At 37.3% G+C, this 225061-nt stretch overlaps 8 protein-coding genes across 13 annotated transcripts; 4 read left to right on the top strand and 4 right to left on the bottom strand.

Annotated features, from left to right (window-relative positions):
* Positions 1-15208: 15208 nt before the first annotated feature.
* On the top strand, positions 15209-28141 carry LOC117985183 (fatty acyl-CoA reductase 1-like). Of its 2 annotated transcripts, none has more exons than XR_011237139.1 (14): positions 15209-15373; positions 16668-16766; positions 18980-19110; positions 20053-20140; positions 20521-20593; positions 20896-20986; positions 21223-21368; positions 21642-21751; positions 23555-23638; positions 24539-24647; positions 25832-25971; positions 26555-26625; positions 27022-27279; positions 27955-28094. XR_011237139.1 is itself a non-coding variant. In XM_034971877.2 (14 exons), the coding sequence occupies exons 2-14, from the start codon at positions 16676-16678 to the stop codon at positions 28061-28063; spliced, it is 1539 nt and encodes a 512-aa protein (XP_034827768.2). In that variant the 5' UTR covers positions 15210-15373; positions 16668-16675; the 3' UTR covers positions 28064-28141. The 2 variants fall into 2 exon arrangements, 1 of the variants encoding a protein (XP_034827768.2); XM_034971877.2 differs by having other exon boundaries at positions 15210-15373; positions 25832-26009; positions 27955-28141.
* A 2509-nt stretch (positions 28142-30650) lies between these two features.
* Positions 30651-44167, top strand: LOC138402801 (fatty acyl-CoA reductase 1-like). The gene is made up of 13 exons (XM_069501012.1): positions 30651-30741; positions 31496-31626; positions 31828-31915; positions 32797-32869; positions 33514-33604; positions 34023-34168; positions 36471-36580; positions 37985-38068; positions 39333-39441; positions 41064-41244; positions 42540-42610; positions 42914-43171; positions 44038-44167. Exons 1-13 carry the CDS (start codon positions 30651-30653, stop codon positions 44132-44134), a joined length of 1530 nt encoding a protein of 509 aa, XP_069357113.1. The 3' UTR covers positions 44135-44167.
* Positions 44168-47506: 3339 nt separating this feature from the next.
* Positions 47507-60677, top strand: LOC117985112 (fatty acyl-CoA reductase 1-like). Of its 2 annotated transcripts, XM_069501009.1 has the most exons (14): positions 47507-47679; positions 47849-48027; positions 50236-50366; positions 50756-50843; positions 51196-51268; positions 52016-52106; positions 52575-52720; positions 53563-53672; positions 54462-54545; positions 55077-55185; positions 55589-55769; positions 56395-56465; positions 57659-57916; positions 58177-60677. In XM_069501009.1, exons 2-14 carry the CDS (start codon positions 47934-47936, stop codon positions 58283-58285), a joined length of 1545 nt encoding a protein of 514 aa, XP_069357110.1. In that variant the 5' UTR covers positions 47507-47679; positions 47849-47933; the 3' UTR covers positions 58286-60677. The 2 variants fall into 2 exon arrangements, with proteins under 2 accessions (XP_069357110.1, XP_069357111.1); XM_069501010.1 differs by lacking the exons at positions 47507-47679; positions 47849-48027 and adding an exon at positions 48239-48358.
* Positions 60678-60733: 56 nt separating this feature from the next.
* LOC117985108 (lysosome membrane protein 2-like) lies at positions 60734-124335 on the bottom strand. Of its 3 annotated transcripts, none has more exons than XM_069501001.1 (10): positions 124205-124335; positions 75386-75477; positions 74610-74773; positions 72942-73086; positions 66427-66627; positions 65564-65791; positions 64707-64821; positions 63684-63834; positions 62748-62889; positions 60734-62278 (listed from the first exon to the last, which is right to left on the bottom strand). In XM_069501001.1, the coding sequence occupies exons 1-10, from the start codon at positions 124206-124208 to the stop codon at positions 61625-61627; spliced, it is 1896 nt and encodes a 631-aa protein (XP_069357102.1). In that variant the 5' UTR covers positions 124209-124335; the 3' UTR covers positions 60734-61624. The 3 variants fall into 3 exon arrangements, with proteins under 3 accessions (XP_069357102.1, XP_034827681.1, XP_034827680.1); XM_034971790.2 differs by lacking the exon at positions 124205-124335 and adding an exon at positions 118069-118183; XM_034971789.2 differs by lacking the exon at positions 124205-124335 and adding an exon at positions 102048-102723.
* Positions 124336-132414: 8079 nt separating this feature from the next.
* LOC117985182 (trypsin-like) lies at positions 132415-144468 on the bottom strand. Its single transcript, XM_034971876.2, has 6 exons — positions 143863-144468; positions 137964-138071; positions 137519-137639; positions 136081-136227; positions 135101-135229; positions 132415-134167 (listed from the first exon to the last, which is right to left on the bottom strand). The coding sequence occupies exons 1-6, from the start codon at positions 144130-144132 to the stop codon at positions 133959-133961; spliced, it is 984 nt and encodes a 327-aa protein (XP_034827767.1). The 5' UTR covers positions 144133-144468; the 3' UTR covers positions 132415-133958.
* Positions 144469-152477: 8009 nt separating this feature from the next.
* LOC117985111 (uncharacterized) lies at positions 152478-173246 on the bottom strand. Its single transcript, XM_069501013.1, has 12 exons — positions 172986-173246; positions 172454-172657; positions 166096-166188; positions 160327-160484; positions 159828-159952; positions 158452-158618; positions 157604-157705; positions 157124-157219; positions 155529-155606; positions 155300-155393; positions 154517-154624; positions 152478-153428 (listed from the first exon to the last, which is right to left on the bottom strand). The coding sequence occupies exons 1-12, from the start codon at positions 173035-173037 to the stop codon at positions 153314-153316; spliced, it is 1392 nt and encodes a 463-aa protein (XP_069357114.1). The 5' UTR covers positions 173038-173246; the 3' UTR covers positions 152478-153313.
* Positions 173247-179223: 5977 nt separating this feature from the next.
* Lac (septate junction protein lachesin) lies at positions 179224-193326 on the top strand. Of its 2 annotated transcripts, XR_011237061.1 has the most exons (11): positions 179224-179353; positions 180465-180583; positions 181156-181278; positions 181718-181874; positions 182084-182183; positions 183007-183163; positions 185363-185469; positions 185989-186128; positions 188440-188557; positions 189356-189647; positions 190193-190207. XR_011237061.1 is itself a non-coding variant. In XM_034971533.2 (10 exons), exons 1-10 carry the CDS (start codon positions 179299-179301, stop codon positions 189375-189377), a joined length of 1098 nt encoding a protein of 365 aa, XP_034827424.1. In that variant the 5' UTR covers positions 179224-179298; the 3' UTR covers positions 189378-193326. The 2 variants fall into 2 exon arrangements, 1 of the variants encoding a protein (XP_034827424.1); XM_034971533.2 differs by having other exon boundaries at positions 189356-193326.
* Positions 193327-195034: 1708 nt separating this feature from the next.
* LOC117984870 (fatty acyl-CoA reductase wat-like) lies at positions 195035-224494 on the bottom strand. Its single transcript, XM_069501030.1, has 14 exons — positions 224367-224494; positions 221588-221885; positions 221172-221302; positions 212591-212713; positions 210754-210879; positions 209491-209636; positions 208594-208703; positions 206760-206837; positions 202541-202664; positions 201488-201613; positions 200190-200309; positions 197792-197921; positions 196403-196530; positions 195035-196110 (listed from the first exon to the last, which is right to left on the bottom strand). The coding sequence occupies exons 2-14, from the start codon at positions 221847-221849 to the stop codon at positions 196008-196010; spliced, it is 1707 nt and encodes a 568-aa protein (XP_069357131.1). The 5' UTR covers positions 221850-221885; positions 224367-224494; the 3' UTR covers positions 195035-196007.
* Positions 224495-225061: the final 567 nt, after the last annotated feature.

Below are 225061 nucleotides of genomic sequence, written 5' to 3'. Positions count from 1 at the left end.
GGACCCCAACGTCTATCGGTTGTACGAACTATGTGCCCTGCCCATTGCCACTTCAGCTTCGCAACCCGTTGAGCTATGTCGGTTACTCTAGTTCTCCTGCGGATCTTCTCCTGATTTGATCACGTATAGAAACTCCAAGCATAGTTCTCTCCATCGCCCGCTGAGTGGCTCTGAGCTTTCTTTATGAGGCCCATAGTTAGCGACCATGTCTCGGATCTATATGTCATCACTGGCACATAATCAATACTAATATTATAAATGCGAAAGTGAGACACATGCTACTTTTTATCCCGGAAAATCAAAAAGTTCCCACAGGATTTTAAAAAAACCTACGTAGACGAAGTCGCGGTCATCACTTAGTATAGTAAAAGGCTCCTAGTATGTTACGTTATCCCGTTGATATGACAAAGACAAAAACCTCAGTGGGTGTTAACCATTTTGAGTGGCCGACCAATCACAAAGCACCTAAGCCAAAAGAAGATTCTACTGAGAAGAGCCGGCAAGAAACTCAGCTGTTGCTCATTTTAGGGTTCCGTACCTCAAAGGAACCCTTATAGGATCTCTTTGTTGTCTGTCTGTCTGTCAAGAAACCTATAGGGTACTTCCCGTTGACCTAGTGTAAGGGTGGTAAATTGGGCGGAATGGAAATATACCCGGATACGGAATAATCTACCACCTTACAAAGATTAGAGAGAAAAAAAAAATAATTTTACTTACTTGACTTGATCTATCTACCTAATAAAGAATAGAAGCTAGCCGTCGACTCCCTTGTAATGTATATGAGGTGTTATAAATGAAATTTGCTAGATGTTAGGCAAAATTGTTTTAATGTAACTTTTACCGGGGTCGCTTAATACATAGTGATGGCTAATAATGCTTAGTTATTCTAGCTTAATGCCAAGACTTAATTTAGATACATTAGAATACCTTAGGTAGATAGTACATAAGATCTATGTTTTAAATTTAAGATGCCATTGGCATGGAATAGACAATGACACAGTAAAATTCATAAAATTGTTTCAAAATAAAAGCTCAGTAGTAAAGACAGGGTTCTTACTGTACACATACCTAAGAAGGTTCACTAAACTGTTCCAGGATACAAACATTTGCTTACTTGTAGGTGCGAAGACTGCAAGGTAGCTGGACGGCATCGGCCAAGATCCAAAACTCAATTTATTTGATTCTTCACAACCGAAATGTTTCCTTACAAAGATTTTCACCAAGTCTTATCCATAGAAATTAAGTTGCCAACGTGAATGTGCAAAAGAAATAAATACGGAAAACGAAAGCAAAAAAAAACGGAAAACCGAAAACTAAAAACGGAAACGCAAACGGAAACGCAAACGGAAACGCAAACGGAAAACCCTGTAACAAAGAAAAACAAGATTATAATTTGTGCTGTGTGAAAATTTCGACACGTGGAATTTTCCCGATCAAACACAACTCACCTATTGAACTCCTGGCCACCAATGGTTTTCAGGAGTCCACCCACAACCCATTATCCTCATTTATTTGGGAAGGTAAAATAACTGGAACTGAAAGGGAAAATCATGAAATTAGGATTTTCTCTAACCAAACCGCCATTTTGTCGAATCCACATTACTTGATTTTTCACTCACCATAATTGATGAAACATTGAAATACGTTAGGATGACTAAATTTATAACAATTGTATTTTCCCAGGCGAAGCCATGGGCGAAAAAGAGTGAGATTTTCCTGGAACGAAAAAATTCGTCTTCACATGTTGACTCCAGAAAAATTCTAAATCTCACCAATCGGTGTTGCCAGACGCAACCCGAGTGTGGCCGCTCTCATTTAGTTTGATCATGAAGCCAATTCATTTTTGAATATTTGCGGAACCTAAGGATATATTATAAGAACCGTTTTGTTAATGACTTAACAATAAACAAATGATATTATGGTTTTATTTAATTATTTTGTTTTATTTTTACGACAATTGACAACGAAGCAAACGCCATCTATTGTGGCTCGAATGAACTCTGAACATCGACCCACGCGTAGTTCTGCACCTTGATGCTAGGTGGCACCAACATACTTTGAACAAAATTGATTTTTATTAAAAGCGAAACGCTAGTTAGTAGTTCAAAATTTACAACGTCACAATACTTCCCCTCCTACGAAAAGGTTCAACAGGTTGAACCACGCTGCCCTCAGCGTCATCCAACAACTACTAACAATTTGCCTGAAACAAACAAAAAAAACACAGAAGTTACGCGTGAACGCACATCTACTACTAACAAGGAAAATTGTCTAACAAAATAAATATACTGAAAACAGTGTAAGGTTTTATACATTATACTTAACTACACAACCCTAACTTCTAAAAAGAATATATATAAAAAAACTTCATGGTGTCTAAGACACTTGAGTGGAAAAATCTTGGCATCATTCTTCAGCTGACTGATAGAATGCGTCTAGGCCTACGGTGGTTCACTCTTTTAAACTACCATCTTAATATTTGTTACTCAACAAATACGGAAAATCTGGTTGTGAACGGGTCCATCTGATATGGCAACCGTTCTCTATCCCATTCGGAAAAATAAAACCGAATCAAAATCGGAATATGAGAAAAAAAAAACGAAATAACTCTCCTAGAAAATAGATCTCGGAACAGAATCGGAAAAATAACAGAAATGATCCATTATCTAGAAGGAAAACGAAAACAAAACACAAAACCCCCCCTTTTCGTTATCCCCAAAGTACGATATTTGCATTTTTACTTTCTCAACCGGTTGGTCTACCACAAGCATTCCAATCATCACATATTCATCCCTACATACATCCACTACATTCCTCCTCAACTGAACCATGGTAATGTAACTGTTAACTCAGAACATCACTACACTCATTCAAATTCCTAATTGAATATTGATAACTTAAATATTCAAACAGTTTAGACCAAACTAAGTAATGGCAAATATCTACTTCTTAATATCCTTAATATGCCAAGTGCCTATTGGGTGGTTGTCAGCTACTCTAACTAGTTCGTAAACCAAAGGTGACAAAACCTTGACAACCCTGCACTTTTCATACTTAGGTGCCAGCTTAGCTGCGAAAAAATTTGTAGCGTCGCTTTGTGGATAGGTCTTTTTCCACACTATATCCCCAACAGAATAGCTTGCAGACCTACGCCTTAAGTTGTAATGCGTTGCATACTCTGCATGAGCCTGAAACAAATTTCTCCTAACCTGACCAAATATGTCCTCCAAAGATCCAAACTTTCCTGCGTATTCCTCCCTTGGAATTCCGGCCTCGTACTCCTTATCCGTGTCCTTATAGAAGGAACCATTTAAGACCGGTTCTCTAGCGTGGACAAGGAAGAACGGGGAGAATCCAGTGGATTCATTAACCGCACTGTTTATGGCGAACTGGACCTTGTACAGGTTTTCGTCCCAGGACCTGTGGTTATCTTTCACAAAAGCGGCTACAGCAGTCATAACAACCTTATTGTACCTCTCAACAAGGTTAACTTGCGGAGTGTACAGTGGTGTGTAGTGTAATTTCGGAATATTATAACGCTTAATGAGATTACGGAATTCAGATCCTGTAAATTGGGACCCATTGTCCACAATCACAGTCTCTGGAACACTATGGTTCAAAAATACAAAATTCTCTAGCGCTTTAACAACAGCGGCACCTGTGGCACGCCGTAACGGAAACAACATTGTATATTTCGAAAAACAACACGTCACCACAAAAAGAAATGTAAATCCTGATTTAGACCTAGGCAAAGGTCCGACTAAATCAGCCGAAATGACCTGAAAAGGTCTCTCGCAGACTTTAGGCTTCCCAAGCAGACCTGGAGTGGCTGATGTCGTGTGTTTATACGCAGAGCAAGTATCACAATTCTTAACGTACTCAACCACGTCCTTATACATACCACGCCAAAAATATCTGAGGGATAATCTGCGATGAGTTTTGAACACACCAAAATGACCTGCAGTTGCATCTGCATGGTTTTGTTGCATAATTCTAAGGATGTCGTTCTTGTGGACTACCTCTTTCCAGTCGAACTCACTGAGAAGCTGGTATTTACATTTACTGTAACGATATAGTTTATCGTTCAAAATACAAAAATTCGGAAAATTTGCTGGATTGATTTTACAGCCATTAAATGTTTTGTCATACCAGTCATCTACCAAAACTTGTTGACTAGAGTTATCATCACGATCACCAACTACATCTACGTGTATGAGTCTCGACAAGGTATCCGGAACTACATTATCACAACCCTTCCTATGTTCGATAACAAAATTATACTGTGATAATCTACAACCCCATCTGGCGAGTCGTCCTGAAGGATTTTCTAAATTTAAGAACCACTTTAGGGATGCATGGTCTGTGATAATTGTGACTGGCTTGGAACCAAAATAAGCCTGAAATTTCTCCACTGCAAAAATCACAGCTAGAGCCTCGCGTTCCGTCGCGCTGTAATTCCTTTCGTTTTTATTTAGGCTCCTACTGACATACGCAATGGGATGATCGCAACCATCGGTTTCTTGCGTTAGCATACCGCCAACACCATATGCAGAAGCATCACAATGTATTTTGAATGGTTTTTCAAAATTCGGTACCGCAAGAACAGGTGCGGTTACCAACGCATTCTTCAATGTATTAAATGCTACCTCTGCCTGTTCGCTCCACTCAAATTTAGGTGCGTTCTTTCCTTTACTCGTTAGTCTATTGAGTGGTGCAGCGATGGTTGAAAAATTCCTAATAAAGCGCCAGTACCAAGAACAAGTGCCTAGGAAAATCTTTACCTCCTGTGCAGTTTTTGGGGTCGGAAAGTTCAAAACTGCGGCAACTTTTCCAGGATCTGTGCGTAAACCAAATTCATCCACTATATACCCTAAATATTTCAAAGAGTTTCTAAAAAAATTACATTTATCAAAATTTATGGATAGTTGAGCCATTTTTAGTTTATCCAGAACTCTGTTTAATAAAATTAAATGGGTTTCAAAATCAGCAGAACAAATAACAATATCATCTATATAACAAAATACTATTCCATTTTCAATATCACTACAAAAATTTTGATTAAATAACTGGTCCATTAACCTCTGCTGTCGTGCTGGTGCACCGCATAGGCCAAACGGCATGACTTTAAATTTGAATAACCCTCTACCAGGAACTGTAAAACTGGTTTTTTCCTGAGAGTCGTTAGCTAACGGAATTTGCCAGAAACTTGAACTTAAATCAATCGATGATAAAAACCTTGCCTCTTTCAAGCTATCTAGAATTTGTGGAATGTACGGTATTGAGTATGAATCCCCCTTTGTCACTGAATTTAATTTCCTGCAATCTAGGCAAAATCTCCAGTCTCCATTTGCCTTTTTCACTAAAATTGCTGGGTTATTCCAAGGGCTTTCACTCGGAGTAACTACGTCCATTTCCAGCATCCTATCTAACTCTTTACTTAAAGCTTCCTTCTTTTCGGGAGAAAGTGGATATTGTTTTATTTTTATTGGCAAGGCATCACCGGTGTCAATAACATGTTCAATTAATTTTGTTCTACCCAATCCAATTTTCTCTGAAGAAATATCTAAAAATTTATTTACTACAGACTGGGCTAATTCTTTCTGTTGAGATGATAAGTTTTCAAAAGAAGTGATGGTATGAATTTGTTTATTATCAATCGCACAAATATTGTAAAATTGAGAAGGTGCCTTAATTAATTCTAAATTATCAAAAATGCCAGGGGCTAACTGAAATGTTTTCCAAAAGTCACAGCCAAAAATAACATCCGCTATTATAGAGGGTACTACAAAAAATTTTATTATGTGAGTTACGGAATTATAAGTAATCGGAATAAACATATAACCCATACAATCAAGTTTGTCTCCATTTGCCACTGAAAATGTGGTATCAATACTGCTATGCAGTTTATAACCGAATCTCAAAAAAACCTTGTGCGCCTGGTTACCCAAAATTGACGCGCAAGCACCGGAATCTAGTAAACCTGTAATCTCAAAACCGTCAACAAAAACCTTTAAATGTGGCCTAAAGTCTCGTTTATCCACTGAATACAGAACTGTGTCAGGTAAAAGGGATGTTTTGTTGTTAATGACCAAGTTCTTTACTTGTGTCTCTGCACAGTTCTTACTAATTAGTTTTTTGAATTTTTGTCCGGAGCGGGTTTACTAATCGCCTTTTTACTACAACTTGGACATGTCTTTACTGTAAAGTTCTGACGTCCACACGAAAAACATCTAATAAATTTCGGAACTGTCCTGCAAAATTTAAAGGAATGGTTACCCTTGCCGCACTTGTAACATAGTTGTTTATTTGTTTTCGAAAAATCAGTGCCTTTACTTGTATCAACCTTAGGTGCAGGTGTGACTGAAAGTGTGTTTATCTGTTTTGTCACTTGTTTGTAAGCAAACTCTGAACTTAAAGTTGCCTTACTGTTAGTAGGCTCAGAAAATAAGGCGGAACGCTGCCTCGCAGCCTCTAGTTTGCGACACTTTTCCTTCAACATTGCGACAGACTTAATGTCAACAAGAGCTAATTGTTCTGAGTAAAAAGGGCGAATATTATGTAATAAAATTTGTAACTTTTGTTCTTCGGAAAGTGGTGTTGACAACCTTGAAAACATGCAAAACATTATAGCGAAATAGATAGACACAGGTTCTTCAGAGCCTTGTGTTCTTGCTCGAATTTCACCTAGCAACCTGTAGTCATAATCTACTGCATCAAATTCCTCTAAAAATAAAGTTTTCAATTCTGACCAAGACGAAACTTGACATTTGTTGCCTCTGTACCATAACAATGCTCGGCCTGTAAAAAGATGAAATGCAGAAACAAATAATTTTCCATCTGAAACGCCATAAGATCTTTTATATTCCTCAACGCGTTCGATGAAACTGCGCGGATCACCCTGTCCGTTGAAATTTAACTTCCACTTGGCCACATTTTTATCACCAGTGCAGTCAACGGCGGTACTCTCGGAATCCAGTGATTCGTCGTGAGACGACTCATTGTCAGCATCCAATCTGGAAATCAAACTCTGCAACTTTGTATGTAATTCACTCTTCCTACTTATTAAGCTGAGTTCGGAACACTGTATTCTCAAAATTCTAAAGTACAAATGTGAAGCTAAAGCTTTAGACCTACAGAGGGCATGTCTATCTTTAGTGTCAGAACACTTTTTTAATAAATCTTCTAAGTCTTGAAGTTTTTTAGTAATAACCCCTAACTCACTTTCAGAAGTGAAATCCGTCTCTAAAATTGATTCAGAAGGAATTTCCTGAATTAATTGTTTTAACTGTTTCTTTAAACCTAGCACTGTAGGTGCTGGAGTTTCGGAACGAATGGATACCTCATAACACAATTCGTCCTTCAAAAGTGAATGGAACTGGGCAAAAGTCTGTTCCATTTTGTTAAGTCAAAACACATTTAACAAAATATCGAGCTTGTGTGACTGTCTATGTTTAGCCTTATACAAATTGGTTAAACACAAACACAAAAGAAGTTATTTAAACTATTAAATATACACAAGCAAAATACACAACAAAAACAATATTCTTAAGTCTATCCTAACCTATTTTATCAATTATGTTCCTATTCCAAAATATTGTTAATAATACAAGCACATATTATTACTATAGTAAACAAAATATAACAAAATAAAACTTCCCAAAATTGAATAAATGATTGTAAGGTGCAGTATCACCTTTATGAGTACACAGTGTGTTACAACCTTTACAATTACAAAAGTAAACAGGCAACAAAGTTGCAATGAACTCTGACTAGCATATTATCTTTCAAAAAAAACAAAGAGATTGTGCAATGGTTTGATGGCTGTTACTTTACACTTTTAACACATAACCTAAAATACAACAAAATCTGTTTCTAAATGTCACTTTAAACTACCAGCATTCAATTAAACTTAACATGTTTTGTGTGTGAAGTAGCTTTTATCATAACCTTAACACAGCTGTAAACAAAATTTCAACAAAATAATGAAGTATCAAGTCACTGAAAAAAAAAATTGTTCATAACTTCATACTTGAACTTAGTGTAATCTCTGAATATAGTTTATATATTTAGTTTCACAAGTTGTAACTCTTAGTATTTATAAATGTATGTGTGTAACTAGTTAACAGCACATAGCGTTTCAAAACTTTAATTATACTAAGTTACCGGAATTTTCAAACATAAGATGTACTTACTATTGAAAGCAATACCCAACAACAACTCAGTTAAGCAATGTTTATTACTAAACTGAAGGCAAACATTCACTTATACACCTCCAAGGTAAGTCAAATAACATAATTGAACGGCATAAGCACCATTTATAATGTGTTAATTAAATAAGAAAAAAAAACCAATGTTGGACTATACTCAGAAAATTACTTAAACTATCAAACAAAATTTCTAACTATTAGTTATTATTTAGTTAGTTAACCATAAAAAAACAGCTTAGTGCTCTTTGCAATGTGTCACTACTTAGAAAATTGTACAATCAGCGGAGTACATTTCATAAAATTCACAAAATTTCTCAAAATATACTGAAATAACTATATAAAAAAAACGTTCGGGCGCCATTTGTAAGGGTGGTAAATTGGGCGGAATGGAAATATACCCGGATACGGAATAATCTACCACCTTACAAAGATTAGAGAGAAAAAAAAAATAATTTTACTTACTTGACTTGATCTATCTACCTAATAAAGAATAGAAGCTAGCCGTCGACTCCCTTGTAATGTATATGAGGTGTTATAAATGAAATTTGCTAGATGTTAGGCAAAATTGTTTTAATGTAACTTTTACCGGGGTCGCTTAATACATAGTGATGGCTAATAATGCTTAGTTATTCTAGCTTAATGCCAAGACTTAATTTAGATACATTAGAATACCTTAGGTAGATAGTACATAAGATCTATGTTTTAAATTTAAGATGCCATTGGCATGGAATAGACAATGACACAGTAAAATTCATAAAATTGTTTCAAAATAAAAGCTCAGTAGTAAAGACAGGGTTCTTACTGTACACATACCTAAGAAGGTTCACTAAACTGTTCCAGGATACAAACATTTGCTTACTTGTAGGTGCGAAGACTGCAAGGTAGCTGGACGGCATCGGCCAAGATCCAAAACTCAATTTATTTGATTCTTCACAACCGAAATGTTTCCTTACAAAGATTTTCACCAAGTCTTATCCATAGAAATTAAGTTGCCAACGTGAATGTGCAAAAGAAATAAATACGGAAAACGAAAGCAAAAAAAAACGGAAAACCGAAAACTAAAAACGGAAACGCAAACGGAAACGCAAACGGAAACGCAAACGGAAAACCCTGTAACAAAGAAAAACAAGATTATAATTTGTGCTGTGTGAAAATTTCGACACGTGGAATTTTCCCGATCAAACACAACTCACCTATTGAACTCCTGGCCACCAATGGTTTTCAGGAGTCCACCCACAACCCATTATCCTCATTTATTTGGGAAGGTAAAATAACTGGAACTGAAAGGGAAAATCATGAAATTAGGATTTTCTCTAACCAAACCGCCATTTTGTCGAATCCACATTACTTGATTTTTCACTCACCATAATTGATGAAACATTGAAATACGTTAGGATGACTAAATTTATAACAATTGTATTTTCCCAGGCGAAGCCATGGGCGAAAAAGAGTGAGATTTTCCTGGAACGAAAAAATTCGTCTTCACATGTTGACTCCAGAAAAATTCTAAATCTCACCAATCGGTGTTGCCAGACGCAACCCGAGTGTGGCCGCTCTCATTTAGTTTGATCATGAAGCCAATTCATTTTTGAATATTTGCGGAACCTAAGGATATATTATAAGAACCGTTTTGTTAATGACTTAACAATAAACAAATGATATTATGGTTTTATTTAATTATTTTGTTTTATTTTTACGACAATTGACAACGAAGCAAACGCCATCTATTGTGGCTCGAATGAACTCTGAACATCGACCCACGCGTAGTTCTGCACCTTGATGCTAGGTGGCACCAACATACTTTGAACAAAATTGATTTTTATTAAAAGCGAAACGCTAGTTAGTAGTTCAAAATTTACAACGTCACACTAGAATCATGAAATTTGGTAGGTCGTATAGCAGACATGGGGGGAAAAATCTAAAAAACCGTGAATTGATATAGTGGTGATAATTTCAATTCTTCTTGAATCAATTCTTCTTCTAAGAAATAATGCATAAACTATATACAATTATACCTAAATTTTTAAGTACTTATCTAATTCTAGCGTTTAAACTTGTATTTTGATATTTTGTAGCTACTAATTAATTATTGCTGTTTCCTAAAACGTTTTAAATATAATCAATGCCCATAATAGGTATAATATTGCTACGGTCCATATGTCGAGCATATCTGTTCGAGCCCAAACGAAGTCCTGGTTATTAGTATTACTTAAAATTAAACTAAAAATTGAAATGATAAAAATAAGTGAAAATTCTGTTTTATTTTATTTTATTATTTTTTATTTAAAAGAATATTAGCCATGTTAAATGACTAATATTCCCCTTTCCTCTCCAATTAAGCGTCAGGCTTGTGCTAGGAGTAGGTACGACAATAGTGCAACGGGCGGGGTTTGAACCGTCGCCGACCTTTCGGTTTTCAGTCCACTCCTATACCGGTTGAGCTATTGAGGCTCTAAATTATTTGTTACCTACTGATAGATTAAGCAAATGAAACATAGTTTTTTAGGTGAGTGGTTTTTTTTTCCCAGCATTAAAAAAAAAAAAAAAAGGTGAGTGGTTTTTTAGGGGTGGTTGTGTTGTTTGGACTGCCACAAACTAGCTTAGCGACTTTTTAATATTTAGTAAGTGAGCACGGTATAATTTTTTGAACGCAAAAAATTTTAAAAACATGTTTCTAAAAAAGTGTTCAGTACGTATGAGTATAAGTTACTAAAACTGAGTATGTTTTTGCTAGCACTCTGATTACACCAAGGTTTTTAGTTAGTTAGGGTTCCGTACCTCAAAAGAAAAAACTGAACCGTTATAGGATCACTTTGTTGTCTGTCTGTCTGTCTGTCTTTGTTGTCTGTCTAATTTAGGGTTAGATCACACAAAAAATAATTAAATTGTGGTCATGAACTAATAATTAGTATTTTCAACTTTCGAAGTGAGTGACTATATCAAGTGGGGTATCATATGAAAGGTCTTCACCTGTACATTCTAAAACAGATTTTTATTTATTTTTATGCATCATAGTTTTTGAATTATCGTGCAAAATGTCGAAAAAATACGACTGTGGTACGGAACCCTCATTGCGCGAGCCTGACTCGCACTTGGCCGGTTTTTGAAAACATTAGTTTTTTAAAACACCCACCTTTTTGCTATATAAATTGAAAATTACTTTTCAGAGTTGGGTTTGAAAAAGAACGACAGAAATAGGTACCTATTTGTTCTAAGTCATTAAACGCCGGTCTATATTAAAACTAGCGCTCTGGAAAGTTAATTCCAGGCAGTGGAATGCATAGAATTTGAAGCTAGGGTATGCATGCATACAGATAAAATTTTAATGTTTGTCTATCTGTAGGCCTACTGCCTACCTTTATTACCTGCGCTTTTGCGAAACGTTCATTCGATTTTCTACAGTACATTACAAGTGGGGTGCTCCATTACCCCATGTAGGGTTGAATACTCAAATGCATTGTTGCAGCGAGGATACCTACCTTCAGCCATTAACTTAGATTGCATATGATTGATGTCTGCCAATCCGCATTGAGCCAGCGTTGCGTGTATGAATAGGTAAAATTATTACGCTTACTGATGGTCAAAATTTTAATTTGTAAGATATGATGTGGTGATAATTAATACGTTTTTTTTTATATTTTAGTAATACGTTTTCGGGGAGGAGGAAAATCCTCATGGATGCCTCCGGCATGCCCGACTCCACAATGGCCTGCGGACTAAAAACCTCCTCCCCCCCCTCCGCTCTATCTTTCAGGTAAAACCTTTGCATTGCATCTGAAAGATGGCTGTCTTTAGAGTTTAGGCGCTATCTTTTTTCTGCCTATCCTGTTCATCCGTGATTCTTCTTTTAAAATTATTAAAAGAAGATAATTAATTACGTACTTAAAACTAAAGCTACGAGGGTTCCAAACATATTAGGCTGGTGATGAGTCGATCGTGAGGATTTTTTGGATTGATACAGCTTTTCAATCAACTGGAGTAATGTAAGCCGACCTTATAAAAACTATAGCTAAGTAACCGAGTACAATGAACGATAATTATACCTATAATTGTATATTATTATAATTATACCTACTATTATTGTTTAATATTTTAAACTTATATTTTCAAAATGCATGAGAATTTAGTTGTTGAAATGTTTTACACTTTATAATCACGTCCCCATAACATGATGAACGTGTTAATAATTTTGTGTTCATAATTATTAATTCTAATTATTATATAGCAAGTGTATTCTATAGTGTCAGCAATAGTACCAATACTTGAAGGTAAAAGTGCATATTACGATATTGTCTGAGGAAGGACTCGCCTACATGCTCTACTGTCAAATAAATAAATAAAAATATTTTTTATTCAATTAAACTTTTACAAGTATGTAGGTACTTTTGTATCGTCAAATGCTAGCTAGATGCATTTGATGGTTCGGAATGCCTTTACTACCGAGAAGAACCAGCAAGAAACTCGGCGGTTGCTCTTTCATGTTGCTTGTCATGTAAAAAGTACAGTTTAATTGCGAGTCATTTTCCAGATTGTACGCTTAATACAAATAATATATTCCGTAAATACGGTATTTATCTCTAAACATATAAAAGGTAAAGTTTACTGACTGACTGATTGATCTATGAACGCACAAATCAAACTACTGGACGGATCAAGCTGAAATTTGGCATGAAGATAGCTATTATGACGTAGGCATCCGCTAAGAAAATATTTTTGAAAATTCATTCCTTAATGGGGTAAAACAAGGGTTTGTTTGTGTATTCCACGCGGACGAAGTCGTGGGTAATAGATAGGCTAGTCGTTTATGTATATCAAGAACATGAAAGGACCTAGAATAGAGCCTTGAGGAACACCCATTAGTGAGGCTGATCCGGATGACTTCACATCGTTAACACATACATGTTTATATCTGAAGTAATTACGTTCAGTTATTCAGAATTTATAAGGCTCTGGCAGACGGACGGATGGATAAGTGCAGGCGCTGATTCTGTTGTTTTTCGCTAAACTAAATTTAGAATATCTGCATCCTTTTCTTTTTAATACTGCTAAAAAAGGGCGGAACATGAATTTTACATTTTAAGACAAAATTTCAGTGCACGCTACTTTAAACGATACGCTCGCGACTGTGGCAGCTAAAGTCACGAGGTTTGACGGCTCTAAATTAAACTTAAAATTACTGTCAAACTATTATGTCTGGCCTTTTCACATAATATTAGTAAGAAGAGGATGCGAATGCTCTAAGTTGTGCTCACAATCAGTACATAGGCCCCGATTCTCTAGTCTCTCTCTAAACTAAATTTAGAGTATCTGCATCCTTTTCTTTTTACTAATGCTAAAAAAGGAACGGAACATGACTTTCACATTTAAAGACTCTAAATTTTAGTGCACAATCCAAATTTAAACAGTAGGTTCGCGAGTGCGTGCTAAAAACACTGGTTTTACCATCTAAAAATTAAATTTAGAAATGTCAAACTGCTTCTGTCCTTTTCATATTACAATAGTAAGAAGAGGGTGCGAATACTCTAAAATTAGGTTGTGCTTAGAATCGGTGCCAATACAAATTTAAACAGTAGGTTCGCGAGTGCGTGCTAAAATCACGGGTTTTACCATCTAAAAATTAAATTTAGAAATGTCAAACTGCTTCTGTCCTTTTTATATTACAATAGTAAGAAGAGGGTGCGAATACTCTAAAATTAGGTTGTGCTTAGAATCGGTGGGGCCGATTCTCTTGTACACAATCTCTAAACTAAACTAAATTAACAGGTCTAAATCTAGTGCTAACCTTTTCCGCAATCAACATTATGAAAGGGACAGCAATAGATTTAGACGTGTCATTTTAGTTCAAGTTTGTGTATAACGGAATTAGCCACAGACTGGTTATTATTAATACTTACCACATTAATTTGTAATCAACTAATCACATTTACCTACCGTTACAAATAAATGAACAAAAAGTTTTATTTTATTGATGGAAAACATTTAATATTACACAAAACCTCGTGTAAAGGTGCTGAGAACACTGTTTGTGTTTCTGCGCTGAACAGCCAGGCTGATCCTTTCCGCAATAAATGAAGTCATCCATAAAAAAGTTTTTTATGTAGTTCGTTAACCGAACACTGAAAAATATCCACCAGCTCATAGTCATTATGAAAATTTATGAAAAGCATCAATCCACGTGTACACACAATGTATTATTCGATGAGATGCTAAGTGAAATCAGTACCCTTATTATAAATGTGAAAGTGCGTTTGTTTGTTGGTTTCTTGGTTTGTCCTTCAATCACGGATTGACGACATTTTTGCATGGTTATAGATAAAGACCTGGAGAGTGACATATGCTACTTTTTGTCCCGGAAAATCAAAGAGTTCCCACGGGATTTTTTAAAAACACCTAATTCCACGCGGACGAAGTCGCGGGCATCAGCTAGTTAAGTATAAACTCAATACAATTTCTTCGATTTTATGTTTAAACTGATGTCCCTGATTATGACGTAGATTTAGGGTTTTAAAAGATGCAGTTTTTAGGGTTCCGCATGTTTTAACAAGGTTAGACGTTGGGGTCCCAAGGTGCTGGAATGGCGACCTTGCACCTGTCTGTCCATTCGTCTGTCGGTCCGTGTGTCATGTATGGCAAGAAAACGTATAAGGTACTTCCCATTGACCTACAATCATGAAATTTGGCAGGTAGGTAGGTAAGTCATATAGCACACTGCACAAGTAAAGGAAAAAATCCGAAAACCGTGAATTTGTAGTTATATCATTAAAAAAATTAAAATATATTTTCAATTTTCAAAGCACGATATGATACTTATATTATTATGAAAGGGCTTTTTCTGTACATTCTAAAACAGATTTTTATTTATTTTTATGCATAGTTTTTGATTTATCGTGCAAAATGTCGAAAAAAAATACCCGAGTACGGAACCCTCGGTGCGCGAGTCTGACTCGCACATGGCTGGTTTTTTTTTTGTATTACAATGTTGCACACCCTCAGTTTCGTCTAGTTGCGAGTTGAGTGTGCTACTGGCTTAATTATAATTATTCGAATTAAAGTGGATTCATAATAATTATTCCCTCTACTAAATAGGCAGTTCCGAACATTACCTTGAGTCGAACTCCCGTGTTTCTACCAAAAGTGATTTCTATTCATTCTGTGTCATTGAGAATGTAAGTTTCTTTTTTAATTTTTCGAATCCTCATCAGCCTGTGGACGTCCACCGTTGGACATAGGCAGTGGCGTGCACTACTTTTAAGCCAGAATAGGCATTAGTTAGGTAGGCCTGTTTACTGGCAGGTCATAATGAAAAATATGCATTGAGCTGTTACAACTGGGGTGCGCAGTGCATTTATGCCTCTATGACCTGCACGCTACTGGACATAGGCCTTCCCTAAAGAGCGCCACCACAGTCCACACCCGGTCCTCAGCCTTCTAATTTCTAATGACTTTGATGGCTTTCATTTAGCCACTTTAAACTAAAAATACACAGTTAGCGAATCATCCCGCAGAAAGATATCTATAATCTATCTTAAGAATATAAGATCTCTCTAAGATAATATCTATCTTACGTGACTTCACTCTATTAGCACGACTCTGCTCTGCTGATGTACGTTGCACCTAAGCTTATAAGTTCAGGCGATAGCTATCGAGAAAATCTGTCATCAGTACCCTTATTATAAATGCGAAAGTGTGTTTGTTTGTTGGTTTGTTGGTTTGTCCTTCAATCACGTCGCAACGGTGCAACGGATTGACGTGATTTTTTGCATGGGTATAGATAAAGACCTGGAGAGTGACATAGGCTACTTTTTATCCCGGAAAATCAAAGTGTTCCCACTGGATTAAAAAAAAACTAATTCCACGCGGACGAAGTCGCGGGCATCAGCTAGTTGACAGATAAATGTTCTCTCCCACAGGACACTGAAGCTTAAGAATAAGTTAAGCTCACCCGCATAGCCCCCGCGCTAACCTGGTGCGGGACAGCGCGGGCGATGTGTGGGTGTGCGGGGCGTCCCCCCGCCTCATACCCCAATTGCCATGTCGACCTGTCGCGTACTACTGTCACGTTTTTACTTACATTACTTACACAAGGTTTTTGATCTTGTAACAAAAATACGATCCCATGGATCCCATTAATAATTCATTCTAAGTTAATTTTTTTTTAAAAAGAATATTAGCCATGTTAAATGACTAATATTCCCCTTTCCTCTCCAACTAAGCGTCAGGCTTGTGCTAGGAGTAGGTACGACAATAGTGCAACGGGCGGGGTTTGAACCGTGCGTCGACCTTTCGGTTTTCAGTCCACTCCTTTACCGGTTGAGCTATTGAGGCTCTAAAATGACCTAAAGAATCACTAATTTTATTTACTTACGCAAAATTAACGCACTTCCTTACGCATGTAGGTAGTTGTACTTTGTATGTTTTAATTTTACATAATTCTATAGTTTTCCCACTTTAATTTTATAGCATACAAAATGACGTTTTTGGAAGACAGAGATTTGGAGGATGTTCCTACAATACCAGAATATTATAGTGGGAAGACTATTTTTATGACCGGTGGCACAGGTAAGTCTGATTAAGGGAATTATCTTTATGATTAATGCCACAGGTAAGTTTGTAAAAAGATGCTCTTTATGACAAAGGTAAGTTTCAATCAATCAATCAATCAGCCTGCTTGCATCCACTGCTGGACATAGACCTTCCCAAGAGCACGCCACCACACACGATCCTCCGCCTTCCTCATCCACGCACTTCCCACTACCTTCTTAAGGTCGTCAGTCCAGCGGGTTGGAAGTCGTCCCACACTGCGCTTGTTGATAAGGTAAGTTTGTTTAATTAAAATTATCATGTAATGAAAAATATCTAGCCCACAATTCACAAAACAAATTGCCTAGAAGTCAGACATTGGAAGATGTTCAGATTTTACCAGAATATTATAGAAGGAATACTATTTTTATGACCGGTGGCACAGGTCTGATTAAGGGAATATTATCTTTATGATTGATGCCACAGGTAAGTTTGCGAAAAGATGCTCTTTATGGCAAAGGTAAGTTTGTTTAATTCAAATTATGATCTTATAAAAATATCATAGCCCCCAAAATAAATTTCCTAGAAGTCAGATATTGGAAGATTTTCAGACTTTACCAGAATACTATAGAGGTAAGACTATTTTTATGCCCGGTGGCACAGGTAACAACATTTTTTTTAAAGAGTTCCTTCCCTTACAATACAATATATTATCTAAAATTGCCGAACCGGCAGGATTCTAGTATGCGTCTTCTGGGAGTCGCACCCGACGCCTTGACCGCTAGGCCACGGTTCGCTTTGCTGTCAGTGCCAAGTTCAGTGCCAGGGTCAAGGCGCCGGGCACGATTCCCAGAAGACGCAGGTTTAAATCTTGCCGGTCCCTCAATTTTTGTTATGTAAGTTTTAAAAAATATTTAAAAAGTTCCTTGAAGTGTACGTAGGTAAAAACCCCATCATATAAATTAGAAATAGAAACTCTTTATGACTGGTAACCTACATTGCGACAAGGCTATCTTGGCGCGTGGCGAAACTCGGAACTAACGCTGCCGTCAAGTGTCCCCTTTGTTCTTGTTTGAATATTCTAAGCCTTTGTTCTCCAACAGCGCCCCCCTGTCAATGTCACTCAAGTGCCAAGAGAGCCTTGTCGCACTGTTGATCAACACCAGTTGGGCGATTTCGTAAAACCTGCATCAATCATTACTAAAATATCAATTATTGTTGTGATTGGCTGAATTTATGCTATTCTTGTTGCAACAATGCATTATAGCCAATAGTAAGCGACGGTCAACCAATCAGAGGTGATTGCGATCGTGACATTGTAGCTGTCATTCTACCGCAATCACGCAGCTGGTTCTGGTTCTAAACACATAGAGGTACCTAATTATCCTTTGCGTACCTACAGTTGCCGTTTCTAATCATACACTTCTGCATTAATTACCTATTGTACTTTCGGGCTGCAACTCATTACGCAGGATGATAACCTAGCCAATGAATATTCAATGAATACAATTTACGAATATTAAAAAGGCTTTAATAGTCTGGCTGAGGTTAAAGGTTCAGTATTGCATATTTTGTTGACAACAGTCCATTGAATTTGAAACAATTAAATATTTTTGGTTTTACCCGACCACAAAACTTTATTATGCATATTTTATTAACCTGTGTAGTGAGTGACCATGGGATGTAGGAAGTCAGTACCCTCATTATAAATGCAAAAGTGTGTTTGTTTGTTGGTTTGTCCTTCAATCACGTTGCAACGGTGAAACGGATTGACGTGATTTTTTGCATGGATAATGGATATAGATAAATACCTGGAGAGTGACATAGGCTACTTTTTATCTCGGAAAATCAAAGAGTTCCCACGGGATGTTTAAAAAACCTAATTCGACGCGGACGAAGTCGCGGGCATCAGCTAGTAGCTAATAGTTCTTATGGGTGAATCATCGATCTATTTGGCTTTACAAGATTCAATTTCAAGATTTGGCTTTACAAGAGAGAGAAGGCTTCAGAAGATACACCACCAGTGTGACGCACAGCAGACACCTCAACACCTTGCCGCACGAACCACAATCGCAGCAACAACACATTTTTACTTTCTTTTTCGCTTATAAGGCCTGTTTATAAATAATGATGAGGTCTAGTTTGCCTAGAAGAGTTTATATTCAGTATTCACTCTTGCATTGAGAATACTGAAATTATTGTCCCCGTATGGTACGCAACCCCTCGTGATTTGACGGTTTTTTCTGTTGCAGGTTTCATGGGAAAAGTGTTGTTGGAAAAGCTACTTTACTCGTGCACAGATCTAGATAGAATATATTTATTGATGAGGGCCAAGAAGGGAGTGAAGCCTGAAAACAGACTGACAGCTCTTTATGCTTCTCCTGTAAGTTGAATAAAATTGGGTCATATTCAGTGGCGTGCAGGTCATAGAGGCATAAATGCACTGCTTACCCCAGTTGAATAGCTCAATGCATATTTTTCATAATGACCTGCCAGTAAACAGGCTCTTACTTAACTAGTGCCTACCCTGGCTTCAAACCCTGTGCACGCCACTGGTCATATTATTAACTGGAAGTAACCAGAACGCTAGAAAAAACTGGTGATAGTTCCTACTGATGATTGCTGATGTGATACCACAAAAAAAAGGCGATAAATAAATTTAAAATCCTATATTTTTAAAAGTTGACGATATGTTGCAAATAAAACATCTAATGATTTTAAGCTTATTTCGTGGTGTAACGACATATTTTAATGTAGATAACGGGTTATATACATTAAAATAAAACATCTGACTGACGCTAGAGGTCAACGAAAGTTGCGTAAGTAGGCCACTCGGAGTCAATGCCGCGTCGTAGGTGGTGCATCGCTATACATTGATGATTTAAAAAATACTAAATCACTAAAACTACAAAATGAGGCAAATGGTTATTGGTATTGGATTGTGTTTAGATAGTATAACAATAACGCTTAGTTTTTGCTAGCGTTCTGGGTACACCCTAAGTATAAGTATACGTTTTTAATATAAGTAGGTACCTATATGTGAATTCGGTAAACTGTGTGGCGTCACTGTAAGCATACTGAGGATATTTCCTAATAAATCAATAAAAAAGTTATCATTTTCGCATATATTTAGTTTAAATAGTAGTTAATTCATTAAAAGCATCTGTTTGAATTAAGGATGTTCAGGAGGCAGTCCTCATTTTTTTTTTCTTTTCTATATTTACATCTAAGTGCAAAATGAAGCTGCATGTCTCTCTTATAAGCAACTCTTGATTGTTGTTGATAGTAAATCACTTTATTATTAAGTACTTAATGAATTTTTCAGTGTTACGACCGTCTCCGCAAAGAACGCCCGGGGGCTTTCGAGTCCAAAGTGTTCTACTTAGCAGGCGACTGCAGTGAATTAGGATTAGGTAAGTGGATACATCTCTATAATTCTATGATATATTATACATAGCTTAATTGTTCCTACTTAGCTTCTTTTAAATACTTTCTTAGATCATTAAAAACATAAAACTTTTAAATACTTATTCTGCTATTCGGGGAATATAGAAAAGTGTTGTTTTTAGACTTTTTCAGGCAATTTTTTTAAATTTTCTCTCCATAAGAACCATCCTCGTACTTCAAGAAATATTATAAAAAAAGGATTAGTGAAATAGGTTCAGCTGTTCTCGAGATTTGCGCTTAGCAACAGATTCAGCGATTCATTTTTATATATAGAGATATTTGCGAGATATCCTTAATTATATCGATTTCTTTATCATTGATTCTATTTATATCTTCTTTATTTCAGGTTTGTCGGAGGAAGACCGAGCTCTGATTGTGAATCGCACAAACATTATCTTCCACGTTGCTGCTAGCGTAAGGTAAGGCGTTTACCTGTTACTATTTGACTAATCGGTGAAAAATTAACCGAACTTACCTGTGAGTAAAGTAATGACAAGCCAATGCTAGAGCATAAAATATTATTATCATTAAAGATAATTCAAACAGCTTCCTGAAGCACATTAATTATTTAAAAATAGTACTAAGACAAACAACAGAAAAAAGAATACTGGTATAGAAAATAAAGAGAAAATCTAGATGCATAATCTCCAGTTTCTAGACCTAGAGGTTTGAGCCTGATATTTCAGTCAGTCAAAACTTATTTGTTTCGTACTAATTTCAGATTTGATGATCCACTAAAAACTTCTGCTAAACTGAATCTCCAAAGTACCAGAGAAATGGTTGAATTAGCTAAAGACGTGCGTAATCTAGAAGTAAGTATTTATATTAATCTAAAAGGGTCTTGGTAGTAATAAAATGTAGTGATAATTTGTATAGAGATTTAATTTAATTTATTTTAGTTTCAATTTAATGTTGTTTTTTTAACTTTTAATTCAGATTTAATCATTAATTTTTTTTTGTTACAATTTTTTTTTTTTAGTTATATTAGGTACCTACTACTGTTTGACGTTACAGACCTCTCTCAGATCTTGTATGTATTATTTTTCAGTGTATGGTCCACGTATCGACATCGTACTCAAATACGAACCGTGATCCCATAGAAGAGATATTGTACCCCCCTTTGGCAGACTGGAGAGAGACTCTAGATATATGTGAGAACTTTGACGACCGAACTGTGAATATTTTGACACCCAAGTGAGTAGCAAGAACAAGAGGGACTTTGTCTAAACCTGCATCAATCATTATTACAATCACAATTGTTCTGATTGGCTGAATTTGTGTGATTCTTGTTGCAACAATGCATTGTGGCCAATAGTGAGCGAGCATTAACCAATCAGAGATGATTGCGATCGTGACATTGTAGCTGTCAAACAACCGCGGTAGGGGCACAGGTATAATACAGGTAGGTATAACATGTTAGGTGAAAATTTTAAAAATAAATGTTTTTCTTTCCTTTTGTTCCTTTAGATATCTCGGGGAGATGCCCAACACGTACGTATTCACCAAGCAGTTGGCGGAGCATGTGGTTTATGAACAGAAAGGAAAACTGCCTATAGTCATAATTAGGCCATCGGTTGGTAGGTTATTCATCCAGTATACCATTTATATATATTTTTCCTGTCATTTATCTGTAATCAGTCGGGGTCTAAATTTGGTATTGAAAAAAACCAGCCAAGGGCGAGTCAGGCTCGCGCAACGAGGGTTCCGTACAGTGCGCGCACGGGGTTTGAAACCAGGGTAGGCATTAGTTAGGTGAGAACCTGTTGACTGGCTGGTCATAATGAAAAATATGCATTGAGCATTACAACTGGGGTAAGCAGTGCATTTATGCCTTTATGACCTGCACGCCACTGTCCGTAGTACAGTCGTATTTTTTTGACATTTTGCACGATAATTCAAATACCATGATGCATAAAAATAAATAAAAATCTGTTTTAGAATACACAGATGAAGCCATTTCATATTATGATACCCCACTTGATATTATAGTTATATCTCACTTCGAAAATTGAAAATAATAATTTTTATTTCATGACCACAATTTAGTTTTTTTTGTGTGATGTAACCACAAATTCACGGTTTTCAGATTGTTCCCCTCATGTCTGCTATAAGACCTACCTACCTGCCTGCCAAATTTCATGATTCTAGGTCAACGGGAAGTACCCTGTAGGTTTCTTGACAGACCGACAGACAGACAGACAACAAAGTGATCCTATAAGGGTTCCGTTTTTCCTTTTGAGGTACGGAACCCTAAAAACAAGGGAGCCATTGACCATTGCTCCAACGTCCATCAGATATCGAGCACGTCAGCTCGTTTTAATCTTCTTACTCTTGGGACAGCTAGAAGTAAGTTGGCAAGGGGATTTGGATGCTTGGCTTTGCTTTTATTTTTATGATAGTCTCTTTAATTACGTTTCAAGAAAAGCAAGTGAATGAACCGTGGCCTAGCAGTTTGAGGCGCTCCTTGCGCGATACCGGGAGACGCACGCAGGTTCGAATCCTGCCAGTTCCGCAATTTTTTATATTAATTTAAAAACGAGCTGATGCCCGCGATTTCATCCGCGTGGACTTAGATTTTAAAAATCCCGTGGGAACTCTTTGATTTTCCGGGATAAAAAGTAGCCTATGTCGCTCTCCAGGTCTTTAACTATACCTATGCAAAAAATCACGTCGATCCGTTGCTCCGTTGCGACGTGATTGAAGGACAAACCAACAAACCAACAAACAATTAATACACTTTTGGATGTATAATAAGGGTAGTGATTATTGGGTTTCCTTGAATTGTAGGTAAAATAATATCATAAAAATTATAAATAAGTAATGGCACCGATTCCGTTGTCTTTCTCTAAACTAAATTTAGAGTATCTGCATCCTTTTCTTTTTAACAATGCTAACGGGGACAGAACATGAACTTTACATTTAAAGACTCTAAATTTTAGTGCACGCTACAAATTTAAACAGTAGGCTCGCTACTGTGCGCTAAAATCACAGGTTTTACAATCTAAAAATTAAATTTAAAACTGTCAAACTGCGTCTGTTCTTTTCATATTACATTAGTAAGAAGAGGATGCGAATACAACCCGCTTCAATCTTAAACTGCATGATCAGTGGCTGATTCCGTTGTACACAATCTCTAAACTAAACTAAAATGGCACGTTTAAATCTATTGCTATCACTTTCATAATTTAGCTCGCGGAAAAGGATAGCACTAGATTTAGACCTGTTAATTTAGTTTAGTTTAGAGATTGTGTACAAGAGAATCGGCCCCAAACCAACGGCTAAAATTGCAGTCGAGTGCTAACTTATTCCCCACCCCCACAGTCGCCTCTTGAAACTTTTTTCACCCTGTAAAGCCTAAATTTTTTTTTTTATTTTTTTAGTAATATCAAGCTACAGCGAACCAATGCCTGGTTGGATTGAAAACTTTAATGGACCAGTCGGCCTTATTGTCGCTAGTGGAAAAGGTAAGTTGCCATGTACCTACTTTCACGGAGATCTCATTCACGGAGACCTGAAATAAATTACCTAAGAGATTTAGAGAATTTTAACTCCAAATTCTATAGCAACATTCATAGACTTACAATGATCAACCCATCACCGGCTCACTACAGAGCACGGGTCTCCTTTCAGAGTGAGAAGGGTTTTGGCCATAGTCTACCACGCTGGCCATGTGCGGATTGGTAGACTTCACACACCTTTGAGAAAATTATGGAGAACTCTCAGGTGCAGGTTTCCTCACGATGTTTTCCTTCACCGTTAAAGCAAGTGATATTTAATTAATTAAAACGCACATAACTCCGAAAAGTTAGAGGTGCGTGCCCGGGATCGAACCCCCGACCTCCGTTTAGAAGGCGGACGTCCTAACCACTAGGCTATCACAGCTTTTTACAGTATAATAATTTAATAATATGACATATTAGCAACTATAGTCCGCGACATGTTGAGATGGCAATTGGGGTATGAGGCGGGGGGAAGCCCCGCACACCCACACGTCACTCGCGCTCGGCCGCACCGGGTTAGCGCGGGTGTGCGGGGGCTGTGTGGGTGTGCGGGGGCTGTGTGGGTGTGCGGGGGCTGTGTGGGTGTGCGGGGGCTGTGTGGGTGTGCGGGGCGTTCTCTCCCCGATTGCTACCTCGACATTACGCGGCCGAAAGTAATGTACATCGACCTTTAGAAGGTGATAGCAGATTTGTAGAGCACTATGTCTGTCGTTGAGACCGACAAAACGTCACACAGGTATGAGTGACAGAGACAACGCTCTACAAAGCCGAAATGTCATTCTAAAGGCCGACGTACATTAAGTACTTTCGGCCGCGTAATGTACAACGTTAGAGTAAGTCAAGTTATTCATGTTGTATTTTTAGGTATTCTTCGTTCTCTATATGCTGATCCTGATGTAACTGCTGATTATATACCAGTTGACGTGGCTATAAGAGGTTTCATAGCAGCATCATGGATTCGAGGGACCAAGAAGTAAGTAATTTGAAACTTTTCTTTACGGCGGTTACGCACTCATCCGATTTGAGTCCGTCCGCTTATGATGTAATATGTCGTAGACATCTATATATATAAAAGGAAAAGGTGACTGACTGACTGACTGACTGACTGAATGACTGACTGACTGACTGACTGATCTATCAACGCACAGCTCAAACTACTGGACGGATCGGGCTGAAATTTGGCATGCAGATAGCTATTATGACGTAGGCATCCGCTAAGAAACGATTTTTGAAAATTCAACTCCTAAGGGGGTTAAATAGGGGTTTGAAATTTTGTAGTCCACGCGGACGAAGTCGCGAGCATAAGCTAGTTTTTTATATCCGTATTTTCACGGGTTCGGATCGGTACCTATTTATTGACTGACGTCACTAAACGAACTTCAGGAAGCTGAGACAAACAACTAAGAACCATGGAGTGGGAAAACCCCATTAAGAGAGAATGCTGATATTGTGGGCTCTTCTCAGACCTGGGCGCGTTTGGAACTCTCGTAATTTTTAAGTTTATGTAATTGACTATCACCCACTACATCAGTATCTTTGATCCAACAATTGACAATAAAAAAATTAACATTAGTATAGTACCTTACCTACCTATTTTGAATAAATAATTCAACTTTGACTTTGATTTTGACTCAAGAGACCCTAAGTCCAGCTGTGGACATCTCTCAGTTGGGACTACATTCTACAACGACGGAGACGACTTATCTATTTCACCACAATACTGGTTTATAAAAATAAAAAATATTTTTTAATCTGAATGCAAAATTGTTAAGAAGTTTTCTGGTTTTTTTTTTAAAATTTTCCAATTAAAAATTTATAATACACTAGCTGCCCCGGTGAACTTCCTACCGCCTAACAGTCGAATCTTTTTCAGGCAATTTTTTAAATTTTTCTCTCCGTAAGAACCATCCTCGTACTTCAAGGAATATTATGAAAAAAGAATCAGCGAAATCGGTTCAGCTCTTCTCGAGATTTGCGATCAGCAACACATTCAGCGATTCATTTTTATATATAGAGATTATTTACCTGCAATTTTTTTTTGTGCACAAACTTAGAACGTGAAATTTATTTACAACATCTGTGGATTAGGTCTAGGGTCTAACACTCGTAAAATGTTTTTTATAAAAATCATGTTGAAATACTTCTTCATTTTTTCAGGCTTGAACCATTAGACGACATCCCTATCTACCACTGCTGTGCCAGCTCACTGAATCAAGTATCCTCGCATGAAATATTAAGCATTGGCAAACAAATAGTCACCTCGTATCCGTTAGATAACATGATGTGGACTATCGGTGGTACAATCACATCTTCTAAATTGATATATAATTTTAAGGTAATAGTAATGTCGAGAATAATAGTACCAAATAATAGGAATAACAATAAAATCTACTCCGGAAATGTGCTCATTTATTTTATCAAATTAAAAAAAAAAAAAAAAAAAAAAAAAAAAAAAAATCCAATTCAAATCATCCTAATCCTAACAATATTATTAATGTGAAAGTGTGGATGTTTGGATATTTGTTACTTAATCACGCAAAAACTACGGGACGGATTTACCTGAAATTTGGAATGGAGATAGATTATACCCTAGATTCCTTCTTTTTGAGGTACGGAACCCTAAAAATTAGTTGCTTATAATGGCTTTCAATTATGGTTTACCAACTTGAAGTGATTCAGATAATCAAAATCCCGCGGGAACTCAATAATTTTCCGGGATAAAAAGTAGCCTATGTGTTTCCAGGGTATAATCTATCTCCATTCTAAATTTCATTCAAATCCGTTCAGCCGTTTTAACGTGATTGAGTAACAAACATCCAAACTTCCACACTTTCACATTTATAATATTAGTAAGATTATTATTATAAACATTATTTTCAGGTACTATTGCTACATGTTCTACCGGCCATATTAATCGACACTTTATTGTGGATATTTGGAAAGAAAACAATGTGAGCACAATAATTATAGCATAATTTCTACATAGTATAAAATAAAGTCGCTTCCCGCTGTCTGTATGTATGTATGTATGTATGAACGCGTAGATCTTTTAAACTACGCAACGGATTTTAACGCGGTGTACACCAATAGAGTGAATCAAGAGAAAGGTTTATAGCTATAGTATAATATACTTATTTTATAGTTTAATTCTCAAAAAGTTAGAGATCCCTAGAGAAATTGAAGTAATGTGAATTAGGTCGGAAAAAAATCCTCTCATTTGAGAGTTTCCGAGGCAAATACACCTCAATGACACCACATTAGTATCTACATTGCACCCATGCGAAGCCGGGGCGGATCGCTAGTAAGTACCTAATTATAAATCTGACAAATCTTTTTTATATTTTTAGGGTGGTCAAAGTCCATCGACGAATATATTCAGCGAACTGCGCTTTGGAATACTATCTCACGCAGCAATGGACATTCGCCAACAAAAATTTCATTTATCTCCGTTCCAAGATAAAGGAAGAGGACGCGAAAGAGTTCTACTATGAAATCGAGGGTATCGACAGATATGATTTCTATAGACATTCTTGTTTAGGGGCTCGAAGATATTTATTGAAAGAAAAGGACGAAGACTTGCCAAAAGCTAGGGTTCATTACAAGAGGTAATACATATATATATTTTAATAGAGATAGCGAGCAAACGAGCAGGCAAAAATAAATAAAAATCTGTTTTAGAATGCACAGATGAAGTCCTTTCATTTATTATGACACCCCACTTGATATAGTTATCTCACTTCGAAAATTGAAAATACGACGTTCACAGTTCATGACCACAATCTAATTTTTTTTTGTGTGATCTAACCCTAAATTCACGGTTTCCAGATTTTCCCCCAAAGATCTACCTACCTGCCAAATTTCATGATTCTAGATCAACGGGAAGTACCCTGTAGGTTTCTTGACAGACAGACAGACAGACAACAAAGTGATCCTATAAGGGGTCCGTTTTCCTTTTAAGGTAATGAAATAATAATTAGTATTTTCCATTTTCTAAGTAAGATAACTATATTAAGTGGGGTATCATATGAAACCTGTGCATTCTAAAACAGGTTTTTATTTATTTTTATGTATCATAGTTTTTGAATTATCCTGCAAAATGTCGAAAAAATAAGACTGTAGTACGGAACCCTCATTGCGCGAGCCTGACTCGCACTTGGCCGGTTTTTTTTTTAATATACCGATGCACACCAACTTTTTCGAGGTTTCTAGACTGATTTGTAAATATATTTTTTTTACCTGACAGTAAGTATCTGTACTGCCTGTGTTTTATTTAATTTCAGAATCATGTTCTTGGACAAGGTGGTCAAATGTTTGTTCTACGGTTGCTTGCTTTGGTGGCTCATGCATAGTGATTTTGTTTGTAATATTATTGATAAAATATTGTATTAAAAATTTAAACATTTATTTTACTGATTGTACGTGTTGTAGCCCTTTGTTATCAACAAATTATTGAATTATATTATGCTAAAAGTATGATATTTGTTTTATTTTGTCTACATTAATGTAAAGGTATGATTCCGACCAATACATACAGCCAATATTAGCGATGTTAAATGACTAATATTCCCCTTTCCTCTCCAACTAAGCGTCAAGCTTGTGCTAGGAGAAGGTACGACCATAGTGCAACGGGCGGGGTTTGAACCGTCGGCCTTTCGGTTTTCAGTCCACTCCTTTACCGGTTGAGCTATTTAGGCTCTAAATCACTTGCTTTAGCGGTGAAGGAAAACATCGTGAGGAAACCGAAATATAAACCGATAAATGTGAAAGTGTGTTTATTTGTTGTTTTCACGGTCCATCCGTTTAACCGATTTGACTAAAAGGTACCTTATATCTATATCTAGGTATACCTTGCACCCCGGAAATGGACAAAGGCGCTGTTTTACTCCGGAAGATTAAAGAGTTCTTGCAGGATTTACAAAAAAAACCAAAACCAAACAAATTATGCAAATAAAGAATTATTCTATTCTATTCTTGAGTTTTTTACAATAGGTCAGTGATGGCACAATTATTTATTGATTAGTATGTATATATACATTCTTGTTTAAATTATTTTGACGCTCGCAATTCGACGGTTAACAAGTATTAAGCTAAGTTACATGGATTTCTTTTAAAATAAGATTCTACGCACCTATTTTTTTAGCTGACTTAAAAGAGAAACTGCTGAGTTTCTTATTAGCTGCTTTCATATTATGACGTATCATAAGAGACATTAGTTGTTCAGTAGGGCGATTTTGTAAAATCTGCATCAATCATAATTACAATCTCAATTGTTGTGATTGGCTGAATCTGTGCTATTCTTGTTGCAACAATGCATTGTAGCCAATAGTGAGCGAGCATCAACCAATCAGAGGTGATTGCGATCGTGACATTGTAGCTGTTATTCTCCCGCAATCGCGCAGCAGCATAATAAAATAAACAGGGGCTCGATTGTGGTAGAATGACAGCTACAATGTCACGATCCCAATCACCTCTAATGGGTTCACGCTCGCTTACTATTGGATGCAATGCATTGTTGCAACAAGAATAGCATAAATTGAGCCAATCATAAAAAATGCGATTGTTTTTCCGGAATCGACCAGCATATTTTTTTTGCAAAATCTCTCTCTTTCAACGACGCGGACGACGAAAATAACCATTAGGAGCTTTAGAGAGAATAGACCTATTCATGGAAGAAAAGTCCGCAAATCTCCCATTGATGTGGATTGTCAGTGGGCATTAGTGGAATAACCCGAAGATTCCACATCCCTCATTCAAAATGGTAGAAGCTTTCTTGGGATAATAAAATATTTGCAAATTAGTCCAGAAACCTCGAAAAAAACTGGGTAAGTGGTACTTATGTAACACATAAATATACGTGTGGGTATGTTTGTAACATAAAAGCCAGCCAAGTGCGAGTCAGGCTCGCGCATCTAGGGTTCCGTACTACAGTCGTATTTTTTAGACATTTTGCACAGACAGACAGACAGTCAGACAGACAGACAAACAGACAGACAGACAGATAGACAGACAGACAGACAGACAGACAACAAAGTAAGGGTTCCCCTCCCCTTATAGGATCTATAACGTTTTTTCTTGTACTATAATATTATGTAAACGTAAAATACACATTTTCTATAGAGTCTTTAGACATCCGTAGAAAAGTTTTTAAGAACCTGTCAAATACCCTATTCCAGAAGTCGTATTTGGATACGCCTTTATAAATCAAACAAAAAAAATCCTGAAGGAAAGGAGTAGAATATTGTTTATTCATGTGAATTCGCAATAAACAGTAGGTACCTCAGTAGGTTTACAAAAACAGTGCTTTTAGACTTTATAGTAGACAATACATTGTTCAATTTAAATCAAACTAATTCAATTATTACTAAACCTTCTTTAAAGCTTTCAGCTATTGCTTTCAGAAAAAAAACTCTTCGATCATTTATCGGTTGGTTCATCTTATAAGTACCTATCTATGTTTGTCTAATTTTAAACTTTCTTCATATTATTTGGCTGACTTGAAAAAAGTTTAAAATAAACTAATTACGTATTAGTTTATACTAATAAATATATAGTTTTATTTATTGCTATTGCTAAGTATCCATCATAATAATATTAAGTTTTCTTGGCGCAATAATTGCAAATATTGTGTACAAATATTATCGATATACATAATTAGTGTTTAAGCCATGTAGTAAATGTAGAATATGTGTATTGTAAGTGTTTCTAATTAATTAAATAATAAATAAATAATAAAAAACATATTTTGTGGTAAATAGAAATTTATTTAATTAATTAATTAATTATATATTTAAATGATAAGTTCACAACAAAACAAAATCCCACAAGACTTAAAGTTAAAAAAAATTTAATAATGACCCTTATTTCCTTGTATTAAACAACCATCTATGAAGAATGTTTTTTTAAATTGTAATTTTTGAGTGTAATTTTTTAGGATTGTAACAGAAAATTAAATAACAAAATATACAAGAATAAGAGAATGACTTTTCTGGAGGATCGAGATTTAGAAGATGTACCCAGTATACCAGAGTACTACAGAGGAAAGACTATCTTCATCACGGGGGGTTCAGGTAATCATAAATTACTAGAATTGATCCCCACGACTTCATTCGTGTGAACGCGGATCGGCAGGCTTCAGACACCTCTGAGAATAATTATTATTCTCAGACATTCTCAGACAAACCTCCTCACGATGTTTTCCTTTAGCGTCAAAGCAAGTGATATTAATCCATACTTCCATACTAATATTATAAATGCGAAAGTGTGTCTGTCTGTCTGTCCGTCTGTCTGTCTGTCTGCTAGCTTTGAACGGCTCATCCGTTTACCCGATTTGGATGAAATTTGGTACAGAGATAGCTTGCATCCCGGGGATGGACTTTAGGAAACTTTTGATCCCGGAAAATCAAAGAGTTCCCACAGGATTTTTAAAAAGCTACATCCGCGCGTACGAAGTCGCGGGCATCAGCTAGTTATTATTAATTGCTTAAAACGCACATACAGCATCGAAAAGTGCCCGTTTTTCCGACGTACCTAAGTATATTTTTGCGGTCTACGAGTGCCTTTAAAAAAAACAGAGAGCAAACGAGCAGACGGGTCACCTGATATTAAGTGATTACCGCCGCCCATGAACATTTGTAGTACCAGAGGAACCTCCAATGCGTTACCTAATAATATATACATTTACTATTATGAAGAATCACAAAACATTATAGTAATGGCTTGGACCTTACATCCTTCATAATGCGAGGTCCAAATTTCGAACTCATGCTCGTAGTTTGGACCCACTATGGATGAAAATTAATTTCGAAATTTTCTGCTCCATAGGTTTCATGGGGAAAGTTTTAGTGGAAAAGCTTCTCTACTCTTGCACAGATCTAGATAGAATATATTTGTTGCTGAGACCTAAGAAGGGGGTGAAGCCTGAAGACAGACTGATTGCGATTTTTGCTTCCAAAGTAAGTATTTATCTACCTTGTATAATTACTTGATGATTTGATATATATATAAAAATGCTGTACTAACGCACATAACTCCCAAAGCAAAAAATCACGTCGATTTGTTGCTCCGTAGCAGCGTGATTGAAGGAAAAACCTACAAACACACCTTCGCATTTGTAATATGGGTAGATTTTTTTTTTTCTTTTTTCTTTTTCTCAGTGTTTCGACCGTCTCCGTGAAGAAAGGCCAGGAGTGTTTGAGTCTAAAGTGTTTTTTATAGCGGGAGACTGTAGTGAAGTGGGCCTTGGTGAGTATATTATGTTTTCTTCATGACGATCACTCTCTCTGGCATAAAAAAGTATTTCCATGTGTCCAAAATATAGTCCCCTATGGGCCTCATGAAAAAGCTCAAATTCACTCAGCGAGCAGAAAGCTCTATGCTCGGAGTTTCTCTAGAAAAAAAGAAAAAAAAAAGCGTTTATTTCTTAAATTGTGCCACACATCACATGTTATACCTAAAGAGCTTTCGACACGGTCAAGCGGTTTAACGTCAAGCACGTAGATGTTTTCAAGCGTTGCGTAAGCGCTTGATCAAGCGCTTATACTTACATCGAACACTGTCCGAACGTCGCGTCGAGCAAAAATGTAAAATCGCATCTATCACGCGTCAAGCACGTAAACGTCTACGTCTGCGCGGTCAAATCAGAAGTTAGGAGATCCGTAAAAGAACCAGAGTGACTGACAGCGCAACAGGGCACATAGTTCGAAAATCCATAGATATTAGGTTCCCATGCAGTGGCGTGCACAGGAGTTCAAGCCAGGGTATGCATTTAGGTATGAACTTATTTTACGGCAGGTTATAATGAAAATTAAGCATTGATTTATTACAATGATTGTAAGCAGTGTGTTTATGCTTCTATGAGCTGCACGCCACTGGTCCCATGGTGTTAGTTTGGCGACCATGCACCAGAAAGTGCGGCGTTGGAAGGAAGAAAACCTATCATGGATACCACCGGCAACGGGGGAGCATACTCTTACCGACTAAAAACCTCACGAAGTGTACCATCCCACCGCTGCTGACGACGAAGCACAAGGGAGCGACAACTCCTCGTTACTCCGCCAGCGGGCGTCCGCTGAAGCAATCTATTCCAACCTAGGTCTACCAGACTTTATAATTTTTTTTTACAGGATTGTCGGAGGAAGACAGAGCACTACTGTTAAACCGAACGAACATCATATATCACGTTGCTGCTAGCGTGAGGTATGTATCCAAAAAAATAGATTCTCAATAGAGGAAGTTTCAGGGCGAACGTTCCATAAAATTTTCATAGATGGCGCTGTTTACTGGACCCACTAAATACGAAAAATAATACCTATATCTATATGATTATCCAGAATGTCAGCATTTTCGTTGCCAACTATTCCAGCATGCTCTGGTACCTAGCGTAGAACCACCCGGTATTGGGCCAGGGTGTCTCTGCAGTTTTCAACCAATCTTGAGTTAACAACCTCAGAGGACAGAGCTGAAAGAGCTGCCTGGCTGTCCGTATGTTTTATTGACGTTGTTGTTTTGCAGGGTGTTTTACGCACAAATTATTATAGCGTATACCTTCGCTCGGAAATTATTTTTCGTTTTTAGTGGGTGCAGTAAACAGCGCCATCTATGAAAATTTTATGGAACGTTCGCCCTGAAACTTCCTCATTCAGTGCGTGTATTTTGGAGCGAGAAATGGATTAAGGAGGTTACTATGAAGTTACCAACCCGTGCTACGAAAAATTCTCGTGTCACAGTTTCGTGTTTCATCCCGGAAAGTATTTGTGTGCCTTAGCACATAGCCTTATCTAATTACTGAAAAACTAAAAAGATACTTTGTACTTGCATTAGAAATCGTATTTTTATTTCAGATTTGATGATCCTTTAAAAAAAGCTGTGCAGCTCAACCTCCGTGGAACCGTAGAAATGATGGAATTAGCTAAAGAAGTGCAAAATTTGGAGGTAAGTGATTCTATTAATCTGCAAAAAAAACTGGCCAAGTGCGGATTCGACACACTCACCGATGGTTTCGTATTTTGGAAAGAAACATAAATTATCACTAATAATTATTTGGTTCTATATCTATAATCTCAAAGAGATATCCCTTTTATTTTGGATAAAATTGGAAGACGCACTGTCAAACGATATAATTAGGTAAACTTATTTCATCTTAAGCTCATAGCTTAAAGTCCGTGTTTCATTAACTGGATTGTAGGCAAGGCGATACGGGTCTGGTGGGAAAGCATTAAATGGACGACGAGACGACCCCCTCCCTCCTCTTTTTGCGCCGAGAGTTAAAAATAAACCCATATATTTTACCTACTTGAATTTAAAATCATGAACCCTTTGTTTTATTATTATTATAAAAATTGTTTTTTAGAGTTTCATCCACGTTTCGACTACATATTCCAATACTAATCGTAATCCCATAGAAGAGGTTCTGTACCCTCCTCACGCTGACTGGAGGGAGACTCTGGAGATTTGCGACAATATTGAAGATCAAACTTTGAATGTTTTGACACCCAAGTGAGTTCTTTATAATCGACGACAGGACAGAAGGTTCTTAGCACACGAGTAGATATTATAGAGCAGAGGGGAAGCTTCACACTAGCTCACGCACACCACGACGTGCCACGGAAGTTCCATTTGCGCCCAGTACCCGTAGTACAAGATTTTACGTCTCACCAAACCAAACCAAATTCGAGAGTCGAAATACTTCCGCGTTACAGTAAACTGGATCTTAAATGCCTTGTTTTAAAGCTCAAGTTTGTCTACACTTCTACAGCCAGCGCTCCAAGCGGAAACATTGCGAAATTAAAATCAGTGGCATGGAATATTTGACTTCAATTCAAGGCTGTTTAGGTCCATTTTACTGTAACGCGGAAGTATTTCAACTCTCGAATTTGGTTTCGTTTGGTGAGACGTAAAATCTTGTACTACGGGTACAGTTCGATGGCAAACGGCGCGGCGGCAAACGGAGCGTCCGTGACACGTCGTGGTGTGCGTGAGCTGCGCTATGAGTGAGTCATGAGTGTACCTACAGCCAGTGGCTAGTATGAAGCTTCCCCTCTGGTCAATATATCTACTCTATATATCTACTTGTGAGGTTCTTAGGCTGAACACACAGCCACGGCACGTCGTCGTGCCTTTTTAGGGATGATTTATGCTAGACCGTGCCAAGCTCGAGCCGTGCCGCGACCAAGGTACCAGATTGGAAATTTGTATGAGGTCACGTCAGATACTGTGCCGTGTCCGAGTCATCCGAGCCACGACTGTGTCACGTTTCTTCATACTGTGGCGGTTACCACAATAGAAACTAGATGGCGCTGTTCAATCGATGACGTAGTCCCGAACAAATGTACCGCCGATAGCAATCGCACTAACGGAGTTTTCTGCAATCTGGACTATATATAGAAGTTTCAAGACATAACCGTCGGCCCAGCTGGCGCTACCGAGCACAACCAACCGCTCGGTGGGAGATCTCCCCTTTGGTACGGTCGAGCCTGCACACCGCTCCCGTACATTGGTGACCCCGACGTGATCAAGAATGGTCGCACACCTCAACAACCGACGAAATCAAGAATGGTCGCACACTACAACAGCCGACGTCATCGAAGATAAACCGCACACCGCCGCACTCCGCACTGGCGCATACGTGATCAAGGGTGATCGCATACATCGCAACACCTTTGGATCACACACCGCAAGCCCGACGTCTCCTCCAAACTCCAAGTCTACAAGCAGCAACAGCAAGCACATCGAGGCCTGTAAGACGGATGTAGCCACAGCTTCGGGGCACAATGGCCCTGCACTCCATCACCAGCTACAAGCGTCCTGGTCTACCGCTTCTCTGGTTGGTTAGCAGCCATTGCCCTTCCTTCACACGCCTTCACGCTACAACGCCACCTCTCTTCACTGCTTCACACTACGCGTTCGTCTCGGAGGGGAGTGATGTGGCGGTTACCACAATAGAAACTAGATGGCGCTGTTCAATCGATGACGTAGTCCCGAACAAATGTACCGCCGATAGCAATCGCACTAACGGAGTTTTCTGCAATCTGGACTATATATAGAAGTTTCAAGACATAACCGTCGGCCCAGCTGGCGCTACCGAGCACAACCAACCGCTCGGTGGGAGATCTCCCCTTTGGTACGGTCGAGCCTGCACACCGCTCCCGTACAATACAAAATTGCAATTCGTGTATAGTCCGCGCCTCGAGCGTGCCTCGGACGTGGCATGGTTCGGGCCCAGCAGGTCTAGCATAAATCAATTCAAATCAAATTAATTTGGAACGCGTGGCCAAATCAAATCATGGTGTATAAATCAAAAGCTATTATGCATAAAAATAAATAAAAATCTTTTTTTAAATATACAGATAAAGTCCTTTCATATGATACTCCACTTGGTATAGTTCTTTGTAATTTGAAAATTCTAATTATTTGTTCATGAACTAATTTTAATTATTGTTGAGATATAACCACAAATTCACGGTTTTCAGATTTTTCCTGCCAAATTTCATGATTCTAGGTCAACGGGAAGTACCTACTCTATAGGTTTTCCTGACAGGCATGACAGACGGGCAGACTGACGCTAGAGGTCAACGAACGTTACGTAAGTAGGCCACTCGGAGTCAATGTCGCACTGTAGCTGGGACGTTGACCCGAGTTTTGCACGCATTGCAGGTTTGAAAAATGCTAAATCACTAAAACTACAAAATGAGACATATGGTTATTGGTATCCGATTGTGTTTAGGTAGTGTAACAATAACACTAAGTTTTTGCTAGCGTTCTGGTTATATCCTGTATACAGATTATAATCTACTTCCAGATTCCTCGGTGAGATGGCCAATACATACGTATTCTGTAAACAGTTAGCGGAACACGTGGTATATGAGCAGAGAGGAAAACTACCTGTTGTTATTATTAGACCATCTATTGGTAAGTTCATCATATCTTATTCAGAAAACTTCCTGAATAAATCACAAAATTCCGACTCCTAACTATTTAAATTTTACAATTCCGGTTATCCGGTGTCCAAAACGGTTTCTTACCTCAAAAGGAAAAACGGAACCCTTATAGGATCACTTTGTTGTCTGTCTGTCTGTCTGTCTGTCGGTCTGTCAAGAAACCTACAGGGCACCCGTTGACCCAGAATCATGAAATTTGGCAGGTAGTTAGGTCTTATAGGAGACTTTAGGGGAAAAATCTGAAAACCGTGAATTTGTGGTTATATCACACAAAAAAAACATGTGGTCATGAACTAATAATTAGTATTTTCAATTTTCGAAGTAAGATAACTATTTTTTTTTTAATTTATTATTAACATACAAGAGAAAATTACACATAATAGGTAGCACGCATTGTAAAAACCACAGAGGTTTGACCCTCAATGCGTACGTCTGCGCATTACATCATGCCTACTTATATCATTAAAAAAAGATTATAAATAAATAATATTACTATATTATAATGTACTAACTAAATATTTTAAAAAAAACAAAGAAGATATCAAGTGGGGTGTCATATGAAAGGGCTTCACCTGTGCATTCTAAAACAGATTTTCATTTATTTTTATGCATCATAGCTTTTGATTTATCGTGCAAAATGTCGAAAAATACGACTATAATACGGAACGCTCGCTGCGCGAGTCTGACTCGCACTTGGCCGGTTTTTTTTTCGTAGTTCTCATGACCCAAAACAACGCGACCTATGTCACTGTAGATCAGTACCCGTAGTATAAGATTTTACGTCTCACCAAACGTTACTAGAATTCGAGAGTCGAAACACAATAACATCAAAGTAAAATGGACCTATAGAATCTTGAATTGAAGTCAAATATTCAATGCCACCGATTTTAATTTCGCAATGTTTCCGCTTGGAGCGCTGGCTGTAGAAGTGTAGACAATCTTGAGCTTTAAAACAAGGCATTTAAGATCCAGTTTACTGTAACGCGGAAGTATTTCGACTCTCGAATTTGGTTTGGTTTGGTGAGACGTAAAATCTTGTACTACGGGTACAGAGCCGTATTTGGACACATACTGTTAATTTCGCTTGTGTCTGGCCGCCGCGGGTATATGGTTTCCATACTAAAGTGTCCGTTTACCTTTGCAAAAATATCAAGAGTCGCTATTTATTTAACAGTCTTTGTGAACTAATCCTTCTGTACTTGGTAGTAAAACTATTCTGTGACAAGGACCCACCTGTATGAATGAATGAATGAATTATTTATTCAATAAAATGCAGGTACAATAGGTTGAAACAATGTTTGATGAGCCTTATACATTACATTGTAGGTACAATGTAATGTATAAGTGTAGTACATTGTAGGTACAATGTTTTCAGTGTTGGGAAGCGTCAAGGAACCTGCACCGGGATGGATTGAAAACTTTAACGGACCAGTCGGCCTTATTGTTGCTAGCGGAAAAGGTACGGATTTTTCGAATCCATATTACTAATATTATTATTAACTACTAGCTTATACCCGCGACTTCGTCCGCGTGGACTACTCAAACTTTGAACCCCTGTTTTACCCCTTTAGGGGTTAAATTTTCAAAAATCCTTTCTTAGCGGATGTCTACGTCATGATAGCTATCTACATGCCAAATTTCAGCCCGATCCGTCCAGTAGTTTGAGCTGTGCGTTGATAGATCAGTCAGTCAGTCAGTCACCTTTTCCTTTTATATATTTTGACTAGCTTATGCTCGCGACTTCGTCCGCGTGGACTACACAAATTTCAAACCCCAATTTCACCCCCTTAGGGGTTGAATTTTCAAACATCCTTTCTTAGCGGATGCCTACGTCATAATAGCTATCTGCATGCCAAATTTCAGCCCGATCCGTCCAGTAGTTTGAGCTGTGCGTTGATAGATCAGTCAGTCAGTCAGTCATTCAGTCAGTCAGTCAGTCAGTCAGTCAGTCACCTTTTCCTTTTATATATTTAGATTAGATTAGATTAGATTATGAAAAAATCCTCAGTACTTGAAGACTCGAGACTATTGTCATTGATGACATAAGGATACGAGATTTAGTCGCTACGAGATAGGAAGCATTGTCGGTCATGATATTTTGATCGTCGAGATCGTTAAGGACGGGGGGGGGGGGTCCTATAATGTATAGAATAGCGATCTCGCACCGGAGAGCGCAGTGTTAAAAGAGCCGCTGGATTCAGGCGGCGCAAGGACGTGGCGTGTGGAAGTCCCTACAAAAGACTGTAGATGTCTATCGGTTGATAATGTACGCTTATAATGATTTTGATTAATAGGTAGATAATACTTTCTTTCTCTCTCTGTTACCCTTTTCCACTTATACCATAATAGTGCTGGAATATTATCATCAGATGTTAGTGACAATAACCAGGATGAATGGCTTAACGTGCTCCACGTCATGCTAATTCAATCAATCAACCAATCAGCCTGTTTGCGTCCACTGCTGGGCATAGACCTTCCCAAGAGCACGCCACCACACACGATCCTCCGCCTTCCGCATCCACCCACTTCCCACTATCTTCTTAAGGTCGTCAGTCCAGGGTTGGAGGTCGTCCCACACTGCACTTGCTGATACGCGGTCTCCACTCCAGAACACGTCTGCCCCATCGGCCATCGGTTCTGCGGCAGACGTGGCCTGCCCACTGCCACTTCAGCTGGCTAATTCGTTGCCATTAACTAATTAATTGCCATTAAATTTTTTGTAGGCATACTTCGCACTCTATATGCTGATCCTCTCGTGTCTGGGGACTACATTCCAGTGGACGTGGCTATCAAAGGCTTCATAGTAGCATCGTGGACTAGAGGCACCAAAAAGTAAATATAAAAGACCGAGGGTCTGTCAGCCGTCAGAGGTCATTGTTATTATGGACAACTATAATGTTAGTAATTAACATTAAAGTTGTTTCCAGGCAGAGCCCTAGTGTCACGACCCGACCACAGTATTTTAGAAATTAGAGTTCCCGGAGCCTCTTCATATGTGCCGAGGATAGCCATCGAAGGAGAAATCCCAATAACCCGATCTCTCCCTAGGGAATCAACTCCCTTCGGGAGTGTTCCCATTAGATTACAACATGGGGTTATTCAAGGGGCGTGCAGGCGGACCAACAAAGTGGCCGCTCGTTTACTCGCTATTTTTTCTCCGTCCGAAAAAAAACACCGAAATCTTAGTCACTTAGCTTAGTGACTAAGATTTCGGTATTTTTTTGCTTATTATTTAACTAGCTGATGCCCTCGTCCGCGTGGAATTAGGTTTTTAAAAACCCGTGGGAACTATTTTATTTTCCGGGATGAAAAGTAGCCTATGTCACTCTCCAGGTCTTTACCTATACCCACGCAAAAAAATCACCACAGTCCGTTGCACCGTTGCGACGTGATTGAAGGACAAACCAACAAACCAACAAACAAACACACTTTCGCATTTATAATAAGGGTACTGATTGACAACAACATGCTCGACCCAACGCCGCGCCGGCTCACTCACGGGTCTCCTCTCAGAGTGAAAAGGGTTTTGGCCATAGTCTACCACGCTGGCCATGTGCGGATTGGTAGACTTCACACACCTTTAAGAACATTATGGAGAACTCTCTAAGTCCTCCTATCTAGGTATGGATCAGGGCTGCACTAGTCAGGGCTAATAGCTCTGTCTGCTGTGCGACTCTCCTCCGCCTCCGGTCGCTCTCCCCGGGCCCTCACGGTGATGGCACGGTAGCGACACACGAGTAGATATTATAGACCAGAGGGGAAGCTACACACTAGCTCACACACACCACGACGTGTCACGGACGCTCCGTTTGCGCCCAGTTCGATGGCAAAAGCGGCAAACGGAGCGTCAGTGACACGTCGTGGTGTGCGTGAGCTGCGCTATGAGTAAGTGAACCTACAGCCAGCCGCTAGTATGAAGCTTCCCCTCTATTATACATATATCTACTCGTGTGGTAGCGATATATCTCGTTGAGCACCTCAGCCTGGAGTTCCCAGGGTGGGTCATCAGGTACGGAACTTTAAAAATTACCTTGGGATCATCAGTGCCGGATTAAGCCAGCGCGGGGCCTCTAACAAATTCTATCAATTGCTCTGGGATTGTTTTAGGTTATCAAATTTATCGTATTACCAGTGGTATTACATAAAACAAAACTGTTACAATCAAACTTTTCTGAATTGAATTTGGGCTACTGTTCATATCGGCTTCTCTAAGTAAATCGCGATCAATATTCATCAAAGTGACGTGATTATTTGGCTCATCGTGTTGATTTGAAAAATATTTTCGTGCTTCGATCTAAATAGATACCTACTTTTTTACGGTCAGATAGCGTTGGTGCGCGGGGCCCCCAAATGTGCGGGGCCCGTAGCATTTGCTACTCTTGCTACGTGGCTAATCCGCCACTGGTTATCATCCCGACTAATTCCTGGTGGTTCATTTATTCGTTTACTTTCAGACTGGAGGCAACAGATGACGTTCCAATATACAACGCTTGTAACGGCCCGATGGGTTATCATGTAACTGCTTCAGAAATATTGTCGATTGGCCATAAAATTACCGATGAAGTCCCCTTGGACAACGTGGTTTGGAGTGCTGGTGGTGCGATCACCAACAACAAATACATATACTTCATGAATGTAAGAACAGTACGATATAGATAGTAATAGAATAGAATAGAATAGAATGTTTTTTATTCATGTAAACTTTTTAAAAGTGCTTATGAATAGTCAGGTAGTTTTAATTTACCACTGGTTCGGAATGCCGTTCCTACCGACAAGAACCAGCAAGAAACTCGGCGGTTGCTCTTTTTAATTTTTCAATTTACAATGTTATTATACCGTACTATACAAGCCATTGCAGCCCCGTGCATTGCTGGAGCGAGTCAAATCCAAGCTTTTTTATCGTTTACATAGTCTGCGACTGTATAATATGCTTTTTTTAGGAGCATACTTTTAACACATTTTTTAAACTTGTGTAAAGGCAAGTCTAAAATTGGTTGTAAAATTTTATTATAAAATATTACACTCATTCCCACAAATGACTTTCGCACCTTCCAGAGGCGGAGCGCAGGAGTAGCCAGCTTATGTAATGTACATCAACCTCTAGAATTGGAGATAGCAGATTTGTAGATCCTCTGTCGTGGAGACCGACAAATCGTCATATAGGTATAAGTGACAGAGACAACGCTCTACAAAGCCGAAATATCATTCTAATGGCCGATGTACATTACCACAGATTAGAGAATTAATGAAAGTAATGTACACTCATCTGTGCACATTACTTTCTACGGCGTAATGTAGCACTTTTTACCCAACTACAGGTATAATTAGACAGCGGCGTATAGGTTATAGACACATAAAGACACTGCTTATCCAAGAATAAAGTAGAAACCATTCTAGCATTCTTCATTACGACTTGTTACTAAAAAGTTTATGACCTGCGCAAACCACCATTTCACAACTTCAGATTGGACTATATGTTTTGCGCGCACTGTAACGAACTAATGAACAAACACACAAACATTAATTTTATAACATTTTTATGTAAATACTGGGTGTAACCAGAACGCTAGCAGAAACGAAGACAGTTGATAATGCTGATGATCAGTGATATGATACCACAAAAAAAAAACGCGAAAAAAACTTTTTTTAAATTTCATGATAATATTATATTGCAAATAAAACATCTGACTGACGCTAGAGGTCAACGAAAGTTCTGGAAGTAGGCCACTCGGAGTCAATTTCGCGTCGTAGGCGGGGCATTGACACGAGTTTTGCACGCTATACATTGCGGGTTTGAAAAATACTACAAATCACTAAAACTACAAAATAAGGCAAATAGTTATTGGTATTGGATTGTGTTTAGGTAGTATAACAAAAACGCTAAGTTTTTGCTAGCGTTCTGGGTACACCCTGTATGAATGTTATTCCAGGTGATAATGCTGCAAGTGCTACCGGCCATTTTAATCGATACTATGCTGTGGTTGTTTGGAAAAAAGACAATGTAAGCATATAAAAAATAAAAAAATAAAAATAATATTTTGATAAATGCGAAAGTGTGTCTGTCTGTCTCTCTGTTTGTCTGTGTGCCTGTCTGCTAGCCTTTCACGGCCCATCCGCTCAACCGATTTTGAAGAATTTTGGTACAGCGATAGCTTGCATCCCGGGTAAGGGCATAGGCTACTTTTTATCCCGGAAAACCAAAGAATTCCCACGGCATTATTAAAAATTATAAAAATATAAATAAATGGAATTAGATTTTTAATAATTTAATAATATAATAATTTATTAATAATTTATTTTTTAGGCTAATTAAACTCCAGCGCCGTGTGTATATAGCGAACATGGCTATAGCTTATTTCTTGACCCACACATGGACCTTCTCAAACAAAAACTTCATGTCTCTTCGCACCAAGATAATGGACAAAGACAAGTTGCACTTTTACTATATTATGGAGAATATTGACATGTACGAATATTTAAAAACTGGTATCATGGGAGGCAGAAGATATTTGCTGAACGAGAGAGATGAGAATTTGCCGAAAGCCAGGGCACATTATAGAAGGTACCAATTTTATCTTCTGTGCCTATACTTCTAAATATTGTTTAAATACATATCAAAAATTGTGGAACCGGCAGGATTTGAACCTGCGTCTCCGGGGATCGCGGCCGACGCTCTGACCGCTGAGCCACGGTTCGCTTGCTGCCTTGTATAATTAAAAAACCGGCCAAGTGCGAATCAGGCTCGCGCAATGAGGGTTCCGTACTACAGTCGTATTTTTTCGATATTTTGCACGATAATTCAAAACTGTGATACATAAAAATAAATAAAATTCTGTTTTAGAATGCACAGGTGAAGGCCTTTCATATGATACCCCACTTGATATAGTTATTTTACTTCGAAATGGAAAATACTAACTTTAGTTCATGACCACAATTTAATTTTTTTTGTGTGATGTAACCACGAATTCACGGTTTCCAGATTTTTCCCCTAATGTCTGCTATAAGACCTACCTACCTGCCAAATTTCATGATTCCAAGTCAACGGAAAGTATCCTGTAGGTTTCTTTACAGACAGACAGACAGACAACAAAGTAATCCTATAAGGGTTCCGTTTTTCCTATTGAGGTACGAAACCCTAAAAATTATTCAGAAATTTCCTTGAAGTGTATGTAAAAACACTGATAAAATTTTATAAATATAGTAGACATTGTGCCCAAAACACTGGCGCTATTTTACTTTATTTTATTTTATTTTATTTTATTTTATTTTATTTTATTTTATTTTATTTTATTTTATTTTATTTTATTTTATTTTATTTTATTTTATTTTATTTTATTTTATTTTATTTTATTTTATTTTATTTTATTTTATTTTATTTTATTTTATTTTATTTTATTTTATTACTGATGTATTTGTATTTTTTTGCAGAATGGCGTTCTTGGACAGTTTGGTTAAATGCTTGTTTTATGGCTACATAGTCTGGAGGATAATCAACAGTAGTATAGTACGGAACCTTTTCGTTTGATTATAACTAAGTACAGTTCATGCAATTCACGAAGGCGAGTGAACTTTACCAGTGGTTACGTCGTATACACGGGCATTGCGTAAGTGTGCGTGCACGTCGGACCAATCAGTCGCGAGCGAGCGCTCGCAAACGCACACATTTAGTATACCTTACCTATACCGATACGACTTAAACACAAGCATGACCCACTCGCCTTCGTGAAATGCAAGAACTATAACAATTATTTTACTAAATGATGGATATTATAAACTTTTTTTTATTTTCTTATCATCCATTTATCATCCATCTATAGTTACTAAAATATATACCAATATTTTAAAGAGGTAAAGTTTATTAGTTTGTTTGTAGGAAGTAATTCTGGAACTACTGAACCGATTTTGAAAATTCTTTCACCAGTAGGTACAAAGCTACATTATTCCTGAGTAACGCTTTATTTTATTTTCAATAAATTAGAGATCCTTATGAAAATTGTAATAAGCTTAAAGCTACCCATGCGAAGCAGGGGCCGGTCGCTAGTACCTACCTACTTAATAAATTACCTACTCGAGCCCCCGGGGCCGTGGGGCCCGGAGGTTCGAGCTCTTTTTGAGGAAATTACGAAAAGGATTATCGAGTGAACCGAGGACCCGAGAGCTGGCAGCTACCTTGGTCTTGGACGATTTAACCTATGGACTTGTAACGCGCCTAATATTACGAATAAAAATTTCTGTCACTTTTGGTGCGGGACGAGGAAACACTACATAGACAACTTGACACACTCACTCAACAAAGTTTTGTGTCATTATTAACACACACATATCTAAATCTTCAACACTACTACATTTTACGCACACTAATAAGTTATATACATCAACATACAAAGACATTACGAGTGTAAGACAGTCAAATTGATTTGCGATGCTACCGTATCGATATTTTAAAATATATCGATAGTTTTTCAGAAACAAAAGTAGAAGTAAGAATTTATTACTCGTATTTAATTACTTAAAACCAGTGTTTGGTCAGCGTAGCGTATTCTTGCATACATTCACCTCACTTAATAGGTAACTATCCCAAAAACTAATAATGCAACGTAAAAATAAGAAAAATATTTATTTAAAAAATATGCACATACTTTTTTACTTATTTTATATCATTTTTAATCTTTTGTATTTTTTTATATAACGAAATTTTCATTTAAAATTTCGATAGTGAAAATGTGCTTATTAATGACTTATATTATTATATAATACAAAATAAACCTGACCGCGCAACAGCCTACCAAACATAATTAGTAGGTATATCAATCAATAAAATGTTTTTTTCTTTCCAATCAATCATTTATTTATTGCACATTGGGTTTACATGGTAATTCCAATATGGTGTACTCTTTGTCCAAAAAAATTAAATGTAAGTTATTAAATATAACACGTATTGCCCTTAAATATAACACGTAGTGCCCACTTCATTTTAAAGTGGGCGTCTTTAGGAAATCTGTAAAAATAAAACGATTATGATAAATTATTACCTGATCCTCATCCTTGAGAAAGGTACACCTTTTAGCTACATATTACCCAGTTCAGAGACACCCTACCCCGTTATGCGCCTATCACTAAAATTGCGTTGCTTTAATTTTTTTTTTAAATGTATTAAGTACGTGAAATCACAGAAATCGACCAGTTTTATTACAAGTATAGGTAGCGAAAAATTGTGGTAATTAATAATAACTATTCTTTACTTGACTTGAAGACGGTAATTTAGTCGTTAATAATAAAGAAAATGTTTTCATCGATATCGATAATCGAACCGCAATCACTATCGCACTACTACGTAATTTCATGCTGTTCACGCGTATTCAAATTTTAACCTAATTTGTATATATCGAGGGTTGCAATTGTTTAGAAAAAACAAAATTTAGTCTCGTGAGGAGTGGGACTCGTTTCTACCGAATTATTACGTACTCAATTACTGAATCGGTAAAGTTCTCGATTGTTATTTTATTATAATAATTTATGTAATTTAATTTATAGAAAGCGTTTATTACACCAAAAATACTTACTTATGAAATGAAATTCCATCTTTTTGTAAATTTGATGTGTTTGATTTGTTCTTGCACTCACTAACGGCACAAACAGGCATTTTTCACCCAGCGTGTAAGACGTCGTCACACATCGAAAACGATTCTGGCAATGACAAAATCGATTCCGCAAACAGTGTTTATAAACGCAGTGGATTAAAAATCCATTACTATTGACAGAGGGGAATAATCATGCGAGGCGCGTCCTTAGGTTAAATCGTCCAAGACCTTGGTCAAAGAATTAGTTTGGTCATCCAAAGGGGTAATGCTGCCAGCATCTTGGGTAGCCTTATCAATGCCTCGCTGCGGTGGTCTCTATGAGGTTTTAGATTTCATTTAATTTATTTTAGTTTTAATTTATTGTTTTTTTTACTTTTAATTTAAGTTTATTTATATTTAGAGTTGTCTACCCCTTTTTAAATCCAAATAAAGTGTAAATTGATTTATTACACGATCGTAAACATGCTTTCAAAAACCATTCGAAATTCACTTAATAATTGCGAAAGTGTGTGTCTGCTAGCTTTTCACGGCCCATCCGTTTAACCAATTTTAATGAAATTGATCAGTACAGAGGCATAGCTTGCATCCTGTATACAAATATAAGCTACTTTTCATCCCGGAAAATCAAAGAGTTTTATTGGGATTTTTAAAAATCTAGTTCCACGCAGACGAAGTCGCGGGCATCATCTAGTTTCTAGTTTACGTATAACAAAATTGTTCATCTTAAATATATAAAAGGAAAAGGTGACTGACTGACTGATCTATCAACGCACAGCTCAAACTAATGGACCGATTGGGCTGAAATTTGGCATGCAGATAGCTATTATGACGTAGGCATCCGCTAAGAAAGGATTTTTGAAAATTCAACCCCTTAGGGGGTGAAATAGGGGTTTAAAGTTTGTGTAGTCCACGCGGACGAAGTCGCGAGCATAAGCTAGTCTAAATGTATAAAAAGAAAAGGTGACTGACTGAGGAAGTATGAATAGTCAATAGTCATACTTAGTCAACTCAACGCACAGCTCAAAGTACTGGACGGATCGGGCAGGGCATGTAGCTATGCTATAATATGACATAGACATCCGCTAAGAAACAATTTTTATAAAATCAAGCCCTATGGGGGTAAAAATGTGGTTTTGTGTGTCCATGCGCACAAAGTCGCGGCCATAAGCTAGTAATTTATATTTACGACAATCTTCAATGAATATTAAAATAGGAAATACATTATCTTTAAATTTAAGTGCTTGGTGCTAATTATTAAGTAGTTCAGGTAGGTATTATTTGAAACGAATGCAATTTAGGTATAATTAATTAGAACACTATGGATTCGCGTGCGCAATTTTACTGGGTTCACTTGTGTCGAATTACTGTGTCCTGATAAAAGTACCTAGCTTATTAAGTTAAATTTATAACTTTTTTTTTTAATTTATTCCCAACTTATTTTTAATACTGTAACTCCCAAGGAAACTGATATAAATTAAAAAAACAGTAAGTAAGTACATTATTCTGTCTTTTAATAAGTTTCATTTAATGTTATTTTAAGAGATTGCATTTTTATTTTAGCTATTTTTTTATCTAATATATTTTTGTCTGTTTTACAATACAAAATTGCTGTACAGCAAGTACTATTAAAAAAGTTGGATAAAGTGTTTATCTTACAGTATTCGCAATATAGGTTGGTCTTGGTTGGTATTGAATAAAAATCTTGAAAACTAAGCGTCATAAGAAATTTTCACTTACTCAAAAATGACCAAATACTTGGAAGATAGAGATTTAGAAGATGTTCCAAGTATACCGGAGTATTATCGAGGAAAGACCATCTTTTTGACGGGTGGTACAGGTAAGTGGCCATCGTAGAATAAATACTTATATAAATAAATCAGTCAAGTGCAAGTCAGATTCGCACTTTCAGGGTTCCGTAGGTACCCGAAAGGTGTCAATGGGACCCTATTCTAAGCCTCCGCTGTCCGTTCGTCCGTCCGTCCGTCTGTCTGCATGTCAGAGGGCTGTATCTTGTTAACCATAATAGGTATAGAGCTACAGAATCTTAATTTCTATTGCCGGTATAACAACCAACTTGGGGTGGAATTCTTGGCTGTGGGGCCGGTCTCCAGCGCTTTTTGAGAAACTTTCAAGAAGGGTTATCGAGTCTTCCGGTGATCCATGAGCTGGTAACTAACTAACTGCTTTGATCAAAGAGTGTGGCCATCCAAGGAGGTTGCCAGCATTTTGTATAAGCAGTGGCGTGCAGATCATAGAGGCATAAAAGCACTGCTTACCCTAGTTGAAATGGCTCAGTGCTCATTTTTCATGATGACCTGTCATTAAATAGGTAGTTAGCTACCTAATGCTTACCCTAGGTTCAAACCCTGTGCACGCCACTGTGTATAAGTACCTATAGTGCGCGACAGGTCGAGATGACAATCGGGGTATGAGGCGGGGGATGCCCAGCACACCCGCACGTCATCCGCGTTATCCCGCACCGGGTTAGCGCGGAGGCTGAACGGGTGTGCGGTGCGGGGCGTCTCCACCACGGGGGCTATCTCGACCTGTCGCGTACCATACTACATATTATGCCTCGCAGCGGTGGATGCAACGAGGATTTAGATTTAATTTAAGTAGGTATGTATTTAAATTTTTGGGATGAAATCAGTATCACCTAGCCATTATAAAAATTATGCGAAATTGTTCTTGTTGGTTTAGTTAGCCTTTCCATCACGTCGCAACAGAGCAACAACGGATCGACGTAATTTTGTGTTGGTATAGTTAAAAGCCTGGAAAATAACATAAGCTATTTTTCATCCCGGAAATCAAAAAGTTTCCACAGGACAAGTCACGTGCATCAGCAGTTGAATTCTTGTCAGCTCTTCTCAGTACAATCTGCTTTCCGAACCGATGGTAGAGTGTTGACATACATAGTATTAAGTATCACACGTGGTACAAGTTTTTCTATATGAAATAAGTAATATTTCATTTAGTTTCATTAAATGTGTTTATCACTGACGCCATTATTTTTGAAGGCTAATTAAAAAAATAATGGAATTTAAATTGATCAATAAATAATAAGTAAATACGTACCTGCCAGTTACATACAATCATAAATCTAAATAATCGTTGTCACGATAATGCAGGTCAGTAGTTCATTTCCGGCGGTATATAATATAGCCAGTCGTTGAAAGCATAAATTATTTCAGAAAAAAACTATTTAAATAAATAAATAAAAGTTTATTCAGCTCACAAAACAAGAAAAAACAACATACTTAAACCAAATGTTAAAAATTAAAATATTAGAACTTGGTAAACTTAATACTACGAGCTCCACAGACTACGACGACTAAAAACAAAAATTGTCTTGTTCGAGCTGAAAGGGCTACTGCTTCAGCATGATGCTGCAGTATTTGACAACTGCAAGCGCTGATTTTCGGGCAGAGCCCTAGTGTCAGTTCCCGAAGCCTCTTCATATGTGCCGAGGATAGCCATCGAAGGATAAATGCCAATAACCCGATCTCTCCCTAGGGAATCAACTCCCTTCGGGAGTGTTTACCAATAGATTACAACATGGGGTTATTCAAGGGGCGTGCAGGCGGACCAACAAATTCTTGAAAGGCCAACAACGCATTGGCGGTGCCTCTGGTGCTGCAAATATTCATGGGCGGCGGTAATTACTTAACACCAGTAACCCGCCTGCTCGTTTGCTCGCTTCTTTTTTTTCCCCCCGTCAAAAAGAGCGTACGGGTGCCAGGCCGGCACCACGGAGGAGCAGCAGCGGAAATTTCAGCTGTACTAGTGACGTCTAGCCCCCAAGGTGGGAGAGTGAGCATAAGGGACAAAATAATTTGTAAGGAGTCAAGAAGGCGCCCCGAAAAAATGCCAAGAGCAAGTACCGAACGGGCGACCATATAACCGAGAGGTTGGAGTGGCCATGGGAGGTGGAGGGTTGCTCCCCTCCCCGTCAAAAAAAAATACTGACATCTTAGTCACTAGGCTATCAATGCTTATTAGTAATTATTTAATTTGGATATTATCCTGTTATTTGTTTTTGTTCCAGGCTTCATAGGAAAAGTTTTAGTAGAAAAACTTGTCTATTCATGTCCAGATCTAGATAAAATATATTTACTGGTGAGACCAAAAAAGGGGGTGAAGCCTGAAGATAGAATGTCTGCTATTTATGCTTCCAGGGTAAGCTTCCTGCATTCACTAAATATAACTTTCTGTGGATTTATGCCCCCTTATTATCCCCTTAGGGGTTGAATTTTTAAAATATATTCATTTGATTTTCATAATAGCTATCTGCATGCCAAATTTCAGCTCGATCCATCCAGTAGTTTGAGCTGTGCGTTGATAGATCAGTCAGTCAGTCACCTTTTCCTTTTACAATTATTTTGATTTTAGACTAGCTGATTCCCGCGACCTTGCGTGGATTTAGGTTTTTTAATGATCGGTTTCGTAGAGCGTTGTCTCTGTCGTTAAAACCGACAAAACACCACATAGGCATGAGTGACAAAGATAACGCTCTAAAAAGCCGAAATCTCACTCTAAAGGTAATATTTTATTGGTTTTTCTTTTAGTGTTTTGATCGTCTCCGTAAAGAAAGGCCTGGAGCTTTTGAGTCCAAAGTATTCTTCATTGAAGGAGATTGCAGTGCATTAGGACTAGGTAGGTGTAAAACATATACCTACAGGAAGAGAAGTTAAGACTTCGACTATTCGGGAGGTCCGAAGGTTTGAATCCCGGGCACTCTGACTTTTCGGAGCTATGTGCGTTTTAACTCTTATATAAGTAATTTAATATCACTTGCTAGCTTTTGTTCTGTGGTGCAATACAAATGCGTAAATTCATGTTTTGTACCAGCAAACAAAGCCATTTAAAAAAAAACTGTTTTCAGGTATCTTAGCTGTTTTTGAATTTACTGTACACGACCTAGCCGATGGCCCATACATTTTTGAATCCTTAATAAAAATAAGTAATTAATTTCGTTACGGAGGCTACAAATACTTTTCTTTTATAGGTTTGTCTAAAGAAGACAGAGCAATTATTATAAATCGAACGCACATTATTTACCACGCAGCTGCAAGCGTGAGGTAAGTTTTATTTTCTAACGTACCCTATTTGTTAAAAAATATTTGGGTTCCAGACAGGGTTTGTAGAAAGACATATTTTTAAGAACAATTAATATTTTTTATTTTATTTAAATAACAATAATTTCATTTTTATTTACCCAAATAAAATAAAATAATAAAAACCAGTTAAAAAGAGAATGAACGCTGTAAGTTTGTTTACACTTACAAGGCATATTTACTTTTATATGAGATGAAAGCTGCCTTCCACTGGTGCGGTGCTAGGTTGCGGAGCGAAGAGAGAAAGTGGATGCGGAGCGGAGTTGCGGACTGTATCTGTCCATAGACGCGGAACTATGTAGCGGAACGTAGCGAGAACATAAAGCGGAGCGGAGTTGTATTTTCCCATACTCGGAACTAGGTTGTGAGCACGTGACGAGCCATTTGAGCTACTGGCCGCGGTCAATAATTGGTTCCTCTCCGCTTCGCTTCGATTTCCCGCTTTGCCTCACTGGTATGTTTCTCACCTGCACGGCCCCGCTCCGCGTTATGTGTGATTTTTTAAAACTAAATCGCAAACCCTTGTCCACTGAAGCGGAGCGGGAGTTTTATGCAATTCTATTAATTAATATTTGCACAACTTCACTCCGCTCTTCTCATCTTCGCACCAGTGGACAGGCAGCCTTAAATATAGCAGAATTTAAAGATAGGCTAAATTATAAAAAAAAACGTCTTAATAATAACAAAATTCAATATTAGCTTACGTTTCAGATTTGACGATCCAATGAAAGCGTCTGTGAAACTAAATCTCCGCGGTACTAGAGAAATTATAGAGTTGGCTAAAGAAGCGAAACATTTGGAAGTAATTTTTTTCTTTTTTTTTACAATTAATAGGTAAAAGTTTAGGTCACGCAGTGCTATGAAGAACTATTTTGTTTTCACAAATAGTTCTTCATAGCACTGCGTGACCTAAACTCGCACTTAAGAAACGCTTATTGTAACTTAGAGCCTGTTTCACAACTTCCATATAAACTTTATGTAGCTTATGGGAATCGGTCTAAATGACAAATTTATCCGTTAGATAAAAGTTTATCTGGTGGATGTGAAACAAGCCCTTACTAGTCCATTTGTACACCGTGCATTAATGAATTTCCTTATTTATGTCACGGGGTTGTTATTAAGCGTTAGCGGTTTGTGTCTGAGGGGCCCGACGTCTCAACACAAGTTGAGTGGCCTACCTGTTCGAGGTGTTGCACTGCTGTACGGGATGTTATTGCCTACACCATGTGTATGATACCTCGAATAAACATTTTTCTATTCTAATTTCTAGTGTTTTGTCCACGTGTCAACATCGTACGCCAATACTAATCGTGATCCCATAGACGAGATCATGTATCCTCCTCACGCTGATTGGAGGCAGACGCTGGAGATATGCGAGGACGTTGATGACTGTACTTTGAATGCTCTGACACCCAAGTGAGTTTCATATTCTAAGCTTGGCATATTCTAAGACATAAAATAAAATTATTTTAGAAATTTATAAATTTTACTTCACAAAATGTGTACTTATTTATTTTGCCGCTATAATAACAAATACCTACTAAAAATTACAAAATGGCTGACATGAAAATTAAAAAAAAATTAAAAAGTGTTATTTCTTGCACGGTGGTACGGAGCCCTTCGTGTGTGAGCCCGACTCACACTTGACTGATTTTATTTTACTTTTTGACCCCATTGAATAATAATCTTCAACCATTTTACATTAAAGTCGTTTTTACATTGATTCTGATTTAATTCTTTGACGATAGCATTTGTTAGAATTTTCTGCCTGGTCTCTTTCTTGTGGCATTTTTTCTTGATTTTATAATTTTTCCTATATTTTTTATGTACCAATGGGTAGCTAACGAGACGTAGATATTTTTTAAATAAACAGGATAAGTGCCGTAGCAATTTTTACAGAAAATTTGCAAGATATACAAAGAGTTAAATTAAAAATCGAAAACTTGTACAGTTTTTGGGCTGTAGTTTTAAAACGCTTGAAGATTTTTCTTGTTTTATAACTGTTAATTATTATTAAGGCTATTTACTACCAAGAATTAAAAAATCTGATGAAATACATTGTTTCTTTTTTTACTAGTTTTTAAAGTAGATACACTTTACACACACTTTTGCATACACGATACACTTTTGCATAAGCAATTTAGGGGTCGTTTGATAGCTAATGTCCTGTACTATAATCCCTTCACGGGATCGTGTCCTATTTTCCTGTAACCCTGTATATTTAGAATAATAATATTATATCAGTCGTATATTTTCAGATATCTCGGTGAGATGCCCAATACTTACGTATTTAACAAGCAGTTAGCGGAACACGTGGTTTATGAGCAGAAAGGGATCCTACCTATTGTAATCGTTCGGCCATCTATAGGTAAGTTTTTTGCCTTTGGTTTACAGGTAAGTATCTTCTTAATTAAACTAACTTTTCGGAGTTATGTGCGTTTTAATTAATTAAATATCACTTGCTTTAATAACGGTGAAGGAAAACATCGTGAGGAAACCTGCATGCCTGAGAGTTCTCCATAAAGTTTGTGAAGTCTACCAATTCGCACATGGCCAGCGTGGTAGACTATGGCCAAAACCCTTCGCAATCTGAGAGGAGACCAGTGCTCTGTAGTGAGCCGGCGATGGGTTGATCCTGATGATGATGATGATGATCTTCTTAAAGAGCGGATAATTATGGTCGTCACTGCTTTAAGTTTTATTGTAACACTAGCTTATTCCCGCGACTTCGTCCGCGTGGACTACCCATATTTTATCTCCTTGGGGGTTGAATTTTCAAAAATTCTTTCTTAGCGGTCTTCATCATAATTATAGCTGTCTGCATGCCAAATTTCAGCCCGATCGGTCCTGTAGTTTGAGCTGTGCGTTGATAGATCAGTCAGCCAGTCACCTTTTCATCCATGTCCATACTAATATTATAAATGCGAAAGTGTGTCTGTCTGTCTGCTAGCCTTTCACGGCCTAACCGTTCAATCGATTTTGAGGAAATTTGGTACAGAGATAGATTGCGTCCCAGGGAAGGACGTATGCTACTTTTATCCCGGAAAATCAAAGAGTTCCCACGGGATTTTTAAAACATAAATCCACGTGTACGAAGTCGCGGGCATCAGCTAGTTTTATATATTTAGAAGATTAAAAAATGCAATAATATTTTCAGTTATATCAAGCATTAAGGAGCCTATGCCTGGATGGGTTGAAAACTTCAATGGACCAGTAGGCCTTTTAGTTGCTAGTGGAAAAGGTATGAATTCTCCCCCACACTGCGCTCATGGTAATAGCCCGGTGGGAAAAACGGGACACTTACAGGATCACTCGTGTGCCTGTCTGTTTGTCCATCTGCAAACTTTTTTTTATCTGAACTAAAAAAAATATTACGCTGCTACCCATTGATGTTGGAATCCTTATTATTCTAGGCTGCTACCCCTAAGGTATTTTTTTCTTATAACCATTATTATTAATGGATCATTTAATCATATAAGTTTTTATGTTTAATTTTCAAATAAAGTTAATTTAAGTTATTTATTTAATTTAATTTAATTTATTTAAAAGGAAGCCAACAAATTTTTAATTTTTCTATCGCCCCGACATAATATTTTATTTTATTTCAATATTAATTTTTATATAGTTTTCTTCAAATATATTGCACTGAATAGTAAGACTGATTCTTCATACAAGTTCAATTTCCGCATATCAGCTTGTAGGGTATAAGGGTTCCGTTTTTCCTTTTGGGGTACGGAACCCTAAAAATAGATTATAGTTTTGTAATTTTTAGGGCTACTCCGTACTGCGTATGCCAAACCTGACGTTATGGCGGACTTCATACCAGTGGACGTGGTTGTGAAGAGTTTCATAGCAGCATCCTGGATAAGAGGAACAGAAAAGTAAATCAATATTTAAAATATTAGGTCCTTACTAGTGATGTTCCGGATATCCGTATCCGTATCCGCGGGAGAAAAAGGATCCGTATCCGTTTCTTTTTTGGCGGATGTTTTACGGATCTTTTACCCTATTAATTTTTAATTGGTACATAGATTAAATTCTATATTTAGGTGATTAGGTAGCAATAAAATATACTATTAAATAATTCCACAACAAACAACAAACAAATACAAATGCATGAGTAAATACATGTATAAATTTGAAATTGGAATCCCTAACCAAAAAGGAGATATTTGAGATCAAAGTGGCCAGTACCTAAAAACGCCAATTTCATAATATGTAAGGAAATATAATTATATTATATGAGTATTGAGTAATAATAATTGCGTGTTACCTTTCTTCCAGACTCAAACCAACAGACGACATTTCAATCTACAACACCTGCAACGGCTCTATGGGATATACTACCACTTATGAAGAAATATTCACTATGGGCCAGAAAATTCTCCCCTCATTTCCATTCGATAATATGATTTGGAGTGTTGGTAGCTCATTCACTACTATTAATTATGTATATTTTATTAAGGTAAGTAAATTACTGAATACGGTAAGCGACGCAAGTAAGTATGCCTCTCTTATCAAGAGTTATTTTTAGCGTTCCGTACCTCAAAAGGAAAAACGGAACCCTTATAGGATCACTTTGTTGTCTGTCTGTCTGTCTGTCTGTCAAGAAACCTACAGGGTACTTCCCGTTGACCTAGAATCATGAAATTTGGCAGGTAGGTAGATCTTATAGCTGGCATTTGGGGAAAAATCTGAAAACCGTGAATTTAGGGTTAGATCACACAAAAAAATTAAATTGTGGTCATGAACTAATAATTAGTATTTTATCCTTTCGAAGTGAGTGACTATATCAAGTGGGTAATCATATGAAAGGTCTTCACCTGTACATTCTAAAACAGATTTTTTTTTTATGCATCATAGTTTTTGAATTATCGTGCAAAATGTCGAAAAAATACGACTGTCGTACGGAACCCTCATTGCGCGAGCCTGACTCGCACTTGGCCGGTTTTTTTGTTCTGTTTGCCGTGGATACCCTGGGGCCGTGGAGTCTTAATATTTAAAAAAAATTACGAGGCATTTCACCGCGGTTAACTGGTAACACGCTTATACGCGTATAGCGTATATTATGTTGAGTTTTCATATTTCAGGTATTATTGCTGCATGTATTGCCTGCTATTTTACTTGATGCTTTACTATGGATGTTTGGAAAAAAGAAAATGTAAGCAAAACTATTTTTAGGGTTCCGTACCTCAAAAGGAAAAACGGAACCCTTATAGGATCACTTTGTTGTCTGTCTGTCTGTCTGTCTGTCTGTCTGTCTGTCAAGAAACCTACAGGGTACTTCACGTTGACCTAGAATCATGAAATTTGGCAGGTAGGTAGGTCTTATAGCTGACATTCGGGGAAAAATCTGAAAACCGTGAATTTAGGGTTAGATCACACAAAAAAAATTAAATTGTGGTCATGAACTAATAATTAGTATTTTCAACTTTCGAAGTGAGTGACTATATCAAGTGACTATATCAAGTATATGAAAGGTCTTCACCTGTACATTCTAAAACAGATTTTTATTTATTTTTAAGCATCACAGTTTTTGAATTATCGTGCAAAATGTCTAAAAAATATGACTGTATTACGGAACCCTCGTCGCGCGAGCCTGACTCACACTTGGCCGGTTTTTTATAATGATACCGATAAAATTGAAATTTCTAAAACCCTTTTAACAGGGGATCTTTGTACTATTTAACCGACTTCTTTAACTATTATGTATGGTATAAGTCCCGCAAATTGCTATTGCGTTGGAACCATGTCTCTTTAACATCGAAATGATGTCATTTTCACGTCAGCCGAAATAAAAATATACCATCAGCTCAAAACTTCAGTCTAGTGCTGACGTCACTAAAATGGCGGCCACGGGCATTAGCAATTTGCGGGACTTAGCTTACGCACTAGCTCCGACTTCCGTCATGCGAGTTCTCTCCGACATTCGTCAGAATATCTCGGATGTTTCTTAGTTGACAGTCAGTCAGTTCATCCTTGAATTTGTGTAGTTAAATTGGGTATTAGACTTCATTTTTTTTATTACTTTATTATGAACTAGAATAAAAATAATGACGTAAACTGAAAAAACTAAATAAATCGATCAAATAATAAAAAAGTTATAAGCGTTTAAATATTTCTGATTAGACAGAGATATAGCATTTTGACGTCATACCTTACTAATGCCATAGTAGCTTCGTGCGGAAGACCCTCCCACTCCAAAATTAAAATGCCTGTAACTTTGTAAATCTTTGTTGGATTTTTTTTTAGCGTACGTCATTATTTTTATCCTAGTTTATAATAAAGTAATAATAATAATATAATTTATCAAATTCAAAAATAGCAAAATACCCAATTGTTTTAAACTTCTAGGGTACTTAAGGTCCAGCGTCGGATATATTCATCAAATCTTGCTCTACAGTTCTATACGACACAACAGTGGACTTTCTCTAACAAAAATTTCCTCTCTCTCCGATCAAAGATAAAGGAAGAAGACAAGAGACATTTCTACTATGTCATGGAGAATATTGATAGAGAGGAATTTTTGATAAATGGCATTATAGGAGCAAGGAGATATTTGTTTAACGAACAGGATAAGAACTTGCCTAAAGCCAGAGCATATTTTAAGAGGTACGCCATCTTTCCTATACCTAATTACTTAGCTCTTACCATAAACCATAAAAATGTGTGCATTTGTTTCAGCAAAAACCTTTGATCTCAACTTTTGAGTTAAATAACTTTTCTCCCTTTTACTCGGATGTTTAAGTATAATATTTAATGATTCTCTCAAATTGTTATAGTTGTAGGTTATGCTATAGGTGAATAGTTAGTTACCAGTGCCTAAAAAACAAACAAACAAACCTAAATTAAACACTTTCGTTTCATTTCAGGATTACGTTATTAGCCAAGATTGTCAAGTATTTGTTCTTCAGTTACATATTTTGGAGGATCATACGTACTAATTTTGTACAAAATCTTTGCGATGACTTATTGTATTAAGTGGAGTGTATTCGTACAGCGTTCCATACAACGTAGTTTGTGGACTAAAAGCCCAGGAGGGCCAGGCCTTCGTTATTTTATAAATGCTGAAAGTTTCTCTGCGTATAATTTTTTTAAGGATGACCTGGCAGGGGGTTGCCACGATACTAGTGTCTGCCAATGCATGACAAGATTTCTATTATTATTCCGAAGATAATAAAAAAACACTTCGTACTTTGACGTAAGATTTTTACACTTTCATTATCTCAAAGCTACCATGATCATACTTCATCGTCCCTCCCTGTGTTGGGGACAATACGGAGAGAACCTATCAGCTTTTATAAAATAGCGAAGGTCTGGCACGCGCTGGCTCTTAGTCCAATTGGTTGGTTTCGGTAAATTACTTTGCTCGTGTAAACTCAAAACTGCAGGTTCTTACGTAAATCAATATCGTGTCTACATTGACTTTGTTTGGTCAGTATTCAAACAAGAACTACTTTTGTATGGGGCGCGCTCGAGGTGAATTCCATTATTTTTTGTTTCATGTTGTTGTGTTTGTGTTATAAGTTTTGTTATAAGCTAAGTACTGTATTATATTTTAGAGATCAATATTGTTATAATTGTGTTCCATGTTTGTTAATGTTTTTGTTATTAAGTAACTAGCTGCCCTGGCGAACTTCGTTCCGCCTAACAGTCGATTAATTTTTTTTAAATTTATCTCTCCGTAAGCATAATCCTCGTACTTCAAGGAAAATTATAAAAAGAGAGTTAGCGAAATCGGTTCAGCTGTTCTCGAGATTTGCGATCAGCAGCACATTTAGTGATTCATTTTTATATTATAGAGATAGTAGATACCTGCACCTAACTTGTTTCTTACTTTTTACTTTATTTTATTTATACCTAGTCAAGTTAAAAAAAACCACTTTCCGTTTAAAGAGTTACAGTTGTTGTTAACTTTTTCTTTTATTTATTATTAAATAGTAAAAGAAAACGAAGTTTTAATTTTCTATAATATTTTTATTATACTTTCAATTTTATAACCAGTAAGTAGAACTGAGTACAAATAAAGTGATCAACACTTAAATTATTGAAAATACATACATTCACGTAACAGTACATTACGATACGTGTGACTTAAGTAATCCATTATTGCACAGCGCAAGTACCCGAGCGTAGTGAGGGCACTACCCGTGCAATAATGAACTTGCTCAAGTTATGAGTAGGTATTGTAATATTATTATTTTATAGCTTGTATGACCGAAACCTGCGTAATGATTAGATAATATTATTATCTGTGACTTACTCGTAAATAGTCAATATTTGTACGGTGTAAAAATGATTTAAGTCACTGATAAGCGTTACCTAGATTGAATGTAGGTCACCCAGTGTTATAATAATGCTGATACGCACTCGAACAAACGTAACACAATTACTATTTTCATATCACAAGTCGAGTTGAGCTTCTTTGACATTTTATAATTTATGGTAAAAAGATTTTACTTTATTTCCATTGACTTATTACTTCGTATGGACAGGGCTATTGAACAAACAAAATGGCACCGACTTAGTGGTGCTTTAGCACAAATGCAACCTCAGTGACTTCTGGATTTCAAACGGGTCGTTCATTAGTATCTAAGAGGTGGCGCCGATTTATTTGGTTCCAAAACCGTGAAAAATTTTGTTCACTTGACCATATCTTGTCATTTAAGTATATCGATGTTTATTTCCAATTTTAATAAATAACGCTTTTTTTGGTATTAAAAAATAATTAAAAAGGCCCTGAACGAATTAAGCTGATGAAGATCTGACTTTAAAAATATGAAATATTTTTTATTTATTTATAGTGGTAGGTACTTAATTGTTGTACAAAATCCAAAAAAAAAGAATTTAAATAATTTCATAATTTTTCATAATATATTTGCCATAATTTATTATAGATACCAAAGCGTCATTTAATCAAAAGTTTTATTTAATTAAGATTAAGACAATATTTTAAGACCTGTTTTATTCAGAAATAAGCCCTCCTTATATTAAACATAAAACCTAACTTCAACACAAAAAAGCGTTATTTGAGCATTTTAATATTAAATACGTAGGTATATTTACAATTTATTCTAACTAATTCTGTAGTTATAAATTACTTTATTTATTTTGTAATGTAACAACAACACCAAATAAATAATGAAATTTATTATCTTAATTAATATTTAAACTATTCAATATGAAACTATTGTATTGGTATACAGATTCAGATTGTCATTAATATTAAAATCGCTGGTTTTCTTTAATTATTATACTTATAAAAACATCAAATTTCTATTTCATAAGTTTCCACAAGTTTATAAGAATTCCGTTATCTCAATAAATATTTTCATGAATTCAATTAAATATTATCATTTTAATTAAGCGTAATACGCAAAATTTATTGACTCAGAAATCCCTGTAAGGTAAGTTTTAATAAATAAACAATTTCGCATTCGTATATTACAAGTAAGTAGAAATGCAATAATATTTTATTTATTCTTACCTTATCTATGATTTGGAGTCTTAAGTTATCAAATAAAATAAATAACTAATTTAAATAATAAGTCTTATTTATTGGTGCTTAACAATATTAATAATTTCGATTGCAAGGTTTTGAGTGACCAAAGCGATAGGTATAAATAAGAAAAAATTGCTAAGTATGTTTCTTACTGCACCATTTCTTACCAAAAACAAATAGTAAGGTAAGTAGGCACTTACTAAATACTTACTAAACATGAAAAATGTCTAAAAGTCTAAATCTTAAAATATTTTTTTTTTAAAGATATTTTGAAATAAATAGATACCGTAAAATAATATTGGTAAAATTGTTTCTTTATTATTTTTTGTTTTATTTAATCGAAATTATTGATACTATAAGAAAAACTACCTAATACTTATAACTTAGCTCTATGAAATTAAAGGAAGACGCTGGAAGTCACTACACTAAGAGATATTTTTTCTGATTTTCTCTTTCCAAAAGAGTTTCCTTTGAATAGGGAAAACTTTTCCTTTCCGGTTCACCTCCCGAATTGAAAAACTGCGGAATGTCTAACAAAATAATCTAAATATCTAAATGTCTAAAGAAAAGTTCTGACTTTTGATAGAAAACTCTTTTGGGAAAAAATTAGAAGGAACTTCAGAAAATTTCTCTCAGTCTAAAAAGTAAAAATCTAATAGTTACTGATGATAATCCATTTCACAAAAAGAAGTAAAACCACAAAAAGTTTTTTTAATTTAACTGTACTTGGCACTGCAACCAGTCTATTAAATAGTTCATCACTAACAAATTATGTGAAGGCAAGTTCAACATGGCAAGACTCACAATTATCGATAAAATTATTCGATATGTACGAACATCTCGTTCTTTCTGTCTCTTCGGTAATTCTTATCATCAAACTCTGCACCATCGTCTAAAACTTCCAAATATTTGCAATCGTCCTCACTATCACTCTGTTTCACTTCTCGATATCTGTTAGTGTAAGAATCGCTTTCACTCGAATCACTTTTGAACGCCTCGTTGGTCTCATCTTGTGACTCTTCAGGAGTTATTAGTGAGTTCTTTCTATCACTTTGTTTTTTGTTGTGTTTTGAGTGAGTTAGTTCAAACTTGTGAACTTTATCACCCAATCTGTGTCCTAATTCTTTGATTTTGTCACTTTGGGTTTTTAGGAACGTCGATTTAGTATCATAAGTTTGGTCTGAATCGGTATCTGAGAGGGGTACTTCACAGGGAGTGTATATATCGCCTTTGCTATTCCCGTTGTTCTTTCTCTCTCTTTCCACCCAAAGTCTTGGTCTGAAGTTAATATTTTGGTTCTTTTTGGCGTATGACTTGAACATGATCTTGAATGTTAAGATGTAAGTAGTGATGAGTATCAAGATGGTACCAGCAATGAAACTGATATACATCCAGCATTGTTCGACGACGGGTAGTATGTTTAAGTATAATTTGAATTTGAGTTCTAGGTTCGGTGGCAGTGTGTACATTCTCTGTAAAGAAGAAATAATGTTGAAAACAATGACAGATTTTAAGATATTGGTTATACGTATAATCAATAAATTTTGCGTATCTTATCTAATCGGAAGGTAGGGAAGTTATTGATTAATAGTAACCATATCCGGTTGATAGTCAAATGGTTAAGACTGCGGCCCCCTATTCAGGGAGTCAGGGGTTAGATCCCGGGCTTCTCCCGAACTTTTCTGAATTATGGGCATTTTCAGCAACTAAAATCACTTGCTTTATTAACGTTGAAAGGAAATATCATGAGGATACCTACATGTCTGTGAGTTGTTCATAATGTTTCAAGTATAAACCTTTCTAATTCTTAGAGGAGGCCTGTGCTTAGTAATGGGCCGGCAATAAATTGAGATGCTGATGATGATATCCGGTTTTTAAAGCCAAATCTACTCAATGAAGTAATAATAATGAATAATTTCAATATACTAAAATATGACTTACAATATCAAACCACAGGAGTGGAAGGTACAAGTTGGAGAATTTCTCCACGTGCCGAATATTGCTGATGTCGCCGAGCGCCATGTTGATCTGGAACTTAGAACTGACGTCGAGAGGCAAACCTGCGTCAGGCTGGACCCAGAATCTGTAATATAATAATTAAAATTAACAATAATTAAGAACGATGATGCTATTAAGTAAACACCCATTTCAAGTCATAGTTTCAGAGTCCTCAGATTTGTAAGTGAATCTATCAAATAATACAGTTAAACTTGTCCCATAAGTGAGGACTAAAATAAGGGATCCGCTGAAAGTCAGGGATAATATTAACACCAATTTCTAAATAAAACATGCAAAGTGAAACATTTTCCAAATACAAAAATTGTTTCGCGGTCTACGAGATTTTTAATATAGCTTATAACGAAATTAAATAAGTTTAGCTGTGTTTGGACTACAATCAGAGAAATATAAAATCCGATAAAAGTTGCATGGAAGCAACTGAGCTTTTAGTTGCAACATTTATAATATTGTATAATACACTGACTGACTGATTGACTGATCTATCAACGCACAGCTCAAACCACTGGATGGATCGGGCTGAGATTTGGCATGTAGTTCATGCTATTATGACGTAAGAAGGGATTTTTAAAAATTCAATACCTAAGGGGGCGCAATAGAGATTTGAAATGTGTTGTCCACGTGGATGAAGTCGCGAGCGTAAGCTAGTAGTGTATAACATTGTAATATTGATTTGAAAAGAGCAACATCTAAGTTTCTTGCCAACTTTTTTCAGTAAAACTTGACCTGCTTTCTAACTGGTGGTATAGTTACCAGCATAGTTATAAGAGCTTGCTCTACATGAAATGATTATTGTAATTTGATTTGATTTTGATTTAAAAAAATATGCAAGGAAAGTAAGAAAGTATACAAACGTCTTACCTAGTCTCATGCTGTTCTTTATTCGGAGTCAAGCCTTCGACTTTGCTGAACAGGACGTCGTCTCCTTTATAAAAATGAGGGTAGGACAGCGCGATGGGGAATCCGTAGTAGCAGTCCGTGACGTCGATCAGGCCTTCAGGCAGACATTTACCTAAAAAGGACATTTGTGTTAAGGTAACATAAATTTAGCAAGCTGAAGTGGCAGTGGGCAGGTCATGCCTGTCGTAGAGGCGATGGCCGTTGGAGCCGGAAAGTCCTTGAGTGGAGACCGCGTTTAAGCAAGCGTAGTGTGGGACACCCTCCAGCACGATGGACCGACGATATAAAGAGGCTGGCGGGAAGTGGCTGGATGAGGAAGGCTGAGGACCGGGTGTGGTGGCGCTCTTTAGGGAAGGCCTATGTCCATCAGTGGACGTCCACAGGCTGATGATGATGATGATGAAAAGGTAAATATCCATGCTAATTTTATAAATGCAAAAATGTGTCTATCTTTAGTAGAGATAACGGGGGACAGGCATACCTACTACTTTTATCCCGGAAAATCAAAAAGTTCCCACGTGTTTTTAAAACTCCCATCCATTTAACCGATTTTGATGGAAGGTACAGAGATACTCGCAGCAAAGAAGAAGAAGGAAAATCTACAGGATTTTTAAAAATCCAAAGATCACGCGTATGAAAGCACGTCATCATCACATCGTGTAGCGTGATATAAAAAGGCTGTATGACTAAAGGCTGTTTTACGCCGAAGTAACAACATATTATGACGATCGACATCTAACACTACTACTTACTAACTACGTACACGTCCGTTACTAATAACTGCTTTTGTACACACTTTTTTTTTTTTTGGAGAGTGACTAGTTTTATTCATGGCTTGTATTACTCAGTTATCAATTATTGTCATAATCTGTTTTGTGTGTCCAATAATATATATATATATAAATATTGTTTTATGGGTAAAGTAAAACTGTTTAACTCAGAAGTTTCGTATTAAGCCCACATTTTAGTTTCTTGATAACTTACCATGTCTGCAGAAGCACTTGTTTTTCTCATTGTATTTCCCGTTGTCCAGCATATGCTCAGGGAACACGTACTTGTAAGCTTTCATACCATTCTTGATACTCTCTTCTACCGGGATCTGGAATCAAGTTAACTCATACTATATTATGTGAAATACTTTTAGAAACAAGTCTAATTTTCTCTTATTGGCAAATCTAATTTCTCATTTTGGAAACTTATGTCTGATTTTAGCTACTTAATTTAATTTCTCGTATTGACAATCTGATTTTTCATAATGGCAAATCGGCAAATCTAAATTCTCATATTGGAAACCTAATTTGTCTTATTCATCATCATCATCATCATCATCGTGTGCCTTGTGTGTACTTTGGGTATAGTAAGCCCTGTCCACCCTCTTATATCGTCCAACCATTTGCGTCTTTGGTGACCTGGAGCCCTTTCTCTTATTGGTAAATGTAATTTCTCATGTTGGCAATCTTATGGACATAGTTAATTTCTGATTTTAACAAATTTAATTTTTCATGTTGACGATCAAATTTTTCATGTTGGCAAATCTAATTTCTCATGTTGGCAAACCTAATTTCTCTTATTGGCAGATGTAACTTTTCATGTTGGCAAATCTAATTTATCTTATTGGCAAATGTAATTTTTCATGTTGGCAAATCTAATTTATCTTATTGGCAAATGTAATTTTTCATGTTGGCAAATCAAATTTCTCATGTTGGCAAACCTAATTTCTCTTATTGGCAAATGTAATTTTTTATGTTGGCAAATCTAATTTCTTAAGAAAGCTTTTAAAGTAAGTATATGAGTACTTTTTTTTTGTCGTTCAAATAGAAAATACTAAAGTCACTACTTACCAAAGGTGCAGCCCGGCATAAGCTCTTTCTATAGAACAGTACAGTCTCGTTCCGGCTAACAGCTCCCTGGAACTTGGTGCCGTCAGAAGCGTTCTGAACGTTAGAGCAATACTTTCCGTCCCACTGTGGGAGGTCGGTGGACCCTCTGTACGTGTCTATGAGGCCGGATCGAGATATATCGTTCTCGCCAGTGAAAATGGTCTCAAAATCTCCATTGAAGTCATACATCTGAACAAAAGAATTGGTTTTTGTTAGAATTTATTACCATAAAGATTTATGTTTATATCAGGCATTAAACGAGTTTGTATCTCATGCGTTGTGATCACTTTTACTTAATTTGTATTATATTTTAATTAAATATAATATGCACTTATAATAATGCTAGTATTATTGTTATTCACAGTTTATCCTCATGTTTATTGACCTCAGATTTTCAGCATTTTTCCATTAAACAAAAGAGTTATAATATATATCTTTGTAGAGTAGTATATATTTTCTTCTTCTTGAACACTATATGTCTATATCATTAGTTACTTCTTCGTCAAATGTTGAAAGGAGACGATGACTAACTAGTATGCAAATTAAAATTTTACTTACAGATGAATTAATTGTTCTGATAACATTTAAAAAGTTGTGAGTAAAGTTAACAGAAGATCCATCTTAAGAATCATCCAAATATGGCCTCATCGCTTTAGCGATAAGGCCGCCTTTGCATGCTACATCTATTAGAATAAGATCCTGTATTGTGTTTTTTCAATGTTTACTTTGTGTTGTGTGCAATAAAGTGTCAATAAATAAAAAAAATAAAAATAAATATCATATTACGACAGGGTAATAAAATAAGTGACGTTGAAATAACTTACCCTATCAATAAGCCCAAGTTTATCGAAGTAGATCCAGCTGGGCATAAAGGTGTTGCCCAAAGTCATCAGCTCGGACTTGAAGCCCATCATGAACTCCCTGGCCGTCATCTTCATAAGAGGCTGGCTGTTGGTTAAGCCGATGAGGTTGTTCAGACCGAAGCGAGTCATGAAGCTTTGCTGGGAGACCACGTTGGCAATTGACTGAAACAAACAATAGAAAATTTTAAAACGATTATAAGTCAAAACGTCATCATCATCATCATGATCAACCCATCGCCGGCTCACTACAGAGCATGGGTGAGAGACGAAATTTGGTACAGAGGTAGCTTGCAACCCGGGGAAGGACATAGGCTACTTTTTATCCCGGAAAATTTAAGAGTTCCCACAGGATTTTTAAAAACCTATATCCACGCGTACGAAGTCGCGGGCATCAGGTAGTTTATAATAAGGGCACTGATTTCTCTGCTTTAGCCACAACAAATTTTATGTGGTCGCGATATTGATAGTAAATATAAATAAGGAAGGATTCATTTGACGGCCTCCCTGGCGCAGTGGTGAGCGCTGTGGTCTTAATAGTGGGAGGTCCCGGGTTCGATTCCTGGCAGGGGTTTGGAATTTTATAATTTCTAAATTTCTGGTCTGGTCTGGTGGGAGGCTTCGGCCGTGGCTAGTTACCACCTTACCGGCAAAGCCGTGCCGCCAAGCGATTTAGCGTTCCGGTACGATGCCGTGTAGAAACCAAAGAGGTATGGGTTTAATAAAAAAAACTGCCATACCCCTTCCAGGTTAGCCCGCTATCATCTTAGACTGCATCATCACTTACCACCAGGTGAGATTGCAGTCAAAGGCTAACTTGTATCTGAATAAAAAAAAATAAAAAAATAAAAAAAAGGAAAATAATGAAAAGCTACATAATATTTTAAATGGCCATAAATATCAGTTACAACTTATTATGGTCAGTAGATAAGTACCTTTATAAATGACAAATTGTAAAGATATTCGCATTGAAAGAGGGACGAGGTCAAATTTAGGTTAAGGTCGACAATCCGTACTAATATGGGAAAGTGAATTTGTTTGTTGGTTTATCCTTTAATCACATTGCAACACAGCAATAGCTCAACCGGTAAAGGAGTGGACTGAAAACCGAAAGGTCGACGACGCGACGGTTCAAACCCCGCCCGTTGCACTATTGTCGTACCCACTCCTAGCACAAGCTTTGACGCTTAGTTGGAGAGGAAAGGGGAATATTAGTCATTTAACATGGCTAATATTCTTTAAAAAAAAAAAGTTTTGATTTATATACCTATCATTATCTAGATTAGTTCAGTATCTATAAGAGGAATGTGCAGCATCCAATCAAGAGAGTTTCAGGATGTGAAGCGGAAAATGTAGGAACAATTATTATTTGGTTGAAATAAAGTAAAAAAATTTAACGTGTTTTTTTATTCAGATGCAAGTTAGGCCTTGACTGCAATCTCACCTGGTGGTAAGTGACGATGCAGTCTAAGATCGAAGCAGGCAGTTTTTTTAAATAAACCCATGCCCCTTTGGTTTCTACACGGCATCGTACCGGAACGCTTAATCGCTTGGCGGCACGGCCTTGCCGGTAGGGTGGTAACTAGCCACGGCCGAAGCCTCCCACCAGACCAGACCGGAAATTTAGAAATTATAAAATTTCTAATCCCTGCCAGGAATCGAACCCGGGACCTCCCACTAGTAAGACCACAGCGCTTACCACTGCGTCAGGGAGGTCGTCAAATAACCTTTTTTGCATGTTTTGAGTTACAAACCTTGAAAGTGACTTAAACTACTTTGTATCCCGGGAAAACAAAACGTTCCTGCGGGATACGATGCAATTTTTCATACCTTTGTCCTTCAATAATGTAACAAATATCAACGGATCCACGTGATCTTTCGTATTAATAAAATTAAAGATAATATGGAGAGTGACATAAGATTTTTTCCCGAAAAATCTTACGACAATTTTAAAAACCAAAATCCACGCCGACAACATTGCAAGTATCAATAATTAGTGTAATTATAATTATCTAATGTAATTATTTCCGTGTATGTTACAAGCGTGATATGACGTAGGTAGACCGTACCTAGGTAATTGAGATAGCGTGTAGTGTAGTTAAATAAAAAAAATTGCTCTTGCGTGTATGGTACTACTTTAATAAAAGTGTGTTCCCATATAGAAAATTCTGCTACTTTTGAAAGCCCATAATAATTTGATAACTATTAATCCTTACTTAATGATATAAGCGGTGTCCTTGAGGGACAAGATCCGAAATGAGGAGATCCGCAGGAGAACCAAGGTCACTGACATAGCCCAAACTATTAGCAAGCTGAAGTGGCAGTGGGCAGGTCATGCCTGTCGTAGAGGCGATGGCCGTTGGAGCCGGAAAGTCCTTGAGTGGAGACCGCGTTTAAGCAAGCGTAGTGTGGGACGCCCTCCAGCACGATGGACCGACGATATAAAGAGGCTGGCGGGAAGTGGCTGGATGAGGAAGGCTGAGGACCGGGTGTGGTGGCGCTCTTTAAGGAAGGCCTATATCCAACAGTGGACGTCCACAGGCTGATGATGATGATGATGATGATGATGATGATAATGATATAAGATAAGCGTGTCTGTCTGTCTGTTATCTCATTCACTCAATCGATTTTGAGGTTGCTACAGAGACAGCTCACATGCCGGGGATGGACATAAGCTATTTTCATCCCGGAAAATCAAAGAGTTCTCACGGGATTTATCAAAACTGTTTGTTTTCCAAGCTGACAAAGTCACGGACTTCATCTACTACATAATAACTTTGACATTTAACTATGTGCTTTTCTGATCTATAAATAAATTCGTAATGAAATAGAAAAACGATTGCATTGGTAGGTAAAATCCGAAACTGCTCCAAATATCTTGATTGATTTGATTTACTTTTAATCGGAAATTGTATACTTAATTATTTATTAGGTTTTAGATTTAATTTAATTTATTTTAGTTTTAATTTAATGTTGTTTTTATAGATTTAAGTTTATTAATAGTTTATTTGTAATTAAAAATTGGTCATGAACTCTTAATTATTTAAAAAAACCGAACTTGAGAGCTAAGGCATTAGCTAACTAATATCTTACACCAAGTCGAGGTTGGGTACCTACTTAATTTAAAGTTTTAGGTATTTGAACGGGTGCCTATTTTGCCTCAAACATTTACGTATGTAAATAATGCTAAAGTAATGTTGCAAAAGTTTAACTAAATGTTAATGCAAAGGTTTAGTTTGAGAAATACTTAGTACCTAGTCAAATATTTTAAGTAGGTACTAAGTTGAAGCATTCCGCAGTATTTGACTTTAAGTATTTGCTAATTAAATATTCATACCTAAAGACCTAAACACGACAGGTTTTAAGTTAATATGTAAATAATTAATGATAGGCAATATATTATTATTTGACTTTTTCATTAGTTTGTATTGCATTCATCCATCATCTTTTTTAGCGTTTCATCATCATCATCATGATCAACCCATCACCGGCTCACTACAGAGCACGGGTCTCCTCTCAGAGTGAGAAGGGTTTTGGCCATAGTCTACCACGCTGGCCATGTGCGGATTGGTAGACTTCACACACCTTTGAGAACATTATGGAGAACTCTCAGGAGTCTCAGGCATGCAGGTTTCCTCACGATGTTTTCCTTCACCGTTAAAGCAAGTGATATTTAATTAATTAAAACGCACATAACTCTGAAAAGTTAGAGGTGCGTGCCCGGGTTCGAACCCCCGACCTCCGATTAGAAGGCGGACGTCCTAACCACTAGGCTATCACAGCTTTCAGCGTTTAATTTATATGTACTTAATTAAATATCACGATGATTTAATGGTGAATGAAAATACGGCGAGGATGCCGGTACGACAGAGTTCTCAAAGATGTGTGAAATCTGCCAATCCATATTTTGCCAGTGTGGTGAAGTGTGGCCTAAACTTTGCAGAATGAGCTTCTATATCTGTATTTATCTATTTATTGACTTATTTTTATTTGTAAGGTACTATTAGCACAGAATCCATACTGATATTATAAATGCGGAAGTGAGTCTATCTGTCTGTCTGATAGCTTTTCACGGCCCATCCGTTCAACCGATTTTGACGAAATTTGGTACAGAGATAGCTTGCATCCCGGGGAAGGACATAGGCCTGGGGCTTTTTATCCCTGAAAATTAAAGAGTTCCCACGGGATTTTTAGAAACTTAAATCCACGCGGACGAAGTCGCGGGCATCATCATCCCATCCCGTCAATCCGTTGCACCGTTGCGACGTGATTGAAGGACAAACCAACAAAGACACTTTCGCTTTTATAATAAGGGTACTGAATATTTATTTTAACGTCTTTGCGGATTGACTCTTCTGGAATAAGCCTTCATTGGAGCCTCTATGACCTTACGGTAAAAGGAACCAAGTAGATATGCAGGCAAATGCTAAGTGTATGTGGAAATCTCAAGTGCATATCCGATTCCTATAGAAGCGGGTTTCCATACAAATGCATCGGCATGTCGTCTTGCCCTGCCTTGAATAGTAGTTACGAAATGTTGCAAAATACCTGCTATATTCTAGAAGTTATTGGCGATATATAAACTTATATAACTAGACAACACGGAAATAAAAGAATTGTTTATTAATTGGATGTAGAAACACATTTTTGATGCAGTTTGCTTCGTCTCAAATCTAAGTTATATTAAAAACTAGCTGACCCGGCGAACTTTGTTCCGCCTAACAGTTGATTCTTATTTTTTTTAATACTTACAATTTTTCTAATTTTTCTCTCCGTAAGAACCATCCTCGAACTTCAAGGAATATTATATAAAAAAGAATTAGCGAAATCGGTTTAGCTGTTCTCGAGATTTGCGATCAAGTATATATTTTTATATTTTATTTGAAAATCTTTTAGCTTCCTTATAATCGTTCAATAAATAGTGAATAATTAATCGTCTTGCAGTCTACTACCGGTTCATATTATAAATACTTGTTATTCAACTAGATAATACCTGCGACATCGTTTACGTGGATTCAGGTGTTTTTGAAACCATGTACTCTTACTCCAATACTCTTTGATTTTCCAAGGTAAAACCGCAATACCAAATTTCGTTAAAATCGGTTAAACGCATAACCAGTGACAAGGTATATAGAAGAATGGATATTAATTAGTATTGAATATAGGTAGATATAGTAGACAATAGATATAAATAAATTGCATTGCTGTCAAAATGCATAATGGACGAAAGAGTAACATCAAAAGATGATGATATAGGCGTAAAGTTTTCTGGGACGTGGTCACTGACCTCTGATTGCATACTGCAGTCATCGAGCGATTGATAAACTACACACAAAGTACAAGTACATGCATTGTATGCAATTTTAGTCCTTTGAGTGTAGGCACTAAGAAAGTTTTCCTATGAACAAGTTGGTCAATTGCCCTATTGCTTGCGAATTCTCTAGAAAGATGCATTCCTTACAAAATAATATTTGCCTTGATAGAACTCTTATACATTTGGAATGGTGAGAATTTACCTATGGGTAGGTACAGTTAGGGTTGCCAGGCGTCCGGATAAAGCCGGACATAGGTAGGCTTTTTCATTGCGTGTCCGGCCAAAATAAACGGTGTCCGGCTTGTTAGGCTTTTTACATTTCGCAAACGAGCGTGGCCGAGCGCAGGCGAGTCGACTGTCGGTCACTCCCGCAGGCGGCAGTGCCGCCTGACAACAACATTTATAACAATAATAAAAAAAGCTTGATTTTACATACCTACCATTTTTTTATCGTCGTTAATACTACGACACAAAATCCTTAATAATGTACCCTACATCCGGCCTTTCTACCCAAATGCCAAACTGGCTGGTCTGTCCGGCTATTAGGTTTGGCGACCTGGCAACCCTAGGTACAGTGCTATTTTGGCAAGAACCAGAGTAACCAATATAGAGTAAGGTTGCAAACTGTAGTGGCAATGGGCACATGCACAATGCAGATTTGTACATTTGCACTTCACAAAAACAATAAAGAAATACTTCTTACCAGCGGTATTCAACTAAAGTTTCTATCATATTTAAAAAACAAATCGCTTCTAAGCTTGTATAAGCGCGAGCGTTTCTTAGGCAGAATCCACGTTGATATTGACAACATCACCGGTTCGAGCGAACCACGGAACAGAAAATCTTTCTGTTCCGTGAAGCGAACACGCCGAAATATGCCCGTATGCGAGAGTCCGGTTTTTTGAAGCGCGTAATGTAGAGCGCGTGTAAGCGCGTATGCTGAAACGAACGTATACGCGCAAAAAAAATTACGCTAGTCTGAAACCGCCCTAAAGGCCACTCGGAATAAGTGACAGATTGCCTTTGTACCTATATATAATATGGAATTTTAATTTTGCCTATTTTCCAAGGGGTGTCAAATAGGTTGCCTTCGTACATATAAAATATGCTTGTGTTTTCCTAGGGTTCAAACTTATTGTATTAAAATAAATAGTTCAGGACTAACCAGTAAAGCAATGTGGGGTAGATATAAAATATCGTCCTCCTTGTTTCCCTCTGACAGTTCCTCCTCCCAAATAAGAGGGTGTAGAGGTATCGTAGAGAGGGTTCCGTTCTCGTTGAACGTGACATTGCTGTGCTCTAGGGCCTCACTGAAAAAAAAAGAGAATAAGATGAGAAGTGAAATAACATAAAAACTTACAAGGTAAGTATTACAGCCATCAGTACCCTTATTATAAATGCGAAAGTGTGTTTGTTTGTTGGTTTATTGGTTTGTCCTTCAATCACGTCGCAACGGTGCAACGACGGATTGACGTGATTTTTTGCATGGGTAGGTATAGATAAAGACCTGGAGAGTGACATAGGCTACTTTTTATCCCGGAAAATCAAAGAGTTCCCACGGGATTTTAAAAATACCTAACTCCACGCGGACGAAGTCGCGGGCATTGGCTAGTAATATATAAAAGAAAAGGTACTGACTGACTGACTGATCTATCAACGTACAGCTCAAACTACTTAACGGATCGGGCTGAAATTTGGCACACAGATAGCTATTATGACGTTGGTATCCATAGGCATCCGTTAAGAAAGGATTTTTCAAATTTCAACCTCTAAGGGGGTAAAATAGGGGGCTGAAATTTGTGTAGTCCACGCGAATGAAGTCGCGGGAATAAGCTAGTTATCCTGTAAAATCAAAGTAGCTATCAACACTCTTTCAAAAACCTAGGTACACGCGGCTGCAGCCTGTTCGCCTGTTCTGTAAAAACAGGTTGACTAACTTAAGTTTAAACTGATTTTAACAATAACAGGTAATTATCTAACCCGGTCGTTAACATTTTTTGAAACTTGTTTAACTAAAATAGGCTTTATAATTAATGTGTAGGTACTAGCTTAAAATAATAATATAACATATATGTATATTTATAGGTTACTGGAAAACTTGACTACGGAAGAGACGACGTTTAAGCAAACTGGCATTTAGTTTGGCTATTTTAAAAATTTCTGTTACAAAATTATAATCATTCAATGCACGATGTTTTCAATATAATATGTATATTACATAACTTTTTATATATAACATTTTTAAACTGTTAGTGGTTTATTGAATACAAAATTAACACTAGTTAAGATAAATGTAATCTATACTATTATATTATACTATTATATAAAGAGGTAATGTCGTTAAGTCTGTTTGTAGGGGGTAATCTTTGGTAACTAGTAAACCGATTTTAAAAATTCTTTCACCAGTAAAAAGCTACATTATTCTTGAGTGACATAGGCTATACGCAGTAGCGTGCACAGAGTTCGAAGCCAGGGTAAGCATTAGTAAAATAGGCCTGATACACCTTATATAGACCTACTGAATGGCAGGTCATAAAGAAAAATGGGCTCTGGTCCTTTCAACTAGGGTAAGCAGTACTTTTATGCCTCTATGAATTGCACGGCACTGGCTATACGGGATTTTTAAAAACCTAAATCTACGCGGGCGAAGCCACGGGGATCAGCTAGTAACATATAAATTACGAATTATAAATATGAATGAACCGGACCGGTCCAGAAGGTGACGTTTTTTCTCTTTTACTCCTCAGACGGCAGGTGCCCAACAAACGCCCGTGTTATGGACCATAACTGCTCTGCCAAGAGTATTGCGACGAGGAAGAAGAAAATTACTTACCGATAGACAAACGGTCCAATTTCCTTGACTTTGATCTTGGTGTCCTGTCCAGACATGTATTCCTCAGCATTGGTGACGTTGAACAGATAGACCCTGCAGTACAACTTTACTTCCGGCTTCCTCCATGATTCGAAGATTTCTCCACCATCAGAGAGCACCACTTTCTGTAAAGGAAAATTTCATTATCAACCCATTGCCGGACCATTACTGAGCACGGGTCTCGTCTCAGAATGAGAAGGGTTTAGGCCATAGTCTACCACGCTGGTTCAGTGCGGATTGGCAGACTTCACACACCTTTGAAAACATTACGAGGACTCTCACTTCTCAGGCATGCAGGTTTCCTCACAATGTTTTCCTTCACCGTTAAAGCAAGTGATATTTAATGCTTTAAACGCACATAACTCCGAAAAGTAAGACGTGCGTGCCTGAGATCGAACCCCCGACCTCCGATTAGAAGGCGGACGTCCTAACCACTAGGCTATCACAGCTAATATCACAATAAATGGGTACATAATATTATCAAAAATTGCGAAACCGGCAGGAGTCGAACCTGCGTCTCCCAGGGTATAGCGCCTGCGCGGGTGCAGATAGCTGGATCGACTTACTTTTAAAGTCGGTCACCCATCCAGTTACCGACTTAAGTTAACGTTGCTTAACAAACACAATTGATTGATTATGCGTTGTCACAACAGCTAGGCCACATGCTTCCTGCCTTTCACGTTCTTTACATAAAGTGAAATCATCAAGTTGTCATCAAATTTATAAAAAAATCTTACCCATCGGAATAACACGTCGTAAGGATGTAGGAACAATATAACAAAAGCCACTCCCAATGAGATGAAGCCCAGAAGGAACAGTATAAATAAACCTGAAACAAAACAAAAACTGTTTATTAATCAATACATTAATTTTATTAACAAATAAAACGAGCAGCCGTCGATTTTCTTTCTGGGTATTAACCAAAAGGGCATTCTGAAATTCGACGATGCGAAAGTAGGTAAGTATTTGTAAAAGTTTATTTGAATTAAAAATATTTGTGTTTTTCAAGCGGTATTTTCCTTTTACTTAAATCTACTATCTTTTTCCTGCGTGCGGCGTTATTGTGTAGAGTTTTTAAAGAAGAAAATTCTCAAAGAGAAAACCTACAAGCAAAATCTTTTTCTAGCCCAGTGGTGTGAGCTGTACCTAAGTATTTTTATGTGTCAGAGATTTTGCATTTCACTCTATAACGTACACACCAAATAATTAAAGGATAAAAACCTAAATCTTCGCGAATACAATATTTAAATATATAAAAGGAAAAGCTCACTGACTGACTGATCTATCATAGCACAGCTCAAACTAGGTACATACTCGACGGATCGTGTTGAAATTTGGCATGCAGATAGCTATTATGATGTAGACATACGCTGAGAAAGGATTTTTGAAAATTCACCCCCTTATGGTGGTAAAATAGCGGTTTGAAGTTTGTGTTTGTTGTTTGTCCACGCGGACGAAGTCGAGGGCATAATTATAGCTAGCACCAAAATATATTATGTGAGTAGACAGTAAAAACTTCCATCTATTTAGAAGAAACTAGAACTTAGACAAAAAACTGTGAACACCAATTAATTATATTATTATGACTCGAAGGTCGAACTATGGCATTTATTAATTTATATTCGCCATTATATAATATTTGCCTGACCGCTGGCCGTTGGTAAAACTGTCAATTGCTGAATAATTTGATTTGTGAATTTATTATGCGAAATAAAAATAATGCAAAATAAAGGTGTGCTAAAAATAACGATGATTTGGTGATCTGAATGATATTTTAATACAAACAGAAGTTTTGGCAAAGAGATTAATTATATCATCTATTCGAATCTAAATATATAAAATGAAAAGGTGACTAACTGACTGATTGGTCTATCAACACACAGCTCAAACTTCAGGACGGATCGGGCTGAAATTCGGCAAGGAGATAGCTATTATGACGTAGACATCAGCTAAGAAAGGATATTTGAAAATTCAACCCCTAAGGGGGTAAAATAGGGGTTTGAAATTTGTGTGGTCCTCGCGGACGAAGTCGCGAGCATAAGCTAGTAGTAAATAAAGGTATTACTATGACCTACTACAATGAGCCAATATTATAGCATACTAGCTTATGCTCGCGACTTCGTCCGCGTGGACTACACAAATTTCAAACCCCTATTTCACCCCCTAAGGGGTTGAATTTTCCAAAATCCTTTCTTAGCGGACGCCTACGTCATAATAGCTATCTGCATGCCAAATTTCAGCCCGATCCGTCCAGTAGTTTGAGCTGTGCGTTGATAGATCAGTCAGTCAGTCAGTCAGTCAGTCAGTCAGTCAGTCAGTCAGTCACCTTTTCCTTTTATATATATAGAAGATAAAAAATATACACAAATGATGAATCGATTTAATGATTTAATGAATTATTCACGCATGCATGGTTTTGATACCACAAGTTTTATGACCATCACAATGATTATTATAGTGTCTTTCAATATACAGTTTTTGTAAGTGCTAATAATAAGAGTCATAAAACATGCTTCCCTTTATCGAGATTTATCCATAATACTAAGTTTATTTTACGATATCGCAAGATATCATATAATTTTCCAATATAGTCATAATATCATAATAGTTTTTTTGTTCAGTAAAAGAAATTGCAGCGTATAAACTACCTACTTATAGGTTAAGGCTTCAATAAAATGCGTACCCAGAGGGTAAACTCTGGTAACTTCTACAGTTCATGATCATGATCAGATTGTAATTGGACGTAGTTTAGCAAAACGGACTCAAACCGCAAAAAGTCGTTTTTAAGAAACCACAAAGTCAAATATCAAACATGTACCTACCTATTCTTTAAGGCCATGAAATTCTAACTAAGCGGAGCTAGTGCGAAAAATCAGTACCCTTACTATAAATGCGAAAGTGTGTCTGTTTGTTGATTTGTTGGTTTATCGTTTAATCGGACTGACGTGCAACGGATTGACGTGATTTAAATATAAATGAAATAATAAAATAATTAACAATGCATATAATTTTAAATACATATGAGTTCTATTTGCTAAACTTCGTCCAATTATGTAAGTTATTTATTTTAATTAGTTTGATCTGGTACAAAATAAGGAAACAAAGTTCATCGATATTTAAACTACGTATTCGAGTGGAAGTTTTTTTTGTCAACGTTCAGTACTATTTATAGTTATCGAACCAGATAATTATCATCAGCGACCTTAGAATATCAAAATCTACTAATAATAAATAATGTTACTCATAGGTTAATATTATTTTGTTAGTTAAAAATATCAAAGTAGACGGAGCAAGGGCCTTTTAATTGACTATAGCGATGTAGCTTCACTTATTGTATTCTAAAAAAACATGAATATATACCTACTGCAATAAAGTAGGTATAAATAGTTATTGCCGTACCCTAGGTCAGAAAAACTAAATTAAAATAATGGTACCTACTCAAACCGGATCGAAAATTAAAAATGAAAATTATTGTTCTAGCCTATATTAAAAGTCTATATCTATATTCTACATTTTATTATATAAAAAGGAAAGCTGACTGACTGACTGACTGATAGACTGAACTGATCTATCAACGCACAGCTCAAACTAATGGACGGATCGGGCTGAAATTTGGCATGAAGACAGCTATTATGACGTAAGCATCCGCTAAGAAAGGATTTTTAAAAATTCAACCCCTAAGGAGGAGAAATAGGGGTTTGAAATTTGTGTAGTCCACGCGGACGAAGTCGCGGGGATAAGCTGGTATAATATAAACATTTACATAAATAGAGCAATTAATTCAATGTAATATCTATTGTGACGTAGGACTCCTTATGTAGGCACTAGGCAGGTAGGTACTTGTTGAAAACGGGTCATGATTATTCAGTGAACAATTGAACCCGCCGATAAATCAATGATAAAATAATAATAGATCCTTATAGGTACTTAATATAATTTTATTTAGTAATTTGTTATGGTTCCGCCATATTGGAACCGGTCTGTCAAGATCTTTGTGCGAGTGGTCATTTAAGGATTACTTAGATAGGTTAATCTAAATATATAAAACGAAAAGGTGACTGACTGACTGATCTATCAACGCACAGCTCAAACTACTGGACGGATCAGGCTGAAATTTGGCATGCAGATAACTATTATGATGTAGGCATCTGCTAAGAAAGGATTTTTTGAAAATTCAACCTCTAAGGGGTTGAAATTGGGGTTTGAAATTTGTGTAGTCCACGCGGACGAAGTCGCAAGCATAAGCATAGTTATTTATATAAACACTAGATGATAAGCGCAACTTCGTTTGCGTGAGTTTAAGATTTTAAAAAACCCCTTGGGAACTCTTTTATTTTCCAGGATTTTATTTGTCAATGCCTGTCGCTGGGAAAGCTATCTCTGTATTAAATTTCATCAAAATCGGTTTAGTGGATGAGCTGTGGCATTCCCACCCCGATTGCCATCTCTACCTGTCGCGTACTATACTATTGTACACTTTTTGATAGTCAGTTCTTGGATTTGTAAAATGATATTATAGTGGTGATAATTGATTAATTACGTAAACTTAATCTAAAGCTACGAGGGTTCCAAACGCGCCCATATCTGAGATATTACGGGGAAAACTTTAGCCCAAAGTATAAAAACAAATCCATCATGTTGATGTTTAATTTAACTAATGCAATTTTAATATTTATACTAATCCTAGATATGACAGGTACTTATTCGCACTTCCTACAATTTTTTGGGCACCGACCTTTTTTAATATCTTCGAGGTCGACTTCCGATTTTGCTAGAACAACCAAAGCGAGCTGTAGAACGAGAACTACTTACTATACTACGAAATTAAACGGCAGTTCCGTTTAGTGTCTTGTTATTGTTAGAGCTAACGCGCACGACGGTAAATTTCCGTACGTTTTTTTCCGCAAAATCTAACTACTTAGCAAACTATAGAACTATATGGAAGCGCGCCCACTGCAGAATTGATTCCGTACCGGATTTTGATACATTTAAATTAAAATTTACTGATTTTAGCACGCACTGCAAATCATCGCACTGTAGTGCGCTCTAGCTCTTAGGGTGAGATCTATAGAGCACACTCGGACTTTGCTTAGACTATAAATTCTAAAGTGTGTCTGTGTCTGTCTGCTAGCTTTTCACCGCTCAATAGTTTAACCGATTTTGATGAATTTTGGTACAGGGTTAGCTTACATCCTAGGAAAGGACATAGGCTACTTTTTATCCCGGAAAATCAAAGAGTTCCCACGGATTTTTTTAAACCACCTAAATCCACGTAGACGAAATTGCGGGCATCATCTGGTTTAACAATAATTATTGTCAGTCAAAAAGTGTATGGTATGGTACCCATTTGGAATAAATGCTTTGAGTTTGAGTTGGCGTAGCACTTAGAAGCAAACAATTGGTACCTCATCATCATCATGATCAACCCATCTCCGCCGGCTCACTGCATAGCACGGGTCTCCTCTCAGAGTGAGACAGATTTGGCCATAGTCTACCACGCTGGCCATGTGCGGATTGGTAGACTTCACACACCTTTGAGAATTAATTAAAATTAAGAATTAAAAAAATTTACATGTGCTTAAATATTAATGGTCAGATCTATATTAACGGTAACCTAACTTTAGCCGTCTGATGTGCAACTGGCCTTAAATATAAATCTGGAATATTCCATTAATCCTGAACGGTAAAAAAAATTCGACGTCCAACTTGATTTAAAAAAAAAGTAACTGTATGAGACGGTGCCGCGCCTTGCGGTGTAGGGAGATATTCCCATTTTTTGCGCTGAGCTCGGATGTTGCGTTGATAAAATCGTGACGTTCACTGGATGTTTTATCAGTAGGTACATAATTACAGTTTTTCTTTTTTTAAGGTATTTTTTTACACTTAGGTCGACCTTACGTGGGTAGGTACCTATGTGGACACAGTTGGCCTCGTCCACAAACTAAAAGTCGCTCAGCGCACTATGGAGCGAGCTATGTTGGGTATCACTCAGGGATAAAATCCGGAACGAGGAAATTCGCAGAAGAACAAAAGCGACCGACATAGCTCAAAGGATTAGCGGGCTGAAGTGGCAATGGGCAGGTCATGTCTATCGCAGAACCGACGGCCGATGGGGCAGACGTGTTCTGGAGTGGAGACCGCGTACCGGTAAGCGCAGTGTGGGACGACCTCCAGCCCGCTGGACCGATGACCTGAAGAAGGTGGTGGGGAGCGGGTGGATGAGGAAGGCTGAGGACCGTGTTTGGTGGCGCGCTCTTGGAAAGGGCTATATCCAGCAGTGGACGCAAACAAGCTGATGGATTGGATTGGATTGGATTGGAGGTACCTATAGCTGTGATAGCCTAATGGTTAGGACGTCCGCCTTCTTTTCGGGCGATCGAGGGTTCGATCCCAGGCACGCACCTCTATCTTTTCGGAGTTATGTGCGTTTTTAAGCAATTAAATATCACTTGCTTTAACGGTGAAGGCAAACATCGTGAGGAAAGCTGCATACCTGAGAGCTCTTCATGTTCTCAAAGGTGCGTGAAGTCTGCCAATCCGCATTGGGCCAGCGTGACAGACTATGGTCTAAACCCTTCTCACTCTGAGAGGAGACCCGTTCTCAGTAGGTAATGGGCCGGTAATGGGTTGATCATGATGATGAATACGGATGGATTTAGTCCATTATTGTACTATGGTAGAATCAAAATGGGACGCGGCACTAAATACCTACTATTGTTAATATTAAAAACAGGTATTAAAATTTATTACTGGTCCAAAATTATTAAGTCCAAAATTATTAGTTACAATAAATGAGAACGGTATTAGCATATGAATAGGATGATATTTTATGCGTGGCAAATTTTTAATTTTTGCCGACACTTTCCTTGTAGTAAAACTTTTACTTATAGACTTAGGTACCTATATAAATAAAAGTTATAACTAATTATCTATAAATGTACCTATTCGTACATCTACTATATCAATTAAAATAAACGTGGCCGTGTCAGGGAAATTATCTTCTATTCATTTTATTTTATTTTTATTTAAAAGAATAGCAATAAGATACAAAAGTTAAAATCAATGTTGATTTATGAAAAAAATACAGTTGCCTACTTATAAAGTACCTATAATAGGTACTTACTTCGATATTTCCAGAGTATGGCAAAAACCAAATTTTCCAGCTGGATACTAGCGACGTTCGTCGGTTTATGGTGCATTGTTTTGAAACAAAAGCTGGATGTTGAATTTTGGAACCTAAAGAACGACGGAACCTTATGATAGGCAGGGCTAATTTCAGAACGGAAACTCCCGAAAGAAACTGCATTCAAATCGGTCAAGCCGGAAACGAGCAAATTGGGTATTTGACTCCAATTTTTTTATTACTTAATTATAAACTAGGATAAAAATAATGACGTAAACTGAAAAAACTAATTGAATCGATCAAATAACAAAAAAGTTATAAGCATTTAAGTATTTCTGATTAGACAGAGATAGCGATATAGCATTTTGACGTCACACCTTACTAATGCCATAGTAGCTTCGTGCGGTTTCAATACAAATTTTCGTTTTGCGAGAAAGGGATAGAAGACCCTCCCTCTCCAAAATTAAAATGCCTGTAACTTTGTAAATCTTTGTTGGATTTTAATATTATTTTCAGCGTACGTCATTATTTTTATCCTAGTTTATAATAAAGTAATAATATTTATCAAATTCAAAAGTAGGAAAATACCCAATTACAGACATAGCTATACTTAACTAAATATATGTTTATATACATTTTGATCTATAAGAGGACGGAACCCAACGGTTAAATCAAGTAACTGATTACACTGAAGAAAGTATGGTTTTCTCATCTACTAAAGGTACCCCATATCTGACAATGTGTTTTGCACAACAGTTATATGAGTACAGTTTAGTGCGATGTACAGTACATTGACCTGCACAGTCTCTTCAAATGGTTTGATTATTTATTTGAACCTATACTTAGGTACCTATTGAATGTTTGTTACTTTCATCAGTAATTTCCATGTTAAATGACTAATATTCCCGTTTCCTCTCCAACTAAGCGTCAAGCTTGTGCTAGGAGTAGGTACGACAATAGTGCAACGGGCGGGGTTTGAACCGTCGACCTTTCGGTTTTCAGTCCACTCCTTTACCAGTTTAGCTATTGAGGCTCCAAATTCTCTAATTGTACCTATTGTAAGTCTTCTTCTGAAATTAGTGCTTCGAAACTAATTATCTTGTAAGATCCATTGGATTTTCTGGGAAGTCGCGGGCATTATCTGCTGCGCGATTGCGGTAGAATGACAGCTACAATGTCACGATCGCAATCACCTCTGATTGGTTGACGCTCGCTCACTATTGGCTACAATGCACTGTTGCAACAAGATTAGCACAAATTCAGCCAATCACAACAATTAGGATTGTAATATTGATTGATGCAGGTTTTACGAAATCACCCTACTGATTCTAATTAATATTTTGGTACGACCGAAGGTCACCTCTCTTATAATTTACGCGGATGAAATGACGGGTATAGCGGGTAGTTAAAAAATAAGTCAGTCGAAAAATTCGGCAAATTTTTTTAGCTATATATTTTTTAACATTGGTAAAGTTTAAATTTATGGACGCATATTTTATTAGAAACTGAGTTATTAATTAACAGGTATTCAATAGCTTTTTTTTGGAAAGATCATAAAATTAATGTGGATTCCTTGCTCATCTCATAAGTCAAAATATTAAATTCATAAGGCCATAATTACTGGACAGCAATAAAAAAACATATTTTGCGGCTTTACATAGATAATATCAATAATGTACTCTGACAGTTGAATTATTTAAATGTTTTATAAGGCAAAAAATGCCTTTTTCAACGAATAAATATCGAAACACTATCTTCTTACTGGTAACGCCCTTAAATACATAAAGGTCATAATTGATTTTCCTCGGTAATATTTTAACGTCAACACTAAATTAACATCACATGCATCAACTGGATTGAATAAATTAATGATACATTAAATTAAATAAAATGTCTTTAATCCCTCAATTTTTGATATTATTTTGAATAAGTTTTAAGTACCTACCTGAAGAAAATAAATTGACTAACCATTTTAGATCTTCCATTCTTATATCGGTACTTTTCCAAAGACAAATAATTAAGTTTATTATACACTAGCGTATGCTCGTGACTTCGTCCACGTGGACTACACAAACTTCAAACCCCTATTTCACCCCCTTAGGGGATGAATTTTGAAAAATCCTTTCTTAGCGGATGCCTACGTCATAAAAGCTATCTGCATGCCAAATTTCAGCCCGATCCGTCCCAGCCCCCTTATCCTTTTATATATTTAGGAAGATGTACATACTTTTCCTCTATTCTTCAAACACAATAACCGTTGGTCACTTTTATCTGATGATAACTGTAAACTTTAGAATTTTTTCGATCAAATTATGAGTTCAGAAGTATTACAAGCAGATTTAATTCATTTAATTGTAAGTTTAAAGTTGCTTTTTCATTTCATATCTAAATTGACAGATCTAAAGTACTGCTATCCTTTTTATCATCGAATATTAGAAAAGGATACCTAACACTACTACTTGCTAATAAGTTAGAGGTTACGATCCGAGGTTACATAGGTGTTTTAGCGTTTAGACTAGCGTGAGTGAATACCCATAAATATACATCCTCCATACTAATATTATAAATGCGAAAGTGTATCCGTCTGTCTGTCTGCTAGCATTTCACGGCTCAACCGTTCAACCGATTTTGATAAAATTTGGTATAGAGATGGCTTACTTCCCGGGGAAGGACATAGGCTACATTTTATCACGGAAAACAGAAGAGTTCCCATAGGATTTTTACATACCTACATCCACGCGGTAGAAGTCGTGGGCATTGTCTAGTCAGCTATATTATGGTGCGCTTGCATGGGCATTGATCAGCAAAACATATGGATTAATCTGGAGCAATAAGTGGAGCAATTATTTTCCATAATGTTATGGAAAATAATTGCTGAAATTTTCAAGTATTGTTGGTTATTGCAGTGAATTGCTTCATGTGATATCGGCCTATACCCGTGTAAGCGTACATTTTTAATTGTGCTATTAAAATTTTAATAGTTCACAGTTTTGCAATCAAAGATTGACCTTCGATTGATAGATGTTTTTTAGATCATTTTCATTGTTCAACAGTCTGAAAGTCAGAACAATGAACTTTATTTTTAAAATTGCACATGATTGAGTATATTCATTGATTTTTGCATGAAATCGTTAAATACTTATACTAACAATAGACACTAATTATATTATATTAGACTATAGGTACTAAAATATTAGCTTAAATTTGCGCGTCTATTGATATTTTTTAGTAAGTAACCCGTCAATATTTTTTGCCCTTGCAAAATCTCAGATCAGAAATTCATAATCATTGTGTTATTGTTTAGAATCCTTAAGGTAGATCCACATTTGCGCTTCCGCATGAATCGTGTACACAACGCGCATCGCATTTAAGAACATAATGTGAACTTGTCCACAAGGACTTTGCGAGCGGTTCGCGTGCACGTTTACAGTCACGGCGTGCACAATATGTTCATAAGTTTTTGGGAGTGAATATAAACAGCTATATATATAAAAGGAAAAGCTGACTGACTGACTGATCTATCAACGCACAGCTCAAAGTACTGGACGGATCAGGCTCAAATTTGGCATGCTTATACGACATAGCTATTATGACGTAGGCATCCACTAAGAAAGGATTTGAAAACTCAACCCCTAAGGAGGTAAAGTAACCACCAAGTCAAGATCAAAGTCAAGCACGTGTGCACAGAGTTAGTGACGCGTCCATAGGCGTTCAATGCGCATTCTGTTTACGGTTCGGGCGCAGGTGTGGATCCAGCTTTAGATTTATCAAGTCATCACGCAAACAGAGATGACGTTGAGTTCTAGATAGTGATTAATTGTGTTATCTCGTACAATGACCGCTCGCTATTTTTATGGGATTTTTTGTTTGGTTGCATTGAATATAAGGTACTTATTAAAAGAAGCTTAGCTGTGATGACGTATGGAATCGAATTGATTGACACGTTAGCCTCTTTGGCCTCTTCCACAAGTTCAAAGTCCCTCAGTGTTCTATGGAGCGGTTTTTTTAGATATCTCTGATGCACAAAACCCATAGTAGAAACCAAGGTGACCGAAGAACCCCACCAGCTGCGCGATTGCGGTAGAATGACAGCTACAATGCTACGATCGCAATCACCTCTGATTGGTTGAAGCTCGCTCACTATTGGCTAAAATGCATTGTCGCAACAAGAATAGAAAGAAACCTTACTTGAGCTTACTTACTTCGAGTATAATTTTACAGAAAAGATGTGCCCTTTATTCTAAAGCTTTCTTACTTTTTGAGGTTAAGTCTGAAAAATATCTATTAAGAACAACTATAGAAAAACCGGCCAAGTGCGAGTCCGGCTCGCGCACTGAGGGTTCCGTATTACAGTCGTATTTTTTCGACATTTTGCACGATAATTCAAAAACTATGATGCTTAAAAATAAATAAAAATCTGTTTTAGAATGTACAGGTGAAGACCTTTCATATACTTGATATAGTCACTTGATATAGTCACTCACTTCGAAAGTTGAAAATAATAATTATTAGTTCATGACCACAATTTAATTTTTTTTGTGTGATCTAACCCTGAATTCACGGTTTTCAGATTTTTCCCCGAATGTCTGCTATAAGACCTAGGTAGGTCTGCCAAATTTCATGATTCTAGGTCAACGGGAAGTACCTACCTTGTAGGTTTCTTGACAGACCGACAGACAACAAAGTGATCCTATAAGGGTTCCGTTTTTCCTCTTGCGGTACGGAACCCTAAAAATGCAATAGCTTTAATAACGTTCCCTAATGATTAATTAAGGTTAAACCAAAGTAAAGTATAGTAAGATATTTCGAAGTATTGATAACACCTGGTCCCGAATTTGACCTTTCTACGTATTTGTTTATTTTAAATAGATGACATTTTTATACATATTTTTGCGAGTCGGATTTACCCATCAATACGTATTGTACCTACTTACCTACTTAGTTTGTTGGATATAATTATTATATCTCATCATCATTCATCGTCAGTTCACGTCCAAATTATTGTCTATTCAAATAGTTTTAATGTCACTGAATCAATAAACTTATTAGTTTAATCATTAAAATTCTTGCTAAGCGAGTAAAAAGTTGAAGTTATGTTCATTATTCTAAGGGCCAGTTGCATATAAGACCACTAAGGTTACCTTCAGTTAAGGTTAAACATTCTAAATCATTTTAAATAATATCAAAAATTGCGGAACCGGCAGGATTCCAACCTACGTCTTCTATGGTGTGTAAGTATTTAAAATTATTTAGAAATAAAAACACTTATCATAAAATTAATAAAATATAAAAATTTACAACTAAAATAAAGCCACCATTGAATTAATAGCAGCTGGAGCAGCATTACTAGCAACAACAGCTGATGCAGACCACAAAATGTAAAATTCTAGTACAGAGTTAGCAAAGTGTTGTTTTAAAACCTATTTTATTTTATAAATATAGCTCCAGGTTGCACTCACGTGGTTAATCGATGGAAACCTGATTAGTTTCAAACTCATCCGGGGTCCTTCTTCAAAGGAACTCAGCTCGCAACGCATCGAGGTTGAGACTGCGTGCCATTCGCGCAAAAAAGGACCCCGGATGGTTTTTGTCTGTACTACGTCGTGGCTTCGTCGACAAACTACGTGAGTACAGCCAGGAGCATTTATGTTAATAAAGGAAATCTCTTACGATAGTTTAAACGCTATTTTATTTTTATTCACGTTCAAGTTTAACGGTAATAGTAATGTTACTTTAACCACAATGTGCAACTGGCCCTAGACAAAGCAAATATTAAAAACTAATCGAGAAGATTATTAATTCCATTTTAATTTTTAGGTGATACCTACATAAAATCTATTTGTTCTCCAATCTAAATATATATAAGAAAAAGGTGACTGACTGACTGACTGATCTATCAACCCACAGCTCAAACTACTGGATGGATGGGTCTGAAATTTGGCATGCAGATAGCAATCATGACGCAGGCATCTGCTAAGTAAGGATTTTAGAAAGCTCATCCCCTAAGGGGGTGAAATAGGGGTTTGAAATTTGTGTAGTCCACGCGAACGAAGTCTTGGACATAAGCTATGTAGTTTATAATATAAAATATGATTATCTGCAATAGGAAACCAGTGCGATTTAAGAGCTAGGCATTACCTTGATCACTATAATTTAAGTAATTACTTTTTAATTCCCATATTGGCTAGTCTGTGAACGGATCTAAGTGCTAGATTTTTATGCATCTTACGAAATTATTTATCAATCGTTTCGGAAACACCAAAATGCTAATTATTTTTTGCAATGCCCTTCACGGTGCTGTATTTTTATTATTATTTTATCTAAGTATATAAAAGGAAAAGATGACTGACTGACTGACTGACTGACTGATCTATCAACGCACAGCTCAAACTACTGGACAGATCGGGCTGAAATTTGGTAGGCATGCAGATAGCTAGGGTCAGCTAGTGGGTTTGAAACATGTTACTAAAGGAAATCTCTCACGATAGTTTGAACGCTATTTTACGTTTATTCACGTTCAAGTTTAATGGTATTGTGCTATAAAAGGATTGACGTCACGGAACGTGGTCGATCCGCATTCCTAAGAAAAATAATAACAAATAATTATTGGTAATTAAACATAGATACTGGGCTAATGACGAAACTATACAAACATCGTTAGATTAAACTCATTAATGTCATTAGGATTAGGTAACTAACCGACCAATTTTATATAGCCTTATCTCTACATAGTATAAAATAAAATCGCTTCCCGCGTCTTTATGTAGGTAAGTATGTATGAACACGTAGATCTTTTAAACTACGCAACGGATTTTTATGCGGTTTTCACCAATAGATAGAGTGATTCAAGAGGAAGGTTTATAGCTATAGTTTAATTCTCAAAAAATTAGAGATCCCTAGAGAAATTGAAGTACTTAATGTGAATTAGGTCGGAAAAAATCTTCTCATTTGAGAGTTTCCGAGGAAATGACACCACATTAGTATCAACGTTGCACCCATGCGAAGCCGGGGCGGGTCGCTAGTCTAAATATATAAATGGATTGACTGACTGACTGATCTATCAACGCACAGTTTAAACTACTGGACGGATTAGCTTGAATTTGGCATGCAGCTAGCTAGCTATTACAACGTAGGCATATGCTAAGAAAGGATTTTTGAAAATTCAACCCCTAAGGGGGTGAAATAGGGGTTTGAAAGTGTAGTCCATGCGGACGAAGTCGCGAGCATAAGCTAGTTGAATGAATAAATGAATGAATATACCTACTTTTATTGTACACCACAAAATTCACCCTTTATTGTACTACAAAATTATTGTATTTATTACAAAAGTATTGTATTAAAAAGTTATTGTATTTACAAAAGTATTGTATTACAAAATTATTGTATTTACAAAAGTATTGTATTACAAAATTATTGTATTTACAACCGTGCCCGACTAGCCGAACATAATAATGTAGAAGTTTCATCGAATCGACTTTGTTATTCAATAAAAATTGCCGAATCGAATAATTTTGCCGTTTCAATTTTGGCGTGCAACCCTGACCGACAGGAGCGTCTGAGAGTTCACGATCGCTATTACTTCACAGTTTATACTAAGCTCACTATGCTATAAAAATAAAGCGATCCTATTGATAGGTTGTTCATTGAAAATTGCAGAATCGAATAATGTGTGAACTATGTGTATAGCAACCCTGACCGACGACAGAGTTCACGATCGTGATTACTTCATAGTGTTCAATGCTTGCTAGGCTATATTGAAAGGTTGCTCAGTGAAAATTGCAGAATCGATCGGTTGATCATGATGATGATGATGATGATTGGTTTTACACACATTATCCGCTACGCATCACTAGCACAGCTCACGACAGTTACAGCCGTACTCAGAGTAGCTTAATCGTTACTTAAATTTAGTTTAAACGAGACAGAGCTATATCTCTCACATAAATCTGTCTCGTTTTAACTCAATCTGAAGTAACGATTAGCGACTCTGAGTACGGCTGTTAGGCAACTAAACGTCGATGCTTCACAGTCACTGGCAGGCGTCAAATGTTAGTACATTTGACGGAGGTAGCCCTAAGGTATAGCCCTATTTTTCTATTATTTCACGTCACCATAGCCACGTCGATTCAGGATCAAACCGAGAGTTTACTAACTTTAGTTCACTCTGTCTCTAGTGAAAAGGTGACCTAAAATGTGTTTTAAAATTTTAAATCAACTACCTAGGTAGCTATCTGCAATATGGCTATAAGTTTCTTATAAACAAAAACGCACCAATGCAGATAAAATACAAAATTCGGTTATACGAATCTCGAAACGAAACTTAAATGACAGGTTTTAAAATATGGCCACCAACAATACTAATAATTATAATTACTAATATAATAATTGATACAATAATAATTGTTATCTTGATTAAATAAAAATAAAAATCTGTCATGTACCATCTACTTCAAAACCTACGTATGAACTATACCACAAAAAACCGGCCAAGTGCGAGTCAGGCTTGCGCAACGAGGGTTCCGCACTACAGTCGTATTTTTTCGTTATTTTGCACGATAATTCATAAACAATGATGCACAAAAATAAACAAAAAATCTATTTTAGAATGCACAGGTGAAGACCTTTCATAAATTATGATACTCCACTTGATATAGTTATGTTACTTTGATAATTGAAAATACTAATTATTAGTTCATGACAACAATTTAATTTTTTTTGTGTGATGTAACTACAAATTCACGGTTTTCAGATTTTTCCCATAATGTCTAGGTACTATAAGACCTACCTACCCGCCAAATTTCATGATTCTAGGTCAACGGGAAGTACCCTGTAGGTTTCCTGACAGACCGACAGACAGACAGACGACAACAAAGTGATCCTTTAAGGGTTCCGTTTTTCCTTTTGATTTACGGAACCCTAAAAAGTACGCACCAATTACTAACATCCTTATTCAGGAAGAAAAAAATAGCTACCAAAACTTCCATCGTACCACCTAGCTTATTAATTTACATTTTTTATGAATCTAAAAACATAACATAATATATTATGTTGTTAGGATCAAACTAGTTGTTATGGTACGGATACGATTTATTATTTATTTGCTTAAAAAGCTTGACCGCAATCTAACTTAGATTTTCTAAGAATTAAATACCAAGATAAAACACCTATTATTAAAACCCCGAACATGCGCGAATAGCAAATTTTTCGGACTTAGATTGTATATTTTTGGAATCTTCCTAATGTAACAATTTCAAAGTTTTCATAAAACGTAAACTTATTGAAAAATCCTATTACAATGTATAGGATTATTTAAGTGATAAGAAAGCTTGAGAATGAGTTGCTTAACAGCTTTATGATAGTTCTAATAGATAGTTTAAGTGATTTTGTAAAGTGGTGATAATAAAAAAAATACCCGGCTGAGTTTGTTGTGGGCTCTTCTCAGACCTGGGCGCGTTTGCAACCGTCGATGGTTAGTTTTAAGTTCGCGTAAAAATTATCACCACTATATCTTACAAACTGCCAATCAAATAGTGTAATTTATTGAATAAATTATTTGATTTGATTTGTAACCGTTCATTCGATATCAAACGATATTTGGCATTTATTTATTTATATCGAGGTATTTCGTCGTGACATTTTTGTGATTAAAATCCCAATGATACTTACTATGAATTATTTTTAGGACAAAAATGGCATTAAGTCACAGAACTAGTTATTTATTGTTGTATTTGTTGTAATATCTGGTTAAACATTTAATGTATTATTAGACCGGTTATATACTGTTATATATTTATAACGACAGTTTTTGAGTCACGTGCGTAGAAATGCTTTTTGTAACCTGTTAAATACCCACAATTATAATTTACATTTGTTTCCATAATCATCTACATATACACTAATCTAAATAGTGAATAATAAGACTGTAGTGAGGTAGGCTTAAGAAAAAACTATATAAAAACCCAATAAAAACTTCAATAAGAACAAGGTCTTGGTTTAATTTAAGCAAATCATATTATTTTATAGAGATGTGAAAAGCTTAGATTAAATTAATACCATGTTAATGCAAGTTTTATGACTGTTGGTGTCATTTTTGTGGTTCCGTAATAGATAAATTAATTTTAACTTTATGTTATATCGCACATTATCTTCTCCAGTAAAAATTATGTTCTTCTGCTTAGGTGTCTTATTATTCTTTCTATATTCTTATAGGGGTTGGCCATTATTAGGATAATTTCAACTTTCAAGACCGCTGCTCTGAGGCCTGAGCCGTACCATAAGCCATTGGTGCGGCTCAGGCCTAGTCCAATCAAGACCACTAGTCCAATTTATTATATTATACGGAATTTCATCGATATAAATAAGGTTCTATGAAAACCAGTTATTTTTCAATGCCAGGCAACTCAGATGTCATAGTTTGCAACATTTCGCAGATCAATTATAATAATCTATTACCATATTCGAATCGTACCTACGATTATTTTTTTACGGTCGGTTAACTTTTTGCGGGGATTATAAATGATAATTCGTTTGGAAAAACACATTTTTTTCAATTTACTTTAATGGGATCTGTCAATTAGATTAGTTTAAATAATGTTAAAAGTTCACACGGTACTCGGAAAAACTTGCCAATGCGCGTTGTTGAAAGACTGTTTATTTCACCTATCATCATGTGAGTTATACCTTCATAGCTCGCATTCCTCGCTTCAACTTGTAGGTAAAAACGAGACAAGTGCGAGTCGTGTTCACAGCGAGTCTATAGAAATATAACAAACACTTTTTATTTTTTATATATCATTCTCCAACAATTATTGTTATTGTTTTGAAAGTAAATTCTTGAAACAGTTTGTTTTATTTTGCTCTTACTTAATAACAGAATAACTAAGGATAACTATAAGATAAGTATATAAGCCTCATAAGAAAGCTCAGAGTCACTCAGCGGGCGATGGAGAGAGCTATGCTTGGAGTTTCTCCGTAATCAAATCAGAAATGAGGAGTTCCGTAGGAGAACTAGAGTAACCGACATAGCTCAACGGGTTGCGAAGCTGAAGTGGCAATGGGCAGGGCACATAGTTCATACAACTGATAGACGTTGGGGTCCCAAGGTGCTGGAATGGCGACCTCGCACCGGAAGACGCAGCGTTGGAAGACCCTCCACTAGGTGGACGGACGACATCAGACGAGTCGCAGGGAGCCGCTGGATCCAGGTGGCGCAAGACCGTGGCGTGTGGAAGTCCCTACAAGAGACCTATGTCCAGCAGTGGACCTCTATTGGTTGATGATGATGATGATGAAGTATTATACGTTTTAAATATTTTAGTGTTTAAACTATCATGAGTGATTTCCATTATATGTATATAGTATATATTTTCTACGGCTATACTCACGTCACAGAATATAATATAATAGCTCACGTATCCAATCGACGTTAGCCCGACTAGTAACAGTAGCGACAGTAGTTAGTAGTAGTAGTAGTAGTAGCCATGATAAAGGACCCCGGATGGGTTCGAAACTAGTCGGGCTAACCGCTAACGTCGACTGGATACGTGAGTTTAGCCGTAGAAATATAATATATGTATATATATTTTTAATTTTTTTAATATTATATTATTTTGTAGAGACAAACAGTTACAGTTAGTTAAATAGATAGTATATATATAAAACACTTAAACCAAGGCAGTCTCCAATGAGAAATTAACACCTATAATAAAAATTATGTCCACAACACACGGGCATAGTACGCGTATGAAAACTAGGCACAGAGTATTTAAAACTAACTAGGTAGATAAACTTATGGAACACAGAACTAAAATCGACTAAAGTATAAACTATAACTAGGCAGAATTTGATATTACATCCTTAATTGCTAATTTATACCTATGGAGAGAGAGATGAAAAATATCATATTATATAAGTTTTAAATAAGTTTAGGGTAGCCATAAAGAATAATTTATTTAATAAACTAAGTGTAACAACGTGATATTATTACAAATACAGTTAATCTTCTTGACACGATGCCTTGCTAAGAAATTGCGGACGCATTGAAAAAATTCTCACGTGCCGTTCATTTAAGGGAATTGCTGATTAATAGGTTTTTTTATTGAAGCGATTCAATCTATTATGCATGCTCTAAACAACTGTTTATCATTTTCTAACTTAAAACCGTGCGTCTGAAATATTACCTACTTTAGATCGTGTTTATAGGTCATGATTAGGTACACTATGTAGGACCTAATCATGACCTATAACTATAACTATAACTATAGTTTGCTCTGCCCTAGGTATAATATCAAAATGAAAGTTGACATTATCTTTCATTTTTTGTGCTATGTTGTTTGAGACACTTCCAAAGTGGTAAAATGTGTCCCCCCAATGTAAATTCAAAAAAAGAGAATGATTAAACTAAAAAAAATACATGATGTACATTACCATGTAAACTTCCACCGAAAATTGGTTTGAACGAGATCTAGTAAGTAGTTTTTGATTTATCGTGCAAAATGTCGATAAAATACGATTGTAGTACGGAACGCTCAGTGCGCGAGTCTGATACGCACTTGGCCGGTTTTTTTTAATTCAGATTTACAAGTAATGAATATACGTCGCTATCAAAGAAACTCGTAACATTCATGATTCAGGCTTTTACACATTACAATGCATAGTATAGGCATATCAGTTGCATAGCATACCTACCCGTAGATGAGATGAGAACTGGAATTCCGATTAACATAAAGAACAGATTAAAATTGTAATATGGTACTACAAACTATATATCTATGATAATTAGTTATATAGGTATTTTGTCGTTGTAAACATGTACTTTGGCTTTATGGATTATAAACAAAGGTTTGAACCATCAGTTAAGCTTAACTACTTCGCAAGTTATAACTATGGCATCTGTATTTTGCTTATGATTCTAGGAATAAATTTAAATTACAATAATACTGAATGACTGACAGAAAAAGCGTGGTAGGTCTAAAAGCATGAAATGCATCGAAATTTCAAGTTGACTACTTTTCGAGTTTTAAGGCACAAACATACAGAAGCTGACTTTCTATCTTTAAAGATTGCTTATTTGAATATATAAAAGGAAAAGGTGACTGACTGACTGACTGATATACATCAACGCACAGCTCAAACAACTTAATGGATCGGGCTGAAATTTGGCATGCCGATAGCTATTACAACGTAGGCATCCGCTAAGAAAGGTATTTTTGAAGATTCAACCCCTAAGGGGGGAAAACAGGGGTTTGTTTGTGTAGACCATTCGGACGAAGTCGCGGGAATAAGCTAGTTAGTTATTAATAAAACACTCTAAATATAGAAATCGACTACTTTTCGAGTTTTACGGACATAATATAAACATAAAAAAAGCTAAATTTTGCTTAGATTAGATTATCTATAATATTATAAAATGTAAAGCTTAGTTTTTTTAATTTTTAATAAGAAACGGATTAATTATTTTCGTCGTAAACTTTTGCGAAATGAATTCGATTTTTACACGTTTATTACTGTACAAAAAAACTAGTATATTATACACAGTATAATATGCCTTAATTAATACAGTCATCTAATCTGTTATTAGCTAGGCTCGAAAGTTAATGCCAATACCTGTATTTGCTATGACGACCACCGGCCACCTTGATAGTGATAGTGCAAAATGATCACTAGTATTTGAATGTCACAAGAATACTTCCTACAACTCTAATTGTATTGGTTTACTCTCAATTATAATTTAATAGGAAGAGCGGGGACCCTGAGATACAGGTTTTGCAAACTTACTTCAGGGTCCCCGGCACAATTTGTAAAAAGACCTATTGTAAGAACAAATAAATCATTTAAAAAATCATTTTAATGAATCATTTAATAATAATAATATCATCATCATCATCAACCTTGATGGCTTTGGAGAAAGCATAGGTCATATAGTCCACCACGCTGACCAAATAATATAATAATTATTATATATATACTACATATTACTTATTAAAGTGTACACGAAGATTTAATTTATTTACTGTAGGTACACGTCCGCATAAATTTAGTTTTTTTTAAATCCCGCGGGAACTCATTGATTTTCCGCGATAAACAGTATCAATAGTATCAGTAGTAAGTAGTAGTAGCCTTTGTCAATCTCGAAGTCATTAGCTATAGGAAAGGTGTTCATGCAAAAAACTGCGATCCTCTGTTGCGGCGTTATTGAAGGACAAACTAACAAATCAAGAAACAAACACACACACATTTATAAAAGGTATGGATAGCAATGAATTATGAACTAAATTGGCAGCTTTAAAAATCTCTATATAATAAAAACGAATCGCTGAATGTCTTGCTGATCGCAAATCTCGAGAACAGTTGAGACGATTTCGCTAATTCTTTTTTCATAATATTCCTTGAAAGTACGGGGATGGTTCTTACGGAGAGAAAATTAATAAAAAAATCCTGAATTAGAATCGACTGTTACGGCGGTACGAAGTTCGCCGATGCAGCTAGTAAATAATATTTTTTTTTTATATAAAAAACCGGCCAAGTGCGAGTCAGGCTCGCGCAACGAGGGTTCCGTACTACAGTCGTATTTTTACGACATTTTGCACGATGATTCAAAAACTATGATGCATAAAAATAAATAAAAATCTGTTTTAGAATGTACAGGTGAAGACCTTTCATATGATACCCCACTTGATATAGTCACTCACTTCGAAAGTTGAAAATACTAATTATTAGTTCATGACCACAATTTAATTTTTTTTGTGTGATCCAACCCTAAAGTCACGGTTTTCAGATTTTTCCCCAAATGTCAGCTATAAGATCTACCTACCTGCCAAATTTCATGATTCCAGGTCAACGGGAAGTACCCTGTAGGTTTCTTGACAGACAGACAGACAGACAACAAAGTGATCCTATAAGGGTTCCGTTTTTCCTTTTGAGGTACGGAACCCTAAAAATGTAGGAAGTGTGATTTATAGTAAAAATTTATATTTAATTTAAAAATTCGTAATTAAATATTGATAATAATATACAACATTATTATATTGACCTGCCTTAATAGCTTATTAATATTTTGCTATCTTCAAAACTTGATAAAAATGTTTGTGTTTTATAGATTCTAATTCAAAAAGAAATTGCGCAATCGAATATTTAAGAATGCTAAAATTAATCAAATGGCATTGCCTTTAATTTTTCTCCCCTTGAACCAAATACTTAGTTTGTGTGTTTATCGAACTTTCGCAATCAATAAATTAAAACGGAGATCATATTTTTTCTATTCGCAATTTTGCATAATTATTGATCCGCCTCATAAAATCGTAGTATCTTGGACGCGTAATAGTACCTATGCCCCAAAAAAAACCAGTGCAAAACATAATAGTAAACAAACAGAATTTTAAAAATAGGAGAAAAAAATATACATTAAATAGAAAATATAAGGCAAAATATTTTAGAATAACCCTATTTTTTACGTTGATTATTTCTTTTCCAACTTTGCGCTGATTATAGTGTATTAAGAAGAGTCTGATAAAGGATGTAAATAAATTAAATTATCCTTCCATATTTTTCGGCTATAAATAATTGGATAAATAAATATTTATACATATATATACATATAAAAATGAATCGCTAAATGTGTTGCTCATCGCAAATCTCGAGAACAGCTGAACCGATTTCGCTAATTCTTTTTTTATAATATTCCATGAAGTACGAGGATGGTTCGTACGGAGAGAAAAGTTTTAAAAAGTTGAATCGACTGTTAAGCGGTACGAAGTTCGCCGGGGCAGCTAGTTACTTATATTATTTTTTCCTAAAAACTAAAAATAAGCATGATAAGTTTGTTAAATATGTTTATATATTTCAGTAGGAAGGCACTTATGAGTGGAACCATTCCACGTGGGCTGATTGGTAGTAGGTATAGTAAATAAATTAGTTTAGGTTTAGGGTTTATTGTAACATTTGCAAGAAAACAATTGCGGCGTGCAAAAAACTGTAAATACGTGCAAGAATTCGTTTTAGAAAAAGTGAAATGATTTTGTGTCATATCATAATCCATACTATCCATTCTAATATTATAAATGCGAAAGTGTGTCTGTCTATCTGTCTGTCCGTCTGTGTGTCGGTCTGTCTGTCTGTCTGCTAGCTTTTCACGGCTCACCCGTTTAACCGATTTTGATGAGGCACAGAGATAGCCTGCATCCCGGGGAAGGACACAGGCTAATTTTGATCCCGGAAAATTAAAGAGTTCCCACGGGATTTTTAAAAACCTACATCATCGCGTACGAAGTCGCGGGCATCAGCTAATATTATTATATAGTAATTAAGTAAATAAAAATATAAGGAGGCAGCCTAAAACAGTGGTATTACTTATTTCCCATTTTCCTAAAGAAGTTTTACGGCAAAACAAAATTACCATTATTAGATGTATCTTTAGATTTAATTACATAAAATTACACTTGTTTTGTTTTTTAGGTAAAACCCAGGGGCTAGAATTTTAGAGTAAAAAAGCACAGTACCTACTTAAGACACCTTTGCGTGATAAAAATTGGTATATTTTAACTGACTTAAAAGAATGGTATCTAATCGACTGTTTGCATACTTTTATATCTATATCTATTAGGTACAGAAACAGCTTTTGTTTCCTGGAGACGGCCAAATAAGAGTTCACGCGGGATATACAAAATAAACAGGCCAAGTGCGAGTCAGACTCGCGCACCGAGGGTTCCGTACTACAATCGTATTTTTCGACATTATGCACGATAATTCTAAAACTAGTTTTAGAATGCACAGGTAATGCTCTTTCATATGATACCCCACTTGGTATAGTTATCTTACTTTGCAAATTGAAAATAAGTACTAATTATTTGTTCATGAACACATTTTTTTTATAACCAGAAATTCACGGTTTTCGGATTTATTGCTTCACTTGTGCTATAAGACCTACCTACCAAATTTCATGATTCTAGGCCAACGGAAAGTACCCTATAGGTTTTCTTTACAGACACGACGGACAGACAGACAGACAGACAACAAAGTGATCATATGAAGGTTCCTATTTTCCTTTTGAGGTACGGAACCTTAAAAAAACTAAAAGTCGCGGGCATGTAGGGTATATAAAGGTAAATCAAATGCGGATTCAAGCCGGGCGGATCGGATAGAAGAAAATATAAACTTGTAGTCTAGACTAGACGAATTCTTGTTCTAGTGACTGATTAAACTTGACATAATTATTTAGAAAACATTGGCAATCTTATTACACAATGATTATAATATTTTATTATTTACTTCAGTTATATAATACTTAATAGATTATGACTTTGTGCGCGTGGATTTTGGTTTTTTAAAAACCCCGAGGGATGTCGCGTAGAAACCAATCAGGGGATGGGTTTACTTTAATCAAATTGCCTACCCCTTCAAAGGCTGGCCGTACATGGTCAAGTTGACGACCTCCCTGGCGCAGTGGTCTTATTAGTAGGACATCACAGGTTCGACTCCTGGCAGGGGTTTGAAATTTTATAATCTCTACATTTCTGGTCTGGTCTGGTGAGAGGCTTCGGCCGTGGCTATAGTTACCACCCTACCGGCAAAGCCGTGTCATCAAGCGATTTAGCGTTCCGGTACAATGCCGTGTAGAAACTAAATGAGCATGGGTTTCATAAAAACTGCCATACCCCTTCCAGGTTAGCCCGCTTCCATCTTAGACTGCATCATCACTTACCACCAGGTAAAATTGCAGCCAAGGGCTAACTTGTATCTGAATAAAAAATAAGAAAAGGTTTGCCGTCAAGTTTGCTGCGGACTTGAAGTGGCGTCCAGTCAACTGATGGAAATAAATTGGAATGAAATGTATGGATCAATTTATATGATAAAAAAGCTTGTCGCGAGATTCAAGAACTCTTATTTACTTAAGTTGAAATTTTTAAAATTAAATTCAATCAGTTAATAATTACTTGTATATCTACACAAGTAAATCTCGCTTTTATTCATATTATTGTGATATTTTCATTAGAAAAAAGGAAGAGATTAAAGTCCAGATTTAAAGACGCAAGCGTTGACGTAGCGTAATACCCCGTTCTGATTACAATATCCGTTTTAGAACCAGATTGCAAAGGAGTTTTAAAAAATTTCCACTGGCCGACGCGACGTCCGAGTTAGAATAATTAATTCCTTGCGGTTTAACAATAACATGGTTATTTTGATTAGTCTGCTACAGGTTTTTTTTTAATGTGTTCCTCCCTTTTTTTCTCCGACATGGCGGTCGGAGACTGTTCTAGGTCGGTATTCAGATTGGCTTTTTTTTCCATTTGCCTTTCTTAGTGCTTTGTTGAAATTGGTGCAACTACACACTAAGTGCAGTGCGTCGGGGATACAACGTTAGAAGCTTATACTTAGACTATGCTACAGTTTTTTTTTAATAATATTTTTTTTCTGCTACAGGTTTTGAATGTCGGTGACTCAAGTTATGATGCTGTAAACTTTCAGACAATCTTCCTTTTTTTGTTAGAAAGCGGCTATCCTTAGGTTACGTTATGCTAGGGGAGCCCAAGAGGAGATTTTGGGATTTTCTCGAGCCCGTCAGATTGAGACAAGGCAAGTTAATTAGATGCAGAAAAGTGTGCATTTCATTGATCTGACAATTCGAGCGTGAAAAATGGGAGAGTCACAAAGTTTCAAAAATCAGCCATTGCTTTTGGTTGCGTCCAAATTTTCCATTTTTTTTTACCATGTAGCAATTATTTTACCATGCGGCCCTGTGGATTGCTTCAATTTCGCATTGTGTCGCTTTGGCGTAAAATGAAGCTTTAGAAACATTGCGATATTAACCCAAGTTGGTAAATGTATGAGCAACTGAAGTTTGGAGGTCCTGAATTGACCTTTTGACATTAGTCACGCGTTGAAGTCTTTTCTTCGTGATATCATTATTACTTTGAACTTTACCTCATTTTGACAGATTAATATTTTCACAAGCAATTATTGTCCTTTATCTGCAGAAACATTTATTTCTTTAACCTTTATATATAACTAGCTTATGCACGCGACTTCGTCCGCGTGGACTACAAAAATTCAAACCCCTATATCACCCCCTTAGGGGTTGAATTTTAAAAAATCCTTTTTTAGCGGATGCCTACGTCATAATAGCTATCTGCATGCCAAATTTCAGCCCGATCCGTTCAGTAGTTTGAGCTGTGCGTTGATAGATCAGTCAGTCAGTCACCTGTTCCTTTTATATAGGTATTTGATTTGAAAAATCAATTGGCGATATCTATGGAAAATTCGATCAAATTCGAGAAATCAATTAAATTTCGATGTTTATATATTCACACGCAAAGCAGCCGACGATTAGAAGATAATTTAATAAATCGATTGTTATGTTGTTATGTTGTTATATTGTTATTGTTGCACCTCTACAATTGATTTAATTTAGCCTAGTTACAACTAATTGCAATTAAATTGACAAAATCGTTAAATTACAATCATTGTACGCTTTGTTTCCATTATTTTGGCATGTTATCTATTCTCATTATAGTTTCTTACGCATTTTATTTGGATATTAGATTTTTGGTACTGTAGGTATATCTTAAATTCCGCTATAAATACATTTGCCCCACAGGTATATTTCAATAAATAAAATTCTAAAAAAAAAGACCCGTGTTCAGTAGTGGGCCGGTGATAGGTTGATGATAACGATAATATTTTAATTTGGAGTTATATATAGGTATCTGTATGTGTACCTGTTTATAATTTAAAAAGGAAGATTTTAATTAATTTAAAATTTAGTTTTATTCTGACATAAGTAATGCCTAATTAGTTTAAGTTTTATTATAATCTCAATTTATTGTTAGATAAGTAGGTAGGTATTGTGTATAAACTTAATGATTTACTTATGAAAAAAAAACTTAAACTGATTTTAATTATTTTACGTTATAGTTATTTATGACAGTAATAGGACGATGTTAATAATCGCGGACATACATTATACTTAGATGCAGATCGAATACATAACTTTTTTTTAAGTCGGTTAAAATACCCACGGCGACGAAAAATAATGAAAAATAATCGATAAAAAACCGTAGGTAACCGATCGATCATTGCTCAGTTAATTTAATTATAAAGAAATAATAATCGATATTTCCCGAAAGCAGTGCACTATATTTTAAAATAAGCAAATTGGCATTAACAGTAAAATTACGATAATCTAATAATATGATATATTATTTGATTGGTCAAGGCGTTTAAAATTTAAGTAACTTCCGATAAAATATTTGTACGACAATATTATACAAAAAAAAACTTACATTTTGGTTTCCGCGTTTTCTGTCCATTCCGCCTATTTGTAAACAATCTGTTAATTATCTCCTCTTTTCCCTCACTGAAGTCCAAATCATCGCTGAATTTACTATTAAGTCCTTCACACTCCGATAGATTCGCTTCGAAAGTCGATGTATCGATGTCTCTTCTCAATCGGTTATTCGATAAATCTCTCAGTTCCTTATCATTTGAATTCACCGAAGAATACTGCTTTCCCGTCACTCGGTTCCAAATTTGAACTAATTCTTTCATTTTGTTTTATTAAAACTTCAAATAAAGAACATAACACTATAACTCCAGTTTTGGAAGCACAAAACGTAAGCTTCTGTTATTGTACACTAAAATTCGTTCAACAGTCAATTATCACAGTGTTAAGTTTTTAACACAAATAAAAATTGTGCCAGGTGCCTAATCAAAAGAAAAATAGTTTTCTAAAATTGCCCATAAAAACTGAGCGTAAGTCCCACGATATTTTTTTATTTACCCACAACTACACGAAATATAAACTAAAAGTTATTTGTTGTCTGTGTATCGAATTTCCCGCGCTCGCAACGTCATTACATGCCACAGATGAAAAATATTTCACCGTATGTCTGCATCGAACAACCGTCGTAACATCAAGTAAGATAAAACCTCCTTTCGCTTATATTAAACCGACCACCCGCATACATGTGTGCGTGTTAAACGTCAAACAAGTTCGTGCGAAAATCGATTTTATAGAACGGTCACTGTCAAGTTCTTGGGTTATAGTTAGTGCGTCATAAGGTTATTAGAGTTTTTTAACCAGAGCTAAAAATTCTGTAATGACCTTAAGTTTTTACTAAGATATTTTCAGCAAGCATGTTTATTTTTAGGATATATCCTTAAACTATGAAGGTTTGAATAGGTAGATGTGTTCGATACAATAGAATCAATTTTATTTATTTTTTCTGTGTGCCTTAATATTATAGCAATTAGCAATAATTTATTATCAAAGAGGAACTACTTACTTGAAGAAGGTAAGAACCTGGGTAAAAAACTGGCAGTCTATTCTAATATTTTCGAATATTTAAATCCTTAGATATTCGAGACCTTTGGGATGATTTCCATAACACCATTAGTTAGGTACCTAAGACCTACTAATGTAACCTCCCAAGTAGTCCTCGTATCTACTTTTAAAATTAGGTTTACTTAGGTGATGGTGATGCCGACTGTTGAGACAATTACAAAAGATTTTTTTAATTTTTTGCTGAGGGTCATGACTCCTTTCCGCAAACCACGTAATGGTAGCGGCGGGATAATAATATGGTAAGTTCCAAGATCATTCCACAGAATCCTTCTTCACTATATAAGTCGCGTGTTTTCTTTATGTTTAATCAGTTATAGAATCTTAAGATAGTTAGTTGTGTATTAACGACCTTTACACATAAATAACTCATACTATCTCCTATTAATAGTGTAAAAAATATAAACTCCTAAATCCATCCATACTTAATATTATAAATGCGAAAGTGTGTCTGTCTGTCTGCTAGCTTTTCACGACCCAACAGTTTAACCGATTTTGATGAAATTTGGTACAGAGTTAACTTACATCCCGGGCAAGGACATATGCTACTTTTTATCCCAGAAAATTAAAGAGTTCCCATAGGATTTTAAAAAAACTAAATCCAAGCGGACGAAGTCGCGGGCATCATCTAGTTTATTATATTTCAGTGCAATTTCACCATACTTTAAGAACCATTCACGAGGAAGGTATATACCTATATTATTAGTAAACCGTCACCTAGTACTCAATCTAAAGAAAGCTAGACCTCCCAGGCGAAATCAGGGCGAGATTGCTAGTCGAAGTAAAGACAAAATAAAATTATTAACTTTTTGCTTTAATAAAACTAGGAAATACGTCACAGTATCTATTACGATCGACACAGGTTTGTCATAGCACCACGTCACTAACTACCAGTATGATACATTCATGAATAAAAGATGCTGCGTAAAGACTAGCGCGCATTACATCAGGGATTTCTAATGAGTAAAAATATAGAGTTTATGCAATTCGTACAAGAAATTCTTACAAAATAAGAAAATATTTAAAAATACATCCCTTATATTATAATTTACTAATCAACGAAAATATTAAAAAATATAATTGTAATAAAAACTAAAGAAAGTATAGTATAATCCATACTAATATTAAAAATGCGAAAGTCTGTCTATCTGTCTGTCTGTCTCTCTGTCTGTCTGTGTCTCTGTCTGTTTGTTTCTCTGTCTGTTTAACCGATTTTGATGGCATTTGGTATAGAGTTAGCTAACCGTCCGGGGAAGGACATACTTTTTCTTCCAGAAATTAAAGAGTTCCCACGTGGTTTTTCAAAACTCTTAATCCACGCGAACGAAGTCGTGGGCATCGTCTAGTAATTTGTACAATTTATTTATTTATTTTTAGTCGTATATAAACGTATAATAATGTCCATAGAAATATTTTATGCGTATCATTTCGATTCAACGATGGATACCGCATCCACGTACTCGGTTCGAAATTTGAACTAATTCTTCAATTTTGTTTTATTTTAAAAATTCAAATGAAGAACATAGCAACATGTATAATAATGTAAATTCAATTGTAAAATGTAGTAAATAATGTAAATTAAATTTTTTGAAACACAAACGTAAGCTTTAGTCATTTTACACTAAATTTCGTTCAACATTTATCATAACCAAAACAATGCGCGCAAAACTTTATCGTAATATTTTCCCATATTTGCCATGAGTCGTAGTAAAAACATCACACAATAAGAAAGGCTTGGTATTGATTAATAATAATTATATGCCATTAGATATAATTGAGTCATTACATTACTTTGTGTCGGGGAAAATATAATATGTGTAGAATACGTATTTGTAGTGCATGGAACACGTGTCATGATGACATTTATAACGTGTTATTTAATTTGGTTCATGGAAATCCCGGAATTTGACTTATGATGCCTCAGGCATAAAAGGTGGGGTCGCGAGCGTCAGTCGCTTCGACTACGACCCACGGAAGTAAACCTTTTATAGGGTCATTAAAGCGCAAATCCAACAGGATCTTCGACGGTACGTAGTCATAAAATGTCGTGATTTTTTTGTATAGCGGCAGTTTATAGGGCTAGAATTCATTATTGAAGATAGGTATAATAATTTCAAAATCATGATTTTTATTTATTTTTAAAATAATTAAATATTAACGTCACTGTACGGATAGCGATTTTTTAAGAGCGATTTAGTTAGTTTCCGAAGGTTTCAGTTCTACCGCGTGTGAAAATCTAAAAACTAAAATGAATAATCACACACAAACTAATAAAATAGTGCGCGACAACCTTTACACCTAAACGAGATTTTCCTATAGTCGCCTGCCGGCGCAAAAACGTCACATCAGTACCCTTATTATAAATGCGAAAGTGTGTTTGTTTGTTGGTTGGTTGGTTTGTTGGTTTGTCCTTCAATCACGTCGCAACGTTGCTACGGATTGACGTGATTTTTTGCATGGGTATAGATAAAGACCTGAGAGTGACATAGGCTACTTTTTATCCCGGAAAATGAAAGAGTTCCCACGGGATTTTTAAAAACCTAACTCCACACGGACGAAGTCGCGGGCATTAGCTAGTTAAACATAATAAGAAAGGCTTAATAATGAATATACGCCATCGATTTAAATTTAATTGAGTTATAACTGGGGATAGTTTGTCGGAACTTTTCACTTGTGACGTTAAATGTAGGTACGAATATTTAAGTTTAATGGAAACCCATGTTCCGGGTATATGTATAGGAATCTGTAAACAAACCCGACGTTGGCGAATTTGATTATGACCGGCGAAAACACATCACCCAAATTGAGTTAGGTAGGTACTTTTTTTCACTTGTGACGTTAAACGTAGGTGCGAATATTTTAGGTTATTAGAACCCCATGTTCCGGGTATATGTATAGGAATCTGCAAACAAACCCGACATTGGCAAATTTGAATATGACCGGCGAAAACACATCGTTAAGTAGGTAGGTACCTACTTTTTGCCGGCTAAAAAAAAATACTTGTTAAGTAATAGTTTATTAAAGAGCACATTTTTTTTTTAAAGAATATTAGTCATTTAACATGGCTAATATTCCTCTTTCCTCTCCAATTAAGCGTCAAGCTTGTGCTAGGAGTAGGTACGACAATAGTGCAACGGGCGGGGTTTGAACCGTCGACCTTTCGGTTTTCAGTCCACTCCTATACCAGTTGAGCTATTGAGGCTCATTACAATGAATATTTTTTATTTCAGGGCGTAAGCATACTATTTTAACGATAATTATTTGTTTCAAATTGATGACGTTTTCCACCTTTTGATGGAATGTGCCCGTAATGATTTGGAGCTACTGCGTATTCTTAAGAATAATTACAGTGTGGGTATGTGCAACAGCCTGTTAGCTACCCCATTGTCAAGGAACGCGCGGTGGCTCATTGATATGTGTCAATAATGTGTTTGTGTTTTTTTTTGTTTTTTTTAAGTGTTTTTTTATGTGTGTTTTTGACGATGCGATGTTTAATTTACGGGGGTGACATAGTGAGCTATGACTAAACCCCCCCCCCCCCCCCCCCCCCAAAAAAAAGGAAAAAAAATTGTTTTTGAGGTTCCGTAGTAAAACAGGAACCCTTATAAAAACTTTACAGAGTAAGAAAGGCTTTACCTATCCTAATCCTAATATCCTAGTAATATTATAAATGTGAAAGTGTGAATGTTTGGATGTTTGGATGTTTGGATGTTTGTTACTCAATCACGCAAAAACGGCTGAACGGATTTGGATGAAATTTGGAATTATACCCTGGATTAACTCATAGGCATTTCTTTATAAATATTACACTCATTCCCACAAATGACTTTCCCACTTTCGCGAGGCGGAAATCATCGCGAAACAAAAATGAATCACTAAATGTGTTGCTCATCGCAAATCTCGAGAACAGCTGAACCGATTTCGCTAATTCTTTTTTTATAATATTCCTTGAAGTACGAGGATGGTTCTTACGGAGAGAAACATTTAAAAAAATTGAATCGACTGTTAGGCGGAACGAAGTTCGCCAGGGCATGCTAGTATTGGAATATAAAAACTCGCATCACGGATGTGGCTATATTTTTTATTTACTTTTGACGTGATGCCACTGATCTACTTATACCTACAATCGTTATTTAATACTTAATGCTCGTTAAAATGTCCTTAGGTAAATGAAAATGCGTAGATCTAATGTAAATCTAATATCACACATCCCGGATAGGCATTTTGATACTTGATATTTTGACTTCCATCATCATCATCATCATCATCATCATCATCAAGTGATAGACGTCCACTGCTGCACGTAGGTCTCTTGGTAGGGTCTTCCACACGCCAAGGTCTTGCGTCTTTGATACATTACGTGGCAGAAGGTAATGTACATCGACATTTAGAAGGAGATAGCAGATTTGTAGAGCGTTGTCCCCACAGTAAAACGTCATATAAGTATATCTATGATTTTTTAAACATATATAATTTATATCTACTTTATATTTTATAATGTAAATTGTAAGTATATTAAGTAACTATTAAATTAATAACATTATGTGGTTGACGTAGTGGGTAGCATGTATATATTACTATATTATGTATATTATTACTGTTTTTAGGGTTCCGTACCTCAAAAGGAAAAACGGAACCCTTATAGGATCACTTTGTTGTCTGTCTGTCTGTCTGTCTGTCTGTCAAGAAACCTACATAGTACTTCCCGTTGACCTAGAATCATGAAATTTGGCAGGTAGGTAGGTCTTATAGCTGACATTTGGAGGAAAATCTGAAAACCGTGAATAACTAATTAGTATTTTCAACTTTTAAAGTGAGTGACTATATCAAGTGGGGTATCATATGAAAGGTCTACACCTGTACATTCTAAAACAGGTTTTTATTTATTTTTATGCATCATAGTTTTTGAATTATCGTGCAAAATGTCGAAAAAATACGACTGTAGTACGGAACCCTCATTGCGCGAGCCTGACTCGCACTTGGCCGGTTTTTTTATGTAAGCCCTGCGTGCTACTGTTTGTTGATCCGAATAAATAAAAATAAAAATGAAAGAATATTAGCCATGTTAAATCTAAATATATAAAAGGAAAAGGTGACTGACTGACTGACTGATCTATCAACGCACAGCTCAAACTACTGAACGGATCGGGCTGGAATTTCGCATGCAGATAGCTATTATGGCGTAGGCATCCGTTAAGAAATTTTTTTTGAAAATTCAACTCCTAAGGCGGTGAAATAGGGGTTTGAAATTTGTGTAGTCCACGCGGACGAAGTCGCGAGCATACGCTAGTGACTAATATTCGCTTTACCTCTCCAACTAAGCGTCAAGCTTGTGCTAGGAGTAGGTACGACAATAGTGCAACGGGCGGGGTTTGAACCGTCGACCTTTCGGTTTTCAGTCCACTCCTTTACAGGTTGAGTTATTAAGGCTCTTGACAGAAACGAGCCGAAATGTCATTCTAAAGGCCGATGTACATTACTTTCTGCTGCGTACTGTATATTATAGTGTGTTATCTATCGCGCCACCTGTATCCAACGGCCAAAATAAAATTAATAGGTAGCTAAATTAAACGAAAACGAACCAAAGTCCTAAAAAATACCGAAGTCACTGTTTTGTCATCTAATTTTAATGTATATAACGGGTACATCATCATCATCATGATCAACCCATCACCGGCTCACTACAGAGCACGGGTCTCCTCTCAGAGTGAGAAGGGTTTTGGCCGTAGTCTACCACGCTGGCCATGTGCGGATTGGTAGACTTCACACACCTTTGAGAACATTATAGAGAACTCTTAGGCATGCAGGTTTCCTCACGATGTTTTCCTTCACTGTTAAAGCAAGTGATATTTAATTAATTAAAACGCACATAACTCCGAAAAGTTAGAGATGCGTGCCCGGGATCGAACCCCCGACCTCCGATTAGAAGGCGGACGTCCTAACCACTGGGCTATCACGGGTACATACCACGATTAATTTTTGTTTTTACTTGTCGATATTTCAACCCAATGGCACGGGTCGTGGTCACGACGGGACTGCGGTGCTGCGAGAGATGAAGTTCGAGCTGTCAAGGACAGTAGCAAAGTACCCTCTTTCTTGTCGTTAAACCACGATATAAGCTTAAAATCATTTGTCATCTAATACTTCTAATATTATAAAAAGGTAAAGTTTGTAAGTTTGTTTGTAGGAATCTCTATATAATCTCTGGAACTACTGAACCGATTTTGAAAATTCTTTCACCAGCTGAAAGTCACATTATTTCTGCGTGACATAGACATTATGTTTCATTTTCAAAAAAAATAGTGATCTGTACGAAAATTGTAACAAGCTAACCGTGCGAAGCCGGTACGGGTCCGGGTTTCAATAAAAAATACTAGTATTTTTGAAAACTACTCACGCACTAGTCGATGAATCACAAAGGTAAAATTTGCATTAACTAGAGCATCTGTGAAACCCCATAGTAGGGGCTTCCCCTGTCATGGACGTGATAGAATTTCTTTTCATTTATTACCGACAAAGCCATTCTGCAAAGCGGTACATTTTTTTTTTAAATTCAGATACAAGTTAGCCCTTGACTGCAATCTCACCTGGTGGTAAGTGATGATGCAGTCTAAGATGATAGCGGGCTAACCTGAAAGGGGTATGGCAGTTTTTATTAAACCCATACCCCTTTGGTTTCTACACGGCATCGTACCGGAACGCTAAATCGCTTGGCGGCACAGCTTTGCCGGTAGGGTGGTAACTAGCCACGGCCGAAGCCTCCCACCAGACAATTTTGTGATTTTCCTAAAATAGTGTTGCCGTCACATAGTGAATTATGTACGTACTGTTAGGCGGATTGTTTATAGTGTGTTAGAGGACTAATGTTGATAGTCTGCACACTGCCTAGCACCCTCTGAAATTTCTCCGAGAGTCTATGGTTTGGCATCTTAGACACTAGACTCTTATGGGACGCTTGGAATATGAATAGTTCATTGTACCGACTTGTAAATTAATTAAATAAGAAACAGTGATTTTTTTTTAATGATTGATTTAAAATGAATGAAATGTAGGTTAAAGTATATCAAAGTGGTTTTCATTTTAACAGTACTTATTAAAAAAACTTTCTTCAAAACAAAATTTCCGTGCTAACTCATCGATTTTCCGAGATGTAAAGTTCCATCCCTAGGGTTTAGGAGGCAAGGGCAATACTTCTGGATGCTAGAGTATACCTATTGAATAACGTCTTAACTCAAAATTGACGCAAAGATAAAATCGCGCACATCAATTTAAAAATCTCCGCTACTTATGTCATTTTAATAACTAACATTATGTCCCTACACCTAACACAAGCATATCTTTATGACAGGTTGAAATGACAATCGGGGAGGGAACACCCCGCACACCCGCACAGCCCCCGCGCTAACCCGGTGCGGGCGAGCGCGGGTGACGTGAGGGTGTACGGGGCGTCCCCCCGCCTCATACCCCAATTGCCATCTCAACCTGTCGCGGTTAAATAATTAGGTACATATCAAGTATGTGCTGAGATGATATAATAATATTAAAAGTGACGTTAATCATGAGCACTGCATTATGACAATGATTGCTGTTGTAATATCGACTTTATTTTAATAAATATAAAGTTTCTAATGGAACAAATAGTTAAACGTGTAAGGACAGTGTCAGTGGTTCTACATGAATCTAGAAATTAATTTGAAGCTACGGAAAATAAGCAAATGACTTCTAAAGACACTGTCAGATATGCGGCAGCTATACTATAAGGCGCCGTCCTATTGTCATCGCTCGCGCGATGATGCGATGCGATTTCATCGTGCGATGAAATACAATATGAACGCCCATGGACGCATTGGATCATATTCTACAGGACATATTGAAAAATACTATCTAAATATATGTATAAAATGAAAAGGTGACTGACTGACTGACTGATCTATCAACAGCACCAGGCAGCACAGCTCAAACTATTGGACGGGTCGGGCTGAAATTTGCCATACTGATAGCTATTATGACGTCGGCATCCGCTAAGAAAGGATTTTTGAAAATTCAACCCCTAAGGGGGTGAAATAGGGGTTTGAAGTTAGTGTAGTCCACGCGGATGAAGTCGCGAGCATAATCTAGTTAAGTAATAATCCAGGCGTTACGAACTTATTACATTACTAGCTTATGTTCGCGACTTCGTCCGCGTGGACTTCACAAATTTCAAACTCCCTGTTTTGTCCCTTTAGCGATTGATTTTTCAAAAACCGTTTGTTAGCGTATGTCTACGTCATAATAGTTAGCTGCATGCCAAATTGCAGCCAAATCCGTCCAGAAGTTTGAGCTGCGCGTTGATATATCAGTCAGTCAGTCAGTCAGTTTTTTATAATATACATATAGATTTTAGTATCCACGAAAACGGAAAACAGCAGTAATTGAACTATTGCGACTTTTCCGTTATATTCCTTCAAGGGTTGCCTGTAATGTAACGATTGCTGGTAGCAATAAGGCTGCCTTTTCATGCACTTATTGGTCAACTATGTACAACTAGGTATCTACTATTAGCTTCTATTCGCTTCTCCTACGTTATGACATAAACCTCAATATGACTTGCACAAAATCTTTTGCTACTTGTTTTTATTTATTAATTGTATAGGTACAATGTAAATATCAATTATAAATCACTATACATAATAATAATATTATGCGGCGGTAATAGCCTAGTGGTTAAGACGTCCGCCTTCTTTTCGGGAGGTCGGAGGGTTCGATCCCGGGCACGCACCACTAACTTTTCGGAGTTATGTGCGTTTTTAAAACAATTAAATATCACTATGCTTTTTAAGTAAAACATCGTGACGAAACCGGCATGCCTGAGAGTTCTCCATGTTCTCAAAGGTATGTAAAGTCTGCCGATCCGCATTGGGCTAGCGTAGCAGACTATGGCCTAAACCCTAAACGGCTCAGTAGTGGGCCGGTAATGGGTTGATTGTGATGATATATAAAGTGTGTTTGTTAAATTAATAGTTTTGTCCTTCAATGTCTCAACCTAAGGTACGCACTTAAATCTCCAGGTCTAAAAGACCTGGAGATTTAAGTGGGAAACCAGCCCGGAATGAAGAAAAAGAAAGAAGACCTGGAGAGTGACATAGGCTACTTTTTATCCCGCAAAATCGAAAATAAGTTTCCACTGTATTTTTATAATTTTTCTGATAGTATTTTTCTGGTTTTTACCTACACTTCAAGGAAATTTCTAAATAATTTTTAAATACATAATTTATCAAAAATTTCGCAACCGGTAGGATTCGAACCTGCATCTTTTGGGTTCGCGCCCGACGCCTTGACAGCTAGGCCACGGTTTCGCTTAGAATTATTTAGAAAGTCCCCACGGGGTTTTTAAAAACCTAAATCCACGCGGATAAGGTCACGGGCATCAATTAGGGCATCTATACTTATTAGTATAAGTAAAATCCGTGCGAGATTAATTTGATTGATTATAATTTTTATGAGCTAAGCCAGTTTGTATGATTATATTTTTACAAGAGTATTTTAAACGCAAAAAGAGGGTCGTTTTAAATTTGACCGTTCTGTTATCTGTCTGTCTGTCTGTGGCATCGAAGCGCTCAAAGATTAAAAAAAACTGGTCACTCCTATGGGATTAAGCTGAGATAAAAAAAAATTGAATCATAAATTAAATTGAGCATTGATATAGGATTATACTCGGATTAAAAACCGGCCAAGTGCAAGACAGACTCGCGCACCCAGGGTTCCGTATTACAGTCGTATATTTTCGACTTTTTGCACGATAAATCAAAAACTATTATGCATAAAAATAAATAAAAATCTGTTTTAGAATATTCAAGTGGTGTCTCTTTCAGGTGATCTTATCTTACTTTTAAAATTGAAAATACTAATATTTGTTCACACACACATTCACATTTTAATTTATTTTTTCTGCGATGTAACCAGAAATTAATGGTGTTCGGATTTATTCCTTTACTAATTGTGCTATAACGTCAACGGAAGTAGGTAGGTTAGATAGGATAGAACAGAAATAGGTTTTCTTGTCAGACACGACAGACACACGGACAGACGCACAACAAAGTGATCCTATAAGGGTTCCTTTTTCTTTTGAGGTACGGAACCCAAAAAATTGAAGTGACAAGTTGAATATTATTAATCATTAATCATTTCTAAAAAAAAAGGAGTACCTGCGTAGGTACATTATACATACAATAATAGTGTCGTAAATATTGTTGAGTAATAATACAATTCACTCTCTCATTCACTCTCATTAAAATATCCCCAGCGCAGATAGGGACGAAATATTCTAGAAAACCCGAAGGTTGTGGTCTACTATGTAGGTATCAGACCTGCCTATGTCGGTTTATGGAAAATCACTTCGGATGCAAATTTATTGGCAAATGCCTACCAAGACAAGGCGAAATCCCACTCATTCCTTTTTGGACATAATTATCGCTATTTCCTCTATACACCGGAACTAAAAATAATCTTTGTTTACGTTATAAATGAAGCAATCAATAGCGAATCAATAGAGCATCGATATAGATTATAGGCATTATACCATGTTGCGACTTGCGGTATGGCAATCGGGGTATGAGGTGGGGGGACGCCCCGCACACTCGCATGTCACCCGCACTCTCTCGCACCGGGTTAGCTTGGGTGTGTGCGGGGCGTTCTCTCCCCAATGGCCATCTCTACCTGTCGCGTATCTACTATAGGTAGATACTAGCTTATGCCCGCAACTTCGCCCGCGTGGACTACACAAATTTCAAACCCCTATTTCACCCCCTTAGGGGTTGAATTTTCAAAAATCCTTTCTTAGCGGACGCCTACGTCATAACAGCTATCTGCATGCCAAATTTCAGTCCGATCCGTCCAGTAGTTTGAGCTGTGCGTTGATAGATCAGTCAGTCAGTCAGTCAGTCAGTCAGTCAGTCAGTCACCTTTTCCTTTTATATATTTAGATTATAACATGAAGGAGTCCCTGGATTCAGGTGTCACAGGACTGTGGCGTGTGGAAATCTCTACAAAGAGACCTATATGTATGTCACAGAATATATAATAGTCTACGTACCTATGTCCAGCAGTGGACGTCTATCAGTTAACTTGGCTCAGGTGGAAGAAGCGCCAGAATAACCAGCTCTAAGTTATAAGATGTGATGTGTGGCACAGTTTGGTATATAAACGTCTTTTCGTTCTTTCTTTCTAACTATGATGATAATAACGCGAAGACCATTAAACCGGGTAGGTACTAGGTAGGTACGTTCGGTGGAGCGTTTCAAATCGGCACAAAAATAATTGTCATTTTCTATGGTTGTCTTCCAGCATACTGATATGGACTACATATCAGTGGTATAAGTCCCGCAAATTGCTAATACGCTTGAAATTGCGAATTTAGTGACGTCAGCACTAGACTGAAGTGTCGAGCTAATGGTATATTTTTACCTAAATTAACGTCAAATTACGTCATTTCGATGTTAATGAGACATGGTTCCAGCGCTAAAGCAATTTGCGGGACTTATACAGTGGAAGACCCCACTAGGTGGACGGACGACATCAGACGAGTCGCAGGGAGCCGCTGGATCCAGGCGGCGCAAGACCGTGGCGTGTGGAAGTCCCTACAAGAGACCTATGTCCAGCAGTGGACGTCTATTGGTTGATGATGATGATGATACAGTGATAACAATTGGAACAAACGGCCTTGACTTTGATCATCACTTATTGCCGTGTGAGATGCAGTCTAGAGCTGACTTGTCATCGAATAAAACTATTTTCTAAATTTCCTTACTTAGGTTTCATGTTTCCTTAAAGTAATTAAGTACTGGACGAAGGTAAACAAGTTAATAACAGAGTGAGCTAACGTAAATACGCAGTGTAATACCAAGGAGTAGCAATCATACAGTGAATAAAATACTTGCACATCGCGATGGTAGTCGTGCGAGATGGAATCTCAGAGATTCGTAAATGCGTGCAAAATTGCTACGCAAAAGGGTTGCACCAGGATATCAAAATTGCATTTCTGGCTGACTTAAGCAAAAAATATGCATTTTTTAAAGAATAGCGCTTGGCTGCAATCAGACCTGCTGGCAAGTGATGATGCAGCTTAAGATGGAGCGCGCTTGTTTAGAAGATGTCTATCCACTCTTGACTTTAAGATACCTATATTAAAGGTGGAGGAGGAAACCGAGGCCGGAAGAGCTTTCCATATCCTAGCGGTTCGAATTAGAAACGAGGAAACATATCACTGTGCGTGGAATTTCGACTTCGTAGGTGCGGATGTAAACCTTGACGATGCCTTGCGGTACGATAGAACATGCAAAAGACAGACTTTCAATGCCTTTAAAATTGCTAAATAATAGTAACTTAATTTATTTCTTTTCTAAATAATATCGCAATCAAAAAAAAAATTAAAAGTTAGAGGTGCCTGCGATCGAACTGTACGATTAATAAACTATGGAAATTCCTTCGATGGAAACTTTAATCAATTTAATACCTAAAAAAAATTGCGGTTTTTGCAAAAGGCGTCTATCGCCGAATAGAGCGATACTAATTTATAATAAGATCTAAGTTCCGGGTTCGTGTCTGACTTGATTTTTTAGGTAAGTATCATAATGTGTGAGGTTTTGGTCATGCGTTTGCCTATAATGAATTTAGAAATCAGTACCCTTATTATAAATGCGAAAGTGTGTTTGTTTGTTGGTTCATTGGTTTGTCCTTCAATCACGTCGCAACAGTGCAACGGATTGACGTGATTTTTTGCAAGGGTATAGATAAAGACCTGGAGAGTGACATAGGCTACTTTTTATCCCGGAAAATCCAAGAGTTCCCACGGGATTTTTAAAATACCTAATTCTACGCGGACGAAGTCGCAGGCATCAGCTAGTAAAAATTAATCTATCCGTAGTCAATGACCTATTTTACCTCCTTAGGGGTTGAATTTTTTTACTTATTTGAATGACTTATTAAAATGAATGTTGTTCAATAAATAAACACCTACCCATTTTATGAATAAAAAGTGCATCCGTCTTTAAAATCTTGAGGTAGTTTACTTAGGTAATTATAAAATCTTACAATAACAAGTCGGTAAGTTCAGGTGCGCTCATAATGCGCTCATGAAAAAAGTATGTTCTGCACTTCTATAGCTAAGCGTTAATCAAGTCATCAGTAAGGCTCCTTTCAGACGTGCGACAACCAGAAGACAGCGTTACCCAGACAGACCCAGCAGGAAAATATTAGGAACTTATATCTAGTATATCTAGTGGTAGACGGTAGCCAGCACTTAAAGGTACTCATAATATAATGTACTCATGAAAAAAGTACTAAAGGTTCTGCACTTCTATAGAAGCGTTAACAAAGTCATCAGTAAGAGTACTTTCAGACGTGCCACATCCACACGACAGCGTTATATTACCTAGGAGGAAAACATAAGGTATGTCTAGTATCTAGTGGTAGATGGTATAGCTAGCACTGGCAGGTACTCAGATAATGCGCTCATGAAAAAAGGATAAAAGTTCTGCACTTCTATAGAAGCGTTAATCAAGTCATCAGTAAGGGTCCTTTCAGACGTGCCACATCCACAAGACAGCCTTATAATTATACCTAGTAGGAAAACATAAGGTATGTCTTATGTCTAGTATCTAGCGGTAGATGGTAGATGGTATAGTTAGCACTGGCAGGTACTCAGATAATGCGCTCATGAAAAAAGCATAAAGGTTCTGCACTTCTGTAGAAGCGTTAATCAGGTCATCAGTAAGGGTCCTTTTAGACGTGCCACAACCACAAGATAGCGGTATATTTACTAGTATGGAATCATTAAAGCTAGTATTTCATTTATCCACAATAAAACAGCTATCCTACGGTTTAATTTACAGCATTAAAAAAATGGGAACAATAATCATAACTGAATTCCGTTCCTACTTCACTCTTTCTACCACCGTACCGCAAGACACCGGGCGAGTTTCTACCCCTATGTCGTCAACATTCCATCTACGCGTACGAAACGTTTTGCGTCATCATTTCTTATACGCATGGCTAGGGTCTGGAATACTCTTCCTTGATCAGTGTTTCCTGCCAATTATAATCCGGGTTTCTTTAAAACAAGAATGAATATGCACCTTCTAGGCAAACGCGTCCCATCTTAGGCCACATTATCACTTCCCATCAGGTGTGATCGTGGTCAAGCGTGCGCCTATAATGAATAAAAAAACTGAATAGACGTTTTTTAGGTGAAAACCGGCCAAGTGCGACTCAGGCTCGCGCAATGAGGGTTCCGTACTACAGTCGTATTTTTTCGACATTTTGCACGATAATTCAAAAACTATGATGCATAAAAATAAATAAAAATCTGTTTTAGAATGTACAGGTGAAGACCTTTCATATGATACCCCACTTGATATAGTCACTCACTTCGAAAGTTGAAAATACTAATTATTAGTTCATGACCACAATTTAATTTTTTTTGAGTGATCTAACCCTAAATTCACGGTGTTCAGATTTTTCCCCAAATGTCAGCTATAAGATCTACCTACCTGCCAAATTTCATGATTCTAGGTCAACGGGAAGTACCCTGTAGGTTTCTTGACAAACAGACGGACAGACAGACAGACAGACAACAAAGTGATCTTATAAGGGTTCCGTTTTTCTTTTTGAGGTAAGGAACCCTAAAAACGTCTATACGTTTCCGTCTGTTGTGCGTTTCGTAAAAGGGTTAATCTATACCGTCTGGGATGGATATAGGAACACGTGTTCGAGTATTCGGCCTATGGTGGCCGTTTTAGAGCATCATCATGATGATGATCATGATCAACACATTGCCAACCCGCCACTGAGCACGAGCACGCACGAGTCTCCTATCAGAATGAGAAGGGTTTTACGATATAGTTCATCGCGCTAGCCCCGTACTGATTGGCAGACTTTATGACAATAATATTATGTGAATTGATTTGAATAAAATTGTATATACTTACGGCTAACCGCGTACATTTTCTTGTTCTTGGTCGTCTGCTCACTCACTTCAAATAATATATTACATAGTATAAAATATTCTATAGTTTATATCAAAGTTTTTTGTCAAATTTAGCTATAGCTGTATATAATAAACAGTGTAAATGTTACCGCTAGAATGCGAAAAATTGATTTATTTCTCAAATTAACTAGTTAATGCTGAAATCTCCTATCCTAAAAATCCTAGGTGATGAATGAAATGAAATGAGAAACGCCTTATTGTACACCAAAAGAGAAATGCAAATAAACAATCTGTAGTTTAACGATCAATCATTCGTAAGTTCTTCGTTGGTATAAATCTTCATTAAGTTTGTAAATACTCTGCCGAGATCAGTGTTTCCTACCAATTATAATCCGGGCATCTTTAAAACAAGAATGACAATGCCAACGCATCCCATGTTAGTCCACATCATCACTTCCCATCAGGTGAGATCGTGGTCAAGCGTGTGCCTATATTGAATTCAAAAATTCCCAAATAACGACAGTTACGGAACTTCTAACAAAACGTCTAGGCTTCAACGTCACCAGCAGGCGCCAAATTTTAGAATATTTGGCCCTATTTTTCTGTGATTTTACGTCACTAAACCATGCCATAGAATAATATTTGACATAATTTGGATCAAACCGACAGTTCCCTCACACTTATTCACTTTGCTAGAACCCGAACACACACTCTTGTGTATCCTACCATTAATTATTTAGTAAAGTGCGAAGCAAGAAGCTCGCGAAGGAGTTTCTGAATGACGCGAGCTTATGAGGTCAAGTGGAGCGAAGGGAGAATGTGGTGAGCGAAGCAAGCCACCGACATCAGTAGCAAAACGCAGTTCAAGCAGGTGAAACTGAATGAATGGACGTTAGAACAAATCTTAGCGTAGTCAATTTGAACAATTTGATACCCCTTTGGCATCCTTTTGTATGAGTCGGGCTTCTAGTCAATTTTTTACGTTTTAATAAATACTAGCGACCCGCCCCAGCTTCGCATGGGTGCAATTGTAGATACTAATATGGTTTCATTGAGGTGTCATTGCCTCGGTAACTCTCAAATGAGAGGATTTTTTTCCGACCTAATTCACATTATTTCAATTTCTCTAGGGTACTCCAATTTTTTGAGAATAAGCCTATAGCTATAAACTTTCGTCTTGAATCATTCTATCTGTTGGTGAAAACCGCATTAAAATACGTTGCGTAGTTTACATTGTTCTGTATTTTGTATTCTAATATACCCAAAATACTTACGCCATTCTACGATTTAACGGCTTAGTATGTGCAATAACTAAGTTCAAAAATGTCGAATTCTGGACTTTAACGCTTTAGGCCGTTGATACTGATCTCATGATCATGGCGTTAATACTGATTATCTAGTTAATACTGATATTAACGATTTCCGAACACTAGCGGTAACATAAGTTGTGGTTCAAAATCGCCACATAGTTATAAGTTTCAAATAGTAATTACTTATTTACATATTTAATAATACATATATTATATATTATGTATAATTTTTTTATAGTTCATAATGTGTATTGACATAAAAGTTCCACGTCTGTTATTCGTTCCACAACAGTTTCCAAAATAATAATAAATCTGAAACAAAATAAAAATACTTAGTTCAGAAAAGTTGAAAATCATCACCTAAAAGAAAGTAGCACAGCCTATAGTAGATTGTATCATAAGGGAGCAAAATAATATTTTTACGGCGAGGGTGCATTTTTGAATCCAGAGCGTAGTGAGGGATTGTAAAGTAGAATCCCGAGCGTAGCGAGGGATTCTTTAGTACAATCCTGAACGTAGCGAGGGATTCAAAGTACGTCGCCCGAGCCAAAAATATATTGCGCCCGAGAGTGATACACTCTACTTTTCATCACCCTCTGAGGAAATATTTCATATATTTCTCCCGGGATTTTGCAGGTAATAGATTATTCATTACATTTCTTGCGTCAGTTCTAATACTTTCAGGAGTTAATTGTATACTTTCACTGTCACTTGAAGAACTCATTTTTCAAAACAAAACCATAGAATTTCTAACAATCCGTGAAAATTGACATAAACGCGGGGTGTAGTTCGCGCGTTTTTAATTTGTTTTTTTATTATTATTATTATTCAGCTGGCGGCGCGTCTATGGTCCGTCGTACCAGCCAGTCTTTATTTAAACAATATTTGCGTTCGATTTCTTTGGCGCTGAACACTACGATGTTCCAAATTCAAAAAGGGCGCGGCAAAGATAATTGCGGCGCACTTATAAATAAGTGCGACGCAATTATCTTTTATTCGCACTTAATTATAAGTGCGCCGCAAACACCACCTTTGGGTGCACTTAAAGGCGAACCAAGTCATCCTTTTCGAATAGATGGGATGAAAAAGAGTTTTTCATACAGTCGATTGCCGCGGACATAGCTAAATCTATACTCTATCCATGGAAATAAGTTAGTATAGCGCTTTCTCTGTTACGTAATCCTATACATTTTTTTTATTTTTTTTACTTTTTTTTTACGTAGGTCTCCGGTTCAAATTTTGTCAACAATAAGATACATTACAAACTTTTAACATTAGGTACCACTAATTAATACAACTATTATCTATAGCTAATTTAATATATACAATTATTGCTGAATTAATAAATTAGTAACTTATTAGTTATTACATAAAAATTAAATTAAATTAAATTAGAGTCTGATTAAAGATAACAAATTAAAGATTAAAGATTACGACAATAGTGTGAGCTCATTCATGCAGTAATTTTTTTTCTTAAATTGAATTAGAGTACAATTACAAATGATAGAGACAAAAATCTCAATGGGCACTAACCATTTTGAGTCACCACTGCGTGGGAATATTCGCCCACATTCACACTGTGTGGGAATATTCGTGACGTGAATGTAAATCCGGCGCCTGCGCAAATATGAAGGAAAAGTATTTCAACAGTAACACTGCTGTATTTTTTAGGTTATTTTTTTGCTGACACAAGTTAGCCCTTGACTGCAATCTCACCTGGTGGTAAGTGATGATGCAGTCTAAGATGGAAGCGGGCTAACCTGGAAGGCGCATGGCAGTTTTTATTAAATCCATTTGGTTTCTATGCGGCATCGTACCGGAACGCTAAATCAATCATTTATAAGAGGTCGAATATCATCGATTGGGGCGGTATAGGTATCTGTAGGTAAAATTTTCTCAATTCCATTCCACTTTTATTGATAAGCTCCCCATGTGAAGCCAGGACGGGTCGCTAGTAAATTACAAAGAGGTAAAGTTTGTAAGTTTGTTTGTAGAAAGTAATCTCTGGAACTAATGAAACGATTTTGAATATTCTTTCACCAGTACAAAGCTACATTATTCTTGAGTAACATAGACTATATTTTGTTTCCAAAAAAATTGTAATAAGCTACCCGTGTGAAGCCGGGACGGGTCGCTAGTAAATTACAAAGAGGTAAAGTTTGTATGTTTGTTTGTAGAAAGTAATCTCTGGAACTACTGAATCGATTTTGAAAATTCTTTCACCAGTAGAAAGCTACATTATTCTTGAGTAACATAGGCTATATTTTTTTTCCAAAAATATTGTAATAAGCTATCCGTGTGAAGCTGGGACGGGTTGCTAGTAAGTTTCCAAGGGGTAAAGTTTGTTCGAAGAAAGTAATCTCTGGAAAAACTGAATCGATTTTGAAAATTCTTTCACCAGTAGAAAGCTACATTATTCTTGAGTAACATAGAATATATTTTGTTTCCAAAAAAAAAATTGTAATAAGCTACCCGTGTGAAGCCGGGACGGGTCGCTAGTAAATTACAAAGAGGTAAAGTTTGTAAGTTTGTTTGTAGAAAGTAATCTCTGGAACTACTGAACCGATTTTGAAAATTCTTTCACCAGTAGAAAGCTACATTATTCCTGAGTGACATAGGCTATATTTTTAAAATAGATATTCAGCTACGAAAATAGCCGAGGCGGATCGATAAGTGCCAAAAACGTGACCACGAGACGAAATTATCTATACGAATGATTTCCACATAATTTATATACTAAAACATTTTTAATAATGTAATTAAAGTGATAACTTCGTGTGACCTGCATGTAACTTCGTTTAAATAAAGATTGGTAGAAAATGCTACAACTTCTTTAAGCTTTTTGGGCTCCGTATATAAAATCTAAATATATAAAAGGAAAAGGTGACTGACTGACTGACTGACTTATCTATCAACGCACAGCTTAAACAACTGGACGGATCGGGCTGAAATTGGTTAAGCAGATAGGCAGATAGCTATTATGACGTAGGCATTCGCTAAGAAAGGATTTTTGAAAATTCAATCCCTAAGGGGGTTAAATAGGGGTTTGAAATTTGTGTAGTCCACGCGGACAAAGTCGCGAGCATAAACTAGTTATTGATAAGATGATAGCCTACCTGTCTGTCGTGTCTGTCAAGAAAACCTATAGAGTACCTACTTCCCGTTGACCTAGAATAATGAAAGGCAGGTAGCTAGGATCTTATAGCCCAAGTAAAGGAAAAATCCTGAAACCGTAAATTTGTGGTTACATCTAATTAAAAAAATGTATTCATGAATAAATATTAATTAGTATTTTCAACTTTCGTAGTAAGATTACTATACCAAGTGTGGTATCATAATATGAAAGGAGTTTACCTGTAGATTCTAAAACAGACTTTTATTTATTTTATGCGTACTTAATAGTTTTTGATTTACCGTACAAAATGTTGAAAAAATTCGATTGTAGTACGGAACCCTCGGTGTGCGAGTCTGACTCGCACATGACCGGTTTTTTTGAGAAAAACTAACGTTTAAGAAATGAGGACTGCCAAAGTGTGTAGCATGCTACGGATCCCTACTTTTTGCTTGTTCTGACACGCACTTGACTTTATTTTTGTTTATAAAAGAGGTCGGAAGTTTGATTAAAATTGACCTTCAAGTTTTCTGTTACTAACTTGCGAAACTACTTTATAAATAAAAATAAATAAACTTTTATTTCAGGCATAAGTACACCCATAATTGTGTGTTAGTACAGAAACAATTACTTAACCTATGTTAGTACCTACCTACTTATTACTAGCTTAAACTTAACAACTAATTCAACTAAGATTAAAACTAATCCTATCTACAATGCTCGAGGGAGGGAGGGCGGGAGGGACTTTATGTATGCATTTTAATTTTTAGGAATATCGGCATATTTATTTCATCATCAACCGATAGACGTCCACTGCTGGACATAGGTCTCTTGTAGGGACTTCCACACGCCACGGTCTTGCGCCGCCTGAATCCAGCGGCTCCCTGCGACTCGTCTGATGTCGTCCGTCCACCTAGATCGGATACGCAATCAGCTAAAAACAGTGAAAACCTAACTTTACGAAAAATATGATAATTTAAATCAGATTTACCATATCGTTCAATAGTCGAGTCTTGTCTTGTCTTGTCTTGATGTTTAAAGACAGCACGCTGCACGCACGCGTTCGAGTTATCCCCGAAAAGCGGGACTGAGCCTGTCCCGCGCGGGACATTTAATTTTTTATTTAAAAATCGAGACGTCCCGCCAAAATCGGGACGTCTGGCAACGCTGCTGCTACTAAAGTCTAGTAGTACCTTGTAGATAGATCCTACTTGTAGTTAGGTAGCTACGATCCGCTACGATCCGCGTAGATAGAAACGAAGGTAAATTAACCATCCCATGAATCCCATGCCATACCTTTATAGAACGTTACAATACATCCTTTCAAGTTTCACTCCTCATCATTTACCATCAGTTGAGTTCGTCAAATTTCATCACAATAGGTTTTAAACTGTTGGGCCGTGAAAAGCTAGCAGATAAGACAAACACACTTTCGCATTTATAATATTAGTATGGATAATTATCTAAATATATAAAAGGAAAAGGTGACCTTTGACTGACTGACTGACTGATCTATCAACGTACAGCTCAATCTATTGGACGTATCGGACTGAAATTTGGCATGCAGATAGCTATTATGACGTAGACATCCGCTACGAAAAGATTTTCGAAAATTCAACCCTAAGGAGGTAAAATAGGGGTTTGAAATTTGTGTAGTCCACGCGGACGAAGTCGCGAGCATAAGCTAGTTATCTTCTAAAAAATCTAACACTTACGCATAACAAAAAATATCAGCTGTCAATGTTTGCAGCATCCTTTTAAAAATCATACACTAAACTTTTTAAATCGTAAGCACAAAGCACTATTAATAAAATAATTACTAATTACTAATATTAATGATTAATTCAAATCTCACGTCCACTCGCGTCGTTATAATACGGGCTATTAATATTTGCGCTGATAATTTAACTAATATAGTATTAAATATTAATGTCATAATGTGTGTTTGAAAATAAATAGGTATTTTGTTAATAATTAATTAACTATCGAGAGTTATATTTTTGTTCCGTGGAGACTATGGAGTGTTAAAAAAAATTTACGAGATATTTTTAACGCGATTAATAGCCTCATCTGGTGACAGAAGGGCTGGCACGTTTCTTGCGCAACGGATCAGCCTGGCTGTCCAGCGTGGAAATTCAGCCAATATTCTTGCGTTTGACGCGGGCATGATTTGTATAGTAATTAAATAGGGCTAGCTTAAGGTTTTATTGTAATATTTATTATTAAAAAAATGTATTAGTTCATCTTCATCTTAACTATGTGGAAGGAAAAAAGAGGAGAGGAAGACCAAAGAAAAGGGGAATGGATGGCGTAAAAGGGTGTAAAAGGGGTGGGTGGTGTTGACGTATTTATCTTTATTTCTTTCCTTTCTTTATTTCTGTCTTTATATCTGTGATCTCAATTCTCAACCCATTGCCAGCTCACTACTGAGCACGAATCTCCTATCAGAATGAAAAGGCCAAGTGTGAATTGGCTGACTTCACCTTTGAAGAACATTATGAAGAACTCTCTGGCATGAAATTCAGATATTCCACCCGAACAGAGCCAGGGTGGTTTAACTATATTTATTAATATATATTTAAAAGGAAAAGCTGACTGACTGACTGATTGACTGATCTATCAACGCACGTCGCACAGCTCAAACTATTGGACGTATCTAGCAAAAATTTTGCATGCAGATAGCTATTATGACGTAGACATCCGCTAAGAAAGGATTTTTGAAAATTCAACCCAGAAGGGGGTAGTAGGGGTTTGAAATTTGTGTAGTCCACGCGGACGAAGTCGTGGGCATAAGCTAGAATAAAATAAAAGTCAGATGGACGTAAGAAAGTACCTAAATGGCCTCTCACCTATTTATCACAAGTCGGTTTCGTCTCAATGCAGTTGCAAATGTTATATACTAGAATAGCTTATGCCCGAGACTTCGTCCGAATGGAGTACAACCCTTTAGGGGTTAAATTTTCAAAAATCCTTTCTTAGCGGATGTCTACGTCATAATGTACGTTATAGCCTCGATACCTCAACGGTTATAGGAGCGGACTGAAAACAGAAAGGTCGCCGGTTCAAATCCCACCCGTTGCACTATTGTCGTACTTACTCCTAGCACAAGCTTTACGCTTAATTGGAGGGGAAAGGGGAATATTAGTCAGCAACTTGGCTAATAAATAGTCTTAAAAAAAAAAAAAAAACTATCTGCATTCTGCATGCCAAATTTCAGTCTGATCCGTCCAGTGGTTTGAGCTGTGCGTTGATAGAGGTGTCAGTCAGTCAGCTTTTACTTTCATTATACAGGTTGTAACCAGAATGCTGGCAAACGAAGACAGCTAGGTCTAGGTGATAGTACTGATGATTGGTGATATGATACCATAAAAACGCGAAAAAAAACCTATAGTTTTGTAAAAGTTTACGATATGCAAATAAAACATCTGACTAACGCTATCGGTCAACGAACGTTGCGTAAGTAGGCACGCTATACATTGCGGGTTTGAAAAATACTTAATCACAAAAACTACAAAATGAGGCAAATGGTTATTGATATTGGATTGTGTTTAGGTAGTACAATAATACCGCTAAGTTTTTGCTAGCGTTCTGGTTACATCCGGTATAAACTAGCCTATACGTCCGTCTCCGGGATGCAAGCAATCGGATTGGTTACTTAAAGTAAACAGACAGACAGACAGACAGACAGACTGAAAGACAGATAGACACGCTTTCGTAGTTATACTATTTTAGTTCGTACAGACCAGATGATGCCCGCGTGAATTTCGGCTTTTAAAACGTCTCTGGGATGCAAGTTGCATCCCAGAGACGTTTTAAAAACCTTTTCTGTACCAAATTAATTCGTCAAAATCGGTTTAAGGGATGGGTAAGCGAAGGGAACAAACAGACACACAGACTTTCGTTAGTATGAGTACGTAGTATGTTGGCTAATTGGATAGATAGTAGTTATTAACAAGTTTTTTTATGATCTGGCACTCGCTCATCGCTGCGGTTATAAAAATACAATAATTACTTTGATAACCTCGAAAATATACTGAAAATTACATGCTTTAACTGTTATAATTTTGTTATGTTTTTAGAGTTCCGTTTTAAAACAACGAAGCCTCATAGTTTCGTCCAGTCCGCATACCGCCTGTATGTGTGTCACACCCATTAAAAAAACAAAGGGTTCCGTACCATCGTACAAGATTATAATACTACGTACTTTTATTTTTCTACGTATTTTTAGGGTTCCGTACCTCAAAAGGAAAAACGGAACCCTTATAGGATCACTTTGTTGTCTGTCTGTCTGGCTGTCTGTCGGTCTGTCAAGAAACCTACAGGGTACTTCCCGTTGACCTAGAATCATGAAATTTGGCAGGTAGGTAGATCTTATAGCTGACATTTGGGGAAAAATCTGAAAACCGTGAATTTAGGGTTAGATCATACAAAAAAATTAAATTGTGGTCATGAACTAATAATTAGTATTTTCAACTTTCGAAGTGAGTGACTATAATATCAAGTGGGGTATCATCATATGAAAGGTCTTGTGTACTCTGTAACCTGTACATTCTAAAACAGGGTTTTATTTATTTTTATGCATCATAGTTTTTGAATTATCGTGCAAAATGTCGAAAAAATACGACTGTAACTCGCACTTGGCCGGTTTTTTTTTTTAAATTTGTATGGCAGTCATTCTAAAAATTTTATTATTTGTGGTCAACAGGATTAATCCCCAGGAGATGTCGCACCGGTGGCGGGGCGAAACGTGCGTGCGAACTGTGTTTTGGGATTTGTGTGGTGCTGCGTGGTGGTGGTGCGTGTTGCTTGCCTGGTGGCTGGTTTTTCCTGCATGCTTACCAGTGGGAGGGCGGGCTGTGCATGTCGCATGCTGCATGTTGCACCATACAGATTCGACTTGTTTCAGCAGATTATAGCAAATTAAGCTTTTGGTTCATTGTATATTCCACAAAGTAACGCCTGCTCCTATACAACAGAAAAAAAAACTAGCGTTTACGAAATGATGACCGTCAAACATTTTAGCAACTTGCATGACTACGGAACCCGATCCCTGTTTTGACACGCACTTGAACAGTTTTTATTGATAAGTTGGTACTTACCTAGCTACAACAAACATTTTTGGGTTTTTTATGACATTTTCTTGGAAAAATAGGGTTCTACAGTGAGACGCGCTTCCCGGCGCAGTGGTAGGTAGGTTCAGAGTTTGATGCCGGGCAAGGTCAATTTCATCATCATCATCATGATCAACCCATCACCGGCTCACTACAGAACGCGGGTCTCCTCTCAGAGTGAGAAGGGTTTTGGCCATAGTCTACCACGCTGGCCATGTGCGGATTGGTAGACTTCACACACCTTTGAGAACATTATGGAGAACTCTCACGATGTTTTCCTTCACCGTTAAAGCAAGTGATATTTAATTAATTAAAACGCACATAACTCCGAAAAGTTAGAGGTGCGTGCCCGGGATCGAAACCCCGACCTCCGATTAGAAGGCGGACGTCCTAACCACTAGGCTATCACTGCAGGTCAATTTGGGATATTGTAATTTCTAAAGACTCATGTTTTGAAGGGTTCACTCCAGTTTCTAAATTATGTAGGTAGGTACCTAAGTCAAAAAGTCAAAGTCAAATGATTTATTCAAAATAGGTAATAAATTACTCTTTTCGATTGTCAGTTGTTGGATTTGTAAGATATAATGGTGATAATTATTACGCAAACTTAAAACTAAAGCTACGAGGGTTCCAAACGCGCCCAGGTCTGAGAAGAGCCCACAACAAATTCAGCCGGGTAAAAGTGATCCTTTATCTTCGTTCAATAATGCCAATGATGCCCCCCGATTGTGTAAGAAAAACGTATTCATCGTTATCGTAATCGTCAACAAATTCTGCCCTTTGATTGGTTGATTTGCTGTTTACATTTTTTCACAGCCAATCAAAGGGCAGTATTTGTTGACGATTACGATAACAAATTCAAAATGGCACCGACTCATTGGTCCTAAAATGTTTATTTAGCACCAATGCAACCTCAGTGACGTCTGGATTTCAAACGGGTCGTTCATTAGTACCTATCTAAGAGGTGGTGCTGATTTATTTCTTTTTTTTTTGAAAGAATATTAGCCATGTTAAATGACTAATATTCCCCTTTCCTCTCCAACTAAGCGTCAGGCTTGTGCTAGGAGTAGGTACGACAATAGTGCAACGGGCGGGGTTTGAACCGTCGACCTTTCAGTTTTCAGTCCACACCTTTACCCGTTGAGCTATTGAGGCTATTTGGTTCCAAAACCGTGAAAAATTTTGTTCGCTTGGGTATATCTTGTCATGTATATCGATGAACTAGGCAGGATTAAAGTAGAATAAAACAGGCATAGCATTTAATAGGTAAATAAGGTCGATTAAATAACACATTACATAATATAAAACATAGATCATAAAGTAAACCGAGTCACGTGCTACAACTAATTGGTCCACTTAGATAAAGGGTATTGTGAAAGAGGAAGACCTAATTAGAGCGAGATAAACAATACAAACGCTTATGTAGGTGTTAAAATGCAGGACTACATGATTAGGCCCTCGTCGGCAATCAATTTATTAGGGTTCCGTGCCAAAATGGTAAAATGGAACCCTTATGGTGCAGCTTTCTCCGTCCGTCACAGTCGATCATTTCAAGTTCATCATCAACCGATAGCTGGACCATCTACAGCTGGATGTAGGTTGTAGGGGCTTCCTCACGCCAGGGTCTTGCGCCAACTGAATCCTCCAGCGGCTCCCTGCGACTTTTCTGATGTCGTCCGTCCACCTAGTGGGGGGGTCTTCCAACACTGCGTCTTCCTGTTCAAGTTATATAAATGAAATTTACGGGTTGTGTAATGTGTATCATAGTGGCCCAGCATCATTGGAATAAAAAAATAGAAAATTATTAGGGTTCCAGACCTCAAAAGGAAAAACGGAACCCTTTATAGGATCACTTTGGTGTCTGTCTGTCGGTCTGTCAAGAAACCTACAGGGCACTTCCCGTTGACCTAGAATTATAAAATTTAGCAGATAGGTAGTTTTTATAGCTGACATTCGGGGAAAAATCTGAAACCCGGGAATTTGTGACTACATCACACAAAAAAAAAAAAATGTGGTCATGAACTAATAATTAGTATTTTTAATTTTCAAAGTAAGATAACTATATCAAAGGGGTATCATATGAAAGGGCTTTATCTGTACATTCTAAAATTTTTATTTATTTTTATGTATCATAGTTTTTGAATTATCGTGTAAAATGTCAAAAAAATACAACTGTATTACGGAACCCTCGTTGCGCGAGCCTGAGTCTCACTTGGCCGGTTTTTTTTAGTTATTTTTTTTATTTTTAGCTGTACATTCTAAACAGATTTTTACTATTTTTATGCATAATAGTTTTTAATTTATCGTGCAAAAAAATACCGTTGGAGGCTAGACTTTTGCCGGTAGGGTGGTAACTAGCCAACCACCAGGCCAGATCAGAGACAATGTAGAAATTATATGTACCTAATTATATTCCCAAACTGTACTGAACCCACTTATAAGCCCGCAGCGCTCACAACTGCACCAGTGGTGGTTATTAAATAAAAATATAGACACTAAACGTCCACAACTGGACATAGGTCACTTGTAGGGGTTGCAGTACCTGCCTACCGCTTTTGTCCATGGGACCTGTTTGAATTAGGTCATTAGGACAGATAAAATATGTCCTTCCGACCGAATTTCGGCCGCGGCGGCCAATCTCCACAGGATAGATAACCAGCTGGGCGGGGAATTAATACCTATTAATTTAATTTAATTTATTACTAGATGATCTCTCGCTCGCGACTTTGTCCGCGTGGATTTATGTTTTCAAAATCCCGTGGGAACTCTTTGATTTTCCGGGATAAAAAGTAGCCTATGTCCTTCCCCGGGATGCAAGCTATATCTGTACCAAATTTCGTCAAAATCGGTTGAATGGATGGGCCGTGAAAGGACAGACAGACTGACAGACAGACACACATTCGCATTTATAATATTAGTATGGATATTTCGGTACACTAACAGCAAGCTCACAATGCGCTTATGAAATAAACTAGCTTATGCTCGCAACTTCGTCCGCATGAGCCACACAAATTTCAATCCCCTATTTCACACCCTTAGAGGTTGATTTTCAAAAATACTTTCTTACCGGATGCCTACGTCATAATAGCTATCGTCATTTATATCGATGACTACTACTAAGAATAATTACTTATTATTTCTTGACAGGAAAATGAGGAAGAATCTCTAAAAGCCTTAGTACCAAGTTTTAAGTGATAGTGAAATGCTGAAGAATCACCATGAAAAAAACCGGCCAAGTGGGAGTCGGATTCGCACATGAATGGTTCTGTACTATCGTACAAGATATTTTAACATTTTCATGTGCACCACTGCAAGATAATGTTAACAGCGCCATCTATATGTGATTTGATAAATTAAAATAAATTTATCAAATGTGAATATATAAAAGGAAAAGGTGACTGACTGACTGACTGATCTATCAACGCACAGCTCAAACTACTGGACGGATCGGGCTGAAATTCGGCATGCAGACTGTTATGACGTAGGCATCCGCTAAGAAAGGATTTTTGAAAATATCAACCTTCCAAGGGGGTGAAAAAGGGTAAAGGGGGTTTGAAATTTGTTTAGCCCACGCGGACGAAGTCGCGAGCATAAGCTAGTCTCATATAAATGGCACTGTAATTAAAATGTGTTTACGAAAAATTTCGTGGACACAATATTTTAATTTTTTTTTTGTGATGTAACCACAAATTCACGGTTTTCGGATTTATTCCTTTACTTGTACTATATACCTGCTGTGCTATATAGACCTACCTATCCATCAAATTTCATGGTTTTAGGTCAACGGGAAGTACCCTATAGTTTTTCTTTACAGACACGACGGATAGACGGACGGACAGACAGACAGACAGACAGTGTGTAGTATGAGGTTCCTCTTTTCCTTTTGAGGTACGGAACCGTATTTACCTATTCACTCTTAAAACTGATGTCGGAAGGGTGTTCCATATCCTATCGGTTCGAATTAGAAACGAGGAGGCAAATCGCTTCACTCTTGCGCCTTTGTGGGTCATCTCATGGAATGTTCAAAAGTCATAGGTACTTTATTGACAAACTATTGTGGCCTTATTACGAAATTTAGAGTTATCAGTTGCCCTTTGTCTCAATAACAACAAAATAAAATTCTGTCAAGGGTGGAGCGATGAATAAATATTAAGGGACTAACTACACCTATTCAACTCAATTAAGCTTTTGTCCATAGAAAACAATAGTTTTGTATGGAGATGCGTACGCAGCCGTTCAGCTTTCCGCGTCTCTTCAAACAGGCATAAAATGAGGATAAGTATGTTTTCTATCATGCGCGTGCTAACGCCAGTGTTCCGCCAGCAGCAGCGGAACTGTGCAGCGCTGAACACCGGCGTTAGCATGCTAGCATGCGTACGACGCTGTACTCGACTGATAGAAGCGGTACCTACTGTATAAGTGTAACCAAAATCGTTCAGCGAAACGCGAATGGAGCTGAATTAAATGTCCCGCCCTAAAAAGCTCTAGTCACTTGCAAAACTTTTCAAGCCCTGGTCACACAAACTAAAGACATTTAAAATTAAATTATTAAATAAAGTTTGCCTTAAAGTTAATAGTTTTGCAATTTATTAGTTGCTTACCTACCTTTGTAGGTATGTATTATACATACATGGTTTATTTACCTACGCACTAAGTTGCCTCAAAATTAGTAATTTGTTTCTAGTTCTATATCTACCTAATACTCAAGTCTTTGCCTATAAACTTTGACTTTCAGTGATTTCATAGATTGTTTGGAATAGGGTTTGGTGGTTGTGTTTGTTTCAATAAAACAATAAAATATATTCTCAGGGTGTTTTAATTTTACAAAAATGATGTACATGCTTCACAATAATATAACTTGAAATAAACTTACACAACTAAAATAAATACTTAATCAATTTATTAAATATTAATTCTTAATTGCTAAGCTATTATTAATTATGTTAAGTTGGTAACGAGGACTAGTCTTTGGCATTAAAACTACAATGTATGAGGAGCTGGCGAACAAAACGATGTAATTGCACGAAATAAAATTTTAAGCGGAAAAGTGGTAGGTCAATTTCGTAAAACTGCATCAATCATTATTACAATCTCAATTGTTGTGATTGGATGAATTAGTGCGATCTTACTGCAACAATGCATTGTAGCCAATAGTGAGCTAGCATCAACCAATCAGAGGTGATTGCGATCGTGACATTGTAGCTGTCATTCTACTGCAATCGGGCAGCTGAACAAAAGCTGATGATTAATTACTATAATACCGTTTAAAAACTACATAATATATAGCCGTTTTGGTTGAAATCAAGAACTTTGGATTCAATTTTAGCATAGATTTCGATCGTTTTGATTGAAATGAGTTCAGATTTATGTATATTCAGTGGGCTAAAAATATCAACAAAATATAATAATTATTTAAAAAAAACATTTAGATCAGAAGTGTAACTACACCGTTTTGTTCGCCAGCTTCTGAATTTTAAATTAAAATACTGATTTTAAAAGTTGTTAGGTATTAGTAGTAGGTAGGTAAATACTCCTACAATTTATTATTATATTCTTCGTAACTATGTTATAAATATTCAGCACTTAATACTTAAATATCTACATACTTGGATTATTGTCAAAATTATGATCTTCTTCTTCTTCTTCTTCTTTTAAATACAAAAATTTCACACATTCTGAAATTGATTATTATTTATTGCCGAATTCATTAATTTGTGAGTAGTTTATTTGCTTAAACTGACGTTTAAGTATTAAAAGCCGAGGCAAACCAAATAATTGTGATCGAGTTCCAAAAAAGGAGCTAAGGTTCTTAATTTGGTGCGTTTTTAGGGTTCCGTACCTCAAAAAAAAGGAACCCTTATAGGATCACTTTGTTGTCTGTCTGTCTGTCCGTAGTGTCTATCAAGAAAACATATAGAGGGTACTTTCCGTTGACAGCTAGAATCATGAAATTTGGTAGGTCTTATAGCACAAGTAAAGGAATAAATGGAAATGCAATAAATGAAAATTGAAATTGAAATTGAACCGTGAATTTGTGCTCAAATCACAAAAAAAAATCGAATGTGTTCACGAAAAATTTCGAGGACACATTTTTTTTGTGAACACATTTTAATAACAGCGCCATCTATATGTGATTTGAAAATCACATATAGAAATTAATTTGAATTTATCAAATCATATACCTATAGATAACGCTATTGTCAGCAGTGTTGTTAAAATATCTTATACGATAGTACGGAACCCTTCGTTTGCGAGTCCAACTCGCACTTGGCCGGTTTTTTCTGTGGATTCACACCGATTTCTTCGAGATTTCTGAACCGATTTTTTATTTACTAGATATGAATCTTTCAGCATGTTTTCACAATATCCTCTGTCCCAAAGACGCGGCGGTGCTCCTAATCCAGTCTACATAGGAAACTACTCTAGTGTAGACGCCCGGCCGCGCTCGTCTCGCGCAGCCTGAGCCCCATGACACCACGCCATGGAGCTGCCATCTGTTCGTGCCATAGCAGGCGAGGGGACCCCCTGAGTCACCCTTGCAAGCGTCGACGCCTCCTGAGAGAATACCTGAAAAGGGAAAACATAGTCATCATCATCATAATCTAAATATATAAAAGGAAAAGGTGACTGACTGACTGACTGATTTTTGAAAATTCAACCCCTAAGGGGAATGAAAAGGGATTTGAAATTTGTGTAGTCCACGCAGACGAAGTCGCGAGCATAAGCTACCTAAATATATAAAAGGAAAAGGTGATTGACTGACTGACTGACTGACTAACTGACTGACTGATCTATCAACGCACAGCTCAAACTACTGGACAGATCGGGCTGAAATTTGGCATGCAGATAGCTATTATGACGTAGGCATTCGCTAAGAAAGGATTTTTGAAAATTCAACCCCTAAGGGGGTGAAATAGCGGTTTGAAATTTGTGTAGTCCACTCGGATGAAGTCGCGAACATAAGCTAGTTTCTATTATAGATCATCTGTTTTAAACTCTGCCGAAACAATGCTGGAGTACGCTCACCTATGCGTCGACTTGTGGACACTTATAACAAAAACTTCGACGAAGTAGACATTTTCGCCCTGTCTGAAGGTAGATATAAAAAGGCTATTATTGATGTTTTGAAAAAAGAAACAATAAACGATTAAAAATTTTCAATTCACTTATGTATAACAGTGTTATGATTATGTATTTTTGTATTGAATGTCTCCCTTATTTTGTAAATAAGACTTTTATTTTTATTAGCGCGATTAGTTGTTTAAATTTTTATGTATAGTTTAGTCGTTTGTTTGTATTTTTATATTATTATATATATATATGTATGTATTGTATATGTTTGTTTATGTTGTGTCGCCCTAGTTGTTTGTAGTAAGCTGTGGATAGTGTAGTGGATTACATATTTGTCAATTTTGTTAGATTTAAGTCGTACCTAGTTTTAACTTTTAATATGCAATTGTTTACTGTCCCAAATAAAAAAAAAATAAAAAAAAAACTCACCAGCACACAGCATAGAGTCCAATATCGTCTGTTGGCACCCACCTAGCACCTTTTCCTTCCTGCACGTGGATTGGTCCAGGACCGGTACCGCTGCAGCTCTTAGAACGGGCGCAAAGTTGTCTGTTCCTTCTGTAATAAAGAAAACCACTATTTTATAGTCAACCAGCTGATGCCCGTGGCTTAGTTCGCGTGGATTTAGGTTTTTAAAAATCCCGTGGGAACTCGTTGATTTTCCGGGATAAAAAGTAGCCTATGTCACTCTCCAGGTCTTTGACAATACCCACGCAAAAAATCAGGTCAATCCGTTGCTCCGTTGCGACGTGATTGAAGGACAAACCAACAAGCCAATAAACCAACGAACCAACAAAGAAACACACTTTCGCATTTTACCTACTGATACTACTGATGCTCATGACTTCGTCCGCATGGATTTAGGTTTTTACCTATAATTCCATGGGATGTCTTTGATTTTCCGGGATGAAACGTAGGTAGCATAATAGTGAAATGATGATGTGAAAAAGTATATTAGGGTTTTTTGTGAGTTCTTCCTGGAGGAGACCTGGGCGCGTTTGGAACCCTCGTAGCTTTAGGGATCATTTTTAAAAAAATGGCGCTTGAGGAGTTAAATTTTACGAGTTATACGTATAATTAGAGCCTCAATAGCTCAACCGGTAAAGGAGTGGACTGAAAACCGAAAGGTCGACGGTTCAAACCCCGCCCGTTGCACTATTGTCGTACCTACTCCTAGCACAAGCTTGACGCTTAGTTGGAGAGGAAAGGGGAATATTAGTCATTTATATTTATATGCTTGTATTCTTTAAAAAAAAAGTTTCCCCCTCCAGTCAGTTTTCCCCTCCAATTATAATATGGGTACCTTCAATTCAAGAGTGAATTGGCATCTTCTAGGTAAGCGCGGCTCCATCTTAGGCTGCAAATTAAAAAAAAAAACTTAGCGTAGATAAATCAGTAAGTTCTGGTACCTGCCTGGTACCCCCAGCCGCTGACAGCGCACCACCGCCCCGTGGTGTCCGCTTTGTCCGGCAAGCAGATCGGCCGGACATGGGAGTTGAACTGGACACCAGAGCGGGACACTAGAACAACTGCTATGTCGTTGCTGTGGGGGCCATCTGGAAAAATATAGGTATACCTTTAGTCAGTGGCGTGCACAGGGTTTGAAGCCAAGGTAGGCATTAGTTAAGTAGGAACCTGTTTACTGGCAGGTCGTAATGCAAAATATGCATTGAGCTTACAACTGGGGTAAGCAGTGCATTTATGCCTCTATGACCTGCACGCTACTGCCTATAGTTACTATTGGTGATAATAAAAAGAATACCCGGCTGAGCTTATTGTAGGCTCTTCTCAGACCTGGGCGCGCTTGGAACCCTCGTAGTTTTAGTTTTAAGTTCTTGTAAAAATTCATCATCATCATGATCAACCCATCACCGGCTCACTACAGAGCGCGGGTCTCCTCTCTGAGTGAGAAGGGTTTTGGCCATAGTCTACCACGCTGGCCATGTGCGGATTGGTAGACTTCACACACCTTTGCGAACATTATGGAGAACTCTCAGGCATGCAGGTTTCCTCACGATGTTTTCCTTCACCGTTAAAGCAAGTGATATTTAATTAATTAAAACGCACATAATTCCGAAAAGTTAGAGGTGCGTGCCCGGGATCGAACCCCCGACCTCCGATTAGAAGGCGGACGTCCTACCCACTAGGCTATCACTGCTGTAAAAATTATATCATTACTATATCTTATAAATCCAACAACCGACCATCAACAAATGTAATTTATTAGGCCTACTAGCTGATGCCCGCGACTTCGTCTGCGTGGAATTAGGTTTTTAAAAATCCCGTGGGAACTGTTTGATTTTGCGGGATAAAAAGTAGCCTATGTAACTCTCCAGGTCTTTATCTATACACATGCAAAAAATCACGTCAATCCGTTGCACCGTTGCGACGTAATAGTTTTTGATTTATCGCGCAAAATGTCGAAAACATACGATACGATTGTACTTAGTACGGAACACTCGGTGCGCGAGTCTGACACGCACTTGGCCGGTTTTTTGCAGTTCTATAAACCCTGAAACATTACACTCCTTTTATGAGCAATCGTGTAAAAAAAATACATCATCATCATCATCAACCAATAGACGTCCACGGCTGGACATAGGTCTCTTGTAGCGACTTCCACGCGCCACGGTCTTGCGCCGCCTGGATCCAGCGGCTCCCTGCGACTCGTCTGATATCGTCCGTCCACCAAGATGGGGGGGTCGTCCAACGCAGCGTCATCCGGTGCGAGGTCGCCATTCCAGCACCTTGGGACCCCAACGTCTATCGGTTGTACGAACTATGTGCCCTGCCCATTGCCACTTCAGCTTCGCAACCCGTTGAGCTATATGAGAAAAAAATACATACTTTTCCTGAACTCTGGATGAGGCACCACCTTCTCAGCCAGGAACCGATTCTCGTGCTTGTCCTGCATCTTCAGCCGATGCTCTCCAACCAGCAGTCTGATGTGATCCAGCTGCAATGGCTCCTGAAAATTAAAAGGAACTAATTTTGACGTAAAAAATTGCTAAACAAGGAACCAAAAGCTTAATATATGTAGGTATTACTAGCTGATGCCCGCGAATTCGTCCGCGGGGAATTAGTTTTTTAAAAATCCCGTGGGAACTCTTTGATTTTCCGGGATAAGAAGTAGCCTATGTCACTCTCCAGGTCTTTATTTATACCCATGCAAAAAAACACGTCAAACTATTGCACCGTTGCGACGTGATAGAAGGACAAACCAACAAACAAATACACTTTTTTACTTTTTTTTAATTTATTTTTCTCAGAAGTTTCTAATGTTACCTCTTACCTTATCAAAACAATGTGCAGCAGAGAGCACCAGCCGCTCTGCGATCACAGCGCCCCCGCAGTGATGCTCGAATGTCAGTTTATCCGCGTTTAGCATTTGAATTTCCACCTGGAAAGTAAAGGAAAAGGTTCTATATATACTTATAGGCAGAGGCGTCTTTACCTATGGTGCAGGGTGTGCGGCGCACACGGGCGCCGGGTCTAAGGGGGCGCCGAGCGCCCTCTAATGCGACACCTCCAAAGATGCGTCGATGCCGGCGCTCTCAAAGACCCTGCCCTCGTGTTATGGCCGACGCCGTCATCATTTAAAATTGCACCATTTGCATCCGAATTCCGTTTGAAAATATAACTGTTAGTATTCCATTTTGACCCAACTTCTACTAGACTAGAGGGCGCCAGGGTACTGGTTGCACACGGGCGCCACAAGGGCTAGAGACGCCTCTGCTTATAGGAATATAATATAGCAAATACCACCACTAACAACTTAGTACCTGACTGGAATATGGGACCTAAATAGTTCGGAAACTATGTTACATAGTATTATAGTAAATAATATTATACAATACTATGTTAGATGAGCGTAACGAGGACGCCTGGTGTATTGTGTTTTACATAAATAAAGGCTTTTTGTTATAAATAGATCCGGCCAAGTGTGATAGGTCGCGGGTTTTAGAATTCTGTTGACTAACTACCTAACCATTGATAGAATTATATTTTTACTAGCTGATGCCCACGACTTTGTCCGCATGGATTTAGGTTTCTAAAAATCCTGTGGGAAGTCTTTTATTTTGCGGGATTAAAATAGCCTATGTCACTCTCCAGGTCTTAAACTATACCCATGCACAAAATCACGTCGATCCGTTGCTCTGTTGCGACCTGATTGAAGGACAAACCAACAAACCAATAAAACAACAAACAAACTCACTTTCACATTTATAATAGATACCTATTATAGGAACCTACCTATGGGTATAATGATTGCATTTTTTAAACGTTCTGATTTAAAACAAAATCATTAAAATCCCTTCCTTGCTAAGATAATTTTACAAACGTATCTACTTATATTTTTAATTTTAGGTTAAGGGATATCACACACGAAATTGTACAGAAGTTAAAATTAGTACTAAGTATCTATTCATAAAGGGAAGGCAGAAATAGCAAGTTTTAAAAAATTAAAAAAATCATCAAATGGCTTTAAGTTAGTTAATAAAAAATGTATTATTAATTTAAAATGTTTCGATCCCGCGCGGATCGAAAAATTTTACGAACGAATACGAACTTATTTTGTTTTTAATATCGGCGAAAATGGAGTATGGCCGTAAAGTTAATGAACCGATTTAATGATCTTTTCATAGTACACCTACGTGACTTTGAAAAGAAAATGACTTGATAAGCGCGCTTTGGCCATGTACCTAATAGTAATAGTTTAGTGCATACCTAGCCATGTCCCATGACCTAATTAAAAAGAAGAAATCATTTGTTAGGTAACTATATAATTTTTTAATTTCTTTTATAATTTTTTTTTTTTACTTTTATTTTTTTGTACCTATTTTTTTTACTTTGTACAATATACATTTTGATTGGAGTGGTGAGGACATTCGATTAGCAGGCGGACGTCCTCACCACTAGGCTATCACAACTTTTGTATCAGTAAGAAGTATACTTAATTTTGTTCTTTCAAATATTCGTTTAGTTGTAGCCTCAGAACCTGCGGGGCGATTGTCTAAAACCGGCATCAATCATTATTACAATCTCAATTGTTCTGATTGGCTGAATTTGTGCGATTCTTGTTGCAACAATGAGCAACAATGCATTGTGGCCAATAGTGAGCGAGCATTAACCAATCAGAGATGATTGCGATCGTGACATTGTAGCTGTCAAACAACCGCGGTAGGGCCACAGCTCTATGGCAAGGACTATTAGAAGTAGCCCTATTGTGACACTTACTGTTAGAGCGAGATAGCTAAATGCATTTAAGCTCTTATTAGAACGTGATAAAATGATTATGTTTTGTCCTTATCACCGTGGCCAATTTTTTTTTGTTTGCCAAAATGTTTGTAGTTTTGTACGTGAGATTTTGGCAAACAACGTGAAGTGAGGTCATGTTGACTCAAAAATAAATAATTAATTCGTTTTGTCTTTTTTTTTTGTAGTTATTGTGCAATGGTGGGTTGCAGTATACTGGGCTACAATAGCCGAAGCGAAGGTAAAATAGACGGAATAACTTCAAAAAAAAAAGGTAAGTACCTCTGGTTGAGCGAGAGGGACTGAGGGGGCCACGATAGTTGCATATCGAAGTCGACGGTTCAAACTTCAAACCCCGCCCGTTGCACTATTGTCGTACCTACTCCTAGCACAAGCTTCACGCTTAGTTGGAGAGGAAACGGGAATATTAGTCATTTAACATAGCTAATATTCGTTGTAAAAAAAAAAAAAAAAATCTGGACATATCTGTGGTTGTAGCGAAGGATCTCCAAAAATTGACAATTGAAAAGTGAAAGTTCATGGTTAATACGTCTCCGAGAGCGAAGGTTGCGACATGCGTGTCAAGTTTTGGCGGGCTATTGTTAATTTTCGCGCTCTTTTGTAAAGCTCGCTCTATACTCGCGCGCGAATGTGTCTGTATCATGATCATCATCATCATCAACCAATAGACGTCCACTGCTGGACATAGATCTCTTGTAGGGACTTCCACACGCCACGGTCTTACGCCGCCTGGATCCAGCGACTCCCTGCGACTCGTCTGATGTCGGCCGCCCACCTAGTGGGGGGTCTTCCAACGCTGCGTCTTCCCGTGCGAGGTCGCCATTCCAGCACCTTGGGACCCCAACGTCTATCGGTTGTGTCTGTTGTTTCGGGCTTTTCACTGCCCCCTGTTTGACCGTGTTCGACGGTACAGAGATATCTTGCATTCCAGGAAAATGCATATAGGCAGTGGCATGCAGGTCATAGAGGCATAAATGCACTGCTTACCCCAGTTGTAATAGCTCAATGCAAATTTTACATTATGACCTGCCAGTAAACAGGTTCCCCTAACTAATGCCTACCCTGGCTTCAAACCCTGTGCACGCCACTGCATATAGGCTACCTTTTGTCCCGGATAATCTACAAAATTCCCACGGGTCCAATAAACTAAATCCACGCGGACGAAGTCGCGGACAATCATCTATTTCGGAAGTTTATTTTTTGCGAATACATGTTAATTTACATCTAAGATAGGTATATTTTAACGATCTGTAATACATTAAAAGTGCATTTTATGTTTGACATGACCTTGCTTCTCCAAATAATTGAAAATTTCGTGCTAGGAGAGGCCAAAGATGGAGTTGTATGCTAATAGTTCCACGTCTGTGATCCTTCGACCTTTCGGATTAAAGTCCACCCCCGTACTCAAACCAAACAATAAAACTATTAAGGTAACTAATTACTAGAATCTAGCTTTTGTCCTTGGGTTTTAGGGTTCCGTCCGTATTTTATAATAAAATTCCACAAGCAATTTTAGACTTGCCTTTACACAAGTTTTAAAAATGTGTTAAAAGTATGCTCCTAAAAAAAGCATATTATACAGTCGCAGACTATGTAAACGATAAAAAAGCTTGGATTTGACTCGCTCCAGCAATGCACGGGGCTGCAATGGCTTGTATTTAGTACGGTATAATAACATTGTAAATTGAAAAATTAAAAAGAGCAACCGCCGACTTTCTTGCTGGTTCTTCTCGGTAGGAACGGCATTCTGAACCAGTGGTAAATTAAAACTACCTGACTATTCATAAGCACTTTTAAAAAGTTTACATGAATAAAAAAACATTCTATTCTATTCTATTCTATTCGTACCTCAAAAGGAAAAACGGAACCCTTATAGGATCACTCTGTTGTCTGTCTGTCCGTCTGTCCGTCGTGTCTGTCAAGAAAACCTATAGGGCACTTCTTGACCTAGAATTATGAAATTTGGTAGTTAGGTAGGTTTTACAGCACAAATAAAGGAATAAATCCGAAAACCGTGAATTTATGGTTACATCACAGAAAAAAAATTAAAATGTAGTAATTAGTATGTTCAATTTTCAAAGTAAGATAACTATGCCAAGTGGGATAGCATAATATGAAAGGGCTTTACTTGTAAATTCTAAACTGATTTTTATTCATTTTTATGCATTACCTACTTAGTTTTTGATTTATCGTGCAAAATGTCGAAAAAAAACGACTGTGATACGGGAAAAAACCCCATTTTTTTATTTAAAGACTAGCGCTTGGCTGTCATCAGATCTGCTGACAAGTGATGATGCAGCCTAAGATGGAGCGCGCTTGCCTAGAAGATGCCTATTCACTCTTGACTTGAAGGTACCCTTATTAAAATTGGAGAGAAAAACTGATGCTGGAACGGCGTTCAATATCCTAGTGGTTCTAATTAAAATCGAGGAAGCAAATCACTTCGTAGGTGTCCGTGGAATTTCGACTACGTATACGATGACATCGCTGAGACGGCAGGCAATACCTGGACCAGGCTAACGAGGGACAGAAACGAATGGAAAAGGATGGAGGAGGCCTATGCCCGAAAATGGGCGTTCCAATTGCAATGACATTACAAGACGTTATTTATATTAAAAAAATATACACTAAAACAGAACATAAATAGAAATAGGTACTAAGACATTGAAATTATGAATATACTTAATAATAAATTTTGACATAAGTATTAAAAATAAATCAACACTAATAAAAACTAAATATTGACTACTTGAATTGACATTAAAATAAAATATTAAATAATAAGAATAATATTATAGACTGATTAATATTGTAATACCTGCTTTATCTTTAACTATTCTTGTGTTAACTATAGTCATATTTTGTCATGAATTGTAACAAATAAAAATGCTTGTACCTAATGAACTATAAAAAATTAATGTAACTTTTGAATTATCGATTGGAAATAAAGGCTTCATTTATTTATTTTTATTTTATTTATACGGGTGTAGAACTCGACCTATCGGAAATAATGTAGACGTATCAGTGAAAGAATTTTCAGTATCGAACCATTAGTTCTAGATATTACCTCCTACAATCTATATCCATACTTACAAACCTTACAATAATCATCTTTATCTAAAAATATAAAAGGAAAAGATCTATCAACGCACAGCTCAAACTTCTGGACGGATCGGGCTGTTTGGCATGCAGATAGCTATTCTGACGTAAGCATCCGCTAAGAAAGGATTTTTGAAAATTTGTGTAGTCCACTTGTGTATTTCTTTAAAATATTAGTGTACTAATATAAATAAATTACTTAGCGACCGCCTGCGTCTTCACTCGGACAAAAATAAGTGCTCTTTATTTCCTATCCCATGAGAATTTTCAAAAATCTGGCCTTATTTCTTGTCTACAGATTATAAGGAAAACCACTGTGCAAGATTTCAACTTTCAAGGTCCAAGGGCTTGGGCTTGGCGTTTATGAGTCAGTCATTGAGTCAGGTCTTTTCTATTCCTTTTCTAAATATATAAAAGGCAAAGGTGACTGACTGACTGATCTATCAACGCACAGCTGAAACTACTGGACAGATTGGGCTGAAATTTAGCCTGCAGATAACTATTATGATGTAGGCGTCCGCTAAGGAGGGGTTTTTGAAAATTCAATCCCCAAAAGGGTAAAATAGGGGGTTGAAATTTATGTAGCCCACGTGGACGAAGTCGCGAGCATAAGCTAGTTTTATATAAGTAGCGAGCAAATAACCGGGTGGGTCACCTGATGTTAAGTGATTAACGTCGCCCATGAATATTTGCAGCACCAGAGGAACCGCCAATGCGATATCGGCTTTTCAGGAATTTTTTGATCCGCCCTTTAAATTAGGTACCCATGTTAAAATGATGTAGGAACATAATATTAATATATTTAGAATACTTACTTGCCAAGGAAAAGCTCCATAGGGCGCCTCCGAGCCCCCCACAATTTTCCCCCTCCTCAAAGTAAAATCCACCGTTCTTGTCCCGCACTGCACTTTTTCCTTCCCCGGTTTCCCTATAGAGTTCTGATTGAAATAGTTCGTAGAAAAACTATTAAAAGCTTTCGAAGGCCGAGTTCTATTCCTATAGTATTCCATGTGATTAATTTGAGTCATAAAAACATTGGCGATGCATAGATTTATCATAGAAATAAGGAAAAATAATAAAATCATTTTTGTTTTTGTATTTTCCAGATATTAAACACTTCCTAACAACTCTGGAGTTCAAATATTAAAAAAACACTTAGGCTGTATAGGTCCCCGATCTTTGCTTCTGGAAGGTATGAATCGAAAAATATAACATAAAAGTCACTCTATTTCTACTGATTTTATCACTAAACAATTCGTTATAAGATTATGAAATGTTACGAATACTTTTTTTTTTCAAAATATATTAAGTAAATGTTAAAAAAATATATTTCGATAGGATTATAATATATGCATTTTCTTCCACTTTGAAATTAGAACTTTGTTTTTTTTTTTTGCGAAAAGCGTACGTGTACACGTCGGTACAACCAAAACAGAAATGAGTGTCGAAGATGGCACCGATTTATTTTTTTAATCATTGCCAATACAATGCCATGTGAGATGTGACACAGACACACACAGAAATGTGGGTCAGCAGACCGATCGCGAGATGCATCTTTTGTCCGAACTTCAATTGTTTGTTACGATTCGATTCGGCTCGTTATTTTTACATTGTGCATCTCGAATTGTCGTATGATTTCGAGAGCTTTTTAATTCGTCGTGATTTTTTGTGTTCATTTCAATTAATCCCTTTAAAATTTTCCAAAAAGGCATTAGGTTTATAAGCCCCGCAAATTGCTATTGCGCGTGGCCTCCATTTTAGTGACGTCAGCACTAGTCTGCTGAACTTTCGAGCTGATGGTATATTTTTATTTCGGCTGACGTCATTTCGATATTAATGATACATGGTTCCAGCGCAATAGCAATTTGCGTGACTTAAACCTAGGCTTTTGCCCACGACTTTGTCCGCGCGATAATATAAGTAATTTGTAGCCTATTCGGAGATTTTTGGTGTTGGTGTGTATATGTCTATTAGTTCCGGAGATTAAGGTCTTTATATTAAAATAGATATGTAAAAAGCCAGTCAAGTGCGAGTCGGACTCGCACACGAAGGAAGCATGGCGGCCATTTTGAAATTCACCATCTTGGTTTTTTAATAATAGCTCCATGCCAAATTTCAGTCCGATCCGTCCAGTTGGTTGAGCTGTGCGTTGATAGATCAGTCAGTCATTCAATCATATTTTCCTTCTATTTATATTTAGATTCTAACCTTAGGGGGGTCTTCCACTGGAAGATCCCCCACTAGGTGGACGGACGACATCAGACGAGTCGCAGAGAGCCGCTGGATACAGGCGGCGGTCCAGCAGTGGACGTCTATGGGTTGTTAATGATGATGATGATAAAAGTACGTAGTTATAAAGCCATTACTGCGTAGACGCACGTTATCTGCCACAACAAATGCGGTGTGCGCCCATATCGCACCATATTTCTGTCAATGTCAGCCTCTATTTACATTTTTATGGTAATCCATAACCGATATTACGCTGAATTACGCCGAACTACAAACGTCGTAGTTTTCCTACTTAAGGGCCAGTCATCATCAGCTCTATCCATCGCCGGCACACTACTGAGCAGAATGAGAAGGGTTTAGGTCGCCGCGCTGGTCAAACGTGGGTTAGCTCACCTTTGATAACATTATGGAGAACGTTGTAGGTATACCTAGAAGCAGGCGTTATTTTGCGGAAATCCATGAAATACCTATACAATGAACCAAAAACTAAATGAGACAGTTTCCAGGCAACGTTCGATAAAAATTCCATAGATGGCGCTGAATAACACTCCACTAAAAATGAAAAATAATACCTATATCTATATGATCTATGCTTTAATGTTTAGGTCGCGTCAATCAATGACATAGATGAAGAATAAGAGCTAGCGTGCACTGCAATTTTCAGCAAAATACAGACAGACACGCTTTCGCGTGTATAATATTACTAGCTGATGCCCGAGACTTCGTTCGCCTGGAATTAGGTTTTTAAGAATCCCGTGGGAACTCTGATTTTCCGTGGTAAAAAGTAGCCTATGTCACTCTCCAGGTCTTTAACTATAAGTACCCATGCAAAAAAGCATGTCAATCCGTTGCTCCGTTGCGACGTGATTGAAGGACAAACCAACAAACCAATAAACCAACAAACAAACACACTTTCGCATTTATAATAAGGGTACTGATTTGACGGGAAAAGGAAAAATACCTACGACCTAGCGTCCAATGTAGGTAACATTTGACGCCTGCCAGTGACGTCGATGTTTAGTGTAAGTTCGCTAATTGTCGTGAACTGTGCCTTAAGTAAAAAAACTCGTAAATGAAAGAAATCTAGAAAAATCTGGTTTTCACCGCCTTAAACGACGCCCTATTTACATAGAAGATTACCATGTTTTATCTATGTAACTTTGACCCATAAATCTGTGAATATGTGCAAAGGACGAACAGGTATGTAGAGTCAGCAAAAAAGTAGGTTATATTAAATTTAAAAAAATCTTTATATGGTATATGAGCGACACATTACAAAATAAAAAAAATTGTTATATTCAAAAAACAAAAAGAAATCACGCAAAACATTTTTTCTTTGCTTAAAGATCCAAATGCTTAAATTTGCGGCAGGTGCTCCATACAAACTTGATAAATTAATTGTTTAAAGTGCTTATAATCACTACCCGTATTATAAATGCGAAAGCGTGTTTATATGTTAGTTTGTTAGTTTGTCACCACGTCACGTGACGTGATTTTTTGCATGGGTATAGTTTCAGACCTGGAGAGTGGTATAGGCTACTTTTTATTCCGGAAAATCAAAGAGATCCCACGGGATTTTTAAAAACCTAAATCTACGCGTACGAAGTCGCGGGCATCAGCTAGTAAAATAATAATTAGAGATGCGCTTTGGTACAATGCTGTAGATAATATTAGCCTCACAACATTAAAAAATGTTAACGTTTTTTAGACACATAATTTTTTTTACTATCAGTACAAAAATGCAGTGAGCATAATACGTAGGCAGATTATGATTTAACTTATTATTGCTTATTTGTTGCAAATATATCATATATATATATATATTTTTTTTTTTTTTTTTTTTTTTTTAATATTTCGATTAAGAGTTTTTGTTTTTTGCATACTAATGTAATTTAACTAGCTGACCTGCCCCCCGATTATGTAACAATAACCATTTCATGGCTATCGCAATCGTCAAGAAATTCTGCCCTTTGTTTGGCTGTGAAAAAATGTAAACAGCGAATCAACCAATCAAAGGGCAGAATTTCTTGACAATTGCGATAGCCATGAAATGGTTATTCTTACACAATTGGGGGGCTGGCCCAGTTTCACACGGGCTAAATTTCTGAAAACGCCTTTTTAGTTATTTCTAAGTTACAAAAAACTCTACATGAAAAAATTTAAGTTATCAGACCCAGCACCTAGATGCCTGCGAAGTCGTCCGCTTGCATTTAAAAAATTTTCCCGTGGGAACTTTATGATTTTCCGGGATAAAAAGTAGCCAGTCACTTTCCTGGTCTTAAGTCTAAAAATCACGTCGATCCGTTGCTCCTTTGCGACGTGATTGAAGAACAAACCAACAAACAAACACACTCGCATTTATAAAAATAATACCTAAGGTCGAGATGGCAATCGGGACTGTGCGGGTGTGTGGGGTGTCCCCACCCCGATTGCCATCTTGACTTGTCGCGTACTATGGTAAGTATACGTAGGTAATAGCGATAATTATTTTTTTTTTAATGTAAAAAATATTGAAATAGAAATAAAATCTAAATATATAAAAGGAAAAGGTGACTGACTGACTGATCTATCAACGCACAGCTCAAACTTCTGGACGGATCGGGCTGAAATTTGGCATGCAGATAGCTATTATGACGTAGATATCCGCTAAGAAGGGATTTTTGAAAATTCAACCCCTAAGGCGGTAAAATAGGAGTTCTAATTTTGTGTAGTCGCGGGTATAAGCTAGTCCATGTCTAAGAATGTGCTGTGTTCATCGTCAATGATAATTTATGATGTTTATTATTGTGTCTTCGTAAGAGTCTGCCAACCTTTGGTCATCATGCAAATTAGTTCATACATAAGAAACCCCATCCAGTTTAGCATGCTTCCATCCTAAATGTTCTATAGAAGTTTTTTTTTAATTATTCATTATAAGTATACGCTTGACCACAATCACACCTGATTGGAAGTGATGATGTGGCCTAAGATGGGACGCGTTTACCTAGAAGATGCCTATTCACTCTTGTTTTAAAGATACCCGTGTTGTAATTGGTGGGAAACACATATCGCGGAAGAGTATTCCAAACCTTAGCCATACGTATGAGGAATGATGACGCAAAACGTTTCGTACGTGTAGATGGAATGTCGACGACATAAGGATGGAAACTCGCCCAACGCGACGCGACGTCTTGCGGTTCGGTGGTAAAATGGTGAAGGGGGGACAAGATCGAAAAGTTCCTGAGCACACTCTCCGAAATATATAGAAGTGTGTGAAGGGGGGCAACCCCCTGCCAGACGCCCGCTGGCAGGGGCTTGCCATGATGTCTGGCAATGCATGACGTGAATTCTAATATTATTCCGAAGAAAAGTTCTTATTATACTTATAAAAATTTGACTTTATAATTTGACGTAAGATTTTTTACACATTTATTACCTGTTATATCCCAAAGCCACCATGATCGAAACTTCATAGTCGGTGATCGTTCTTTCCTGTGTTGGGAACAGCACGCAGAGAAACTTTCAGCTTTTTTAAAATAACGAAGGTCTGGCACGCGCTGGCTCTTAGTCCATAAGACCATAGAAATATTTACAAGAGACATATTATGTCCAGCTGTGGACTTCAAAAAACGATGACAAAATATGTGATTACAATTAAGGAGTGGACTGAAAACCGAAAGGTCGACGGTTCAAACCCCGCCCGTTGCACTATTGTCGTAGGTACCTACTACTAGCACAAGCCTGACGCTTAGTTGGAGAGGAAAGGGGAATATCAGTCATTTAACATGCCTAATATTCTTTTTTTTTTAAATCTACCAGTAGTTTTGTACCGCTGGCCAACGTAACTCCAGATCAAATCTCGGTACAGTTAAACGATGCCGAAATGTCATTGCATGATTCATTTACATTAACATAACGAAAGTGTGCCGTGTCGTATGTTTTCCTCGTGTGCTATAATATACTGTAACGAAATTAATCATCATCATCATCATCCCGGCCTACTGCTGAGCATGGGTAAGAAAGCTTTGGGCCATCCATGTGCGGGTTGGCAGACTTCACACAACTCTGAGAACATTATGGGGACCTCTCAGGAGGCATGCAGCTGCTCGATTGCGGTAGAATGACAGCTATAATGTCACGATCGCAATCACCTCTGCTGTGCGATTGCGGGAGAATGACAGCTACAAAGTCACGAATCACGATCGCAATCACCTCTGATTGGTTGACGCTCGCTCACTATTGGCTACAATGCATTGTTGCAACAAGAATCACACAAATTCAGCCCATCAGAACCATTGAGATTGTAATAATGATTGATGCAGGTTTTACGAAATCGACCTAAAGGTATCATTACAGGTTTTCTCACGATGTTTTCCTATACCTTTAACCGTAAATAAATTATTTTATGGAAATTAACCATAGCTGCATTCCACCCACGAAATAGAAAATATAACTTATATTTTGTACTCTGTGATGTCACTGTATTTTTAATGGAGCTGCTTTCGCCTTCAGGTATGATGAAGTTACCCAAATGTTTTAGAAGCACGTTTTATACTTCATACTTGTCGGTTTTAAGTTAACACTACAAACTTAAAACCGACAAGTAGGTATATATAGGACATAGGTACTATTTTTAAAATCTCGACAAGAGATCTATGTCTAGCAATGTGAAAACGATGGTAACGACTTAATAATATTCTACGAAAATTTTCACATACGCAACCATAGTGTATGGGGGACTTTGATTTATTGTATTAGAACCATGGAATTGAAAATAGTTATAGAAGTGGTACAGGAACGTGAGCTTCTCGGCTAGGTCACGAATTGATTTCGGTGAGTTTTGTATATCATGAGGAAAAAAATTTAGTCCTACCTACTTGAATTGATTGTTTCCATGGTCAGTATGTAAAATTTTAAAGGTAAGAGACACAGGTACAGATAAACATACTTGCGCATTTATAACATTAATATGGATTTAAAATGTGTGTGTGTACGTATGTTTGTCTAATTTCACGGCCCATCCGCTCAATAGATTTTGACGTTTGGCATAGAGATGCATCCCGGAGACGGAAATCAAAGAGTGCCCACGGGATTTTTAAAGAACATGAAATTGCATCATCTAGTACTAATAAAAGTGCGAGTGAAGCGAGCGCGAAATTTTTAGGTAATTCAAGAATGAGTCCTACTATAGATAGATACCTACGTATTTTTAAAAATAACATTTCATGTCTGAGATTTCGAGAGGGTTTGAACATGACAGAAACAGACGTATTTACACATTAATTTAGGTACGGTTGGTTTCTTCAATAAACTCAAACTTAAATTATCAGAATAGGTAAAATTTTACGCTTCCTCATTGTCAAAATTTTTTATTTGTAAGATAATATGTAGACTACAGAAATAGGTCTATAATACCTACTTCTGTAGTCTTTTATATACTTTCGAATTGTATCTAAAACAATAAAACTTAAAGCTAGCCTTATCTAATTACTATATAAATCATGACCGCGTGGAATGGTGCCAAGAATACTGGCTGCATTTCCGCGCTGGACAGCCAGGCTGATCCGCTGCGCAAAAAATGAGCCAGCCCTTCTGTCACCAGTTGAGGCTATTAATCGCGGTGAAATGTCTCGTAAAAAATTTTTAGCACTAAGACTCCATGGCCCCAGGGTCTCCACGGCAAACGGCACAAAAATGTAACTCTCTATAAGAGAGGCATACTTGCGCCGCTTGCCGTTTTCAGCTGTTTCTGCTGCGGCTCCCGGTCTTGATGCTGTCTTCCTGATATGACACGGGGCCAATGTGTCAACGCAAGTTGCGTCCCACATTAGCGCCCGTCCCCGTTCCCAGGGAACCAGCGTCAATCCATCAATTGTATCTGGATAAATATTAGTAAAAATGTGTGACATGTTGCCCCCCTGTCAGGCAGCGAATACCATTTCTATTTACCTTTTAGAGTTCTGTAGTTCGAACAGTTCTAATTCCGACCCAGTTAGAGAGTTTTCATATGAATGGTCCGTGGGCGGCACAATGGCAACCGATTGAATCTCTTCGAAACACCACGACTGACACACTGACATTTTATTATAGACGTTCAGGTCACACCTGCGATGATGGTTCACCGCGGACTTGGATAAACTAGATGCCGCATGTTCATTATACATACTTCTCATCGAAAAAGTCGAAACACCCTTGGCTAATCTGTGTAAAGCCAAAAGATGAAGAAAAAAAAAGTAGAAACACCTGGAAACACCTTGTTAAGAATAAAAACTAGCGGACAGTCAGGATTATGAATGTAGCCACTTACCGGACTGAGGGAACGCGCTCCGATGCTGGGGGCCCCTCAAGATGCACTGGTAAGGTACAGGGTAGCTGAACTGGTCCCAGGTTGTTGATTTCGCGTCTATAATGGCGGTTTTGTGTCGAGAGCGTTAGATGCTTGCTTGCGTGAGCGTCGCAATTCGCGAAGTGTGTGGAATGTCAGGAAAACGCACATAACTCCGAAAAGTTAGAGGGCGTGCCCGGGATCGAACCCCTGACCTCCGATTAGAAAGCGGACGTCCTGCTACTAGGCTATCACAGCTTCCTTATACTACTACTTCATTGACACTTGCCGTATCTAGCTATTACAAGTCCTTGTGGTTAACTGTTTATTTGACTGATCAAATCGCCTTTTCGGCAGCTACATCGGAAGGGTAAACAGTAGGTATGTCTGTTTGTAAGTTAACAAATCATCAATATCATTTTAATCCATCGTCATTCAATCGTCAACAATGGAGAACTAAAGTCTCCTCTCAGAAAATATAAAAGGGCTTACGCTACAGCCACCATGCTGGCCAAATACGGATTGGCAGGCTTCACATGGTGTTGAGAATATTATGGAGCGCTCTGAAATATGCAGGTTTCCTTATATACCATTGCCCTTCATAAAGCAAGTGATATTTTAATTTGATTAAAAAGCACATAAATCTATAACTCCGAAAAGTTAAAGTTGCTTACCTATAGGAGCGAATGGCCTCAAACTCCGTGGATAGGAGGCCATAACTTAAAACTACTTAATGCTACGAGTGTTACAAACGCGCCCTAGCCTGAAAAAAAGCCACAACAATCTCAACCATGAAAATTTTCTTTACAAAAATTTTTAGCCATCTATCACATACCCTCAAAACATGAAAAAGCACTTGCTAGCAACCTTTGTAATTGGAGTAAAAATAAAACATCATTAATCTTATGTTTAGTTTTTATAAAGCGAATAACAAGTGTACCTACCCACAGTTATGTCGTATAGTGATCATTAATAATGATTGTTAAAAGAACTGTTATTTGATGACAAATAAATAATCTATATTAGGTACCTGTGCAAGTCTCTACAAGAGACCTAGGTAAGTCCAGCAGTGGGCGTCTATCGGTTATGATGTGAAAAATAAACAGATAAACAAATAAAATATACAGACCTATTTTCTATTCCATTACAAACTACATTGATAAAACAATAAAATTTATTAAACGAAACAACGACTAACATTCAACATATATTTTAGAGTAAAATCCCAGGACCGCCAGAGACTTTAGAATCATAGGTATTTATAGTCCGTACAAAATAAGAACTCACTCGCCATTTCAACTCCGTAACTTTTAAAATAAGAAGGCTGGCATGGCATGGGCATATAATGCGGAGGGAAGAAAGCCATGTCACTAGAAGAATGTTAAATATGCATGTGGAAGGAAAAAAGAGGAGAGGACGACCAAATAAAAGGTGGATGGATTGCGTGAAAGAAGATATGCGTGTAACAGGGGTGGATCATACGTTGACGAATGACAGAAGTGAGTGGAAGAAAAAGACATGTTGTGCCGACCTCACGTAGCGTGGGATAAGGTACGGCAGAAGAAACCTTTAAAATAAGGACTAAAATCGTACTTTTGACACACTGACATATATTGTACTACCTACGGTACAAGATGTCGGTGTTTTGACATGACAGTTGACACAAAGTTAAAATGGCGAGTGAGATCTCATTTTGTATACATTATAAATAAATATTTGTCATAGAAAAAGCTTTAAACGATTTTAAATATAGCTTTGGAGATGGACCCTGCCTTCAAAGCTTTGATTGCGTCCTGGTATGCCGAGAGCGGGTAGGTCTTAACCCCTAGCTTTTCGTAATTGAGGTATCTGTAACAGAAAAAATAATTGAAAAATCCCGCAAATGCCATTTCCATACTAATATTTAAAAGCGGTTAGTTAATTATTATAAATGCGGTCTCATTCTGAAAGGAGGCTCGTGCTCAGTACTGAGCTGATGAAATGAAATGTATGTCGGTTTACAAATTTAGTGTCGGGAACCCTGAAGTAAGTTTAAGTCAAAGTCAAATGATTTATTCAAAATAGGAAATAAATAATTCTTTTTGATGGTCAGATGTTGGATTTCTAAGATATAGTGGTGATAATTATTACGCAAACTTAAAACTAAAGCTACGAGGGTTCCAAACGCGCCCAGGTCTGAGAAGAGCCCACAACAAACTCAGATATTCTCAGACTCTTACTCAGACTATTACTCAGACTATTACTCAGACTTTAATAAACCTGTGTCTCAGGGTCCCCGCTCCTCCTCCTCAGTCTCAAACATAGATTAAGTGTTAACTACTTAGGTACTGTACATCGACCTTTAGAAAGAGAATTCGGCTTCGTAGAGCGTTTTGTCTCTGTATACCTTATACTTGTAGTTTTAGTGATTTAGTATGTTTCAAACCCGTAAATAACTCGGGGTCAATGCCGCATCGTAGGCGGCATCTATCTACGCAACAACGTACGTGGACCTCTAGCGGCAGTCAGCTATTTTTAACCGACTTCCAAAAAGGAGGTGGTTCTCAATTCGGGTCGTTTTTATTTTTATTTTTTACTAGATGATAACCGCGACTTCGTCTGCGTGGATTTAGGTTTTTAAAAATCCCATGGGAACTCTTTGATATTCCGGGATAAAAAGTAGTAGTAGTAGCCTATGTCCTTCCCCGGGATGCAAGCTATCTCTGTACCAAATTTCGTCAAAATCGGTTAAACGGTTGGGCCGTGAAAGGCTAGCAGACAGACAGACAGACACACTTTCGCATTTATAATATTAGTATGGATTTGCAATACTTTTAAAAAATACGGTTTTTGTGGTATCTTATCAAGTTATCAGTAATCATCAGACCACATTTGTTAGCGTTTACAGTTTTTGCTAGCGTTCTAATTACACCCTGTATAATTGAAATGTAAGGTACCTGTCGCCCATAGCTTGGAGAAGTCCAAGGGCCTTCGGAAAGCTGAACGGATTTATCTTCACACCAATGATTGTCAACTCTTTGTCATAGATTTGGTATGGGTTCAGTCTGTAATAAAAATGCTCAATATAGTTTTTGTCAGTCTAAACCATATAAATATCATCATATCATCAACCAATAGACGTCCACTGCTGGACATAGGTCTCTTGTAGGGACTTCAACACGCCACGGTCTTGCGCCGCGCGCCGCCTGGATCCAGCGGCTCCCTGCGACTCGTCTGATGTCGTCCTTCCACCTAGTATGGGGTTCTTCCAACGCTGCGTCTTCCGGTGCGAGGTCGCCATTCCAGCACCTTGGGACCCCAACGTCTATCGGTTGTACGAACTATGTGCCCTGCCCATTGCCACTTCAGCTTCGCAACCCGTTGAGCTATTTCGCTTACTCCAGTTCTCCTACGGATCTCCTCATTTCTGATTTGATCACGTAGAGAAACTCCAAGCACAGCTCTCTCCATTCGCCCGCTGATTCTGAGCTTTCTTATGAGGCCCATAGTGCGACCATGTCTCGGATCCATATGTCATCACTGGCAACACGCACTGTTCGAAGACTCTGGTCTTCAAGCACTGAGGAATTTTGGACAAGAAGACATCTCGAAGCTTCCTGAATCATATATATAATTAAGAAATTTTCCAATTATCCCACCCGGCAATCAAATCCGGGACCTCAAGACCACAATGCTCACCACTGCGCCAGGTAGGGTACTAAAAACAGTTTGCTACTTACGAAGCTTGGTGTGTAGGTGGGCAGCACCCAAACAGAACGTATTTGCCTCCATGTTGGAGATAGTTAAAGCTGATCTCCATCACTTTGCCCACGCCTGGGAAAAGTATTTAAAAAAAATTGTAGCAAAAGTAAAAAAATAAAAGAAAGATATTAAAGCTCAAGGCACATTGCGGGATATTAGAAGCGATGCGTCGCGTCTTAATTTAAAATTATGTAAAAGAATGCTCACCAGTACAATCAATAATGACATCATAAAGTTGTTTCTCCGCGGCCAAAACATCAGGTGTAACCAGCCTGTACCCGGTCTCTGAAAAATAAATTAACTAAAAATGTGTTAAACCTATTAATCTCTTTCTAATTAATCTACTTTGAATAACCTTCCATTATGGGCCAAGGATTTCTCCCTCTTCTTTAGTTTTCTTCCTTTTATTTTTGGAGGTTGGACGTCATCTCGACCACTACCTCTATTTTATTTTATTTTTATTTTATTATAAAGGCACACAAAACAGGTTTCAGCTATAAATGGTCCAAATAAAAATAAATACAATAGATTAAGATCTAAGCGGTAACCCTTAATATGTGTACACAACAATTCTTAAATAAATAAATGCACTAACTAACTGATAAGATACAATTTATAAAAACACAGAAAAAAGAAATACAAGAAAATTAACTATGAAAAATATACTTAAAGTGGAGAAGATGCAAAATGTTGATAAATATGTTTTTTAAATATGTTCAAATTATTATTAAAAATGTCAATATTATGGTTAGCTGTGTAAAGATCATTGTACAGGCGACACATACGGATAACGGGATTGTAAAAGGAAGTATTGTTCTTATATACACTAAGGGCAAAAGGTCTAGGGTTTCTAAATCGGACATTATAATTAATATTAATCAACGACAGCAATACGGGAGAATCTATTTTGGAGTGAATAATCCTATGTAGAGATATTAAATGATAATACTTCCGGCGAAATTCTAAAGTTAATATCTATTATAAATGCGAAAGTGTGTTTGTTTGTTGGTTTGTCCTTCGATCACGTCGCAACGGAGCAACGGATCGACGTGTTTTTTGCTTGGGTGTAGTTTAAGACCTGGAGAGTGACATAGGCTACTTTTTATGCCGGAAAATCAAAGAGTTCCTACGGGATTTTTAAAAACCTAAATCCACGCGTACAAAGTCGCGGGCATCAGCTAGTACTTACTTATTATAATTTCCTATCCTTCACCAAACGGAAAAGTTATGCCACGAGTTTTTCTACCGACGCTTCTCTTTTTTTTATTAATCACACGCTTGACCACAATCACACTTTCTTGGAAAGTGATGATGTGGCCTAAGATTGGCCGCGTTTGCCTAAAACGTGCCTATTCCCTCTTGTTTTAAAGATACTCTAATTATAATTGGTAGGAAGAGTATTCCAAACCCTAGTCATGGGCATAAGGAATGCACAACAGACGGAAACGTTTAAGTGCGGAAACCAGCCTAGAGCGAAATGGACATAGAAATGATGGATGCAACGTCTGGAAACCTTTAGAAGATTTACTGCCTTTTCAATAATAATCTTAAGCCTCTGATAGACATGTTCATTTCTAGCACGAAAGCATGCTTTTTTAGAGTAAATGCTACCTAGGTCCTAGTATGTGTGCACATTCTTTGCTAGAAATAAGCATCAGGCTTATTATTGGCATGCTCAAAAATAGACGTCTTTCGATTTTGTAGCATTTTGAGTTTAAAATAAGTATGCTTTGCACAAGCAAATGTAAACAGTTAATGTAAACATGCTGTTTTAATAGCAGGTCTATCTGTACCTTACTTACCCATCAACTTGACAATGTCCAATCTGGATTTGTTCATCTCTGAAACTGTCACATCCTTATGACCTTGAAGGTGTAAAGTTGTTATCCATAAGTTACCTGAAAAAAAAACATTTCTAATTTTACGCGTGGTTCAAGCAAGTCAATCTTTTTAATCTATGTTGCCGATTTAACGTGCTGCAAAAATAATGGTTATGCAAATCACTAAGTAGTATAGTATATTATAAAAAAATATACTCGTATATTTTTTTCTTGTAAAAGGAAGAACATTATCGGGAATATAGCCATCCATGTGTATAAGTAGGTATTTCTCTTTTTTGGGTGAACTTAGAAAATCCACCCGCGTTTCAGGCGTGAAAGAAGGAATGAGGATAACTTCCCGCTGCCACACAGTTCGACACTCAAATACAACAATGTATTAATATAAGAATCAAACTCCTTTTGTATGGGGCGTGTGCTCGAAGGTGACTCCTCTCAACTCACCAATAATGCCAGCGCCGACGATCAGTATCTTGCTGCCAATGGGCAGCGGTGCGGCGCGGTCGTACCCGTGAGCCACACACGAGTATGGCTCGCAGAGACCCGCTGAAAATTCATCAATCTAAATATATAAAAGGAAAAGGTGACTGGCTGACTGAGTGACTGATCTATCAACGCACAGCTCAAACTACTGGACGGATCGGGCTGAAATTTGGCATGCAGATAACTATTAAAAATATTGAAAATACTATTATAAATATTAATTATTATTACGTAGGCATCCGCTAAGAAACGATTTTTGAAAATTGAGCCCCTAAGGGGGTGAAATAGGGGTTTGAAATTTGTGTAGTCCACGCGGACGAAGTTGCGAGCATAAGCTATTATTTTATAAACCTTAGAGTTTTATCGTCTTATCTAAGAATCCTCGGGGGTTCAGCTCCTGGGTTTGATCCCAGGTACCTCTAACTTCTAGGAGTTATGTGCGTTTTAAGCAATTTATATCATTTTACTAATAGGTGAAGAAAAACTTCGTTAGAAAACCAGCATGCCTGACTCCATAATGTTCTCAAAGGTGTGTAAAGTGTGCCAATCCGCACTTGGTCAGTGTAACGGACTATAATCCTTCTCATTCTGAGAAGAGACCCGTGCTGTACCCGGCTGCAAATTGTCACCTACCGTCATTATCTTACAAATTCAAAAATTGACAATCAAAAAGTACACTCATCAAAATTATATCCATTTTGAATACCTAAATGCTTTGAGTTTGAATTTTCTCAATAATAGGGCATTTCTCATTCTGAGAGGAGGCCCTGAACAGTAGACCAGCGATAATGAAAGGTACTAAAACTGACCTTGTTCAGTGGTGATGCCCTCAGGCAGCGCGTAGACCTGGTCCTGAGGACATCGGCAGTACTGTGCCCAGCCTCCATCCTTCCATATACCAATGGTACTGTTGATACCAGCCGACAGACAGTACTGGTATTTACCATCGCGACAGAAGCTACACAAGTTGCAGGCTCTGTAACATTAATGAAGTTTGTAAAATGGGCTTTTTCGTCCGCATGGAACCAGTTTCCGAACCAGTGGTAAATAAAATTATTTGACGATTCAAAAGCACTTGTAAAAGTTTACTTTGATTACTTTACACACACACCCCACACACACACCTGAACACGCACGCGCTCATACACACACTAAAGTAAAAATTAAATAAATATAATTGTCATTGCATATCTGCGAAAAGACTGATCCCCATGACACGGGTTAACCTAGTTTGGGGGTCGAGGGTAATTTTAAGCAAAATTGTATTTCACTTTTTTGGAACAAATAAAGGTTTATTATTATTAGTAAGTATTTACTTGATTTGTAATTTTAATATTTAATTGTTATAGGCTAAATAATAAAGTTTACTTGAATAAAAATATATTCTATTTTATGGATTTAGGTTTTTAAAAATCCTGTGGGGACTCTGATTTTCCAAGATAAAAGTAACCTACGTCACTATCCAAATCGTACACTATATTATTATGCATGCAAAAAATCAAGTCAATCGGTTGCTCCGTTGCAGTGTGATTGAACGAAAAAACAAAACTTAATCTTGAGTTTTTGCTTTTGAGGTAAGCTGTTCTCGTTATACTACGAAAGAATTTTGAGTTCTCTGACTTCAAGGATCCAAAGTCTTAAAGAAATCCTACGGAATCTTCATGGAAATCAGGAAAAAATCTTAATCCAGGCAAACAAAATCACAGGAATAAGCTTACTAGCTTAAAATACGTACCTACTGTAGGCATCTTTAGTGATGCAATTCTTATCATTGAATATTATTTTAATAATGTTTACGCAATTACAATAATTTACAGTTATATTATTATAAAAGATAAATAGTCACTAACAACCTGTTTATTTACTTTATATTTTAACAAAAATGCAACGATTATTTTATTTTGGTATCACTTTAGGTCTCGTTTCTTATTTTATTTTCTAAAAATCCTGAAAAACATATCTAGGTATTTGGGAATGCATTAAAATAATACTTAGAGTATTCTTTTAAAATAATCTTAGAGTATTATTTTAATGCTTTCCCAAATACCAATTTTCATGGATGTACATAACTTGACATATCACATATGTACTTAGGTACCTATCTACTGATTTTCATAAAAATAAATTTTGCAGATTTAATCGCAGTTCATTTTAATTTTTTATTTATTATAAGTCATAATATTACCGATTGGGATCAACCACGATTTTTTGTCCGACTTTGAAGATGGATGCCTTCCCCGCCTGATGTACAACACCACTAAACTCGTGGCCAAGTGGGAGCGGTCGTTCTTTGCTAGCAGGGAACTCGCCCTAGAAGATAATTTAAAAAATTACATAGTTCGTGGACATGGGTTACCTGGTTCCTTGCAGGGCCAATTTGGGATGTTATAATTTCTAAAATGGGTTTTTCCTACTTTTGAATTTGATAAATATTATTACTTTATTATTAACATGGATGGAGTGGATGATAGGCATGGGGTAATTCTCGCCATATTCATGGGTAACGCGTGTCATGTCATAGTTACCTGAACAATATGCAGATCAGTGCCCCGCATACGCCAAAGTATTCCACTTTGACAATCACATCGTCATCCTTCTGGATGGCAGGCATGGGGTAATTCGTCATATTCAAGGGTTACGCGTGTCATATTCATGGGTAATAGGCGTCATATTGTCATAGTTACCTGAATAATATGCAGGTCAGTGCCGCACACGCCAGAGTACTCCACTTTCACGATGACATCGTCATCCTTCTGAATAACAGGCATGGGGTAATTCTCGTCATATTTGAGGGTAAGACTCTTTCCATCGAACACTACAGCTTTCATTTTTGATATATTATCTAAAAATGTTACAATACATTTTTGAGATCGATCGATTTCAAGTAGGTATAAGATTCTTTAAGATTTGAATCTAATTGAATGATCGAAACGAAAATTGATAAAAGACTATGAAGTAAGCATTAATTATTGACTTTCACAATGATTTGTTCTTCGCTGGAGTCCAGTGAAAATATCCCTTGACACTGTACAATTTCAAATTCAATTTACTTAATTGAAATAATGAATAGCTGTTATTTGTTGACTTCAATTATTTAAAATTGAATGGAGAGACCCTGGGTTAGTATAACTAAAACTTAAACTTAAACCTACCTAGTTATTAATAGGAAGGAAGGAATACTTAATAAATAAATCACAGGAATAGTAGGAATAATAATAAAATCACAGAGATCTATGGAAAGTCTGTAACGTATTGCCCTTTGAGGAAAATAATTAAAGAAACAGTGAACTCACGGATCGACCGCCGCTTATCGTGCCCACAGTGCTGGAGTAAATGTATTCTGTGCCACAGTGTATCTAAATGCTGCAAGATATTATTGACACTACGTAGTAGGTACCTACCTAGTAAACTGTAGTGACCATGAATAATGAGAAGTAGAGAATATAGTAGTTTATAAATTGGTGCGAAGTGCGAACACACTTTACTTAAATTGCACAGAAATACCTAACTAGGTCGCCATTCCAGCACCTTGGGACCTCAACGTCTATTGGTCTTTGGTCTTCAAGCACTGAGGAATTTCGGACGAGAAGACATCTCGAAGCTTCCCGAATGCACGAAGGGGTATCATTATCAGCTATAAAAACGGCAAAAAAAATCACGTTTGTTGTATGGGACCCCCCCTTATTTGGTTTATTATAATTTAATGATTTATTTTTAAAGTGAATATAGGTAGGTATAACTAAATATTTTTTTAATATTTTAAGCGTCTATCTGTTGTCGTTCTTAATATCGAGCAAAAACGAGCAAAATAATCACGCTCCCTTAAATATTTATTTTATTCTGTTTTTAGTATTGTTATAGCGGCAACAGAAATACATCATTTGTAAAAATTTCAACTGTCTAACTATTACAGTTCATGAGATACATACCATACAGCCTGGTGACAGACGGACAGATGGACGGACAGCGGAGTCTTAGTAAAGGGTCCCGTTTTACGCTTCGGGTATGGAGCCCTAAAAACTAATCTCTGTCTCTGCGGTTTGCCAGATTTGTCAGATTAATCTGGCAAATCACAAACACTGTTTGTTTGGTTAATAACAAGTAAATGAGAGTCAAACTACGTATGTATGGAGCCTGCTATGAATAAACTCCTCTTCCAATAAAAAATATTCTGATAGAAAATAGCTATGTTTTCAGTTAAATATTTAGGTAGATAGGTAGGACACTTGAACAACTTATTATTTTAAAACAATAATATGCAGATCAGTGCCGCATACGTCAGAGTAGGTACTCCACTTTGACGATCACATCGTCATCCTTCTGGATGGCAGGCATGGGGTAATAATGGGGTAACTAAGTACCTAAGTACTAACTTAATGTTTATATGGAAACAATAATTTACTGCGAACTTTATAGGATAGGTAGGTACCAACTTGGCCGTTATAAAGATAGCAGATAGCTTATCAAGCTGGTGTAAACTGTAAACTACAATTACCTAATGATAATTATTAAAATTTATCATTATCTTCATAAGCTGCATAATATTAGGTAAGATATGTATTTAATATTTATGTATAATATTATAACACGTAGAATGAATAAACAATAATTTAGGTTTCCTACTAGACTAGTTCTATGAAAAATCAAGCGTTTTGTTGTTGCTGATCTTCTTAATTGAAATACATAGAAGTGCAAAGGCTAGATGGTCTTTCTGTTTATTAAGACTATGGTTCGATCCAAATATCGCCGATCCAGATCGAGTGTCTTATGTCTAGCATTCGCCCAAAGGTTGTAGGTGGGCATTTTTCAAAAAAGTTGTCGGTAGCGTAATAGGAATTCCACATAAATAAAAATTTAGTTTTGCCTTAAAATGTAATTATATTGTAAATATATAGTATAAACTATATAAAAATAGTAAATTTTATTAAAAATAAATGTAATAATTGGGAATATTTTCATTTTTAACTTGATACCACCCACTCATGTTAAAAAGAAACGTGAGGAGTTAGAATTACGCTACAAAAAAATGTATTGGCTGCTTGGAAGGCATTCCACGCTCTCATTACATAATAAACTTATGCTATACAAGCAAGTTCTGATGCCTGTATGGACGTATGGTATACAACTCTGGGGGTGTACTAAACCGACCAATGTTCAAGTAATACAGAGATTCCAGAACAAAGTACTCAGGGAAATAACAAATGCACCCTGGTATGTAAGAAATCACGATCTCCACAGGGACCTTAAGATAGAGTTCGTAAACAAAATCATCCAAAAGTACGCAGAAGCTCACCAACATCGACTTCGCCATCATGTTAATTTGGAGGCTGTGAAGCTTCTAGATAACATGGATATCAAAAGGAGGCTCAAAAGAACCAAGCCGTTCGAATTAGTGTTAAAAAGTACATAAGTGCAGCGTTTGTGTAATAGTGCTTGTGCTACTTTATTTTTCTAGGTCACAAGAACATAGTGAACTGTAAGTACGTGTTAGAATAAACTAAGGACAGTTATTGGACTGTAAATTAGATTTAAAAATTAATCATAAATAGAAGTTTAAGCTAGAATAATATTACTTATTAGCCCATAGGCTAGATGGTAGTAGTAATAAAGCTGCCATTTCATAATGGTGCTTTATGGTAGGAAAAAAAAAAAAAAAAAAAAAAAAAAACTTGATACCACCCAGTTGAAGTTCCATTACGTCACTGATTTTTTATTGGATTTCCAGGGAAATAAAACAAGTTATACATTAATTATCTTTAATGTCGAAAAATTAACCAAATCAGCCTTCTAAAAATAATTAAAACTAAACATATAACATCAAATTAAACTGAAGTTTTTAACAAAAATGTTCTTTAACGCTACTTTTGGATGTTTTGTACTAAAGAATTTTGTTAAAACACTGACTATTTTCTTATAAATCTTTTAATATTAAATTGTGACAAATAACTAATTATTTAATAACATTTCTAAACATTAAAATATTTATATATCTCTGACTTTATAGCCATTTCTCTAAAAATAAACCTTTATCAAAAATGGGACAGTGACGTATAGTGGAATACAAAATCGCGTTTAGGAAACATAAGGCATCGTGCATAATTGGTCAAAAAAGACAAAACAATAGCGTTACAAATCAAATATTATTATGTAGCTAATCATCACAGTAATATTATAAAACGAGAAGTTTCGTTTGTTACAACCTGCAGCAAAAACTGCTGAACCGATTGACATCTCTTGATCCCGAATATCCCGCAGGATAGAAATCTTTGCAAGTGAAATAGTGTGGGCTGGCTATCTAAGACGTAAATTAAATAATTATTATAAGATATATTCTATAAAGTTTTTAAATTATAAAATTTAAAGAATATAATATACTGGCTGGTTCATTTGAGTGGGTCAGTAAGGGGAGGTCCTGGAACCGCTGTAGCTATGAGAAAACGTTTTTAGGAGACCATCCGTTATTTTTGAAATAATTAACATCCGCAATATTTTTACAGCGGTTTATATAGCCTAACACACCAGAATACATCATAGGTTAAAAACTTACCTCTATCTTTTTTATGTTGGTTTAAATGATGATGATGATGACAATCCAACTTCCTATGAAAACACCTTTATTGTTCCATTACGTTACTTTTCAATTCCATTCACGCGACTGTGGTTCACGGTAGCGTAATGGCGGTGACGTATACCACCCCTTAAAAATTCAAAATCAATATTACATATTAATAATCAAAGGTTAGACTGATTTAATTTTACTTTCCAAATAAAGAATAACAAATCTCTTTAATAACATACAAACACAAATGCGCAATCAAACCTTACCTATTAAAATCAGTATCGTTGGTGGAACAAATTTTTTGAACCAAGTCGAAGCAACCACTTCTGTTGCGTTTTTCTGGCGACTGCTTTTGTAAAATACAACACGGCGATTACCATAGACTAATAATGTTGCCAGTATTCCGAAAATATTTTGCAAATGGTGCAATTTTCATTCGAAGACCTCGAAAGGCCGGTAGCGTAAGCGGAAATTCCACTAACACCAAATTCACGGGACAGCAAATAAATTGTATTTTTTAAATAAAATTCTATCGTAATGTCTTTGTTTAAGGGCTTTAATTTGAAATTAGTATCATACTTAACTACCTCAGTGTTCAAATATTCATGAAATATTTTTGGACGGTATAATTTTTGACTCTAAACTTGACAAGGTGTTAGTGGGACATATGTCAGAAGGTACTTCCTCTCTTTTATTTTTTGGTATTTTATGTTTTTAAAACTCTTAAACATGAATTAACATATTAAATTATAAAAGATTAAATATTAAACAATATTGGTAAGCATAGACAATAGCTTGTTTTTTTCATAAAGTTTGATCAAATTACCATCAAAGTGGCCGGACAACGACTTTTATAATGGGACAACTTTTTTGAAAAACGCCCAGGTACGGTCTACAACGGTTTTTGTTTTAGTTTTGGTATAAGGTTGTTAACGCCATCTAGTGAGGAGTAGTATAAACTCTTTAGTTGAACTGTTTTACCGACAAATTAGGTCCCATCCGCACACTAAGACCGAAAACAATCCACACTGCGAATATTTTCCGTGCAATTATTTTACTCAATATTACACTATTATTATAAATCGCCTTTGAAAAAATAGTGGTACTAATGATTTTATTATAATTTTAAAAAAATTATAGAAAGTACCTACTTTTTTTTATTAAAAACAAAAAATGTTGTAAAGGAACGCAATCAATTCAGATGCAATGAAAATTGAAACCATTCATGCAAAGTGCAATTATTATTTTTGAAACTTGAACCTTATTTTATAGAAGCTAAGCTAGTTTATAAAATCTGCCGGCAGCAAAAATAAGTTTGTAGAAGTACATTCAAAAATCAAGATCAAGCAAACGATATTATTCACATAGACTGGTAAGTCGGGCCGTCAAGGCGCCCACTTGAAAAGCGCCATCTAGGAGACGGGTTTGGTACTAAATACAGCCAATACCCAGTATATATATACCTACCTATATAGTTAGTTAGTATAGTTCATTTAAGTTATACTACACTATTCTATTAGTATCTAATTAAATTGAAATGATATGATCATTTAAATCAAAAACACTATTTTTTTGCATTTCCTATTGTATGGCATATACATATCTGCCATGTTAAAAAATAAACTTAAAGGCGATTTAAAATTATAGGGTACTAGCTTATGCTTTCGACTTCGTCCGCATGGACTACACAAATTTCAAACCCCTATTTCACCCCCTTAGGGATTTAAATTTTCAAAAATCTTTTCTTAGCGGATGCCTACATCATAATAGCTATCTGCATGCCAAATTTCAGCCTGATCCGTCCAGTAGTTGGAGCTGTGCGTTGATAGATCAGTCAGTCAGTCAGTCAGTCACCTTTTCCTTTTATATATTTAGATTTAAGATTTATAATTACCTGGTGCCATTTCCATTTCATTAGAATTTGATATGAAACTGGAGCTAGTATGCGGTTCAGAAACAATTATTGCTTCAGCAGCAGCCATATTCTCTAAAATAAAAATATCAATATCAAAACCATAATATGACGGTTTTACATTACAATAAAACCGATATTATGTGCCGAGAGGGAAAACATACAGCATTTATGTATGAAGAAGAAGCAATTATGTACTCACCGCATATATGCGCGCTTCATCCATAAACATGTATATTCCTATGCAATAATGTAGTTTACCTTACCGGATATAGGGGCGCTAGTGTCTCACCCAGCAAGGCAGTGAGCCGCTGCCATCTTGGATGTCATAGTCTTCACCAGGAAGAAGTTCCTGCAATGCTGTATGTTTTCCCTCTCGGCACATAATATCGGTTTTATTGTAATGTAAAACCGTCATATTGATGTGCCTCCGGAAAACATACAGCATTTATGTATGAAGACGTGTTTGTTATCTGCTGGTGAAATGTATTACCCACAACGCTATGATGAATCAAAGGGAGTTAATCTGTCAGTTGAATAACAAAAATATTAATCGTTAAGTTAGATCAAATAACCACGTCCCCTTCATTCATTGTCACCTATTAAAGTTATTGTTATTTCTAACCAGGGTTAATAAGTTAAAATATAATGTCTAAAAGACAAACAATTTAAATGATTTATGTCTGTAATTTTGATAAGGATAACTAAAACTCAAACCGGACCATATAATGATTATATTGAAAAATAAGCTTCAGTTATTTTGAGATCTCCTCCGGGCAATAATGATTTCAACAAGAGTGTCTGGTAATCTCCAGTTACCACGAGATACGAGTATATCGTCCATTGATTGGTTATCTGTCCCCAAAGAAACTACTGTTGATCCACTGATGAATCCCTGGGGATACAGGAATGCTGCCACATTGCTTAAGAACTGAACTGTTCCAGTGATCTATTACAGTACGTGATGCGGCTTCAGTTTCATTACAGTTGGTGATAAAAAGATTACAATATATTTAAATTCTTAACTTCATTCTGCTTGACCTATTTTCCTGTGTCAAAGACATACATGTAGTACTACTGTAGTATACTAGTACATTAATAGAGAATTATGTTTTCTGTTATACTATTATGTTTTGAAAGTGTCCATCCGTATTTATGTTAAGAGTGAGTGTCAGTCTTTGGGCCAAATAAAGTATATAATATATTTTTCCCGGTGACACAGACTTTCAGTTGTCAACCCTTCGTTCCAGGGCAACAATTGTCCATATAGGTTCGTCTAGATATCTCGGGAAGTGTGTGCTTAAATGAGAGCTTCTGTAGTTAGCGCTTGAGCTCTACCTTAAGGTCCTGTATGATAAATGGTTTAGTAATTTTGAGTTTAGCCACGTCAATAATTGCCTAGTGTCCACATGTGGATCATAGAAAGTTAACCGCCACCAGGTTTCGCACCAGTTTAACCATTTTTGATGTCTGGTAGGTAGGTAGGACAAAAATTGCTTCCAACAAGCACCTGTTCTTTACTTCTCGTATAGACTACTCCTTTATTTGGGCACCCATCCTCAATTTTTTCAGCTTCCGTGTAAATGTCTGGTGGACACTGTAATGTCGTGACATCTATCAGAGTCCCTGATAGGTTCTATAGTTCATTTGAGCTCTGCTTTCAAATCTTGAAGCCCAAAGGTCTTTCACGTGCCACATTTAAGTACACCCCAGCTGCACTTGTTCAAGTAAGTCAGTACTTTTGGCAATTAGTTTGGAGAAGAAAACACCCATGCTAAATTGATGTCTCAATGACCTGTTGAAAGCATCTATAACTTGCTGATCAATCTTTGCAGTCGATAAAGACATCACACCATCTTTATTCCCTACTACAGTAATCTGTTGTGCTGCAACCAAATCGATCTCGGACGGCGCTTGAGGGAAAAGATGACACTCTGTGGGAGGTTTTCCTCGTGACAGCCTTGAGCCAATAATGTAATCTGTTATGTGCGGGAGTTCGATTGTTAGAATCAGTAAAACCCACGACTTTGTTCATTAAAATGAACGTTAGAACGAACGAGTGAGTGAACGAATGAGTGTTCGATTGAACTAAGACTTGCGATTTTTACAGAGTTCTTGTGCTGTCTTCAATTGCCACTATAACTGCATAAAGTTCCTTCTATTGCTGTGCTATCATTTTTGATGCACTTATAAGATAAATGGTTAGAGTTGCTATTTATTTCTTGAAATTGCTACTAAACTCTTTAGATTTTGCTTAAGAATTAATTCTAAACCATTGACATTTTATTTGTAAACAGAGGCACGTCAAAATGATAGACAAAATACTACAGACGTAACAGATAATATATAGCAGCTAATCCAAAGGTCTTACATGGTGAAATTGATTTTATTATATTTTAGAAGTAAAGTAATTGTAGATTTAAATAGAGTATAATGTGGAATTTTGAAGTGTATAAATTTAAAACTAAAGTTTAATCTCTATTGTCGACTCTATTGAATTTGAGTTTTATATGGTATCATTATACTTATGGAAAGGGTAGCCAAAGGGCTATAAATGGCTCTGCTTTGACGGTAGACATCATTAATTTTCCTATTTTTAATAAGAAGCTGTGACATACCTACAGGTACGAATATTGTTGATTTTATATTTCTATTGTTATACTATGTATGTTGTTTAATGTGTAATTTGTTATTCAACTGGTATTCCTTTGTAATAGTTTATGCTTATACCCGATGTGGGTTGGATATGTTATGGTAATACCATAGTTGTATCTATTTTTCAATAATTGTGGATAGACACCGCCGAGTTTTTTCTTGCCAGTTCTTTCTCTCGGTAGATATGCTTTTTCGAACTGGCGGTAGATTTTTCTTAAAGGAAATAATAAATTATTTAATGATAAAGCAATAAGTAATGGTAAAGATAAACTTTGATATGGAGGGATTTTTCCCTGAATAAAACAGTTTATTTCCTTATACAATCTTTTATTTTGTTTTCTACCTTCAACCACGCCCTAGCTTATTGATAACGAACTAAGGTTTAGACTCTCAGTAGGTTGATTTCCTGACTCTATTGTCTCTATACTTCTGATACTAATCTAGCACACTCACCAAGTTTCTGGCATTAATTTCCCGTTTAATTGGGCACTAAAAGCCAATCAGAGGCATTATTCGCCAAGCAGTGGATGGCAGGTTTTAGGTGTACATATTGGCAGCCTGAGACATGTGGTTCCGCGCCGCCATGTCATTCCCTGTTCCACGATTGTGGATTCAGCAGTCTAAAACATATTATCGAAACGTTTGAGGCGTATTTGGATCTGATCAGAATGTAGTCTGCTTCTGGGAGTTACTAAACTGGCGAAGTCTGACTGTCCTAGCAACCGTTGCATTTCGTGAAGAGTGATTTCAGATATTTTCAGTAATAATTCTCTCAAAGGTCTCGTTGATAGTTTTTTACTCTTTATTATGGGCAAGAACATTGAATTTTCTTATAGTCTGCCAACGAATACCCAGGTATTGTAGGTCTTGTGTGAGTGTTAGAATTGACTTTTAGTAATTGATCCCGATGTTGCTTAACTTCGGTGATCGGACGAGAACCGGTGTCTTCAACATGGTATGGACGTTGGCTTTTGGTAATTGATCCCCCTGCCCCGATGTTCCAAGGACCTCACGCTTCCGGAGCGTGAAGGCATAACCTGGATTGGTCTTAGTTGACCAGAATTGCCAGCCCAGAAGTTCCAAGTGCCTCACGGCTTCCGCAGCCTGAAGACATAACTTGGATTGGTCTTGATTGACCAGAAGACCAGAATTGCCAGCCCAGAAGTTCCAAGTGCCTCACGGCTTCCGCAGCCTGAAGACATAACTTGGATTGGTCTTGATTGACCAGAAGGAAGTCGTCTAGGTAGACTAGCACTCGACATTCCTTCGCATGCAAGGTTTCCGCAACCGAGCATGTTACAGGTGGGGCGCTGCCGCCAGACCCAAAAATTAGACAGGTTGTCCAACTTTTGTTGTAGAAAGCTACGAACCGGTATGACAAATCAGACGGGATAGTTTTGTTTCACAAATTTGTTTCGTTCTCGAGGGTCGAAAATCAGACGCATCGATCCAACGTTTTCCTTCCGCAGAAAAAGCTCGGGGATAAAACTGGGCATTTCCTTGTGAACCACTTCTACTAGTTTTGGTCCAGTAATTCTTGTGTCATTTAAGTCGTGACAGGTGACCAGGTTGCATGTTGCATTATTTGTTTTGTGGGCATTACCGGGGGTAGTTTCTTGTATTAGGGTATTCGAAATACCGTAATTGACATTTACAAAAACTGTTTGCACCAAAAGCTTGCCAACGATATTAGAATGTCATTACATAACCTGTAACATATTGTGTTGGATAGGTTTTTCAATTGTAGGCATTTATAGCTGTAATATTTATAAATATGGGCCACCAGGGGATTGCATAAACGCAGTGAGTGTTGCTTTATCCAAAAAGAACCTCGTCACTATTGTTAAAAGCCAATCCGGTATTTGACAACTAGTCAAATCAGTATCCTATAAAGCGTTAAAACACACGCTCAGCACGCGAGGCCCCATGAAACACTGGCATGTGACGTCACAATGATTTGACGTACTTTTCCAGCTTAATCAATAATTTAAAATGGTTATCACACCCAAAACTAACAAAGGGTGCGGACCTCACATATCAGATATGTGAGGTCCGAGAGGCTTCCAGTGGAAGACCCTCCATTCAGCCATCACTGAGAAACCATTCACTTTTGACATATGCAAATACCGTATCCAAAATTTCCTTAGAGTATTTAAAATAAACATCTCCATGAAAATTCTGTCTGATATTCATCTCCTGCGCCTTACATAATATATTATGCTATACATTCGCCTGTTACCCAAACAATTTGTAAAGTTTGTTCTGATAATTTTTAAGACAAAGATGATTTGCTGAATGTTATTTATTTATTTAACCATCTTTATTGCTAATCATTATATTCAAAAGAATAAAAATGCAGGAGATACTTAGACCAAAGGGCGACTTTATCATCTGAATGTTTCAGTCATTTATTAAAGGGGGTATCTGGATTCTTAACTGAGTTCTGTTTGGTATAATAAAGCATTGGTGGTAACGGCCATGATGTCCTCAGTGGGGCCAAATAAGTGTTAGCTATTGTTTAGTGAGTACAGTTCTCCGTTATTTTCAGTTTACGAAACCCCTTTAAATGAGCAATTTAACCAATGTCTTGTTATAACCAACATCTCGCCACGTGGGCGAGATAAAATGTTATCATTCGATTCACTGGCGTAAAAATTAAATTGCACTCAATTAACTTTGTACATAAAATAAATAGATTCAATAACCGATTATAGGTAACCATTGGGACTTTTCCTCGCCAAAATTTGTATTAAAGAAACCTAGATCCAGATTTAGATTTCGGTGTCGGTGTCGACACGTTCGTCAACCAAATCGCCATTTGTTTAATTTGGTTTCTCAATTAGCATCTCATTTGCATTAGATACACAATATGGTAAATGCATTATAAGATATGTAAGAAAACTCACCTGGTTGTATAACGCATCGATCCGAGGATCGATCGTTACCTGGTAATTTCTCGCCGTTTCTCTCGGGAGTCACTCTCAATCCTGCTCGTTGCTTGAATCGCTGCTGGATGTCGAGGTATCCCCTTTTTCAAGAGCCCTCTCAGGCACCAATAAGCGCGAAACACCAGATCGATTAGCTTACGTAGCCTATCGACATTGTTCGCGCACGTGGGGTCCAACCAAAATGTCCCCACGGTAATATTACGAAATAATAAGAAAATATATATCATGATCACCGTATTATCACATTTATTGCACTTATTGAAAATAATTTTTTTGCAAAGGACGACGGATTAACGATATAATTTTAGATTCGACGCGCACGCGGCGAAAGTACACAACGCTATGACATCCAAGATGGCAGCGGCTCACTGCCTTGCTGGGTGAGACACTAGCGCCCCTATATCCGGTAAGGTAAACTACATTATTGCATAGGAATATACATGTTTATGGATGAAGCGCGCATATATGCGGTGAGTACATAATTGCTTCTTCTTCATACATAAATGCTGTATGTTTTCCGGAGGCACATCAATAAAGTAAATACATTGAGATATGAATTATTCACATTAGAGAGTAAGACTTGTCCATGTTTCTACATAAAAAGTTCTTGTAAATAATTAACTTGAAACCATAGCTGTCTGATATTCTGTGACAAGTTACATAATATCTAAAATATACCAATTAGCAAGTGAAAATATTTGCTAGTTACAAAGGTACTTTAAAAATGTCTAACCAACCTGCTAAACAGAGTGATGGGATGGCTAGGGAACACAACTTTGTTGGGTACAAATAAATGTCCTCAAAATGTCTACGACAGACCCTTCTGTTGCTGTAAATGTAATCTTTATCTAATTCCGCTACATGACCCCCAATCTTCTTCAGCCACACTTGAAACAAATCAATGTGCTGATTTGGGTTGGGGAAACGGTGCAGTGAGATACCTGGAAATACATAATGAAGTAAAGATATTAAACATCAAGCTTATCTAATTATAGTGATCCGACTAATAGCTTATTTCTATTGAGAAAAGTGCTAAAAACATTAAGTCGCTGTTCAAACATCAACATTTTAGGGTTTAGTACCTACATCTCACGTTTGCAATTAAACAAAACTGTGGTGCTAGAGCTAACGCATCTTGTCAAAAAGGCATCCTTGCATCACTGCATCCTTGAAATGATAACTTTCAAGGGCAATCTTCCGATTGAATCAATTGAGTATATGAGGCAGCAAGCAATACTTTCTGATATAAAACAGAACGAATTTACTTACCATCGCCTGCAACAGTTGAACAGCCAGGCACACAACATACTTTTTGAGACATTTTACAAATCTAAACTTCTAAACCACTAAACAAAATCAGATTGCAACAGAGTTCAGGGGGAACGCCAAGTTATCGTTTACACAAGAAACAGTAGTCCAAAAAACAAGCCAAAATAATAAACGTAGGGATCGTCGGAGTCCGAAAGCAAAGCAAAAGTCGTGAAATCTTTAATATCAAATAAAATTACTCCCAAAACTGTAGAACCACCGTAGAATTTCGTTATGAAATGAACATGGTATGCTATCTTAGAACTCTGCTGCTAAACTAGATTAATAGCGCCATCTAGGAGCTGGATTTAGAAATAATGTTCCAGTGTTAACATGGAAATTATTTTTAATGACAGTGTTAACATAATAAAAAATACTCAAGTTCCAATATTGTGAAAAATTAAATTAAAAACATACTTTCTTTTTATTTGGAAAAAAGAAATATTCAATTATTATAAATTTTGCTAAAATTAAGCTTTATTTTTAAAATAATAGTTAAATGTTCTTCAAATTCTAGATTTTCATATCTATGGTCAAGAAAACTGGGTGACAAGTGTCAGAAAAGTTTGAAATTTGAATTCATTTCATAACGAAATTCTACGGTGGTTCTACAGTTTTGGGAGTAATTTTATTTGATATTAAAGATTTCACGACTTTTGCTTTGCTTTCGGACTCCGACGATCCCTACGTTTATTATTTTGGCTTGTTTTTTGGACTACTGTTTCTTGTGTAAACGATAACTTGGCATTCCCCCTGAACTCTGTTGCAATCTGATTTTGTTTAGTGGTTTAGAAGTTTAGATTTGTAAAATGTCTCAATAAGTATGTTGTGTGCCTGGCTGTTCAACTGTTGCAGGCGATGGTAAGTAAATTCGTTCTGTTTTATATCAGAAAGTATTGCTTGCTGCCTCATATACTCAATTGATTCAATCGGAAGATTGCCCTTGAAAGTTATCATTTCAAGGATGCAGTGATGCAAGGATGCCTTTTTGACAAGATGCGTTAGCTCTAGCACCACAGTTTTGTTTAATTGCAAACGTGAGATGTAGGTACTAAACCCTAAAATGTTGATGTTTGAACAGTGACTTAATGTTTTTAGCACTTTTCTCAATAGAAATAAGCTATTAGTCGGATCACTATAATTAGATAAGCTTGATGTTTAATATCTTTACTTCATTATGTATTTCCAGGTATCTCACTGCACCGTTTCCCCAACCCAAATCAGCACATTGATTTGTTTCAAGTGTGGCTGAAGAAGATTGGGGGTCATGTAGCGGAATTAGATAAAGATTACATTTACAGCAACAGAAGGGTCTGTCGTAGACATTTTGAGGACATTTATTTGTACCCAACAAAGTTGTGTTCCCTAGCCATCCCATCACTCTGTTTAGCAGGTTGGTTAGACATTTTTAAAGTACCTTTGTAACTAGCAAATATTTTCACTTGCTAATTGGTATATTTTAGATATTATGTAACTTGTCACAGAATATCAGACAGCTATGGTTTCAAGTTAATTATTTACAAGAACTTTTTATGTAGAAACATGGACTGTATGAAGAATGTATTTACTTTATTATGGTTTTGATATTGATATTTTTATTTTAGAGAATATGGCTGCTGCTGAAGCAATAATTGTTTCTGAACCGCATACTAGCTCCAGTTTCATATCAAATTCTAATGAAATGGAAATGGCACCAGGTAATTATAAATCTTAAATCTAAATATATAAAAGGAAAAGGTGACTGACTGACTGACTGACTGATCTATCAACGCACAGCTCCAACTACTGGACGGATCAGGCTGAAATTTGGCATGCAGATAGCTATTATGATGTAGGCATCCGCTAAGAAAAGATTTTTGAAAATTTAAATCCCTAAGGGGGTGAAATAGGGGTTTGAAATTTGTGTAGTCCATGCGGACGAAGTCGAAAGCATAAGCTAGTTAGTACCCTATAATTTTAAATCGCCTTTAAGTTTATTTTTTAACATGGCAGATATGTATATGCCATACAATAGGAAATGCAAAAAAATAGTGTTTTTGATTTACATGATCATATCATTTCAATTTAATTAGATACTAATAGAATAGTGTAGTATAACTTAAATGAACTACTGATGTGAAAGTTTGATACCTTTCAAATCAAACATCATTTTTTCATTTCCATTGTTGGTAGCTTTAGTATTAACTAGTGACCTTACCTTCGCATGGGTAGCTTATTACAGTTTTCATGTGGATCTCTAATTTTTTGAAAATAAAATATAGCTTATGTTACTCAGGAATAATGTAGATTTCTACTTGTAAAAGATTTTTTTAAAATTGGTTGGTATAGATTATCGTATTATTATCTCATGTGTTATTTTTGGTATTTTGCAGGACTTGTTGCAACATCAAGTAAAGCAGTACCTGCAGTTGCTATTAAGTTAAACTCAAAGGACAATTTAAAAGGTATATCAGAATCCTTCGTTTAAACTAAAAAGTTTTTATAACTTACTTGGATTAGTTAAATATTATAACTGTGGTGATCATGCCATGCTTCATACTCTGTCTGTAGCAGACACTTTTAAAAACAAATTCATGTGGACAAAGTCTCAGGCATATCAAGTTGGGATCAATATTTTTTCTGCCCCAAAAATGCCAGGTTGTCTAAATAACTCTGTATAATATGACTTCAAGACAACAATATTATACACGGTCAGAAAGACTAGCAGCAGAATAACAGTAAAAAGGCTCTATTTTGATAACCCTAAGAATTTATTGCTCATTGATAATATCTTTAGTCATGATCAACTCATTGCCAGCTTATTACTGAGCATAGGTCTCCTCTAAGAGTGAGATGAGTTTAGGCCATCGTCTGCCATGCAGGTTTCCTTAAGATATTTTTTCGTTCACCATTAAAGCAAGTGATATTTAATTTCTTAAAATGCACATAACTCTGCAAAGTTAGAATTGATTGCACCCCCAACCTGTCGAAAAGTCATAGCTACTAGGCTGTTATACGATTGCACTGAATGACGAACCATGATTAATCATGGATGGATATTTGATGTCATTTTACTTTCAGCTAAGAAGTGGGTTCTCACCAAACAAGAGAAGGAACTCTGCAAAGAAATTTCAAATATGAGACATCAATTAAAAAAATGTCGAATACAGAAAGACTACTTTAAGAAGAAGGCTGCTATTAAACTTAAAAAGACCGAAGCATTTGAGCTTTTGATGAAAAATATGAGTGAAGAGACAAAAACTTTTTTTGCTATGCAAGTCACTCAATTTGGAAAGAAAGCAAAAGGAAGACGCTTCACAATTAAAGAAAAAATTCTTTCCCTTGCATTGTACAAGCGCAGTCCAAAGGCATATAGGTTTCTAAGTTCTTTTAGTGTTTTGCCTAAGAGAAAAACACTTTCTACTTTATTACAAAAAATAAACCTCAAGCCAGGTAAAACCGTGGAATTATTTGAAGAATTAAAGAAACCTGTAACAAAGTTAAATGACAACCATAAGTTTTGTACGATTATCTTTGATGAAATGGCAATTTCACCAAATTTAACCTACTGCAGAAAAAATGATGAAATTATTGGTATGGTGGATGACGGTGAGGAAAAAAAGAAGCAAATTTGTGACCATGTTTTGGTGTTTATGGTGAGAGGTATCATAAAAAAATTCAAACAACCAGTTTATTTCACATTTTGTAGAGGCTCTACTAAAGCAGACAGCTTAAAGGCACAAATAAAAACTGTCATAAGAGAAGTAGAAGCCACAAAGTTGTGGCCACTGTTTGTGACCAGGGGGCATCAAACCGAGCTGCTATAAACAGTTTACTAAATGAGACTAGAATAGAATATTTAAGAGACAACAAAGAATGGACTGGTGGGTTTTTTGAATTAAATAAAAAAAAGATTTTTCCTTTATTTGATGCACCCCATCTGATGAAGGGTATAAGAAATAATTTGTTGAACAAAAATTTAATGTTTACCCAAGATGGGAAGCAAAAAGTTGCAAAATGGCAGCATTTAGAAGAAATGTACCACAGGCAGCCAGGCTATAAAGGTGTCCGCTTGGTGCCTAAATTAACGGCGCAACATGTTGTGCCCAAACTAATACCTAAAATGAAAGTGAAACACTGCACTCAGGTATTCAGTCGGACAGTCGGCGTTGCTCTTGGATATATGGCAGGTACCTACTTGATTTGTATACTGATGTACATTGCTCTCTTTACCATTGTCAAAGTTGGTGGATTTTACTCTTTATGCAAGGTTTTCTACTTCATCATGATCATCATGATCACTCCACCGCCGGGTCACTACAGAGTAGGAGACGACGTCATAACCACTAGGCTATCCAGCTTATTTGTGTATTGTGTTCCATTCTTATTAATTAGTAGAATAGAATATTTTAATTTTTACTTATTATAATTTATTTTATGAGTATTTAACATGTCCTTTTTTTCTTTTTAGATTGTGGGCAACTTCCAGCTGAAAATAAAGACACGGCCGATTTGTTAATATTGATGGACGAATTATTTGATTCTGTGAATGGGAGTTACAGCAAAATAAGAAACGGTAAAATTTATAGAACTGCTGTAACTCCCAAATCTCCTCATCACCAGTTATGGAGAAAAAGTTTGCCAGTATTGAAGTCCATGGTCTTTGTTACAAAGGATGGGAGAAAAGCCTCTGTTCCATCAATTTCGAGCTGGATAAAAACAATTGAAGGGTTCCAGTTATTAATCAATCATTTAAAGTCCCTCAATGTAACTTCACTTTTGTTACGACATTTCAATCAGGACCCCTTGGAAAACTTTTTTGGTGCAATAAGAGCACAGGGCCATTCAAACAATATGCCAAATGCATATGGGTTTCAAGCAGCATATAAGACGTTAATGGTAAATAATTTAACATCTCCTCATTCTGTCGGGGCAAATTGTGAAAAAGATGGGGACTTTTGCCTAAACAATTTAAAAAATCTTATAAAAAGTAGCGAAAAGAGTAACGAAGAAAACATAGAAAATATAGAAATAGATTTTAATGATTTGAACATTGAAAATATAAATACAAATAAACTAATTGAAGGCAAATCTCCGACAGATGTAGAGAGGTGTGCGGCAGTAGCATATTGCAGTGGATGGCTTGTGACAAAAGTGCAAAAAAAAGTTTTCAAAAGTTGTCCTGAATGCATTGAAGTGTTTAAAAGTAAGGAACTGGAGGCTTTTCATAAACATATTAAAATTAGCGAATACAATGACAAAGGATGGCTATGTTATCCGACGAGAAACATTTTTGATTGCTTCGCTGAGATCGAAAATCACGTAATTGAAATTTTGAAAAACAGAAGTAATAAAAATAAAATACAAGAGTACGTAAAATTAATACTATTATCAAATATAAATTTTAACTTTATATCATGTAGCTCACATAGAGACAAAATTATTAATTTTTTGACCAAGGAAACTGTCATTTTTTTTATAAATAACTGGTGCAAAGATATTAATTTTATTTTAAATGGAAAAATTCACTTTTTTGATTCAAGAGATCCACTTAAATGTGATGCTGATATTTATTATAAAAAAAAAAAATTGAAAAAGTTTAAATAACTTATAAGTTGTGTTTAATTTTTGAATTAAATTTGATTGGCGGGAGTTAAATGCCATTGTGATATTGGTAATTATCAGTATTGCCAAGATAAGTACCATTATCCATTCAAAACTCCCGCAAATCAAACACCACATTCCTACCTAATTTAAAAAACTATAAAGTATGTATATAGGTAGGTATATATACTGGGTATTGGCTGTATTTAGTACCAAACCCGTCTCCTAGATGGCGCTTTTCAAGTGGGCGCCTTGACGGCCCGACTTACCAGTCTATCTCCCTATATACACTGTAGTCTGTGGAAATGAATTCAAATTTCAAACTTTTCTGACACTTGTCACCCAGTTTTCTTGACCATAGATATGAAAATCTAGAATTTGAAGAACATTTAACTATTATTTTAAAAATAAAGCTTAAAATTTATAATAATTGAATATTTCTTTTTTCCAAATAAAAAGAAAGTATGTTTTTAATTTAATTTTTCACAATATTGGAACTTGAGTATTTTTTATTATGTTAACACTGTCATTAAAAATAATTTACATGTTAACACTGGAACATTATTTCTAAATCCAGCTCCTAGATGGCGCTATTAATCTAGTTTAGCAGCAGAGTTCTAAGATAGCATACCATGATATTATTTTTTCATTCGAAAAGGTGTGGTGTCGAAGTGAGCGTGTGTTGTTTACGATGGCGTTTCTAATTTTCGAATATTTAACACTTCTTTTGTTAATATCAACTGTTGGTAAGTGAAAATAAATGTAATTTAACTTTTCGGCTATACCTATTTGGATTTAGAGAAAATGTAATGATTTCTTACTACGAAAAATAGTGATCATAATTTTACTGCATCAATTGTTTGTGTTAAAAAATATGACGAGACGTTGAAATTTAGATCGACACACCCTGGTTAACTTAATATTCCTAATTCAGAATGCATTTTAATGCGTAATTACATAAGTATTTCAGCAAATATGCATATAATAATTATGAACTTGTGAAGCTATATAGATTAAAGACGCTCGCTCATCCAAAAATCCGGTCTCCATTTAAAATTTGGCTAATTAATTCAATAAGTTCGCACAAAATTTAAATATAGGTACTTAAATCTTTAAAAAATTACTAGGTTATGGTTTCCCGCCATTTGAATTCCCCTCCAAATGATAATCTATTGATTATTTCGAGCATCATTTTAAAACATTGCTTGTGAGATGCCCACATACGAGGTTCTCTATTTTAGTTTATTTTCTATATAACTAGGCTAACCTAGAGAAAGGTATACTTAGTAGTAGTTTTATTAAACCAATATCCCTGTTTTCTGCTCTGTATCATACCAGAACACAGAACGCACTTAGGTGCATTTTCTTCAGTGAAGAAAGGACCTTACACTTAGGAGACCATAGTGCTTAGCTGTATTAAGACAAAACTGCCTGTAATGCTAGAAATGGGTGCTAGCATGAGCTAGGTGATGCCCGTGACTCTGTCCGCGTGAATTTAGGTTTTCAAAAATCCTTTTTGATTATCCGAGATAAAAAGTAGCATAATTATGTCCTTCCCCCAGATGCAAGCTATCTCTGTACCAAATTTCATCAAATTCGGTTGAACGGATAGGCTGTGAAAGGCTAGCAGACAAACAGACAGACACACTTTCGCATTTATAATATTAGTATGAATTAGGAAGCTTTGCTTAAAAACATGAGTTGCAGCCATTTGTAATCCAAAGTCCAAAGAAACTTTCTTTATAATGTCATTTAAACAAGTACATCATTAACACAATAATTTGATAAGAAAATAAAAATAGTCCTCTTAATGTTTGTTATTATTTGTTGAAAGTTATCATTATATTTGTTTTGCAGCCAAAGGCCAGCGTACCCCGACAATCTCGCATATAACTCAAGAGCAGATAAGGGATATTGGGGGTCAAGTTGACCTGGACTGCTCCGTCCACTATGCTCAAGACTATCCTGTATTATGGGTAAGAAACATTGAGTTAAAAATATGTAGATATATGTAGATTGTAGGTATATGTAATTCTTAAAAAAAAATTGGTCATTTCTCCATTTTTAGGGTTCTGTACCTCAAAAGGAAATAAAGAAACTTTATAGGATCACTTTGTTAAACGTCACATCACTCAGTGATACTTTATTGATAACTAGCTGATGCCAGCGACTTTGGAATTAGGTTTTTTAAGAATCCTATAGGAACTCTTTGATTTCCGGGATAAAAAGTAGCCTATGTCACTCTCCAGGTCTTTATCTATACCCATGCAAAAAATCACGTCTATCCGTTGCACCGTTGCGACGTGATTGAAGGACAAACCAACAAACAAACACACTTTCGCATTTATAATAAGGGTACTGATGATAAACTTTCTGTTTAGGTCGGTGCAGTGTCAAAAATTATCTGTATGATATTTTGTTATTTTTCTTTCTTATCTTTGAGAAGTATTCCATAGTAACAACAGCCGTTCTGATGAAGCTATAGGTATTTACATCTATTTTTTTAGCAAAGCAAAGTATCGTCTGTTCTAATAAAACTCTTTTACAGGTAAAATACGACCGTCTCAAGACAACAGAGTCACTTCCCCTGTCCACAAACTCCGGTTTAATCGTCAGGGATTCCAGATTTTCACTCAGATACGATGATGCCTCGGCCACATACACATTGTCGGTAAGGATAATTCCGCTTCAATCCATTTATAACTTTGTTAGATGAAAGAGGTTAACAAAAAAACGAAATTCAAGCTGGCTCTAGATAAATCGAGATTCTTGAAACCTCAATTTATCTTAAGCCAGTTTGAATTTCGTTTTATGGCAAGAATAAATTTAATAAGTTAATTAATTTTTAAGTTGGAGCTGGAAAGTCCTTGATTGGAGACCGCGTTTTAAGCAAGCGTAGTGTGGGACGCCCTCCAGCACGATGGACCGACGACATAAAGAGGCTGGATGAGGAAGGCTGAGGACCGGGTGTGGTGGCGCTCTTTAGGAAAGGCCTATGTCCAACAGTGGACGTCCACATGCTGATGATGATGATGATGATGATTATGATGATGAATTAATTTTTAATTAGAAGGCAAAAGGAGGTTTCTGTATCTTTGTTTTGTCAACAGATCAAAGATATTCAAGAGACTGACGCTGGATGGTATCAGTGCCAGGTGCTGATATCCATCAGTAACAGGATCACAGCTGAAGTGGAGCTGCAAGTGCGCAGACCGCCCATCATCTCTGACAACTCCACCAGGTCCATCATAGCCAGTGAGGGAGAGAGTAAGTCTAACAAGATTACTGGCATCAGTGCCAGATCTGATATCTGATATTGTTTGAAGTCAGTGTATAAATAAACTGTTTATCAGCTAGGCGGGCAAGTATCGTAAGATTATTCTGGATGTTTCTTTTACAATGAATTTTGACTTGAAATGGGTTAGAAAACGGTTTTCTGAAAATACTTCCGATAAATTGAATTGAATTTTCTCTAGGTGCCGTAATGGAGTGCTACGCTGGCGGGTTCCCGCCACCGAAGCTCTCGTGGCGTCGCGAGAACAACGCCATTCTACCCACTGGAGGCTCCATCTATCGGTAAGTTTTATACCTAAGCCACAGCCTAAAACTTCATACAGACACGCTCGTCTCTGCACTGGACGGCACACCTAGCGCCGTCGTGCAGAAACCTACCCCAAACCAACACGGACCTACAACATCACCGCGCAGCGGCGAAGTGGGCGATCCACCCGCTGTGCGGTGAACCAAGACGGAGACAACCAAAACCACTAGGGCCCAAAGCCAAGAATGGCAGGCCCTAGCCGGCAAGGCTAAAAGATAAACACCTGGGCATAAAGATGCCCAGCGACGCGCCCGGGTAAGGAGGCAATGCCTCGAGGCCCGTACCCCCATCTGACCCCGATGAGATGACCCCAACATCATCATACAGACAAAGACGTTGAGACAGCAATTCTGTGAGGTGGATTATACCGACCGGCAGAATTCGGCAGAACAATCTTTAATTATTTTTCTTAGTTAATCAGTTGTTCGGGTGCTAACGCTTTTTTTTATTTTAAAGAGGTGGTTGTAGTTTTCGAGGTTTCTTGTAGTGCTGATAATTAGGCCAAGAATGTTGACTATTTTGAAATCCAAGATGGTCATCGATTTTTTTTAATATTTTAAGAAATTAATAAGTAGTTCTAGTTTAGTAGTATTTCCGAAATTTTTTGGACCCTTCTAACGAACACGATGTCCATTTTGAAATTCAAGATGACCGTTATTTATTATTTTTAGAAATCGATATAGGTAGCATTTTCAAAAAAATTTAAGTTAAAAAATATTAACCTTACCCAACCTAGCCGTGGCTGGTACAGTTATTTGATGTCAAACTGTCTTAATTAATGCTATTTGTTTCTTTTAGTGGCAACACCCTGCACATCACCTCGATCCACAAGGAAGACCGCGGTACATACTACTGCGTGGCTGAGAATGGCGTGGGCAAGGGCGATAGACGGAACATCAACTTGGAGGTCGAGTTCGCGCCCGTCGTCACAGTGCCGAGACCAAGGCTGGGACAGGTGAGTGTTGCTACTTGCTGCCTCGCCTAAAAAATATACCGGCCATCGCCGATTGAAAATTTAGATCATTTTCGTAATTAGCACACCCCAAAAAACTCGGGCATGATCTTTGTTTAATCAAAAAAAATTAAAAAACACGATGGCCATCTTGGATTTTAAAATGGTTCATTTTCGTAATTACATCCATGTCAAATTCTTAAAAAAAATATGATGGCCATCTCCGATTTCTTTAGATCATTTTTGTAATTAGCACCTCGACAAACTTCAGAAATAACACACAACTCTATTTGATTAAAAAAAAGCCTTGGCCATTTTGAAATCCAAGATGGCCAAGGCTTTTTTTTCATAATCAACACTCAGAAAGTCCTCGGAAATTACATTCATGTCGAAATGTTGAAGATTTTTCTTGTTTTATAACTGTTTATTATTATTAACAAAGATATGTACTAGAAAGAGATAAAAAAAAAATCTGATGAGATACATTGTTCCTTTTTTATTAATTTTTAAAGTGGCAAACACCCCTTTACCTAAAAAATAAAAAAATAAAATGAATAACTCGAAAACGATACACTTTTGCATTAAGCACTTTAGGGGTCTTTTGATAGCTAATGTCCTGTACTATAACGCCTTAACGGGATCGTGTCCTATTTTCCTGTAACCCTGTATAATTTTGTGACAGCCCTAGTTGATGCAACCGCAAAGCAGTCTCGTCCGCAAATATCAAAGGCATCGGGTTACTGATATTATTTACACTGTGGTTTTAGATTGATGGCTAAAACCATCGTTACGATCAATTTATGATCAATTTAGATCAATAGATCGATAACTTGTCCCAAGTACAACATCCGCCTTGACTGTAATTATCAACTTTGTGTCGTCGTTGTCGTCAACTGATAAACGTCAACTGCTGGACATAGGTCTCTTGTACAGTACGCGGCAGAAAGTAATGTACATCGACCTTTAGAAGGAGATAGCAGATTTGTAGAGCATTGTCTCCGTTGTTGAAACCGACAAAACGTCATATAGATATGAGTGACAGAGTCAACGCTCTACAAAGCCGAAATGTCATTCTAAAGGCGTTCGATTCGATTAGATTACTTTCTGCCGCGTACTGTACCTACATCCACAAGCTACGGTCTTGCGCCGCCGACATCCAGCGCCATCCTGCGATGTCATTGAATAGAATAGAAAATAAACTTTTACAAGTAATTTTGAATCGTCAAATGCATCTGCCACTGGTTTGGAATGCCTTTTCTACCGAGAAAGCAAGAAACTCGGCGATGGCTCTTTTCCAAGATTCAGTTTATAACTATGCCATGAAGCTTCAATAGCTCAACCGGTAAAGGAATGGACTGAAAACCGAAAGGTCGACGGTTTAAACCCCACCCATTGCACTATTGTCGTACCTACTCCTAGCACAAGCCTGACGCTTAGTTGGAGAGGAAAGGGGAATATTAGTCATTTAACATGGCTAATATTCTTTCTAATAAAAAAAAATTACAATCCTGCGCTTTGCCGGAGCTCTTTTATTATTTACGTGATCTTCGATTGTGTAATAAATGCCTTTTTCAGGAGCATACTTTTGACGACCTCCCTGGCGCAGTGGTGAGCGCTGTGGTCTTAATAGTGGGAGGTCCCGGGTTCGATTCCTGGCAGGGGTTTGGAATTTTATAATTTCTAAATTTCTGGTCTGGTCTGGTGGGAGGCTTCGGCCGTGGCTAGTTACCACCCTACCGGCAAAGCCGTGCCGCCAAGCGATTTAGCGTTCCGGTACGATGCCTTGTAGAAACCAAAGGTGTATGCATTTAATAAAAACTGCCATACCCCTTCCAGGTTAGCCCGCTATCATCTTAGACTGCATCATCACTTACCACCAGGTGAGATTGCAGTCAAGGGCTAACTTGTATCTGAATAAAAAAAAAAAAAAACATTTTTTAAACTTATAGTACATGTCACTATTATTATAAAAGGGTTATAAAAGAGAGACTATTCATAAGCACTTGTAAAAAAAGTTTACTTGAATAAAACATATTCTATTCTATTCTATTCTAAAGAGAATATATCCATTCCTACAAATGACTTTTGGACTTTCCTGAGGCGGAGCTTAGGAGTCGCAAGCTTATTACGGTATGATGTCGTCATACCACGTCGTCTGTCCACCCAGTATTTGTATCATAATGGATTAATTGTCTGTTCCAGGCCCTGCAATACGACATGGACTTGGAATGCCACGTCGAAGCCTACCCTCCACCGGCTATCACGTGGCTGAAGAACGAGGTGCAACTGTCCAACAACCAACATTATAGGTGAGAGGTACTAGGACCTCATAGGAAAGTTCAGTCACTCAGAGGGCGATGGAGAAAGCTATACTTAGAGTTTCTTCCAACCATATAGTATTATGCACGCTGCGCTCGCCATCTAGCTCCTTCGCTCTTTCTTTAGTATTCCGTACCTCAAAAGGAAAAACGGAACCCTAGGATCACTTTGTTTTCTGTCTGTCGGTCTGTCAAGAAACCTATAAGGTACTTCCCTTAGAATCATGAAATTTGGCAGGTAGGTAGGTCTTATAGCAGACATAAGGGGAAAATCTAAACACCGTGAATTTAGGGTTACATCACACAAAAAAATTAAAAATTAAAATTAAAATTGTATTTTCAATTTTCGAAGTAAGATAACTATAGCAAGTGGGGTATCATAATATGAAAGGGATTTGGCTGTGCATTCTAAAACAGATTTTTATTTATTTTTATGCTTCACAGTTTTTGAATTATCATGCAAAATGTCGAAAAAATAGACTAGTACGGAAATTAATTTATTTTTTCCAGGATCTCCCACTTCGCGACTGCGGACGAGTTCACCGATACTACACTGCGCGTGATCACGATCGAGAAACGTCAGTACGGCCTCTTTACTTGCAAGGCCCAGAACAAACTCGGCTCCGACGAAGGCACGGTCGAACTGTTCGGTGAGTTTTACTTTACTATCTGCTTACGCTACGCTGTGGTTACTACAGTTGGTATAGATGCGGCTAGCGATTGATTGTTATTAATATAGTCGCAAAAATGTAATAGGCCCGTTTTGACATTTGTGAAAGACCATAGAATGTAACTTGAAGCGAAACTGAAAGAAACAATAAAATTAAAATTAATTACATAAAGTGTTTAAAAAAAATAAGTAAATCTTTTAGACGTGTAAAATAATATGAAATATACACCTTACCACCCTTATTCCCTTCTTTCCACGCACGTGCAAACTGTGGAACCAACTCCCATCGGCGGTGTTCCCACTACATTATAACATGGGGTTATTCAAGGGGCGGACCAACAAATTCCTAAAAGGCCGGCAACGCATCGGCGGCTCCTCTGGTGCTGCAAATGTTCATGGGCGGCGGTAATCACTTAACATCAGGTGACCCGCCTGCTCGTTTGCTCGCTATATCTATTAAAAAAAATATATTGCGACTATTCTTTTTGCGCTTACTTTATTGTAGCGTGCAATTTCTAATTATTACGAAACGTTTCGAAAACAGTTACGTTCTCAGTCATTTTCTTTTTTAATAATAGTGTTGTAACCATTTAATTACTGAATTTAACCAGCTTTCGATTTTAATAGTAATTAAATATTATGTAGTGATATTTTATCAAATCGATCAAATACTGATACAAACTTGAATCGATCTATCGTAAGTATCGAGTACCGAGTCGTATGGTTCATAACTAATTACGACGACGCGATGACAAATGTCAAAACGGGCCTCTTATATTTTACGACTATAGTATTGATGTTACAATAGTTACAGTACTACCACTTTTATAAGTCACATCGGCAAAATTCGCTTGCGCAGAAAACTACTGGACGGATCGGGCTTTTTGGCACACAGATAAGTATTATGACGTAGATATCCGCAAAGAAACGATTTTTTAAAGTTCCAGCGCTGAGGGGGTTTGAAATTTGTGTAGTCCACGCGGACGAAGTCGCGAGCAGCTAGTTCAAAAATAATATTTCTGCGCAGGTGCATCGGTGTAACTTATAAAAGTGGTAGTACTCTACTTGTATTGATTTTAATATTTAGTTTTCAAGTTTTTTTATGTCAGGGTTGAAACTCAATATAGCATGCGAATTCGCAAAAGTTGCGAAATCTTGCAGTAGTATCGGTATATTGATATACCGATATTATTTGTTCGATATATCGATAATTTGGAGCGATATTTAACTCTTTGATGTATCGATGTATCGATTTAAAATACCAACTATCGAAATGGTATAAAAATCGATATTTATTCGGACCGAAAAACAAATTACTTACTACCTACCTACATTTTTATTTTTACTTGCTATATTTTTTCATTCAAAATATCGATGCTCCACCGGATTAGGCTCAAAGGGCTAGAACTCAGAGTCGTACAAAAATTCTATCAGATTGGTCGATCGATAAGTCCCTTTAAAATTTTATTATTTTATCTATGACCTGCGACATATCACTTACAAATTAAATTAGCATTTAGACCGATATATCGATTTTTTATTGAAATTTTAATATCGATTTCAAATTTTTTTTTGCACTTCCAACACCCCCAAATCGCAGCTTTAAAGATGCAACATCGCATCACGATTTTGAGTTTCGATCCTAAAAAGCATTTTGAATGACGCAAAGAGCTTCGGCTGCTATCGTAGATAGAGTAATAAAGGTAGATACAGGAACGTTTGCTTTCTCATTCGCACTAAAAAGAGAGCACAGATAAAGTTACTAATGTGATAAACAGAGACGCAGCTAACCTATTTTTTGTCCCTTATCGTGTAACTGGTTTTTTTTCAAGAATACATACAAGGAATGCAACTTTAGTTGCAAAACTGAGAATTCGTCGCGTAATTGTATTTCAATTCAATTCTCTTTATTGCGAATTTGGATTAGTTTACAGATGTTAAAGGTATTATTAGTGTACATTCAAATTCTACCCTGCGGCATGCAGTGATACATTAATTTAAACTACATTACTACTTAACTACATTACTTTCTCATTACTTATTTACTTGTTTTCACATAAAAAACGTTTAATACAAATATTGTTGATCGGTTAATACAAATATTGACTACTAAACAATGGTAATAATTATCGTGTTATTCATCGTTACGTCGTGCTATCGCTATCTCATACGCGGTTATACAGTACTTCAATCTATCTTTATTACTCTTTCTACGGCTGCTATTTTAGCGTAATTTTGGCTGTTTTTTTACATATTTTTTGACGTTTTCTCTTTCCCGCGCATGCATATAGAAACTATAATACCGGTGTGCCCGCCCGCGTGTGGACAGGCGCGCTACGGTGGCGCCGCTAGTGTGAGCGCCTCGGAGTTTGTCGTGGCCTGCCTCGCGCTCTACGTGCTTTGGCTGAGGTATAGCTTTATTTTTTTAATTTTTTCGTAGGCCCGTGATTCGACGGTTTTGACTTTTCTTTTTTTCATGGAATGTTGACTTTTGTATTTTACTTAGCTTCTTTTTTCGGCTGAAGAATATTTTAAAGGCAGTAAATTATAGAGTGTCTTATGTAATTAAAACATTTTAAAAGTGGCTGTATTTTTAAGTAGCCCGCTAGTTGTTATTTAAATAACATTTTTTTAAATGCAATTTTTATAGCCCACAATATTTTTTTCTCCCATTGATTTTATATGGGTACAAATCCATTCTAATATTATTAATGCGAAAGTGGGTCTGTCTGCTAGCATTTCACGGCCCAACAGTTTAACCGATTTTGATGAAATTTGGTACAAAGTTAACTTACATCCCGGGGAAGGACAAGCTACTTTTGATTCCGGAAAATCAAAGAATTCCCATGGGATTAAAAAAAACCTAAATCCATGCGGTTGAATTTGCGGGCTTCATCTAGTATGAAATATATAAACTATAACTCTTTTCTTTTTATTATTTATTCATGAAAAAGCTTAGAATTCTTAAGAATTTTACTTTAATATTTCTGGGCTATAACTGTTCGGAAAATTACCAGAAATATGCAACTTTTATAGCCGATAAAGCCTCTAATTTTCTTTTTTCTCGTATTAGTAATATTGTAACAGTATCAATCAAAAAAATCCTTTCGCAACCTTTTTCAAAATTGGAAAAAAGTAGTTTTTTAAAAATTTGAAAAAAAACCTGTCATACTTTCTTTTAATACATAACTTTTGTATCGCTTACAGAGTCGCTGATACCAGATATTAACTACTCCGGCCTACGGTTGGACCCGCAGATATACGGAAATTCGGCGTCGCGGAAACATATCATTCCTTTCCGTACATTTCTTATTACATATCTTCTTTATGGTGAATGTAGAAAATAATTGATTTAAGAAAAATTCAAAACATTCAATTTTTATAATCTAGGATGGTTCTAAAAATATGGTGTGTAAGTTTTATATATCGATCTCTTTGGCAGCTATTTGTTAAGAATTATACATAGATATACAATAATACTATTTACATAGGGCCGGTTGTTTCAACAAACTTTGACGGACACGTAACCTTTAAATATGGCGCTAACGAACGTAAGTAAAGAAAAAGCGTTGATTCAGCATCTATTAGCGCTAACGTTCGTTAAAAAGTTACGTTTACGTTAACCAGTGCTGGCGCCATTGGTGATCGTCAAATCAGTTCGTAACTTCATACTTCCTACAAACGGAATATTTTATTTACAAATTATAATGGAATCAAATTAATTCAAAGCTTTTAATGGTAGTTTTTTTGAAGATGAAAGAGAATTTGTAAGAAAGAAAAAGTGTTTAAAATGCGAAGTAGCAATATTAATAACTATGTATATAATTTAATATACTTAAAATGAAATAAAAAAAGGATACGGAAAAGTAAGTTAATTTTTAGAGTTAGTTTCGCAACCAAAATAACAATGACGAACAGTTTTTTGTACAATGAAGCAACGCACGTAAATTAACAGATGTTAAAGTTCGTCTACGTCTGTTAAATTTTAACGAACGTATCTTACGAAGACCAATGGTTTGAAACAACAGGCCCATAGTACGCTAGATACGTGATTGAAGCAACTTCAAAAACACCCAAACTTCAATCTGCTCGCACTAAACGTCTTTGCTCAACGTTTCTGATACGAACCGCTAATTATTTAGCAAAATTGTGGGTAAATAACATATCGTGTTAGTTATTAGAACTAACACCGAAGATCCGATTGGTAGATCTTCTTGTTTTTCAGGTACATAGTTATTTAGATTGAAGGTAATGAAACAAACGTATTCTGCAGCGGAGTGTGTAACGCTCAGACTAAGTACCAAGGAGACTTGGCATCAAAATAATAATACCTTGTTAGAGCAAGCTAGGTGTATAGAAAGGCTCTGAAGAATGACAAAGATAGAAACACGGTTTTTTGTCTTTGTCATAGTTTAGCTTTTTTTGTTGGGCACAGTTGTCATATGTGCCCAACAAACCTCTGTGATAGTAATTTATTGCGAATATTACGAGTTTTTATTTAGTTTTCTGTTTAAAATTTAGTATTGAAAGTTTGTAGAAGCCATTTATGTTGCATTACTGTGTGGCTGTAAAAGTTGTAGCGAACGCAAATTATGAGACATAATCTTCCATACGTAAGTATTATTTCTTTTGTTGTTTCGTCCCTTTCGGGTATACGCGTCTGACAAGTCTCCTTGATTCTTAGTCTGAGTTTGACACAAAGTGTCAATTTTAGTTCCCGGTACGCTCGGTGGGGCGCTTTGAAATCGGCACAAAAAATATCTGTCATTTTGTATGGCACGCCATTTTATCTAGTGTACTATCTAAATGTAAATAGTTCATACATATCTATGTTTCTAAACATTTATCTTTGTAGCCGCTATTTGTACAAATTTACAAAAAACAGCATTTTTTAAACAATTTATTTAATTTTTTGTATAACGCGGGATTCAAATCTAGTAAAAAACCACTTTAATAATTAAACTTGAAGCTACCAAAACTCCAATAAGTAATCTTAATTGCAACTACGTACAAATGAATCTAGTTTAGATAATAAGTATATAATATAATTAATTACATATTATGCATTTACGCATCTCGGAGTCCAGATTTTTATAAGTATTCTAAAAAATATAGAGAACTGGTTAGTCAATTTTTAAATCTTAAAACGGATCTTAGACGGGCTAGTTTTTCGGCAATTTTAGAAGCAATTTGATGTTGCCTGCCTAACAATATTGGTTTTTTGAGGTTACTTCAATAATAATTAGACGCAGTTATCGGCAAGATAGCCAAGAAAATTTTTGACAATCTCGGTTATGACTGACCTCCTAAATATTTTAGCGTTTAGCGATATCATTTATCTCAACAAGCTGACATGAATTTCTCTTTCTATGTGTATTTTATACATACTTTATTAAAAGGTTTTTTAATAAAAAAAAAGAGTCCGACGAATTGAGAACCTCCTTCTTTTTTGAAGTCGGTTAGAAAAGAGAGACTTTACATGAAATGACTATCCTGCATACCAGTGCAACGAAAAACCAAACATTATGTTACCAAAGTAGAAAATAGTTTTTCAGATTTTTCCCATAGAAAATAGTTAAGATATAATATAAAACCATAGAGATGTATAAGAAACCTCTTTTTGTAATGTGTGTGTACTTTTATATATAATATTTTTGTAACGATTGCAATACAGTATAATAATGTCACAGCGTGAATACATACAGTAAGACGACGTTCTTGATGTTTTCGAATGAGTCTGTTTTACGGTCGAATCACCTCCATACTCTCAATAGCTCAACAGTTAAATGTCCGGATTAACGCCTGAATCCAGCGGCTCCCTGCGACTCATCTGATGTCGTCCGTCTACCTAGTCTTCCAACGCTGCGTCTTCCGGTGCGAGGTCGCCATTCCAGCACCTTGGAACCCTAACGTCTATCGGCTTTACGAACTATGTGCCCTGTCCATTGCCACTTCAGCTTCGCAACCCGTTGAGCTATGTCGCTTACTCTAGTTCTCTTGCGGATCTCCTCATTTCTGATTTGATCACGTAGAGAAACTCCAAGCATAGCTCTCTCCATCGCCCGCTGAGTGACTTTGAGCTTTCTTATGAGGCCCATAGTTAGCGACCATGTCTCGGATCCATATGTCATCACTGGTAACACGCACTGTTCGAAACACATAATTAGAATTTGTTCTGCCGGTCGGTATAATCCCTCTGCCCTGCCGTCTCGCCCCTTTCCCCCCGCAGGATTGCTCTATCTGGACGTACCGACTGTATGAAGTATATCTTTAGGCTGTGGTAATGTGCAGAGTAGTTTCAGAGAATAATAAATATAGTGACGAAACTGAAAGTACATGACTTGTGCCGACATTGAAATATTATACTTAACTAAATTACTTAGAAGAAATTTCGAATCTCTGATATTTTTAATATATTTTAGTCACCATAAAATATTGTCTAGTCTAGTCTATTGTCTAAATGCCGACTTTGAAATACGAGTATTAATTATTTACATAACTATTAAACAAAATTCCGAAATCTCTGATATTTTTAAAATATACTTTATTAGCCCTCAAAAACGGCCTTGTTTTGTGCTAATCTAGAACCAAGTGTTACCATAAAATCGCTACCATAAGTCTCTTTTGAATAAAAATGATATTATTTTATTGCTGGGCTACATTTATCAGCAACAATTTCAGCAAGCTGCAAGTTTTATAGCCCGCTTACGGCCTACGGGTAACTTTAATCTCCATAAATATTAAGCTTAATTTTGACAAAATCCTAAATTTTCTAAGACTGGTTACATTCCATTCTTGTAAGCAATAATATTTGTATGTTTTTAAATCGTAATAATCTAAAAATGGTTTTACTTTTAATATAATAATTATGTATTTGGCGTAATCTAAATTCCATCCATTTTCAGCATATTTTGTGTTTTAGTGTAAGTTTTATAGTGAAGACTTTTAAAATGATCTGAATTTAGAGAATACTATTATTTAAATATATTGTAAGTACCTAAGTAATCTTCCAAATGTGCTCCACTCCCTTTTGATGTTAGTCAAATGTATAATTTATATTTTTAAATAATATAATTTCTGTTTGTATATTTAATTTATAGTGCACTTCCTTAGCCTAATTTTTTGCGATATCCCAATGTTTTTAGTAGTGATTTGTTGCAATAAAGGGTTTTATAATACTATTTGAGTTTCAATTTACGACAATGGCACCGATTCTAAGCACAACCTAATTTTAGAGTATTCGCACCTTCTTCTTACTTGTTTATTGTAATATGAAAAGGACAGAAGCAGTTTGACATTTCTAAATTTAATTTTTAGATGGTAAAACCCGTGATTTTAGCACGCAGTCGCGAACCTACTGTTTAAATTTGTATTGGGGCCGATTCTCTTGTACACAATCTCTAAACTAAACTAAATTAACAGGTCTAAATCTAGTGCTATCCTTTTCCGCAAGCAACATTATGAAAGGAATAGCAATAGATTTAGACGTGTCATTTTAGTTTAGTTTAGAGATTGTGTACAACGCAATTAGCCAGTGGCACCGATTCTGAGCACAACCTAATTTTAGAGTATTCGCATGTTCTTCTTACAAATGTAATATGAAAAGGACAGACACAGTTTGACAGTTCTAAATTTAATTTTTAGATGGTAAAACCCGTGATTTTAGCACGCACTCGCGAACCTACTGTTTAAATTTGTATTGTGCACTAAAATTTAGAGTCTTTAAATGTGAAAGTCATGTTCCGTTCCTTTTTTAGCATTAGTAAAAAGAAAAGGATGCAGATACTCTAAATTTAGTTTAGAGAGAGACTAGAGAATTGGGGCCATTGTGCACTAAAATTTAGAGTCTCTAAATGTGAAAGTCGTGTTCCGTTCCTTTTTTAGCATTGTTAAAAAGAAACGGATGCAGATACTCTAAATTTAGTTTAGAGTAAGACAAAGGAATCGGTGTCAATGGCGTCGATTCTGATGTTTTTCTCTAAAATAAATTTAGAGTGTAAGTCCCGCAAATTGCTAATGCGCGTGGCCGCCATTTTACTGATGTCAGCACTAGACTGAAGTTTGGAGCTGATGTTATATTTTTATTTCGAATGACGTCATTTCGATGTTAATGAGACATGGTTCCAGCGCAATAGCAATTTGCGGGACTTATACATACCTGCATCTTTTTATTGTTGCTAAAAAGGGTCGTAAAATTAATATTCAATTTAAAAACTGAAACAAAAGGCTTACGACTGGCACCTAAAGTCTCGAGGTTTGACAGTGCTAAGATAAATTAGGTTTGTTTGTCCTTTTCTTACTACATTGATGAGAGAAAGATGCGAATTCTCTAAAATTATCTACTCAAACTCGGGTGCGTCCTGCGAGGCGGGCAGCGGCCGCGATGCCATGCGATGCCGCTCGGCACCCGCTCTCAATTAGGAGTTAGGACACCTCCACACGTCTTACGAGAAATTAAAAGTTAAAAAGTAATTAAAAGTTTGTTCTACACGCGGCTTGGCCGCCCAGCAAATAGTAAAAGTAAATTAAAACTACCTGACTGTTCATAAGCACTTTTAAAAAGTTTACATGAATAAAAAAACATTCTATTCTATTCTAGCAGACTTGAGTTAAAAAAAGAAAGATTGAGTTAAAACTAGACAGATTAATGCCAGTGGTATAACGCTGTCCCGTTTTAACAGTGTCTTAAGTCTAAGCAAAGTCAAAGTGCGCTCTATAGATCTCAGCCTTAGAGCAAGCTAGTCATTCTCGCTTCGTCTTTACTAGCTTCATTTTTAGGCTGATTAATAAAATGTCAGTCTTTGTAGTAGGTACCTAGCTTGTATCACTTGGATAATTCGTGATTCGTTTTAAAAAACTTGGTGTCAAAGAAAACAAAGCTTTAAAAATTCCCGTTTTTATTTTTACACAACATAAAAATAATATTTTTAAAGTATAGGTAATAAACAGTTGTACAAAGTTTTAACACAGCTTAACTAATCACCTGTACATAATACTAAATTAAATTAAGTACTAAGTAACGCTTTGAAATATACCAGCCAGGTACTGCCTAAATTTTGTTGCAATTCTGAGTGTGATCATCTTAGTCATCCGAAATCATGTGTGTGATCATTGCAACACGAGTTATAAACTCGTGGTTGCGATTGACATGATTGAGATTCGTCTCAGTCAATGATTGTCACAATCACGAGTGCGATCGTCACATATATATACTTATAACATAAGTGTGATCATTGCAATTACGAGTTCTTTGTCATGATTATGATTATCACAATCATGTTATTACCGTGTCCATAGTTTAACTTCCCACAAAATTGTGCCTACTTATATATTTTTAGATTCTAGATTTTACAATATTATTTAGTACTAGATGATACCCGCGACTTCGTTCGCATGGATTTAGGTTTTCTAAAACTTCGTAGGAAATATCCTTCCCCGATATGCAAGCTATCTCTGTACCAAATTTCGTCAAAATCAGTTGAACGGATGGGCCGTGAAAGGCTAGCAAACAGACAGACACACTTTCGCACTTATAATATTAGTATGGATTTTTGATAAATAGTCTGGTGTGAAAAAGTGATTTGTTAATTAGTTAAGTATTATTTCGATTTTATCTATAGGCGGCTATACAAATAGAAAGTTACTTACTTGGTTTTAAATAGATATCAGGCTTCTGAGTTATAATTTCATAGCTAGGTACATTGAATTTGTTAGATACTGTATTCTCTGAAGAATCTTAATTCTAATATTGTGGGTAGGTACAAAACTCCTTAACTAGATATTCAGAATGAAAGTATTAGATCATTCAATTTTATTCAGATTTTTCTCGTATTGCACCAATCGTAAATTTTCTTTTTTATTACCAGTTGAATAATTTAAAAAATGCATTAAAAGCGAGCCACAGAGCGTAGACCACGAGGACAGTGAAAAGAATACGCACTATCTGGTGAAGATAGTATAATCTGAAACAAGAATGAGTACAGCTTTAGAACATATAAAACTGATATAATATGTCGAATTTTGACTACAACTACAACTTTGACTTTGACTTTGCTCTACAAGGAGACAGCGTTATGTCTGCCTCGTTTTAATTGAAACTTAAGTCTGAGCCACAGATTAATATGGTCTGAGCAAAGTTAAAGTAGTACGGTACGCTCACGCCATAAATAAGCCAGTGAAAACGTTTCGTGGTAATTGATCGCTCTGAATCTATTACCATGAACAGAAGAGAGTGAAGTTAAAAAAAAATTATACCTTTTCCACTTGATTCTCGCCTGCGGCAGCGTGTCGTCTGATTCTTTAAACAGGTATCGGCGGATGCCCGCGAGGTAGTCGTCGAAGTACGTACTCCAGTCCACCTCGCTCATACTGAACGGGAATATCTGCCGAACAAAACAGCTGGGATATACAGACAGATATGAGATATTGAATCTCAAATATAGCCTCGATAGATCAACGGTTAAAGGAACGGACTGAAAACCGAAAGGTGGCCGGTTCGAATCCCACCCGTTGCACTATTGTCGTACCTACTCCTAGCACAAGCTTTACACTTAATTGGAGGGGAAAGGGGAACATTAGTCAGCAATTAACTTGGCTAATATTCTAAATAATATCTGTCCCGGCTTTACTCACTGAATTGGCTAATATTCTTTTAAAAAAAATTGGGTTCTGTATTAGGTATGTTAATGTTAGCGTCATAAAGTACAAAGTGGTTGACCTTATAAATTATAGTACAGTACGCGGCAGAAAGTAGTGTATATCGGCCTTTAGAATGTCATTTCGGCTTAGTAGACCGTTGTCTCTGTTACTCATACCTATATGACTTTTTGTCGGTCTCAGCGACAGAGAGAGTGCTCTACAAATCTGCTATCTACTTCCAAAGGTCGCTGTTCTGTCGCGTACTGTAAACAGGCTTCTTATAAAATTATACGTTTCTCTCGGAATTTTAAAACATAGCTTTAGTTTTGCATCATAATGTGATATCGTATAGTCATGATTATCATCACTTTAATCACGAGTGTGATTATTATAGTCATGGTGGCTGTAATCGTGAGTGATGATCGTAGTCATGATTATTATCACTTTAATCACGAGTGTGATTATTATAGTCATGGTGGCTGTAATCGTGAGTGATTATCGTAGTCATGATTGTTATTGCCTCGATCATGAGTGTGATCATCGTAGTCACAAATACTACCAGTGCAATCGTGAGTGATAATATTGGACGCCGCGCTAGTACGTCAAGAGGATCCAATTCAAACAGAGTTAGTTTTTAGATCTGAATCTAAAGTCTGAAAATTTAAAGTAGAATTAACTTAAAACTTTATAGGTACATAGTCGGTACAAAATAACTCCTCACGTGCCATTTTAACTCTATGGGTCAACTGTCATGTCAAAAGTACATGTTCACCTTGAAAATTATAGTGATATTATATTGAAGTTATATATGGGTTAGATCATTTTTACGCAACAACGTCCAATTTTAAATATGATTTTTCTCTGATGAATCTCATCATCGGTAGTCGTGGTCGCTATCACTGTAATCGGAAGCATGATCGTAGTCATGATTGTAATCGTCTTAATCATGAGTGTGATTATCGGAGTCATGATTGTTATCACCGTAATCATGAGTGTATTATGTACCTGTTTATCTAAGTCGGCAGTGTTTTCCCACAGCGCTCTCGTCCGTCGGTTACAGAACTTGATCTCGTGCGTGCAGAAGTAACTGATGACGGATGAAAACTTGTGGATTTTGCGGTACACCTTTAACATCCTGGAAAATAAAATACTCTCTTTGTATGGCTGCCCAGACTAACATCCTATCATCCATAATTATGACCTATTATCTTATAGCCTCAATGTATTTAGTTGAATACACTTAAGCTAATCCAGCCAAGTCTGCCGAGTCTTCGATGCCATAATAACTAATTATATAGCATAAATAGCAAAAAACCCATTGGAAATGAGATATTGACAAGAAAAGCGCAAAAAACCGATTTTTGTGACCTTTGACCTTGAAATTTAATAGTTGCGTACACCCTACCATATGTAGGTTTGGAGACAGTGTCAATATACAAGTATTTACAGAAGCAGTGGCGTGCACAGGAGTTCAAGCCAGGGTATGCATTTAGGTATGAACTTATTACATGGCTGGTTAAAAGGAAAAATAAGCATTGATTTATTACAATGAGGGTAAGCAGTGCTTTTATGCCTCTATGAGCTGCACGCCACTGTACAGAAGGGTAAGGTAAGGGACAGCTGGGTATCTCGAACTCCGAGGTGAACTTACTATAATGACTGGGCTATATAATAAACGTACCGGTAAAGGAGTGGACTGAAAACCGAAAGGTCGACGGTTCAAACCCGCCCGTTGCACTATTGTCGTACCTACTCCTAGCACAAGCCTGACGCTTAGTTGGAGAGGAAAGGGGAATATTAGTCATTTAACATGGCTAATATTCATTAAAAAAAAAAAAAAAAAAAGGAAATATGTACATTGTACCCACACCTTCAGCTAATTTAACTCAAGTCTGGAAAGTACTGCTGTACTTGACATTGGTGAGGTTTCAAATTGGCAGAGATCACAATGGATCGGAGACGGACAGTGTGATGGCGATACGGATTAACGCATTGTATGCCCACACCTGCAGCGTTGCGATGACGCACGACGTCGCAGCACAAGAGAACGACGCAGTGTCTTCTAGCAGTGGAACACTGTGGTTGAGATCTATAGAGCGCACTTTGACTTTGCTCAGACTTAAGATTAAGTTAAAACGAGACAGATTTATGTGAGAGATATAGCTCGGTCGGTTCAAATTCAAATTTCTTTATTGCGAATATGGGTAAACAGTGCAGATATTACAAAACAAAAAGGTACAGCCAAATTCTGCCTATTAGCATGCAATATGTTATGACTTATGATATACCGAACAACGTGTACATAGTTTTGATTAGTCAAATTAAATACTTAGTCACAAAAAAATACAAATTTAAATGATAATGTTACAAATGTCAAAAATTAAAATAAAACTAAAATTTCTCTACAAGGTAATCATTAATCGAGTAATATGTCTTTTCTAACAATAGTTTTTTTCAATTTTATCTTAAATAAAGGAAGTTCTCGCGTCTCAATTATATATTTGGGCAAGTGATTATACAAGAGTGGCCCAGTGGCAAAAAAACTTTTGGAGAAATGAGCGGTTCTACTAGGAGGGTGCCGCAGTTTAAGCACATGCCTTTTACTATTGAAGTTTTCATATAATTTCAATTCCTCCTTCCGCTTCGTCTCTCATCCATCCATCCGTTGAAACGAAGACGCATCGCTTTAATGTGGCATGTTATCCATACTAATATTATAAATGCGAAAGTGTGTCTGTCTGTCTGTCTGCTAGCTTTTCAAGGCTCAACCGTTCCACCGATTTTGACGAAATTTGGTTCAGGGATAGCTTGCATCCCGGGGAAGGACATAGGCTACTTTTTATCCCGGAAAATCAAAAAGTTCCCAAGTTAAGTTGTCTTACTATAATTAGACATTGAAATATGTATGGTGCTAAATAACTAAGTATAGTAATTGTTAGTTAGTGATTTTTTTTATGTTTCCGTGTATTTTATTAGTTCTGTTTAGTTATCATTAGTTTATGATTCCGTGGCGTCACCCGGTTCAGGGTACCAGCTGAAAATCAGCGCTGTATGTTCTTGTGCAACAAGGCATACAGCATAATGCTGAGCTGGGACCCTTTTTTCGGGTTGTGCCACACAATATGACAGTTTGTTCCGGCGCTTCTTTTGCTTGTTCTCAGGTGGAAGAAGCGCCGGAATAACCAGCTCTTAGCTTTCAGTTGTAATGTGTGGCACAATTGCATAAATAAACGTCTTTTTTTTCTTCTTCTTTCTTCTTTCAAGGGATTTTTAAAACCTAAATCCACGCGTACGAAGTCGCGGGTATAAGCTAGTTCAAAATATATGGGAAACGACGCAACGCACTAATGAGGCATAGCTGGGGACTCAAGGACTTGCACAGCCTCAAAAGAAGGGGGCTTACTTGGGTTTCTTCCCAATGCACATAGCGAGCCCGTCGACGAGCGCAGCGGGGAGCAGATGCAGGAACAATATACAGATTTGGTTCATGAGCGGTGACTTGTTCAGTCGGAGTGAGAAATACCTGAAAAATAAAATGAAATCTTGTTAAATGTATAAAATGTATTAGTATAGGTGAGTGTATGAACTGTATGTGTCTGTGTGTATGTGTGTGTTCATATCTGAGTGTGTGCTTGTGTGTATGTGGATGTGAGTTTTTGTGAGTGTGATATGGAGTTGTGTGATTTTAGTATGTTAGTGAATCTAAGCATATTTTATTTATTCTTGTTTTTCTTTTTTCTTAGATGAGGACCCCTCTTGGGTATAGGCCTCCTCCAGGTGGTGCCATTTATTTCTGTCTCATGAATCGGGAATCTCGGGAATCAACACATGATTAGTGGTCTACACTAATTAGAAAGTGAAAAATAAAATAAAGGAAAAGGTTAAATGTATAGTAAACAATAATATGGTAGTGATGTGTCCTATACTAAAATTGATAGGCCTATTAATATTAATGCACCCCGAAAAATTTTCGCCCCTAACATTTCGATATTGGCTTGGAAATTCCGCTAAAATTTTTCTTATTAAACAGGATGTAATTAGAACCCTAGTCAAAACTTAGCGGTATTATTATCATACCTAAAAACAATCCAATACCAATAACCAGTTACTTTACACTTGTAGTTTTAGTGATTTAGTATTTTTGAAACCTGCAATGTACAGCGTTCAAAAGTCGGGGTCAATACCCCACCTTTAACGCGGTATTGAACCCGTGGCATCTATCTCCGCAATTCGTTTACCTGTAGCGTCATTCATGTGTTTTGTTTGCAATACATTGCGAACTTTTAAAAACATAGGATTATTTTTGTCGCGTTTTTTTTATGGCATCTTATCAGTACTATCATCTGTCTTCGTTTGTGCTATCGTTCTAATTACACCCTACTACATTACCTACTAATTTCTTAACTGCCAAATTTAATATAATATAGCTTTATAGCACTAGCTTATGCCACTTTAATATAATATAGCTATATAGCACTAGCTATATCACTAGCTTATGCCCGCGACTTCGTCCGCGTAGACTACACAATCTCTTAGAGGTTGAATTTTCAAAAATCCTTTCTTGGCGGATGCCTACGTCAAGATAGCTATCTGCATGCCAAATTTCAGCCCGATCTGTCCAGTATTTTGAGCTGTGCGTTAATAGATCTGTCAGCCAGTCAGCTTTTCCTTTTATTTATTTAGATTAGGTAAAAATCTCACCAAATAGCATTAGAAAAGGGGTGCTTATCAATCCTCGCCATGTTGAGCATGGTGAAGTCGCCCCACGTGATCCTGTTCTCCACCGAACTTACGAAGTTGAAGATCGGCGGCTCCGGCGGCGGACTGCTGCAATTATTGAAAGATTTACAATTTAGATCGATAACTACCAACAAATATAAATAAAGTATAAAGAACCTTTAAATAAGCTGTAGTAGCCTAGTGGTTAGGATGTCCGCCTTCCAATCGGAGGTCGGGAGTTCAATCCCGGGCACGCACCTCTAACTTTTCGGAGTTATGTGCGTTTTTAAGTAATTAAAAATATATCACTTGCTTTAACGGTGAAGGAAAACATCGTGAGGAAACCTGCATGCCTGAGAGTTCTCCGTAATGTTCTCAAAGGTGTGTGAAGTCTGCCAATCCGCACTTGGCCAGCGTGGTAGCTATGGCCAAAAACCCTTCTCCCTCTGAAAGGAGACCTGTGCTCTGTAGTGAGCCGGTGATGGGTTGATCATGATGATAAAGAACCTTTACGCTCGGTTGAAGTAATCATCATCATCATCGTTAATCAGTAGTAGGGACTTGCACACGCAACGATCTTGCACTTTCTGAGTTCTGCAGCAAGCCCCCTGCGACTCGTTTGATGTTGCCTGTCAACCTAGTGGGGGGATGTCGCTTTTCGATTTCGGGTGCGAGCCATTCAGCACTTTGGACTCCAACGTTACGGGCCCTTCCAGGTTAGCCCGCAATCATGTTAGACTGCATCATTACTTACCACCAGGTGAGATTGCAGTCAAGGGCTATCTTGTATCTGAATTAAAAAAAAAAAAAAGTCTGTCGGTTTTCCGAACTATGTATCCTGCCCATTGCCACTTCAACCCGCTGAGCTATATGGTTACTCTGGTTCTTGTACGGAGTTGGTGAGGTATAAAATCCCATAGGGTAAGGGTGGTCATCATTGAACCACCAAAAATTTGAAGTGGTGTACTCGCAGTCACTGACTCGTCACACTGCAGCGTCCGAAGCATGCCCGTCACTGGAAAGACGAAGCCTCACCTGCTCTTGTACTGGTGGTGTACACTGTAAGCTGCCACCATGAGGCAGTTGACCACAGAGTCCACCGGCACCAGGTCCGCGGTCACTGACTCGTCACACTGCAGCGTCCGAAGCATGCCCGTCACTGGAAAGACGAAGTCTCACCTGCTCTTGTACTGATTGTGTACACTGTAAGCTGCCACCATGAGGCAGTTGACCACAGAGTCCACCGGCACCAGGTCCGCGGTCACTGACTCGTCACACTGCAGCGTCCAAAGCATGCCCGTCACTGGAAAGACGAAGCCTCACCTGCTCTTGTACTGGTTGTGTACACTGTAAGCTGCCACCATGAGGCAGTTGACCACAGAGTCCACCGGCACCAGGTCCGCGGTCACTGACTCGTCACACTGCAGCGTCCGAAGCATGCCCGTCACTGGAAAGACGAAGTCTCACCTGCTCTTGTACTGATTGTGTACACTGTAAGCTGCCACCATGAGGCAGTTGACCACAGAGTCCACCGGCACCAGGTCCGCGGTCACTGACTCGTCACACTGCAGCGTCCGAAGCATGCCCGTCACTGGAAAGACGAAGCCTCACCTGCTCTTGTACTGGTTGTGTACACTGTAAGCTGCCACCATGAGGCAGTTGACCACAGAGTCCACCGGCACCAGGTCCGCGGTCACTGACTCGTCACACTGCAGCGTCCGAAGCATGCCCGTCACTGGAAAGACGAAGCCTCACCTGCTCTTGTACTGATTGTGTACACTGTAAGCTGCCACCATGAGGCAGTTGACCACAGAGTCCACCGGCACCAGGTCCGCGGTCACTGACTCGTCACACTGCAGCGTCCGAAGCATGCCCGTCACTGGAAAGACGAAGTCTCACCTGCTCTTGTACTGATTGTGTACACTGTAAGCTGCCACCATGAGGCAGTTGACCACAGAGTCCACCGGCACCAGGTCCGCGGTCACTGACTCGTCACACTGCAGCGTCCGAAGCATGCCCGTCACTGGAAAGACGAAGCCTCACCTGCTCTTGTACTGATTGTGTACACTGTAAGCTGCCACCATGAGGCAGTTGACCACAGAGTCCACCGGCACCAGGTCCGCGGTCACTGACTCGTCACACTGCAGCGTCCAAAGCATGCCCGTCACTGGAAAGACGAAGCCTCACCTGCTCTTGTACTGATTGTGTACACTGTAAGCTGCCACCATGAGGCAGTTGACCACAGAGTCCACCGGCACCAGGTCCGCGGTCACTGACTCGTCACACTGCAGCGTCCAAAGCATGCCCGTCACTGGAAAGACGAAGCCTCACCTGCTCTTGTACTGATTGTGTACACTGTAAGCTGCCACCATGAGGCAGTTGACCACAGAGTCCACCGGCACCAGGTCCGCGGTCACTGACTCGTCACACTGCAGCGTCCGAAGCATGCCCGTCACTGGAAAGACGAAGCCTCACCTGCTCTTGTACTGGTTGTGTACACTGTAAGCTGCCACCATGAGGCAGTTGACCACAGAGTCCACCGGCACCAGGTCCGCGGTCACTGACTCGTCACACTGCAGCGTCCGAAGCATGCCCGTCACTGGAAAGACGAAGTCTCACCTGCTCTTGTACTGATTGTGTACACTGTAAGCTGCCACCATGAGGCAGTTGACCACAGAGTCCACCGGCACCAGGTCCGCGGTCACTGACTCGTCACACTGCAGCGTCCGAAGCATGCCCGTCACTGGAAAGACGAAGCCTCACCTGCTCTTGTACTGATTGTGTACACTGTAAGCTGCCACCATGAGGCAGTTGACCACAGAGTCCACCGGCACCAGGTCCGCGGTCACTGACTCGTCACACTGCAGCGTCCGAAGCATGCCCGTCACTGGAAAGACGAAGCCTCACCTGCTCTTGTACTGGTTGTGTACACTGTAAGCTGCCACCATGAGGCAGTTGACCACAGAGTCCACCGGCACCAGGTCCGCGGTCACTGACTCGTCACACTGCAGCGTCCGAAGCATGCCCGTCACTGGAAAGACGAAGCCTCACCTGCTCTTGTACTGATTGTGTACACTGTAAGCTGCCACCATGAGGCAGTTGACCACAGAGTCCACCGGCACCAGGTCCGCGGTCACTGACTCGTCACACTGCAGCGTCCGAAGCATGCCCGTCACTGGAAAGACGAAGTCTCACCTGCTCTTGTACTGATTGTGTACACTGTAAGCTGCCACCATGAGGCAGTTGACCACAGAGTCCACCGGCACCAGGTCCGCGGTCACTGACTCGTCACACTGCAGCGTCCAAAGCATGCCCGTCACTGGAAAGACGAAGCCTCACCTGCTCTTGTACTGATTGTGTACACTGTAAGCTGCCACCATGAGGCAGTTGACCACAGAGTCCACCGGCACCAGGTCCGCGGTCACTGACTCGTCACACTGCAGCGTCCGAAGCATGCCCGTCACTGGAAAGACGAAGCCTCACCTGCTCTTGTACTGATTGTGTACACTGTAAGCTGCCACCATGAGGCAGTTGACCACAGAGTCCACCGGCACCAGGTCCGCGGTCACTGACTCGTCACACTGCAGCGTCCGAAGCATGCCCGTCACTGGAAAGACGAAGTCTCACCTGCTCTTGTACTGATTGTGTACACTGTAAGCTGCCACCATGAGGCAGTTGACCACAGAGTCCACCGGCACCAGGTCCGCGGTCACTGACTCGTCACACTGCAGCGTCCGAAGCATGCCCGTCACTGGAAAGACGAAGTCTCACCTGCTCTTGTACTGATTGTGTACACTGTAAGCTGCCACCATGAGGCAGTTGACCACAGAGTCCACCGGCACCAGGTCCGCGGTCACTGACTCGTCACACTGCAGCGTCCGAAGCATGCCCGTCACTGGAAAGACGAAGCCTCACCTGCTCTTGTACTGGTTGTGTACACTGTAAGCTGCCACCATGAGGCAGTTGACCACAGAGTCCACCGGCACCAGGTCCGCGGTCACTGACTCGTCACACTGCAGCGTCCGAAGCATGCCCGTCACTGGAAAGACGAAGCCTCACCTGCTCTTGTACTGGTTGTGTACACTGTAAGCTGCCACCATGAGGCAGTTGACCACAGAGTCCACCGGCACCAGGTCCGCGGTCACTGACTCGTCACACTGCAGCGTCCGAAGCATGCCCGTCACTGGAAAGACGAAGTCTCACCTGCTCTTGTACTGATTGTGTACACTGTAAGCTGCCACCATGAGGCAGTTGACCACAGAGTCCACCGGCACCAGGTCCGCGGTCACTGACTCGTCACACTGCAGCGTCCGAAGCATGCCCGTCACTGGAAAGACGAAGTCTCACCTGCTCTTGTACTGATTGTGTACACTGTAAGCTGCCACCATGAGGCAGTTGACCACAGAGTCCACCGGCACCAGGTCCGCGGTCACTGACTCGTCACACTGCAGCGTCCGAAGCATGCCCGTCACTGGAAAGACGAAGTCTCACCTGCTCTTGTACTGATTGTGTACACTGTAAGCTGCCACCATGAGGCAGTTGACCACAGAGTCCACCGGCACCAGGTCCGCGGTCACTGACTCGTCACACTGCAGCGTCCGAAGCATGCCCGTCACTGGAAAGACGAAGTCTCACCTGCTCTTGTACTGATTGTGTACACTGTAAGCTGCCACCATGAGGCAGTTGACCACAGAGTCCACCGGCACCAGGTCCGCGGTCACTGACTCGTCACACTGCAGCGTCCGAAGCATGCCCGTCACTGGAAATTTTTTTAGGGCTTTAGTCAAAACTGAGACTGGAAATAGGAAGCATGAAGTAATAGAAGAGAAAAAATTTGTATTCAAATAAACGTTTGCAAGTGCTTTTGAATTGTCAAAATAATTTAACAGTGGCCCTACCGCGGTTTTTTGACAGCTACAATGTCACGATCGCAATCATCTCTGATTGGTTAATGCTCGCTCACTATTGGCCACAATGTATTGTTGCAACAAGAATCGCACAAATTCAGCCAATCAGAACGATTGAGATTGTAATAATGATTGATGCAGGTTTTAGACAATCGCCCTGCAGAAGTTTTAATTAGTTTATTGTAATATACGGAAGGACGTGGGAACCCAACCGCATTATTACCAAAAAAACCTACTTATTAGTATGATTTATGTACCTACCTATTCCGTCCTATAAGACTGATCTTATAAAAATCAAACATGCAGGATTTTATTTATATACCCTTCTGTAGTCTAATATCACTCACCGGCTCCCACAGCGACCCCAGTAGGCCCGTACATGTTATCCAACCAACATTTCACCGGCTCGTTCACTGTTGACGTCACTGGAAAAATAATTTTGTACTAACGGTTAGAATTGTTCTTATTAAAAGCTGGCGTTACTCGTTAGATACTTGGAAAGCCCATGGTACACATAACAGAAGGAACAAAGGAAGGTTTCTTTTTCAAACCCGCAATGTATAGCGTGCAAAACTCGGGTCAATGCGCTATTGACTCCGAGTGGCCTATTTCCTTGAATGGGAAGCTGGAAGAAATATCTGTTTAGAGATAAGCATCTCCAATGTAACTTAATTTATTACTACTAAGTATGTAACTATAATTTCGGTACATGAATAATAAAATAATATAAATAAACAAGTTTGTTATATTACAATCCGCAATTTAGATATACAAGATGTAACCAGAACGCTAGCAAAAACTTAGGGTTATTATTATACTAAGTACCTAAACACAATCCAAACCAGTGCCTATAACCATTTGCCTGTAGTTTTAGTGATTTAGTATTTTTCAAACCGGCAATGTATAGCGTGCAAAACTCGGGTCAATGCGCCATTGAATCCGAGTAGCCTATTTATGTAACGTTCGTTGACCTCTAGCGTCAGTCAGATGTTTTGTTTACAACATAATATTGTAAACTTTAAATAAATACAATTTATTTTTAAATCGTATTTTTTTTAAATAAAAATGGCGAGCAAACGAGCAGGCAGGTCATCTGATGTTAAGGGATTAAAGCCGCCCATGAACATTTGCAATACCAGAGGAACCACCAATGCGTTGCCGGCCTTTCAGGAATTTTTTGGTCCGCCCCTTAAATAACCCCATGTTATAATGTAATGGGAACACCGCCGAAGGGAGTTGATTCCACAGTTTGCATGTGCGTGGAAAAAAAGATCTGGCAAAACGGGCGGGCGGGTTTTTGTGATCCTTGTCAGTAATTCAGTGCTATCAGTGCTATCACCCGTCTTCGTTTTTGCTACCGTTCTGGTTACATCTTGTATCTGTATGGTAGGTACAAAGTGCTCAGTCGTATCCGATACCCAGAATCCTAAGACGCCTCATCCCTGGCTTAAAACTTTAAAAATTGCTTAGAAGGACATAGTTTATTCCGGTACTCCGGTACTTCTGCTTGAGTCATTCTGGCTTTAATGCTTAAGGGGGCTCAGGACGGTGCTTTTTTCATACAAACGTAGGAGGGTAATTACTACATTATTTGGTACGCTCAAAACTAAGTATTATATTATTAATCTCGTCATTATCTAGGTTTATTGATATATAAAACATTGAAGAAAATATTGATTTTAAAGTAACGAGCCTCAAAAGATTCCTATTTTAACACTAAATTTGTGACAACTTTGGGCTTAAATAAATGAGATTAGGGGTATGAAAATTCTAAAGAAATTTAACATCAAACATAGTTTATTTCTTCATTAGTTGATATAACTATAATTTGCAACAACAAACTCAGTAGTTTTTGCTCAAAAATACTTTTCCTAAACCCTTGATTTCGGTGAAAATCATCGTGCCTCTCACCTTTCTCATACAATGTCAAGTGAAAAGCAAACAGGTTCGGTCGAGCGTACTGCGTCACCTTAAGTGGCGGAAGCGCCGGGATAACCAACCCTTAGGTATAAAGTGATGTTTTTTCTTTCTTTCTTTACCAATTATTTTTAGGAAATTTATCTTCTTAGATATAGTCCGTGACAGGTTGAGATGGCAATTGGAGTATGAGGCGGGGGCACTCACTTGTCATCTCGACCTGTCGCGTACTATAGGTAGTAAATAAAGTACAGCTACTCGTACCTATCGCCGGTCGGAAGATCCCCAGTGGTACGTTGCTCGAATTCAGTCTTAGTTCATTCTCCGCTAGGGCCTTTGTAAATGTGTACGTGTTGGGCCATTTGCCTAGGATGCTGGAACACGCCACAGGTTAGTGATTTTAACAAAAAAAACCGGCCAAATGCGAATCAGACTCGCGCACCGAGGGTTCCGTACTACAGTCGTATTTTTTCGACATTTTTGCACGATAATTCAAAAACTATGATGCATAAAAATAAATAAAAATCTGTTTTAGAATGCACAGGTAAATCCCTTTCATATGATACCCCACTTGGTATACTTAGTAATCTTACTTTAAAAGTTGAAAATACTAATTATTCGTTCATTTACAAGTTTAATTTAAAATTTAAATTTAAAATAACTTTATTGTTAATAGATTTACAGAGAGTAAGAATACAGGATACACTTAAAAAACAAAGGGCGACCTTATCACTAAAGTGATCTCTTCCAGGCAACCCATACTTAAGAACTTATAGAACTGTAAGACGGGGAGTCGCAATGTAGCTATAAATATAATATATATATAAATATATATAGGTATATATAAACACATACACTCTAATAGGTACATACTATAAAATATAATATAATATATACAATATACATGGATATAAATACTATATAAAATCAATATATATAAGTATATAACTATATAAGTTTGTTTGTAGGAAGTAATCTCTAGAACAACTGAAGCGATTTTGTAAATTCTTTCACCAGCAGAAGCTGCATTATTCCTGAGTGATATAGGCTTCATTTTATTTCCAAAAAATTAGAGATCCCTACGAAATGGCTGCCGGGGCAAGTCGCTAGTGTGTAATAGCTGCGAAATAGTGTGAAAGCTGAAAGTCTAAATATCCTCACGTAGGGAGCACATCGTTGATCTGATCATCCGTCAGTTTGTCGATCGTCCGCTGCAGCTTGTCGCTATCCCCCTCGCACGGGTAGAACTTCTCCTCTATGTGATAGAGATGGGAGTTTGAGTACGCCGTCGAAATGTGCATGAACACCTGGAAGATAGAGGCATTTTCATGAATCACTGCTGCGAGAGATGAAGTTCGAGCTGTTATGGGCAATAGCGAGCTACCATCTTTCTTGTTCTTTTCGCTGGAATTTCACGAGCTGTCCGGCAAAATACACTCACAACGTCACTATTAACTCTCGATGTCGTACGATTCTGTTTTGGTTTTACAAACACACCAGAGAGAATTTAAATATTCATCACGACGCGAGTAGGCTTATCGAGATATTTAGGTACCTTTTATATAACCTTACTGCAATATTAACTTGATTAGGGCACAATTGCTATTGCAACCACAATCAAAATGGCGACCTAAATACAAAAGGCTCAATAGTCGATCGAGTCTCGCGTCGGAACGAGACTCTCTTAAAATTCATCAACCACCAGCGCGATTGCGGGAGAATGACAGCTACAAAGTCACGATCGCAATCACCTCTGATTGGTTGGCTACAATGCATTGTTGCAACAAGAATCGTAAGTACAAATTCAGCCAATCAGAACAATTGAGATTATAATAATGATTGATGCAGGTTTTGGGCAATCGCCTTACCGTATTTATACAATCGACTCAAGATATCGACGAAACAGATCACGTGACTTCCGTCAGAGATAATATTTTATTACAAGTGCGATAACAATTTGCATAATTCTACCACTGGATTCCACATGCTTGCTAATTTAAAACGATCCTCACGATTAAAATTCTGGTGTTTGCGAATTTCAATCGCTTCGCGCACTAGTCTAGGTATATAGATAGTGGCGGTCTGTGGAGAGAACTCGAGGATTGTGGAGTTCAATCCAATGTTTTGTGGATGGTGAATATCGTGAAGTTCAAGAAAGAGGGTAGTTCGCTACTGCCCTTGACAGCTCGAACTTCGTCTCTCGCAGCACCGCAGTCCCGTCGTGACCACGACCCATGTATGAGTTGAAAAATCGACAAATAAAATCTTCAAATTAATCGTGGTAAACCGTTATCTACATTAAAATATGAATCGCAGGGAGCCGCTGGACTCAGGAGGCGCCCAAGACCGTGGCGTGTGGATGTTACAAGAGACCTATGTCCAGCAGTGGACGTCTATCGGTTGGTGATGATGAGACTATCATACCTTCAGTTGTTTAATATCTTTGGCCAGTTGCAACAAATACAGTGGCGCCCGAACATTGGTCACGAGCGCCGCGCGCAAATGCTCGTCGAACTTGACTGTCGCCGCCGAGTGGAAGATAATGTTGACCTGGAAAAGTCACATACATGTTGGATAGAAGCAGGCGTTACTTAGCGGAACAACAAAACTAAATTAATTAGGTACAATCACAGGCTCACTACAAAAAACTTGTACATAATTTTTAATCTGCCAGATTTCTTATTGGCACTTACAAAAAATTACTAACATTTTGTATATTTTGGCTAATAAGTACCTACCTACTATCCAAAAAAAAAACCGGCCAAGTGCGAGTCGGGCTCGCGCACTGAGGGTTCCGTATTACAGTCGTATTTTTTCGACATTTTGCAGGATAATTCAAAAACTATGATGCATAAAAATAAATAAAAATCTGTTTTAAAATGTACAAGTACAGCCCTTTCATACAATACTTCACTTGTTATAGTAATCTTACTTTGAAAGTTGAAAATAGCAATATTTGTTCATGAACACATTTTAACTTTTTTCTTGTGATGTAACCACAAATTAATGGTTTTCAGATTTTTCTCCTCATGTCTGCTATAAGACCTACCTTCCTGCCATATATTTTCATGGTTCTAGATCAACGGGAAATACCCTATAGGTTTCTTGACGGACAGACAACAAAGTGATCCTATAAGGGTCCCGTTTTGCTTTTGAGGTACGGAACCCTAAAAATTACTAACATTTTGTATATTTCGGCTAATAAGTAGGTACCTACTACCCAAAAAAAAATCAAGAGGTGCACTTTTCGGGAACTTTTAGTACACCGATGTAAATGTAACTTGTTATTTAATTTATATTTTTTGCTTAATTTATTCATTACAAAGTATGACTTGTGAATTTGTGAGTAGGTAACTGTGTGCAACTAAGCATTTTTCTTTTCATTTTTTTTTATAATTTTAATTCTCATCTTTAATTATTTTTTGAAGACAGCTGTCAGAAACATTCTTACAAGGAACTAAATTTTAGTTTAATTAGGTTCAGATTTCGAGCGAAGACTCTTATTAACGTACCTACCATTATTAATTAAGAAACTCATGCTCGTGCTTACACAGGCAGCGTTTTATCCATCATTTCCCATTGTTTCAGTTACCACATAATAAAAAAAATTAAGAAGAATGAGAAAAGAAAAAGCCAATAAGAAAAATCAGTCAAGAGCGAGTCGGCCTCGCACACGAAGGGTTCCGTAGCGCATACCATTGTATAAAACAACACTTTTTTAAACATTTTTTTTTAATTTTATGGCAATAGAAATACACATTCTGCGCACTTCTCTATCTATTACGGTTCACGAGATAAAGCCCACTGACAGACAGACGGACGGACGGATAAAAATAATAAAATAAAAATATTTTTTATTCTATATTTAAATAAACTTTATTTACTAAAGTAAAAAAAACACATTAAATTAAAACTAAAATAATCGAGACCACCGCAGCGAGGCATTGTACCCAAGATGCTGGCAGCATTACCCATTTGGATGACCAAACTAATTCTTTGACCAAGGTAGCTGCCAGCTCTCGGGTCCCCGGTTGGCTCAGTAACCCTTTTCGAAATTTCCTCAAAAAGAGCTCGAGCCTCCGGGCCCCACGGCCCTAAGGTCTCCTCACCAAAAGGCACGAATATCAAGTAGGTACTCAACACTAAGTTTTTCAAGTACTTTTGAATCGTCAAATGCATCTACCACTGGTTCGGAATGCCTTCGGGTTCAGAACATAAAAGCAGTTTGTAATTAAGTGTAACTAGGTATAAATAGCCTCACCTTTTCAATTAGTGTTTGTCTATCGCTAATAGTAAGTCCTAACCCCGCGGCCTCGCAGTCCGCTGGTATTGCGACTATTTTGTGTCGGAACTTTGGTACTTCTTCTTTGAGGCGACTAAAAACCTGGAATTTAAAAAAAATCTACATTTCATGTAAAAATGTTCGGCAAATCCATGCCGGCAAGCGATTTAGGCTGAGGCCACTACACTGCGGTGCGATATCGCATCGCAAAAACGATGCCGCATCACAATGCGATGCGTTGACGCAACGCAAAAAGGAGAATGACAGATCCTGGCCCACCAATTTACACACAATATAAGTTAATGATAATTATCCTAGTATTAAATAACCATTATAAATACTATCTGTCCCGGCTTACTCACGTGTGTAGTCGACGTTAGCCCGACTAGTTTCGAACCCATCCGGGGTCCTTTTTCAAGGGAGTCCGTCCGCGCACGCGCCGCGGTTTTGACTGCCCGCGCGTGCGCGGACGGACTCCCTTGAAAAAGGACCCCGGATGGGTTCGAAACTAGTCGGGCTAACGTCGACTACACACGTAAGCCGGGACAGATAGTATTTATAATGGAAATCACTCACGGTAGTTTAAACGCTAAAATAAATTAAATAACCACTCAAAAATTAAAAATTGTGATTTTAAACTTGCGGATGTTTTTATTTGTTTCCATTTAGTTTCTCAATATTATAGGTAAATTGCATATAACCAAGAATCATTGTAGTTTAAACTTAGATTTAATGAAAAACCGCAAGTTATAGAGGTGTTAAATCCTATGTTTAGTTATCAGTGATGAAACAGCAACAAAATGCTCCATAAAGCATACGTGTAAAGGACTTTTATATAATAAAATGGGTCACGGTTCTATAGAAATTATGTCATTGTCCTTTCATCGCTTACGGCATCGTACGAGAAAACTCTGCCCTCATATGTGCGTTGTAAGTAATTAAATATAACTTGCTTTAACGGTGAAGGAAAACATCGTGAGGAAACCTGCATGCCTGAGAGTTCTCCATAATGTTCTCAACTCCAGACTATGGTCAAACCCTTCTCACTCTGAGAGGAGACCCGTGCTCTGCAGTGAGCCGGCGATAGGTTCATGATGATGATACTTTAAAGTATACCGTATACAAAAGTTTATGGACAGGGAAATCGCATATAAGTACGTACCTAGTAAACAACGAGAGGTGTAAAGTGTGTAAATAGTGAAAAAATCTGTTTACTCGCCAACTAAATCAATATACTTATGCCTGGTGTTAGCTATTTGTTCATAACGAGAGGTCCTATGTTTAAACTGACACGGATGTTACTGTATTTCATTGAAAATGCAAAGCAACCTATTTCAATGCACGTGAAAAACCCGTGATTAACTAGAAATGAACTATTGCACAGATAGCATGTGAAAAACAAACAGACAACAAAGTGATCCTATAAGGGTTCTTTGTTTCCTTTAGAGGTGCGGCACCCTAAAAATTATTACATTAAATTGACCGGTTTGTTCTAGTTAAAACCATGGTTTTTAAAAGTTTTTTTAGTTTAAATAAATATTTGACCTTGTTTAAGGCGCTCATTAGGTATTAGTTATTACATAAATTCTTGAGCTTTGACAATCAGTACCTATCCTTATTATAAATGCGAAAGTGTGCTTGTTTGTTGGTTTGTCCTTCAATCACGTCGCAACGGATTGACATGATTTTTTGCATGGGTATAGTCAAAGACCTGGAGAGTGACATAGGCTACTTTTTATCTCGGAAAATCAAAGAGTTCCGATGGGATTTTTAAAAACCTAAATCCACGCCAACGAAGTCGTGCGCATTAGCTAGTAATAATCTATATCTAAATATATAAAAGGAAAAGGTGACTGGCTGACTGACTGACTGATCTATCAACGCACAGCTCAAACTACTGGACGGATCAGGCTGAAATTTGGCATGCAGATAGCTTTTATGACGTAGGCATCCGCTAAGAAAGGATTTTTGAAAATTCAACCCCTAAGAGTCCACGCGGATGAAGTCGCGAGCATAAGCTAGTAATATATAAAAGGAAAAGGTGACTGACTGACTGACTGATCTATCAACGCACAGCTCAAACTACTGGACGGATCGCGCTGAAATTCGGCATGCCGTTAGATTATGACGTAGGCGTCCGCTAAGAAAGGATTTTTACAAATTCTAAGGGGGTGAAATAGGGGTTCGAAATTTGAGTAGTCCACGCGGACGAAGTCGCGGGCATAAGCTAGTAATATAATAAACTCGCACACGAAGGGTTCCGTCGTACATCGTACAAAAATAGCACTTTTTGCGCGATGTACCCGAGGTCAACGGCTTCTAACTGTTTGCTAAATGAAAATAAAACAGCAATAAGTAGAGGTAATTTACTCAGGTATTTTTTTGCTGCATCGATGTTGCAAAAACTGTAAATAGGTAGGTAGGTGCGTTGTTATAGGTACCTACTACCTAGGTAGCTAGGTTGGGGTGTCACTACACTAGGCCTCGTTTACGGAGACGCGGGGCGTCGCGCGTCGCGTGTGGCGTGGCGTCTCGCGGCGCGTCGTACGTTTTTTTTGTTTACGGTGCGGCGGCGCGTGAAGCGGCACTTTGCATCGCGCGCTTAATCACAAACATATGACAATATACGATGTTGTTCATAGAGATGCGAGGCGGGAAGAGTGGCGGTGCCCGCCGCTGCGCCCGCGGCGTTGCACGCGGCGGGCGCGTCTGCGTTATGCGATTTTCAAATAAAGACTGGCAGAAGGTTCCGCTGCGGGCATCGCTTCATCGAGAATTGCCGCCGCGTGCGCCGCCACGATAAACGCCGCGTGGGACGCGTCGATGCCATCCGCGGGCTCGGTTGCAAAAAACGCTCCATCTCAAACAAACGCGTCTAAAATTGCTTCTCCGTAAACGCACTCATACAACGCCATATGTTTAAAATCAGTGCGGGCCGCGCCGCCCATCGCAACGCGCGACGCCCCGCGTCTCCGTAAACGAGGCCTTACCCGATCGACAGTTCCTATGCTTGCCTGGGTTCCTTACCTGAAGGGTGCCAACGGAACCCTATTACTAAGCATCTGTCAGACCGTCATGAGATTTCAATCAAGTAGGTACTAGGTACCTACCCTTAGATAAATGATTGGTCTCCCAGCGGGAGAAAACAGGGCTTTCAACCTATCGCCGGCCCACTACTAAGCGCAGGTCACCTCTCAGATTGAGAAGGGATTAGGCCCTAGTCTACCAAGCTGGCCAAGTGCGGATTCGCAGACTTCACACACCTTTGAGAACATTATGGATGACTCTCAGGTGTGAAGGTTTCCTCACGATTTTTTCCTTACTCAAGTGATATCAATTAATGCTAACGCACATAATATAACTCTGAAAAATTAGAGAATTGCCCGGAATTCAATCTTTAATCGAATAAGAGGATCACGGCTCAACATGTTTTAATGTAAAAATTAGAGCTAGCGCGCACAGGGTGCGGTGAGTTGCGGTGCGTTTCAAAAAAAACCGGCCAAGTGCGAGTCAGGCTCGCGCAATGAGGGTTCCGTACTACAGTCGTATTTTTTCGACATTTTGCACGATAATTCAAAAACTATTATGCATAAAAATAAATAAAAATCTGGTTTAGAATGTACAGGTGAAGACCTTTCATATGATACCCCACTTGATATAGTCACTCACTTCGAAAGTTGAAAATACTAATTATTAGTTCATGACCACAATTTAATTTTTTTTGTGTGATCTAACCCTAAATTCACGGTTTTCAGATTTTTTCCCAAATGTCAGCTATAAGATCTACCTACCTGCCAAATTTCATGATTCTAGGTCAACGGGAAGTACCCTGTAGGTTTCTTGACAGACAGACGGACAGTCAGACAGACAGACAGACAGACAACAAAGTAATCCTATAAGGGTTCCGTTTTTCCTTTTGAGGTACGGAACCCTAAAAAATTTGAATTTTAATCTTTCAAAATCCGGTGCGGAATTAATCCGCAGTGCGCTCACTTCTATGTGTGCGAGGAAAAACGTACGGAAATTTTCCGTGGTGCGCGCTAGCTCAGAAATACCTATGTGTATTGACCTCGAATCTGTCAACTTTGCAGTCTGCGTCTATGATTGACGGTTCATCGATTCTTCATAAAAAGGTAATTACCAAACTAATCATGAGTCTTGTTAAATAATTGACACGACACGTCGTTAACGGTCTGCGTATCATAATATTATTATGACGTTATGAATAAATCCATTATCCATAATATTTACTAACTAATATTACGAATGCGTGTCGTGTGTGTATGTGTGTGAAAAGTTACTCACTTGGTGGTAAGTGATGATGCAGTCGTAAGATAGAAGCGGGCTAACCTGGAAGGGGATTGGCTGATTTTATTAAGCCCATGCCCCTTTGGTTTCTACACGGCATCGTACCGGAACGCATAATTGCTTGGCGGCACGGCTTTGCCGTAACTAGCCACGGCCGAAGCCGTGACCGGACCAGGCCAGAAATTTAGAAATTATAAAATCAAATCCCAACCCCCTGCCAGGACTCGAACCCGGGACCTCCCACTAATAAGACCACAGTGCTTACCACTGTAAGTGCATTGGAGAATGACAGGGCCACTTTTATCCCGGAAAATCAGAGTTCCCAGGGGGTTTTAAAGCCCATCCGTTTAACATTTGGTACAGAGATATCTGCCATCTCAGAGATGGGCATAGGCTACTTTTCATCTCGGAAAATGAAAGAGTTCCCACGGCATTTTAAAAACTTAATCCACGCGAACGAAGTCGCGGGCAACATCATGAGTTAAGTATTAAACATGACATTTTGATTAATCTAAAATTTAGATTAATCAAAATGTCATGAATCATCGTATCCCCCCCGTATTAGATCATCATTTAGATTCTAAATGAGGATCTAATACGGGGGATAATATTTCTGATTATACCTTCTGATTTTACCTAGCCTAAGATTTTGTCGACTTAGATTTTTAAAAGTCCTGACTGACTGACTGACTTATATATCAACGCACAGCTTAAACCACTGGTCCTAGAGACGTGGAATTTGGAGGGTGTGTTCTTTGTAAAGAGTATTATACTTAGGTACCTATCTATCCACTAAGCAAGGATTTTTACAAAATTCCAACCCTAAGTGGGTCAAATGGGGGTTTGAAATTTATGTAGTTCCCGCGGACGAAGTCGCGAGCATGGGCTAGTTGTTCTCTATAGTCTAGATACATTATAGACATTAGAGAACCTACGCGCAAAATCTGAGTTTCTAGAACCAGCGGGTTAGTAAAATCTAAGTACGTAATTTAGTTGGTTACTCATTTTAATAAACTAGCTTGTCCCCTCGACTTTTACGTTTGGATTTCTTAAAGAGTCTACTAACCGCCGTACTCAGAGTCGCTAATCGTTACTTAAGATTGAGTTAAAACGAGACAGATTTATGTGAGAGATATAGCTTTGTCTCGTTTTACCTAACTAAACTTAAGTAACGATTAAGTATAAGTATACGTAGTACGGCGGTAAGTAGGTTTCTGATAGAGCCTACAAGAAACTCAGCATAATTTTTTTCAATTTCTTGTTATAGTAATTTATTCCGTTTGCCTTTGTCTTAGTCATAAAAAAAATTACGAGACATTTCACCGCGATTCATAGCCTCATCTGGTGACCGAAGGGCTGGCTTATTTTTTGCGCACCAGATCAGCCTGGCTGTCCAGCGCGGAAATGCAGTTAGTACCTATTATTGGCACCATTCCTCGCGGGCATCATATGTATAGTAATTAGATAAGAGATTAAAACAAATCACGTTAATCCGTTACACCGTTGCGACGTGATTGAAGGACAAACTAACAAACCAACAAATAAACACACTTTCGCATTTATAATAAGGATTTTCATTGAGCTAAATGGTAAGTATGGTATACCTACCCATATATAAAAGAAATAAATAAAACGGACCTGTACTGTAACATAAGTTACCTACTAACCTTGGCCAAGTTAAGTTTGTTTGTTTGCAAGTCTGTTTCGCGGAATCTCGTAAAGATACACTACACTGTGCAAATAACCATAAAGTCGGTATCCAGTCTCCACACAAATACCAATAGGAACAATTCATACTAATATTACAAATGCGAAAGTGTCTCTGTCTGTCTGTCTGTCTTTCTGTCTGTCAGCTTTTCACGGCTCAACAGTTTAACCGATTTTGATGAAATATTGTACAGAGTTAGCTTACATCCCGGGGAAGGACATAGGCTACTTTTTATCCCGGAAAATCAATGAGTTCCCACGGGATTCTTAAAGGCCCATCCGCTTAACTGATATATATGACGTTTGGTGCAGAGGTAACTTGCATCCCGGAAATTGACATAGGCAACTTTTATCCCAGAAAATCAAAGAGTTCCCACGGGATTTTCTAAAAACCTAAAACCACGCGGACTAAGTCGCGAGCATCATCTAGTATTTTATATTATGCTCTACCATCATTTCAGGTCTTAAGAGAACCAGAGTGACCAACATGGCTCAACGGGTAGCGAAGCAGGACACAGTTCGAAAAATAGACTTTGGGGTCCCTAGGTGCTCGAATGGCAACCTCGCACGCAAAAGCACATGACTTAATATTAAAACAGTATGGTCGCACGTTTTCAAAAATAAAAAAAAAACGGCCAAGTGCGAGTCAGGCTCGCGCAATGAGGGTTCCGTACTACTAAAGTCGTATTTTTTCGACATTTTGCACGCTAATTCAGAAACTATAATACATATAAATAAATAAAAAACTGTTTTAGAATGCACAGGTGAAGATCTTTCATATGATACCCCACTTGATATAGTTATCTTACTTCAAAAATTGAAAATACTAATTATTAGTTCATGACAACAATTTAAGTTTTTTTGTGTAGGTAACCACAAATTCACGGTTTTCAGATTTTTCCCCGAATGTCAGCTATAAGACCTACCTACCTGCCAAATTTCATGATTCTAGGTCAACGGGAAGTACCCTGTAGGTTTTTTTACAGACCGACAGACAAACAGACAACAAAGTGATCCTATAAGAGTTCCGTTTTTCCTTTTGTGGACAGGTAAGTAGCTAAGTACTTGTAAATTGGAATAGGATAGATACCTACTTGTAATAATATGCAAAAAGTTTAATTTGCACTGTTGTATAGTGGTAGTAGATAGGTACGTTGCAAAAAGTTTAATTTGCACTGTTGTATAGTTGTAGTAGATAGGTACGTTGCAAAAAGTTTAATTTGCACTGTTGTATAGTTGTAGTAGATAGGTACGTTGCAAAAAGTTTAATTTGCACTGTTGTATAGTTGTAGTAGATAGGTACGTTGCAAAAAGTTTAATTTGAACTGTTGTATAGTTGTAGTAGATAGGTACGTTGCAAAAAGTTTAATTTGCACTGTTGTATAGTTGTAGTAGATAGGTACGTTGCAAAAAGTTTAATTTGCACTGTTGTATAGTTGTAACAGATAGGTACGTTGCAAAAAAATATAGGTAGGTACCTACTTGACATTGTAAAGTGTCTGAAGAGTAATTATTGATGTCATTGTCAAGTGTATACTTAGGTCATAGAGGCATTCATCCAAGACTTAGGTGCTTACTTATAACAGCTTATAAATTACTAGCTTATGCTCGCGATTTCGTCCGCGTTGACTACACAAATTTCAAATCCCTATTGTACCCCTTAGGGGTTGAATTTTCAAAAATCCTTTCTTAGCGGATGCTCACGACACAATAGCTACCTGCATGCCAAATTTCAGTCCGATCTGTCCAGTAGTTTGAGCTGTAGGTACGTTGATAGATCAGTCAGTCAATCCTTTTATAAGTTTAGATGAGACATAATTACATAATAATATTTAAATAAATAAATAAATAATAAAATAATTTAAATTTTTACATAATTTATTTTTACAGTCGTTACGCACTTATCCGATCCGAATCCGTACAAATACAGATTTAAATTCGACCGAATTCGGATATTGCTTACGCACTAATCCGATCTCTGATCCAAATCCAAGCTATTCAGTGGACATCTTTGAAATATCTACGTCATAATGTCCGAATTGAATCCGACGCACATCCGAAGTATTCTCACGGATAACAGCGATCACCCACTCATCCGATCCGAATCCGTGAAAATACGGATATAAATAATATCTACGACATATGTCAGCTAAGCTACCATACAAAACAAAAAGTAACGTATTTTCACGAACTCGGATCGGATGAGTGCGTAAACGCCGTAACGGAGAGAAATCGGATGACGGGAATCGAATATGGTGCGTAAGCTACCATACAAATAGTTCTATGGCTACTTCGGATGTATTTTCAAGGATTCGGATCGGATGCAGTGCACCGCTCTTAGGGTTTCGAATCGCCAGAGAAAGAAAGGAATCTTTATGGGTTAACTTCGTTGTCTGTCTGTCTTGTCTTCCTAACATCGGGATTTTTGGCCCAACCCGGAAATCGAACCCAGGACTTCGTCATCCGCAATCGAACAAGCTTCGCAATCCAACGAGGCAGTTTTTAGTATAACCTATTAATCTAAGTATTGTAGATTTGTACATACGGGATCGTCGAAGACTTCTTCTATCCTCGTATAGATGTCCTTCCCGCGTTTTTGCCGCACTAGTAGGTATAGATTCTCCACCCCTGGACAGCATCGCAGCAGTTTCTCCATGAGGATTTTGCCGAGGAATCCTAAAACAAATCTAAATATGTAAAAAAAATATTTGCTAATCTGTATCGGAATAAAAAAAAAAATTTTTATAATAAAAGCCGTGCCGCCAAGCGATTTAGCGTTCCGCTACAATGCCGTATAGAAACCAAAGGGGTGTTGGTTTAATAAAAACTGCCATAACCCTTCCAGGTTAGCCCGCATCCGTCTGCATCATCAACTGATAGCTTTATCCTTCTCTTACTGGTGCATTATCTCAATACTACATCTCTTTCTTGTGGGAATGAATTGGAACCCCAAAAAATTACCTGTAGCTCCAGTAATCAACACATTCTTCCCGTTGTAGAACTCTTGAATTTCCGAAAGTCGATCCGATTTATTCATATTAAAGTCTACGCCGATTTTGTCGATTTTATCTCTATTGTTACACTCGAGACAGTAGTTATCGTCATCGACATCGGAATTTTTATCCACATTCACTGTCCCATTACTACATTTTTCTAGCGTTTTCAGACTTTTCACGTGGTTCCTTTTCATGATCGGCACAGCACTGTGATCGGCGGCGGCCATGATGGTTTTATACTTGTCACTCTCTTGATGTCATGTCTGCAACAAAAGAGAAATACATGAGAAATAGAATTAATAATTATTCGGCTTTGCATTCAGCTGCCTACAAGGTAGCAGGTACCTACCTTCTTTAAATACCGCAAATTGCTATTGCGCTGGAACCATGTCTCATTAACATCGAGATGACGTCATTTGACGTATATTTAAGTAAAACATACCATCAGCTCGAAACTTGGCTAAAATGGCGGCCACGCGCATTAGCAATTTGCGGGATTTATACGCAATAGGGCGAGATGATAATCCGGGTGGGGACACCCCGCACACCCGCCTCCGGCCTCATACCCCGATTGGCATCTCGACCTGTCGCAAACTATACAAAGGTAGTGACTGAAATTTTCAATCTGAAAATTAACACGCGTTTAGATTTGGTGTCCACCAAGACCATTCTCGAAGAACTCGGCGTCAAGCATGCGTCTATCCTCTACACTGCAGCGATTCCCAATTCATGGTCCGCGGAACCCTGGGGTTCCGTGGAAGGGTCACAGGGGTCCCACGGTCTGTCCGAGAGTTACCTAAATAAAACGTTTGTGGAAAGGACTCATAACCGCGCCGCACCGTCACGTCTACACGGCAGTCTAAAATGGAAGCTCTGTAAGTATACTAATCGGATTCTACACGGCATCTTAACGGGAATGCTCAATCGGGTTACGTCTTTACCGGTAGGGCGGTAACTAGCCGCGGCCGAAGCCTCCCACCAGACCAGACTCGAGCCGGAAATCAAACCGGGACCTCCTATTTTTAATACAACAGTGCACGCACTGCGCCACGGAGGTGATTAACGTCATAATATTTCTTTGTCACAACAAATATTTTGCAATAAAAGTCAAAGTCAAAAGTCAAATGATTTATTCAAAATAGGTAATAAATTACTCTTATTGATGATCTGGTATGGTGTTAGATTTGTAAGATATAGTCATGATCAACCCATCACCGGCTCACTACAGAGCACAGGTCTCCTCTCAGAGTGAGAATGGTTTTGGCCATAGTCTACCACGCTGGCCAAGTGCGGATTGGCAGACTTCACACACCTTTGAGAACATTATGGAGAACTCTCAGGCATGCAGGTTTCCTCACGATGTTTTCCTTCACCGTTAAAGCAAGTGATATTTTAATTACTTAAAAACGCACATAACTCCGAAAAGTTAGAGGTGCGTGCCCGGGATCGAACCCCCGACCTCCGATTGGAAGGCGGATGTCCTAACCACTAGGCTACCACAGCTTTAGATAGCTTAAGATATAGTGGTGATAATTATTACGCAAACTTAAAACTAAAGCTACGAGGGTTCCAATATATACAATACTTATAATAATAATTATTTATCATTATCAAAATAGCCAGCTAGGGTTCCGCCAAAAAAGTATGATCAATTTAGGGTTCCATGGCCAAATAAAATTGGGAACTTCTGCTCTACTGTATGGGCTTGCTGCTCGCACCCTCACTTTCTTTAGATCATCTACACGCGACGATGTCTCCATTGAACGTCTACTAAACTTAGTATTCAAGTTTCTTTTAATAGAAAATATTACAATGAAACTTTAAGCTAGCCTTATCTAAGTAAGAGTTATAAAAGTGCCTAGTTTTCCAAAACAAACTTAGTGTACTTAGTTGATAGTACTGCCTAAAACTACTAAAATTTCGACGTGTATCTTGATAAGAATTTCTTCGCGCAGGCTCTACACAACGCATTCCCGCGTAGCCGTCTACGGACCGCGCTTTTACAGCAGAAAATAAGCTCTATATTATCCATACTAATATTATAAATGCGAAAGTGTGTCTGTCTGTCTGCTAGCTATTCACGGCTCAACCGATTTTTACGAAATTTGGTACAGAGATAGCTTGCATCCCGGGGAAGGACATAGGCTACTTTTTATCCCGGAAAATTTAAGATTTCCCACAGAATTTTTAAAAACCTAAATCCACGTAATATAAGCCTTCAATCATTTAAGAAATCAAATCGTTAGTACATACCAACTATATATTAAATATAGGACAAGATAGGTAGGTACCAACTCATTTTAGGGTGTTTATAAATAACTGATCTCCTATATCATAAATAAAAAAATCGAAATTGTAATTGAAATATAAAATAGCAAATAGTTAGGTAATAATAGGTTTGTAAAAGTAATATAAAGATTTTTTCAAAAATTGTACTTAAATAAATAATTTTATAATTTTCAATAAAAATATAAATTACTTACGTTACTACTTACGTATGAAAATATTATGTAAATTGTTAAAAAAGCTGTCGGTAAAATACCAAAAAATATAATAGGTACTTACCTACCTACTTAACACAATTAATTTTGTAAAAAAATTAAATTAACAAAAAAGAATAATTTAATTTCTTAAAAAAATTAAATCAATCTCATTTTATTTATTTATTTTTTCAGACACAATTGAAAATTCAGGAAAATCGAACGTAACATTTAAAAATAATTTAGGTATAAAGTTTTACGTACAATTTAAAATCCAGGGGTGTCACACGACGTTTTCCGGTCTGTTCAGAGGTGCAACTAAGGTATTGTGCAAATTTATGAAGCTTTAAATGTACCCTTACGTTATTTACAAAATATGACGTATGTCGTACGTATATCATAGAATAAAGGTGTAAATACAAGCGACGTCTTAAGTACTTGTAGACAATGACTACGTTATAATTAATGTACTTATCTAAAAAAGTTTCAATTAAATTATCATTTTACAAAAATGTTTCAAAAACTTTTCAGGTGACAAATTACGTAATCCATCCATCATTTTATAAACCACTAGCTGATGCCCGCGACTTTGTACGCGTGGAGTTTGATTTTTTAAAAATCCCGTGGGAACTCTTTGATTTTCCGGGATAAAAAGTAGCTTATGTCACTCTCCAGGTCTTTATCTATACCCATGCAAAAAATCACGTCAATCCGTTGCACCGTTGCGACGTGATTGAAGGACAAACCAACAAACAAACACACTTTCGCATTTATATAAGGGTACGGATTTTATGCAAAAGTATACGCTAAAATTACATATTAATGTATTATGTCCGCGTGGACTTCACAAATTTCAAACCCCTATTTCACCCCCTTAGGTGTTGAATTTTCAAAAATCCTTTCTTAGCGGATGCCTACGTCATAATAGCTATCTGCATGCCAAATTTCAGCCCGATCCG

Source organism: Maniola hyperantus, chromosome 9 (assembly GCF_902806685.2).
Source record: "Maniola hyperantus chromosome 9, iAphHyp1.2, whole genome shotgun sequence".
Classification (NCBI taxonomy): Eukaryota; Metazoa; Arthropoda; class Insecta; order Lepidoptera; family Nymphalidae; genus Maniola; species Maniola hyperantus.
Note: the sequence above shows the minus strand (reverse complement) of the source record. Positions and strands in the feature narration are given on the sequence as shown.

Excerpts from the sequence above, each read along its gene's own strand:
- Lac (XM_034971533.2), top strand. The coding sequence starts at position 179,299 with ATGGCGTTTCTAATTTTCGAATATTTAACACTTCTTTTGTTAATATCA. Across the intron at positions 179,354-180,464 it reads TTTGTTAATATCAACTGTTG|CCAAAGGCCAGCGTACCCCG; the intron begins GTAAGTGAAAAT and ends TTTGTTTTGCAG. Across the intron at positions 183,164-185,362 it reads CGAGACCAAGGCTGGGACAG|GCCCTGCAATACGACATGGA; the intron begins GTGAGTGTTGCT and ends TGTCTGTTCCAG.
- LOC117985111 (XM_069501013.1), bottom strand. The coding sequence starts at position 173,037 with ATGTCTCAAAAAGTATGTTGTGTGCCTGGCTGTTCAACTGTTGCAGGC. Across the intron at positions 159,953-160,326 it reads CTGACCTGCATATTATTCAG|GGCGAGTTCCCTGCTAGCAA; the intron begins GTAACTATGACA and ends ATTATCTTCTAG. Across the intron at positions 153,429-154,516 it reads CTCCAAGCTATGGGCGACAG|ATACCTCAATTACGAAAAGC; the intron begins GTACCTTACATT and ends TTTCTGTTACAG.
- LOC117985112 (XM_069501009.1), top strand. The coding sequence starts at position 47,934 with ATGACCAAATACTTGGAAGATAGAGATTTAGAAGATGTTCCAAGTATA. Across the intron at positions 48,028-50,235 it reads CTTTTTGACGGGTGGTACAG|GCTTCATAGGAAAAGTTTTA; the intron begins GTAAGTGGCCAT and ends TTTTTGTTCCAG. Across the intron at positions 57,917-58,176 it reads GCCAGAGCATATTTTAAGAG|GATTACGTTATTAGCCAAGA; the intron begins GTACGCCATCTT and ends GTTTCATTTCAG.
- LOC117984870 (XM_069501030.1), bottom strand. The coding sequence starts at position 221,849 with ATGGCCGCCGCCGATCACAGTGCTGTGCCGATCATGAAAAGGAACCAC. Across the intron at positions 202,665-206,759 it reads TGGGGTCGCTGTGGGAGCCG|TGACGGGCATGCTTCGGACG; the intron begins GTGAGTGATATT and ends TCGTCTTTCCAG. Across the intron at positions 201,614-202,540 it reads CACCACCAGTACAAGAGCAG|CAGTCCGCCGCCGGAGCCGC; the intron begins GTGAGGCTTCGT and ends CAATAATTGCAG.
- LOC117985182 (XM_034971876.2), bottom strand. The coding sequence starts at position 144,132 with ATGATTTTATTATTTTTCCTTATTTCTATGATAAATCTATGCATCGCC. Across the intron at positions 138,072-143,862 it reads ATGGAGCTTTTCCTTGGCAA|GTGGAAATTCAAATGCTAAA; the intron begins GTAAGTATTCTA and ends TTTACTTTCCAG. Across the intron at positions 134,168-135,100 it reads GGACTCTATGCTGTGTGCTG|GTATTCTCTCAGGAGGCGTC; the intron begins GTGAGTTTTTTT and ends TTCCCTTTTCAG.
- LOC138402801 (XM_069501012.1), top strand. The coding sequence starts at position 30,651 with ATGACTTTTCTGGAGGATCGAGATTTAGAAGATGTACCCAGTATACCA. Across the intron at positions 36,581-37,984 it reads TATTATTAGACCATCTATTG|TGTTGGGAAGCGTCAAGGAA; the intron begins GTAAGTTCATCA and ends CAATGTTTTCAG. Across the intron at positions 42,611-42,913 it reads TTGTTTGGAAAAAAGACAAT|GCTAATTAAACTCCAGCGCC; the intron begins GTAAGCATATAA and ends TTTATTTTTTAG.
- LOC117985183 (XM_034971877.2), top strand. The coding sequence starts at position 16,676 with ATGACGTTTTTGGAAGACAGAGATTTGGAGGATGTTCCTACAATACCA. Across the intron at positions 23,639-24,538 it reads TATTGTCGCTAGTGGAAAAG|GTATTCTTCGTTCTCTATAT; the intron begins GTAAGTTGCCAT and ends TTGTATTTTTAG. Across the intron at positions 27,280-27,954 it reads GCTAGGGTTCATTACAAGAG|AATCATGTTCTTGGACAAGG; the intron begins GTAATACATATA and ends ATTTAATTTCAG.
- LOC117985108 (XM_034971789.2), bottom strand. The coding sequence starts at position 102,312 with ATGAAAGAATTAGTTCAAATTTGGAACCGAGTGACGGGAAAGCAGTAT. Across the intron at positions 64,822-65,563 it reads TATGCCGGGCTGCACCTTTG|ATCCCGGTAGAAGAGAGTAT; the intron begins GTAAGTAGTGAC and ends ACTTGATTCCAG. Across the intron at positions 62,279-62,747 it reads CACTCCTGTGGTTTGATATT|AGAATGTACACACTGCCACC; the intron begins GTAAGTCATATT and ends TCTTCTTTACAG.